The sequence below is a fragment of the Adiantum capillus-veneris genome, chromosome 3, assembly GCF_014529385.1.
Source record: "Adiantum capillus-veneris isolate H3 chromosome 3, ASM1452938v2, whole genome shotgun sequence".
Classification (NCBI taxonomy): domain Eukaryota; kingdom Viridiplantae; phylum Streptophyta; class Polypodiopsida; order Polypodiales; family Pteridaceae; genus Adiantum; species Adiantum capillus-veneris.
Window position 1 is genome coordinate 110,462,272 of NC_140933.1, and position 288,358 is coordinate 110,750,629.

The following is a 288,358-nucleotide window of genomic DNA, read 5'->3' on the forward strand; positions in this document are numbered from 1 at the left end:
TTGTCTACGAGTTGCACTTTCATTCAAGATTTCTTGATTGTTGGATTTTCCAACACTTCCCAAACCTATTTCATAAAAATGGAAACCCATGTTCCACTACCTACTACTCTTAAAGATTTGACTCCAACATATTCAATAGGAAACATATTATTTCCTCACTCTCCTTCAATATTGATCTTAAGCTTTGTTTACAAGTACAAGTTTTATTATCCTCCTTGGTTCATTTTCTTGCTTTAAGCATTAACACTAGTTCGGTACCCAAACACGACACTTTAAGTGTCCCTTTTTAACAAATTTAAATTAAATGCTACTTGTAATAGATGATTTATTTAAGAAAACCCTCTTGATATGCACAAATATGTTAGCTAGAGGGTCTTTTAAAAATATAACCTTGCATTTTAGAATCTATCATGATCAAGAACTATACTCATCGAGTTGACTCTCGTAAGACTGCGATTGATGATTTGAAGAAATCGCCGTTACAAGCTCAAGAAAAAATAAAGCGACCTTGTAGAAAATTTTAGGTGACTCTTCCACAATTTTTCTATAGATAATTAAAAGTTTCATGTGCAAAAAAATTGACTTTGGAGTATATAAAATAATGGAAAGTTCCATGTGTTTGATATGGTCATTTCAAGCATTTCGTTGTATACAAAGAAAAATATGTTTCTGATGTATTTGTGAGTTTTAGGAAGTGATACATTGCTTGTCCTTTCCATTGAGCACTCAAGGTGGCAAGTAGAAGGGATTTGGTATGCAACAACTATTGGATCATTTTAAATATTCAAAACTGCATAAGAGAAAACTTTCATATTTTCATTCTTGAGACATAAGCATTCAAAACCTAAAATAATATCAAACTTTACATGTAGATCAACTAAATGTATCAAAGTACATGGTGCATACATGGTTGGGGTGCCCAAAAGCTTGGTTTCAATGTTATTATGAAGAACTCAAGGATTTCAAGAGTTTTTGCACGATAAAAAAATCAAGATAGATTTGAAGCAACAAGATTTAATTGAGTTGAGGAGCCCAAAAAATATGTTTTTTCTTGGTTTAAACATATAAAGTCATTTGTAGTTGTCAAATTGCACTAGAATAGTACCAATCTCATGAGGAGACCTTTGGAAGACCAGAATTATACTCTTATTCAGCACGTGCTCAAGTATGAAATTATGTCTATAACTTGTATGTGACTTGAGAACTTACCTTTGAAGTGAATTCCATTGTTTTGTAACACTAAGTGCTAATGCTTGGCTTTTATAAACATAAAAAAGGCCATTTCTACAAAAAGATATAGTAATTTTATGATTTTTTTGGCAAAAAAACTTGAAACTTTACTAAAATTTATGTCTTAGAACTTACCAGGATTCTCTCCATACAGATTGTATTTTGATATGGAGAAAAATCGAGTGTTTTCTTTCCCTCATAACCAATCTATGGTAGAAGCAAGCTGTAAAAAACTTCTTTCTAGCTTGACAAATAAATTGCTAGAACTTCGTAGAAAAACAGGACATTTTAGTGTCTCAGGACACTTAAGTGTCCAATCACAGAACTAGTTAAAGGTGTTCCTTTTATGATTTTTTTGGCAAAAAAACTTGAAACTTTACTAAAATTTATGTCTTAGAACTTACCAGGATTCTCTCCATACAGATTGTATTTTGATATGGAGAAAAATCCAGTGTTTTCTTTCCCTCATACCCAATCTATGGTAGAAGCAAGGTGTAAAAAACTTCTTTCTAGCTTGACAAATAAATTGCTAAAACTTCGTAGAAAAACAGGACATTTTAGTGTCTCAGGACACTTAAGTGTCCAATTACAGAACTAGTTAAAGGTGTTCCTTTTATGATTTTTTTGGCAAAACAACTTGAAACTTTACTAAAATTTATGTCTTAGAACTTACCAGGTTCACTCCATACAGATTGTATTTTGATATGGAGAAAAATCGAGTTTTTTTTTTTCCTCATAACCAATCTATGGTAGAAGCAAGGTGTAAAAAACTTCTTTCTAGCTTGACAAATAAATTGCTAAAACTTCGTAGAAAAACAAGACATTTTAGTGTCTCAGGACACTCAAGTGTCCAATTACAGAACTAGTTAAAGGCGTTCCTTTTATGATTTTTTTGGCAAAACAACTTGAAACTTTACTAAAATTTATGTCTTAGAACTTACCAGGATTCTCTCTATACAGATTGTATTTTGATATGGAGAAAAATCGAGTGTTTTCTTTTCCCTCATAACCAATCTATGGTAGAAGCAAGGTGTAAAAAACTTCTTTCTAGCTTGACAAATAAATTGCTAAAACTTCGTAGAAAAACAGGACATTTTAGTGTCTCAGGACACTTAAGTGTCCAATTACAGAACTAGTTAAACGTGTTTCTTTGTCTGCCCTTTAATTACCATTGTCTTTTGCAGATATGTCCACAAATGTGGTTTGACCGTGAGAAATTCCGCAATAGTGATCATTATATTTGATGGGTGTGACAAAATTGTGTGCATGTCTTTTTTGTTGTGTGTAGTCTCATTGTCTTGCATACTACTGACTTTCTTTCATGGTTTCCTACATATGAGGATAGGGTTCTAAATGTGCTTTCTTTGAAGTCCATGAAAGGTTCTATTCCCCAATCCCCATCTAAAGATTATACATCTACCTCTAATGAAGGATGGTTCAAACAAACCTCTTCAAATGAAACTGATTCATTATCCAAATTTCCAACTTTTACTCCCTTGAATTTTTTCGATAGCTGTGCTAGAAGATATTCATTTACCATTAGGAAGAGCACAAGGTTCATAAGTGCCTCTTTATTTGGTAGTTTAAGGGGTTCAAACCTTTAGTATTAAAGGAAAACTTTTGAATTCAAAAAGCAAAAAAATCTAGTTTATTTGAATTGATTTTTTTTCCAAAATAAAATTTAAAATCTAACGGCTACAACCAATCATGTGGCACATCTACGAGAAGAGCTCGATGTGTAGATCACATATCTATAATCTATGCTCAAATGGAGATGTATGTACGAGTTATGGAAGGTCAAAGATCATAAAATGTCTACCCCATTTTTTAGGGTGGAAAAGTGCATCCTTTGATCACTCTTACAAGTCTCTCACATTCCCACCGTTATTGCACACATTGCATGCCCCTATCTGTCAAAATATTATCGCCTCCATAATCTCATGGAAAATAAAGAGGCCCTCCTGGACCCATCCTTTTCCTAATGAGGTGGAATTCCTTTCGTCCCTTCTTTAGAACTTGTAACTATATGCAAAATATTTTTTAATGGCTCAATATGTTTAAAGTGAATAATCTCCTTGACCTTTTATTCCCTAGTTTCCTTTCTAATTTCTCTAAGAGAGGTTTTGAGATTCCATGAGCTCGTGAGTTATTTTGACCAAGCTCTCAAAAGCTTCATGTTTTGTTCCTTCAAGCTTGGAATGTGGATAGTTTTTCCATTGGCTTTTCATGTTTTGCCTCACATGTAAGCCCGTTTGGTATGCTTCTTGGGTTGCATTTAGTAACTTGTAAATATTGTCTTATGAAGATAGATCCTGCAAATTTGGTTGACGATTCCACTATCTTTTCAATCTTTGATTTGTTTTATTTTTTTATGTACTATTGGGCTTTAGCTTCTACTTGAGCATTAGGTTTCCATTTTCTCTCTTTTTACCTTTGCCTTCTAGCTTTTCAAGTTTGTGATGAAGGATTGACAATCTCAGTCTAATTCTTTATTTCTTGTTCTTACAATTTTTCTTTTCCCCTTGTTACTGCCTTGATGGGTTATTGTTGGTTCACTCTCCACGAGCTTGATGGAATCACTTCCACCAAACTCATAGGCATCTTTTCTTTGTTATTCAAATTTTTTGGAGAATCTTCAAGGTAATGACCTCCCTTTTTTCTACATTCCATGTAATAGACTAGTGGTGGAACTAATCCTTCTTGGTGTTGTGGACACTCATTTTTCTAGTGGCCACGTGCTCTGCATTTATGGCATCCCCAATTCCTTTACTATGGTGGAGAAGCTCTCATCATTGATGGTCTAGCCCACTGCTTTGCAATGAAGTAAACTAGAGGGGTTTTTGATTGTGACTAGGTAATGGAGTATACATAGAAATTAGATGTGGTTTGTACCAAACTTCCTATATATCTCTTGAAAAACTAGCTTCTTTGTAAGGAGCTATAGCATTAGGAAGAGAATGGGGTCTAGAAGGGCCTCTTTATTTATGGTCCATCTTGCAACTAGGTGACACAAGAAGGGACCTCGTATGCAAGTGTAACAAAGCAATGGAGGACTTGGAATGGGGAGAGTTAACCAAATATTTCCAAGTTTCCATAGCAAATTATTCCCCTTGGCTATCCAAAGTAGGTGAGCCCTCGAACTCATGTTGGAGAGAAAAAGAAAGGAAGGTGAATAGCAAAGGTCTTCAATAATTGGCCCATTTTTGGGATGTTAACAATAAGTGCTGGATAAAAGCATACCAATTTGCTACCTAGTTTCACTTAAATGACATTGAAAGATTGTTGGTGAAAAAGACTATTGAAGGGCTAGGAAAGCATGTGATGTGGGCTAGGAAAGCATGTGATATCTATCTATACGAGTCAAACCTTGATTGAAAAGGTTGGAGATGGCCCAAACATAGGCATTTTGGTAATCCACAAACCAAGAGTATATACCACACTTTAATTCTCAAGACTGAATGGTTCTTCTCCCTTAACAAACAATGGGTTTTCAAGGGCCAAAAGAAAAATGGGTGATGGTGGTGCAACCAACCTTAGTTCGCACCAATAAGAAGATTATGTGACACTATGAATACCTACAAATGTGGGACCCAACATTAAATCGGGCGTAAAAGGCTTGGGAAAGCAAGGGCTAGAATAAATGTATGCTTGGAGAGGTTTTTTGTGCCGGGGAGGCCTCCAAGGAGGGCATATTGTGATGATAGTCAAAGTGCCCAAAATGTTGAGTTGGTGCTCTACAATGTGGTCTCCAAGATTCTCTAGGAGCCCATCCAAAGGTCTCATCAAATGGAGACACATTGTGTAAGATACGATAAGTTGAAGCTGGAGGTGGCTGCAGATCCGAGTTGGACAAGGCAGATAATGATAAGTGTCCAAAGTTGGGGTAATGGATAGATGCAAAATGCTCAAATTATGGAGCGTGATGTTCTTTTTGGATCGGCATTCAGAGCTCAGACGGGCAAGTTATGGGCCATTGAAGTTTTTAAGGAGACCCGGTGTGTGCTGACTCGGCCGTGTCATTAGTCATATATACTGACATTTTTTTGGGCTCACCAAGATTCCAGAAGGTTGCATGCAATGGGTAGAGTTGTCCAAAACATGCTATTGATTGATTGTGGGCATGGACATTATTAGAAAGCAATTACAAGGGGAAGGGATCATATCTCTCTTTTTTTCACTTTTGGGCATGTTGTCCATGACCACAATGCAGAATGGTGGAGAAGCCTGGGGATTTTAAACCTAATGAGTAGAGCTTCCTTGTGACCTGATAAGAAGAGTTATTTGGAAAGTGTAGCCAGGTGCAAGTGTAGATGTTGTGAGAAGCTCCTTCTATAAATTGAGAAAAACTCCTTGGTTGTAGATTCAAAAGGAAAAGGTTGAGATAAAGGAGGAGGAGTTCCAAAGTTAAAAGGAGAAAATTTGAAAAAGTTTAATGGAGAGCTCACAAAAGCTTATAGTCCTAAAAGCTTACAGCCCTGTTGTTGCCATGAAGGCCTTTTTTGAGAAAAATAAGGTGAAGTGTTGGTCTCAAGCAGGAAATATATATATATATATATATATATATCTTTTAGGCAAATAAAAAAAAGGGAGAAAGGGAGCAATGACGTACCGTCGTTGCCCCTTTGGAAAAAAAGGGTCCATAGGAAAAAAGAGAAGGGGGAGACTTGGAGGCGTTTTTTTAAAATAAGGGTTTTTTCCAAGCAGCGAAGGGAGCTTCTTCATCGTCTTCTTCTTTTTCTCTATCAAGGGTGAAGCAAGCCCAAGGAGGGGCTCTTGGAAGGAGTGCTTTTTGGCAACAAGACCTTGAGAGAGAAAAGAGATCACATGCGTGTGTGCTTGTAAGGTCCCTCCCTAAACCCTAGAGCCATTCAGAATTTTTTCGGCCTAGAAAATAATTTAGAAAAAGTAAGACCGACAAAGATGTTATACGGAAAACGGAACTTTACTCCAGAATGAAAAGACAAGGATATTTGAGATAAAAAATTACGTCATCCCTATATTTTTCCTTTAAGATTAAAATTATTTTTATACTTCTTCGTCAAAAGCCGCGTGGGAACTGATCTAGATTGAGAACTAGGAGAAAAAGGGACTAACTTAATTGAAAGATAAAGTGGATAAAAACTAAGAAGAAAATTGGGGTCCAATAGGAATTAAGAAGAGAATTGGGATCCAATAGCATTTGAGAAGAGAATTTGGGGTCCAATGGTATTTGAGAAGAGAATTTGGGGTCCGATAGGAATTGAGAAGAGAATTCCACCCACCATTTCCTATATAAAAACCCCCTCTCCTTTGTATTTTTACACACATATTGTTAAGCTACTTGCATATTTGCCATGCTCAAGATTATGCTTAAGTAAATTAAGGTTTCCATTAAACCTTTCTCTTGCTCTCTCCCTCTCTTGAAGGCCAAACCCTTGAGGGTGTTGTGAAGAAGCTCCTCTCTCCTTCCTCTTCATCCTAAATCCCTTTCCTTCCTCCTTGAGCCTCACATCTCTTCAAGAAGGATTTCAATCCCACTTCCCTCTTGCTTAGAGGAGGTAATCTTCATTTCTAGTAGGATTATTAATCCATGTGTTTTAATAATATGAAGGTTTATGTGCATTATTTTAGGTTTAAGCTTTAATGGTAACCTTGGAATTAGGGTTAAGTATTAATGGTAGTTATGCATCATTAAATTATTCTTCAAAGGTAGATTTGCACTCGTAAGCTAAGCTTTAATGGTAACTTTGCACTTAGATGTAAGCTTTAGTGATTACCTTGCATTTTTAGGTTTAAGCTTTGATGGAAACCTTGCAAATAGGGTCAAGTGATAAGAGTATCTATGCATCATAAAGTTAAGCTTCAAAGGTAGATTTTCTCTCGTAAGCTAAGCTTTAATGGCAACTTTTCACTTAGATGTAAGCTTTAGTGACTACCTTGCATTTTTAGGTTTAAGCTTTAATGGAAACCTCGCAAATAGGCTAAGTGCTAAGAGTATCTACGCATCATAAAGTTAAACTTCAAAGGTAGATTTTCTCTCGTAAGCTAAGCTTTAATGGTAACTTTGCACTTAGATGTAAGCTTTAGTGATTACCTTGCATTTTTAGGTTTAAGATTTGATGGAAACCTTGCAAATAGGGTCAAGTGATAAGAGTATCTATGCATCATAAAGTTAAGCTTCAAAGGTAGATTTGCTCTCGTAAGCTAAGCTTTAATGGCAACTTTTCACTTAGATGTAAGCTTTAGTGACTACCTTGCATTTTTAGGTTTAAGCTTTAATGGAAGCCTCGCAAATAGGCTAAATGCTAAGAGTATCTATACATCATTAAGTTAAGTATCAAAGGTAGATTTTCATTCTTAAGCTAAGAATTAATGGTAACTTTGCACTTAGGTGTAAGCTTTAGTGACTACCTTGTATTTTAGGTTTAATGGAAAGCTCGAAAACTCATAAATTATAGGATGACCTTCTAGCTTCCTAAAATGGAAAGCTAAGCACCATAAGAAAAGAGTAGTTGTCTAAGCTCGATAGACGTAGTTCAATTTTTTGTATTGAAGAGTATTTCTAAATTTTTCAATTTCAAGTTTGTTTGCAAATATGGGATGGGGGAGATAGGGGATAACTTCGCGGAATTGATCTCAGTGTTGTTTGAACCGAAAACTCTACAAGCTTCCATCGAGATGCCCCATGGATGGCAAAGGATTGCAAAAACCTGAAAATCGACGAAACGGGGATTGAACTTAAAAAAAGTTTGCATTTCTAAAGAGACATTAACCATCAAATTCCTATGGCAAAAACTCGCTTGTATTTTCTAAATAAACTTGGCTGGTAGATTATCAAAGATAGTAGGAATTAAGGTTGATAAATGAATGAACCTGGAAATTACCAACTAGGAGTTAAAAAGGAATCTCAAGAGTGAGAGGGATAGCCCATTGCAAAACATAGATTTAACTAGGAGTTTTGAAGATTGTCTGGAAATGACTGGGAACAAAGATGGATCTTCTTGGGGTCAATTTGATTGAAAGGCCAACCCATTGAGAGGATTCTCTTGGGGAACTTGTCGAATATTGGCCCTTTTCGGCTAGGGCAGCGTAACCGGCAAGTTGTTATACCTAGGTCATTCATGCCCGAGGGATAAGGGATGAATGGGTTTGTTTTATTTTTGCCCGGCCAGGTGGAGTACCCGCGGTATCTTATTGGAAATCGGCCATAATCTGGGTATGTCCAATGCCAATAGTTGGATGAGAAGGTTTTACTCAGGGAGGATGATGTGAATTTAATTAAGGAAATTTGTTTGACTTGGTTGCTTAAAAAGGAACTCGAAAGGCTAGGAATATAGGGGCTATCCTGTGCATCTGTCACCAGATGGTGCTATACTTCTCAAAATAAAATTCTTAGGAAGGAATGATTAAATTACTTGATGAGCCTTTCCCAAACACTTAATTCTAGGAAATATTATGAAGGTGTTGCCATTTTGATGGCTTGTAACCGATTATCTTGGCTTGAATGGGGAGGCAGGATGAATTGGTTGAAACTAAATGTGTTGCATGATTAGTTAGGAAACTAGTTACAAGCTAATTATAGTAGATAAAGGAAAGGAAATTAATTTAAAAGTTTATAAATAAAGATCTGGTGGGAACAACCATATGAATTTCCCTGAACGAGGGTATGCAACAGTTTTCATGGTGCTTGTTGTCTAACAATGTCTGATAGACTGCCTTCCCTGATTTTGTAGTAGTTAAGTACTACCTCGGGAAGGGAATTTCATGAAATGGTTCGGTGGGTGGGCGGATCCGGAGGGTCAGATGGTCCGATGTTGATTTAAAAATTTTATGTTAAATGCTAGGACTACGTGGGATAAAAATAGGTAATCGGGGACGAGTGAGACCAGGTAGGATTGCAAGATCCCTCTTCTTAGGGGAAAGTGATTACTGCCATGCCTGCTTGCTAGGAAAAAGGGGTTATCGCCATGAACCAAGGGAGAACAAGAAAGCAAGAGCAGATCCTCAAGTTAAAGATAGAGAGAATCAAGACTAAAGATCGTGATTTTGGTTGCGGAAAGCTGTCAAACGGACAGATTGATTATGAGAAGCGGATAGAATCATTGAATGAAGGGATGTACCCCCTTGCGTTGGCATTCGAGATAGGTTGGAGTCCTATTTGAGTGTCAGTCCCAAGTGGGAGGGATACCTGCAGATAGATCTACGTCAGTCCCTGGAACGGTCTGGAGGGCTGAGAGAGGTGAGTAGGGTCGAGTCTGGGTATGGCCCTCACAGTTCTTTGACAACAAAGGTAGGAGGAAGAAATTTCCATTCCAGAAACGACACTGGTCAACAAGGGTTTTTATGATCAATTTTCTATGCTCGTTGAGGTTCTGTTGAGGAGGATGTTTGTATTTGGTTGTTTTGAGCAAAGGAAAGCAAGGATTGCCCACACTTTGGTGTCATTTACCCTTTCCCCCCTTCTATTTTACTGCTCTTGTGCTTGTGTCCACAATGTCGGGTGTGTGTGTAGGCAAGTGTGCCCCCATCAAATTGGTGGTGTCTTGCAGCAAACAGAGAGAAAAGAGGATATTTGTGTACATGGAAAGATGGCTAAAAGCACGCTTGGTGGTACAAAAAGGGTTGTCCTTGATAGCACCTTTGACAAATCTTTGAGTTACAATTTCTACATGTCACATGAAAAACTATCTATCATACTATATATCAGTGGATAGATCTTCAAAAGAAGAATCTAAAAACACAACGTCTGAAAAATTTTGACCTAAACTACAAAAAATTTACCAGTCCCCACTTTTTTATTGGTAGAAGTAAAATAGGTCCTTTTTTTGTACCACCAAACCACACTTTCACCAGCTGTGAAACGTGTCATGCGATGCATTTGTGATTGATCGTGATCTGATGGTGATCAAGTTGAGAGGTGTATAGGTGGTGGTTTGCCATAAGAAGGAGGATTTTAAAGGTGAATCCCAATGGATTGGGGTGTTTTGTTTACCCTGAGCTGTAGAGTGAGGCAGATTGTTTGAGTTTTGGGTGTGTACACCCTTCCCTCTATCCATCTTCTGGTGCCTCCATTGAGGAGCACGATGATTGCTCCCATTTTTGAAGTAAAAAAGGAGGTTTTTATATTGGCAAAGATGGCATCCTCTAGCTATGGTCCAATTTTTAGAGGCAAAGAAAATCCATATGAATGGCTTGCAAATTTTGAATTGTACATGCTGTCTCTGGACAACAATATGCAAATCTTCTCATTGGTGATGCACAAAAAGGCTAAACTTTGGTTTGAAGCTTTGTAGATGGAGCCAAGACAAGCATGGCCAGCACTACATACAAGATTTTTACATGATTTTCACAAGGAAGCATCTCTAGTTGAGATGGATGCAAGGCTAAAGGATTTAAAGCATGATGTAAGCAAGGAGTGCAGTCTATTTTTGGATCGCTTTGAAGCATGTTTGATGGAGCTAGGAGCGGCTATGTATATAGCCAATGGCGAGTACTTAAATTGGATAAGTTTATGGCATAATTACATCCAAATGTGCGAGAGAGAGAGTGGACTTTGAAAGCCCAGAGAACTACAACGGGGTAGTGGAGATCCCAAGGTCAAAAAGTGGAAAAATTAACAAGAAGATAGAACATGGTGTAGCAAGTTATGAAGCAATGGCACCTGCTCAGCCACAAAGTCCTCGAGAGTCAACTCAAGAGGAAAATCAAGGGAATAGGGTTGTGGCTGCTATTTTACAGCAGTGGATACGTATGATTTAGGATCTATGAGCAGATGCAAGAGCTATAATTGAGTGTAATGGATAGGGGACAACGGATAGGAGCAAGGGGCAGGGCAAGGCCGCTACCTGGAAGGTGTTATAATTGCATTGAAGAGGGGAATTATGCACCAAACTATCCTCATCCATGAAGAGAAAGAGGTGGTATCTACACGTTGTTTCGTAGAGGGAGAGGTCAAGCACAACATAATGGCCCAAGAGAGAAATCGGTTGATCATCTAGTGCAACCGATCCCTCTGGATGGTGGTGAAGTCCCTAAAGTGAACAGCATCGGTGTGGATAAGTAGGATGTTGAAATTTTGGCCAATAAAAGGGCAAGAATGGAAAGAGAAACAAAAATTCAGCTTGAAACTAGAGTGTGTAAAGGCAGAGAAAGTGTATGAGAGTAGGGAGCAGTTAGAAACTAGCCAGAAGAGAAGGCATCATAAGATCAAGCAAGAAAACTTTATATTAGGGCACAACTATCCTGAATGTGATTTGGTAGGTGATGTGCTGAACCATAAGGCTAACATATGGTCGGTTGTTGGCTTTGAATGCTAAGCTAAGGATTCAATGGTCTACAAGTCGGAGCACGATGCTGCGAAAAGGTAAGGGCAATGTGTAGGTAGTGCAAAATATGGCACTCAAGGTAGGTAGCTGACGGATGGTCTTCCCTTGGTGGATGTTGTCATTGAGAAAAGGATGCAGGTTCAAGCCTATATAGAGGGTGGATCACAAGTCTACGTCATGAAAAAAACTGTGATGAGGAAAATAGGTGTTAAGGCAATAGCCAAGTAAAATGTGCGCATGAGGATGGCTAACCATTCTAAATCTAGGTGTTTGGCCGTGGCCAATGACATAAGAGTAAAAGTTATGGGCATTGAGTGCTTAATTGACTTCTTTGTGATGAAAGCAGGTGAAAATGCTTATCCAATCATCTTGGGTAGGCCGTGGCTATTGGAAAAAGGTACCAAACAAGATTGGGATAGCAAGGTGTTTACCTTGCCTAATAAAGAGAAAGGAAGGCAGGTGGTGCTAGATTTGAAGACCAATCCATTTCCATTCTACGGCGACGAGAAACAAGGATGACACCACCAGCTATGAGTAGGAGACTAAAACAGCCTATGATGAGGGTTATACAGATACAGAGGAAGAAGAAAGCAAGGATCATATGCTCAAGATTGATGTTGACTTCTTTGGGGTCATCGGGAAAGAACCTGGGACAAAAGAGGAGGTGCAAGCACAAGTGCATGCCATAGGTACTGAAGAGGTGGTCAATATGCTAAGTGAAGACTTGACCAAGCAGGACAAAGAAAGCTATGTCCAGTTGTGTGCATCCTTTCCAAACTTATTTTCAAAGGAGTATAACGATTTGCAAGGAGCCAACTGTGTTGAGCACAAAATAATCCTCAAGGGAGGATACAAGCCTAAGGCGCAGAAGCTAAGGAGATTGGGTGAAATTCAAAAGGAAGCCCTTTGGTAGGAGATCAATCAATTACTAGATTGAAGTACTATATATACCCCATGAAAGAGATGATAAAAAGGATGGCCTGCATGTGAAGAAAAAGAGGTGCTGCCAGAGGAAGAGAGGTATTGAGAGTTGCACCAACAGTTGAGGGACCGCCAGAGGGCTGGCCTGGAGAAGGACTGACAAGAGGTGAAGCGAGAAACATGTGGTTGGGATGTCGCCAAGGCTATGAGAGGAGGCCGCAACCTGTAGGAAAGTGGCCTAAGGGACGTCATCAAGAGGGAACACAGAACTTTTGAGCATTGTACACAGGGTTTCCAAGTCTAGGGAGCATCACTTTTGGATGGTAAGGCGTTGTAGCCAAGTGCAGGAGGGCATCGAACGCAGTAGGAGGATGCTACATGAGAAACTGAAAGTAGCCTGCAAGAGTACTGTCAAGAATCCGGGTTGCATATGCAAAAGGAGGGCAATATAGGAGCTGCAAGGAGGAAGGTCACCTTAGAGATGAGATGACATTGAAGGGAAGTTGTGAGCAATTGAAGGATTGACGCCAATCGAGCAGCAGAAGGGGCTCGAGTGGAGGTTGAAGGAGCCGAGCGGGTAGCACGAACTACTGGTCAAGGGGCTGATTATCAATGTGGGCTATCATATTGTCAAGGAGCATGACAATATGAGATGCATCTTGCAATTATAGGTGGTGATGGGGGCTTTTCACAAGCCATGCTCCCATACCCCTCTTATCTCGTCCCCACCCCATGAAAACCTCCTCTTAGGGAGGGAGTGATTAAAGGCATTGGAAAAAGTAAGAAAAAAATAAAGTATGATTATGTAAATATATAAGAAAGGTAAAATAGGCCACCTCATGCCTGCGGGGCAGCCCATCCCCACCTTGCCTCCTTTTTCTTCACTGTTGCCCCGTCGTGTGTCCCTTTTCCTCTCCTCCACTCAAAAGGTCAACCCCCTCTCTCTTCCCCTTGTCCTTTCTCCTTTATCTCTCCCCTCAAGCTACCCCACCCCTCACCAATAATACATTCTAACTCACCAATAATGCACCCTAACTCACATGCAACTTATCCTATCTTCCAAAACAGTATACCCCACCCCCCTTTTCTCTCTTCTATCATATCCCATGACCCAAATACCCCCCTCTCTCTCTAAAGGGCACCATGTCTCTTGTCTTGTAGCTAAATAACCTCCCCCACACTCACACACACTCAGTTTCACCGAAAAAGGTGCACACAGACCCATCCCCACCCGGTGGTTACCTGATTTTTCTTGTGTTCACACACATCTGCACACAGATTCACCTCTGAACACACTCCCCTCTCTCCCCTCTTGTAATTACTTTATTCTCCATTTCACCTCTCACTTTTTTTCATCAACCCATCTCTCTCTCTTAGTCTCTCTCTCATGAGACTGCTGTTCTAGCACATATACACACAGCCAGACAAGTGGGGCCCACAGTCACATGGCCTATGTAGATAATGATTTCTTCATTTCTAAATTCTAGAATTTCTCCCCCCTCCTCCCCTATATAAAGAGGGGTCACCATCACACTAAACACACACAACATCACCAAACAATACACTATGCATTGTGTGTGCCTAGTGCACACACACACACCCACACCATCACCATCACCGCAATCACCATGCTCGTCTTGAGCATGACCTCTACACCCTTGGGCTATGGAAGATGAAGGCCAGCTAAATGAGGGATGATGGCCATAACCCTCATGCGAGTCTTTGCCATCAACTCCCACCTATCCGCCATGTCCGCTACCACTCTCTCCCTTCTCATTCCCCTACCCTATGCTCCCCATTTCATCGCCTTATTCTCTAAATAAAGCTTGAGGTTTTGTGAGTATGTTTTCCTGCAATGTTTTGCCCATGTGAGGTGTGCAGAATCCCCACCTAGTCTTGTGTTTGGAGTGAGCTTGTGTATGTGTGAAGGGTGTGCGGATTCGCCATCCTTCTGTGGTGCCTAAGTACTAAGCCGCAATACCCCCTCCCTCACTCTCTCTCTTTCTCTCTCTCTCTCTCTCTCTCTCTCTCTCTCTCTCTCTCACTTGATCTCATTTCCCTTACTCTTCATCATTACTCCCAAGCATCCATCTCTCTTGGATGAAAACTTTGTTATGGTGGTGTGTTGTTTGCGTCCTAGCCGCTGAAGCTAGGTGGTGCCCCTTGTTTGCTTTACCATGATAGGCTCGAGGCGCTCCATTCGGTCCCCGGTGTTTTAGAGGCTGTTGGGGGTTCGGGGTTCGCTTTGCTCCCGTCATTTGGTGCCCCCACTGAGGAACTTTTCATGAAACCCTTCAGTTTACAAGACTGAAACCCCTAAACTATTGTGAATGGATGAATGGCTAGCAGGATTTGCTAATTGGATGTAAGAAGAAGAAGAGCTCCAAGCACAACTAGACGAACTCCGCATCTCCATCGAAGCTCGAGTGCCAGGCGTAACGGTAATCGATTTGCAGTGGGAGAGTCAACCAACACGCCAAACCTAGTGGATATACATAGGCCGAGTGCCAAGAAGAAGAAGGAGAAGGTTGAAACCATGTCCGCATTCTACAACCAACCCACAACAACAACAAAATGGAAGGAGCTCTGCACAATAGAGAATCAACACTATTCTACTTTGAGAATCGGGTAACTCAAGTCACCGAGGTAATTATCAGTACAGTCAGTTTTCAAGTCGCACCTGATGCTGCAGCACAGATAACGGAAGCATTGGCTCACACTCTCACTAGAGAAACTAGGGATCTACTGAGTTTGTTTCAGGAAAGAACACCACCCTCTCCCACAAGCTTGGACAGTGACTAAGCACCTCTAAGCTTCACATGAATCAATACAACCTACCTCAAGACAGATCACGCATACCAACACGTGTATGCTCAATCAAGGTAATACTGGACTTGAAGGCTCACTACCAGCACGTCATTGACACCATGCTGGGTGGGGAGCGGTTTTTTGAGGTTCTGGCATCAGATCAACCATTTGTCTTACCTTTGGTACAAGGCAATGTACCCTTTGAAGTTTTAATCTATGTCCTAGTATAAGAGGGTATACACGCCTCCTTGTAAAGAAGAAAAAAACTTTTGCAAGCTAATCAGTGTGTCTTTCTAGCTCTCTCTCAGTAATCATGGCAAGTGTAGCATTTCCAACATTTAAAGGAAAGAAGGGGGAGGATTTGGTAACAGACTTCCTAGATGACTTTGAAGTAGCATGTGTAGTGAGCAACAAAGATACGGATGAATCCCGGGTTAGAATCTTTAAGCATCTCATGAAGCTAGAAGCTAGATCATGGTACAATGCACTTCCACAAGCAACCAAGGATGCCTGGGAACCCTTAAAAACCGCTTTTAAGAGGCGCTTTGGGGGAGGTACCACTTCAGAAAAGTTGTGGGACAAGTTGAGAGACTTGAAGCAGGAGGGTCTTTTAGAATATGCCACCTATGAGTCCAAATTTGTGGATTTGTGGGAACGGTGGGTTGAGTCACTGGCAAGGGGGGAAGCTGCACCCGATTTCCTAAAAAAAGATTGGTTCACGCATGGCTTATGGCCGCTTCTCAAGGAGAAGGTGAAAGGTAGATTCCCAGCTACGTACGAGTTAGCCGTTGAGATTGATCGCCTTAAGGACAAGAAGCTGCGAATGAAAGCCAAAGAAATCGAGTCAACAGAAGCAGGAACATCGCGTCAACCAACAATTAAGAAAACCACCATTCCACCACCACCACCGGCTCTTGGGGTAAGAGATGACCAACAAGATATGTTGGCCCATATTACTGACCAACTGCAGAATTTGTTTGTCCACTTAATACAGCAAGGGAGGAGTCAAGAAAGAGATCAAGACCTTGGAAGAGCACGGCAACAAAACAGGGAGTATCATTGCTACAACTGAGGAGAAGACGGTCATGGTATGTACTACTGTCCCAAACCACGACAAAACTATAATAGAGGAGGTAGGAGGCACCAATTGTCACCCCCTAGAGAAAGAACACCCCCACCCCGAGCACCAGCCCCACCAACACAAATTCTACGTCCTCCACAATCACCACTTACAATAATCCTACGCCCACCACCAATTGGTACCCGCACACCAAGTATCATTGGTCTTGCAGAAGAGGTCAGAATGAGTGTAACAGAAGAAGGATCAAGTAAGAAGACTATTCAAAGAACTCAAGCAGTGGAACAAGAGGTTAAAGAATCAAAAGATGCTACCCAGGTGGGGGAGGTAAGTCAAGAAAATTGTGTTACAAATGTGAGTACATCTTTAACCTTGAATGAAATAGGCACCAAAGCAATCAATCGACAGCATTGGGCAGTAAGGATAAGAAGGTGTAAAGTGTTGATTAGTCCTCGTCAGAGTAAGAGGAATGCAAAGGTCATGAAAGATACAAGAGAAGAGGAAAACCAGCCTGTTAGCAAGGCTTTGCAGAAGATGGACAACATATCAAGCAAAGGGGAGGGCTTTGAAAACGGAAGCCTGTGCACCAGCATGGACCCAGGGCAGTGTAGCAAGCTAAAGGAATCTTGCATCAAGGCAGTTTCACTAGAGGACCATAATGAAGAGGTAAGTATGACTAAAGGTTTGGAGTTGGCTATTGCTCCAGAGGCTTGGCAACCGAGCAAGACTTTATTGTGTAGTGTTATAGACTTGGAGATGGGTAATGCCTCTAGTCTACTGAAAGATGTTATATCCTTGGAGATGGGTAATGCCTCCAGTTTATGTGAGGGTATTCAGAGTAAGTGTGATGATCAATATGTTGCCAACCTTTTAAGGATGTTCCAAAATCCTCCACAACACAGCATTGTGTTTGCATGGGATGCATCAGACCTATGGCTATGGCTAGCCGCTATAACATATAGAGAGAAGATCAGCATGGAGATAAGAGCAATGGAGCCATGGATAGACAAAAGCCTGATAGAATGCAAGAATGAAGACCTCATTCGCAATTTGGTACAATTTTTTATAAATAGTGCATCCTCTCTTTGGAGAAAGGTAAGTGGATTACGCTTGTATTTAAGCCGCAAGGTAGGTGGCTTGCTATTAGCATTAGTAAAGGAAGCTGACATGTTTGAGCACACCCAAAAGAAGCATGATATGCTTGCAGTTTTTTCTAGTCATGGCAGTAAGCAGGATTCTGAAGACAACTTGAGCTCACCACACCAACAAGGCGGCCATATATGGTGGATTCTTGGTACACTCTTGGGAATCATAATTTTCAGTTCTGTCTTTGTAGGAGCCAAGATGCTCATTTCCCCTCTCGCTACTGGTGATTACAAATTTGGTCCAATTTGGCATGAAAATTTTATTGTCCGGACACTACAGACAATGATCCTATTTTTCACTTGGGATTCAGGAGGACACTGCCACAGAGTTTTGGAAGCCATGGGCTTCCTATTTAATCAACTCACACTATTCCAAGGAACAATCTATCACCCCAACCTATTACAGATTCATGAATATCCCATACATCTCAACAATGGCCAAATGGAATGGCTAGTTCAGAAGGCAACTCGATATCGGCTCCTACAGCTAAGCACAAGAAGAATCAGAGTAAGAGCTAGAAGCATGAATGCCTCTAGCCAAAAGGGGGGGGATAATGATGAGGGCTTTTCACAAGTCAAGCTCCCATACCCCTCTTATCTCGTCCCCACCCCATGAAAACCTCCTCTTAGGGAGGAAGTGATAAAAGGCATTGGAAAAAGTAAGAAAAAAATAAAGTATGATTATGTAAATATATAAGAAAGGTAAAATAGGCCACCTCATGCCTGCGGGGTAGCCCATCCCCACCTTGACTCCTTTTTCTTCACTATTGCCCCGCCGTGTGTCCCTTTTCCTCTCCTCCACTCAAAAGGTCAACCCCCTCTCTCTTCCCCTTGTCCTTTCTCCTTTCTCTCTCCCCTCAAGCTACCCCACCCCTCACCAATAATACATTCTAACTCACCAATAATGCACCCTAACTCACATGCAACTTATCCTATCTTCCAAAACAGTATACCCCACCCCCCTTTTCTCTCTCCTATCATATCCCATGACCCAAATACCCCCCTCTCTCTCTAAAGGGCACCATGTCTCTTGTCTTGTAGCTAAATAACCTCCCCCACACTCACACACTCAGTTTCACCGAAAAAGGTGCACACAGACCCATCCCCACCCGGTGGTTACCTAGTTTTTCTTGTGTTCACACACATCTGCACACAGATTCACCTCTGAACACACTCCCCTCTCTCCCCTCTTGTAATTACTTTATTCTCCATTTCACCTCTCACTTTTTTTCATCAACCCATCTCTCTCTCTTAGTCTCTCTCTCATGAGACTGCTGTTCTGGCACATATACACACAGCCAGACAAGTGGGGCCCACAGTCACATGGCCCTATGTAGATAATAATTTCTTCATTTCTAAATTCTAGAATTTCTCCCCCCTCCTCCCCTATATAATGAGGGGTCACCATCACACTAAACACACACAATATCACCAAAGAATACACTATGCATTGTGTGTGCCTAGTGCACACACACACACCCACACCATCACCATCACCGCAATCACCATGCTCGTCTTGAGCATGACCTCTACACCCTTGGGCTATGGAAGATGAAGGCGAGCTAAATGAAGGATGATGGCCATAACCCTCGTGGGAGTCTTTGCCATCAACTCCCACCTATCCGCCATGTCCTCTACCACTCTCTCCCTTCTCATTCCCCTACCCTATGCTCCCCATTTCATCGCCTTATTCTCTAAATAAAGCTTGAGGTTTTGTGAGTATGTTTTCCTGCAATGTTTTGCCCATGTGAGGTGTGCGGAATCGCCACCTAGTCTTGTGTTTGGAGTGAGCTTGTGTATGTGTGAAGGGTGTGCGGATTCGCCATCCTTCTGTGGTGCCTAAGTACTAAGCCGCAATACCCCCTCCCTCACTCTCTCTCTCTCTCTCACTTGATCTCATTTCCCTTACTCTTCATCATTACTCCCAAGCATCCATCTCTCTTGGATGAAAACTTTGTTATGGTGGTGTGTTGTTTGCGTCCTAGCCGCTGAAGCTAGGTGGTGCCCCCTGTTTGCTTTACCATGAGAGGCTCGAGGCGCTCCATTCGGTCGCCGGTGTTTTACAGGCTGTCAGGGGTTCGGGGTTCGCTTTGCTCCCGTCAGTGTCTTGCTACTACATTAAAGAAGGGCATATCCAAGGCTTGTCATCAGAGCGTCCACAACATCGAGCATGTAGCTTAAAATCCTCTCGACTTGAGTTCAATAGATGTTTCTATGTATATAAAGTCATTTTAGGTATCAAAAAAATGAAACCAAGGAACAGGAGCATCAGAAGACTCTGCTCTTGGTAGAGGGTTAACATTGTTCTTTCCTTGGAGCTACCATGTGTCGTTAGATGTGCTCTTGATTTGGGTTTAATGTTTTTGAGTTCATATGGTCATTTTCAGTTTTTGCATGCCAATGGTGTCAAAACAGATGTGGTTTCATATGAAAAAGAGGAGTAACAGTAAGCATCATAGCTAGATGCAGTCTTTGAAGTTGCATTTGCATGTGTTTGAGTGGATAGATTTGTGATCCCGAACTGGCAGAGAGGCTAAGATATAGAAGGTTTTTTCTCTGTCATCGTTTTGGTGTCCCCCACTAAGGAGAAAGTTCTCTGATGCTCCAATCCCTGTAAAATATGTCTATTTTGCAGGTAGTGAATGTAAAAGGGATGTGAGTCCTTATGGACAACCGCCTATGTATGTGCAAATTGTGGACATCACTTGAGGCCATCATATAATTGGATTGCAGCCTTTGGAGGGTCGTGAGGTTTTGTCAAGCCAAGCATTGGGGGCCAGGTTACCCAGTGTGAGGTGGATTAGGTACTGGAGCGATCCATCGACAACCCTTGAGCTTTCGACGTCACATGTAAGTGTTTTTTGTGACAATCAAACATGGTAGACAAGTTCCCATACTTTGATGGATTGCCTAATGAAAATGTATAGATGTTTATTGAAAAGTTGGAAGTCAATTTCTTACTACGCAATATACTAGACCAAGCTATATTGTTGCGGTTGCTCCAATATAGTTTACAGGATGAGGCAAAAGTTTGGTTGCATAATTTTGAAGAGTTGATGCAGGCACAAAATCCAGGGGTGGTTTTGGACTACATTCGTGTGAAGCAAGCTTTCCAGGCACAATACCAATCCATCGAAGTACTTTATGACGTTTGGCATGAAATTCTGGGATACACTCAGAGGGCTTATCAAAATGTTGATGACTCTGTCATGCAGTTCACCCGTTTATGGGATAAATGGGCCCGGGCTTTAGGAAACGAGATCCCTCCATCCATGTTAAAGAAGGACCGTAAACCTAAAAGAAGTTTGAAACTCAAAATTGAGTTGAAAAGGCTCGCCACCTTCGAGGAGTCAGTCGCCATTGCCAGAGAGAAATAATGGGAAGCTCAAAGGCTTAATGAATACGGGAAAGCGGTCCTTGAGTAAAATAATGGTAGCCAAAAGGAGGAGAATCAGGCAGAAGTTGGAAGCCAACCTGTTCAAAGGGCTGCTAATACCGAAAAATTGCAAAAAAATATGCAAGACATGATGACCATCATGCATGAATTACGACTTAGTGTTCTTGGTGGTGGAGGTGGTCGTGGTCGTGGACATGGTAGAGGGATGGCTTAGGCATGTGAAGCTCATCCTAGTTCTAATGCGGGTCTTGGACAAGGTGGTTTTGAGCCACAAAGAAGGTTCATTCCTACTTGTTATAATTGTGGGGGTGAGCTTGGTCATGTCAGTAGTTATTGTCCAAATCCAACAAGGATGGGAGGGGATATGTTTCCACTTCATCAGCAGATTCCGAACAGAGCTTATGATTATGCATTAAATATAGGGGGAGATCAAAGTACTGGACATGAAAATCAAGCCTCAACCTCTGGTGGTCATGTGGGCATTGTGCGAGTTGAAAAGAAAGAAGCAGATGTGCTACCAGTAGGCAAAAGAGAGAGGGAAGGCTATGCAGCACCAGGGCCTAGTAGAAAGAAAGGGACGGAGAAAGAGGGTGAAGATGCAAAATCCAAGAGAAAGAGAAAGACTCGTAGAAAATTTGAAGTGGCGGATTTACCATTGGGAGATGGCCAAACCATTGGGCAATTGATGAATATGGGGCCCACTTGAAAGGCAATGGAAGTCATTAGTGAATCTAGAAAAAGAGCCAAAGCATGGACAAGTCAGAGTGTTGTCTGTGGGAGAGTCACCCGACATGTGTCCTATGGTGAATGCTTGGCACAAAGGTGTGGGCATGGGAGAAGCCTACATTGATGGAGGTGCTCAAGTTTTTGTGATGACACAATCATGTGTTGAGAGACTGGGTCTCATTACTTGCGGAAGCTCTGGGTTTCAGATTCAACTAGCAAACCATGCCAGAGTGAAATGTTTGGGAATGATCAAGAATTTGTTATGCTAGCAGCTGGTCTGGGAGCCTTTCCTCTCATTTTGGGATGACCTTGGTTGAGAGTTGTGGGTGCCTTGCAAGATTGGCGCAAGGACACAATCGGTGTGCATGATAAGAAGGGTGAAAAGAGAGTGTTTGATATGACTACCAAATAGCCTATGGCACTTGAGGATGTGAGTGAAAATGATGAGTCCAAAACTATCAGTGATGATAGTTCTGAAGGATCAGAAAGTAGCACTACTTCGAGTTCCAATGATGAGGGTGAAGTGTCATTCTTGTTTCTGGATGAGGAACAGAAAGAGATTAGTCAAATGTTGCAAATATCAGGGAATATAAATGCTTCAAGCCATTTAGAGAAACCTGAAGAGTTGATGCAACATAAACAGGAACTACCAGTGAAGAAAGAGTTGATTCAAAATATGTTGAGTACTGATTTGATACAAGCAGAAAGAAGGGAGTACTTAGCAATACTGGACAGGTTTCCAAATCTTTTCATTACCTCATATCAAGAAATAAGGGGTTTTGTTGGGGATCCTGTGAAGATTGATCTAGTTGAAGGGGCAAAGCCAATACGGTAGAAACTAAGAAGGATGGGCAAGGAACAGATGAATGCTTTAAAGGAAGAAGTGGATAAGCTTTTGGATGCAGGGTTCATTGGGTAGAATGTGGGCACACTTCATTCTATCATTTTGAAAAATGAAAAATGTGGGCTCCAAAGGATTACTTGATCAAACACTGGATATTTTACTCTCAAGGGGAGGATGCTTTGTTGAATTGAGGGCTTTCTGGTCCATCACAATAGCACTCCATCACCAAGCTTGGAGGGTGTACACGGGTGAAATCATGTTAATGCGTCACACTTTTTAATGTCCAGAACAATGCTAACTAGCATAATTTTGACATATGCTAACTAGAACAATAACATGGCTACATCTCTAAGACTCCTATTATGTAATGATATATCAATAGAAAGATCTTGAAACAAGGAATCCAAATGTACAACCTCTGATAATTTTTTATATTATTTGTTGAAATATTAGCGGCCGCTCAGCTTTTTTAAGATGTGCTAGCTTAAAAGTGCTAACTAGCACAAAAAGCGCGAACGTTAACATGCTTTCACCCATATAGAAGACGAGGGGTTCTATTTGTAAAACATGCTTGTCTGTGTTTTACTATAATGTTGTGAGATAGTTGTCTCAGCTTTTGAGAGTCATTACAAAACATGATGGATGTTCGGTGAATTGTGCTTGTGGGGTATATGCAAGCTTCGATAAAGGATGTTGTCAAATTTTGGCTTATCATCTCTGGTGGTGCCTCCGACACGGATATTTTTCTTTGTAGTTTCGTAGTTAATCACATAGCCGTCATTTCAAGTTTTGATATTTTTTATTCCCATTTTTGTAGAGAGGTTAATCATGTTTTTAAAATTTAGATCATTAACAAAACTATTTAGATAGAGAGAAACTCAAATTTGAATGTCATAGCGTCAAATATCCACCCCTATAGTATTCTAGATAATATTTGCGGCAAAATCCTTGTTAATGCCTATGGTAATAACCCCAATAATATTAGAAGTAATATTAGTAGTTAAGAAAATACTCCCTCTATCCTCCTCTCTCTTCTTTGGCAAGTCATTTTGGACTCTCTCTCTACAAACCGCGATAAAGATCGTGGTAAACGTTTGCAAATTTTCATACTGGCATAACAAGGGAGGAATTGAAAAGTGGCATGACGCAGATTGAGAAAGAGCTGGATAAGATCATTAAAGCATTGTCCCTGAATAAAAAATCATTGGAGGCGGAGGCTCCCATCTCATCATCAAATACAACCATGGGAGATAGAGTCTTTCCAAATCCTTAAAAAACAATCTCGCAGAGAGTCGAAGTAGAGGATTCTATAACCGTGGCCATCCCTCCAGCAATGATCAACAGACAACTCACCAAGCTCGCTAATTGCACACTAGTGCTCCGCTTCATGGACAACGTGCTGCCAAAGTTGAGCTTGTCAATTGGCTTCATGACCCTAACGTCTTGAATTAGGGTTGTTTGATCTCTAATGCTCAATACCTTTTTAGTAGGTCGGTGGTGTGTGCGCTCCCTTGGGACCCTTCATTCGAATCTCCAGATTCATCCAGGATATGTGCCTAGTGTGGGTAGAATTTATCAACCTACCTCTATGGCTGAGAAGCAACTTGAAAGACATGGCAACGACCCTAGGTACCCCATTGTTTATTCCATTAGGCAAAGAAATTTTTACCACCTCCAATAAGGTGTGTATTTGGCAGGATATCAAGAAGATCTGAGCCAACAATCTACTTATTAATGTGGGAGCCAATCCTAAGTTCATTCCTCTAAAATTTGGTACCTTCTTCGGGGCTTGCTTTAAGTGTAATAAATTTGGGAGCTTTGCAAGGGCATTTCTAGGTGCCTTGGCCTTGGTTGGTGAAAGGTTGTGCCTACCATACTTTAGAATGAATTTTAATCAGCGACTCATCAAATAAATGACACTGAGAAGATACGAAAAGATGGGTTGACTGATGTAAGCAAGGAAACCCCATAGAATTTGGATAAGCCCACCAAAGGCCATCACGTCAATAGAATGGCTACTCCTAAATATTTCTTCATGTCCGCCACCCAAAAAAAAAAACATCTCCAATATTTCAGAATATTGTTTTGTCACCCACTTTTGGTAAGAGATGAAGGTTGACAACAAAATCTCAATACTCCATGCAAGCAGTTTAAATCCTAGGCCCTGAGAGGAAGAGGTGCAAAATAGACTAGGTGGCTTCTACATGAGGACTATGCACGATGGCCTTGTCATGGGAGGCACACAAAAGGGGCACCACCTAGCTTGGAATGCGGCTAGGATGCATGGTAGGAGGGATAGGCACACAATACAAGTAATATGTGACAGAAGGGGGGGCGAGAGAGAGAGAGAGAGAGAGAGAGAGAGAGAGAGAGAGAGAGAGAGAGAGGAAGAGATCATTAGAGCTTCATTAGTATAGACTTCATAAACATCATAACACAAGGAATATCTAAGAGAAGGAGATAGAGGGAGAGGAAGAGATCATTAGAGCTTCCTTAATGTAGGCTTCATAAATAATATACAAGAATTCATGAGCGGAATTTCACATAATCAACATCTCACAAACTCATGTGTGCATAGTAACTCACACCTCTTGGCCATTAAGAAACCAAAACAAAATAACCATAGCCAATACTATGCCATAGTAGAACTATGTGTGCATAGAGGTGCGTACACAAGGATGTACATATGAGAGAGTGAGTACTAGAGCTTGATTGTGTGTGTGTTTACAAAAAGAGAGGGCCTCCTTTTATAGGCCAAGAGAGTGATTAGGGAAGAGATTATGAGCAAGAGGAGTTACTAGAAAGTAACCTCAGTTAGAGGCATTCGCCCAATGAGAGAGCTTTGTGTGACCTGATTATTGATCAATTTCCTCCTAATGGCCTTCATCATAGCGATCTTTGTCTCCATGCCTCCTCACATAGCTTGAGTCCAATAGATTCCTTATAATATATGAGAGAATCTTAATAAAATCATATAAAGTTGAGCAATAATGGAGAGAAACCTATACGAAACTATGTGTGTGGAGCTGGATAACCATGACTTCTTCCCGTATGAACAGATAGGCTCCACCATTTTTTCCATATCTCCCAAACCGTAGCTAAAAACAAATAGCGACAAAAAAATCAGCTCAACGCCTACAACTTTGCTGTTGAAAATGTTTTCCAATTTGGAATGGACAAAATAGAGAAAAATCTCAAAAAAATATGTGTCCGTCTTTTTCCTTCTAAAATTATTCTAGGTGGTCCCCTCTTGACTCCATGTGCACGCCTTTTATCCACAAGTGAATTATGCTTGCATTTGATAGTATTTTATTGACTGGAACTCCATAATGCATTAGATTCTCCTCCCTTTCACTATTAATCTTAATCTTCACCTGTAGTGATCGTCATGTAGAATCAACATCCAATGAATTTTTTGTTTTTATAGGATTTGTTCCTACCTCTCCTTATTTCCGAGATGCAAATGTGTCAAAACCATATCTATGTACATAATAAATACATAGATTTTTTGTGATTTCAATGCATCAGGTCTCTCCTCCGATGCGAAGCCTTGAAGCCTTGCCATCAAGTGCATACCCAGAGAGAGGTGGTCCAAAATGTGAAAAGCGGCCCTCATTGGCCCTCCCCCTGAAGCTAGAGGCATTTATGTCTCTAGATCTTTACTTGATTCTTCTTCAGTTGGGGTAGAGGAGTCTCCCTCCTTAGGGATATCCATCATAGGTACTTGATCAAACCTCAAAAAAAAACTGCTTCAGCCTCCATCCATTGACACGTATTTTGTCATAACTTATGTAGAAACATCAAGACATGACACGGAGTAGAAACTCAACGTTCATGGGGATAACCGACTTATCCGTGACTCGAAAGCCATCATTATCATTAAAATATACGAAGGAGTCAGAGGTGTATTGAGACAAGCTGTCTTAAGGATAATCAATCATATCTTTCCTAATTTAACCAGTTTTAACCCAAACAATTCTTTTCAACATTATAAACAAATGCACATTGGAAGTTATCTTTTGACCGACTATTTCCTTCTTGATTCTTACTCACTCCTTACATATGCAATGTTAACTTATAAAAGAACTTAAACTATTTAAAGACTTAATTGAATAATGGGAAATCCACCTGGGACTGATCGGCCATCTGCTGTTGCGCTTGCGCATGAAGACTCTCTGTCGTAGGCCTACTACTAGGCCCAGCTTCATCGTCGTGTGACACTCTAGTTCTTTTTAGAGTTCTACCCTTATCATCAGATATAGGATTGGCTCGGGTCCTTTTAGAGCCATAACTTCTTATTCCTTATAAAAAGGACGTCTAATCATTAGGTAAATTATCTGAAAGCTAGACTTAACCTTTGTCTTAATTGGTAAATTCTTGATCTAGTAATTTCTTATTTGCCTAAAATACGCATGATAACTTTTTCCACAGCTTCCCTAAGGGTTTTCTAGGCTATCCTAATTTTCTTATAATTTTTTATATCTTTTTCCTAATTTTCCTATCGAATCTTAAGCTTTGAATGTGCTTATTTTGAGCTTAATATTTATTCTATTTATTTTCTCTCAAAGATTTCATTTCCTTAACTTTATATCACAGATTTACACTTACTGTAATTTTTCTAAAAACTTTTGACGACAAAGTCTATTTATTTTAATTAATCTTTGGTCAAAAATAGGACTTTTAGTCAATTATAGTTCTAAACTTACTAATAAATTATGGTATAATTATCACAAGTAGATAAATATATTTTTTATCTTTGCTAATTATTTTATTATTTTGTAACTTAATTATATAATTTCCATATTTAATTTTTAGCTAAAATTAGTATAATTTGACTTAAATAAATATCTATACTATTTTTCTAACCTTGAAATAATTATTACCACCTTTTTATTATGTAATCTAATTCTGATAAATAGAATGTAATCATTTAACTTGATTTACTAATTTCCCCCTTTAAATTTTAGCAAGAATTAGTTTATTTTGACTTAGATAAATATCTTTACTAAGTCTCTAACCTTTACATAATTATCACGGCTTTTCATTATGTAATCTAGCTTGGATAAATAGCATGTGCTTATATAGCATGATTTACTAATTTCCCTCTTTAGTTTTCAGCTATAATTAGTATAATTTGACTTAGATAAATATCTATACTAAGTTTCTAACATTGACATAATTATCACGGTCTTTTTATCATGTAATATAACTCTGATAAATAGTATGTAATCATATCACATGATTTACTAATTTCTCCCTTTACTTTACTCTCAAAAATTGTGTTTTTCTACTAAGATAATTAGCTAAACTAATTATCTGTAGTTAAGATAATTATCATGGGTTTTTTAAGATGTGATTTACCTTTGATAATTACCTCAAAGGTTCTTAGTTTAATTTACTATTTTTTCCCATTAAGTTTTTCTTCAAAACGTTGTTTTCCTACTGAGATAACCAGTTAGACTAATTATCTGAGATTAACATAATTATCAAGGCTTTCCTAAGATGTGATTTACCTGTGATAATTATCTCAAAGGTTTTTAGTTTAATTTACTATTTCTTCCCATTAAGTTTTCCTTGAAAACAGTGTTTTCCTATTGAGATAATTAGTTAAACTAATTACTTGAGATTAACACTAGAATGGTAACAGGACACTTTTATGTCCTTGGACACATTTGTGTCCTGTTAAGTTACCATTTTGCATGAATTATTTGAAGAGTATGAAAATGAATTTCTAGGTGCTATATATCCACAAAGTTGCCTTATGAGCTGAAAAAAACTTAGCATTTTTTTTGGAGTATCGATCTCACCATTAACCTTACTCTTGCACAACATTTTTGAACCTAAACTGTGTGAAAAAACGGGTCCTGTTTTTGGCTTTTTTTCAACTTTTGGCAACTATACCACTCTAAACTTCATGTTTGTGAGGTTTAGATAACTAGAGGTTAGGCCTTCATAGTTCTCAACATGTTTTGATGCTTGTAGGGAGAGCTAAGTGTTAAAATTGAAAGTTATGACCAATTTATAGGAATTGCATAATCCTATTTTTTGGCCAAAATTAGCACTTTTATGATTTTTTTGGTGGCTTTCTTGATATCCAAATTCAATTTTGATTGTGTAAGTGTAATGTATAACATAAAGCTAATCTTCCTTGAGTTTTGGGGGACCTAATATGCTATATAGCATAGTATATGATGATGGTTGAGTTTTTTGATTGCTAAAGAATACGATACATTTTAGAGTAGCAAGTATAACTTTCTCAATATTGCTAGTTTCTTAGGCCAATTGTGTGTATTTTGTAGGTAGTAACCATATCTAATCATAAACTACAAACTTGGCTAGATATTGAGTAGTTTCTATGGGTTTCTAGAGATTATAATGCTAAACCCAGTTTTTTCATGTTTGCTGTATTTAGCACTTTATGATTGCCCCCAAGGTTCCAATTGTAAGAGATCCATTATCCTTTTGACATGCTCCATGGATCCTTTTGAATCCAAAGGCCCAAAGGGAACTAAGAAAACATGTATATAGTATCTGTATTGAGTGTGACTATAGAAACTTTGATGATATGTCGGCAGAATGGCAAAAATGCAACTTTTTTGTACCTTTTTTTTTTGCCCAAAAAAATTTAGTGAGGTAAAAGCAACCATATGTTTTGGTCACCAACCCATTGAAGTTAACGGGACATTTTATCTCATGTCCTACAAAAATCCCCACTCTTATTTATATGCAATCAACCGTAAGAAATTGCTATTTTGGGCAAAATGCACTGGTCCATCAACTTTGGAGGCTTGTAGTGACCAAGGAATGAGAAAAATTACAAGTTTCTCATTTTTTCCATATGTAGTAGTTATTTAACTATAAGCTCATGAAAGTATTTTTTAAAATGAGTGGATCTACTATGGTTTTGGAATTTTTTCCCAAAACCCTGAAAGGACACTTTTATGTCCTGTTAGGTTACCATTCTAGTGTTAAAATAATTATGAAGGGTTTCCTTAGATGTATTTTTCTTTGATAATTATCTCAAAGCCTTTTGGATCTGTTTGTTATTTTTTCCTATTTATTTCTTCCTAAAAACAATATAATTCTACTGAGATAATTAGTTAAACTAGTTATCTGAGGTTAAGATAATTATCATGGGTTTCGTAGGATGTGTTTTTTTCTCATAATTATCTCAAATAGTTTTGGATTACTTTGCTATTTTTTCCCTTTTATTTTCCCCTAAAAACAATGTAATTATACTGAGAGAATTAGTTAAACTAGTTATGTGAGGTTAAGATAAATATCACAGGTTTCATAAGATTTTTTTTTCCTCTGATAATTATCTCAAAGTATTTTGGATTAGTTTGTTATTTTTCCCTTTTTATTCTTTCCTAAAAATAGTGTAATTCTATTGAGATAATTACCTAAACTAATTATCTGAGATTAAGATAATTATCACCGGTTTAATAAGATGTGACTTATGTTTGATAATTATCTCAAAGAATTTTGGATCAGGTTGCTATTTTCTCCCTTTTAATTTCATCTAAAAACAGTTTAATTATACTAAGATAATTAGTTAAAATAATTAACTAAAATTAAGATGATTATCAAGGGTTTCATAAGATGTGATTTACCTATAATAATTATCTCAAATCATTTTGGATTAATTTTTTATTTTTCTCCTTTTAATTTCGTTTAAAAACAGTATAATTCTGCTAAGATAATTAGGTAAACTAATTATCTGAGGTTAAAATAATTATCACAGGTTTTCTAAGATGTGATCTACCTTTTATAAATATCTCAAAGCATTTTGGATTAGTTTGATCATTTTTCCCTTTACTTCTCTCTCAAAAATAGTGTAATTTTGCTTAATTAATTATGAAAATTACTCATAAAATTATAAGATAATTTTTATAGCATAATGATATTCTAACATAGCTTTGATAATTATCTCATCTTAATCTAAACTTAATTAGTATAATTATCATTAATTTATCGTTAAAATGAGTAATTTTAGTCCTAATATGATATAATAATTAATTAGCTTAGTATCCCTAAGCTTAATCACAATAATCAGCAAAGAATTTTGAATTAGGAAATACTTTTAGAGTATACATAGGTTTAATTTTCAATTAATTAAGAAAATTGTGAATAGGTTAACCTAATTTTACTAATTAAAAAGGTTAGTGCTAATTATGGTTGATCAACAAACTAGAGCTTTGCTCTCTAGTGATTTCTGCGTAGAGGTCTCTCAGGAGATGAGAGAGAATGTACCAAGGCTCCGAGTCTGTCCGAAATTGTGAAGCAAGGGTCATATTTATAGATTTCTGGGCACTCACAGGCTGGAGAATGGCAGTAACTTGCGTCTCAAGCAGCCCTACAACTCCAAAAACATCCCCTACTACTAAATCTAGTCTAGGAAAATTCATCATTACCCCTCACAGTCCCCCAGATACACAGAATCGATTTTCGGCTAGTTTGTTGACTTTTAATGATTAATTTTGGAAATATCTGCAATTTCTAGAACCTTAGGATAAAAAGTATTTAGCAATAATAATTACTGAAATCATTCAATTTTACTTAACTAATTAAATTCATAGTGTAACCTTTTAGAGCCCCTAACTTTTCCAGATTTTATTGGAATTCGGTTCTGAAAAATTCTAACCCTAGTAAAGCTCTGGTTACGGTTCCAAAAATATCAATATTTACCATAGTTGGATCATTCTACAGTGTTTTCTTAACAACCAAGTTAATTTGATCAGGCTTTGTATGATTTTTAAGGTTTCAAAAAGTGAAAACCTTACAGACATGGCATCCGTTAGGGTTTTCACCATTTATTCCTCTGTGGCTTGTCCTTTCTCTCAAGCTGGCAGTCTTGGGTAGTTCAGCCAGGTTGGCCTCTTCTTCGTTAGTGCCTCATGCTCTTGCCAAGTCCTTACTCTGGGTACAGGACAAAAAGTGGGATCTCTTTGTAGGGATGCAGGTGCTCTTATGAGCAGAATCAATTACCTTGGATTCTTGTTCAACCAGCTCAATCTCCACTTTGGGTGGTCTTTATCTGCGCCATCTGTTTGCATGTCTGCGTGCTGCCAAATTTGAGCTTGTCAATTGGATTCATGACCCTAATGTCTTGAATTAGGGTTGTTTGATCTTCAATGCTCAATACCTTTTTGCAGGTCGGTGGTGTGTGCGCTCCCTGGGGACCCTTCATTTGAATCTCCAGATTCATCGAGGATATGTGCCTAGTGTGGGTAGAATTTGTCAACCTACCTCTATGGCTGAGAAGAAACTTGAAAGACATGGCAACGACCCTAGGTACCCCATTGTTTGTTCCATTAGACAAAGAAATTTGTACCACCTCCAATAAGGTGTGTATTTGGTAGGATATCAAAAAGATCCAAGCAAAAATCAAGCAGTATATGGACAAGAGTGTCTTACTCCACTCAAAATGGACATTAATCTTTTGCTAAAAATCATACTTTTGGTCAATTGTAATTTCCTAAAATCACCAATTAACTATGGTATAATTATCAGAAGTAGATAAGGATATTTTTTACCTCTGGTAATTATCTTCTTTTTTTTCAACTCAATTTTTTATACTACTTTTCTAACCTTGACATAATTATCCCGGCCTTTTTATCATATAATATAGCTCAGATAAATAGCATGTAATCATATCACATGATTTACTAATTTTTTCCTTTAGTTTTCAGCTAGAATTAGTATAATTTGACTTGAATAAATACCTATACTACTTTTCTAACCTTGACATAATTATCACGGCCTCATTATTATGTAATCTAACTCTCATAAATAGCATGTAATCATATCACATGCTTTACTAATCTCCCCCTTTAGTTCTCAGCTAGAATTAGTATAATTTGACTTAGATAAATATCTATACTACTTTTCTAACCTTGGCATAATTATCACAGTCTATTTATCCTATAATATAACTCTGATAAATAGATATAATATAACTATAATATATCACATGATTTTACTAATTCCCCTTTAATTTATTCTCAAAAATAGTGTTTTTTACTAAGATAATTAAATATACTAATTATCTGTGGTTAAGATAATTATCAAGGGTTTCTTAAGATTTATTTTACCTTTGATAATTATCTCAAAGCTTTTTAGTTTAATTTGTTATTTTTTTCCTTTTATTTTTCTTTAAAAACAGTGTTTTTCTTCTGAGATAATTAGTTAAACTAATTATTTGAGGTAAAGATAATTATCACGGGTCTCTTAAGATAATTTTTATCTTTGATAATTATCTCAAATATTTTTTGATTAATTTTCTATTTTCCCTTTTTATCTTCTCTTAAAACAATGTTTTTTTGTTGTCATAATTAGTTAAACTAATTATCTAAGGTTAAAATAATTATCACAGGTTTAAAAAGATGTATTTTTCCTCTAATAATTACCTCAAATCTTTCTGGATTAGTTTGCTATTTTCTCCCTTGTATTTTCCCTTAGAAACAGTGTTTCTCTCATGAGATAATTTGTTAAACTAATTATTTGAGGTTAAGATAATTATCGTAGGTTTATTGAGATATATTTTACCAGTGACAATTATCTTAAAGCATTTTGAATTATTTTGCTATTTTCTCCATTTTAGTTTTCTTTAAAAATAGGATAATTCTACTGAGATAATTAATTAAAATAATTATTTAAGGTTAAAATAATTATCATGGGTTCTATAAGATGTGTCTTTTGTGTAATAATTTTCATAAAGCATTGTGGATTAGTTTGATGTTTTCTCCCTTTTATTTTTCTCTAAAAATAGTATAGTTCTACTAAGATAATTAGTTAAACTAATTACCTGAGGTTAAGATAATTTTCACCGGTTCCATAAGATGTATCTTTTCTTTGATAATTATCTTAGAGCATTTTGTATTAGTTTGCTATTTTTTCCTAAAAACTATATCATTATACTGAGATAATTAGTTAAACTAATTATTTGAGGTTAAGATAATTATCAACGGTTTCGTAAGATGTTTTTTTCCTTTGATAATTATCTCAACGCATTTTGGATTAGTTTGCTATTTTTCCCCTTTTATTTTCTTCTTAAAACAGTGTAATTCTACTGAGATAAGTAGTTAAACTAATTATCTTAGGTTAGGATAATTAACAAGGGTATCATAAGATGTGTTTTTTCTCTGATAATTATCTCAAAATATTTTGGACTAGTTTGTTATTTTTCTCCTAAACATATTGTAATTCTACTGAGATAATTAGTTAATCTCTTAGTTGAGCTTAAGATAATTATCATAGGTTTTATAAGATTTGATCTACCTTTGATAATTATCTCAAAGCATTTTGGATTAATTTGATCATTTTTCCCTTTACTTTTCTCTTAAAAACAGTGTAATTCTGCTTAAATAATTATGAAAAATACTCAAAAAATAAAAAATATTTTCTAGCATAATGATAGTTTAGTTCAGCTCTAAAATTATATTCTCTTAATCTAAATTTAATTAGGATATCTATCATTAATTTATGGTTAAAATGAGTAATTTGAGTCCTAATATAATATAATAATTAATTAGCTTAGTGTTCCTAAGCTTAATCTCAATAATCAGTACAGAATTTTGAATTAGGAGAGAATTTTAGAGTATACACAGGTTTAATCTTCAATTAATTAAGATATAAATAAGTTAACACAGTTTTACTAATTAAAAAAGGTTGTGCTAATTATCGTTGATTAACCAACTAGAGCTTTGCTCTCTAGTAATTTTTACGTAGAGGTCCCTCTAGATGAGAGAGAATGTACCAAGCCTCCAAGTCTGTCTAAAATTGTGAAGCAAGGAGTCCTATTTATAGGTTTCTGGCACTCACAAGCTCTCATAGGCTGAAAAAAGTAGTGGCTTGCCACTCAAGCAGCCCCCAGGATCAAGATGGCTCTCCCGGCTACTAATTCTCTCTTGGGTAGATTCATTATTGCCCCACACAACCCCCCTAGCTTCCAGAATCCATTTCTGCTATTTTTCCTAACTTTTCATGATTAAACTAGAAATATCTATAATTTCTAGAACCTTAGATTAAAAATCCTTTAGCAGTAATAATTAATGAAACCATTCAATTTTACTTAACTAATTAAATTCATAGTGTAATCTTTCAGAGCTCGTAACTTTTACAGATTTTATCAGAATTCGGTTCTCAAAAATTTTAACCCTAGTAAAGCTCTGGTTACGGTTCCAAAAATACCAATATTTGCCATAATTGGATCATTCTACAGTGCTTTCTCAACAGCCAAGTGAATTTGATCGGCTTTGTACAATTTCTAAGGTTTCAAAAACTGGAAACCTTACAATCATCCCAACTTAAGAAATTGAGATGTCCTCATCTCAACCGAATTTGGGGAAATCTTTGAAAAGTGATACTTCGTCCTCCCATGTGGCGTCTTCAGTGGGGTAGTCCTTCCCTTTTACTAGGTGTTCTCTGACTACTCTGTTTCGCAGACTTCTTTCCCTAGTTAGAGTTACTTGCTAGTCAACTTTTCCCCCAAGAAACTCTTAGTTGAGCTCATCTTAAAAACCTTTACAAACCATTTGTATCATCTCAAAACCCAGATTAAATCCATTCTATAAAAGATTCATTCATCCACCTTGTCAACATGAACGTGCTCGGTCTAACTGACCATTCAGAGAAATCAGTGGTTGACAAGTATCATGTATTTCATCTTTGCCAATCTGAATGCGCTCGGCGTGTTCTTGCCATTCTGAGCAATCTGCGTTCGGCACAAGCTTCCACCATTGCACCAGAGGTACTCCCTCTATGCTCTAACCTGGTTGACCAACAATATGTAAAGGGTTTTAAGAAGTATCATACAAAGAGTTCTTTTTGACGTCCTATTAGTCTCGTACATTAATACTTTCATATCTAGGTCATTTTTCAAAGAAGGTTATCGTGTGCATAAAGAATATGAGTTGGTTTCTTAATAACTATATCAGTCTCAAGATTCAAATTCTTTTCATAGTATTGAGAACCTCTCTCTCATTTGCTAGATCAATCCTTAATTTCTTGATTGAATGCTAATTTAACTTTAGATTCCTTAAGTAATTTGGGAAAGAAAATAATGTATACCATTATATAAGTAACTCAAAGTTTTACATTATCGACTTATAGTGGTTTACAAATTTGCCTATTGTTGTTGAGCTCTAGGATTACTAACTTTAGCCAAGCAAGTGGCTCTTTCATATTCCTCGTTCATTAAGGTTGGTTCTCCCATGATTGCATAAGCTCCGGCTCCTCTTGCTCTTCCTCTACCTCGTCCTCCATTTCTACCTCCTCTTACATTATCTCCTTGATTTTGAGGATGGCTCTAGAAATAGTTCGAGGGTTTTGCTCTTCTGGACAGTTATTTCTATAGTGCCCCATTTGATTGCATCCATACACCTCACATTTGGGAAGGTATGCTTCAAGCTCACTACTGCAGCTACACCACGTTGTTGATATCCTTGGTTGAAAGTTCCCCTGGCTCTTCCCCTAAAGTTATCAAATCCATTACAGCTCCTTGTAGAGTTGGTTCCTTCGACTGCAAGAGGCTTAGCCATGAGAAGGGAATCCTGTATTGATGTAAGCCTCATGGCTTCAAGACGTGTACTCAGGGGTTTGTTGAGGCATTGACAGAAACGGGCAATTTGTTGCTCCATGGTCATCTGAGGAGCATAGCATAGTAAAGACACAAACTTGGTGTAGTACTCCTCTAATGAAAGTCCTAGTTGGCGTAGACCAAGAATTCATTCATCTTGATAGCTTGATGTGCAGGAGGGAGATAGCGTTCTTTAATTGCCTGCTTCATTTTCTCCCAAGACGGACTACTCGTGGGATTATCTATGTACTATTGCTTCCACCAAAGTTTGGCATCTCCGCTGAGACGGAACATACCGAACATTGTTTGGTTTTCCTAAGCAGTTCCTACAGTTTTAAAATAGTTGTCCATAGCATCTAACCATACTTCGACATCTCGCTCTAAATTGGGTCCCTCTCCCTTGAAAGTAGGGAGTTGAACTTGCTTTAGTAGTAATTTTTTCTCTTGAGCAATAGTGTAAAGTTTATTTACATGAGTAATTCCCTGAGATTAAATTAGTGGAATTTAGTACCAATTGAAATCTCTCTTACTTATGCTTTTAACTTATTTGCACATAGGATGAAGACAATTGCCAAGCCATAAACAAAACTGCTTATAGCATACCCACCATGAGAACCATAGTATGTATAAGAGTTAATACAATCCATGAAGGTCCTACTATGTACAAGAGTGACAACAATCCTATACTAGAATCTTGTGGACTTTGGGTGGATCAGATATAGGATCAAAATATACAACATATTTTGGTCAATTAAAACTAGGGCCTACACCTATGGACCTAATTCTACTTGGGTAGATTACATTAGACACCTGATTAAACACCCACTGATTTTTTGATACTTGGACATCACCTATTACAAGGATTTCCTCTGGATTCTCTGTTCCAATGAAAAAGTATACTTCAATCACTTGAAGATCTTCAGCCCATTTGAGTCTCTTCATATTTAGTTCTAGACCTTCTAACTCTCCCGCATCAATGATGAAAATTCCACCGGATCCTGACGAGTTGATCCTCCAAGTGGAAGGAGAAAATCTCTTGTCTATCTATTTCATCACGCTGTTTTGCATTGAATAGTGTCGGGATAGGCAAGCTCTCATGAACATAATGTTGAAATCCATGGATTGCAGTAGGCATGATGGAAATCTTCCTGCAAAGATGGGAATAATTCTCTCTCTTACTTTCTCTCCCTCTTTTCAATTAAATACGTCTTTAATTTGAGGTTGTCAGAGATCACTTATTTCAACCTAATACCTCAAATTTCTCTCTAGGTCCAAGAATTTAATTAACACATGCTCTGATACCACTTGTGAGATCCCCCAACCCGCCAATACCAAGATAGAGATGGGATCCTTGCCAGGTCTCTAGGTCTAATAAAAATGAGAGTCTCTAAACAAGAAAAATCCAAGGAATAGATCGTCACCATTGACAATGGTTTGGGTCTATAGCCTTAGAAGAAGACCTAGTTCTGTCTCGCAGCGAAAACAGGACAACGTATTAAAAGTCCAAAAAAACTATCTCGGCCCTATAACTTCCACAAATTGGGCTAAGGTATCCTCAACCAACGCTTTTTCCCCCTAACATATGTGAGGGCACAGCCGCTGGTGGGCTCCTCTTCCAATTGAAGATGTTTTCCAAACATTTTTAGTGCACGGGGATGGATAGTTACCTGACTAATCAGGTCCACCCATCCATAATTGACAACCTTAGTCAATCCCCACACTCACACATGATTCATTTATCTTCTAGAATTACTATCACATTGTTTTAACACTTAAAAGTAATGGTTTCTTTTAACGTTCCTTGAAGATAGCATTGAAAACATTCTTTTAGAAAACAGATATCTTTAAACTTAAGACAACATACTGTCAACCAAAACATTGTCCATAATAACCATGACCAGGTACTCTTCTTGTCTCAAGACCACCTAAGAGTGAAAAAAAACGGCACCCATTCATTATTCACAAACCGGAGTGGATAAACCCCCACCCAAGGTTCTGGGTGCCCATACACCAAACCTGTTGCCTATACAACCGGGCGGCTCCCCTAAGATAAAAACGGTATCCTAACTTATGTAGAAACATCAAGACATTGCACGGAGCAGAAACTCATTGTTCATGGGGGTAACCGACTTATCCGTTGGCTGGAAAGCCATCATTATCATCAATTTATACCAAGGAGTCAGAGGTGTCTTGAGACAAGCTGTTTTAAGGATGATCAATCATATCTTTCCTAATTCAACCAGTTTTAACCCAAACAATTATTTCCTACATTATAAACAAATATACGTTCGAAGTTATCTTCCTTTTTTGGTCAAGTATTCCTTTTTTTATTCTTACTTACTCTTTACGTATGCAATGGTAACTTACAAAAGAACTTAAACTATTTAAAGACTTAATTGAATAATGGAAAACCCACCTAAAACTGATTAGCCATCTGCTGCTGCGCTGTCGCTTGAAGACTATCCTACGTAGGCCTACTACTAGGTCCAACTTCATCGTCGTGTGACGCTCTAGTTCTTTTTAGATCTCTGTCCTCATCATCAGATGTAGAATGGCTCGGGTCCTTTTAGGTGCCATAACTTCATATTCCTTATAAAAAGGACGCCTTATCATTAAGTAAATTATTCAAAAGCTAGACTTAACCTTTGTATCCAATTTTACCCAATTTATAGTCTTAATTGGTAAATTCTTGACCTAGTAATTTATTATTTTTGTTATATAGGCATGATAACTTTTTCCACAGCTTCCTAAGGGTTTTCTAAGCTATACTAATTTTCTTATAAATTTGTATATCTTTTTCCTAATTTTTTCATCGAATTTTAAGCTTAATATTTATTCTATTTATTTTCTCTCAAATATTTAATTTCCTCAACTTTATATCATAGTTTTACACCTACTCTAATTTTCCTAAAAACTTTAGACCGCAAACTCTATTTATTTTAATTAATCTTTTGCTAAAAATAGGACTTTTGGTCAATTGTAAATTCCTAGAATCACTAATTAGCTACGGTATAATTATCGGAAGTATATCAAGATATTTTTGACCACTATTAATTATCTTTTTATTTTCCAACTTAATTTTCTAATTTTCATCTTTAATTTTTAGCTAAAATTAGTATAATTTGACTTGAATAAATATTTATACTACTTTTCTACCCTTGACATAATTATAATAGACTTTTTATCATGTAATGTAGGTCAAATAAATAGCATGTAACCATATCACATGATTTACTAATTTTTCTCTTTAGTTTTCCCTCAAAAATAGTATTTTTCTATTAAGATAATTATCTATACTAATTATCTGTGGTTAGGATAATTATCAAGGGTTGCTTAAGATTTATTTTATCTTTAATAATTATCTCAAAGATTTTTAGTTAAATTCTCTATTTTTTTCCTATTATTTTCTCTTAAAAATAGTGTTTTTCTGTTGAGTTAATTAGTTAAACTAATTATTTGAGGTAGAAATAATTATCACGGGTCTCTTAAAATTAGTGTTATCTTTGATAATTATCTCAAAGCTTTTTGGATCAATTTTTTATTTTCCCCCTTTATTCTTTCCTTAAAACAATATTTTTCATTTAAGATAATTAGCTAAAATAGTTATCTAAGGTTAAAATAATTATCACAGGTTTCAAGAGATGTCTTTTTTCTTTGATAATTACGTCAAAGCTTTTCGGATTAGTTTGCTATTTTCTCCCTTATATTTTCTCTAAAAACTAGTGTTTCTCTGATGAGATAATTCGTTAAACTAATTATTTGAGGTTAAGATAATTATCATAGGTTGTTGAGATGTGTTTTACCACTGATAATTATCTCAAAACATTTTGGATTGGTTTACTATTTTTCCCATTTTATTTTTCTTTAAAAATAGGATAATTTTATAGAGATAATTAATTAAGCTAATTATCCGAGGTTAAGATAATTATCACGGGTTCCATAAGATGTGTCTTTCCTGTAATAATTATCTCAAAGCATTTTGGATTAGTTTGATGTTTTCCCTCTTTTATTTTTTTCTAAAAATAGTGTAATTCTATTGAGATAATTAATTAAACTAATTATATGCGGTTAAGATAATTATCACAGATTCCATAAGATGTGTCTTTCCTCTGATAATTATCTCAAAGTTTTTGGTATTAGTTTGTTATTTTTTTTCTTTTATTTTCTCCTAAAAATAGTGTCATTCTATTGAGATAATTAGTTAAACTAATTTTCTAAGATTAAGATACCAGGGATTTCATAAGATGTGTTTTTTCTCTGATAATTATCTTAAAGCATTTTGGATTAGTTTGCTATTTCTCCCTTTTATTTTCTCCTAAAAACAATGTAATTCTACTGAGATAATTAGTTAAACTAGTTATCTGAGGTTAAGATAATCATGAAGGATTTCATGAGATGTATTTTTTCTCTGATAATTATCTCAAATCATTTTGGATTAGTTTGCTATTTTTTCTCTTTTATTTTTCCCTAAAAATAGTGTAATTCTATTGAGATAATTAGTTAAACTAATTATCTGAGGTTAAGATAATTATCACGAGTTCCATAAGATGTGATCTACCTTTGATAATTATCTCAAAGCATTTTGGATTAATTTGATCATTTTCCCGTTTACTTTTCTCTTAAAAATAGTATAATTTTGCTTAAATAATTATAAAAATTACTCAAAAAGTTAAAAGACAATTTTTCTAGCATAATGATAGTTTAACATAGCTCTGATAATTATATCATATTAATCTAAATTTAGTTAGTATAATTATCATTAATTTATGCTTAAAATGAGTAATTTCAGTCCTAATATAATATAATAATTAATTAGCTTAGTGTCCCTAAGCTTAATCTCAATAATCAGCAGAGAATTTTAGAGTATAGACAGGTTTAATCTTTAATTAATCAAAAAAAGTGTAAATAGGTTAACATACTTTTATTAATTAAAAATGGTTAGTGCTAATTACCGTTGATTAACCAACTAGAGCTTTGTTCTCTAGTGATTTTTGCGTAGAGGTCCCTCTAGATGAGAGAGAATGTACCAAGGCTCTGAGTCTGTCTGAAATTGTGAGGCAAGGGGTCCTATTTATAGGTTTCTGGCACTCACAAGCTCTCATAGGCTGAAAAAAGTAGTTGCTTGGAGCTCCAGCAGCCCCCAGGCTCAAGATGGCGCCCCCTGCTACTAATTTTGTCTTGGGTAGGATCATTACTGCCCCACACACCTCCCCTAGCTTCCAGAATCCATTTTTGCTATTTTTCCTGACTTTTAATGATTAAACTTGCAAATATCTGCAATTTCTAGAACCTTGGGATAAAAAGTCTTTAGCAGTAATAATTACTGAAACCATTCAATTTTATTTAGCTAATTAAATTCATAATGTAACCTTTCAAAGCCCGTAGCTTTTCCAGATTTTATCGAAATTCCGTTCTGAAAAATTCTAACCCTAGTAAAGCTGTGGTTACGGTTTCAAAAATACCAATATTTGCCATAATTGGATCATTCTACAGTGTTTTCTCAACAGCCAAGTTAATTTCATCGCTTTGTACAATTTTTGAGGTTTCAGAAACTAGAAACCTTACATTGTTGAGAGCTGCCCATTGAAAGTCAAAGTTTGCGACGTATTGGACAGAAAGAAGCCAAACAATACCAAAGCATACCTCAGTGCAAGAATCAACCTCACGGAAACTCACAAGTAAGTCTACTCAAACTTACGCTATGGTGTATATTATTGTTTTCACCTATAAGTATATACATTATTGTTTTCACCTAAAACTATGTACGTTTTTTGTTTTCTGGTTTCTCTATTTTCTTATTTAAGTATGTACATTATAGTTTTCACCTAAAAGTATGTACATTTTCTGTTTTTTGTTTTCTCTGTTTTGTTGTTTAAGTATATACATTATTATTTTCACCTAATTTGAGTTAGTATCCGAAATTGAATGAAAACTGCAAAACAACAAAACAACAAAATACAAAAAACAAAAAACAAAGAGAGATGAAGGAGAGGGTTGAACCTTTCAAAAGCTCTCCTCTTTTGAGCACGATGATGCTTTTGTTTTTCCGCAATGATGGTCTCTTGCAGCGTCTACGCTACAGCAACTCGTGCTCTCCTCTTTTGAGCACGATGATGCTTTTGTTTTTCCGCAATGATGGTCTCTTGCAGCGTCTACGCTGCAGCAACTCGTATCTCGTCTAACCCTAATAAAGCTCTGGTTACGGTTCCAAAAATACCAATATTTGCCATAATTGGATCATTCTATACTGTTTTCTCAACAGCCAAGTTAATTTGATTGTCTTTGTACAATTTCTAAGGTTTCAGAAACTGGAAACCTTACATTGTTGAGAGCCACCCCTTGAAAGTCAAAGTTTGCGACGTATTGGACAGAAAGAAGCCAAGTTGGTCAAGAAATGGCTCCTTTTGCATTGACATTGCAACAGATAGATTCGCATCTTTGGAGATTTTGCGAGAGATCTTTGGTGGGAAATTGAAAATAATCTTTGATCGTCTATATATTTGAATTGTTGACGCAATTGAGGGGTAGCTTTTGCAACTTTTGCACCCTGCAAACGTTTTGCAGCACTAATGGAGTGTTGTCTAGAGATGATCCAATAATCAACATTGTGAACATCCTCTTTGGCAAGTTTGTCAAGAGGATTTTTTTGGAAGGATCACAAGGCATCAAAATTGCCAATATCTCCTCTTGCTTTGGTTCTTGAATGAAGTCTAAGGTCAAAATTCTGACCCAATCTAGATTTAATCTTCTGTACATATAGTTTGATAGAGCAGGAAAACACCTTGTCACGTCAATGCTAAAGACTTCTTTAATCCCAAAAGTATAGAATCCCTTCTTGATTTCTAATGAGGTCACTGCCTTGTTATCTTCGGATGGAGTTTCCATGTCCATCAACTCCTTTTCAAAAACCTCTTTTTCTTTTACACTCTTTTTCATCTTCCTCTTTACTAGTTTTTGTCAATCTTCCTCAGAAGTAGAATCATCCTTTGCCTTTGTTTTTCTTATGAGTCCTTGTGCATCCTGCTCTTGTGAACCTTCTTGATCCTCTAAATTAATGGTGGCAGTGATCTTCTCTGCATGCACCTCTTGATGCTGCAAATGCACTCCTAACTATGGCTTTCCCTATCTTCTCCACAACTTTCTTAGATACTGCCCCTATCGGTTTCTTTGCAGGTAAAATCTTCTTTGGTAAGCTCAAGACTTGCTTTGCATGTTTCACTACCTTCACTAGGTCTTCCACACAGTCCACACCTGAGTCTTCTTCATTAGTGAAGTTGGAGATCTTCAATCCTAATTTTACAATAGAATTTTATTTTCCTAGTTTGCTACCATTCATGTCTACTACATGAAAAGTGCCCAATGATAAGCAAAACTTGTTTGACTTTGTGGCCTCTCCAATAGGTAGCACATTACATGCAAAGCATGGCATTGCTGTTGCATCCACATCATCTTTGACACCCACAACAATCCCCATGTCTCCATATTTCATATCACCTTGTGACAAATATAGATGGATGTCACCTTTGTAGTTTGGATTTGTATCGTAGGTATCCACAAACCACTTCACTCCTTCTTCTTTTGTTAATTCAAAGGTCTTGTCAACCTTTATTCTTGGAGTAGTAGTTTTGGCGTGAGTGGAAATTCCAAGAACATCGAGTGTGAAGACTTGTGCACCCTTCTCTGGTATACTTGGTACATTGGAAGCCTCCATTCCTGAAACAACCAAAAAGAAAAATTTTAGAACCTAAACAAGCAGCACATGTTTAATTTAAATAGTAAATATAAAAATAGACTAGCATGTGTAGGCGAGGCTTGAACTTAAGTTTGAGCCAAAAGATATTGTTTTGTACCTTTGCTAGCCACAAGGATGTCATGAGAGTAGTCTTGCAAGTTAGTGCTACATTATATTTGAGCCTAAAAGTGAAGCTATATGATTTTTCTAGCCAGAAGGATGTCATGAGGCTAGGCATGCACCCTAGTGCTACATTAGCATATGGAGAGGAATCTCAAACTTAAGTTTGAGCCTAAAAAATATTTTTTACTCCCTGATGCACTTGAGGCTCAAACTTAAGCTCGAGCCTAAAGGTGCTATTCTATGCCATTGATAGCCACAAATTATGTCATCAAGCTAGCCTTGCATGCTAGTGCTACACTTGAATATGCAAGTGGGGATCAAACTTAAGTTTGAGCCTCTTGTCATTGGTAACCAAAAGGATTCCATGAGGCTAGACTTAAGTTCAATCCTAAGTGTTTTTCTATTCTTGCATGAATCCTAAAAGGATTTTGTGAATCTAGATTTGAATGATAGTGCTATACTAACACATCTAGGTGAGGCTTGAACTTAATCTCGAGCCTCTTGCCTCTAATAGCCACGAGGATGTCATGAGTCTAGCCTTACACCCTAGTGCTACAATATCATATGCAAATAAGGCTAGACACAAGGATGTCATGAGTAAAGTCTTGCATCCTAGTCCTAAAGAATATGCACTTGAGGCTTGAACTTAAGATCGAGCCTAAAGGTGTTCTTCTATGCCCTTGGTAGCAACAAGCCCTACATGCTAGTGTTACTCTAGTATATGCAAGTGAGGATCGAACTTGAGTTTGAGCCTCTTGGCATTGGTATCCACACAGATGTCATGATGATAACTTTACACGCTAGTGCTAAAGTAACATATACAGTTGAGGCTCAAACTTAATTTCAAGGCCGACTTGCTATATTAGCATATGTAGGCAAGGTTTGAACTTAAGCTCAAGCTTCTTTCCCTAAGTCGCCACAAGGATGTCATTAAGCTAGACTTGATACAATAGCATATGTAGGCGAGGTTCAAACTTAAATTTGAGCCTCTTTCCCTAAGTAGCCACAAGGATGTCATTAGCATATGTTAGACTTGCTATACTAGCATATGTAGGCAAGGTTCAAACTTAAGTTTGAGCTTCTTTCCCTAAGTAGATACAAGGATGTCATTAAGCTAGCCTTGATACAATAGCATATGTAGGCGAAGTTTGAACTTAAATTTAATCCGCTTTCCCTAAGTATCCACAAGGATGTCATTAAGTTAGACTTGCTATACTAGAATATGTAGGTGAGGTTCGAATTTAAGTTCGAGCCTCTTTCCCTAAGTAGCCACAACGATATCCCTCGACTAGCCTTACACACTATTGCTACAATATCATATGCAATTGAGACTAAAACTTAAGTTTGAATCTAAAGGTGTTGTTCTATTCCCTTGGTATCCACAAGGATGTCATGAAGCTAGACTTTCATGTTGTGCTATACTAGCATATGTAGGCAAGGCTCAAACTTAAGTTCGAGCCTCTTGCCCTTAGCAGACACAAGGATGTCATGAGGAAAGCCTTGCATCCTAGTGCTCCACTAGCATATGAAAATGAGTCTTGAACCTAGGCTCAAACCTAAGGTGCTATTCTATACCCATGGTAGCCACAAGGATGGCATCAAGCTAGCCTTGAATTCTAGTGCTACACGAGCATATGCAAGTGAGGATCAAACTTAAGTTCGGGACTATTGGAATTAGTATCTCTAAAGGATGAGGGTAGACTTACTCCCTAGTGCTACAATAGCTTATACAGTTGAGGCTCGAACTTAAGCTCGAGCCTCGAAGTGTTTTCTTTTCCTTTGGTATCCACAAGGACGTCATGAAGCTAGACATGCATCGTAGTGCTATACTGACATTTGTAGGCAATGTCTATACTTAAGTGCAAGACACTTCCGATTGATTACCACAAGGATTATACTCTATGACCTTGGTAGCTACAAGGATTTCACGAGGCTAACCTTTCACCCTAGTGATACAGTACGAAATACTCAAACTTTTTCTTGAGCCTAAAGATCTTTTGTTATGTCCTTGATAGCCACAAGGATGTCATGAGGTTGTGCCCTTGACCTATAGCGACGTTTATAGCGACGCTACAGAGCCTTATATAGCGACGCCCGAGAGAAAAACATTTTGGTGGTAGGACATTGAATGCCCTATCACCCATCAACCCTATTGAATGTTTCAATAATTGAGTAAACCTAAATGCATCGAAGATAAGCCCAGATTCACCTTTGAAAGAAAGTGAAAGCTTAGATATAGACCCAAAGTAGTCACCCACAAGACAATATACAATTAACTCCATCATCCATAGTATTGTTTGCACAATAAAGATACAAAATTGACAAAAGTAAATTGATGAAAGTAAATCAATGACAATTGTACACATCATAGGAATAATCACTTGATTGTTAAACTTTGCAAATGTAATAGTTACTACACCATTGTCATTATTGAAAAAATATACTTGGTCTTTGAATAGTTACAAAAGACGTATAAACGTTGTCATGCAGCTCCACTGCCATGTAGAAAAAAAGAGCAAATAAAGGCAAGCTAATCTTCTTTGAAGCCTACACATTAAGTGAGCAGTGATCAGGGCTTGATAACAGGCCAAGCTTAATGATTAATGTATGCCAGATGCGGCTTAGCAGGGCCAACAGATGCCTCAATGATTCCAAAAATCATTATGCTTGATGTGAGAACATATGGAACATTATGATGTAAAACTGCAGTGCTTGAAGTGCTCTACCAGCTTGCCTTTACGACTCGTCGATTGGAGCTACGGTGAAGAAGTTATGGCAGTTTAAAGTTTGAGTTAATGCAGATCCATAACGGATTGTGGGAACTGAAAAAACAGAGAGAAAACCAGAAAAAACGTGGAGAAGAGAGGAGGAATAGCCGTAGGTGTGTTTTTGGGGTTTTTGGAGCCTGTTTTGGCCGTAAACTGCTCATCCGAGGTCGGATTTGAGCACTTTGACATTGTAGACTGAGGTTTTGGGCCGTTCCAGACGTGATGGCGCTGTCCATTTTGCCAAATTCCTCACTCTTTTTCTGATTTTTTTGTTGTGTAAGTTTCTCCTATGAGCAAATCTCTGCTCCAGTTTGTGATTGTATCTGGTATCTTTTACCCATATTGTGTGAGCTATTTGCGCCATTGGTGTTGGCCCAAGCTCAATTGTATCTAAACATCAGAACTTCTCCTCTTTTGAGCTGAGTTTTTTGGGTGTGCGTGTGTGTGTGTGTTTGTGTGGAGTGGGCAAGTGGATAGTCTCTCTCCTCTCACTCCAGAGGTGTGTTCCCTGTCTCGGCCAGGTGTGTTGTGTAAGCCGAGTGGTGCCCCATAGTGTGTGTGTGTATCTTCCCAAGAGTGTGTGTCTCGTCGTTATAGAGGCACTGTGTGTGTTTTCATCCCGCTCACAATGGCTTATTGTATGGCAGCAACAGTCGAACATGCAGGTGGAATTGCTCGTCCCCATAGACTGTCAAGGCTGTGAGCGCAGGAAATTTTCTCATGTAGGAAAACGGAGTCTTTTTCAGTGTTTTTCATATGAGCAAGTGTTTTTTATACAATGCTTAACATCATGAGCTTTTGCTTGAGAGGCACTCCATACCTAGCTAGGGGACTACCGGGCTAGCGGTCCCCTACCCCCAATCGTACCTAGCTAGGTATGTGGTGCCTCCCTCAAACAAGCTCATGATGTTAGAGGTAAGTCACAATTAGTACTAGTTCACGCATGACCATGCATCATGGGGCATAGTATGCATTGCATGATATCCTTAATCCCAACTATTTCTCTAACCACCAGCATTAAGCCAATCTTTACTTTAGTAGTCAAAACTCAAAATAAACCTAAATCTAATATAATCTAACGTAAATAAACCTAAATCTAATCTAACATAAATCTAACTCAAAATAAACCTAAACCTCTCTTACGACGTTAAAAATCTCTTCTTCTCGGGTGTGTGTGTGGGTGTGCATGTGTGTGCTAAGAAAAAGAGGAAAATGTTATAACATTTCTATCACCCAAGTGTGGTAGATTTGTTATGCCATTTCCTTCTTGAATACCAGGTCTTGAGTCAACTCCTCGTTGGCTAGATCTTTAAGGTCTCTTGGGATAGTTTCCTACGACGTTAAAACTCTCTTCTTCTCGGTTGTGTGTGTGGGTGTGCTAATAAAAGGATGAAAATGGTATAACCTTTCTATCACCCAAGTGTGGTAGATTGGTTATGCCATTTCCCTCTTGAATGACAGGTCTTGAGTTGAACTCCTCATCGGCTATATCTTTAAGGTCTCTTGGGATAGTTTCCTACGACGTTAAAACTCTCTTCTTCTTCTTCTTCTTCTTCTTCTTCTTCTTCTTCTCTCTCTCTCTTTGTTTTATCTCTCTCTCTCTCCCTGTCTTCCTCTCTCAATGTGTGTGTGTATGCATTCTTTGTTTATGCATGTGTGTGTGTGTGTGTGTTTTTTGTTTATGCATGTGCTCTCTCTCTCTCTCTCTCTCTCTCTCTCTCTCTCTCTCTCTCTCTCTCTCTCAAAAACACAATGTGTGTGTGTGTGAGAGAGAGAGAGAGAGGGAGAGAGAGAGAGAAAGAGGGGAAGGGAACATGAGAGAGAGGAGAGGGAAGGAGAATACCTGGCAAACCTTCCTCTCCTTGTGTATGTGTGTGTGTGGAGAAGGAAGAGAGAGAGAGAGGGAGAGTGCAGGTTACCTCTTTGCTTGCTTGAGCTCTGAAAACTCAGATCTGAGATTTGAGTTTTCGGCCACTCTCGGTTTATTTTTTACCCATGTCGGTGTCGCTATGGGCGTCACTATGTTACAAATAAACTAGCGACACCCATAGCGACGTTGTGAATTTTTACTTTTAAGCATCGCAATGCGAGCGTCGCTAATGTGAAGTACCTCTTGTAGTGCTACAAGGATGTCAGGAGGATAGGCTTATATAGTAGTACTTTGCTATACGAGCATGGAAAGTTAAGGCTCAAACTTAAGTTCAAGCCTAAATGTGTTATTCCATGCCCTTGGTAGTATCCTCAATGATGTCATGCGGGTAGCATTGCATAGTAGCGCTACACTAGCATAGACATGAATGGCTCAAAATTAAGAATGACTCAAACTTAAGTTTGAGCCTCTTGCCATTGGTAGCCAAGGATCTGATGAGGCTACCTTTGAACCCTGATGCTACACTGGCACATGTAGTTGAGCCTCAAACTTAAGTGTGATCCTAGAGCTATTATGCTCTAGCCCTAGTTAAGTCTCAAGCACTTGCATGAGGCAACGCTATCATGCAAAATACCCACAATAAGCTCATGAGGACACACTAGAGTGGAATATTCTAGTGCTTCGATAGCATTAAAAGGTGAGTTTTAAGCTACATCAGTTCATTGTTCTAGTTTCTCAACAAGGAAACAAGGCACCAAAAATGAGCTAAATATCAAAAGCAAACAATCTACATCAAGTGGCAATGTCACACTCAGTACCCAACCAAGTAAGTGTTGTTATCTATCTTTTTCTTTAAGTAGTTATTGATTAAGTACTTAATTGGAGATTTTAATAAAGTTATTTAGAGTACTTATTGATTAAGTACTCTAATTAGAGAATAGTCACCTACTTTCAATTTATAGAGCATGATTTTAGACGTAGTTGTAGTTTGATTAACTTAGCAAAAGAGTTTAAAAGGTGTATCAAGGAGGCGGTAGCAAACAATTATGAGTGTAGGTAGTCATTAATGAAGAGAATTAAATAGAGATTAGGAACTAATAGAATGATATTGAAGACTGAATTTTGAGATGCATTCAAAATTGAAAAAGGACAATAGATTAGAGGAGAGGAAAAGATTAGTATCTGAGAGGAGAGTAGAAGTTTAGGACCTGTGAGCAATAGAATGAAATTTTTATTGATGCAGGTTTAGGAGAGATTAAGAGGAAGGGAGGGAGTGATTACTAGGAGGCAAGGGAGATTATACAGAGAGACTAGAAGAGATTAGGGAGTGATTAAGAGGAGCTGAGGATAATTACAAAAAAAGATTAGAAGAAGATATCTCTCACACACACACACGAGAGGGAGAGAGAGAGAGAGAGAGAGAAAGAGATGCACCTGTATAAGCCTTTCAAATTTGAAATTCAAATTTCAAATCTAGAAACCACTACTATATCAAATCTTCACCTACAATCAAAAAGAGAAAGACACACATAAAGAGAGAGAGAGAGAGAGAGAGAGAGAGAGAGAGAGAGAGAGAGAGAGAGAGAGTTAATGTACATCATTTTGGGACTGCCAATAGATACATAGAGGAGAGGGAGCTGTGGAAGTAAAGAACCTTACCTGTCACGTCGTCGTCGATTTTTTCACAGTCTGCAAAAAAGTACAAACCCTATTTTAATGTAGAAGAGAGAGAGAGAATTAATGTAGAGGTGTGAGTAAGAACCTTGTGGAGCCACAAGCAGATGCGCAAAGGGAAAGGAGATGTGGGAGTAAAGAATCTCACCTGTCATGCCGTCGTTGAATTCGTCATCGTCTGTAGAAAAATCCAAACTTATTATAATATAGAAGGTTCAAAAGCATTCAAAAGGCTTTTATAGCTTTTCCCACCAACCCTACCAAGGTTAGATTAGTAAACACACATGTGTGGACCAAAAATAATTATTTTCATATTAATGGTTAAAAGAAGTGGAAAAAAAAACTTTTCACGAAAATCAACATAACTTTCACATATTGAGTCCGATTGCAAAACTGTTTTTATGAGCCTGTAGCTTGAGAGCGGCTCTACACTTTTGTGAACAAACCTTGTCATGAAAACTGTTGTTGTACAACAAGGTTTATGAACAATTTCCAAAAAAACGACGTTTAAGGGGTCAAAAAATTGGACGAAGTTAGGGGTGTCTAGAACTAGTTTTTCAGAGTTTTTGGAAAATAATACTCACAAGTTGGACATATTTTTGACTTCCCTTGGCTAAAACCTCTTAGGATCAATGAGTGAGTGAACCACCTCCACCAACCCTCTTGCTTAACCAGTTTCTTGGAACCTTTTTGCATGTAAAATTGTCCTGCTACAACACGTAAAACACCAGGACTATAATCACCAAGACTCAATTTACACATAAACAACTGAGAAAAAAACCTCATTGTATTTTGAATGTCCATCAAGGCTCAACTATCATGGCATAATCTCCAAGGCCACCTATACTCAAACTAATGTCCTATCCTTAGAAAAAGCTATATGACAAACTAGGCTCAAACTTGAGCCACTCATGCAACTACTTTGAAGCCACCTTCTTGTAAGCTCCGACTCTTTAGATAGGTCATTTAAGGAAACTTAGGTGTGATGTAAATCTCATCATTACCTTGGCTCCACCTTACAACTCTTTAAATGTATAATGCAGCTCAAACTTCAATTTGAGTCTCCTTCCAAATTCAAGGCTACTTCAACATAGCTTGAGTTTTTTCTCACACCTCTTGTTGCTCGTAGATTTCTAACACTTGAATGTGCACCTATGCTCAAACTTGAGTTTGAGCCCTCTACCAAATTCCATGGGTGCCTCCATGTAACTTGGGCTCCATCTTGCAACTCGTGTGAAAAGTATAGATTTATAACACCTAGATGTACATTTAGGCTCAGACTTGAGATCAAGCCACCTACAAAATTCCATGCTTGCCTCTATGAAACTCTTTTTAGTTAGGTATTTATAGCACTTAGATCTACATATAAGTGCTAGAAATACTCTAAGATAAAATTTGAGTTTGAGCCTCCTACCATTCTCCAAGGGTTGATTCAATGTAGCTTGGGCTCCATCTTGAAACTCTTGCTAGCTATAGATTTCTAGCACATAGATGTACATCTAGGCTCCAACATCAATTTAAACATTCCATTAAAATCCATGGGTGACTCGATGTAACTTGGGATCCATCTTGAACTCTTGTCATCTTCAGATTTCTGGCACTTAGATCTACATCTAGGCTCAAACTTGAGCTTGAGCCTCCTACCATCCTCCATGGGTTGATTCAATGTAACTTGGGATACATCTTGCAACTCTTGTCATCTTTAGATTTCTAGCACAAATGTACATCTAGATTCCAAAATCAATTAAGCCTCTCCTACCAAACTACATGGTGCCTCAATGTAACTTAGGCTCCATCTTGCAACTCTTGTCAGCTTTAGATTTCTAGCACTTAATTAGATGTACATATAGGCTCAAAGTTGATCTTGAGCCTCCTACCGTCCTCTGTGGGTTAGCTCAATATAGCTTGAGATCCATCTTGGAACTATTTTAAGCTATAGATTTCTAGCACTTAGATCTACATCTAGGCTCCATCTAAGCTCTTGCATTATAACTTAGGATCCATCTTGAACCTTTTTTCAACTTTAGATTTCTAGCACTTAGATGTACATTTAGGCTCAAACTTGAGCTCAAGCCTCCTACCATCCCACATGGGTTGATTCAATATAACTCGAGATCCGTCTTATAACTCTTGTGAGCTATATAATTCTAGCGCTTGGATGTGCATAAAGGCTCCATCCTCCTATCGAACTCCATGGGTGCCTCTGCAATGTAGCATAGTCCCTATCTTGCAACTCTTGTGAGCTTTAGATTTCTAGCACTTAGATGTATATACAGGCTCAAACTTGAGCTCGAGCCTCCTACCATCCTCCATGGATTGACTTAGTGTAGATTTTCTTAATTGAATGGGATGCAAGCTTTTGCCAAAACTGTAAGTGTATCTTGGGAATGCATTAAAATTTGAGTTCTATGTTCAGACGTACAATTTTACTGATATCTCTTGATTTTCTGAAAAATTGCAGGGTCCAAAACAAGGTGATTCGGTGTTCCTTGTTGATGGTTCCACAAGGAAGGCTCGTGGGGTTATTCATTCCACAAATGCATCTCAACATTGTGGTTTTGAATTGATTGGTACAACATGTGTGGAGATACATGTACTAGAAAGTTTTGATGACACCTTCTTGATTCCATTCGTCATAATGGATGCAAGAACCATGTCTCAATCAGTTGGAAGCATCATCAAATAGACATTGCATAATATTGTTATGGATAGAGGAAAATCTCACACAATACATGAGGATTCTATTGTTGGTCAAGAAGATGGCTTGATAGATAGAGAGAATTGGAAAGAGAAAAGAGTCATCCTTTGGGTTGATAATAGATCCACAAACTTTGGTAATGGAGTGGTATTGCTAGTCCACCCATATGAGGCTATAAACGGTATTGAACTAGGTGAGAGTAGCTTGGGACGTGTCATTGTGGAAGGGTTGATGCATCCACATCAAAGTGATATTTCAAGTTTAAATTTGGTAAGCTGGCCTATTAGGTAGCTCACATTTGAGAGTGGTGAGCCCTTGATCAAAGACATTGTCTCTTCTTCTACCATTGAGGGTATTCAAGATCCCCTCATGGAAGAAACGGGAGATTCCCTTGACATCTTATATGCTTCCAGTGTGATGAGTATGAGGATGATGGCATAGATAGCAACACTGAAACTAGTTTTGAAGAAGGTATCACCAGTACAGAACTAGGTCTTCTTATTCATACTCAAAATGATAGAGAGCAGGATGCCATTGTCGGTGACTATGATATCAAAGATGGGACAGGTAAGAAAAGGAGTTATGTACATAGAGTTAGGTCTAGAAAAAAAAACAGGTAATGCTCATGCTTTCAACAAACAATGTGATGCTGCAAACATTCACAAAGTTGCAACGATTGATTGTTGTGAGATGCGATGCTGTCAGATTGGAAACAGATCCAAAATCATGCAAGCGAGGGCAGACTTTTGGGGACAAAGCTACACTAGCTGATGTATATTTGTATTGGATTGTATGAGCATGGCTTATAGAAAAGATCAAGAAGAGGAATGCTTTAAGTTTACTTTTGATGGAAAGAAGGTATGTAATAAAGCATGGTATGTAATGCGTGGAATAGGAAAGTCAACATTTTATAGGCTGCATAAGAAATTCTTGGATGGAGCATGCAATGGAAATCATGGAAACACTGGAATAATAAGAAAGATCTTGACATATGTTGAGATGGAAAAAGAACTCATACAGGGATTCATAGATAATAATGCAGATCAAATTCCATATAAGTCAAGGACAACCATGGATGGCACTCGGGAAACTCAATGTGTTCTACTAACAATGTGCAAACAAGTGGACATTTTGCGGGAAGTAAATGACACACTTTTCACAATGGAATACAAAACGTTGTCACAACCAACATTCTCAAGGCTGTGGAACACAGTCTTCAAGACAGTCACTTTATGAAAATCAAGCACATTCTCTAAATGTGACATTTGCACATTAATAAAGGTCAAGCTGGAGTCACCAAAAATCAAGTGCAGCGTGCTAGATTCATGGCACAGAAGAGAGCACACATGTTGCAACCAAATGAGCTGTAGAAATTTGTACTATGCTTGGAGGAGATCTTCAGAAATGAATCAAACCAAGTTCTTGTGCATTATACATGACAAGATGGACCAGAGTAAGATTTCTATACCACAAATTAAACCAGTTCCGAAATCTCTCAATGGAGTTGAGAGGCTTCTAGTATCCTTGAAAGGAATGCTCACTCATGGACATGGACAAACAACTTATGGTCACTCTGCATTGGGATTATGGCCAAGTGTGTTAGAAAAGGGGAACTAGAACCTAGAAGTCCACCACCCACTATATACAATAGCCCTTGGCCCTTTGCCCTAGTTGAGCTCCCTTTCAAACACTGCCTAGCTGGCCTTTCCCTTTGTTGAGATTTCGAGCTCTACACCTTGAGCTGGCATCCACTACGGGTCTTGGCCACTTACGGCATTTACTCACTGGTGCGTTAGGTGACCGACACGGAGGATCTATGCCAGTGATTCTACAGCTGGACTACACTTATAGTGCCAGCCTAGTACGCTTCTACTGAGTTCACACTTAGTGACCGCATGTACATATGTGCTACTTTTCAGCTTTAGCACTTAGTCATTTTGTACTCTGTTTTCTGTGAAAAGGAAGAAGAAGCTTTCCATCTCTGTGTGCTTTGTGCTTGTCTTGTGTAGCTCTCTTGCATCCTCATTCTTTACATGGTATCAGAGCCTAGTGCAAGCAAGAGAGGCTAAGAGAGCAAGAGCATCACAATCCCTTCGTTTGCAATCCACGACCAGATGTCGAGTTTCTGAACAGGTCTCCAAAGTGCAGTATACAGAGATTTACTGTACAAGTACACTGGTTGTATGTACGCTTGATTGTGGACACTCGTTGAGTGTAATAAGCGTTACAGGTACCACGATAGCAGGTTCAGCAGATTTGCAGGTTTTTGCAGATTGCAGCTATTTTGTCTTAGTGCTTCAAGATGTCTGACGGTTTCAGTCAGATTGTTACTGAGAATCTTGAGAAAAATAACTACCCTGCATGGAAGCTCAGAATAACAAATTTCCTAAAAGGAAAAGGTTATTGGGACTATGTAGAAGGAGACAATGAAAAGGAACCAGAGATTCCGGAGGCAAATGCTACAGCAGAACAAAGGAAAGCTTTGAGGGACTGGCAACAAGGCCAGAGCAAAGTGATGTATTGGATTTCTATGAGCATCACAAATGGCATGATGGGCTATCTACAGGATGCTGAAACCCCCGCCATTGCATAACTTAGGCAGAGTGTTCGAGGTGAACACCCAGGCCAGGAAGCTTCAACTAAAGTCGGAGCTAAATCAGGTTAAGAGGAACAACCTCTCAATCAATGATTATGCCTTGAAGATCAAGAGTATCATTGAGGCTCTTGGATCTATTAAAGTCTCAGTGGAAGACGATGACATTGTCCGTGCATGCTTGGATGGTTTAGGAGATGAGTATGTACATTTTAGGTCTTCCATGAATACAAGAGACGACATCCCCGTGTTCCAAGATTTGATTTCTATGCTTATTCTTGAGGAGAAGAACCTTGACACATCTTCTTCCCATGGCAGAAATAATTCTGAACAGGGCTTCTATTCTAACTCCAACAGAGGTAGAGGTAGAGGTCGTGGTCGAGGCCCAAGGGGTTGCAAGGGCCAATTTCGGGAAGGTCAATCAAATCAAAACAATACAGGTGGTAGGGGAAACCAGTCTCAAGGCAGGGGGAGTCAAAGAGGTCGTGGTGCAGGATCAAGCAAGTAGCAACATACTCCAGATAGCAGAGAATGTTGGACTTGTGGTGAAAGAGGTCACATGTCACGTGACTGTCCAAAGGGAAAAGCAAGTGGAAAGAGAGAACAGGGCAACTATGCATCTACTAGCAGAGATGCAGATGACAGCAAAAACGAGCGCATGTTTGTTATGCAGCATGTAATGAATACAATGACTGCCATGAATTCCACCCAAGATGATGTTTGGTATGTGGATTCAGGTGCCTCTAATCACATGACGTCTCGTGGAGAGTGGTTTAGAGATATGCGCAAACCAGATGTGTCAGGCTATGTGCAGACAACAGATGACACAGCTCACCCCATTGCTCATGTAGGGGACATACCTCTAAATACGAAGAGTGGGAAATCAAAGTACTTAGCAGATGTACTTCATGTCCCAAACATTACAAAGAATCTTGTTTCTGTTGGACAAATGGTTGAGCAGGGTTTGTAGGTTCACTTCAATCCGAATGGCTGTTATGTAGAAGATTTCCAGAATGGCTGTAGGCTGATCACAGAGGGAAAATGTGTGGGCAGAATGTTTACGTTGAATGTAGACATGCCTGAGGTAAAAGCTGCATTATTTGCACAGGGCACAGGTGTTGTGGCTGATGTTCACATTTGGCACAAACGCATTGTCCATGTCAATGAGCAGAGATTGCGCAGCATGCAATCAAAACAGATTGTAAAAGGTTTGCCCAAATTCAAGGTGGATGGTATGCATAAAGTGTGTGCAGCATGCCAGTTTGGAAAACAGTCAAAGGGCTCATTTCCACATGAGCGCAATGTATGTAAAAAGCCACTTGAGGTGGTGCACACAGATGTTTGGGGTCCAACCGATACTGCAAGTATACATGGTTGCAGGTATTATGTCTCTTTCATTGATGACCATACAAGGAAAGTATGGGTCTACTTCATGCGTAACAAAAGTGAAGTGTTTGGCCACTTTCAGGACTTCAAAGTCATGATTGAGAAGGAGACAGATATGCAAATCAAGACATTGAGGTCAGATGGAGGGGGAGAGTACTTCTCCAATGATTTTTCAAATTTTCTGCGAATGCATGGTATACGCAGGTAGTTTACATGCAGATATACTCCACAACAGAATGGGGTCGCAGAAAGGAAAAACAGGCACATTGTAGAGGTTGCACGTGCATTGATGAATGAGAAGAACATGCCTCATCATTTCTGGGCTGAAGTTGTAAATACAGCTGTGTACATTATGAACAGGACACCTACAGCTGCGGTGCATGATGTAACACCTGAGGAAAAGTTTACAGGTACAAAGCCTGATTTGGCAGACTTGAAAGTGTTTCGCTGCATAGCTTACGTGCATGTACCAGATGAGTTGCGTAGGAAATTGGATCCTAAAGTAGAGAAATGTATTCTTGTGGGATATTCCCTTGAACAAAAGGGGTACAGGTGCTACAATCCTACTACACGAGAATTACGAGTGAGCAGAGATGTAGTCTTTGATGAGATGAGCAGCTGGTACAGTAATGCACATGGCACTATTGGGGTTGATGTAAAAGATGATGTGGTTGTACAAAATGTGAGGCCAAAGTCATAGGTTTTGAGTGGACCACAAGAGTCCTCTTCTCGTGGCTCTGTTGAGAAGCCATGGAATGGTAGACTACGTACACAGGTTACTCCACCAACAGGTACAGGGAATGTATCACGAAAAGGAAAGGAAAAGGTTGATGAACCTCCCCTTATGGTTGATGCATCATCAGGTTTTTCACATGTAAACATGGATTCAGATGGTTCTGAACAAAGTCTTGATGAGGAATTTGGAATTCCGGCTGTCAGGACACCTGGTGTAAGGAAAGTACAAGAAGATGCTAGAGGGAAAAGGAGTGACCCAAGACCGCGCAGATCTAATAGAGTCAGAAATCCAGTTCAGAAATTGACTTATGATGGGTATCTAGCGCATCACCAAGCCTACATGGCTAAGGTGATATAGGATGTGGAGCCCACATGTTTTGAGGATGCAGTTGGAAATGTGCATTGGGATGATGCAATGAATGAAGAGATGGCTGCATTGGAAGCAAACGACACATGGGAGTTGGTGCCATTGCCAAGTGGCAAGAAAGCTATTAAATGTAAATGGGTGTATAAAACCAAGCATAAGGCTGATGGTAACATTGAGCGTCACAAGGCAAGGCTGGTCGCAAAGGGTTATGCACATACGTATGGCATAGACTATGAGGAGACCTTTGCTCCAGTGGCAAAGATGACGACTGTGAGAGCTGTCATAGCAGAGGCTGCATCTAGAGGATGGATTATGCATCAAATGGATGTAAAGAATGCCTTCCTGAATGGTGAGTTGGAAGAGGAAGTGTATATGGATCAGCCACCTGGTTATGTCGATCCAGGTTACCCAGATTATGTATGCAGACTTCTCAAAGCTTTGTATGGTTTGAAGCAGGGCTCTAGAGCATGGTATGACAGGATTGCCAAGTATCTTGTCAGTATTGGTTTTAGGAGAGCTCATGCTGATCATTCACTCTATGTATGTGAGAGTGATGTGGGGATTGTGGTCATTACCATATATGTAGATGACCTTATTATTGTTGGTGACAATGCTATGGAGATTGACCATGTGAAGGGTCTTCTCAAACAGGAGTTTGAAATGAAAGATTTAGGCGAGTTGCTCTACTTTCTTGGCATTGAGGTGATCAGGACTCCAGAGGGTGTATGGCTATCATAGAGACAATATGCTTTGGACATGTTGTCAAAGTATGGTATGGCTGATTGTAAGCCAATTTCTATTCCCTTGGATGTGAATGCAAAGCTGAGTGCAGAGAAGGGTGATGTTGTTGAGGATGTCAACATGTACAGGAAGATTGTGGGTAGTCTAATCTACTTGACTATCACGAGGCCAGACTTAAGCTACACAGTAGGCTTGGAGAGTCAGTTCATGCAGCTTCCGAGGAAGCCACATTTGGATGGAGTACGACGCACACTTAGGTATGTGCAAGGTACTCTTGACTACGCATTGTTCTATGCAGCAGATGCACCATTAGCATTGTATGGGTATACAAATGGAGATTGGGCAAGTAGAATTGTTGATAGGAGATCTACGAGTGGCTTCATGTTCTCTTTTGGGAGTGCTGTTGTTACTTGGAGCAGCAAAAAGCAGCCTACGGTTGCTTTATCGAGCACAGAGGCCAAGTACAGAGGTGCAGCAGTTGCGGCGTGCGAGGTAGCTTGGCTACGCACATTACTTGAGGACTTGGGAGTGCAGGTGGACCAGCAGATTGTCATTCATTGTGACAACCTCAGCAGCATGCAGTTGGCTAGGAACCCAGTGTTCCATGCTAGGACCAAACACATAGAGGTCCATTACCACTACGTTCGAGGGTGAGTGTTGGCGGGCGACATCGACTTGGTCTACGTCAGCATAGAGGAGAAGATAGCGGATATCTTTACCAAGGCCCTCGGAGCTGAGAAGCTTCGACGTTTCCGGACTATGCTTGGACTCTGCGACATGCAGAGCTCGAGGGGGAGTGTTGAGATGTCGAGCTCTACACCTTGAGCTGGCATCCACTACGGGTCTTGGCCGCTTACGGCATTTACTCACTGGCGCGTTAGGTGACCGACACGGAGGATCTCTGCCAGTGATTCTACAGCTGGACTACACTTATAGTGCCAGCCTAGTACGCTTCTAGTGAGTTCACACTTAGTGACCGCATGTACATATGTGCTACTTTTCAGCTTTAGCACTTAGTCATTTTGTACTCTCTTTTCTGTGAAGAAGAAGAAGAAGCTTTCCATCTCTGTGTGCTTTGTGCTTGTCTTGTGTAGCTCTCTTGCATCCTCATTCTTTACACCCTTGTCTAGTCCGGCTTTGCTGGTGTCGTGAAATTACTCCCCCTTTAAGAAGAGTTTTCATCCTCAAAAACAAAAGTGGGGAACTTCTTCTTAAGAACACTAATGTTTTCCCAAGTGGCACCTTCCTCGGGTCGGTCTTTCCACTTGACTAAGGCTTGTTGACGTACATGATGACGTGTATGCAACTCACGATAATCGAGAACACGTTCAGGTTCATGTGGTAAGGTAGGAGGTTCAATGAAATCAACCAAAATCTATTGGTCAATGACATTCTTGTCCCCATGTAACCGCTTACGTAAAGGGATTACATGAAACACCGGATCAATACGAGATTTTGAAGGTACGATTACCTACTTGCTTGAGTATTTTGAACGGCCCACAATATCGAGGAGATAATTTAGGTGTTGGCCCAATTTTCAGACTTTCTGAATGTTCTGGCACACGTAAAAATACTTCCTCCCCTTCTTCGAAGGTAACTTGCCGCCGTTTTTCATCAGTGTACTTCTTATACCGATCATGTGCTTGTTGGACATTCTAACGAGCAAGTTTCAGCATATCCATGTGGTCTTGGAGAAAATCCTTAACCTGTTGGAGTTTTTTGGTTGCCAACCCCACCATAACTGGTGACTCTAGGTTGAACCCCATACATGAGCATGAAAGGACTAAATCCCGTTGTGACATGCTTAGCATTGTTGTAGGAAAACTCGAGAATAGGTAAGTATTCTTCCCAGTCTGACTGTTTTTTGCTGACGTATGCTCTTAGCATATCCTGATCACCTAGTTAACTTGTTCAATCTGACCATTTGTTTTTGGATGATCGGTTGTACTGAGGTTCAGTTGTGTACCCAATCGTTTAAACACAGCTCTCCAAAAGTGACTCTTAAACTTGGGATCACGGTCACTGACAATGTTACTTGGCAAACCATACAATTTGTATAGATTGTCCATGAATAACTTGGCCAGCTCTGGTGTCTTAACCGTTGATTTGCTTGGAATAAACCTACATAGTTTAGTCAAACGGTCTACGACCACCCATACCGAGTCATGACCTCGTACAGTGGTTGGTAAACCCATAATAAAGTCCATAGAGATGCTTTCCCATTTTTCATTACGAATCTCCAAAGGATGTAAGAGTCCTCCTACTTTCAGGTGCTCTGCTTTGTTAATTTGACATTTTTGGCAATGTAAGACATAAGCTTGAACAAAGCCATGTATACCTGGCCAGTAAAACTGTGGTCGTACGAGAGCATAAGTTTTTCTAATACCCTCTGTTCCCTACACTTGGACTATCTTGACATTCATAAAGGATTTGGCACCGAATGTCTGTGTCTGTCGGTACACAAACTCTCCCCTTATGGAGAAGGTACCCATTGTAGATGGTGAAATGCTTCCATCGTTGTAGTTCATCACTCGATAGAGGAGAACTAGGTGTGGAGGTAACGCTACACTACCGTCATTGGAGTGAGAAGGATCCCTCATTTGAACACGGCTCCACACTTTGGAATATGCTTCATCATGCTTATATTTGCCTTTAAGAGAATCTAAAAGTTCACTACAAAGTTTCGTGAACAAGAGAGAGTTGATCTCTGGCATACGACTTAGAGCTTCAGCCACTACATTGTATCGACCTTTACGATATCTTAGCTTGGCATGATATTCCTGAAGAATCTCAGCCCACCTAGCTTTCCGATCCTTGAAATCCGTTTGTTGTGTAAACCATTTGATGCTTTTGTGGTCAAACAAAATCTCAAACTGAGCACCATACAGATAATGCCGCCATGTTTTTAAGGTAGAAACTATTGCATAGATTTTGTGCTCACAAGCAGAGTAGTTCTGCTGAGCTGCGTCAAGCTTCTTGCTTCCAAATGCAATTTGTCGTCACACTTGTAACAGGAGTGCTCCAATAGCACGGTCACTGACATCCATTTCCAAACGGAATGGTTTCAAAGGATCTACAATAGTAGCCACTATGGGAGCTGTAGCAAATGCATCCTTGAGCGTATCAAAATTGTGATGTTGAGCGGATGTCCACTAAAAATCTTTGCCTTTGCCTTTTAGTTGATCCGTCATGGGAACAACATTATTAGCATAGTTTTTAACGAACCTTCAGTAAAAACCTGCAAATCCCAAAAAAAATCTGTAACTCTTCCAGATTTTTAGGAGAAGGCCATTTTCGGATGGTATCCACTTTGGATTGATCCATATATAGCCCATTAGCTGAAATAACATGCCCTGAATAGTGAATTTCGTCTTTTAGAAAATCACACTTAGATTCCTTGGCATATAATTTGTTTGTGCGGAACAACTCAAACACCTACTTGAGATGTTGTAAGTGTTCTTCTTCAGAAGCACTGTAGACTAGTATGTCATCAAGGAAAACAATGAAAAATTTGCCCAAATATGGCTTCAAGACACTATCCATAAGTGTCATGAATGTTGCGGGCGCATTGGTTAACCCAAAGGGCATCACCAAGAACTCGTAGTGTCCAAACCCTTTTCGGAATGTAGTTTTGGGTATATCGGCAAGTGGAATACGGACTTGGTGATATTCTAACCACAAGTCTATTTTCGTAAAAATGCGAGCATGAGTGAGTTTGTCAAACAACTCATCTACTCGGGGCAATGGCTATTTGTTCTTAATTGTAACCGCATTTAAGTCACGGTAGTCTACTCACATGCGCATACTGCCGCCTTTTTTCTTCACTAATAGGATAGGAGAGGCCCATGGTGAAGAACTGGGTTGTATATACCCTTTGCTAAGGTAGTCTACAAGCTGACATTCCACCTCAGCAGCTTCAGAATAACTCATACGGTAAGGCGGTTTACTGACAGTTTACAGCCTGCAGCCACGTCGATGCTGTGTTGCACTAATCTTGTTAGCAGTAATCCTGGTGACAAATCATTAGGAAAAACATCTTGAAACTAATTTATGACAAATCATTAGGAAAAACATCTTGAAACTAATTTATTAATTTTTGTAACTCATTAGCAACGTTTACTTGTTTAGAATTAGCCATTCGTGGAAGAGATGAAAGAGAAGCATTGCTTGTAACAAAATCGAAGTTTGAGGCAATTTGAGTTTTTTCACCAATCCATAATTGATGAAATTGTGAGTAGCATTGTCATCTACCAAGATGCGCACCTTGTGGCCTTACAGAGATCCGTACATACGTACTAACTCATGTGGTCCAAAGGTTTGTTGCCACATGGAAGCTGTGAGACAGCATCCATGTACCACCTCCGTGTGTGTTACTTCCACTATAGAGAAGCGTGAGGAAGACTCAAGAGGTAGCAGTTGCACCGTGTGCACTGCTTTCTCCTTGCCATGAGCAACAGATTTCCCCTTGGGACAATCCTTTTTGCCATGACTGCTCCCTAAACATTGAAAACCTAAATTTTCTTTCTTAGCTTTATCAAAGTCCTCGGGAGAGAGAGAGGACCCCTGGACCCCATGGGTTTTCTAGATGCATCTGAGTTGGCAACTATATATTTCCTTTTATTGTGCCCATGCTGAGTGCGTGTATTACGATGTGTATTAGCAAGAACGTGACTATTATGTGCTTTCTTTTCATCTGGGTCATCATGAATATGTGCTTTCACTATGGCTTCCTCAAGTGTTTTAGGATCTTGGGTCTTGACGTACTTCTTAAGCTCTGGTGTCAAACCTCTTACAAACCCACATACTTGTTGAAAGTTATCTAAGCCTTCCGGTTTGAGGATAACATCCCGATAGTGAGAGATATATTCAAGAAATGATGGGTATTGGCGCATGCAACATGTGTCCCAAGCCTTCCAATTCCGATCTGCCTCATTTGTAGGCAAAAATTCTTTGCTAAACATAGCTTCAAAAGCTGCCCAACTCTCTGTTATGATGTTCTTCGTTTGCAGAGCTCTGACTGCGTCCGGAGTACATTGTAAAGCGTGAATCCCATCCCACTTGCTGAGAAAGATATTCACTGCATCCTTATTGCGGTCTTTGTCTTCTCTCTTAAAAATTGGTGGTTTGGTGTTTTTCAACAATTCATCCACCTCTTTTGCAGTGAGAGTATGCAACGCATCATCATTTGGTCCTTGCCCTAGATTAGAAGGGCCTCGCCTTTGTGTAGCAACGTGCTCATACATGTGCGTGTCAGCAGGACCCTTGGACTTCTGTTGCATTAATTGAATTACTAATGTAGATAGTTTAGTAACATTTGCTTTTAAAGCTTTAAAATTTTCATCCATGACTGTCATGCATGTTTGAAGTGCACGAAATTCTTGAATATCAAGAAATTCGTAAGTGTCATCACCTGTCGTAGCATCGCGGGTACTCTCTTTGAGAGGATCCGGCCATGGGCCATCATTGGCAGAATCAGGCATACTTTGCTCAAAATCGAATGTCATATTGATATCTGAATCCATGGCGACACAATGCGGTGCAAGGAGTAGTCAGAAAAAATACCTGAGATTGAGAGCACTCGCAAAGTGTAATAAGCCTTGCTAATTCCGTCCAAATCGATAGTATCCCGGTGGAAATCGATTCAAATTTTTTGCCATATGGGGAATTCCAAAAGTCCTTGGTAATCAAATCAATTAGACTTGCAATCGTTAATTGATTTTGGAAATTATTTGTACTTTGAACTCCCATCGGAATAGTTTTCTTACATCTCTAAGTTTTTGGTAATGCGCAGAGAATTTGGCTTGAAGTTTGTGCCGGCCGTGTCGAGATGTTGCACCTCTCCGGGCCTTGCCAAATCCGCACACAAGGGGGTGGGGTACCCCACTGTGGGTACCACCCCTTAGTGTTGAAAATTAGGTGTGGCCACTAACCTCCAAGGGGGTTGGGCGCCCGTGTAGTGGGAAATAAACTTCACACAACAGTTATGGCCGCTCAAAGCAATGCGCGAGCAAGTGATACGCCATGGCCATCACTATGGTGAGCTAGGGGCTTCGGCCCAGTGTCGTGAAACGCTCCCCCGCACGACGCATAGCCGTACAACCCATGAGGGAAGCGCTGTTGACGCAGGTTCACCTCGGTGGCTCTTTCTTGCAAGGGGGTTGCCCATAGAATGCTTGCCCTGTAGTCCTCTTCACAGGAGAGGTGTTCCACGACTTAGTGACCCTGACATGCAACTTGCTCATGCAAGATTGTGTGGCTCCCCTCCTCCATGACTGTGCCTTTCCCAAAAAAGAACCAAGCTCTTGATACCAGTGTTAGACAAGGGGAACTAGAACCTAAGACTCCACCACCCAACCACCCACTATATAGCATATCCCCTGGCCCTTTGCCCTAGTTAGACTCCCATTCCACACTGCCTAGCCTGGCCTTGCCCTTGTGTAGTCCGGCCTTGCCGGTGTCCTGATAGAGTGATCCCAACCTCACAATTGCATCTCTCTCAAAATGTCTAAGAAACTTATAAAGAAGAGATAAACATATGTTTGGTGACTTGAGCTTAGAAAACTCAAGTGTAGAACCACAAACAGATCTTTTTGATTGTGTTTTGTCTACCACTTATCTCTATCACCATATTAAAGTGGTTAAGGAGAAAAACCAATACTGCAAGGAACAGAGTGCTAAGAATGAAGAGGCAGAGATTGATCTAATCACAATTGTGAACGTGGACACTGAGAACATTGCTACTAATGCACATGTACAGGAGGATGGCAATGTATTTCGGTTCAAGAGGTTGCCAAGACAATTATTGTTGCAGCTTGACAATTGTGGTTTAAAAAATAAGAATCGATACGTGTTTGCATACCTATCACTATTGGTTGCACGAGGAGTATTTGACACAGTGCAGATTGAATTTCTTATGGTTGTTCACACTCATGAAGACATTGATGCATTGTTCAGTCACTTTTCTGAGAAGCTTAGAAAACAAGCCATTTTTACATTTCCACATTTGATGAAGATCTTTAATGAGTGTGTTAGCATGCATCTAGCACCTTTTCTCCTACAAAAGGTGGCAGACTTTAAAGGAGATGTAAAGGGGTTCTTACATGATGGAGCAGATAGCTTAGTGGGTCATTCAAAGCCATTGCAATTTAGATTCTACATGAGTGATGGAATACCTTTGATGCAGTACAAAGTACACCCTAAAAATGTGGATTGGTTACCCGAAAGTGGTATAGAGTTATGGAAGAGATATGTCCAAGGAGGAGCCAAGCTTCTTGAAGGTGTTCCAAAAGTATTACCATCCTTTGAGTATGTTAAAGATAGTGAGAAAGTTATGTAAGGATTAAAGAAGTATGTTAGTTGGTGGAAAGATCACTTGCAAGAGAGAGGAGACGAAAGTGAGTATGCTAGGTGGATCAACCCAATTCTTATGTACTAGGAGAATCTCATGCAAGCTATGCAAAACCCTGGAGAACGTGAAAACACTTTATTTGATGCCTTCTGGCCAAGGAGTATATGTGAACAAGATCATCCTCTTGAAGTTCCATTGGAAGATGGTCTAGATGAAGTACTTGACGTAATTGAGAGCCACTATTGTGGTCTAATGAGCAACAAACGTGCTGAGGAGTTCAACCCAACTCTTGATGTGGCAAAGGGAATTTTTGTATTTATGCAACCTTGTGATGAAAGTTACCCAATTTGGTTAGGAGTGGCAGCAACAAATATTGATCAGAACAATGACTCGGCAACCTATCTTCAAGTGAAGATACAATATTGGGCACCAATTTCAAAGAAAAGAATTCTAGTGATGTGGAGGTTTACAAGGATTGTTGGAACAAGTATTGGAGAGAGAACATCAATGATCCTCAATGTTGGGAAGACACTATATGCATCATTTGGGCTTGGAAGCCCAAGGGTGGACGAATTCCTGAAAAAAACAAGATTCCAAAGGCAATAATCCTCAAGGCCAAAGAGAGTCAGTTAAAACTTGATGAACGTGAGGCACCATCAAATGTCAATGCAAATCAGGAGTAATGATTTCTTAGTGTTGGCCTCACCTTTGTATTCTTCTAGCAATGGTACAAATTAGTCCACCCATAGCTCGGGTATTATCAACATTGATATTGGCATCCCACCTTTGTCATCTTCAAGAAATATTATTCAATATGAATGGTGTTTTTTTCACTTTATTCACCCAAGTTTTTCTTGCAGCTTACATTTTAATTGTTTTATCAAATGAAGAATGTGTGGGAAGAAAATTTTGTTTTGGGTGCATGAGCGTGTGTATTTCTAAACTATCATGTGCAAAAACACTCTAGTGTATAGTATGGTTGTTGAAAATGGACCATATCGGATCTTGCAGACTCATAAGCATCCATTAAACATTGTATCAACGTTTTCATATGTGCATCAACCTAGTACAATACAACCTTACCTCAAGTCCATGAGACACAAAGACTCGTCCCGAATTTGTGAATTTTTTTCTATTTTCCTAAATATGTGTTCAATATCACCTTGAACAATAGCATTATAACTAGGTCCACCATTTTGCCAAGCTTTACCTCATATATAAAGGGGCTTTTGGTTTCAAGATCCTCCCTTGTCCAACCTTACTTCCATAAAAAGAAGCAAGGGCTACTTGGACATTGAGAACCAAGGCCCTACAATAGTTCACCTTGTACATTAACTAGATCCACCACTTGTCCAAGATTTACTCTCGTATAGAAAGGGACTTTTGGTTTTGAGATCCATCACTTGTCCAACCATACTTCCATTGACAGAAGCAAGAGATACGTGCACATTGGGAATCAAGTTCCTAGAGTGTCATCTTGGACACTAGACATTAAATCTAGGTCCATCACTTGTCCAAGCTTTACTCTCATATAGAAAATGGGACTTTCGGTTTCAAGCTCCACCACTTTTCCAACCATACTTCCATTGAAAGAAGCAAGGGATATGTGGACATTGGGAAGCAAGTTCCTACAACAGCACCTTGAACAATAGCCATTAGAACTAGCTAGGTCCACCATTTTGCCAAGCTTTACCTCATATAGAAAGGGGATTTTGGTTTCAAGATCCCCCCTTGTCCAACCTTAATTCCATTAAAAGAAGCAAAGGCTACTTGGACATTGAGAAACAAGTCCCTACAATAGTTCACCTTGTACATTAACTAGGTCCACCACTTATCCAAGATTTACTCTCGTATAGAAAGGGACTTTTGGTTTTGAGATCTATCACTTGTCCAAACATACTTCCATTGAAAGAAGCAAGAGATACTTGCACATTGGGAATCAAGTTTCTACAATACCACCTTGGACATTGGAAATTAAAACAAGGTCCATCACTTGTCCAAGATTTATCCTCATATAGAAAAAAGGACTTTTGGTTTCAAGCTCCACCACTTGTCCAACCATACTTCCATTGAAAGAAGCAAGGGACTATTGGACACTAGGAAGCAAGTTCCTACAATAGCACCTTGAACAATAGCCATAAGAACTAGGTCCACCTTTTTGCCAAGCTTTACCTCATATAGAAAGGGGCTTTTGGTTTCAAGATCCCCCCTTGTCCAACCTTACTTCGATTGGAACAAGCAAGAGATACTTGGACATTGACAAGAAAGTTCCTAAAATAGCACTTTGGACATTGTCCATTACAACTAGGTCCACCACTTGTCCAAGATCTAATATAGCAATCTCTATAGAGTTATAGTATTCACAACCCTTGTGAATGTGTAATGTAGCTTATACATTTTTTTTCAAAGAGAATTTATCTATAAATATGAACTTAAAAAGGTATTTCTTTTCCTCTTAACATAATGTAGCTTATACATTTTTTTTCAAAGAGAATTTATCTATAAATATGAACTTAACAAGGTATTTCTTTATCTATAAATATGAACTTAACAAGGTATTTCTTACAGGATGGACTTTGAATCTCGAGAGAAAGTCCATATGGTACTTGATAATGAAATTGTTGGTATTGGTTGTGTGTGTAAAACAAATCCCAATTCCACTTGTGGTGGTACAAAGATAGGGCAAGGAAATGTATCTATACTAGTGAAGGAATGTTTGGAGGATGTGGTCCTCCCTTTTTCTACAATGGATACTACATCTCTCCAAAGCTCATTATGGAGTGTTGTTCGATGGCCTAAGATTTTTTTGCAAAATTCCATAATGAATGAAAGCGTAACTGACACAAATGAAAGCTGCAGAGGTGATGAACAAGGGGATCGTCTTGATCCTCTAGTTATAGATGCAATACCTATTACAAGCCCAGAGCTTGAAATGTCAAAACGAGAATCTTGGAGAAATCAAAGGGTCCTTTTAAAGGACGACACAATGATGCACACTGTGAATGAAGGGACCATCTTGTATGTATTTTCACATGATTATGTCAATTTTCAGGTACTTGGTGATGACTTTGTGGGTAACGACCATGTGGGATCATCCGATCTAGATGACTATCTCTTGACTAATTTGTCATATCCTTGAAAGCAATACAAATGGGTTTCTCCTTGTCATGCAATTTTCTAGGCATGTTGAGAAAATCAAAAGTCTGCTAGCAAATATGCTTATTTATCGAGTTGGTACATTTTTGTGCTTGATATATTTGCCAAAGAAAATCTCAAGTGGTGGGTCATAAGTATCTCATTCTAAAATCAGTGCCAAAATGATCAACGTCAATATCGAAATCAAATTAAAATATTTTGGCCCACTACAACCAAATTTGTTTCATTTATGTATGTTTTACAAACTCTAGAAACTTGTGGATGCGTGTGATTTGATGCAGCAATTAGTGGAACTGAAGGTTTCAGGACAGAACTAATGTTAGCATTGTGGTCATCAAGTTTAAGACTTGGCCATACTTAACTACACTTGAATAACTAAAAAGAAGCCATTTTTGACTACATAAGGATTCCTGAGTGAAGGGTGGATTTTTGGGTGCAAATCTGGACCATTGAAAAAAGCCTGGCGATTAATGCCACATGACAAGCTAATGATAATTTTCAATTATTTTTTTAGGCCCTTGTGAGAAGGTGTTGACATTTGTGTACCACTATCTTTAAAGACGGACATTGAGTTTTTTGTTGAATATTATTTTTTATGTCTTTGGAATATACTGTAATGTAAATAGCTCATTGTTACACTTTTTTTCCAAAAAAACATAATATTGTATTGTGACACTACATGTTTAAAAATAATAGTGTCACTTTCTATTTTTCCCAAAGAAGTTTTTATTAGGAAATTCTTGTCAATAGACTCATTTTCACCTTGTTTTGGAGATGTTTTTAGGAGCTTCAAGGGCCAATGTAGAGGGGGATGCCACAATGCAAATTTGGTGTGATGATGTTTCTGATATCTATACTAAAAGAGAACATCCTCATTGTCAACCAATCAGTTCGCCCCCTTCCTCCCGCCCGCCCCAAATTGACCTTGTGGAGCCCTAGATCCATGTGGCCATGGTGGACTTTGTCTCTTACCTTGCGTGTGTCATGGGGGTGCTAGAAATATTAAAGTTGATATATATTGCTACTAGGCTTACGTAATACTAGTGTGGTGGTGGTCCGATGGTGCCGAGCTGGGAAAGTTCACATGCCGGCACCCACAGGCTGTCCTTATAATTGAGGATATGTTAAGCTTATGAGAAGAAGTAAGTGGACACTGATAGCACCATAATTGTCTAATAGTGGAGGGTATGCATATGGATTATGGTTGTGTCGGCTAGGACAAACTTGTTAAAAATGGAAAGGGGGACCAAGCTTTTTGAGCTCTAATTTAGGAAGCCACCAAATCAATAAAGTAGAGAAGGGGATTTTTGAGAGTTTAGAGAGAGGTTTTTTTTTGGAAGAATGAAGAGTTATCACGGGATCTCTCTCTATTATAAACAAAGGGGAAGAGGGGGATCCAATCCTCGTCAATAAATGACACCTCCCCAGGGAGATGGGATCAATGGCCCACAGTAGGCATCACGAGGTGGGTGCAATCAGGGCCGTCTGATCGACATTTAAACTAGGTGTGAACTAAGCGTGAACTCGGAGATATGTGCACCACACCAAATTTGGTGTGAACTCGGTGTGAACTCGATGTGAACACGGTGTGAACTGGGGAGGGCCTGCACACCACACCAAATTTGGTGTGAACTCAGTGCGAACTCGGTGTGAACTAGGTGTAAACCTATCCGCGACGTCGTGATCTATAAAATTATCCCACACACACCTTTCAACGAGCGCGCGTTAGCCTAGTGGTTAGAGTCAATCCCGCGGGGGAGAGGATAGTGGGTTCAAGTTCCGGATCCGAGAAAGTGAGAATCCTTTGCATTACGTAGACAATCCAACGATCACGATCAATCGATGATCGGGAGCCATTGATCCCACCTCCAAATGGAGGTGTCAATTAGTGACGAGGGGATCCAATGGCTTCCCAATCTCCCTTAGAAAATGACTCTCTTTGAAAACAACAAATTGGATGCGTTTTAATGCAACATGTCCATGCGTATGGAAAATTTGATCCATTTATTATCAATTGAGTTATTTTCAATCAATTCCAATTTGTTGGGATGTTTGGACAACAGAAGTAAGGCATACCTTATTCAATTAATTTGAATTTTGTGTGCTACAGAAATTCTACTTAGAATTCATTGGGACTTGGATGGTGGACTTCAGGCAACAACAATGCTCCTAGGGTGTTTCATGTCTTGAAAAGAGTGGATTTTTAATCCAATTTTGAAAAACACTTAGAAGTGTGTATGGATAAAGAGGGGTCATTTGATTAAATATGAAAATATGTCTAGGATTAATCACATCTAATATCTAGCTTTTTTAAAAGGTGCCCTGTTGAGAAAATTATTTAACCCATAAGGCACACTTGCACATGTGATCCACCAATCAAAGAAATAGGACACCTATACATAAATTCCGTTTAAGCTTGGAGGGTGATCGAGGCGATCAATGCCCCTTTGACCAAGATATTAAGCTAGAGAATGAAATTATATCACCACAATAATGGACTCAAAGATGATTTCCAATAATGACATGAATAGTTAGACCACCACACCACACCACACTATTTATAATGTTTATAACGGCAGCACTATTGGTCCTTTCCAATTTTAAATATGCAAATAAAGTTTAAATGAAGTAATACTAGTGTCATAGAACTTTTCAAGTGACTATTTAGTTATGCAATGACCTTTTTTGGGAAGCTATGTTGTTGCACGCATTTTGGACATCTCGTTTTTTGTAGATTTTACATGTGGACAGAATGCTCGATGTCGTGTTGCTCTATTTCCATGATAGGAAAAAGAAGAAAAGGAGGTAGATTAAGACTATTTGAAGTCTATATGTTTTTTGAATAGTGACCAGGGCTCTATAACAAGCAAGCTCAATGCTAAATGTATGCCAGATGCGGCTTAAAAAGGCCAAATACTATGTATTTGATGCTAAAAGTGGACATATTTGATGTTGTCAAAATGGAAGTTTATGGACTAAAAATCTAGTACTTAGAATACTCCACACGCTTGTCTTTACGGCTTGTCAATTGGAGCTACGACAAAAGAGCCAATTTTTTCCCCACTGTTTATTGAGCGGGGAGAACCAAACCTGTGATTCCATAAGAGCAAGATAAACATCCTTTGTTTGGGGTTTTAGGAACTGTCTATTCTATTGAATTCTATATACACACACACACACACACATATTAATGAATATTTTTAATTTCACCTTTCATTTCACAGCCTCACATGGCTTGACTTTTCTTGCATTCTATAGCTTAGTTCCAGTCACAGTTCGTGAAAGTCTCTTTTATTAAGCAGGTGACAATGTTCGAAAAAGCCTTTTTTCTAAGCGGCCAAGTCTTCTGCATGTAAAGATGCAAACTCGAATTACTAGGAGAAATTTTAACATTTGTAGGATTTTGAACTATTTTCTTGTATATTTTATAGGTTTTCTTTCCCTTTACCATTGCTTGTAACCATCTAATCTCAATTTTCAGTCGGGTCAAGGCTAAGCTAAGGTACACCTTTCTAAAACACTCACAACCGAATTTCCTCCTTACAAAGAAGAAAACCGGAAATACTAGCAATTTTTTTGAAATTTGTAGGATTTTTGAACTATTTTGTCACATATCTCACCGGTTTCTCTTCCCATTACCATGGTTTGCATTTGGCCAGTGTCACTTTTCAACCGGCTCAAGGCTAAGCTGAGGCAATCCTTTTCCAAACACTGATTCCAGTTAAACTCAACCTAATGATTTTATCACTTTCATATTGTTTTAGAAAGCCACCATGACCCTTTCACTTGTTTTTGAAGGAAAAAGGGTGAATTGGCGTGGGGGGCACTACAAGAGGTACTTCACAATAGCGACGCTCGCAGTGCAATGCTTAAAAGTAAAAATCCACGACGTCGCTATGGGCGTTTCTAGTTTATTTGTAACTTAGCAACGCCCATAGCAACGCTTATAGCGACGCCGACAGGGGTAAAAAATAAACCGAGACACACACACACATACATGAGGAGAGGAAGGAGAGGTGGGTATGCTCCTTCCCTCTCCTCTCTCTCATGTTCCCTTTCCGCTCTTTCTGTCTCTCTCTCTCTCTCTCTCTCTCTCACACACACACACACACAAACATTGGTTTTTGAGAGAGAGAGAGAGAGAGAGAAAGAGCACATGCATAAAAAAAACACACACACACATGCATAAACAAAGAATGCATACACACACACATCGAGAGAGAGAGAGAGAGATAAAACAAAGAGAGAGAGAGAGAGAGAGAGAGAGAGAAGACAGAAGAAGAAGAAGAAGAAGAAGAAGAAGAAGAGAGTTTAACGTTGTAGGAAACTATCCCAAGAGACCTTAAAGATCTAGCTGACGAGGAGTTGAACTCAAGACCTCTTATTCAAGAGGGAAATCATGGCATAACCAATCGACCACACTTGGGTGATAGAAAGGTTATACCATTTTCCTCTTTTTATTGGCGCGCACACACACACACCCCCAAGAAAAAGAGAGTTTTAACATTTTAGGAAAATATCCCAAGAGACCTTAAAGATCTAGCCAACGAGGAGTTGAACTCAAGACCTGTTATTCAAGAGGAAAATGGCATAACCAATCTACCACACTTGGGTGATAGAAAGGTTATACCATTTTCCTCTTTTTATTGGCACACACACACACCCAAGAAGAAGAGAGTTTTAACGACGTCGTAGGAAACTATCCCAAGAGACCTTAAAGATCTAGCCGAGAGGAGTTGACTCAAGACCTGTTGAACAAAGAGAAAGAGAGGGAGAATAAAAAACCAAAAAGAGAGAGAGGGGGGGGGGGAGAAGACGAAAGAGAGAGGTAAGGGGAGAAAACAAAGAGAGAAAGAAATTATGTTAAAATTTAAATTAGATTAGGTTAGATTACATTTACATTTATGTTTTATGTTCAGTTTAAGATTAGGTTAGATCTAGATTTATGTTAGATTAGATTTAGGTTTATTTAGGTTAGATTAGATTAGATTTAGATTTATTTTGAGTTAGATTTACGTTAGATTAAATTTAGGTTTATTTACGTTAGATTAGATTTAGGTTTATTTATGTTAGATTTAGATTTGCATTAGATTATATTAGATTTAGGTTTATTTTGAATTTAAGATTAAATTAGATCTGGATTTATGTTCGATGGACCATGAGGACCAGCAATTCCACCTGCATATTCGAATGCTACTGCCAAGAGAGAGAGTGCCCGCGTGTGAGAGCAAACGACGAATTTGAAATTTAAAATCATGTTATGAACTGATGCCCATTCACATCTACGCATCTAGTAGCCCCATTGGTATGTCTTTTATCCTTCAATTGAGCGAATCAGCACATGTTCAATTAGGTTAGATTTAAGATTAGATTTTGGATTGAGTTTTTATATTAGAGTCTACCTTCAAAATTACGGTAAAAAAGTTTAGAGTTAGATAGACGGTGATCCCTCTCTTCCTCTCTACGGATGAGACCTTAAGCTGGAAAGCTTTCAATAGCATGATACTCAGATTGGAGGCCAACATGTAATGTGTTAAGTAATCCCTCGAACAAAGATCAACTATGAAAAGATGTTAAGACACTGTGAAATGCTAAAGCTAGAGAAGAGGCAAAGGGGTTTTGTCCACTACATGCACTATCATGTAGACGTGGGTGTGTAGATTTCTTCTACCCACAAATATAGGCATTGACCAATAAAGACAAGATTATAACCCGGTGGTTCTGATCTCCGTGCACCTCTAGATCGAGGTGTGTGGGGATTGGACATGACTAGAAAATGTGAGGTAGTTTACAGTGTGAACAAAGAGAGAGAGAGAGAGAGAGAGAGAGAGAGAGAGAGAGATAAAAGACGGAGAATGCCAATAGAAGAATAAATTTGTTGTCAAGGTTATAAGGTTTTTACCCTCATTATGAGTAGTGACAAGGATGTGGAGCCATCCACCCGAAACACATATCTCTCAACGAGGATCTTATGTCCTTGTAATCAATGCAAGCATGCTGTGCGACGGACAAGACTCGTTTCTTTGCAGCACGTTCGCAAATTTGACGAGTTCGATCCATCTATTATAGATCGAGTTGTTGCCAATTATAACTCGTCGAAGTCTGACGCTGGCCAACAGGAAGCAATCTTGCAACCCAATAGACGTGTTTGCAGGCGCTTTGGTCAAGCAACATATGTGAGGCCACAAGATGTAGCCTCTGACAGCTCGGGGGATAATCATGTAGACCACATTCCCAACGAGGCAATGTTTGAGCCCGAGATCGATGAAATGATCGCAATGATCATGGATTCGGAAAGGCTTATCTATGATGATATGAAAAGTGAAGCGGATACGCCATTGTATGATGGAGCACATTTGTCTAGATTGAAGGCGCTCTTGGTTCTTCTCAACATACAGACAAAGTTTGGATGGAGTGACACTAGCATCACAGCGCTTTTCAAGTGATCTATTACAATATGTCTACTTTAATAAAAAACTCTACATGTATAATGATCTGATAAATTTTTTCACAATTGTACCGTATTTTTTCGTTGTGTAGATTGCTCAAAGAGAACATACTGCCAACTGATAATGTGATGCCAGATTCCAGATAGGAAGCAAGAAAGATTTTGCAAAACTTGGGGATGGATTACAATTCGATCGACACTTGTCCTAACGACTGCATTCTTTTCAGAGGGGAATACATGGACATGGAGAAGTGTCCAAAATGTGATTCCGAGAGCTATCGAGTAGATCTCCACGGAACAAAAATTCCACAAAAGGTTTTGCGACATTTTCCTCTACTTCCTCGCATCAAGCATTTCTTCGAATGTAAGTTCATGGCCTCCCTAGCATCATGGAATGAGGAGAATAAATCTTCAGATGGTGTGCTACGGATTCCTGCAAATTACGCAGCCTAGAAACATATAGATGAAACATGGTCGGATTTTGCGAGGGAAGCTCGAAATTTGCACCTAGGCCTGGCTATGGATGGTGTAAATCCATTCGGTCAAAGATCAACATCCTATAGTGTATGGTCCATTGTCATCATTAACTACAACATTCCCCCGTGGTTGACTACGAAAAAGGGGCACCTATGGCTAAGCTTGATTATGTCGGGGCGGTATAAAGTGAACAGTATGGATGTGTATCTTCGTCCACTATTATAAGAGCTACAACAATTGTGGATTGGCATAGAAGTGGTGAATATGAGCCGACACACAAATTGACGGAATCCTTTGATCAGAGGCAATCTAATATGGACCATGCATGACTATCCTAGACTAACAGAATGATCATGTGATTTACACTTAAACTCAAACACTGTAAATCTTGGTTTTTCTCAAGCTTATATATTATCATGTGTATACATGCACGGCTTCAAACAAGTGGATACAGAGCATGTATCACATGTGTACCTAGACTGAATGCACGTCGAGCGCTCTCCTTAAAGAAGCAAATCTATGAAGGTCATCAAGCGTATCTTCCAGAGAATCATGTGTTACACGATGGCTTTTTGGGAAGAGAGCCATCAAGGATGTCTGCACAAGCATGGTTAGAGCAGAAGGAGATGTGTGATGATGGTTTTCCCCCAAGGATAAAGAGACTCTCTATGGTATGAGTTATCATATTGGCCCAGACTCATGATCAATCACTAGCTCGATCCAATTCACATATTCAAGAATGTGGGTAATCTGCTATGGGACCATCTTACCGGCAACAAAGATACTTTGGGAGCCAGGGTTGACCTTCGAATGTGAATCCTATGGAGCAATATTGGCTGCAGATAGCATCCGATGGATTGATAAAACTCCCTAAAGCGCCATGGATTTTCACAGGAGCCCAAGAATGCAAAGTAAAAGAGACCATTCGATCTTTGCGGATCCCCACTGGCATAATGCACTCGCTCCGAACGTGTTTTACTAAAGAAGAAAAGCTTACCGGTTTGAAGTCACACGACTGGCATAAAATGTGTCATGTATGTTCATAGTGGAATATATCATAGTGGGAATTGTGTAACAAATTTGTGTGTGGACTTTAATATCATTGTTGCACGTGTTTGCAGTTTATTTTACCGGTGGCCATTGAGGGATGTTTGTCTCTTGACGCCCGTAACACAGTCTACAAACTTGCGAAGTTGGTGCAATGGATCTCACAAAAGGAGATCAACGTAGACTCCATACCATTCACCAAACTAAACGCTGCGGAGGTTATGTTCATGTTTGAGAAACACTTTCCTACTACCATGCTAACCATTCAGGTGCATCTTCTTGTTCACATAGTTGATGAGGTGGAAATAGCTCGCACAGTACATTAAAGATGGATGCTCTTTTTAGAACGTTTCGTGAGAGTCCCTAATGTACATTGGAGAGCGGCTAGATGGATTTGATAAATCCCGGATAGGCTATGGTGAACCATAGGTGATTAGCGCATATCTGGGATTGTCATGTGCAATCTCGGTGTTGAGAAGAAGATGATGGAAGATCTAGAGGCTAAAATCAACCGATTTTGCATGCTTCACAATCCAGTGATGCAAAAGTAGATTTCACAATATGAGGATGCAAAGCAAGAGCAACAAAGGGTACGAATCGAGTGGAGACAGGGAAGACGACCACTGATGCACTATCGGACGGGTCTGGAGAGCCTACCAACATTCATGAGCTTAAGATGGTTGCACAACCAATTGAAAATCTCACAACAGTGCGGTGAAGAAGTGACTGAGGAGGAGTGGGAGTACTCTCGGGGTTGCGCGACCAAGGTAAGTTTGCAATGTATGACTAGTGACTTTCTAGATGTTTAAACGGCCACTCATCATGTTTGTTGGTTGTAGTATAAGCCATACAGAGCAGCATGGTGTAAAGGTAGACATTTTAGGGTGGAGCGGATCGACAAAAAGAGTTTTACTCAAGATTGTAGAATCATGGAAAAATTTTAAGAGTCTAGTCGACAGCTGTCCTCTAATGCAGATCCTGTGGTGGCGGAACTTACTTACTTTGGCACGCTATAGGAGATTTTGAGGATTGATTATAGAGGATTTTTTGCCGGCTTATTTGACGTGCAATGGTTCAAGATAATCATGGAGGGTCGCAACGCTACTGTGCATAGAGGAGAGTCTGGTTTTTTTGAGGTGGATTCAACTAACAAATGGACTGACCTAAGAGATACTTCCGTACCACCTGAGCATTGTGAACAAGTAAGTATGTAAATAGCTAACATCCAATTTTAGAAGTTATGTGCTTGGAAGCTCTCATGTGAGTTATGTGGCTCTAGCAGGTGATATTTCATCCTACAAAGTCTGCATCAAACTGGTGGTACGTCATAAAGGTAGCCCCTCGTAGTGCACGGACGTATGAAGGCTACCATGTGCCAATCACAGCGGCATCAATGGAGGAGATCGGAGACGATGCTCAGTCAGAAGCCGCTGAGGTGGTGCCAAACGAGCATCAAGCTACTACTCTCTATGGGGTGCATTCACAGGATCTACAAAATGAAACGAAGGACATCTGTTTAAACGGAGAGCTCTATATAGATATAGGAAGTTATGATGAGCTTTGCGAGGATGAGAGAGAGACCTCTTAAAGACATAAATATTGTATTTAAACAATTTAGCTCTGTTTTATAATGTGTATTGTATTCACGTGGCTTTTTATCCATTTCTGTCTATATACGTCATTGCGTCATTGTATTTAATGGTCTTTGCGTTCACTCCAGGTACGTATGCTCTAGGTATGTTCTCACAATCAGGGACGACGAGCACCGCACTCCGAGTGGGATGGAGACTGAAGCTGCAATTGCAAAGCTGGTCTGCTCAATATAGATGCTGCTCGTCCCATCGCTAGATCTAGCTGATCGAGTGAAAGAGACACTAAGAAACACTACTACTGCTTCTCAGCATCTCTTTCACCCGATCAATTAGATTTAGTGGTGGGACAAGCAACTTCTATGAGCAGACCTTCACGATGCAGCTTCAGTCTCCATCACACCCGGAGCGCAGTGCTTTTACAAATTCATAGAAATTCAATGAAATCTCTGTACACAGGAATCCCACCCCCTTTATGATTCTCCTTTTCTCTCTCTCTCTCTCTCTCTCTCTCTCTCTCTCTCTCTCTCTAATTGTCCATGTTTTCTTCTCTGTTCATTCAATATTATGTTTAAATGTTCGTGTGTTTAATTAAGGTATGGATGATGAGGTGTTTCTTTCTTCTTTGTGACCCCAACAGAGAGAGTGGTACGTGGAGCGTCATCGCTCTAGACCACCATCATGCGTTCCTACTCCTTTAGGATCTCTCTTTGTTTTGGAGTATTCAGCACACTCCGAAGCTTCGATGTCGATGAGGAGATCTTCACATTCGTTTAGGTACCGGCGCTCTAGTGGTGGCGGTGGCGATTGTTGTGGGGATGCTGCCGCCGATGCCTCGACACCGCCTTGTGTTCGAGGAGGCTCTTTACCCTCCCCTTGTTTGCCCACCCCCACACCAGCCACGACATCGCCATCTACACCAGGTTTTGCGCGATTGACGGCCGTTCCTAGCGGCTACACACCACTAGCTACTCCTCTAGGAGTCACTCCAGTCGACACTCCTGACCTCGGGACCTAGACTCTAGTGGAGACACCTGACGTCCGTACCCCCCTCGACATGCCGTTAGAGACCCCTGTCGGGACACCCAGGTTCACGCGTCACCCACAAGAGGGCTTCCCTTACTCCGTCGACTTCAGCGACGGCATCATCTTGGATGATGAAGGCAAGAAGGTGATCTCGTGCATGCGTGGTCTTTGCTCTCAGGTGTTTAGACACTACATACTAAACAACTAGAGTGAAGTACCAAGTGATTTAAAAGACAGAGTCATCAGCATGCTACATGACGAGTTTCCCATTTCAACACGGGATGACCGCTTCAATGAAGACCTGATGAAGGTTTGAATGTGCAAATACTGCAAGCATAAGCGTTCCAAAGTGCAAAAAGCAATTAAGCATGGGTGGAATAGACTAGATTGGCTGGCCAAAGAAGATTGGAAGAATGCGAAGAAAGCAGCGCGTGAGAATCCCGACAAGTGGAAGCAACAAAAGGAGGCAGCCAGAGCACGAGTAGAGGCAGGGAGCTCGCACCACTTGGGGAGCGGAGGGTGGGCATCATTTGAGACCGATTTTGTAAGTGTTTTTTCATTGATCTTTAGGTTTGATAGTTTAGGATTTACATGTTTTTAAATTCTAACATGATGGATTCTTTGTATGTTTTGATAGTGGTCGATGACAGGACATGACCCCACATTGTATCAGCGCAAGTACTTAGGCAGGAAGGGCTTAAACGCCCTGATGGACATTCTGAGTTCTCGCCGCGGCATGGTTAGTATTAGGGTTTACTCTTTTCTATTTGTTGTATTGTTTTATAAATTATATGTTTATACTTACAGAAAGCTGTCTTATTGTTTTTTTTTTGCAGAATCTGACAGATACGCTACTTGGACTCGATGAGACGTCTGATTAGTCGACGTCAGTCTAGCCGTAGATAGATAGCATTAGTTTCCTTTTGCCATAGCATATGTATCATGAGATGACGTTTATATGTCTTTTTGAAAACCATGTATATATTTTCAATAATGGCAATGGTGGTGTAACTATTACATTTGCAAAGTTTAACAATAAAGTGATTTTGCCTATGATGTGTACAATTGTCATTGGTTTACTTTCATCAATTTACTTTTGTCAATTTTGTATCTTTATTCTGCAAACAATACTATGGATGATAGAGTTAATGGTTATATTGTCTTATGGGTGACTACGTTGGGTCTATATCGAAGCTTGCACTTTCTTTCAAAGGTGAATCTGGGCTTATCTTGGATTCATTTAGTTTTACTCAATTATTGAAACATTCAATATGGTTGATGGATAGCAGGGCATTTAATGCCCTGCCATGAATTTTTTTTCTCTCGGGCATCACTATGAACGTCGCTGTATAAGGCTCTACAGCGTCGCTATAAACGTCGCTCTAGGTGTGAATGTCCTGCCACCAAATTTTTTTCCTCTCGGGCGTCACTATGACCGTCACTATATTAGGCTCTGCAGCGTTGCTATAAATGTCACTCTAGGTGGTCTATAAACATCGCTATGATCGTCGCTATGGACTAGCGATGGCTATAGCGACATTCCCGTATCGACGCTGTTACCAACAGTCTTAGCGACGTCGGGGAGTATAAAAACCCAATGTATTTTCATCGCTAACAGCGTCACAAGTGCACACAACCTCTTGTAGTGGGGGGGAGGAAGAGAGACAAATATCGTCAACTTTCTACGAAAATTTATGCTGCAGGCGAGGGTGCACATGGATGCCCGAGCTCTTCGGTTTGTCCGAGGGTAGAGCATCTTGTGGATGATTGCTAAAAGGGCAACAGCAGAGTGGCGGGAATTTTGTCATTGTGTTGAGCACATGACAAGCAAAAGCGGTGGATGATGGAAGGGTAGGGCACGGCAACCTATGTGTTTCTTTTTCTCTCCCCATGTGTCTTTCTCTCTGTCTACGTGAGGATCAAGATATTCTCTCTCCCTCTATCTGCCATCAATGGAGAGTATAATTAGTTACGTTTGCATGCATAGTGTGCATGGCAGAAGGTAGGTAGGCGGTGACACAAGTTAGTGTGCGAGCGTGTGCTTCACTGTGTCTACAGTTGTTGTGACCATGCACAAAATGAAAATGGAGAAGCCATAGGAGATGGGATCCCATGCCTTTTGAGGGGAAGGTCAAATAGTGCAGTTGGGCCTACACACTAAGGAAGGAGAAAGATGACACCATGGACATGAAGGAAGGCCTTGCAGCTTGTTGTGTAGACCAATCCATGTAGGATGCTTGCACATGTTAGTCATTGTGCATAGGGTGATAGGGATGCATGGGAATGGTTCCAAAATTTGGTGCATTCGTTGGAATCTAAGGAGGCACAATTGTTGAGTGACACAGAGGGCAAGAGTCTCACAAGCCATGGGCGCTCCTCTCTCTCTCTCTTTCACTCACTCACACACACACTCACACACATCAATGGTGACATGGGGTTTTGTCTCCTTGAAGGAAAGATTGACCTCTTCTCTCCGCGAGCATTCTCTCTCTCTCTCTCTTAGGTTGGTCAGAGATGGGTACGAGACTTGTGCCTCTGTCGCTCCTCAAAGATGGCAGATAGGACACAGATTCAGATATTCTTGCACTGAGTAAAGCACCGCTCATGCATGCGACGTATGAGGCACGTTCCTCTCTATGTTGTTGCTTTGGATATGCATGCAGTAGGTGATACAATTTTTTTAAAGGAAATTAAAGGAGAATCTTGGAAAATTCTCTTGAACAACGACAATGAAGATGCTAGTTCAAAGTGCCAGTCTGCCTGTGTGTGTGTGGAGGCCATGTTTTTTTATTCCCAGTTTCGCATCTCTCTCTCTCTCTCTCTCTCTCATTGGTGCGCTCAGACAAATCTCTCTCTGTGGCTCTTGCATCCAAGTCTACTAGTATGTGATGTCAGCTGTAAAGGGCCCCGAAGGGTTTGCTCTCGCATCCAAGTATAGCAACAGGCGGGTGCACTCAAGATATGGAGGGTTTGCTGGCATTGGTGATGGAAGCAATATGAATTACTTAGGGTTTTTTGTAAGGCTCTACATGCTGACAAACGAGAAGAGGAGAGGTGGGCCGAGGAAGGAGTGACGGACAGAACGGAGAGGGGTAGGGAGGATGACACGATGGAAGGACATGGAACTGGCGGGTGTGGACGATGGTTCTTCACGGAAGCTGCAGGTGTTGAAGGTAGGGCGCAAGAAAAACCTTAGGGAAATCATGGGAGGAATCTTAGAAACAAATGGTTTTTTTTTAAGGGGAGCCAGTAGTGTGTAGTGAGTAGTATGTGAGGCAACTCTGTTTGTGTTGGACGTGCATGGTTGATGGCCCTAACCTTTGTTGGACCTGCATGGTTGTTGTCCCTAACCTATGTATGGTTGCTCAGGGCACGAGGGTGCATTACCTCCACCTTACATGTTGGTGTAAAGAGCCATTACTCCTTATGTATTAAAGGAATTTTTGTTTGTGACAAAGTAATGAATGAATCCAATGGAAAGAAATGAGTAGGGGGGTTAGTTTAGTAGATGAGTGCATGAGTTTTGATGCCATGAGTAGCAGTGAGGAGATGGACTTTGAGCAAGGTTTCTTACTCATGTGAATGTTATGTTACTTGAATCTTTTGATGGTTACCTTTTTTTTTGTGATCTATTGTTTACGATCCGGTGATTGGACATGCGGCATTGAGTTGCAGTCAAGCGCCATGCACTAACCTCAGTCCGGCTCCAAAAGGGTGCAAGAGGGTTGCGCAGAACAGGGAGGTGCTGGCAAGTCATTTCCTGACAAGAGCAGCGGCAACATGGGGGTTGATGAGCCATTCCATACACTTAGTTCCTTCTTGTTGGCATTGCCTGCTTGCAAGTAGTGATATAGGGGTGATGCCTATCAATTTGTGTACACATTTTTTAGGCTATGTTTTAGGTCCCTAATAAAAATAGATTATATTTTTCTCTCTGCCGTTCAAAGAAGCTCTCTCTCTCTCTCTCTCTGCGTGCGTGTGTGTTTCTCTGCTCTGCTCTACCGATCAACGCAGTCAAGAGCTCTCTCTCTTTCTCTCTCTTTAACAGCAGGCAGTGCCGCCCTTGTCAAGAGTTTTTTGGAGCAAGGGATTGCACATATGTACATATCCCTGCATGGTGCATCGAGTAAAGGATTGCCCATTTTCCATAGCCAGGTGGTTACGTGGGGCCCACATGTGTACATGTAGGACATCATGTACATAGTGTATCGATTTTCATTGTTACCAGTACCAGTGTGTTTTGCTATAATAATGAGGAGTTGGTAGCGCATAAAACTTCTCGAGGAAGCTATCCGCGGGCCGACGACATGAGGTAAGCAGGTGCATCGGATGGCATCAGCTAGTGGCGTCAGGAGGCTAAATGGGGTCAGTACTTGCACGTGGAGAAGTATGGACACAACGTGGATGTTTTCTTGTGATAATTATGCAGAAAGATCATCATGAGGATCATATTTTGGGGCCACTTCACGTGGTGGCGGGATGCATTATTGAAAAAAGCTGAGTGCCAGGTGTGCGGATGATGCAAAAAGGTGACAACTATGCACTGCGAGGTTAGTTTTTGGCCTGTTCGGGGTCCGTTTAAGGTCATCTAAAAGGCCAAGGGTGCCCAAGTAATAAAGCTAAGTGTGGGAACTGAAAAAACAGAGAGAAGACCAGAAAAAACATGGAGAAGAGAGGAGGAACAGCCGCAGGTGTGTTTTTGGGGTTTTTGGAGCCTGTTTTGGCCGTAAATTGCTCATCCGAGGTCGGATTTGAGCACTTTGACATTGTAGACTGGGGTTTTGGGCCGTTCCCGACGCGATGGCGCTGTCCATTTTGCCAAATTACTCACTGTTTTTTTGCTGTTTTGACTGTGTAATCTTCTCCGATGAGTGAAGCTTCTGCTCCAATTTGTGATCGTATCTGGTATCTTTTACCCATATTGTGTGAGCTATTTGCCCCATTGGTGTTGGCCCAAGCTCTATTGTATCTCTCTGTGGAGTGGACAAGTGGATAGTCTCTCTCCTCTCACTCCAGAGGTGTGTTCCCTGTCTCGGCCAGTTGTGTTGTGTAAGTCGAGTGGTGCCCCCTAGTGTGTGTGTGTGTGTATCATTCCAAGATCGAGTGTGGGTCGGGTTGTTATAGAGGCGCTGTGTGTGTTTTCCTCCCGCTCACACCGTCTACATGCTAGTGTCGGCCTTGTTGTGATTGCCATGAGTTTTTTAATTGTGTTAGCTGCCTTGATGCTAGGGAGATTGGTGGTCTCTTTTTCGGGTGATTCCACGATTGCGCAGGGTTGATTATGCCATTCTACTGGAATATTAATCGTCCCCGTTGTGGTCACATTGTTTTTTGTTGTGCATGCCAGAAGTATTCTAATTTTGTACAGTTGCCTTGGTGCTAGGGATATTTTGGATGATTATGTGATTCTGCAGGGATGACTATGCCATTCTGCAGGGCTTTTTGATCGTCCTTCTCTTGGTTGCAAGAAAAAGTTTGGATTGGTTTTGGTTAGAACTGGTTGAATGCGTTTATTGTCTTGCTTTTGTGACTTCATGGAATCCCCCAATTTTATTCTATAGCATTGATGAACAACTTTTGAAGAGGCACTGAAATCTCTCTCTTGCTTAAGCTCCAGATCGCTTGCACTTAGTTCCTTTTTGTAGCGAATGAAGTATGTTAATTTTTTTAGTTGCCTGGGAGGTTGGCGCTCTATGTCCTGACTGACTATGCGTTTGTGCAGGGCTGATAATGCCATTCTGCAATGTTTTTAGATCATCCTCCTTGTGGTTGCGTGCGTTCCCGTTTTGAATGCCATAATTATTCTAATTTTTGGCATTGGGGATATTGCCGCTCTTTGTTATGGCTAGTTATGCAGTTTGGCAAGGCTGATTATGCGATTTCATAGGGATTTTCGATCGTTACCTTTGTGATTGCAAGCAAAAGTTTGCTTTCATCTCGGTCAAAAGTGCTCGAATGCATTTATTGTGTTGTTTTTTGTGTATTCGTGAAATCCCTCAGGTTTATTTAGTGGCATTGAACAATAGGTTTTGAACGGGCGTTAAAATGCCCCCCCCCCCCCCCCCCCCCCCCCCCCCCCCGCCTCTCTCTCTCTCTCTTCAGATTGCTTGGATCTTGTGGCCCGAGGTTCGAGCATTATTCCTGCCAGCTGCCAACAATAGGACATCAGGGAAATCAACTTCTTGGGTTGCGTCGTGGCCACTACGACATAGATTGTTGACTGCTTGTTGGACGTGCTGCAGCTTCTGAGACAGTAGAGGGGCATCTTTGAAGGATGAGATGCGCTCTTCAGCTGTCCATTACCTTGTTATGAGATGACATAAGGTCCAAGCTAGATGGAAAGCTGGCAAGACTAGGAGTGGCTTAAGAGATGCTGCTATAGGCTGAATTGTTGGGGGCCGTGCTCTCCATCATGTCAACCATCTATTCTTAAGTTGCAGTAATGGGTATCATCTTTGTCTTTTGGGTTGTAGGAACGGAAGTGTTGTTGTTGCATGCAGTGTAGTTCTCATCCCTGCTCCTCATTGCGTTGTTCTTGAGAATTATGCCTACTGTTTGTGACTTTGTATGTGCTTGATTTAGTGGAGAACCCTGCTAATAAAAGCTTGAATCCAATTTTTCTTTTGCAAGTGCCATGTGCTAATTGTTTTGATGATTTACTTGGCTAGTGAATGCATGTTTGGTAGGGGATGCCTAGCGATCAAACACAACAAAGTCAATGAGAAGAGGAGCGTCGATTATGAGTGGCTTTGCTAGTTCCTTTCTACGACAGCGATGTTTCTTTTTTAGTTTCAACAGTAGAGGCAGTCATTGGTGGCAAACAAACCTTGCTTGGAGTACTTGTACAAGCCGAAGCGAAGGTTGAGCCTATTTCATCTCCTGTTGTTCCTACTCAACCTCGAGTAGAACTACAACCTCCGATAGCGGATCAGCCCCAACTCACTGATGCCCGACCCACTACCGATGGAGTGAATTTGGCTTTGGTGCCGTATGCAAGAGAACTTCTCCCGCTATTGGGGATTTCTAAAATTGGTGAGTCTTCAAGTTTGCTATTGAGGGCAAAATATTGAATCTTTACAGCACATGCAAATTAGCGTATGATAAATACAGTCTGTACTTGAAGTTTGAGATTGTGGATGTAGAGTCCATGGACACCATAACCTTGGTGTCGTATGAGTCTTACATCACTCAAATCCAGGATAGATTGCACGTTGGTGAGTACATAAGAGTGGAGAATCCCCGTGTCAAGCGCAAAGCTCATGGGGATGGGGGCATATCATCTTGTTCTTTGCATGCCAATGCTTCAACGTCAGTGATAAAGGCAGAACCCTTCCCAGTGGCATTATCTTTATTCCTTGAGACTTCTATCAGATCCTTCTTGGAAGAAACAAGAAAACCATTAGCACCAATAAGAAGAGGAGCCACTTTGGCATTTGCTATTTTGCAAAACCTCCAACCCAAAGCTGGAGCACAACTAGGTGAACTTTCGGTTGCAGACGGGTCGTTGCCTAACAATCATGCTCTTGTGAGTACGCTAGCTTTTTGCAGCTTGGTTCTATACGACTCCACCATGGTCAATTGTTTGATGGTCATTGTGTAGGTGACCTTTGTGGACTCTTGCCCAGGTGATTGCATGCAGCTAATAGATGATTTGGAAGGGGAGGAGAATGTGATGTGTGTGGCTCCCAGCATTGCTTCATTCAATGGTCCTGCAAACACACTATTGGTGCTTGATATCACCATCCTAGTCCTTGTTCATAGCTCTCGCTTGCACCAAGTCTTGGTTGACGTTTTCCAAGCCCAAATCAAAAGCTTAGGTTACAAACGCGAGATATCTTTGTTGTGCATTGTCGTGGTTTTGTGCTTTTTTGCCTATAATCAAAGTCTAAATGTAGTGGTCGTTTTAGCTGGTGGGAACGTTGCACTTTGTTAACTTCAACTCAACTCTATCGGAGAAGCAATGTCCACTCTGTAAATCTACAAAGGCTCACACAAGTTTGCAAGGAAGATATTGTGATGCTTGCGATAGGTCCATTGATATTGCAACCATCTCAAAATTGGATGCACATATCACTTGTGGAAATAATATTGTAGTTCTATGGTAGACACTGTGCTTGGTTTTGAAGAAAGCTTCAAGGAGGTTTACACTAGAAATGTCCATTAGGAAGAGGATGGTGTATAGAAGGGCCTCTTTATTTTCCATAAGCTTATGGAGGTGATTAACATTTTGATAAATAGGTGTACGCCATGTTTTCAAGAATGGTGGGTGTGTGAGAGATGTGTGAGAGTGGTCAAAGGATGCACTTTTTTCCCCAAAAAGGAGGTGGACAATTATATGATTTTCGGTCTTCCATAACTCCCACATATGATCTCCGCTTTGAGTGGACATCATACATCTACAATCTACGTGTTGAGTTCTTTCCATAGATATGCTACATGATATGGTTTTACCTGCTATATTTTAAATTCAATTTTGGGGGGAAACTTTGAATTCAAATAACCTAGCCATTTTTCCTGTTTGAATTCAAAAGCTGTCCTTTGATTACTTTCTTAATACTAAAGGTTAGACTTTCTGCCAAATAAAGAGGCCCTCCTAGACACCATTCTCTTCCTATTGCACACAGACATCTTGCCTGCTACAAATAGAGTAGGTGCTTTCAAGCTAAGTGTCACCAGGCATGTAATAGCATTTGCACCTCGCTCAAAGTTGTTGAGCGAATTTAGCTCATGCATTCCCATTTGGTCGACCACTTTCAAGCCTACCCTTCTTTCAATCACTCCTTTTTTGACATTATGTGCCTCTTTGTATATATCTCCCTAACCTATTAGCATGGTAGAGACTTTGGAACCCTAAAGCCGCCTGGCTTCTACTGAAGCTTGCATGTTCTTCATTTTTTGGTTTGTCTTTAAGAACATTATGTGCAAAATAAATCTATAGCCCATTTCATGTAATCTTCTCTCTCTCTCTCTCTCTCTCTCTCTCTCTCTCTCTCTCTCTCTCTCTCTCTCTCTCTCTCTCTCTCTCTCTCTCTCTCTCTCTCTCTGTATTTTGGTCAGCAACCTATAATTGAATCAAAATATACATATATATGTTCACACCATTGAAAGTTACTTGCTTTGCACACATCTACTTGTCAAACTAGCTTGAAGTTTGGCCTTCCCTTCACAACTTCATTTTTGGCACAGCCTCCCCCTTGGTATGTATCTACTTAGGCTCCATTATTTTTGCTTGGCTTTGAAGACATTATATGTGAAATAAATCCATATCTTAGTGCATCTAGTCTTCTCTCTCTCTCTCTCTCTCTCTCTCTCTCTCTCTCTCTCTCTCTCTCTCTCTCTCTCTCTCTCTCTCTCTCTCTCTCTCTCTCTCTCTCTCTCTCTCTCTCTCTCTCTCTCTTCCCCCCCCTCTTTCGGTTAGTAAGGTGCATTTCAATCAAAGTAAATACTGTTGGGGTGTAGTTGTTATTTTCACGGACTATCTGCTGAGACCATCCAAAGCTACTTGGTTTGAGCACATACGCTCTTAAAATTCTCTTGGAGTTTGGCCTTCCTTCTATAGTGACTTACTTGGTGCAAAGTTTTTCTTTGTATATATGTAACTATGCTCCAAATCACTAAGCATATTGTGATCGAGCACGCTATAGAGTTTGTATCTACTTCAAAATACATTGAGTGCCACTAGCTCATGTGCATCTATTCTTGAGGCGAATTATGACCATTGCCTGCATTTCTTGCTCTTGCCTTGAGTGCACACCTACTCTTTTTTTCCCACCTACCTTTATGTACCCTATGCGTGAAATACAATTGTGGCTCAACTTTTTATCATCCTAGTTTAACCTCTCTCTCTCTCTCTCTCTCTCTCTCTCTACAAATATCCCTTATTGGCTTACAATTTTTTGCTCAACCATGTTAGCATCGCAAGAACTAGGTAGCACTCCGTTCAATGTAGCCAACTTGGATGAACAATCCTTGGAAAATTTCCCCAATAACGTAAAAATTTTCAATCGCTTGTATTGGATGGCATAAACCACAAGTCTCTTGGTAAAATTCAAAGAAATGTTGCTTGATGAATTGTTCTTGACCTATAAGACCCAACATGGCTTCAAGTCAAATGTGGACAGTTTTTTTGGAATGCAATTTCCTGCTAGACATTGAGATAATCTAGCCTTCAAAAAATTGTTTGAGACCACATCTACCTCATTGTTGCTATTGAAGTCTTTGCATGGATGATTCATAAGAAGATAGAGGTTAAGGTCCACAATGCAACCACCTGAAGCTCTCAACAAAATGAAACCCGTTTGAACCACTCCATCAATAGAAGCTTGTGGTTCTCACTAAACCTACAGATTTGAAATACTTTCCACAATGTGCACCAAAACCACAAAAGCCATATGTTAAATGGAATTTTGAGAAACGAGCATATTGAAATCCTTGGACAATTCCAACCCCATAGCAAAACCACGAGACATTATTGCTAGATACCTTGAGACCAATCCAATAACGAGCCATGTTGCAACTGCAATAAACACAAAAATCAAGAGAATTAAGCATGGCTTGAAGTTCGACACCCCAAACAACAAAACAAAGAAGAATATCAACAAGCATGTGGCCTTGTATGTAAAAAAGTGAATAATATGCCCACATTCCCATGCCATAAGTGTGCAAGTTTTCTCTTTTGATCACAACTAGTTAAGATGTTGCATGAACAACAAAACCTTGACTAAAACAAACATAAAAGGCATGCGTCACTTTTCATTTTTTGCCCTTGTGCTAAATATCTGCAAATGGGGAAGATGACATATGCACATTTAAACACAATCGGTCTTAATAATTCCTTTCCTGAGGTGCTACCATTGAATGTGATGGAAGCACAGTTAGTTGCAATAAGAATTCCTTTAACTAAAATTCGCGAGCTTATTTTTGATGGGCAATATGGCCTAAGTGATAGCATTGTGAATGTTTTGGCGAATCTTGAGTAAAGACACCAAGCTCTACCTTGATTTTTGAATGATGAAGCATCCATTTTGGTTGGCATAAAACGCAAAATCGAATACAACGATATATACTTGAGTGGTGTAGTGTGCCCTTTGCTTACCATTAAAGCAGCTCAAAGACTACGTGATGCATCACTATATAGAAGAGAAAAATGTATGCTTAAACGTGGATTGGTTGACGCACATTGGCAACCTCCAACACACAACAACACCAATCACTATGGACAATACAAATGTTGAGGGAGACGAACACACCAATGTGATGATCCATAGCATAACCACAACTGCTTAAGTGGTGGATTTCAATGATAAAATTGTTAACATAGCGCCAAGTGAGAGTAATAGCCTGTTTGGCCCTTTTAAAGACCATCATTGTGAAGAATTAGCATTCCCGACTCTTTTATTTGGTGAACCAAGGAGATACCATGAGCATGTTCCTTTTAAATACCAAAAGGTTGCAAAGTGGGAACTCATGCACAAAGATAGATACTTTGCTCTTCACATAGAGAACTTGTTTTTCAAAACAATGAAAATAATGACACAACAAGTTCTTCGGTCTATTTGGGTGCGATTGCGCAATGGAGCATTAAAAACATCAAAGTTAAATGCTCAACAGGTGGCAAATGACACAAACATTGAAAAGTTGTTAGATTCACAAATGGGTTACCGCAACTTTGAGTGATTGCGAACATCACCAGACTACAAAGTAAAGCTAAAAAAGAATGCCTTTGCCATGATACGTCAACTTGGATTGCCCACATTTTTCGTCACATTTTCCTCTAATGAACGTCGATGGCTGCCACTTGTAGTCGCATTAAAAAACATATGAAGAATAAGCAGGGAGACAAACAAAACCGAACCTTCATTTCTCAGATGCATCGTGTGCGTAGATCCGATCACCACCGCTTGTTACGTGCATTGGTTCATTGCAATGAAGAGATTGCTCTCCAAGGATAGTAGTATTTGTGGGAAAATTCTTGATAATTTCTTTGTGACAGAGTTCCAAAGCCATGGCAGCCCCAACACGACCATGGGCTCTTAGGGATTGAGAGCACACCCACTCTAGACAAGGACCCATATAATGTTGTCACCCAATTCATGTACAAATACATGTTTATTGATAGCTCTATGCTCCCAATGCACCTAAGAGATGCACAAACAGATCACCACCATAAGACATGCTACAAAAAGGGTCACCATTGCCGCTTTGAATTCCCATGCTACCCAGTGGCCTCCACACTCATCATTCGCCCGAGGGTTTTGAAGATGGAAAATGTTTAAAAATGCAAAAGAACAATAAAACATTTTAACAAAGCCTTCACAATGCAACACAAAGCACCACACTATCATTCGAGGAATGGTTACAATCTTTGGCAATAACATTTCAACATTGTATTGAGGCGCTCGAAGCAATAACTTCTGTTTCTGTGATTGTGCTCAAAAAACATCCAAAGATGCATGCACAAACAACTTCAATGCCATTATAGAAAGCTTATGGGATGCAAACACAGATATTGAATTTGTCTTGAATGCACATGGGGCCGCTAGTTTACTGTACTTCATACATGACAAAGTTCGATAACACAATCACAGAAGCAATCAAGACACAACTAGACAAATGCGTCAAAAACAATGCCAAAACAGTAGACTAGCTCCAAAAAATGGGGAATACAATTTTCAATACATAAAAAATTAGTGCTCAGCAACAAGGAGTATACATTGCCCTCTCACTCCCTTTATATAGCTCCACATGTGAGTCACCTTCATTAACACCAATGACCTTGCAAACCGTGCTTTGCGGCTTTAAAGAAAATTCATGCTAGAGCAACTTGACCCTTCTATAAATGACATATTCTTTGAGACAATGGGACAAGTATGCTCACAGGACAACGTCATTTCACAATGTCTGCTTGGTTGACTTTGTTGCAAACTTCAGAAAAAGGGGAACCACTTACAAGCAATCAAAGAGAGGCAAAATCATTCGCTATGTTCATTACAATGCTATCAAAGATCCAATCAATTTTCATACAGACCACTGCCTGCTATTCTTATACCCTTGGAAAAAAAATGAAGACCAACACTGTCACGTCACCCATTGTGGAAAGATGTTTACGACAAAAACTTTGAAACTATCAAGAGCAATGAGGCCAAGTTCATTAAAGCATCCATAATCGACGACAAAAACAACACACACAAAATAACGACTCCAACAACACAAAATTCTTCATGGGCCAACCACACACATGTTGAGACTGATGTCACCACCGACCCAGGGATGCACATCACTCCAAGACATAAACAATCTTTCCAAGCCTCTAAAATAACCAAAATTCCTAATGAGAATTTTTCAACGGTTTAGATATTACTAATCCACAACAAGAACACATTTCCAACGACATAATGTTGACCAAGCATTTAAAACCAAACACATCCTTCCATCTCTTCCTAACATGTGGTGTAAGAACATGGAAAAATTTCACCGTACTTCTACTCATCCAAGGATTGTTGCATTTTTACAATCACAAGTCCCCCCAAGACCCTGAAGCAACAAAAGCTTTACTCATGGCATACACAGGGAAAGCTGCTTTCAACATTGGAGGCACCACCATACACTCAGATTGCACCTTCCATTGGTGACACATGCAACAAAAACCCTTGACACCTTAACGTTGCAACACATGGAACTACAGGTAGTCGTATTTGATGAGGTATCCCTAATAGGTGCCAACCTAGTGTCCCTTGATGATGTACACTTGCGTGCTATAAAATGAGAACACAATAAGGCATTCAGTGGTTTGGATGTGCTCCTCTGTGGTAATTATGCCAAGCTAGCCCTGTGAAAGACTCATGGATATTTTGTAAGAAACCTTGCATACTTGAAACAATTGAACCATCTTATTGGCATGAATTTCCAATGTGTTTTGAGCTCACCACCACAATGCGCCAAACTAACTCTCAGTACGTCAACATCCCGAATAAAATATGCACAAATACAAAATCAATTAAAGACATAGCCTACCTAAATAGCAAATACCATCGTCCACTACCAAATATGCATTTGATTCCACATTTGTTTTACTCAAACAAAAACAAAGACGACCATACTCTTAGAATTCTCCATGAAATGGAAGGAGATGCACAAAATTTTATCACCAATAGACACGCGTAGCTTAGCATGCAATAAGTCAATACAAATACCCTCTGATCTCAAGCTCACTGCAGTCCTCCATGCCAAACTCAACCTCAAAATGAATATGGTCATGGAGATCTGTTCCTGTAAAATGAACATTTTTTATGGGCTCATCAATGGGGTTGATGGGGTTTTTATGGGAGCTTCCAACACACCACCCCACCAAGTGCTTTGGTTTTACTTCAACAATCCCAAAATAGGCAAAAAGAGACGTTACAAAAAAAAACATCTATACTCGAACAACATCTCAAAACAATGGACACCAATTGAGCGAATAACCAGAGAATTCCAAATTGGTAAAATCTTAAACAAGACAACATTGAGAACTCAATCCCCCCTTTGACCAATGTCTACATCACGAACTATACAGAAGTCACAAGGCTTGACACTCAACACACTTGCTTTCAACCCATCAAACATTAAGACACGTGGCTTGAAGTACACAGTCCTCCCGTGCGTAGGAGACCCAAGCAACTTGTACCTTCTTGAAAGATTGCACCCTGGTCACATAAAGGTGGACAATGGTATCTTGCAAGAAATTACTCGCCTCCAAAAGGATGTGCAGTGAATTTTCTTGCATCAAAGATTTGAGCAAACTGACCCACCATCAATTCTCATTCAATCTTTCACTGTCATCTCCTTTCATAAACACTACACTCAACTTGCTCAAAATTCAAACTTACTAACCTCCATAGGTCTCTGCTTGCAAGAAACAAAATTGCAAAACAAAACAAATTTGACCCTAACCAGCTTCCACCATTTGCAATCCATTGTCCTCAAAGGACTGTCTTTTTTTTACAAAATGAATATCGCATCTCATTCACTGTTGTGCATCCACACCAACCCAACATTAGAAATCATTTACACAACAATTCAAGTACTGCCAATACTCACCCTAAGAGTATTCTCATTGTAACAACCACCATCATCTCCATTGATAGCCTTCTACAATAAATTGGACTCCATCTTGAAGCAACAAGAACCCAATATCCCAATCTTGATCATGGGAGATTTCAACATTGATGCAAGCAATAAAAACTATAACTACATAAAATTTAAAAACATTTTGTCATCCTACCAATTAACACGGCTTATCGTGCATCCGACCACCATCTACAGGTCAACACTCGGTCACATATGGGTGACAAAGACTATCATGCCGAAGAAATTAGGAACTAACTACGTCTAATGGTTGGATAACTCGTCCACTTACATAAAGCTTTAAATCAACCACTTCCAATTTTTCCATTATACAGGCCACTATGAGTTCTCACCTTGTTAAAAACGGAGCTCTCGCAAAGGATCTGCACTGGCCAAATCTTTTGAGGGAGTTTTTTTAATAAAAAAAACACTCTCTCTCTTGAATCTTGAATAGGATTTTGTTTTTTAGTTCTCAATGTGTTTTGAAAAGGAACCTCCCAAAAAAAAATTCAAAATCAAAAGTTTATCCTACTCACTCTTGTATTTGGTACAAAAGAAGAGAGAGAGAGAGAGAGAGAGAGAGAGAGAGAGAGAGAGAGAGAGCGATCTATCATGTGGATCTCTGGGAAGCTCCATACTCTCCTTTAAAAATATATATATTTGTCTCAGCCCCTTGAGTTGATGCATGGGGCTTTGGGGGGGGGGGGGGGGGGGTTAAGAAGTTGAGATCCTCTACGAATTAGCCGCATTGAGTATCACATACAATATTGTATACACTAGTCAGGATCCTCTTTGAGATGGCTCATGTCTTCATTGGAAAGAGGCTGAAAGAGGAAAATGGCGAAGGACAATTGGCCTCTTTTTTTAAATAGTCTACAAGGAAAACAAGGTATGAGCGGAATCAAGGAATTAAAGTGCATGGATGGATATGATGGCACTATAGGTGCAGTCCACCCCATCATCATTAACAACCCTTGCTCCCTAGGGTCCCCTTTTGTTTCACAAGTTTCTTATGTATGAGGAGCTTGGTTGTGCTTTTCTATGACAAGCATGCGACTTGGGTTTCCCCTTTGTCCAAGATCGTGGATGTTCATCGGACCTGATTAGCAGACATGTGTCATAGTCTGGTAAGTAGTTTCATGTGCTTGTATTGCAATGTGTATGATACTATCTAGCTCGTAAATTTAGGGAGGGAGTAGATTTTGTAGCGAGAGAGAGAGAGAGGGAGAGAGAGAGACAGAATGGTTCCTTTTTCCCACTCGCACAAGGATACCAAAGTCGCATTCTTTAGCTCTCTACAAGTGGCTTCATCATCAAATTGATTTTTATGGATATAGAAGTGTCACTAGGATCACATGTTGTTGTTGGTCAGATGCATATGTAGATACAGCAATAAAGAAAGACACGATCAAGATCTACTAGTTTTGTGAGGGAACTGGAGCAAAGACCATTGCAATTTTCAGGTTCAGGTTTGGGAATCAAAGGTATTATGGGTTCTTTTCTTCAAGCTCTAGTTTGATTTTTTCCTCCTTATTTCTTCCTCCCTCCTTAAGCACGAACAAAGGCACCTTCCCTCTTACGCTCCAAGACCATCGACAAAAGGCCTCAAAATTGCATGTACCAAAAAGAGCCTAAAGCTTCTACCCATGTCAACTTCTCAATTTTGGGAGAAGCCTTGAAGATAATACATACACACACACACACATACATATACATACATACATACGTACGTACATACATACATACATACACACACACACACACACACAAACACACACACACACACACATACATATATATATATATATATATATATATATATATATATATATATATAGAGAGAGAGAGAGAGAGAGAGAGAGAGAGAAGCATGAAGTAGTCGACGCCACACAAAATTCTTGCCTACAATTGACGATCAATTTGTCTTTTGGGATCTTGGTAGATTCCTCATAAAAGCTAAATAAAACTCAACAAGGATATTAATAGTGGTCAATAAAAAGCAACAAATAGGTGAAAATCTCAATTTGGAGTACCCTAAAATATTCATGATAGTCGGCTACTAATCCCATGAGCAAAGAGTTGAAAAATACTAAGGCCCACTATGATTAAGAAAAGAGTTTAAAAATACTCAAATATAGTGCAAAAGTAAGAGAAAAGGGAAGGAGGGAGTGGGGGTGTGCTTGCAAGGTCAAGCATTGATGCATAGGAAGTCCTCTTGACATCATGTTAGCAATGTTAGACCAGTGTTTGAAAAAAAATATCTTCACAAACTTACAAAATCCGTTTGGTAAATGGAAAAGATACAAGGTTTCTTTTACTTGCTAGAAAAAAAAGCAAGAAAGAACAAGCTCAAGAGTTATCCAATGTCAAGCTTGCTGGCAAGTACCTCTTGCTTAGCATAGCCATTATTAAATTTATTCGCCATCTTAAGGAGCTCTAGGACAATTTATTTAGTCTCTTGAGTGAAGAAATGAGCGACTTACAAGAACTCTTGGCTATGTGTGTTTTGATAAAGTTCCTCTCATTCGCTCTCTCGATTTTATCATCGCTTGAAAAGGTTCACTCAGAGTTTGGGATTCCTCCCTCCCACACCTTCCCTTTTTTGGAACCAAGGGATTGGCAGAGGCTTGCCCCTATCTCAAGAGGGGCTAGTGCTCCCCTTGACCAGTGGTGGCGTGATTGGGTTTTTCTACGGTAGCTTGATGGACCTAGTCAGGTGGTGGTTTTTCATGATGGGCGTCCGACATGGTGGGCATCCTATGGCAGGGGAGGCTCTCCATGGTGGCATCAAGGGCCACCTCTTGATGGGGTGGACTGCAACTGGATCAGTATAAATCTTATGATAGGATCAAATGGTCATTCATTAAATATTTCATGAATTCAATAGGGTTTGGGCTATGGATGTACCGACTAGTCAACACTCTTAGTGTTGGTAGCCAATCGGAGCTCTTTTTCAATGAGAGAATTGTGGGTACATTTGAGGTCAAGATATCAATAAAAAAAGGCTTCCCATTTGCCCCTCTATTAGCCTTTGGATCTCATCCTCTAGTAACATTACCCGAAGAAAGTATTGCTAGAAAATAAATTCAAGGGATGACTCTGCCTAACAATGACCAACTTTTGGCAAATCCTCTTGCAGATGATTCCCTACTCTTCCTCAAATCATGCCCTCAGGTTATGGAGAAAGCTCTAGAAATTATGCAAACATATTCCTTAGCATCATGATTGAAGAGGAGCATTGAAAAATCAAGATTGATCTCTCTTTACCTTGACTTTACTTGCATGCCAACCGTGTGTGAGCCTAGCCTTCCCAAGGTAGCAATGGTGCCATAGTTGCTCAAGGGGAGGAACCTCCCTCCAAAAAAACCTTTGGGCCCGATGTGGCCCCGTGGGACAAGTTCTCCCCTATTTGCCACGTAAACATTTGTGCAACGTCATCGATGGTAGCAAACACCCTTGGGTGCCACCAATTTCCACAATAGCCGAAAAACACCGACACATGATGCAAGCAATGCCCTTGCAGGGCCACCGCCTACACACTCCATAGCCATCTCCTTATGAGATCTCTCTCTCTCTCTCTCTCTCTCTCTCTCTCTATATATATATATATATATATATATATATATATATATATATATATATATATATATATATATATATGCCTTAAAAGGTGCTTCCATGCTGGAAACATATGTTGCTTCCCCATCCATTGATTCCATATATGGGACCTATAGATGTTCCACATGGTAGCCGTGGGATGACTGGCCCTCTAAGATCCCCACATTTCATAGAAACACCAAACAAATACTCCCCCCCCTCCAAATTCAACCCTTTGCCAACTTCTGCTTAGTGCTCTGATTCTTGAGCCGTAAAAACTTGGTGTGAGAGTTTTATTTGCCACTTTCAAATCATAATATTCACACAGTGTTTCAACTTCACCAAGGCCTATAACCAAGGCCATCAAAACCTCCATAATCTTCTAGCACCACCTGCCTTGCATCTACCATTGACTTCAACCTTCAATATCTCCATGGTCCTACCTCCGCTTGACATTCCAAGGCCTTTTATAGTTTTTACATACAACATATTTTCCATACAAATCTTGGAAAGGCTAAAAAAACTTCATATGGCAAATAACTAACCCCTAACAAATCTTCAAATGTTCATAACTTATCCATCATAGCTCCGTTTGGAAAATTGTTTGGACCAGCTTATAGACCACCCTCAAGGCCATATTTGACATGGTGTTCTATGAAGATGGCATGTTGTGGTTTAGTGGGGTGGGTGCTCTCCATTTTTGATAGGGAGTTGGAACCATAAATTTGTGTTTAACACTAGAATGGTAACCTAATAGGACATAAAAGTGTCCTTTCAGGGTTTTGGGAAAAAATTCCAAAACCATAGTAGATCCACTCATTTTGAAAAATACTTTCATGAGCTTATAGTTCAATAACTACTATATATGGAAAAAATGCGAAACTTGTAATTTTTCTCATCCCTTGGTCACTCAAGCCTCCAAAGTTGATGGACCAGTGCATTTTGCCCAAAACAACAATTTCTTACGGTTGATTGCATATAAATAAGAGTGGAGATTTTTGTAGGACGTGAGATAAAATGCCCCGTTAACTTCAATGGGTTGGTGACCAGAGCATATGGTTTCTTTTACCTCACTAATTTTTTATTGGGCAAACAAATAGGTACAAAAAAGTTGCATTTTTGCCATTCTGCGGACCTATCATCAAAGTTTCTATAGTCACGCTCAATATAGATACTATATACATGTTTTCGTAGTTCCCTTTGGGCCTCTCGATTCAAAAGGAGCCATGGAGAATGTCAAAAGGATAATGGATCTCTTACAATTGGAACCTTGGGGGCAATGATAAAGTGCTAAATACGGCAAACATGAAAAAACTGGGTTTAACATTATGACCTCTAGAAACCCATAGAAACTACTCAATATCTAGCCAAGTTTGTAGTCTATGATTAGATATGGTTACTATCTACAAAATACACACAATTGGCCTAAGAAACTAGAAATATTGAGAAAGTTATACTTGCTACTCTAAAATGTATCGTATTCTTTAGCAATCAAAAAACTCAACCATCATCATATACTATGCTATATAGCATATTAGGCCCCCCAAAACTCAAGGAAGATTAGCTTTATGTTATACATTACACTTACACAATCAAAATTGTATTTGGATATCAAGAAAGCCACCAAAAAAAATCATAAAAGTGTTAATTTTGGCCAAAAAATAGGATTATGCAATTCTTGTAAATTGGTCATAACTTTCAATTTTTAACACGTAGCTCTCCCTACGAGCATCAAAACATGTTGAGAACTATGAAGGCCTAACCTCTAGCCATCTAAACCTCACAAACATGAAGTTTAGAGTGGTATACTTGCCAAAAATTGAAAAAAAGCCAAAAATAGGACCCGTTTTTTCACACAGTTTAGGTTCAAAAATGTTGTGCAAGAGTAAGGTTAATGGTGAGATCGATACTCAAAAAAAAATGCTAAGTTTTTTTCAGCTCATAAGGCAACTTTGTGGATATATAGCACCTAGAAATTCATTTTCATACTCTTCAAATAATTCAAGCAAAATGGTCACTTAACAGGACACAAAAGTGTCCAAGGACATAAAAGTGTCCTGTTACCATTCTAGTGTTAATCACACCTCTGGTAGAGTCCTTGGGGTAAGGATCAAGTGGGCATGCCATTCCTTCACACTTGTCAACATCTATGCTCCCTGTGATGCTATGGGGAGAGCCAAAATTTGGGTGGATCTCAGGGATAACCTATCAAAGGTGACTGGTGTATCATGGGAGAATTACATCCCTACTTCTAAAGATTTTACAATCTTCAAGATCCATAGGAGATACCCATTCCCCTTCTTTTTTTCCTATTGATTTTCTTTTTAGTGCCGTTGTCAGTGCCTTCGTCTCTTACCCTGAGCCGGGTGTGGTGTTGTGCAAAGAGAGAGAGAGAGAGAGAGAGAGAGAGAGAGAGAGAGAGAGAGAGAGAGAGAGAGAGAGAGAGAGGATTGTGTGTGCGGGTTTGGTGTGTGGAATCTAAGTTGTGAGTGCGTAGTGTGAGTTTATATCTCCAAGGTGTACATGTGCGTGTTTACATGGTGTAGCAATTTTTATAGAGGAAATTGTGTTGTTTTGAAGGTGAATATAAGAGGAGTGACGTGTTGTGACTACCTTAGGCTATAAAGAGGCATTTACGTGTGTTTCTAGTGTGTTCCCATTTCCCCTCTCCATCTTCTGGTGCACCCACTTACGAGAATCTGATTGCTGTTGATTGAAGGTGAAAGCGTGGTTTTGGAGATATTGGATGTGTAATTTTGAAGAGCAAGTGCTATTAAAGATAACGTGGTCGGGTATTCTTATTTTCACTGAAGGTGAAGATGCAAAAACTTATTTACAAGATTATAATTTATTTCTGTTTGAAGAGCAGATTGTTAAAAGATGAAGGCGCAATTCAAGTTTTTCCACTCTTGGTTTGTGGTGAAGCAAACAGATGGTACAACAGATTGCATGATGAAGAAAATACAAATTGGATGAGTTTGAAAGCACCTTTTGATGCCATTATGTGTTGGAGATGTAGGTGCATGAAAAAAAGTGAAAGTTGGATGGTCTGAAGCAAAGCTTGGATGGTGATTTTTGAGCATTCAAGTGGGAATTTTAGGCTCTTTGGTGTGAGCTGATAGAAGTAACTATTGCACATAATGTTGACTTTTTGAATTTGAGCAAGTTTATGGATTGCGTGCATGAGGAGGTTTGAGATACACTTGCAGTAGATGGGCTTGTGACGTACGCAAAAGTGGTGGGTTATGCAAGAGGCTGAACCAAGAAGGTCTTGAAGAAGCGGCAAGCTAGGTAGGGTTTGTCAAGTGCGACGGTGACAAGGCCAATTGAATCAGTGAAAGTAAAGATGAAGCCAATTCTAGAGAGTTTTCCAGTGCAAGACAAATGGAGCATTTCATGGCTACAGAGAGATGGAGTGGTTTCTATGCCCAAGATGCATGTTAGGATGGTTCCTACTGTGAAAGAATGACAATCAATTGCAAATCTGGTAGAAGATGCCTTGAAAAATCCTGGTATGGTTGGTCAAGATCCATTGATGTGTTCTAAGGATAAAAAAAGTGGGGTTTGTAGATGATTTCAAAGCGATGAAAATAGAGGGAATCCCCGATCTTGAGAGAGAGGAAGAGTTGAAAGCAGGTGATAGCAATTCTCTAGATGTAGATACAGCGTGGGAAATTGACTTGTCCCGCTCAAGGTATGAATAATTTGATCTCTTGCATGTGGGTAAAGAAGTGAAAGATGTATGTGAGGAGTAGGAAGAAGTGCAAAATGTGCTAAATAAAATACAAGTAGAGGAGTCCGGGCCTATGAGATTGGACATGTAGGTGAATATGTTGTGAGGTGCCAATGGTTGGTCTTGTTAAAGCTACGGTGGAATGTGCTATAGTGGTGCAACATGTACGGAGTTTTTCCAATAAAGATAGATTAGTCTTCACTATGGAGGATGAAGTCAAAGAGAAGGGGATTGAAGAGCAGGTAGCAGAAGTCCACAAGACCAAGGTGTTGATTGACCTTGATGAGCCAATTGATAAAGATGGGCTTCATGATGCTGGGACAGAGTGCATAGTAGATGTAGAAGCAAGCATGGAACCAAAGGTAGAAGAGTTTCCAATGCAACACGCATGTCTCATGGTGGGTGAAGGGGAGTCCCAAGTCGCATACAGAGTTCTCTTGAGGAGATCTCCACTTTACATTGTTGCGAGGGAGGGTTAGATGTATTTATAGAGTCAGATGTGCGTAAGGAGCAGGATGGTGTGCATAGTGGTTCTCTTTTTGAAGCACAAAAAAGGTAGGGTGATGATTGGAGTGGTTGAAAGATGCTATAGGTTATTGCGTGCATGGATGGATTTTGCTTGGGTACAACACTACTAGAGATTGATGCAGATGGATGGGTGCGCTCAAATCCAGGTATTTGATTGAGTTCAAACTATGCAATGGCATGGGCAACCCACTTGAGGATTGGCGGCATGAAATAGGGATAAGGCTTTGTAAATATGGTAGTTTTCTAGTTTGCTTATCAAGTTTGCTAGTTCTGGTAGTTTATAGGTGAATAAAGGCTTTTATGGTTGAGCATGAATGTTTGACAGGGGATTGGGAAATGATGATGTAGCTAAAGCTGGTCAATGCTCTATCCACTCCAAGGATGTTGTTGCTCTGTTGCATTTATAGGTGAGATCACATGGCGTACCTGTTGGGGTATATGCCAGGTGGCCATGGGAACCACCCCTACCTTCATTTTCTCTATAATGAAATATAGGGAGAGAAAGTGAGAGTTGATTAGCACTCTCACTTTCTACTCCACTAACCCAAGAAACTATTTGTGCTTCTCCTTCTTTCCTAATTCCCCCTCATACACTCTCCCTTGCTAGTGCACCTAGGCACCTACACACACGCATATTGGCATGCACACACACTCTGCAACTGGTATTAGAGCTTTGGTGATAGCAACAGCAATTGGCACACATGTGATGGATTTCCAACGATTGACATGGAAGTGACGGAGCTCATCGGCTATGGTGGAGCTCGGAACTTGTACTTGAGCTCAGCGATGGCATATCTGGCAAGGCGGAGCTGCATTGGAGTGGATCGGCAAGATCTTTTATCTCGGACTCCCGACACATGAAAGCTCCATCTAGAGAAGAGGGCATCTTGAAGGGATCTGAGAGAATCTCAAAATAAATGGATACCTTTGTGCAATAGATCTAGGAGCTTGAAATTATTGGCGATCGGATGCGAATCTTCAGATGCATAACGGCACTACTTGTGTATTGCAGAATGTCAGACGTGCCCAAGATTACAAAGATCTTTCTTGCTATAGGTCAATTGGATGACTTTGGTTACACTACAGTATTTGGTGATAGTTCCTAGCTAATACACAAGAACAACCTTGTCATGATGAAAGGTCATAAAAACATATCCTTGTACTCTATGTTTGTATTGAGTGTCAACAAACACTCTAGCTATGTTGTCGAGCTACTGTGTACTGAGTTGTGGCATATCCGGCTAGGCCATATTAGCCAGAAGTAAATGAAAATACTTCAATGTTTTGGCTACTTACCTATGATAGATTACACAAATTTTCCAATGTGTGAGCATTGTCTACATGGCAAATAGACTAGGTTGACATCTTTGCCATTGGAGTCTTACAAGACATCGAGCGAACTTTACCGAGCAAATAGAAAAACCGAGCAAGACTGTGTGTGTGCGCGCGCATGTTTATTTATGAAAACTTGTCCATAGAGAAATCTCTGACACCTTTGTAGCATCAATATTTGTTAGTGCTGTACTTTTCTTTGATGGCTACTTGCCAAGCCATAGTTCTACGATTCCCCTCCCAAAACAAAATCTTTTCAGAAAGGGACTCCAACCAAGGGTTTGCAGCAAGCTCTTCTTCATGCTCATGGTTGTGATTTGTCTCCATATCAAATCCCACTCCTCCGTAATGGCTTTTTAATAAAAAAAGAAATAAGCTACTATTGTATTGAGCAAAGAGAGCAGTGATATTGAAAGACTATTTAAGGTACCTATCACTTGTGCTTTCTCCTTTTGACATATGTCCAAAGAAACAATGAATGCTCCCTACCCTTTGATATATCCTTCACTAGAAAATGTAGACTTTAAAGCACTGACTACATCATATCTCAAGCCTCAAACTCTTGCATGTGGAATGAGCCTTCATAGTGGCACATGATGACACTCAAGGCAACTAAAAACTCCAGTTTTGGACAATATATCCTCCCCTTTCTCCATATGTAATGCACTATCATCCCCATCAACAATACATGGTCACATTTCTAGTCTTGTTCAAAGGGAGTTGTCTGCAATGGGACTTTAATTGGTGTTTCCTCCTATTTTAACTCATGTAGAGACCCTAAACCGATATCTTGACTATCATTGTCATCTTGAAGCTCTGTCTCTATGACCAAGTCAACCCAATATGTCAAACTAACATGGTCACTCTACATAGGCAAAGAATTTGATGCATTCTCACCACATCTTCTTGAACAATGTTTAGATAAATATAGATTGGTACATAAAATGTAATATATAATTAAGTTATGCAATTATTTTGCATGAGATAGACACACGTCAATGTTATCAATTGAGTGATTGTAATGATGCAGTTACACAAAAGACATTTAAATATGATCTCTAGATGCTATCTTGTTTTATGCTTGAAACACACCGCAAAAGCACACACCACGCTTACGCGGTATGCATTCTAGTAGCATACCGGATGAGAGTGAAAAGGATTCCTACTAAGGATCAAGATAGGAGGAGCATTCCCCTCATTTGGTGCCCAAAACCTTACTATACTAATGTGGCATGCTTTCGAACATTGTATGAGCAAAGAACGCATGATGAGAGGAGGTGTGGAATGGAGCCCTCTCATTTGGCACTCGATTTGCTGTATCCCGCCAATGCGGGATGCATAAAGGCACTTTGGTCGACACAATCAGACGTTGAAATCTAGCACCATGGAAAATTTGCATGCTTAATAATGATGATGCTTGAAACCTTATCGCACCAATGTGACGTGCGTAAAGGCACATTGGTAGTACAATTAGATTTTGATGTAGCCTCCATTACTAGGTTTCTCATCACACTTAGGGTTGGCCAATAGTGAGATTTTGCAGTGGGCTACACACATGTTGATTAGCAAGGTGGAGAAGACAAGTGTCATTATCATCATCATCATGAGAGCCACTAGAACTCTCTCTCTCTCTCTCTCTCTCTCTCTCTCTCTCTCTCTCGTCCACCCCCCCCCCCCCCCCCCCCCCCCGCACCCAACCCAATTTTTGTGCGCTAGCTAGATTGTTTCTCTCAAATGATGAGGCCAGGTTGGTGAACACATGCTTCACTTGCTTGACTTACGTTACCTGTAAAGGCCAAGCTAGGGCATCAATAAAAGAGGCATGCCATTGCAACAAATTAATGCAAATTTTGGCACACTACTAATGCATTTAGTATGCACTCCGTGCACAGGCAACTTCCAAGGGCCAAAAGAGGATGGATAATGGAGGTGGCCGCAGATCAGAGCAGGGGTGCGACATCTGAGCTAGAGAAGATATTAATAAACTAGAGATGTAGTATATGAGTGTTGAAGTCGAGGGAGGAGGAGGTGTATTAGAAGACGCTTCTCTACCAGCGTATTGTTTCTTTTCCCTTCCCTAACACCTTCTCTACATGCCTCCCTTAGGGACGTCCATCTCAATCACACAGGCAACATACTTATACTCTGACGCGGGACAATTTCGTGCAATGCCCCGGGCGTAATTAGGAAGGAAGGAGAGAGCATACACTTTGGAACACTATGGCTATTGCCAAGTTGGCACCGTGTCGTAATTTCATCCTTGGTAAAGTGCAACTGGGTAGCGTGTATGGTCGCGAGAAATGGTGTGGGACCTGAAGGCCTGTAAGGAGCCAGCTTTGCAGAGGTGGCAAGAGGCTGCATGTTGGAATATGGAGGTAGCTAGGTGGCGCGGCAAAAAACAATGTGAAGGATCTCTAAGGTACCGCTCTCTCTGTACATGCCCCTTGATTAGTGCTATTGTTGCCTTCTACCCATCAACATTGCTACTAAAGCTTATTTGACATGGCCACGAAAAGCGCTATCTTCACCTAGTTAGGCTTTGTCTCATGCCATCTTCACCACCCCCCCCCCCCCCCCCCCCCTCCCCCCCCTCCTCCTCTATCCTGCGCGGGCACTAAAAGGTAAAGATGGTGCCAAGCTGAGATGAAGTCTCTCTCTCTCTCTCTCTCTCTCTCTCTCTCTCTCTCTCTCTCTCTCTCTCTCTCTCTCTCTCTCTCTCTCTCTCTCTCTCTCTCTCTCTCTCTCTCTAAAGTCTCAGAAAGAGTGCGCGCCGGTGTGCGCTCTTTCAGAGAGGTTTTTTTTAATTTATCGAAAGCTAAGCTCTATGGGAATATCATTCTTAGCAATAGATGTCGATGTACCGCTTGATGAGCTAGGCCTAGTGGTTGCGCCCTCCTCTGCTTCCTTACGCTTCTCCAACCTCTTGTGTCAACAACAACTTTCTTGTAATTCCATGTGCAAACAAGGGCAATGACAAACCCAGCTAATGCACCTATGGACTTAGAATGAATGAGACCTGGCAGGCGGCCGTGAAATGTGATACTCTGCTCAATAGGGAGGTTCCAAGTCCACGAAAAAGCTACAAGATCTTCTCTCTCTCTCTCTCTCTCTCTCTCTCTCTCTCTCTCTCTCTCTCTCTCTCTCTCTCTCTCTCTCTCTCTCTCTCTCAGTTTTACCTTGTTAGGTGTTTTGTTCGCGCTTGCGGCTGAGAGGAATGGGTGAGGAGCTCTCTAAAAATAACCTCTCTGAAAGAGCGCGCACCGGCGCGGACTCTTTCTGAGACTTTTATAGAGAGAGTGTGAGGCGACGAAGATGCCTTCTCACAAGAAAGAAGCTTGCGAAGAATTAGTAGAGACAGAACTGTCCGATTTCGCATTGGATCCGCATGCGGACGAATGACACTATTAGGTACAATGCTAAGAGGAGGCATTGGCGTAGAACCAAGCTTGGTTTGTAGACATTAACTTTTGATGGCAAAACATAATCTGTCAAGTAGAAGGTATCGTGTAGAAGAATGAGTAGCTATACCTGGGGATGATATTTTCTTCTTGTTTGTAACTTTGTACTCTTCTTCCTGCCGATGACACTTGACAACTCGAGTGATTTTTAGTATTCACCTCGTTTCAATTTTGCTATCGGAAGGCATTTGAAGGGTTAAAAGGTGGTTTTATTTTCAGCATTTAAGAGAGAGAGAGAGAGAGAGAGAGAGAGAGAGAGAGAGAGAGAGAGAGAGAGAGAGAGAGAGAGAGAGAGAGAGAGAGAGACTCTCATGACAGACAATGTCAGGCCGAGACTCGTGAGAGATAATAGACAGGCTGCATTGACGATGAGGCGTGTGGGTAAGTAATGGACAGTAAGTAGTACTCGTCCATCGCGAAAAATTGTCCTGCAGTCCTCGACCTAGTGTCAGGATTTGAACTTTGAGGGCCTCCCAATTCTTTGAAAGGAAGCCTCAGAGTCCTCTCTCTCTCTCTCTCTCTCTCTCTCTCTCTCTCTCTCTCTCTCTCTCTCTCTCTCTCTCTCTCTCTCTCTCTCTCTATAAAAAATAACCTCTCTAAAAGAGTGCGCACAGACATTAACTTTTTTTGACCTCTCTAAAAGAGTGCGCTTATGCGCGAACTTTTTTTGAGAGTTTTGACACACACACACACACATATATATATATATATATATATATATATATATATATATATATATATATATATATATATATATATATATATATATATATATATATATATAGAGAGAGAGAGAGAGAGAGAGAGAGAGAGACTTCTTCTCTATTCTAGACAAGTCCCTTGCAATCAGCTCGGCACCATCTTATTTTTCATGTCAGCAGCTGCAGTACCCCCATGATCTTCATCACCTGCCCCGCCCTTGCCCACGAAGCCTTTGTTGAGAAGGGTCTCCTCTCTACAGCTTGCCCTAAAAACTAACTCCAAAAGCTCTCACAAAGAGTCTGCGCTAGCATAGCCTCATTTGGAGAGCTTTGCGAACACTAGCTGCGCTTTTCTTTATATGTTGTAGCTCGCCCAAGGTTAGTTTTCCCGCTATGTAGGCGGCTCATACACCCCTCGGCTCCTTGCACTCTGTGCTTTCCTGAGCATGCTACTTGTCTCTCTTTCCTCCATGCAGATGATGCTCTGTCTCCCACAACCTGCAGACGTGCTCTTAAGGTTTTCTTTAGATTTGGTGAAAATGAGTACGACGATTGACCTTCTTACCTCAGCTAGTGTGCCTCCAACATCCAACATGCTTATATGAATAGGGAGTCCCAATGTTCGGAATAATTTCACAAACGTACAAAATTCCCTTTAGGGTGAATTGAAAGAGGAATTTTTTCTAAATAATCGGCATTTTTAACAATTTAACTCTATTTTAAAAAAAAATCTAAAGTAGATTTTCTCCTTGTTCACTTCCCTTCAATTGTCTGCTGTTTTGAGTTTTCAACCGATTTAAGACTAAACTGAGGCATACATTTTCCTAACACTCATGGGGAACCTCATATTTGCCTTTCCTAGCCAACACTGTCATGTCAAAGTTGTTGGTTGTAGTCGCCAACAATCCAACCACCCTTTGGAGGGAGGTACCCTAAGGGGTGCTCAGGCAGGTGCACACTTGGATTTCAACAATTTTTTCGGATTTTGCAAAATAGAGCACCGTCTAATAGGGGTGGGAAAACTCCACAAGGTAGTGGAGATGCTCCATCATGAGGAAAACAGACAAGTTAAAAGAAGCCAGAGGAGCGGATGCAAGTTGCTGCATATACTGGGGTCACGATCTTGTAAGAGTCTCCTCCAAAGATGGTAGATTATCTTATGGTAAAGAAGGTAGAGATATTAACGATTATGAATTTGTCGATCGAATTACTGTGGATGTTGTGGCATCCAACTCATTGAACATGTTGATTGCACACATTGTGTTTGTGTCGCTATTGGTGGAGCGTCTCTTTGTTCATTTTTGCCCTTTATCAAACTTTTGTGTGGAATTCACATTAAATGTGGTGCTCTTCCATTTATTCAAGCTGGGTCATTGACAACTACGTGTATTGGTAGATGGAATGTTGTGGTAGTCACCTTACATAAGGGTAGTTTATTTTTAAATTAATCAAAGCATCATTGTGAGAGAGAGAGAGAGAGAGAGGGAGGGAGGGAGGGAGAGGTAGAAGATGAAAAGTTTAAATGTTATAAGAAAGAGCCCAAGAGAGCTAAAACATGTAACCAACATTCTGAAACTTTGCATCATCTCCGAATTAGAACATTCTATATTGGGTATATAGGAAACAATTTCTTTTCCTATGTCCATTTAGACTCCACCGAATTAGAACATTCTATATTGGGTATATAGGAAACAATTTCTTTTCCTATGTCCATTTAGACTCCACCAAAACTACTGCTTGTATAACTTCCTTAGACTAGTTATTTCTTGACAACATAAAAAAAAAAAACAAGCCTCTCTCCCTACAAGAACGTGCCATAATATTATGTATTGAGACCCCCCCCAACAATAGAGTGCGCACACACAGTCACACTTGCTCAAGCATCTACCATGACTTGACTATCTATGACCATGAGTTGTGCTATGGAGGAGGGAGCATAACCTTGGATAATCAAGGAGTTAATATAAGGATGGATGATTGAATTTTCCATGAGGAACGCTTGAGGTGTTTTGGGGAAATATATTATGTAATTTGATGCTAAATGTTTCCTAATATGATTTAGGTTCTATATGTATCTTGCTGGATTTCGCTCGTTTTTATGATTGCTCGGAAAGGTTCGCTCGGAGTTTGAAGTTCCCCTTGCCATTGAACATGAAACTAGGCAAAACCCCACACTTAGTGCACAATGATTTGTGTAGTCCAATGCCACATAAGACTCTAGGGGAGGGAAACTATTTTCCCACGTTCATAGATGATTTTACCAGAAAGGTGTGGGTGTATCTCCGTAAGCGTAAGGAAGAAGTCTTTTCTACATTCCATAAATTGCTTGCCATCATTTAGAACCAATCACAGAAAAAGCTCAAATCTTTTTGCACAAACAACGGTGGATAATATGTCTCCACACAGTTCAAGGATTTATGTGATTGAAGAGGCATTTGTAGGTTTTTTACTACTCCATACACACCTGCTCAAAATGGGATAGCTGAAAGAATGAATCACACAATCCAAGAGTGAGTTATCTTTATGATTTCTATGGAGAAACTTATTCCAGAGCTTTGGGGAGAAGCTATTCGCACAGGAATCCACATTATCAATAGGTCACCTAGCTCTCCTTTCAACTTCAATATTCCAGAGGAATTGTGGATAGGGAAAATGCCAAGCTATGAGCATTCACGTGTGTTTGGATATGACACATATTCACATGTGCCCAAAGAACTTCATCGCAAGCTAGATCCCAGGTCACACGAATGCATTTTGATTGGCTATGGTGTAAATGGAGACATGGGCTATCATCTCTGGCACTCAGAATCTCGCAAAGTCACATGTGATTTTTAGTGAATAAAAGATGCACAAGAATCCCATTAAAGAATTGAGTACATACATGTTTGTAGCCTCTGAACCAACTTAGTTTAGTAGTGATGCACCTAATCTTCAATTGCAAGATACTACTATTGCTCCGGAGAGAGTAGAGTCTAGATTTTAGGCCGCAAGATGCTCCGCAAGAGTATTATATGTGCCCGAACTTTGATCCGGGTATACACTACAATTTGGTCCCTGACAGTGGAGAGCCAACCTACCATAAAAGAAGAGACACAGATGGATGATAGCGTTAAGTGGGATCCGGATATGCAATCAAAATACAATTTGATTGTGGATAATGAGACATGGGATTTGATTGAAATACCACAGTGCAAACATGCTTTACCTTGCAAGTGGGTATAAAAGAATAAGTATGCAGCAGAAGATTCCTAGCCTAGGTACAATGCTCCTCTAGTTGCCAAGGGTTTCAAGCACCAAAAAGGTGTGGCTTTTGACAACATTTTCTCTCCAATAGTCAAGATGACTACACTTTGTACCGTTCTTGGGTTGGTTGCTATTCAGGACATAGAACTTGTTCAAATGGACGCGAGAACAACATTTCTTCACGAGGATCTAGATGAAGATATCTGCATGAAACAACCTGAAGGTTTTTTATGTGAAACTCAAAATCCAACAAGGGCACGCATGGTTTGTAGACTTAAAAAGGCACTCTATGGTCTCAAGCAAGGTTTGAGGTAGTGGTACCAAAATTTCAACAAACTCATGCAGTCTCAGGGTTACATAAGGAGTCAAGAGGATCACTGCTTATCCATAAGAAAATTGAATGATGGTTCTTTAATCATCTTGATCTTGTATGTAGATGATATGCTTATTGCAAGGAAATCAATTGATTAGATCAATCAATTGAAAAATATGCTAAGGACTCAGTTTTCCATGAAAAACTTGAAAAATGCCAATCATTTTCTTGGTATGTGCATCAAGAGAGATATGCAATGTGGAATTCTGGAATTGTCTCAAGCAAAGTACATCCACAAGGCCTTGCAATGTTTTAGTATACAAGAAGGAGAGGAATTGAGTGGGTACCCCAATGTAAGAATACTTAGAACTTAGCAAGGAAGATCCTCCCAAGATAGATGCTAGTAAAGAGGAAATGGTGAAAGTACTATATTCTTCAGTAGGCAGCTGGCAGTTTGATGTTCGCTATGGTAGCCACAAGACTAGACATTGCACATGCAATGGGAGTTGTTAGTAGGTATATGTCAAACCCTAGAAAGAATCATTTGGAAGCAGTGAATAGATTATTAGCTATATGAAGGGTACAACTAGCAGGTGTTTATGATTTGGGAACAATGATGCATCTATTTTGGGTTACACAGATGCGGATTATGAGGGTTCTATGGATAGTAGAAAATCCACATCTCACTATGTGTTCATGTTTGATGAAGCACTTAGAGATCGTGTCTCCAAGGCTGCACATTTTCATCTACCATTAAGGCAGAGTATGTTGATGTGTCTAATGCCAGTAAGGAATCCATATGGTTAGCTCGTCTAATGGGAGATTTGGGCATTGACGAGGTTCCAGTATTGCATTGTGATAGTCAGAGTGCCATTGCTTTGGCAAAGAATCGAGTGTTTCACTCAAAGTCAAAACATGTAGATGTCAGATACCATGTCATACAAGATGTATCGACTTAGCAAGCGCATTGAGAATGTCAATGTTCACACACACAACAACTCCGTAGATTCTCTCACGAAGAGCCTAGTCTTGGATAAATTTACACATTGCATAGTGCTCATGGGTGTAGGATGAAGCCTAGGTGATGCTTTATTGAATTTGTATAGACTAACTATACTTGTGCCACTATTGGCCACCTTGATCTTCAAGTGGGAGGTTGTTAGGGTGTCGGCCAGGTGGCCATGGGAACCACCCCTAGTTTCATTTGATCTATAGTGAAATATAGGGAGAGAAAGTGAGATTTGACTAGCACTCTCACTTTCTACTCCACTGACCCAAGCAGCTGTCTATGATTCTCCCTCTTCCCCAATTCCCCCTCACACACTCTCCCTTGCTAGTGCATCTACACACCTACTCACACTCGCATCCGCATGTACGTGCACTCTACAGTACACTCACATTCCAAGATGGTGCTACAACTTAAGTTTGTCGGTGCTACAAGAGGTACAATGCGAGAATGTGTGGGATCTCAAAGGCATGCCAAAGTGAGCGAGCAGTTGGGATTATCAAGAGAAGGCAAGGAGCACCATATATGTATGATTTGTGTGCTTTTTAGGGCCAAAATTCTCTACCGTGGTTTGTGTTAGATGTGGATGACTAAAGTGTGCGTGTCCCTCACTATGGTCTAAAAGTTGGTCTAGACGGTTTGCCAAACGGAGCTATGATGAGCAAGTTTGGTTAGTTGAAGATTTGTCGAGGACGAGTTATATGCTAGGTTGATTGCATTGGTAGGTATATCATCTAGAATTCTTTTAGCCTTGCCAATAACTTTATAGATATTATGCAGTATGTGAAGGCTATAGAAAGTCACGGCACATCAATTAGAGGTCGGATCATGGAGATATTGAAGGTTGATTTCAACGAAAGATGCAATTGCTATTAGTCTACTTGTCCTCGCATTACCATATCGGCCTCTAGCATGAGCATTTCCAAGAACTCCGTATGGATCATCTCTAAGGTAGGAGGCATCTTTGTCCTAAGAGGATCAACCCGCAATGTCTTGCTAGAGCATGACTGCTCTAACTCCGCATCTACATACATGTCGTGCATAACACTCGGAGTTAATCTGCAAAGGTACATGTTTGCCAAGTCACTTAAGACTGCACCATCTCATTCATGTTTCATTGCTTTGATCCTTGATTGGGAAAGCCTCCAAATCTATCACCATCATCGATGACGGGCGGCGGGGCTTTGAGCCGTTGGATCAACGTAACAGGGGGCGGGGGGTTTATAGTACTCCCGTCAGCATCCTTGCACCCAGTTGCGATAGGTGGTCTGGATAGGGAGTGGGATGTCGGGGGTTTGAGGTGTGATGCGCCGGTGGGGAGCCTACTTTTTTTTTACCCCAGGGAGATGGGATCAACGGCCAACTAATCTTTAGTCATCGATACCTCTTCTTTTCCTGTCGCCTACTCAGTCCATTCTACACAAACTGATTACTTAGTTCTCAAATACCAAGGAATCTTCTATTGAAAATCAAAATGGAAGGCCTTCGCTGTCATTGGCATCATGCACCCTACACAGAGCTGCACTACCTCCCCATCCCTCCCCTCGCACTTAGACGTCTTTATCTCTCTCTCTGCGTTTGCGCTTAGGTTGAACCGATCTCTCTTCCCCACATGGTTCAACGTGCATTCCTTTTGCAGCTTTGCACCCTTCCCCCCCTGCATTCGGCTGTTGATTTGATGCAATGGATGATCTTCCCATTCAATCCACAAGCTTACATGTTTCCCTGCAATCCACCCTCACCGTCCGCACTTGCCCTTGTTCCGCTTTGCAAGCAAGCTCCCCCCTAAATCGACGGTCTCACCTGTGCGTGCGCGCGCGCGCACACACACACACACACACACAGAAAAAGAGAGAGAGAGAGAGAGAGAGAGGGGGGGGGGGGGGGGGGGATTCATCCCTCTCACTGCCGCCCATTGGCTGCATCGCATGCATCACTCCTCAGTCTTGCTCATTCACGTCCCCCTGGCGCCCAACATGGGTTCTCTACCCTCGTTCGGCTCCTACTACTGCTCCATCTCGTCTTCCTCCTGGTGTTTTCTTCAACCCAATGAGAGTGATTGCCCCCCGGGCCCCTCTCCTCCTTGCTCCCTATCAACTCCTTGATCTCCTTGGGAAGGTCTTGCCAGCCAAGGACTTGCAACAATCACACAGAGAGAGAGAGAGAGAGAGAGAGAGAGAGAGATATTATTCTTGTCCACAAGGAGTAGAAGCTACGAGAATGAGACGTTGTAAGATCAATTTCCATCGACCTTCTCTAGGGTCGGGTAGAGGGGAAAAAATATCTATCTATCTCTCTCTCTCTCTCTCTAGCATTGTTGTATAACAGCACCAGTGTGGTGCCTACTCTGCGATCACGTTCTTGCTCTTCCACTTCCCATCGACCACCATCATGATCCCTCGTCTCTATACATGGCACGTGTTTCTCTCTCTCTCTCTCTCTCTCTCTCTCTCCTCCACGCGCCCTCTTCTGCATTTTCTCCAGCCCATGCAACGTTCAAGAAAAATCAAATCCTTTCCTTGAATTTGCCAAGAGGAAATTTTAGGAAATGAGGTTATTTTTTTGAGTTTTTACATTATTTTTCTCTGTTTTGAGACGAAATTTCTCCTTTTTCCCTTGTCCTCAACTGGCATTTTAGAAATTGAAAACGACACGAAATTTCTCCTTTTCTCTTTGCCCTCGACCGACATTTTAGAAATTGAAAATGGAACGATATTAAGTTGAGACACATTTTTCCCGAACATTGATGGGATCTCTCTCTCTCTCTCTCTCTCTCTATGTGTGTGTGTTTTTGTGTGTGTGCATGCATCCCATCGCTCCGTCACTTTGCCATTTGCACCGTACGCTTGTTAGATACCATCATGACGAAGGAGCAAAAAATCTTGAAGCGCCCACCCTCGTACCCCTAGTTGCTCTACCACGAGGTTAATTTTAACAAAGCTATAAAAAAACCTTGTAGCATAAAATCACTCACTTGAGACTTGCTATCTCCCACTGTCTCCCTCTTTTTGTCGCGCGCCAACACCTCCACTTTTCCCCCTCAAAGTCACAAAAGGCATCTCCTAAAATTCTATCTAATACACCACTTTGCAAAATTGGAGGGCTTATTTGACAAGGATAGGGTGGCATCTGTGTTTCTTTTAATAAAGGACTTGCAAAATGCACGATTGTGGGCATTGGCACGATTGGTTGAGTATGTCATCTCTGGAGTATGTTTTGCTATTGAGGGAATTAATTCGTAAGGTTTTTAAGGGAGACATGGAGGAATACAAAGTGATAAATTCAATAAATGGAATCGGTTGAGATTCGATGTAATAAAAAAAGAGTGGAGCAAATATAAGTGCCATGATTTTTTTATAAAAAAAAGAAAGAGGAGAATCAAGTGAGATTCTCCTCGTGGGTCGTAACTACAATCAGCAGTTCAACAAGGGAACCTCCTGTGTCAAGAGAGGCAATGCACATGGGTCATATGCACTCTGTAGTTCATTGGCAATTGAGGGAATCACAAAAATTGTTCTCCGCAATATGCATGTACCCACCAAGGTTTTTGGCTATGGCATGCACACACACGTATGTCCGACATGTAGGCAGTTGTGCTCTACATCACTTTGTGCAGGCCATGCCTAACCAGTTGATGCCGAGTAGCCTTGTTCATGACATGCTTGCATTAAGAGCAACACACGCGTACACACACAAGAAAACATGAGGCCAAGTGCGCGGTGTGGTGGACAAAAGAAGAAGCTAGGGGGGATGTGTGCACATGTACAACCATGGTGAGTGCAAGAACGAAGGGGGAAGGGTGAGTGTTTGATTTTTTCGAAAGTTACGATCAAAGATGGAGGAATCTCCATGGCTTATCAATGAATTCTTTTTAGAAAAGCCCAAATGGTAGTATGTACGATTTTGAAAAGTACATTGATTGGGGAGAATCTTACGAGATGCTTTGTGTTTTAGAGTAAAAGAAGAGGAAAATGCATGGGTGGGGGGGGGGGGGGGGGGGGGGGGGGAGAGAGAGAGAGAGAGAGAGAGAGAGAGAGAGAGAGAGAGAGAGAGAGAGAGAGAGAGAGAGAGAGACTCTCAATGTATACCTGAGGGACAAAATAAGATAAAAGATTGTCTTCTTGCTTGATCCAGCACCGAGGGACAGAGAGAGAGAGAGAGAGAGAGAGAGAGAGAGAGAGAGAGAGAGAGAGAGAGAGTCACAATCAACCGAACCTACCACCGCCCTCCTATTCACACACGAGCACTTCTAACCACCTGTAGAAGATGAGACTGGCACAATTGTCAAAACAAATGGAGCTATCCCTATGCTTGTACTTTATCACTTAAACCAAGCATGAGCATCTCCCATGATTCTCATCAAACAAATGAAAAGCACCTTTTTGGGCGTGTGTGTGCGCGCGCGGCTCCCAGGTTGTCTCTGTCTTGCCAACCTAGTCGGGATGTGATGCTCAATTTTGAAAAAGTACATTTATTAAGTAGAATCTTACGAGATGCTTTGTATTTTAGAGTAAAAGTAAAGGAACATGCATGAGGTGGCGGGGAAAGAGGAAGAGGAAGAGAGAGATTGCGGGGGGGGGGGGGGATGGATATTTTGTCATGTAAGTGCACATTTTTCCCATGAGGGGCCAGGGGCAAGTGACCTGCATACCTGCACGAACTTGTTTGCAGGGCGTGCAAGGATTCCATGCAACAGGGCTCTCTCTCTCTCTCTCTCTCTCTCTCTCAGTGCATGGGCAAAAGGGTTAAGTAAATTGGGGCTGAACAATGAGCGAGAGGAAAGCAGACAGGAGGGCGAGGAGCATGCAAAGGAGAACCAATTCTTTGAATGGAATCTAGCAAGGTGCTCCCAAGGGAAACTAAAGGCAATAGCAGGAGCCGTCGACACCTATGGCTTTTCTCACCACATGCATGGACTTCCAAGGGATTGGGGGGGGGGGGGGGGGGGGGGGGGGGGGAGGAGAGAGAGAGAGAGAGAGAGGGGGGGGGGGGGGGGGCAACAAGCGAGGGGACAATGATATTTTTTTTAATTTGATGTCGCATTGATCTCTACGTCGGATACTGGCCGGGGTGGGGGTGTACTCAAGGTCAAGCTATAGGTGAGGAGGAGATTGTATGCAGGGCTAGTGTGGCAGAAAGAGGATCCTATGGGGGGAGGGACAATGGAGGGCACATATTGGGTGGGAGCATAGTGGATTTTGAATTGGAGGGGTTTTTGGAAGGCTTCAAAAATGAACTTTTTAACTATGATTCTACTAACCTTAGAAAGGATAACAAGGTTGGCAACTTTTCACACTTTAATGCTATTTTTATAGCAGGTAATATAACAAGGAGTATAGGCTCCAAGAAGTTGGGACTACTTCAAGATGATTAGAAGAAGGTTAATAATACCTATGAGTGGCATGGAAAGCATGATTGTAAGATTATGATTGATTGAGTACATTGCATTTTTTTTCTCTTTTTAGGTCTTATTCCAATAGGGGAAGGAGAGTCCAAATCTATTCAAAAGTTGCTACTGTGAATGACCAAGATGTTGAGAAACACCAAAAGATTTCAAAGAGGAAATGTAGAAGCTTCAAAGCAAAGAGATTTTGGATGTGATAGAGCTCAAGGCAAGAAATATCACCAAGGTGGAGGGGTCCATTCATATTCTAGAGGAAGAGCTTGATCCCTTGTTGTGCACAACAACCATGCCCACCTCTAACATAAACACTAAGGAGTACTTGATGCTATATGATAAACAAAACCTCTTTGATCTAAGAGAGGACTACTACCTTGCTATTTTGGCAGAGTGGGTAGAGCATGGTACAGGCTTTGTTGACTACAAAACATCATGCCCATTATAATTGCCTGGTAAAAATTTTGAAAATTTCATTGAGCAATAACATGCTACATGTACTAAACACTGTTCAAATCTATGAAGAGAAAGGACTTCCCACAGAGGACGAGTTCCAACAAATTTAGAAAAGATTGAAGATAGAACACATGGGCAAAGAATTTTCAAGAGAGAGCAAAGAGAACAAACAAAGATTTTCCATTGACCTCGCGAAGAAAAACCCTTTTGTAGATGATGAAAACCCTAAGGTAAAACAATAATTTTGCAAGCACATAGTTTAGACCAATGAAAGTTTATTTCCTTTAATTGAATTGAGGGTTGTTTTTTCACAGATTGATATTGTGGACCCTGAAAAGTTTTTTAGAGAGAGAAAAGGCATTGAAACCTTTGGATCTAAAGAGAGATCAGAGTAGAGGCCATTACATTGGGAAGCTCAACAAGAAGAGAATGTCTATCTACCATATGAATCTTTCCCAATCACCCACTCTTCCCATACTTGCACTATTGGCTCTATCAAGAATAGTAAGTTCACATCCAATATGACCTAGAGTGGAAAAAATCCTCTATTTTGAAAAAGCAAGAAGCCCTTAGAGTTGATGGACTTGCTCGACGATTTATGGGCTCCAGAAGTCCATACTTTGGCACTATGGCTAGTTATGTCCTAGCCTCTTCTACTCACATAGGCAAGCAGGTGCAAGGTTACAAGAAGCAAGAGTACTTGAAGTGGAGGAAGAAAAATGAAAAGCCTAACGTTTGCTCAAGCAACCAAAATTGATCCTTGTATTAGCCCTCATTTTCTTCCTTGCCTCTCTCTAGTGGAAATCCATTGTAAAAACCTGTCACTTGCAAATGACATAATGTATGAATCCTTCTTTTTTTGTATACTCCTTAGTATAGTTGTAGCAATGTCATATCACAATTGTCTAAGAAATTTTTAACCTTTTGTGATCTTGTTCTATGCCGCACTTGTCTATAAAACCACTGGAATACTTCAAACAAGCTATTAGCCTTTTGAGCTCCTCCAGCATGTCTAGTGTGCTCAAAAAACTATTAGGTTGTAGCGCTATGGTGGATGATGACAAGGTTTTTCCATGGCAATGGAGATGGCGTACAAAACCAAAGAACAAAGAGAGAGAGAGAGAGAGAGAGAGAGAGAGAGAGAGAGAGAAAGAGAGATATTAGAGAGTATATTGACACAATAAAATAGAACCACATTGTATTTGATTAAAACACCTACTACATATATATAGCAAAGGGATGACAATGGCCACCATCCCTTTTACCGATGCAAACTCCAGACTAGGGAGTGGCTCTCCTTACTTCTCTCATAGGGGGTGATCCCAAAACGGCTAGACTATCCCTTTCACCCATGTATTCCAAACTAGATTCACCACTCTCATGACACTTAGAGTTCTAGGTTTACTCTTAACCATGAGTTTTTGGTATATTCATAAACCGTGAGTTTTAAGTTTTCTCACAACCAAGGGTTTTAGGTATATCCATAACTTGGTACTACCACAAAAACTTTCCCTCAAACACATAGGGTGAAGGCCAATGTAGCTACCATCACATGGAGTTTTTGGTGTACTCCCAAACCTTGGGTTTATGTTTACCCAGTAAACCTCATGAGAAGTGGCTACCATTTTTCATGTGGTAGTGTCTATAACCCATACACATTTGACACAATAGTAGTTGGTAATTGGCAATTGACGACCTAAAATAAGGCTTTGATAGAAAGAGATGATGGTGTTGACAACAGACAAAAAACATAACAAATATGTACCACCTCTACATAGGCGTTTTGATGCTCTTGGGATGTTATCCTCACCACCAACTAGCAAAGACTACACAAGAGCTATTGAGCTTTTTTGATACACCCACCTAGAGGACATTTTGAGATGGCATCCTAGCATTGACAACAAGCTTTGATGTAGTGCTTTGAGAAGTCATTCCAGAATGCATGCAACCAATGATAGCACCTTTGCCCTTGCCTATGTTTCAGAAGCTATGCCTACCATTGTGTGGGATGCTCTGAAACCACTGCTAGGTTGTAACGCTATGGTGGGTGACAACAAGGGTTGACCATGGCAAGGGAGTTGGCATGCAAAAACTAGTGAACAACAAGCAAGAGAGAGAGAGAGAGATTAGAGAGAATATTGACATAATAAAATAGAACCACACTGTATTTGATTAAAACACCTATTACATATATATAGGAAAGGGCTAAAAAGAGAAAACATCTCGTTTACCCATGCAAACTCCACACAAGGGAGTGATTTTCTCATAGGGTATGATCCCACATAGGCTAGACTGACATCAACCAGAACTTCAAACCCAATTGAAACTTGGTTCTTGCATGATAGTTGGACTTCTCCATATCTTGAGTAGACGAGATTGACAAGCTTCCATATTTATTTACAAACCAAGAAGTGTGATTATACATAGTGTGCTACACAAAACAATACTTTCTTTATCAACCTATACAAGTATAAAAGCAAATAAATAGAATCAAATTCATAATTATCACAATGTAGTGTGTGAAGTGCTCTCAGTTCCAAGCACTTTTCATGGATTTCTTGAATCTGTTTAACTCTTTCTTGAATAGAAGTCGTTCTTTTTGCAATGAATTTTATAACAGTAAGTGAAGAATGAATCCAAAGCTTCCCACACTTTTGCCTTCTCATTTCTTGCTCTGCCATCAAATCCATGGTCCTTCATAGCATTGCGTAGAGACTTTCATTGGTTGTACTAGACTTTGGATGAGCCCCCATCCACTTTTCCATGAAATTTTAATAGTTTTATGGCCTTAATCCCACCAATAGAAGCTTTCCTAGGAATTTTATTTCCACCAACGGATGACCGCTTGGGGTTTGACTCAATCAACACATTCCCCCCATGAAGTCTAATAGGATAACACCCTCTCAATACTTTCTATGGAAGTTTCTCTTAGGCTGATAAAGGTTGCAGTTTTTATGCAAACCCTATGTAGAGGTGTATAATCTTTTGCATGCAGTATGTAAAGGTTGACATTTGAAAGGGGAATATCTAAAATAGCTTGAAGGGCTGGATCTTCAGAGTGTCTATATGGGGCTTTGTTCCAATTAGCAGGATTCAACTCCTTTGCTACACCCATGCAATCGATACGTGTTCTTTTAGTTTTGGCACTTCTTGACACAGTGTACATACAATTTCGTGTCTTTAGGTCTTCCCCCACGTTCCATTCCACCTTGTACATACCAAAACCCTCAACATATGTCTCCTCCGAGCATATCGAGATTTGATTATTGCAGTGATACTAGTGTGGTGGAATACCCAATTCAATACATCACTATTAACTTCAAAAACTCCCAACCAACAAATGTACTTCTCTGACTGCACACTAAAATTTTTTAGGTTTCTTTTTTGCTCTATGGTATAAAGAGGTCTATCCATGAGGGTTATTGATACTCTCTCAATATTTCTACACTTCAAGATTTCACTCTCATCTAATTTGATCACAAAATTGGCTTGCCCATTCACCTTAGTATGTTCAATATCATAGAGTTTTATCATTGCCCTTTGCAAATTTCTCAAGTCAAAGAACAGATTGTTGAAAGAGCTATACTTGAGGTCTTTCTTCTTACGAACATGTATGCCACTGATGTGGAAAGGCTTTCCAAGAATATCCATGATCTTGGAATTAATTTTGAGCCTGGCTTGTTGAGCAAATCATGGTTTTGGTAGCAAGGACCCCTTCACTCTTGACTGCTTTAGGTTTTTATTGATGAGCTTGAATAGCTTTCAATAACTACCCTACTAATTTGAGCTTTGTCCATAGTGCCTTGAGCTTCATCCTTGTCCAAAGTAGAAATTTGGAAAAATCCATGAATGCATTTCCTCTTAGCAACCCTAAATCTTCATTTATCAAATAGGTTTCCAACAACAAGAGGTGGAATAACTTCACAAAATGATTGTGATGCACCTCGCATGTCTCCTTGTGATGAACAATCTGGTAAACTACAAACCTGACATAAACAGAGGACGCCACTGCCTAAAAGAGGAGGCTCTTTCTACGTGGAAAAATATGCTAATAAGGATGAATGTCAACCACTAAAAGTCAAGTTCCCATGCAAGCATGTAAAAGATGAGTCCCCCACCAATTGAGAGAGTATTTGCTTAAAATGTAAAAATTTAAGCCCTATAAGGGGTATTTTCCTGTACCTTTTGAGGGCCTTTTTCTTGGTAAGATCTAGAGGGGAGGTGATCATTGTGAGGGCAAGCATTTGTGGTGTTTTGTGAAGAAATAAACCTCCATTGCTTCTCCTTTTGCTATCTCTTCCATGCCTGCTTCATCTACTTTGTGTTCTGTGCAGAGTGAGAGTGAGAGTGTGGTTTTATGTGTGCAATGGTGTGTGGGATTGAAGCAATGAGAATGTCATATGGGTATTGATTTCAATGAAGTTGTGTGCGGTTGTCGGTGTGTAATCGAGCATGTGTTTTATTGGAAAGTGTGTCATTTTTTATGGTGATTTTGAGTGTATTGGGGTATTGTGCGTACCCTGGGCTATAGAGAGGAGTCTTTATTGTGAGCTGGGTGTGATCCCATTTCCCCCTTTCCCTCGTTATGATGCTTCAACCTTTTTGATTTCGCTACCCAATTAGACATGACAAATTTTTTGGCTATGTATAGGAAAATTCCTTTTTTTTTAAAGACCCTCGCTATAAAAGGGAGGCTAAATAATTTGTTTTCACTTTCAAAATTCACAACCCTTGAGCTCTTCCATTTTCTTCCCGCACTTCAAACCAAACAAGAACACATCTATAGTCTCTGCCACTGCCTCTCTACCCACACCCACCCCTCTATTGCACTTCACCCTCTTCGTTGAGGAAAAAATTAAGTTGTACACACTTCTCACTCATCTTCTGGACCTTGATACCATAATTTTCCTCCATAGTGATACATTTGTGAGGATTGAATGTTTTTTTTCAAGCATATGTAATGCCATAATCACATATGGTTTTCAAAGAATTCTTAGAGTACCCTTATTATAGTTTGTTTTAATAATGAAATAAGCTTGGTAGGTTGTGAAAAATGCTTTTTCTAACCATGTTCTCTATAATACAGTCTATTGTTTACATTTAGAAGAAGGAATTTGCCGTTGGCACATTAAGATATTTCTCACTTACCTTTTTCCGCTTGCTTTTTAATTCTTGCTTGATTTTCATTTCTCGTTAAGTGATAGGGCATGTCCTCACAAAAATTATGGTAGATTCACATAGCTACTTCTTTACCAGTCAAATAAAGCATGCAAACTTTGATATTATTTAAACCTAATTTAATGACCATCTACAACTAATTATTACGGGTGCACAATTGAGTGCACAATTGGCATGAATCTTGACACAGGGCTATACTATTTACTACATATCCATGTATACCTACTCGGTCCATTTCAAAAGAGAGGTATTAATTTGATGATTCGATTCCATTTGGAATCTTTGAACTTGAAGGAAAAGAAATTGGAGGCCATTCATGCACGGTTGCTCGCGATGGAAACTGTTCAGCAATCCCCTCAGCCTCTGCCCAGTCTGCACTGCCATGGTGGGGCCCCTCACAGGCACCGGAATCTCAGAGTGCTCACACTCCTGTCTACATCTAGGATTCCAAGAGGCTTTCACCTGGCAACTACTGATAACAACCCACAACTTTGTTACGACAGTCATTTTGGTCAATGCTGACACCCAACCAGGAAAGAAAACATAAACCCCCTATTGCGCATGTCGACGGCTCGTGGAATTCCATAGCCATTCAAGCTCCACACTGCATAGGTCATCGCATTTGGAACAAATCTGCACAGATATCACCTCCAATAGCTTCGATAGCACCATGGTGAAAGGAGAAGGAACTGATTGCACTTTCTCTGTAGATGAGAATGGGCTATGTCATGTCCTTTTCCCTCGCTCCGAGGCCCTACGTGCAATGCTGGCTTCGCCATGCCTTGCTACCTCAGATTGCAAGGGATCACTCAATGCAAACCGTGCTGCTATCACTTGCATCTCTGGCAGTGCAATACAACATCTACTGAACAGCTCTCTCTCCGTCACGGACAATTAAAGGATCACAACCCCTCACAAACGGAACACACACACACACACAATGGTGGAATGCTTCCCAAGCCATTTATGCTTTTCAAAACCCTCCCACCAACACCATTGTCGTCAGCCCTTCCATTTCTTGTGATGCCTACTCTCCTCTACCAAGCTCCTCTTCATTTGTGTGTCTGCAAGTCGCCTTTCTTGCCAAAGCTTTCATCTTCCACAATGCCTCCCTGGCACAACACCTCGCCTCCTTGCATGCACAATGAAGCAAAGATGAAAAATCTTCGTCGTGCGCCATCTGCGTGACACACGGACACACCATTCTCTCTCTCTATCTTTCTCTCTCTTCCACGTGCCAGCACCTTCACTTTTTCCCTCAAAGCCACATGAAGCATATCCATAGATTCCCCTTAATCCAGCACCTCAAAAAGATTGGTAGGCCTACTACATGTAAATCAAGTAGAGTTAGGGACACATGGAGATACCCATGAAAAATCCTCTTTGATTAAACCATGCAAAAAGGCATAATTAGAACTACTTCATCATTTTGGAAAGCACATTAGATATTGTGTCTGTACTATTGGCAAAATCATTTACTACTACCTATTAGGATTATGGTGCTTTTTCAAAAGCCAAATTATAAACGTCTAGCAAGATTTTGGGTGGTTTCGGGAGTCAATTTCATGCACCTTTGAATCAAATACATGATGCCACTTCGATATAAGACTTTTGGATCTCTCTCTCTCTCTCTCTCTCTCTCTCTCTCTCACACACACACACACAGACACACACACACACACACAGTTTGACATCTCAACACTTCTCCAACTTCATGAATCACTCAAAAATTCCTTAAACTTTTGTGGGGCTAAGATAATTAGTGAGTGTAGCATTCATGGTGTGTGTGTGTGTGCGCGCGCGTGTGTGTGTGTAATGAAAGAGAAATAGACTCTTTGTAGACTCAAAGTAAACACTAAATTATGCAATAGAAAGGAGAAATTATCGGATTCTTATGTCTGCATTCATGAAGAATGACATTTCAAGCACATTATGAGGTAAAATCTCACCATATACATCATCATTCTAGGGAGGAAGGTACATATGCTATCACATGGAATATTAAATGACTTATGTCGCATAGTCTAGGACAAGCTATGCCATAAAACCTAACATCTAGCATACCCAAATTATTTTATCATATTAAACTGATCATTAATGTGGGAGAATAAACAGGAACAAGAGTTAGAATTGAGACATATGCTTCTAGACCTATCTCAGCAGGCGACCAAAAGGAGAGATAATGCATCTCAATATGGGTCCAAAAGGAGATGGTCTACTGAAGAGCAATGTGCAATAAGTGCTTCTAGACTTATCTCAGCAGGGGACCAAGAGGAGAGATGGTTACATCTCAATATGGGTCCAAAAGGAGGTAGTCTATCAGAGAGAAAAGTGCATCTAATGGAGCTTAAAAGACCTTCTGGTTAGCTTCATTAAAAACCTCCAATAGTTAGTGTTAAAAGTCCTTTAATCTTAGGCAAGCTAGGGCTAAACTTGAGGTGGGAACCCGACCTAAGCTTGAGGTGCTTGTCGTGCTTGATGACTAAGGTGCTTGAGGTGCTTGTCATGCTTGATGACTAAGGTACTTGAGGTGCTTGTCATACTCAACGAGGAAGGTGCTTGAGAAGCTTCACATGCATGGGGGGAAGGTGCTTGAGTCAAAAAGAGACCCTACAAACTTAATGAGGAAGGTCCTTGAGAAGATTCCTATGCATGGAAGGTAAGGTGCTTGAGTCAAAAAGACACCCTACAAAGGAGGGGGGAAGTCCAAAAGTTAGGGGAATCTTTGAATTAACCTCCCACTCACCCAAAGGCACCCCTTTTCTCAAGGGGCACATGGGACACATGTCAGACTCTCCCTATGCTTAGCCACATGGTATGCTTGAATGCTATTGGTTGGGCTAAAGAGGGGTCGAATGAGATTCTAGTTCCATCCAACAAATATCTAGATATTTTCAAGCTCTCTCTCTCTCTCTAAGGGGTAAGGAGGACACTTGTCCAAAGACTACCCATGTACTTGAATGCATGCTACATGTGATTGGCTAGGGGGAGAGGGGTCCAATGAGCTTGAAGCATGTGGAAAGGCTAGAACTTGTCCCAAGCAAGCAAGGGGGGTGTTGGGGGGGTATACACCACACACACACACACACACACACACTCATTTTTGGTATCATTCTCACTTGGTGAAAGTTGAGGAACTCTGCCTCCTTCTTCAAGCTTGTGAGAAGTGAGAGCCTACATCAACACTCTTGGCTATGGAATGAAAATCCAACTAGGAGCCATGCTTCAATGCTTAAGCTTTCCATCTTATCCATCTTCATTACTATGCTATTATGTATGCTAGCAAGAAGAGTGATGATAAGTGAGGAAATATTTCTTTGTTTCTTCTTCCTCTTCCCTACCCTCATTCCCCGCTAGCTCTCTCCACCTTCAAAGGTGTTTGAGGCCTTGGGATAGTTAAAGCTTTCTACAAAGTTTATGTTATGCTTGTGATGCATGAAGCTTTCCATCTTCATTGCATCATCTAGGTCACAAGGAACACAAAGAATGTATTGTACCAAGTCTCTCTTGATGGGAGAAACTATAATACAAGTGCCTATTGGAGGGGGACTGGCTCCGTATGAATCCAGTCCTCAACTGTTGTCATGTTCTCTAAACTCTCTCTCTCTCTTGCAAAAGTATTGTGCATGCCAAGTTAACTAAGTACCATGTTTATGTTACTACCATCAATTAAGTTCACCCGCTATGCTCACAAAGTAATCTCACAAAAGTGCTTCATCTAATTTCCTAGCTCCGCTACTCTCAAAGTTCATAGGACATTTCCATTACAAGCTAAGGGAAGTTAAAAACACCAAGTTACAAAGCATGCCTCAAGGTAGGGCTCTCACATGGACTAGTTAATGTCACGGGACAATGTGTTGGAAATAAAAATATACGAATGCATGTAAAGATGGAGAAGATGAAGGAGAAGCTCTAGAGCATGCAACAGAAAATGTAGTACTGCCAGGTGTGCTAAAAGATAAGGCTTGCCCTAGAGTGATGAATGTATATACAAGTCAAGGGAAAAAACATCCTAAAGAGGGAAAAAAGTACCCCAGTGTTTCTAAGTATGTTCATAGACATCACTACCTTAATACGGTCACAAATCACCCCTGGGAATAATGTAGTGGAAATGAGCTATCACTAATTGATAGGGAAGTGTCATACCCTATGTAATCAATCCACAAAGGAAAGTAAGACAAAAACTCTGCAAAAAGATTCAAACTTCTCATGAGGCAAAGCCTTTGAAATTTTGGTGGTGTAAAAACTTTTTAGTGTCCAAATTGAACCAAATTGGTGTGTAGGCTTGTAACAACATGATATAACTGACTATAACAAAAAGTTTGCATTTTGGGATCATGTGGTCTCATGAGATATTAAGTGCATCTATTATCTATAGTGCCACTTTTCAACTTTTTTTGCACTTTTTGATATTGGGATTTTCATAGGAGATGTTACCAAGCTCTGAATGTGATGTTCCATACTTTGGACTTGGAAGTGGTTCCCTTATGTTAAGAAATATGACGTAGCTAAGTAGATAATTGAGTAATTTACTTAATGGAGAGAGATAATTTTCACACACAAGAGATTATAGAGAGAGAAAGACTACACACGATATACATGGTTCACCCAATGTGGGCTACATCCATGGGAAAGCAGCCACTTAATGGATTTAGTACTTCAAACAAGAAATAGGTTACAAAGGGATTATACCCTTAATAAAGCTCCCGCCTTGCTTCACTCTCACCACCTCACACCCACCTTGTTGCATCAACTTCACTATATAATGTGTGTAGAAATGGCCTCCTTTTATAGGCCAAAAGGATTGCTCTCTCTCATGAGAGGTAGCCATGTGTAGCCGCCCTTGTGTAGATAAGTCCAAATCGGACCCTCCAATCCGCCCATGTGTGGCCGCCCTTGAGAAGACAAATTCGCTTTTGAATTCGGCCACCAGCCATCGGCTATTGACTTCCGACCATCGGCCACCGGCCATCCGGCCAACCGATCGGTTGTTTTTCGACCACTTTTCGATCGTCGTCCGGCCATAATATTCCGGCCAGACTGGCCATGAAAATTTTTCTTTCGGGCGAGTGATTTTTCTTCGCGCATGATGGAAACTCCTCGTAATGGGGGCCTTACAAATGTGCGTTTTTACCACAAAAAATTACAAGGGTTAAATCAGGTTCGATACTTAACAATCTCCCACTTGGAGACTGATCTCCAAACCAAACCTGTGTGATTGTTTTCCATCCTAGCTTCTTATCCTTGAATGCCGATTGAAGATGAGTGAAAGCTCAACTTCTCCTTGTTGACCACCTTTGTAAACATGTCTGCAGGATTTTCACTTGTATGCACCTTTCCTAGTTTTAGTTGTCCCTCTTCCAAAAGAGTATGTATGAAGTGATATCTCACCTCAATGTGCTTTGTCCTTGAATTAAAGGCTGAGTTCTTTGCAAGATGGATAGCGCTTTGGCTATCACTGTACAATACACAATTGTCTTGTTTGAATCCAAGCTCTTCTAAGAATCTGTGAAGCCATATAATTTCTTTGCTTGCCTCCGTCATTGCTACATACTCTTCTTTCGTTGTCGGGGGATTTGTATTCGAAAGGTGAGCCGGGAAGGCACAGGGTCCCTGGCTATGAGAAGTGGGAGGAAAAGAGTTGCAGCAGACACAATTAATGGGGACAGAGCTTAAAACAGATACTTTGATATAGATTCTGAAGCCATATAACTCAAATCAAATAAGCAACAATATCCCTGCTTAATCAAATGTTAATAGAGGAGTTTGTGCTCCTTACAAGGTTTAACCTGCCTTAATCCAAGTTCTAATTAAGGAAATCAAGCTTCAATAGTGATGATAAATTCTAGTTTGAAGTTAACAACACCAAATAAGATCCTTTCCTTAATCGATCTGTCAAATTTGCCTTGATCTTCTTCGTTTTCCTTCTGCTGCTTCAAGGCCAAGAGAGAGTTGATTTTCTCTTCAGCTATGATTATGAAAGCTTTAGCCTCCAATGGCCTTAGGAGTTTTGATTTGGCTTAAGGTTATCGTCTTAAGGATTATGGCTTAGGTTTATGGCTTAAGATGCTCGGCTTAGGATTGTGGTTGGATGTATGGCTTAAGATGTTCGGCTTAGGATTATGGCTTAGATGAATAAGAAGAAGAGAGAATTCGAATGGATATAGAGGTTTAGATAAAGGTTAAGGTCGGAGAGAGAAGGTTGGGTTTAAGCTTTCATGGTTTTGGATTACCCAGATTATGGGGCTTGCTTAGTAGTAGGATTCGGTAGATTATGATGGGCTTCGGAGGGTTTGATTACAATAGGATTAGCAAGGGTTTGTTTAGCATGCTTTAGAAGCCTAGCTTAGCCCGGGACAGAAGAAGCTATGGAGTGTGAGAGACTTCAGATTAGAGAGCTTATGACTAAGATAGCTTAAGAGAGCCTCCCAAAAGAGCCACCTCCCTTTTTTATAGATTGCATGGACTCGCCTTGCTAAAAATGGCCAGCCCATTAGCGATGTCGCTAATGGGTAGCACCCCTTGCTGATGTGGCAGTCAAAAGAGATGACCTAGCTAAAATCTGCTGCTACCGGTCTCAATCGGAGTGCCCTCGTGAGCTCTGCAAATCCTGTTTCTTCATCGAGCTTGTCTAAGCACTCATGCGGCTTACGCAAGCGCATCTTCGGCCCCATGCGGTGTTGTTTTGTGGCTTCGCCATCGCCCAGCCTCTTTTTTCCTATTGGCTTCACATTACATGAGATTTAGGGTGGCCATTGGCCATATTTTGGGCGGCCATGCCATAAGGCTATGGGCTTTGGGCACACATATCGTTTAAAGCATTGCCATCAACAACATCCTCTAGTAGCCATCGACTAACAATATTGTCGAGAAGTTTAATGCCGTTATCAACTTCTTAGTGCAATACGCCTTTAAGATTCAAGTACCTTCTTGGCCCTGCCTTGTTGGGCATATCCCACAGTCAATGCATTACAAGAGACCACATTCCGAACACGAAGCTCTTCAAGCACTTTTTGTACTTTATGAGACGTACACCACATTTGATATACATGTAGACTATTATAGTGTTGCTGCGGGCTATATAAACTACTATCAATGCACTGCAGGAGATAATATTTCAGACAAGATTCTTCTCGAGCACTCACTTTGTTGCATTCCAAAACCCAATTGAGAGCCAAAATCTCCCAGATGGCACTCCGGCCGAGCCGACTAGACTGGCATGGAACAAGCCCCCGGTGAATCTTTAACGGCCAATAACTTGGTAACTGTACATCCGATTACTCATCTGAAAATACCAACGAGCTCCACAATGCGAGCACTTCAGGCCCGTGCATTCACTTCATTTTTATCCCCTTAGCTGTAGTTGCCCAATCCACTACAGATCTGCAATCGACTCAAACTTCAAACTGCCATAACTTCCTATCTGTAGCTTTGATTGACGAGGTATAAAGACAGGCATGTAGAGCACTTCAATTCCTTCAACTTGATTAGTAAAATCCCAGCTATGACCACTTCAAGCATACTCACTGTTTAGCATTACCAAGACATCTTTTGGCCTTTTAAGCCACATCTGGCATACATTAATCATTAAGCTTGGCCTGTTAACAAGCCCTGATCACTGCTCAATAAATGTGTAGGCTTCAAATAATCTTAGCTTGCATTTCTTTGCTCTTTTTCCCATCATGGTAGTGGAGTTGCACGACACTGTGGTAGAAAGTGAGACCACTTTCTACAACTTTGAAGCCGAGCTTACTGTTGTGCCTCCAACCGTGAAGACATAGCCAATAGTGCTCCTTCGAGTATCTTTGTCACCTGCCATATCTACATCAGCATACCCTTCTAGAAAAATATCAGTTCGTCCAAAATACAAAGCATTTGTTGTTGTCCCTTTTAGATATCTAAGTATTCACTTCATAGCTGGCTAGTGTTCTTTACCTCGGTTGTCCATGAACCTACTTATAGCTCCCACTGCATGTGCAATGTCTGGCCTTGTCCAGACCATAGCATACATAAGAGAACCTACCACTGCAACATATGGAACTTTAGACATATAGGCTATCTCCTCTTGTGTCTTTGGACACATATCCTTGGTTAGTTTAAAGTGACCAGCCAAAGGTGTAAAAACTGTTTTTGCATTTTGCATTGCAAACCTTTCTAGTACCTTCTTGAGGTATTCCTCTTAAGATAGCTTTATTGTTTTCTTTGTCCTTTCCCTTGATATCTTCATACCAAGTATCCTCTTTGTAGCACCTAAATCTTTCATTGAAAAATATTTAGACAGCTCCTCTTTTAGGTCTTTGATGTCTTGCATGTTAGCACTTGCAATAAGCATGTCATCAACATACAACATTAGGATGATGAACTTCCCATCTCCCAAATTCTTCGTGTAGACGTAGTGATCCGAGTTGCATCTTGTGAATCCATGATCCAACATCCATCGATGGAACTTCAAGTACCATTGTCTTGATGCTTGCTTTAAACCATACAAACTCTTCTTTAATCTGCAAACCATTTTCTCCTTACCTTTTACTTCATACCCCTTTGGTTGAAGCATGTAAATTTCCTCCTCTAAGTCACCGCCGTGAGGGTATGCCGTATTTACATCCATTTGCTCAAGATTTAGATCATGAGTAGCCACAAGGTTTAAGACAAGCCTAGTTGAGTTCATTTTTACAGTAGGAGAAAATATTTCATTGAAGTCAATACCTTTCTTTTGAGAAAACCCTTTTACCACAAGCCTAGACTTGTACGTTTTCTTCCCACCTTCTTCTTCTTCAGCTTGTACACCCATTTGTTTTGAGTGCCCGCTTACCTTTAGGAAACTCAGCCAACTCCCATGTTTGGTTGCGATGTAGTGAGTCCATCTTCACTTTCATGCTCTTCATCCATTCTTCTTTGGATTCATGATGCATAGCTTCACCTGTTTCTTTTGTTTGTTTTTTTTCCAAGTAATCTTTGTACATATTTTGTTTGTTAAAAATTACATCTCTACTCCTAAAGATTTTACCATCTTCAGAATTCCATAGGCGATACCAAAAGTCACTTTCTCCATAGCCAATGAAGAAACACTTTTTGGACTTTGCATCTAGCTTAAATGATCTTAGGCTTCTATCTATGTGCATGAAAGCCTCACACCCAAACACTTTGAGAAATGCATAATTCACCAGCTTACCTGTCCATGACTCTTTTGGAACTCCCCCATCCAATGCCGTTGAAGGTGACCGGTTGATTAAGTACGCAGACGTACTTATAGCTTCCCCCCAAAGCTCAAGCGGTAGGCCTGCATGTAGCCGTTTGCTTCGTGCTCGCTCCATGGTTCTCCTATTTATCCTTTCTGAAATCCATTTTGTTGAGGTATCCTTGGGGTTGTCTTTTGCCTCCGAATGCGATTGCTAGCGCAAAAGATTTCAAAATCTTGGCTACAATATTCACCTCCATTATCGGATGTGAGGCATTTAACCTTGGTACCTATTTCATTCTCCACAAAGGCTTTCCACCTTTGAAATATGAAAAACACATCAAATTTATTCTTCATGACATAAACCCATGTTTTCCTAGTCGCATTGTCTATGAATGTTACATAATACAATGAGCCACCAAGTGATGTTGTACTTGCAGGACCCCAAACATCAGAATGAACCAACTCGAGTTTTTGTTTTTTTCTTTCATTTCCTGAGTTTTGAAATTTTACCCTCTTTTGTTTACCATAAACACAATCTTCACATAACTCTAAGTCCACTTCTTTCAAACCTGGTATAAGCTTCTTTGTTTGAAGGATTTGCATTTCTTTGGCACTCATATGCTCAAGTCGATAGTGCCACACCGCACTGTCATCTTCCGTAGTTGTTGCACAAGTTCAAGATTGCGTGCTAACAGTACACAAGTGTACCGACTTTTTCTCCCTTGGCAACCACCAAAGATCCCTTTGAGATCTTCCACTGTTTGCTTCCAAATGCAATGTTGTGACCTTCATCCTCCAATTGTCCTGTAGAGATCAAATTTTTGCGAAGAGAAGGAACATGCCTAACATTTTTAAGCTTCCATTCATTTTCGTCACAGCAGTTTTGACACAAAATGTACCTTTGCCGACAATTTCACAAGCTTTATCATCTCCCAAGTATACATACCCAATATTACCTTTGGTGTAATCTTGGAAATGTTGCTTGTGTGGTGTTGCATGGAATGAAGCCCCGGAATCTACTATCCAGAATTAGACACATTATCTATTGAGAGAATTAGAGAATCTTGCTCTTATTTACCTGCCACATTGGCCTCCGATGTTGGCTTGTTGTCTTGAGACTCCAACTCCTTCTTCTTCGACCAACAATCCTTCTTGACGTGGCCCTTCTTGCCGCAGTTCCAACATTCAAGAAATGACTGTGCGTGACTTGCTCCGTCTTGAGCGATCATGATCCTTTTGGTTTTTAAACCTCTCCTTGGGCTTTCTCTTGTCTCAACTGACAATGCATCACTTGATGATTCTCCTATGCTTCTCCTTCGCATTTCCTCACTTAGGAGAACACCCACAACATCATCAAACTTAAGAGTATTTGTGCCAAAAATAGAATTACTTACAGCCATCACAAGGCTGTCCCAACTATCCGCTAGAGACAATAGTATAAGGAGAGCTCGCACTTCATCATCAAAATTTATTTTCACCGATTGAAGTTGACTTATGTTGGTGTTAAAGTCATTTAGGTGTTCTGCACAACTAAACTATTCTCTGCCATCTTTAGATTGAACAAGCGCTTCATGAGAAATACCTTATTGAATGCCGATGGTTTCTCATAAAAGTCGTCAAGTGACTTCATCAAGTCCTCCGTGGTCTTCATCTCCGAAACGTTGAAGGACACCGTTGATGGCAAGCTTAATCGGATCAAGGACAATCCATGCTTCATCTGCAATCGTTGCGGGCTTCTTTGCAAGACCGCCTAGTGGCAAATAGAGGTCCTTTTGGTAGAGAAAGTCTTCAATCTGCATCTTTCAATTGTGCAAGACTGTGTAGAGAAGAAGCCAATAGGTGTGTGTGAAAGTGCGGAGATAACTAGCTCTAAAAGCTCTCTCTAAGAAGGCCAAAATAGAAATGCGATTGGTTTTGGCCTACCTAGGCTATACATACGTTGGCCCCACGACTTATTTTTTCTCATACTCCCTAGTTAGTCCTATTAGACTACATAGTTCACTTTCCCTTTTAAATTTTTTTCATTTGGATTCTAATTGCTCCTCCTTCGTGAGAAATTCACCAAATCAGGCATTGCAGGCCCAACGTAGGCTTTCTGTCATCACTGGTGTCAAAATCAAGCAAGATTTGACATGCTCATCCATCTTCTCTTCCTAATCATTAGGGTGTCTTCATTTTCCCATCCGACCCAGTTTATTATTTATCTTCTATTTTTGAGCTCTTTTTATTAAAAAAACAAAAGAAAATTACTAGAGTTATCCAAAATATACAAAACCAATCCAGAAACTACCTAAACACACATAAACACTAGGCTTGGCCATATTTTTGTGGACTCCTCCATTTTTATCACTTTTTTGGCATGAAAACACCAAAAAAAAAAATGCAATGATTTTGACTTCTTTGAGGATATTTACACACACACACACACACACACACACACACGTAGTGGTTATCATATTACATATTCCCAATTCTCTTTACTTATAAGTGCATTTTACGTTTGAGTTACAAAAACCCACACATTAACATACTAGCACTTCAAAACACTTCCACTATTCTAATTTGTTTCAAATTACCAGGTCCACATTGAGAATGCTACCTCCCCTCCTTGCCCGAGTCCTCCGAGATGACCAAATGTAGCCCAGTTTGTGCAGTGCATGGGTAGTACAGTCGTGTCTATGCATATCAGAGATTGGTTCTACCATGCTACTAAGGTCAATGCAATTTGAAACAGTATGATGTGAAAGAGGTGGGTCCTGAGTGATGAGCTCAAGGATTGGCGACGATGAAGCATCCTACTGGTTGACTCTCTTGAATAGTAGACCTTGAAGTTATTGAGCTTGTTCCTTGATAGTGGCATGTGTACAACCCTCATCAGTGGTTTTGGATTCATGTGCCAATTGTAGTTGATGGGTTTGATGGTAAAGGCTGAAGCTTTACCCATTTGTACATCACGTTATGTGGTTTTTCCTTGAGTTGTCTATGATTTAGGTGTCCGCTGCTTAAGTGGATAGGGAGGTGTAAGTGGTGCCTTTTTCTCAGTTTTCAACAATTGTTTAGGCACCCAAATCTGCTTAGAACTATTGGTGAGTTAGGTTTTGGATACCCAAAATTAGATGGCTCCTTGCTTGCCGATATTAAGAGGATGGATGAGGTGTCAAGTAGTGGGCATTGGGTTTGAGTTGATCCTAAAGTCTAGTAGCTTGGGAGTTTTTAGAGCATACTTCCACTCTTGATGCCTATGAGCACATGATACTCATAATTGTCCACCCTTGAGTGTTAACTCAAGAAGCTTATCATCCCAATCCAGGACACCTTTTTAAGTTCGCATCCAACAAACTTCTAATATAATATCTTTTTTTATATGCGCATCAGTGATGCAAATAAGCGTGTGTGGGCACAAAAATCCATGCACAGGGATATTGAGATAAATCAACCCCAATTTTGGTGTGAAGTATTTATGACAAACCTTGACTTTAGCTCTAGAGTCTTCTTGGGTTGTTGTTCTTTTGTAAGTCAAATAGTTGACATCATCGAGTTGTGCACTTGTTTTGGCTAGTGCTTTGACTCTGAACCCATCTTTCAAGGTAATTGTTGTTATCCTCATATCCAATCCATCCAGCCATTCATCATTTGGTTTCACTTCATCTTTCGCTAAAGATTGAGTAAACTAGTGATGGGGAATTTGAAGGGTCAGCAAAACTTTAGGGAATGATCACATTGTGGCTTTTCTCTTTGAAATTCGAATGTTTGAACCTCCTCAATCACCCGTTGTCATTTTAGCTTTCATTATTTTGATGCATGCATTCTTTGCAAAAGATCATTAGTCAATGGCACATGGTATTTACAAAGACGACATCCACTAATGTAGTTCTCCATAATTTCCCTATCTAAGGTAGCCAGTTCAACTGCCCCGCTTGGCAAAACATTCTCAATTACAAAAAGACCCTACCCCTTTTTCTTCAATTTAGGAAAGTACTATTTTAATGAGAAAACAATACCAGATCTCCTTGTTTAAAGACCTCTCTTAGCAAATGTGAATCAAAGAACTGTTTTTGTTTCCTTTTTTACACATATATATGCGCTATGGCCGCTAATCTCTATTCATCTAGCCGTTGTAAGTCCTTAAGTCGTTCCAACAACTCATAACCTTTCCATTTTGTGCAAAACTCTAAGGGCAATACGAATTATATTGGCAATATGGAGTCTAGTCCATTGACCAAATTAAAGGGAGTGGCGTTCAAAGGCTTTTTGAATGACACTCTATAAGCCCACAACACCAAATGAAGATCCATTTCCCAATAAGTTCTTCTCGAGGTGACAATCTTAGTAAGAATTGAGCTCAAGATCTTGTTTGTATGTTCGGCTTGACCATTTGCTTGAGGATGATAGGGTTTTAGATTTGTTATGATTCGCCATAAACTCGGTCAACATATTTTATTTCACCTCGTTGAAGAAATGTGTTCCTTGATCACCTACAAGCTTGGTAGGAAGTTCGTACCTCGTAAATATACACTTGTACAGGAATTTTGCAGTGATTTGAGCATTGTTTTTCCTATTGGCTCTTGCTTTGGCCCATTTGGTTGATTCATTTGTGGCTACAATAATGTATTGCATCTTAGTCTTGTATGTTGGTGGTTGTATTGGACCGACAAAGTCCCTTCTCCACTTAGCAAATGCATGTGCTCCCATTATGGGCCGTAATGGCATCATGTTGATTCTCGTTGGCATTTTTATCATTCTTGTTGGAGCTTGTTTGCAGGGACTGTAGGAATTTGATGCAACGGCTCTCTCTCTCTCTCTAAGTGTAGGGTCAAAAGGGTTAAGTGAAGCTGGGGCTACACAATGAGTGAGAGGAAAACAGAGAGAAGGGTGAGGAGCATGCAAAAGCTGCCATGGTTGGGGGACATGCTCTACAGAGCAGAGCATGGCTTGCGGGGAAGGGAAGAAGGGAACCATATCGCAAGAGAAACTACAAAAATTAGGGTGTGTAGCATGAGGGCTGGGTGGGATAGAACATTTCCTTCTATGTGTTTTGTCTAAGATACTTTTGTGGTCAATGATGAGTACAATGGCATCATAGGGCCTTTTACGATCTAGCTACACGGGGAAGAGAGAAATGTCGCTTTTGGCGCGCAATGCTTGCTCGCTTTGTTGATGCGCATGTCGTGCCCGCTTTGTTTTGTGCTGGTAGGGTAGAGATAGAGATTCACTCTCTATGTGTGTGTGTCTATCATTTGTTTGTAGTGCTAGATGCATGCACGTAGAAGACGATGGTGATAAGAAGGTGTGTGTTTTTATGTGTTTCAAGGCTCGATAGGCAGAACAACTTTGATTGCGTATCCGTAATGTTGTGTGTCTTCATGCTTTTTTCTTTGGCTACGAAGGAGGCCAACCGTGATAGCAAGCAGGATGGGGAGTGGCACAAAAATGGGAGGCGTGCATGTACCATGGTAGAGTAGGAGAAGGACTAAGATCACCGTGCTTGGGGAACGGGGCCCTGATGTGGCATGCGACTTTTACCCTTCAACATTTGATTTCAGAGGGAATCTTGGCTTCAAATTAATTCATGAAAGCGAAAGTAGACCAAGTAGCTACTAGTAGGCTCTAGTAATTCTTTCAATTCCAGTAGGGCCGACCAATTTCCGAAAAGAGGCTAATTAGGTAGAATCAACGAAGATTCTGTCATGGGTTTGAGGAGGAAAAAAAAGGGTGATTGCACGTGGAGTTGAGGTGACACTGAGGAAGATGCCATGCGTCGACGGGCGCGCAGACGGAGAGAGAGAGAGAGAGAGAGAGAGAGAGAGAGAGAAGAAGAAGAAGAAGAGAAGAAGAGAGTTTTAGCGTCGCGATGGCCTCGCTGTCTGTGTGTGGAGTAGGAAGTGACCAAGGCACGCACAGGATGTACAATTCCTCTCTCTCTCTCTCTCTCTCTCTTTTGTCTTCATGCGCTGCAGCGGTGGGTGCAATTGTGCAGGTGCGCTAGCTTGGTTGTTAGAGAGAGGCAGGAATGCCACCATGCATCTCTTGCATTCGTGAACGGTCTGACCTTGCAGTGCAGGAATGCTGAGGACATGAGGAGAGAAAAAGGCAGCTCGCAGCCTCTTGCTCTGTGGAGCCCATGGGGATGGTAGAGGAATGCCAGGGACGGTGATGGCGAGGGCGACGATGGGGGGCTGGGCGCAGGGTTTAACTTTACGATATGGGAAAAGGCGAATCTTCCAATTAATTAATGACCCCTTTTCAATTCCAGTATGTGTGCTCAATCTTTTTTTAGCTACTTCACTAATTTTGGAGCCATTTCTCTGAATGGAATCTAGCAAGGTTGAAGGGAAACTAAAGGCAATATATTTTATTACTTTGAGTAGGAAAGAAGGAGCCATTGACACCTGTGGCATTGCTCACCACATGCAGGGACTGCAAGGGAGAGACAAATGGGGGGAGAGAGAGAGAGAGAGAGAGAGAGAGAGAGAGAGATGCCAATAGGCGAAGGGACGATGATATTTTTTTGCCTTTTGTGAGGTACTATTTTGTTGTTTTCTACGCAGGATGGCGGCAGGGAGGGAGAAGTGCGGTTGTACGCAAGGTTTGGCTATATGCAAAGAGGAGATTGTATGCAGGGCCAATGACAGAAAGAGGAGCCTAGGGGGGGAGGGATAGTGGAGGGCACAGATTGGGCAGGATCACAAAGGACCGAGTGGGACAGGGGCACAACAGGAACCTTGGCATTCTCTCTCTCTCCCGTTGCAAGGGAGGGCAAGGACAGGATTTGTCGTCCGCATGCCAAAGCAAAGGTGGTTCCTGTTGTAGGCAAGCCCAGCTAGGTAGGGCGGATAGGGGTAGAGGTGCATAGGTGGTTTGTGTGACGTGTGCAAGGGAGGGTGCAACACTTTTTCTTGCAAAAGTGAGGAATCTAGATTCCTTGTGTTTTTTCCAAAGGTTTATACCAGACATACTGCTTTAATAAGTAAAGCTTATTATTCTTCCATACCAGGTGAGTCTTAAAAGATAAAACAAGTAAACTGTTTTGAACTTTGGTGTGGCAAAGCAAGTCTTGTTCATTTGTACACCCAACTATCTTCTCAAAGTTTTTGTATCTTTTAAGAGGCCTCTCTCGCACTCTGCACTTTTAACATATTCTTCACGCATATATGTGGATTCACGCAGTGCATCCATGTGCGATTAGTCTCTCTTTTTCCTTGTGACCCACAATGGAGAGCATGTATGCATAGTAGTACCTTTTGTACACGTTGTATGTTCCTTGAGGAGGCAAAGATTACTCCATGGATGAACTCAAGCGAATTTAGAAGCAAGCCATCTCGAGGGTGTTATCCTCCGGTGTATCTATCTTAGTAACTCTCTTGTGTCTGGACCTCTTTGGTAGGGATGTTCCCTCAAGGCACAAGCTGTGCTCGAGAGTCTATGTACATTTGTTTGATGAGTTAATATAACATCTCCACTCACAATTGCGAGCTTGGCAAAAAACAAGATTACCTTGAAAAAAGGTAATATTTTTATGCACTTTAGCACCGTAATTACCAATAATTCCTCAAAACTTGACATAAAAAGTGGATAATTGTATAAGTTCTATTGTCTTAATTGTTGAGAAGCTCGTTTTGGTGATGAATGCAAAAGAGGCAATGGAGTGCACCGCTTTTCTAGCCGCATCTTAAAAAAAAGGAGAAAAGCAAGTACCATACGAACATGTTTTGGAATTGTATAGGATATGCTTAAAATACTTTGATGTGGCAGAACAAGTCATGTTCATTTTGTATGTTTTAAGAGGCCTTTCTCGCACTTTGCAATTGTATTTCAATATATTCTTGACACATATGTGTGGATTCAGCGACTACATCCATGTGGCTCGCAGGTGGTTGGTCTCTCTTTTTGCGTTTAGCTCAATGGAGCATGATGGGTCCGTCTTTATAGTAGTACCCTTTGTGGATGTTGCGATAAGGAAAGTAGCTTTTGATGTCTAACACACATTTGAGATTGCAATAGGTATGAGCAGCTTAGACTTGGGCTTTCAGAGAGATCAACTATCTCTTGTAGCCTCCATGCACTAGTTGGGTCAGCTACGTCCCACGGATTGACAATTTTTATGTATGTGATTCTCGCTTTGCTAGCATCAATATGGTGAGGCTTGGAAGCCAACGGATAGTGCTTTAGATAGTACATTGACACACCGAAGACTGAGATGCATGAAAGTTTTTATTAGAAACCTTGAATTTCCATTTGCATCAAAGTATTTTAGATATTTAGCTTAAATCCTACCTTAGAGAAAAAAAAGAAAGGTGGGTCGATAGCCCGGATTGTGATGGCAGTGGTCTGAGGGGTGCGTTGAACATCTGAAGGATTTGTAGGCTTCGCAACTGTTTAGGTCGTGAAGCTGATTTGTAGCCTAGAGCTTTTGATCGGAGACTCTACAGGCGGACTTGAGACTCCTACAAAAGATTGCATTGTGCCACCAACTCTCCCATTTGCTTGCGGCTTTGTGGGAGCGAGCCGAACGAACACTCCCCTGTTTTCTTTTGTGTTGGGTAGCGATCCAACCCATGGACCATGATCGACCTTAACGTTTTTTATTTGCTCTAGGCGAGGTAGGCAGGTTGTGATTAGGTATGGGCCATGCGTCGTGGGCAGTTTGGGATCTGATACAAGCCACGGGCTACAAGCAAAGCACAAATCTCGATCATTGAGTGCAATTGGATCGATCACAATCCATCCCACCGGCAAAGCTCGAAAAAAACCTAGGTTTAGTGTAATCCCACCTACAAATTTTGAAATTTACCTCTAAATTTCATTTTTGAAGGTGAGAAACCTACAAAATTTTGAAAAAATTAGTGTAATTTGGTGTAAAAACCTTCAAATTTTGTCAATTTAGCTCTGCTGTTTCACATATGTAGATTTGCCAAGTTTTTGGAAAAAAGTTTTTTCGAGCACTGCATCCTAGTTACACATTTGCTGTCGGGATCCTTGGTAGTGTTGTACACTGATCGCAATTGAAGGAGGAAAAAAAAAGAGAAAGCAATAACTTTTTTTTATATAAACGCAACAGCATAGCTTTACTTTATCCTTTGGGGTCTTGCTTAAGGACGATTCACACCGGCATATATTCCGAAGCTTAGGCCATAGAAAAAGCTCACAAGCCCTCCTACTCCGAGGTGGTGGTGGAGGGCCATGGGGAGAGGACAATCCCTCACCTAGTGGGTCGGCTAAAGACCTGAGAGTAGCAGCTACCCAGCTCAAAGGAGGTGACCAGAGTGGAATCTCGAGGCTAAACAGGAAGAATTGCGAGGTCTTAAGGCGCAAATTGAGAGAGAGCTATCCAAAATCCTTAGTGCGTATCTTTAAATAAGAAATCGTTTGAAGAAGCTGATACACCCTCATGATCTCAGGATGTTGCCAAGGGAGATAAGGCATATCAAGCATTAAAGAAAATGCTCCCTCAAAGTGTGTAAGTGGAGGATGTTCTCATCGTTGCGGTCCCGCTCGCTCTGATTAAGAAGCAGCTTGACGAGGTTACTAAATCCACGTTGGTCTTTGGATTCATGGTGCGGGTACTTACCAAGGCTGACCTTGTTAATTGGATTCATAGTCCCTGTGTCTTAAATCAGGGAGGATGTGTTTCTAACACTCAATACTTGGCAAAAGGCTTCTTCTCTGTGCAATTTAATGACAAAACATCGATCGCCAAAGTCTTACCCAAAAGACCGCTATTTCTCAACGGGCACCGGTGTGTGTGTTCCCTTGGGACCCCTCATTCGAAACCCCCGAAGCATTTGGCGGTATGTGTCTAATGTGGGTAGGATTTGTCACAAACACTTGAAGTGGCTGAGGAGAAATTTGAAAGACCTCATGGCAGCCCTGCGTACCCCCTTTTTATTCCATCAAACAAAGCTACAGGTACCACTGCTAATAAGGTGTGTATCTAGTGGGATCTCTAGAAGATTCAACCTAAGAATCTGGTCGTCAATGTGGGGGACTAGTCTAAAGGTCATCCCACTAGTCTAAAGGTCATCCCACCTAGAGGACATTTTGAGATGCCATAGTAACACTGACAACGAGCTTTGATGTAGTGCTTTGAAAAGGAATTCTAGAATACATGCAGCAAATAAAAACACCTTTTCCCTTGCCTACATTTTGAGAAGTTATGACCACCACTGTGTGGGGTTCTCTGATACCACTCTTAGGTTGTAACGCTATGGTGGGTGACAATGAGGGTTGCCATGGCAAGGGAGGTGGCATGCAGAAACTAGAGAACAACAAGAGAGAGAGAGAGAGAGAGAGAGAGAGAGAGAGAGAGAGAGAGAGAGAGATTAAAAATTAGACTCACATAATAAAATAGAACCACACCGTATTTGATTAAAACACCTATAACATATATATAGCAAAGAGCTAATAATAGCAAGCCATCTCTTTTACCATTCAAACTCCACACAAGGGAGTAGTTCTCCTCAATTTTCTCAAAGGGTATGATCCCACATGGACTAGACCGACATCGACCAAAACTTCAAACCCAACAAGAACTTGGTTCTTGCATGATAGTTGGACTTCTCCATACCTTGAGTAAACCAGACTGACAAGCTTCTGTATTTATTTACAAACCAAGAATTGTGATTATAGATAGTGTAGTACGCAAAATGATACCTTCTTTATCAACTTATGCAAGTATTGAAGCAAATTAGTAGAATCAAAATTCATAATTATCACCATGCAGTGTGTGAAGTGCTCTGAGTGCCAGGCACTTGTCATGGATTTCTTGAATCTATTCAACTCTTTCTTGAATAGAGGTCCTTCTTTCTGCAATGTATTTTTCCTCAATAAGTGAAGAATGCATCCAAAGCTTCCCACACTTTTGCCTTCTCATTTATTGCTCTGCCATCAAATCCATGGTCCTTCATAGCATTGTGTAGAGCCTTTCATTGGTTGTACTAGACTTTAGATGCCAATCTTCCATGAAATTTTAAGAATTTTACGGCCTTCATCCCATCAATAGAAGCTTTCCTAGGAACATTATTTCCACCAACATATGACCTTTTGGGGTTTGACTAATCACCACATTCCCCCCATGAAATCTAATATCAAACAACAACATCTCAATACTTTCTATGGAAGTTTCTCTTAGGCTAGTTTTTATGCAAATCCTAAGGAGGAGGTTCATAATCTTCTCAAAGTGCATGCAATGTGTAAAGGTGGACATTTGAAAGGGGAATGTCTAAAATAGCTTGAAAGTTTGCATCTTCAGAGTGTCTATCTGGGGCTTTGTTCCAATAAGCAAGATTCAGCTCCTTTGATGCACCCATGCAATAGATACAGGGTCTTTTTGAATTGGCACCCCTGGACACACTCTACATACACTTTCGTGTCTTTAGGTCTCCCCCCATGTTCCATTCCACCTTGTACATACCAAAACCCTCAAAATCTAATTCCCTCTCAACCTATTGAGCTTTGGTTGTTGCATGGATACTAGTGTGGTGGAATACCCAATTCAACACATTGAATCCTCACTATAAACTCCAAAAGCACCCAAACACCAAATATTCTTCTCTGACTGCACACTAAATTTTTTAGGGTTTTTTTTGCTATGTGGTATGAAGAGCTCTATCCATGAGGGTTATTGATACTCTCTTAATCTTTCTACCCTTCAAGATTTCACTCTCATCTAATTTGATCACAAAATTGGCTTGCCCGTTCACTTAGTGTGTTCAAGATCATAGAGTTTTATCATTGCCCTTTGCAAAGTTCTCAAGTCAAAGAACAGATTGTTGAAAGAGTTATACTTTAGGTCTTTCTTGCTACCAAGATGTATGTCATTGATGTGGAAAGGCTATCCAAGAATATCCATGACCTTGGAATTCATTTTGAGCCTAGACTCTTGAGAAACTCAGATCGATTTTGTAGCAAGATCCCCTTCCCTCTTGACTACTTCAGGTTTTTATTGATGAGCATGAATAGCTTTCAGTAACTGCCCTACTGATTCCAACTTTGTCCATAATACCTTGAGCTTCATCCTTATCCAAAGTAGAGCTTTGCAGAAATCCATGAATGCAATTCCTCTTAAAAACCCTAAATCTTCACTCATCAAATAGGTTTCCAGAACCAACAGGTGGAATCAGTTCACAAAATGATTGTGATGCACCTTGCATATCTCCTTGTGAACAATCTGGCTGGACTATGGACCTATGGTAAACAGAGGGCGCCACTACCTAAAATAGGAGACCCTTTCGAGGTGGCAACATATGCAAATAAGGATGAATGTAGCCACCAAAAGTCAAGTTCCCATGCAAGCATGTAAAAAGTGAGTCCCACACCAATTGAGAGAGTAGTTGCTTAAAAAGTAAAAAATGCCCTATAAGGGGTATTTCTTGCACCTTTTGAGAGCCTTTTTCTTGGTGGCATCCTGTAGAAGGGCCATGATCATCATGAGGGAAAGCGGGTGTGGTGTTTTTGTGAAGAAATCAAGCTCTCTTTTTGCTATCTCTTTTGTGCCTCCTTCATCTACTTTGTGTTGTGAGTGAATGTGTGTGAGCGTGTACGCCCTCAAGCCATTTGTGGTGTGCAGAGTGAGAGTGAGAGATTGGTTTTTTCTATGAAATGGTATGTGGGATTGAAGCAATAAGAATGGAATATGGGTATTGATTTCTGTGAAGTTGTGTGCCGTGGTCTATGTGCAGATGAGCATGTGTTTTAGTGGAAAGTGTGTCATTTTGATGGTGATTTTGATTGGATTGGGGTGTTGTGAGTATCGTGGGCTATAGAGAGGAGTCTGTATTGTGGGCTGGGTGTGATTACATTTCCCCCTTTCCATCATTATGAGGCTTCAAGATTTTTGATTTGGCTACCCAATTAGACATGGTAATTTTTTTGGCTATTTGTAGGAAAATTGCATTTTTTTTGAAGGCCCCAGCTATAAAAGGGGGGCTTAATAATTTGTTTTCACTTTCTAAATTCACAACCCTTGAGCTCTTCCATTTTCTTCCAACACTTCAAACCAAACATGGACACTGTTACCATATACATGTGGTAGTGATGTGCGTGAACACACTTAGGACCACCGGTGCATTTTTTCCCTCACTAGGAGGTTTTTTCCCTCGTGCATTGTATATACGCCCATCATTCTAGGGCTATCCCATATTTCCATTGCACACTAAGTAATACACTCTCTGTTGTGTGCCTTGATCTTCCTTCGTCTTCTACAAATTGTGTGTGTTTTCTTGTAGCCCTAACTTTAACAATTAGTATTAGAGCAGGTTTTGTCCTCCCGAGATTAGTTTCCAGAAGCTCTAGCATATGCCTGCTCACTTTCTCCAATTTTTGTGAGCTTTGGCCAACATTTGCAGGTCAAAAATATTCTGGGAAATCTCAAAGAGCTAAGTATGCTCATAATTCTGATTCGGGCTCATTTCGGCCTCCATTTCCACTACAAGCAGTATCATGCAAGCTATTTTTTCATTTTGTACAAAAAGTCTATTAGTGCTATTTTTGCAAAATAGGTCCTTACAGTCTTTTATGGTTTATCCTTTTAGCGTGCTGTTCGTGCTTTCTTTCTCCTCTTTTCGGGAAGTTTTCACATCAGGTGCAATATTTACCATGGCTGGCAATAATACAGATGTGTTCAAGATGTTTGTTGCTAAGGACAGACTGAATGGGGACAACTACTCTATGTGGGCTTATATGATGCAACATGTTCTTGTTGTGTCAAAGTGCATTTGTAAATTTGTGCACGGCATTACGTCCTGGTTCCGAGGATACAGGCGATGTGGAGGATGTTTCCGGTCTTGCTGCAAGGGTTGCTATTGTTAGAGTTGTTTTGCCTACCACTGAGAGAGCTTGTTGGGATGTAGAAGATGCGCATGCTCATGCATTTTCTTTGAAGTGCACTATTACTCCCCACATTTATTGAGTGAAATCTGCAAAACACGCTTGGGGTATTTTGGCTGGTCTTTATGTCAGTTGCAATGAGGAAAAAATTGCATTGCTACGTAAAAATCTAGAGTCAAAGATTATGCATGAGGAAGATGACATGGAAAATTTCCTTGTTGGTGTCAAGGATTTCAATAAGCAACTTGTTTCTACAGGTGAAGTCATTTTAGGCATTTCCCTTGTGGAGACTGTTATTATTGCCTTGCCAGATTCTTACAAGACTTTTTCTACTACTTGGAGACTTAGGAACCAAGTAAGTCCTAAAGTTTTCAAGTTTGATGCATTATGTACATTGTTGTTGCAAGAGTCACTTTCCAAAAAAAACAGGACTAGAGAGTGTGCAGTTGAACATGCCTTTATTGTGTTGTTCAAAGAAAAGGTGGTAATAGCAACGTAGCCACTTCTCATGGTTCTTCTGCCTTGTTTCTAATTCTTTTGCTAGCAGCAATTTGTCTGGGAGTTTTGGTGATAAGGACAAAAAGAAGATACATTTCCATTGTTGTAAAGATAATGATCACTTGATCAAGCAGTGTCCTAAGTTGAAGGCCAAAGACTAAGAAGAAAGAGGTTGGTTCCACTACTAATGCTGGTTCCACTACAAATTTAACTATTGTTGAGTCTTCTATGAAAGGAGAATGTGATGTTGATGTTGATATAGAATGGGCTTTTAGTGCAGAGTGCACTTATAATCCTGTTGTCCATGATGAATGCATTTAGTTTCTACAGATTCACATGTGTGGTATTTTGACAAAGATGCTACGAAGCACACTACCTCACATTGTGACTTATTCACCTCTCTTGAGTCTCTCCCTCATGGAAATTCATTTACTTGTGCCAACAATGCTTGTTATTCAGTTCAGTGAGTTGGAAAAATTGTGCTTATACTACAAATGACAATTCTTTCACACTTTTTGATGCATTGTATGTACCTGGGATCAGGAAGAATCCTTTTTTTGTATTTTCACTTGCTAGATTTGGACTTGTAGTCAAATTTATGGATGACAGACATACAATACATGATCTCAATTTTGATGATGAAATTGTTGCATCTGGCATATTATGTCGTGGGCTATATAAGCTCACTTTGTGGATTTTAAAGCTATTTCAGATGCAGAACTTTGGCATGCACGTTTTGGACATCTCATTTGCTAGTTTGCTGCATTTGTAGAAATCTGATATGGTTGCTTCTTTTTCACTTATTGAAGCACCTGTCAAACATATTTGTGAAGGCTCTATTTTGGGTAAGATGCAGCATTCTAAGTTTCCAAAGGATGGTTCAGTTAGGGCCACATGCAGGTGCAGCTTGTGCATAGTGATGTTTGTGGACCTATGCAAACTCCGTCCTTGGAAAATTACCTTTACGTTGTGACTTTCATTGTTGATTACTCAAAGAATGCATGGGTACATCCACTTAAAGCTAAGTTCAAAGTGTTCTTGTGCCTCAAGACATTTCTAGCTATGGCTGAAAATGTCTCGAAATGTACTATGGGCACCCTCCATTCGGATCGAGAGGGGGAGTATATATCTCATGAATTTTATGCATTTGTGGCTAGTCATGGGATAAAACACCAATTTACAGTGCCTTATACGCCTCAACAAAAGGTGTTGCTAAGAGGAAAAACAAGTCACTTACGGAAATGGCACGATGTATGGTCAAAAGTCAAGCTTTGCCACCTTCATTTTGGCTTGAGGCCATCATGTGTGCCACCTATGTACTAAACATGTGTCCTACAACAGCTTTGGCGTCTATTCCTCCGTATGAATCATGGCAGGATGGAAAGCCTTCTATTGAGCACATGCGTGTTTTTGGGTGTTTGGCATATGCTTTGGTGCCACTAACACAGTGCACGAAATTGGATGTTAAGGCTGTCAAATTTATTTTTGTTGTTTATAGTGTTGAAAGAAAAGGTTACAGGTTGTATCGTCCGCAAAAAAAGCGTATCTTGGTCTCATGAGTTGTTGTGTTTGTGGAAGATTCTAATCAGCCCTTGTTGTCATGTACTAGAGATAGTAATGTAAGCTCACAGGACATTTATGACACTTTGTTGCCTCTTTTTAGTGGTAGAAGTTTGAATGTAAATTCTAATGAGACAAATGTACAGCCTATGGGTTTTTTTGAAAATGTTGCAAATCAGCCTATTACTGATAAAAATGTACATGATGTACTTGATGAGAAAAGGGTTGCGAATGAGCAAATTAGAGGTATGCCTAATTGGCTAGTGCATACTTTGCATGATAGTAAACTGGATGCACCTTTGTCTATTTGTACTCATTCAGGTTCTCACCATGCATCTTATGCATCAGATTGTTATGCTTTGGTTCTCTCTAGCTTACATGATGTTCAAGAACCGATGTCTTTTGATGAAGCACATAATTCAAAAAATTGGATGGTTGTCATGCAATCAGAATATGATGCACTTCTAGAAAATAACACATGGACTTTATGTGATTTGCCTCTTGGTAAAAAGGCCATTGGTATGAAGTGGGTTTACAAGTTGAAACGCAAGCCGGATGTTGAGATTAATCGCTGTAAGGATTGACTTGTTGAAAGGGGTTATGCACATCAAAAAGGCATAGATTACAAAGAGACTTTTGCTCCCACTTGTCATATGACTACTGTGAATTTTTCTATGTGCATTGGTAGCTCATTTTGGTTGGGACGTACATCAGCCGGACATTGTTACTGCTTTCTTGAATGGTGACATATTTGAGGAAGTTTATGTAATGCAGCCTCGCGGTTTTGTCAAGAAAGGACAAGATGTAAGAAAGCTTTGTATGGGTTGAATAAATCTCCTCGTGCTTGGTATGAGAAGGCTGATACTCATTTGTTCAAATGAGGCTTTTGTAACAGTCAAACAGAAAGAACATTGTATGTAAAGTGTGAGGGTGATGTACTTCTCATTGTGGTTCTCTATGTAGATGATTGGCTCATCACTCGACCAAATGAGAGACATATTGCTAAGTTTAAGGTTGATTTATTTTCTACTTTCAATATGAAAGATTTGGGGTTGTTGCATCATTACTTGGGTATACAATTTAACCAGTGTGATGGTGGTATTGCCTTGTGTCAAAAAAGTTACATAGAGACATTTCTATGTAAGGTTGGACTTGAGGATTGTAGACCTCTTGCCACCCCCATGTAAACACGTTTGAAATTGAGCCTTCTTGATGGTGGTGATCCTATAGATGTCACCCTTTACCAAACTATTGTTGGCTGCCTCATTTATGTATGTAACACGAGGCTAGATATTCAGTTTGTAGTCTCACAAGTCAGCAGATTTATGCGTAACCCAGGGTCTAAGCATTGGTAGGCTGTCAAGAGGATTTTCCTCTACTTCAGTGGAACTTTACATTATCTTGGATTGTTTTATCCCAATGGGGGATCATTGCCGCTAAAATTACATGCTTTTCTGGACTCAGATTGCAGGGCTGGTTGTTTTGACATGCCAGTGTCCACAAATGATTTTTGTTTCATGCTTGGCAGTTCATGCATATCATGGTTGAGCAAGAAGCAACCTACTATGGCCACTTCTAGTTGTGAGGCTAAAGTACAGGGAATTCCTCATAGATACGGTTGAGTGTGTATGGCTTAGACACCGTATGGCTGATTTGGGTGATGGACAGGACACTGCCAACACTATCTACACTAACAGTCAGAGCGCATTGGCATTTGCGAGACACCTTATGGCTGATTTGGGTGTTGGATAGGACACTGCCAACACTATCTACACTGATAGTCAGAGTGCATTGGCATTTGCGAGAAACCCATTTTTTGATGCTCGCACAAAGCACATTGAGGGGCATTACCACTATGTCAGGGAGAGGCTTGCAGTAGAAGAGATCATCTTGGCTTATGTGCCAACACATGACAACCTTGCAGATCTTTTCACAAAGGCATGGTCTTGTGAGAAGTTCAAAGCTTTTTGCAAATCTTTGGGCTTACTCCCCTTTGTGGATTGATCATGCCTCAAGGCATGGAACTTCCCTTTACTCTATGTGACGGATCTGGTTCACCGCATCACTCCCACGGGGGATTTTTTGCCATATAATGCATATGGTAGCGTCGGAGCATTTTTCGCTCACTAGGAGGTGTTCTACCGCATGCATTGAATATATGCCCATCACTCTAGGGGTATTCCATCTTTCCACTACACACTAAGTAATACACTTTCTGTTGTGTGCCTTGAGCTTTCTTCATCTTCTCCAAGCTGTGTGTGTTTTTCTTGCAACCTTAGTTCCAATAGACACATCCATAGTCTCTGCCATTGCCTTTCTACCCACACCCACCCCTCTATCGCACTTCACCCTCTTCCTTTAGGATACCAGTTACAAGGGAAAAGATTTACACACTTCTCACTCATCTTCTTGACCTTGCTACCCAAATTTTCCTCCCTAGTGATACATTGCAGGGATTGAATGTTTTTTTTTCAAACATATGCAATGCCATAATCATATATGGTTCTCAAAGAATGCTTAGATTACCCTTGTTATAGTCCTTTTTATAATGAACTAAGTAGGTTGTGAAAAAAACAGAGCTACGTAGGTTGTGAAAAGTGCATTTTCTAGCCATGGTATCTATTGTTTACATTTAGAAGAAGGATTTTGCGGTTGGCACATTAAGATATTTCTTAATCACCTTTTTCTACTTGCTTTTTGATTCTTGCTTGATTTTCACTGTTACCTGCATGTCCTCACAAAATTTATGGTAGGGTCACATAGCTACTTCTTTACCACTCAAATAAAGCATGCAAACTTTGAAATTATTTTAATCTATACTACATGTAAATCAAGTAAAATAGTCATTATCACACATGGAGATAGGAACACCTATTGTCAAGGGAGAGAGGTAAACTCCATGTGGAGAACAAGGGCACCGGCTCAAGTAATATCCTCCTCTTACGATCTATTGGCCCAAAAGTTAAAGAAACCCATTAAATTTTTTCTTTGATTAAACCATGCAAAAAGGTATAACTAGAACTACTATGTGTCATTTTAATATAATTTTATCATTTTGGAAAACACATTATGTATTGTGTTTCTATTATTGGCAGAATCATGTACTACTTTCTTTAAGGATTATGGTGCTTTTTTCAAAGCCAAATTATAAATTTCTAGCAAGATTTTGGGTAATTTTTTGAGTCATTTTAGTGCACCTTTGAATCAAATGCAGGATGCCACTTCGATACAGGATTTTTGGGTACTCTCTCTCTCTCTCTCTCTCTCTCTCTCTCTCTCTCTCTCTCTCTCTCTATGAGGTTGACATCTCAACACTCCTTGTCAGACTCCACTCCAACTCTCCAACTCCAAGAATCACTCAAAAATGCCTTTAATTTTTGTAGGACTAAGATAAATTAGTGAGTGTAGCATTCATGGGTGTGTGTGTGTTTATGTTTGATTATCTAACAATAGTTTGATTTAACAAAACTATTGAACCATACAAATGGGACTAGAGACAAAACAAGATTTGCATGAAAAAATACATCTTTATAGTCAACAATGATAGAGACAATAATGTACAAATGAAGACATTTTAGACTGGATATATTGCATATACATACTTATCAGAGAAGTGTTTACAAGTACAAAAGCAAACACTGGATGATCTCCAACTATTATTGCAGTTCCCTTCATAATCCCAAGGAAGGAACCTCTTACCTGCCACCATCCAAGAAATAGAAGCCCGTCAGAACTGGTATTACTTGGGAAGACAAGTGTCAATGACCCCTTTCCCTTGTTATTGGTGCCAAAAATTACAAAGAAACTGACAACTATGCAGAGATCAAGTAAATAATGTTTAAAAATGTGATCATATGCACAAAAAACAATGTCATTATATGAGAATATGTGTGTCTAGAAACCTTATTCTATTGCTATCCGTGTCAGACTTTACAAAGAAACTCCTTCCCAAGGAAAGGTCAATTATTTTTATTAGTAATCACATAGAAAAAAATGGACAGAATTTTGTTTGTATTTCGGACAAATTTTCAAAAAAACCACTATTGGCCATCTCAGGAGAGACCCTCACAGTTGAGGATTAAGGCTACCATTATGAAGAGAAACCTAGCTCAAAGTTTTCAAAGTAGAAGAAAACTCAAAAAACCGATTATTCCATGCTTTTTGAATCCCACGCCATAACCATTTTGCTAAAAGGTACTTTCTTCCACTCAAATCACTTTATATTATCATCACCCAACCTCATAACCAAGAGATGAATAATTACATCAAAATTTATAAGACTAATCACCATATCTCCAATTATTTTCTCCCTCATAAAGAGTTTTTACATGTTACGATAGTATAACATACATGAATTTGAAACATGGCAAAGTCCAGACTTCAAATCAGGAGTTCAAAAGATCACAAAGCCAGGAGCTCCTCCAATAGCATCTCTGTAAGGCAATGTGTGGTGGGCCTTCATTCCCACTTCTCTTCATTTAAACACGATATATGATGTACCCAAGAACAATCAGGTCTTTGTATCCTGCACCTATCACTAATCAATGGAGTATGATCTTGCATCCTCAACATCATCCTAATCCTTAGATCTACCATTCCGTGTGTGTGTGTGGTTGTGCGTGCCATATCTCAACATTTTTTAGATTATATATATGTAAAAGAACTATCATCTCCCAAGAGGTTGAGACATAAAATATTTTTTGCAGAGAACAAGAGACCATCAAACTATACTATCAAGCTAGCATTAAAGTATGTAGCAGTTTTTTGGAACCAAGAGTAGGTAGCAGCTAAACTGCTCCCTTGAAATTATATATCATTATTGTCACGTTAGAGACATCATTACTAAGAGATCCCCAATTAGGTTTCCCAAAAGGCCGACATTGAAGTCCATCTGTAGAGTCAACATACGAAGCATGTGGTTATTTAAGAAATCACAAAAAGAGGAATGGGACAATTGACTAGTGGTCTTTACCATTACCACCTCGAGGGAATACCATACCATTATTATATTAATTAAAGTCAGTAATAAGTGTATCTGAAGAGGTGTTCTATAATATTCTACCATGCAACCATATGTGAGAAGGTGTTGCCATCAGTTTTCAATACCTCATATCTATGCTTAGAGTTAAAGTATCCAACTACTACCCTGCCACCAGAAACATAAAGCCTGATCCCATAAAACCTGAATAGCATTACAATTAGAGAAAACCTTATTGATACAAGTAAAAGGGCCAACCTCTAATTTCAATGCATTGTTTATTCATCTTTTGACATAACTCTTGCAGATACAAGCAAAAGAATGCCACAAATAATATATTTTTCTAGGACCCAAAGTGTGCTAAGTAGCTGCAGATGCACCTACCTGAATGAAGTTGTCTTTTGTTATTGTTGATATTTTATAGACGATGGAGGGGGGATGTAGCTTCAATTGGTGAGGATTACCATTCCACTCAGATCCACGGTTGGAGAACCTTTGTCAAGAACATATGGCCTTCAAGTGCCTGCAATGTTGTGGTTTGTGGTTTTAGACGCACCATATAAAAAATAACCTAATGTGGGTGCCCATGAGCAGGCATTGACAAGTCCGTTCTTGTGCTTGGATTTCACCGTAAGACACCATGAACTTTTAGCACAGAGCCTCCTTCCATGATGGATACACATTTCAGAGAGAAGGTCGGCATGTGTGCTTGCGAGTACATGTGTGTGTGTGATACATACATAGAGAGTGGAAGAGAGAGAGAGAGAACAAGATAGACACATTAAATGGCAGATGATAGAAAAAGCATCACCTTGTGCCTGTGTGTAAGTCGATGGTTGAGTGTACGTGTGCATGTTAAAAAGAGAGATCCAATGTGGGTTGCAGGAGGGGATTGACAGAGCATTCTCAAAATAGCAGGCATATATTTTAGATGCCATGTGCTGGGACTTAAAGCCTATCCACTATATTTATCTATTGCTAACGCTCTATGAGAGAGAGAGAGAGAGAGAGAGAGAGAGAGAGAGAGAGAGAGAGAGAGAGAGAGAGAGAGAGAGAGAGAGAGAGAAGAGAGAGAGAGAGAGAGAGAGAGAGAGAGAGAGAGAGAGAGAGAGAGAGAGAGAGAGAGAGAGAGAGAGAGAGAGAGAGAGAGAGAGAGAGAGAGAGAGAGAGAGGAATGATATGTCAATTTAAAGATTATCTAACCACCCAGAATGGGTGCTTTGAATTTGTGCAATTACCCTATGTGGGTATCCACAAACAGGTAGTATGCCTGAACTCACAGTGGGATAAGGCAAGCGGTAGCATTTCTTTTGTGAGCGAAACACCCTTTTGCCAGTAGTAAACATCCACTAACCAAGTCTTCATAAAGGATTATGAGCCTACATTCATGTGTGTGTAGACCCTTGGGTAATTACGAACACGCAAGTGGGGACAGAGTTAAAGACTTAACAAGAGAGCATGGTCATCAAACAGTTGTTGTGAAAGATAGTTGCCCGTGTAGCTATGTGTGTAAGTTATGTATTCATTATAAATAGTACTTCTCCTAGCTATAATAGTGTGTGTGTGTGTGTGTGTGTGTGTGGCCCTCCCCCAACCCTAGGAGAGGTTCCACATGGTGGGAGTTAGGGCCCACCATGTGGAGCCCTACCTCAACCAAGTAGAATCAAATGCATATTTAAAGCGTTCACAAAATTATTATCTTGTGTTCACAAGATATTCTCAAATATGTTTTCAACGGGTACCTTTCGGTAAAAGTGGTGCCCAAATATATATCTACACCAAAAGGGTCAGATCATGGTAACATACATAACTGATATTGTAATATGCAGACTACATAACGTCACTAATACCATATTTAGAGCTAAGATCAGTGCCAATAATATGGATACAGGTAAGAGAGTTCCTCTTGCGCATTACTCTATCTAACTTAATCATCCGTGAACTGTTTATCTAGAATATAATATTATAAGCTATTATGTGCTTGACCAGATGAGGATCCATTGGCCCCAACCCATCCTCTTGGATTCAGTAGGTCAAGTCAAGAGATAAATGACTGTTTTGGTAAAGTGGTGCCAATAGGGCTAAATTATATACGCATCACATTCCTAAAACAATCATCTAATAAGTATACTTAGTCAAGTTTAGAGTCAAAGAGACTCTGCCAGTCTAAGGTAATCGAACTATGTGATATATGTGCTTGACCAGATTAGGAGCCGTGGCCCCAACCCATCTTTATGGATTAGCTGGGTCAAGTCAAAGACATTATAGCAGGTGTAGGCCCATTGTATGGTGCTAGCCCGTCAACCAAAGGCTAGCTAGAAACATGAGTGTGTGTGTGTTTCTGTTTGATTATCTAACAATAGTTTGATTTAACAAGACTATTGAACCATACAATGGGACTAGAGACTAGACAAGGTTTGCAAGAAAAAATACATCTTTATAGTAAAAAATGACAGAGACAAGATTGTACAATTGACAACATTTTAGAATGGATGTATTGCATATATATACTTATTAGAGAAGTGTTTACAAGTACGAAAACAAACACTAGATGATCTCCAATTATTATTGGAAATCCCTCGTAATCCCAAGGAAGGAAGCTCTTACCTGCCACCATCCAAGAAACACAAGCCCGTCAGAACTGGCATTTACTTGAGAAGACAGGTGTCAATGACCCCTTTCCCTTGTTATTGGTGTCAAAAATTACAAAGAAACTGACAGCTATGCAGAGATCAAGTAAATAATGTTAAAAAATGTGATCATATGCACAAAAAGCAATGTCATTATATGAGAATATGTGTGCCAAAAAAACCTTTTCTTATTGTTATCCGTGTCATACTTTCCAAAGAAACATTTTGCCAAGGAAAGGTCAATTTTTTTAATTAGTAAATAACATAGAAAAAAAAACAGCATTTTGTTTGTATTTTAGATAGATTAAAAAAAAAACCACTAATGGCCATCTTAGAATTAAGGCTACCATTATGAAGAGAAACCTAGCTCAAAGTTTTCAAAGTAGAAGAAAAGTCAAAAAACCGATTATTCCTTGCTTGTTTAATCCCACGCCATAACCATTTTGCTCAAAGGTACTTTCTTCCAGTCAAATCCCTTTAAATTATCATCACCCAACCTGATAACCAAGAGATGAATAATTGTATCAAAATTTATAAGACTAATAACCATTATATATCCAATTATTTTCTCCCTCATAAAGAGTTTTTACATGTTACGATAGTATAAAAGACATGGATTTGAAATACTACAAAGTCTAGACTTCAAACGAGGAGTTCAAAAGATCACAAAGCTAGGAGCTTCATCCAACGACATCTCTATAAGGCAATGTTTGATGGGCCTTCATTACCACTTCTCTTCCTTTAAACACGATATATGATGTACCCAAAAACAATCGGGTCTTTGTATCCTGCACCTATCACCATGGAGTATGATCTTGCATCCTTAACATCATCCTGATCCTTAGATCCACCATTGCGTGTGTGCCATATCGCAACATTTTGAATATATCTAAATTATATATATGTAAAAAAAAAATCATCTCCCAAGAGGTTGAGACATAAAATCTTTTTGCAGAGAACAAGAGACCATCAAACTATACTATCAAGATAGCATTAAAGTATGTAGTAGTTTTATGGAACCAGGAGTAGGTAGCAACTAAAATGCTCCTTCAAAATTCTATATCACTATCGACACATTAGATACATTATTACTAAGAGATTCTCAATCAGGTCTCCCAAACCGTTGTTAAGAGGCTGACATTGAAGTCCATCCATAGAGTCAGCATACAAAGCATGCGGTTATTTAAGAAATCACAAAAAGCAGAATTGGACAATTGACTAGTGGTCTTAGCCATTACCACCTGGAGAGAATACCATACCATTATTATATTTATTAAAGTCAGTAATAATTGTATCTGAAGAGGTGTTCTATAGTCTTCTACCATGCAACCATATGTGAGAAGGTGTTTCCAATACCTCATATTTATGCCTAGAGTTAAAGTATCCAACTACTACCCTGCCACCAGAAAGTCAAAGCCTGATCCCACAAAAAATGAACATCATTACGATCAGAGAACACCTTGTTGTTACAAGTAAAAGGGCCAGCCTCTAATCTCAATGCATTGCTTATTCATCTTTTGACATACCTTGTGTAGATACAAGAAAAAGAACACCACACAAAATATATTTTCTAGGACCCAAAGTGTACTGAGTAGGTGCACATGCACCTACCTGAATAATGTTGTCCTTTATCATTGTTGATATTGTATAGATGATGGAGGGGGGATGTAGCTTCAATTGGTGAGGGTTACCATTCCACTCAGATCCATGGTTGGAGAACCTTTTGTCAAGAACATATGGCCTTCAAGTGCCCACAATGTTGTGGTTCGTGGTTCTAGACGCACCATATAAAAAAATAACGTAATGTGGGTGCCCATGTTCAGGCATTGACAAGTCCTTCCTTGTGCTTGGATTTCAACAGAAGACACCATGAAATTTTAGCACAAAGCCTCCTTCCATGATGGATACACATTCCAGAGAGAAGGTCGACATGTGTACTTGCGAGCGTGTGTGTGTGTGTGACACATTCACAAAGATTCGAAGAGACAGAGAGAACAAGACAGACACATTAAACGGTAGATGATAGAAAGAGTGTCACCTTGTGCCTATGTGTAAGCTGATGGTTGAGTGTGCATGTGTGTGTGCGTTAAAAAGAGAGATCCAATGCGGGTTTCAGGAGAGGATCGACAAAGCATTCTCAAAATAGCAGGCATATATATTAGACGCAATGTGTTGGTACTTAAAGCCTATCCACTATATTTAGCTATTGCTAATGCTCTATGTGTGTGTGTGTGTGTGTGTGTGTGTGTGTGTGTGTGTGTGTGTGAGAGAGAGAGAGAGAGAGAGAGAGAGAGAGAGAGAGAGAGAGAGAGAGAGAGAGAGAGAGAGAGAGAGGGATGCTATGGCACTTTAAAGGTTATCTAACCACCTAGAATGGGTGCTTTGAATTTGTGCAACTACCCTATGTAGATATCCATAAAGAGGTACGAGGCCTGAACTCGCAAGGGATAAGGCAAGAGGTAGAATTTCTTTTGGGGGGGGGGGAACACCCTTTTTGCCGGTAGTAGTAAACATACACTAACCAAGTATTCATAAAGGATTACGAGAGTGCATTCATGTGTGTGTAGACCCTTAGGTAACTACGAACACGTAAGTGAGGACACGGTTAAATCCTTAACGAGAGAGCATGTTCATCAAACAATTGTGAAAGATAGTGGCCTGTGGAGCTGTGTGTGTGTAAGTTATGTGTTCATGATAAATAGTACTTCTCTAGCTACACTAGAGTGTGTGTCTTTGTGTGTGTGTAATCAAAGAGATACAGACTCTTTGTAGACTCAAAGTAAACACTAAACTATGCAATAGAAAATAGAAATTACTGGATTCTTATGTCTACATTTCAGGCACATTATGAGGTAAAATCTCACCATATACATCATCATCCTAGGGAGAAAGGTACATATGCTATCACATGGAATATTAAATAGTTTATGTCACATAGTGTAGGACAAGCTAAGGGAAGTTACAAACACCAAGATACAAAGCATGCCTCAAGGTAGGGCTCTCACATGGAGTAGTTAATGTCATGGGACAATGTGTTGGAAATACAACTATACAAATGTAGACAAAGATGGAGAAGATGAAGGAGGAGCTCTAGACCGCACAACAGAAAATACATTGCTATGTTTGCGAACAAAAATAAGCCTTGCCCTATAGTGATGGCCGTATATACAAGTCGGGGGAAAAAAAAAACTTAAGAGGAAAAAAGTGCCCTAATGTTTGTAAGTGTGTTCATACACATCATTATAGTAATACGCTCACAAATCACCCTTGGGAATAATGTATGGACAAGAGATATCACTAATTGAAAGGGAGGTGTCACACCCTATGTATTCAATCCACAAAGGAGAGTAAGACAAAAGCTTTGCAGAAATCTCTAAACTTTCTCATGAGACAAAGCCTTTTTAGTTTAGGTGGATATGGATACATAAGTGCCAGGCTGGGATCACTTTTTGGCTGGAAGGCTTTGAAAATAACTAATTGTAGGTGTAAAAACTTTTTAGTGTCCAAATTGAACCAAATTTGGTGTGTATGCTTGTAACAACATGATATAGCTGACAATAGCAAAAAAAAATCATTTTGGGATCGTTTGGTCGAAGGAGATATTAAGCGCGCCTATTATCTACAATGCCAGTTTTGCACTTTTAGATTGGGCTTGTCATAGGAGATGTTACCAACTCTAAATGTGATATTGCATACTTTGGACTTGGAAGCGGTTCCCTTAGGCCAATTCGTGGGATTTGGAAGTCTTAGTGTGTTTTTTGGTGTTGTGAATGTAATGCATGGTTTTTGGCTTAAAAGGGTTAAGGGCCTTGAAGTATCAATAGGATAGTATGAATGAGGAGAAAAGGTGAAAATGGGTGAGTTTGGGATCTGAAGGAAGTAAGCGTGTTAATTATATATGATTGCAAATTTTTGGTTTTCCCTCTTGTTGTGTCATACACTTGTACTATAAGCCTAATGTGTAATTTTTAGACCTAATTGGAATTGGTTTTGGTATTTTGGAGTCTCTCCCGTTTTGATCCTCTAACTTTTGCAATTTTTCTCCCGACTCTTGAATTAGGTCATTCTTCCACAACTTTGAATGTCATGATGTCCCTTATGTCTTGAAAAGTGGCTTTGTCAAGTTTGGTCCAGTTTGGAGCTGTTTTGAGGCATTAGCTTACAAATGATGCCTTGTGGAAATTTGAGAGAATTACTTATATCCGGGACCTCAAATGAGCTTTACTTTTGACTCCACCTAGGTACATTGGTTGTAATACCCATCGGGAAGCTCTTTGTGAAGTCAAAATGCGATTTCGACTTCAAGACAAAATTTAGCTTATTATCTATAGACCTACCTAGCCCTCAATCAAATGGTCATACAAGACATTGGGAATGTTCTATCAGTGGTCGTTATGCCCTTCTTCAGGTTTGGTATGATTTGGTCCACAGATATGGGAGTTATGGTTAGTTTTACTCGTCGATATTTTCCAGAAAGGTTTTGCTAATCTAGAGTTTCTTTTGAGCTACCTCAGCCCCGAAAACATATACAAATAGACTCGCTAGTTAGTTAGAAGCATACCACTCATGTCTTGTGTGAGACTATGTAGAGAAGAAGCGAGTAGGAGTGTGTGAAAGTGCGCATACAACTAGCTCTAAAAGCTCTCTCTAAGAAGGCAAAAATAGAAATGCAAATTGTTTTGGCCTACCTGGGCTATACATACGTTGGCCTCACGACTTAATTTCTCTCAAACTCCGCAATTAATCCTATTAGACTACGTAGTTCACTTTCCCTTTAAAATTTTTTTCATTTGGATTCCAATTACTCTTCCTTTGCGAGAAATTCACCAAATCAAGCATTGCAGGCCCAACTTAGGTTTTTTGTAACCGTTGTCAAAATCAAACAAGATTTGACATGCTCATTGTCTTCTCTTCCTAATCATTACGGTGTCTTCATTTTTCCATCTATTTATTGAACCCTTTTTATTAAAAAATCAAAAGAAAAATATTAGAGTGATCCAAAATATAGAAAACCAATCCAAAAATAGAAAACCACACATGAACACTAGGCTTTGCCATATTTTTGTGGACTCCTTCATTTTGATCATGTTTTGGACCCAAAACCGGAAAAAAGAGTAAAAAATGCAATGATTTTGAGTTCTTTGAGGATATTTATACTATTTACACACACATCTAGGGGTTATAATATTACATATTTCCCATTCTCTTTACTTATAAAGGCATTTTACGTTTGAGTTACAAGAACCCACACATTAACATACTAAAGACCATATTAGGTAAAGTGGGAAAATCCCAATTCCCAGGTTGGACAACTTTCAATATATCATGTATAAAATATAGAGATTTTGTCAAAAATTTGAGTTTTCTTAAGGTCTCATTCCACTTTATGCACATACAATACACAATGAAAAAAACTAAAATATCATGGTTTCAATCAATTGGATTATTAGGAGAGGAGTATATTGCATCCATTATCGTTGTCTATGTTCTACTCTCCTACCTACAACTTATCTCAACATGGAGAGCTTGGTTTCTAGGTCCACCACTTGTCCAAGTTAATGTAAAAGTGACTCAAGGTTCACAACTTGTGAAAGCAAGGATCCATTGAGGAATACAATCCACTTGGCTATTTTTCCTTAATTTATTGCATGTGACATTTAAGCAAGGTCCACTTCTAATCTATAACTTCTTAATTTGAGGCATGGGGCATACATAAAATATGTAGCATATGCTCTATTGCCTCATAGGAAGGTTGGTTTCAAGGTGCACTTATCCATGCTAGCCTATCTTGGAGAAATGATGGAGCTTGCTTCTCTCCTTGTTTCAATGGAGACTAGCTTGGACAAGTGGTGGACCTTTGCTTCTCTCTATGTTTCAATAGAGTTAGCTTGGACAAGTGGTGATCTTGGAACAAAACCCCCATGTAAAACATATCATGGGTATTCCAAGTGATTAGAAAGATTACCATTTAAGATATAACCTTATAGGTTGGACAACTAGATCTTGGATTGGAGAAATGGTGGACCTTTGATTCTCTCCATGTTTCAATCGAGTCTATCTTGGAGAAATGGTGGAGCTTGCTTCTGTCCATGTTTCAATGGAGCCTAGCTTGAATAGTTGGTGGACCTTTGCTTCTCTCTATGTTTCAATAGAGTTAGCTTAGACACGTGGTGGATCTTCAAAATAAACCAAACTATCAATGTTGCCTAGCTTGGACAAGTGGTGGAGTGTTTCTCTACTCCATGTTTCAATGGATCTTAGCTTGGACAAGTGTTGGACCTTAAAACAAAAACCCCATGTACAACATAGAATGGATTTTCTAGATTTCAATGGAGTCTAGATTTAACAAATGGTGGAGCTTGTCTTCATCCATGTTTCAATGAAACTAGCTTGGACAAGTGGTGGACCTTGTAACAAACCTCCCATGTACAACATATCATTGGTTTTCTAAGTGATGGGAAGGAATACCATTCAAGAATAAACTTATAGCTTGGATAAGTAGTTGACTTTAAAACCAAATTCATCATAATACAATGAATACAGTTTAGCCAATTCCTAAATCTTGAGACCGAACCTCCCATGCTATTAGATATAATATATTGGATAAGTGGTGGACCTTCTATTATTTTCCATGCCTAGTTTAGACAACCGGTACACTTCGCAGCTATAAAGGTTGGACGAGTTGTGGAGCCTTGTTTCTATCCATGTTTTAATGGATCCTAGCTTGGACAAGTGGGTGGACCTTGGAAAAAAGCTTCCATGTACAACATATATGAGGTTTTCCATGTTTTAATGGAACCTATCTTGGACAAATGGTGAAGCTTTCTTCTCTCCATGTTGATTTTGGAACTACCTTAGACAAGTGGTGGAGATTTTCTTTTCTACTCTTCATAATACAATGAAGTATATGTTGGTTACATGGTGAATCTTAAGGCCAAACCTCCCATTTTACTAGAGATGATAGGTTGGACAAGTGGATCAACCTTCTATCATTTCTCCATGACTATATTGGACAATTAGTAGACATAACATCTCTCTATGTTGTCTAGAGATGAGCTTGGACAAGTGATGGACCCTGCTTCTCTCTTCCCTTGGTTTACTAGTTTGAAGACTCAGTATATATACTTTCTTAGATCTAGCTTGAACAAGTGGTGGACCTTGCATCCACAATCTTAATTCAGTACAAAAAAGTATATGAAAAAATAACATAGGAATCTTGGTTTGAAGGTCAAGCAATTAGGTTCCAAATGCACATAATAATATATTTTCCACCCATATTAAAAGAAAGTTAAATATGTTATTACCAAATTGACAAAGGTAACGTCCAAGAATTATATCTTTCCATCTTGTCAGATCTAAATAAATCTTCATCAAGGCGACATGCATGTATACATCAACTTTCAAGCCATTCAAGAATACATGCACTTAGATTCCATAGTTTTGTTTTCAAAGTCTTTTAGGTTCTAAAACTCTTTCACATAAAGTATGTAATGACAAAATTATTGAAGCAAACATTTGTGCCCAAGAAAAAGATCCCTCTCACATATTTAAAGTCCATGAATTCTCTGATCCACACTTACAAGTTTTATTTTGACATCAAACATCAATTCTTTCATAGTTCCAAATAAATGCAAACCTCGATATGAATTGACAAAAAATGAATTTCTTTTACTATATGACCCAATATAGGCCCCAATCAAATAAAAAATGAGTCCCAAAAATTTGGGTGCACTCTAGCAATACATCAGAGTCCCCTTACAATAGGATGCACTCCAATAGTACATTGAAGTCCCCTTAGAGTAGGGTGCACTCCATTCAAGTGTTCATAAAATTGACACACCTTTAAAAAAAAAAAAAAAGACTATATCAAATTATACAAATGTTGAAAGATACACACTAGAATAAAAAAGGCATCTTATAGCCATATTTATTCAATGCTTTCGTGTTGACAAGTACACACCAAGGACATAATTTGTCTCAGAATCACTATACTGATTTACAATTGTGTTGTATGTATAGACTCTCTTATCTCTTGCATACAACCATCCTACCAACCATGGAATTATGGTTCTCTGCAAGAAGTTTTGAAGTTGCTCGGAAGTTTGCCTCCACATCTTTGGAAATATAAGATATGTCCCTGGCATGTTCCACATCACCCTATATGGAGTGTCATCAAAAATTAAGGTCTTGTTTGCATCCAAATCCTCAAATATCTTCCAAATATCACTCAGATTTTTGTGATAAACCCTTGTAAATCCTAACATGATATTTGGGTTTTGGCAATTTTTGTTACTCATAAACACCTTGAACTTGGTATACTGCTCAGGAAAACACTTTTGTGTGATGCGTTGCACCCTTGTTAAGTTATAGCAACTCCATATCCATAGCTCAAAGTATTCAGCACAAAAATCCAAAAAACTTTGTGCGTCTGGTCGCACCACATGATAAACTTCATCTTTGTCCTCCACAAGTCGCATGTGTTGAGCCCAAGATGGCATAGAATCTCCATGTTTCATTTCAACTGTCTTGAGAAGTAACCCCTCTAGATCCAAGATAAGTACTCTTTTGATGTCCTTGAAAGCAAGTGGTAGGTGATAAGGAGGTGATTCATTCCTTGGACAAGGTCTTGGAGGAGGTTGGATGGGTAATTCAATAGTTTTCTTCAATTTATGCCAACATATAGCCAATCCATTTTTCTGTAATGGTTCTGAAATTAAAGAACAAGAACACTTAATGCAAACACAACAATAGACATGAGTTTTACATTGTCTACCCTAAGGTTTTATTAGATACCAAAATCCATCTATGATCTACTCATTAATAGAAAGAAAGTCAAATTAAAATCCTGACTCTTTTTTATGCTACACTCTCTCTTAGTCTCAATACCATGGAGTTCAACTAGACTTAAGTCAACTAATAACTACTACTTGTTGTTAAAGGTATTCTTGAAGTGTATAAGGCTTAACCAATGCTCTAGTGTAGAATGGGTATTTAGGTCTCAAGGTCTACCACTTATCCAAGCAAAGATCCATTTAGATATGGAAACCAATTTTTCTTAATATAATGATATAGAGTGGACAAGTGGTGAATCCTGAGAGCAAGCCACTCATGCTACTAGGGATAATAGGTTGGACAAGTGGTGGACCTTGAATGTAAACCCCCCATGTACAAAGTATCAGGGGTTTTGGGTATTTCAATGGACTCTAGCATCTTGGAAACATGGTGGAGCTTACTTCTCTCCATGTTTCAATGGAGTCTATCTTGGATAAATGGTAGAGCATCATTCTCTCCATGTTTCAATGGAGCCTACCTTGGACAAGTGGTGCACGTTTGTTTCTCTCTATGTTTGAACAGATTTAGCTTGGACAAGTGGTGGACCTTGGAACAAAATCCCCATGTAAAACATACCATGGACATTACAAGTGGTGAGAAAAAATACTATTCAATATATAACTTTATAGGTTGGAAAAGTGGTGGACCTTAACACCCAATTATTATTAATATAATGACATAGAGTGGACAAGTGGCGAATCTTGCGACCAAACCTACTAGGAAAAGTACGTTGGACAAGTGGTGGACCTTGAATGCAAAACCCCCATGTACAAAATATTACTCATGCTACTAGGAATAATTTGGTATTAAGGTCCATGTTTCAATGGAGCCTAACTTGGAAAAGTGGTGGACCTTTGTTTCTCTCTATGTTTCAATAGAATTTGCTTGGACAAGTGGTGAACCTTGGAACAAAACCCCCATGTAAAGCATGTCATGGGCATTACAAGTGGTGAGAAAAAATACCATTCAAGGTATAACCTTATAGGCTGGACAAGTGGTGGACCTTAGCACCCAATTCCTCTTATTATAATGACATATAGTGGAAAAGTGGTGAATTGTGAGACCAAACCTACTAGGGATAATAGGTTGGAGAAATGGTTGACCTTGAATGTAAATCACCCATGTACAAAATATCATGGGTTTTGCATATTTCAATGGGGCCTAGCATCTTGGAGACATGGTGGAACTTACTTCTCTCCATGTTTTAATGGAGCCTATCTAGGAGAAATGGTGGAGGTTCCTTCTCTCCATGTTTCAATGGAGCCTAGCTTGGACAAGTCGTGGACCTTGTTTCTCTCTATGTTTGAATATGGTTAGCCTGGACAAGTGGTGGATCTTGGAATGAAACTCCCATGTAAAACATATCATGGGCATTTCAAGTGGCGAGAAAGGATACCATTTAAGATATAACCTTATAGGTTGGACAAGTGGTGGACCTTAACACAATAGAATGACATAGAGTGTACAAGTGGTGAATCTTGAAACCAAACCACTCATGCTACTAGGGATAATAGGTTAAACAAGTGGTGGGCCTTGAAATAAAACCCCCTAGAGTGTTTCAATGGAGCCTAGCTTGGAAACATGGTAAATCTTGCTTCTCTCCATGTTTCAATGCAGCCTATCTTGGATAAATGGTGCAGCATCATTCTCTCCATGTTTCAATGGAGCCTAGCTTGGACATGTGGTGGACCTTTGTTTTCTCTCTATGTTTGAATAGAGTTATCTTGGAAAAGTGGTGGACCTTGGAACAAAAACCCCATGTAAAACATATCAAGGGCATTACAAGTGGTGAGAAAAAATACCATTCAATATATAACTTATAGGTTGGACAAGTGGTGGACCTTAACACCCAATTATTCTTAATATAATGACATAGAGTGGGATAAGTGGTGAAATTGGGACCAAACCTACTAGGGAATAGGTTGGACAAGTGGTGGACCTTGAATGTAAACGCCCCATGTACAAAATATCACTCATGCTACTAGAAATAATTTGGTATTAAGGTCCATGTTTCAATGCAGCCTAGCTTGGAAAAGTGGTGGACCTTTGTTTCTCTCTATGTTTCAATAGATTTATCTTGGACAAGTGGTGTACCTTGGAACAAAACCCCCATGTAAATCATGTCATGGGCATTACAAGTGGTGAGAAAAAATACCATTCAAGCTATAACATTATAGGTTGGACAAGTGGTGGACCTTAACACCTAATTCCTCTTAATATAATGACATAGAGTGGACAAGTGGTGAATCATGAGACCAAACCTACTAGGGATAATAGGTTGGACAAGTGGTGAACCTTGAATGTAAACCCCCCATGTACAAAAAATTATGGGTATTGGGTATTTCAATGGAGCCTAGCAACTTGGAGGCATGGTGGAGCTTATTTCTCTCCATGTTTCAATGGAGCCTATCTAGGAGAAACAGTGGAGGTTCCTTCTCTCCATGTTTCAATGAGCCTAACTTGGACAAGTGGTGGACCTTGGAGTGGTGGACCTTTCTTTCTCTATATGTTTTAATAGAGTTAGCTTGGACAAGTGGTGGACCTTGGAATGAAACCCCCATGTAAAACATATCATGGGCATTTCAAGTGGTGAGAAAGGATACTATTTAAAATATAACCTTATAGGCTGGACAAGTGGTGGACTTTAACACATATTTCTTCTTCATATAATGACATAGAGTGTACAAGTGGTGAATCTTGAGACCAAACCACTCTTGCTACTAGGGATAATAGGTTGGACAAGTGGTGGACCTTGAATGTAAACCCCTCATGTACAAAATTATGGGTTTAGGGTATTTCAATGGAGCCTAGCTTGGAGACATGGTGGAGATTACTTCTCTCAATGTTTCAATGGAACCTATCTTGGAGAAATGGTGGATCATCCTTCTCTCCATGTTTCAATGGAGACTATCTTGGACAAGTGGTGGACCTTTGCTTCTCTCTATGTTTTAATGGAGTTAGCTTGGACAAGTGGTGGGTCTTGGAACAAAACCCCTTTGTAAAACATAGCATGGACATTACAAGTGATGAGGAAAAATATCATTCAAGATATAACCTTATAGGTTGGAAAAGTGGTGATGGACCTTGAAAAGTGGTGAAGGATACCATTTAAGATATACCCTTATAGGTTGGACAAGTGGTGGACCTTAACACCCAGTTATTCTTAATATAATGACATAGAGTGGATAAGTGGTGAATCTTAAGACCAAATCACTCATGCTACTAGGTATAATACGTTAGAGAAGTGGTAGGTAGACCTTGAATGTAAACACCCATGTACAAAATATCATGGTTTTAGGGTGTTTCAATGGAGCCTAGAATCTCGGAGACATGGTAGATCTTGATTCTTTCCATGTTTGAATGGCACCTATCTTGGAAAATGATGGAGGTTACTTCTCTCCATACTTCAACGGAGCCTAGCTTTGACAAGTGGTGAACCTTTGCTTCTCTCTATGTTTGAATAGAGTTAGCTTGGACAAGTGGTGGACCTTTGCTTCTCTCTATGTTTGAATAGAGTTAGCTTGGACAAGTGGTGGACCTTGGAAATGAAACCCTGTGGTAAAACATATCATAGGGCATTTCAAGTGGTGAGAAGGATACCATTTAAGATATAACCTTATAGGTTGGACAAGTGGTGGACCTTAATACATAGTTCTTCTTAATATAATGACATGAGTGTACAAGTGGTGTATCTTGAGACCAAACCACTCATGCTATAGGGATCTAGCTTGGGACAAGTGGTGGAACTTGGAAAAAAGTCCCCCTATACAACATAGATGCGTTTTTTCATGTTTTAATGGAAGACAGATTCGACAAATGGTGGAGCTTGCTTATCTCCATGTGGATTTTAGAACTAGCTTGGACAAGTGGTGGAGGTTTGTTTTTTACTCTTCATAATACAATGATGTATAGGTTGGTTACATGGTGAATCTTAAGGCCAAACCTCCCATCTTACTAGAGATGATAGGTTGGACAAGTGGTCAACCTTCTATCATTTCTCCATGCCTATAATTAGACAATTAGTAGAGCTAGCATCTTTCTATGTTGTCTAGAGCTGAGCTTGGACAAGTAGTGAGACCTTGCTACTCTCTTCCTTGGATTATTAGTTTGAAGACTCATTATATATACTTGCTTAGATCTATATAATTACTCATTAGTTAGGTTACAAGTGGGTATGTAATTTGTTAGCCTCAAGGGCTTTGAATATTGAATAGTAAGAAAGTCAAAGTGCTAGTTTGAAGATCTTTTGCTTATCTAAATAGACTCTAACTCAATAATAAGTTTCATAAGTTCCACGAATTGTCCTATCTAGGCTCCAAAGAGTCTTAATTGGTTTGTGCTAGATTCTAACTTCCTTGATGGGGTAGAATCCTAGAAAAATGAGGCACTAAAAGTTTTACCTTAGCTCAAATGGATTTTCACTTAAACTCGACTGCAATTTGGCTATCTAGTCTTTGTCTCGATGGAGTTTAACACTAGATACATAGTAGTGATATTTAAGCTTCTGTCTCTTCACTTGATCGAGATATGAGACCATACTTTCAAGGTCACCACTTGTCTTACCTAAAGACCAATGTGAGACATGGGAGCAAGAAAGCCATCCGATATTGTTTTAAGGACTATTACATAGGCAATCAATAACTTAAGTAAAGCAAAAAGACTTGGATCTTTCACAATTAATAACTTAAGTAAAGCCAAAAAGACTTGGATCTTTGACAGTTTTTTTCAAACTAAAAAAACACAATCTCATGCTAACAAAACTATAAATCACAATTGAAAGGTTTGAACAAGAAAAAGATCAACAATCTTAATAAGAAGGATACTTTTCATTTCATTTTGATGATTACAATACTAAAATAAAGTCTCTCAAGAAATTGATAAACAAAAAATGTAGGTGACTGCTTCATTATTTTGAGCAAAAATATCAAAATCTCTATTGATTGAGCTCCATCTAGTAGTATCCTTTGTAAGATCCTGCAAGAAGGAATAAAAAGAAAGATTTGTTAGATACCATGCACATGAGTGTTCAAGCATGTGTATCAAGAATATATGACATGTCACTAGTACCTTAGGGTTGCTTTCTATCCAGCCTTAGAAGATTGTTCTCAGCTTTCACCTTATTTATATAAGCCTTTGCTGTGGTTGCCTTCAAAACTCCTTTTGTGTTACAACCCAATTGCCTAGCTAAAGTGGTCAATTGTGACGCCTTCATGCTTTCAATGGGTGTACGCTCCTTTGCCAAGATCTCTTGTATTTGGGCTCTTCTCATTTCATTGCGGTGGCTTGTGTCACTTGCATCTTCAATGATAGTTTCATCTCTGTCACCTTTTGCAGGTGGTATTCTTCTTGTAAAGAACACCTTAGCTGACCAAACATCATTTTTCTGCTTCCAATACTCCATGATTTGTTTGTATTCACTATCATTTGTCACTATAGGTTGTCCATAACGATTAGAAGCAATTAAATCACGCACATCCCTTCTCTCATCAAGCTGAATCAAGTATGGCAGTAGCTCCTCCAAGAGCATATTGTCAACCATCTTCTCAGCATCAAATTGTGGTGGAAAAATGCAATTGTTTGCTGGTGAAATACATCCCTTGTAAGGAGAGTCATCAATAAGCACTGTTCTTTGTGGATCACATTCAAACCCCATGGCAATTTTGGCTAGAGGCTTGAACATTGCCTCAACGTTTGGATTGTCGGGTCTAAACAATTTTTGAGTTTGAGCGGTGTAGCAAACATCTTGCGACCAAATTGCAAAGAAAGGCAATGTATCCTCAGCTAAGTTGTTTAGTGCTGCAAGGATTTGATACACATTATTCCTAGTAGCTGTCGACCAAATTGCAACATTAAACCTTTGTAAAATAGTCTTCAAGAATTGGATGCAACCTGGCCTGAGTATAATATATCTTTTTGAATCCATTTGCACTGAGTTGTGGTGTGAGGATGGTTGAGGGGAACGTTTCAACAATAGACCATTTAAATCCAATATAATTGTAAGCATGGATTTCTCAACATCTACGCTACATGACGTAGTACCAATTGGCAATAGCTCGTGAGTGGACTTTTCAGTCTCTTTTGATGTATGTTGCATTTTTGAAGCATCGATTTCTTGGTTCTCATTATTGGAAGCTTGCTCAAGTTGCACAACACTAGACTCTAGTATAGAAATATCATCCATCTTGGGCACTTTAGAAACCATAGAATCTATGGATTCTATAGTTGTTGACTGAACCATAGGAGCATTATCCATCCCAGTTTGTGAATCTAAGAAAACACACACACAAATGGTATCTCAAAACCACTAGAATTTTATTCACCATATTTATATGTAGAACTCCTAGTAAGAAATTTATTTAAGGTAAAGTCGTTGTTAGAATCCTTGCAACCATTTTCAGCATTCGTACACCAAACACCACTTGTCTAAAATACAATCTACTAACTCAACATTTTCCATCCTACACTTTATTAAAGATGAGTACTTAAAGTGAAAACTAAAAGCCACCCTTGTTGAGGAAACATGGATACAAGGTCCACCAAATGTCCAACCTAGACTACAAGAAAATAATTAGAGATTTGGCTTAGATTTGGATTCAAAGGCCACCACTTATTCAAGTAAGATAACTCCACTTGTTTAAGACAGTAATGTTTGAAGCCCCACCACTTGTCCAACCTAGACATTGATTAAATTTTGGTAAGATTTATCACAAATCTAGAGTAGAATCAAGATTCTATGGCCAAGGTAGTCAAATATGTTAGACAACACACAAAGCATAAGAGCACTCTAGATTCTCGTTGAGCATAAACTAAACAATAATCAAATGTTATATTCACTTGAGATTTCATCCATGAAAAATGAAAATGATGCATGTACTTGAGATTTCCATCCATGTACAATACTTTACAATGTCAAGTAAAGTTATAGTCAGCAAACAACTCTTCTCCTGCTTCAACTTGACAAATAGTCTCAATGCATACATGGCCATATTCTTCTGACTTGATGTGTGAAGAGGTGCATTTATGCCAAGGTGGCAAATTTGGATCAAATGTATAGCGTACGTTGGGACAGACATTTGTACTGTGAGAACTATTTATATAGCCCGACACGTTTCCTTCTTCTACACAACCAATAATGTATGATTGATCTTCCTCTTCTTCTATGTTTGGATCCTCTAGAAGAGAATATTTATAAGCTCTTGGAAATATTTTGCATATCTTTTTCCAGTCTTGAAATCTATACTTATGCCCTCCATAGTTTAGAATAGTCAAACCACTTTCCAGGGTAGTATGCACAAATAGCCCATAACCAGCTCCTTCAATACATGAAAGTCGCACTTCAAAATCCACACCGTTAATATGGAAAATTACATCTTTGGGAATAGGAAAAGTTGGTGTCCCAAAAGGATCTTCATGCCAATCATAGTGTGAAATACATCTAGTTTTTATATCACTTAACTCCTTTGTGTCTGCAAAAAGAAGAAAATATTATGCATAAAATAATGACAATATCAAAGAAAGATATCATTATTTTATAGTCCAATAGGTCCATTGTATGGAAGACTTAGAGTGCCTCTTACATGGTGCCTCCAAGGTTTCCAAAAAATAAAATCATTGGAAAAAAAAGGCCACTGTGTCTCCAATCTATTGCCCATTTGAAGCATAGAGAGAACCAAGGTCCACCACTTGTCCAAGCTAGACATGGAGCATTGACACAAGATCCAACACTTATCCAAGAACCCTATAGTATATGTGGTAACATGGGATGCATTGATGCAACAAAAGTAGTCTAGCCTCCTCATCCATCTCTTTTTTCTTGTAGCCTAGAGGGATTAGTTTCAAGGTCTATCACTAGTCAAAAACTACACATAGAACATTGATACAAGGTTCCACCACATGTGAAACCTATCATCTCTAGTAGCATGGATGGTTTGATATCAAGGTTCATCGCGTGTCCTACCTATACTCTATTGTAGCATATAGATTCTGGTTTGGTGGTACTACACTTGTCCAAACTTGGCTTGTTGTTGATATCTGGAGGTAATCAAGGGTCCTCCACTTGTCCAAGTTAGGCATATAAAACAATTGCAAGGTCCACCATGTGTACAACATATGATTGATTATAGCATGCATGGTCTTATTTCATGGGCAACCATCTTCTCTCCAACATGTGTCCAACCTCGGCTCCATTGAAGCATGGAGAGAAGCAAGGTCCACCACTTATCAAAGCTATTATTTTCTCCCAGTGCTTTCAAAACCCATAATACGTTGTACATGGGGGGGGGGATTCTTGTTTCAAGGTCCACCACTTGGCTAAGATTGGATCCATTGAAACATAAAGAGAAGCAAGCTCTACCATTTGTCCAAGCTAGGAGCCATTGAAACATGAAAACCCCATAATATGTTGTATACGGGGGGTGTTTTTCAAGGTCTACCACTTGTCTAAGCTATGGTCCATTGGAACATGGAGAGAAGCAAAGCTCCACCACTTTTCTAAGCTAGGATCCATTGAAACATGGAGAGAAGCAAGCTCCATTGTTTGTCTAAGCTAGGCTCCATTGGAACATGGAGAAAACAAGCTCCACCACTTGCCTATTATTGCATAGAGATTCTGGTTTGAAGGTCCACCACTTGTCCAACCTTGCCTTCATGTATGGAGATAATCAAGAGTGCAATGCTTCTCTAAGCTAGGGACATAAAAGAGTTTCAAGGTCCACTACATATACGATCTATGATGGGTTGTAGCATGGGAGGTTTCATTTTAAGGTTGACCACTTCTCCAGCTCCGCTTGTCCAACCTCAGATCCATTGAAGAATGGAGAATAAAGGTGTACCAACTCTCCAAAATAGGCAAGACAATCTCTATAAAACCCATGAATTGTTAATATATGCTATGCTGTGGAGTTTTGTTTGAAGTTCCACTCCTTATCCAAGCTACAATCCATTGAAGCATGGAACTAAGTAAGATATATCTCTAGTCCAAGATAGGATCCATTGAAACATAGAGAGAATCAAGGTCCACCACTTGTCCAAGCTATGCATGGGTAATTGATATAAGGACCACTACGTTTTCACCTATACTATGCTCTATCATGGATGGTTTCATATCCCACCAATTTTCCAACCTATTTAGTAGGTTGTATTATGGGGGTTTGGTTTCAAGGTACTTCACTTGTCTAAGGTGGGTTCCATTGAACCATGGAGAGAAACTATGTCTACCACTTGTCCGAAATATGCTCCTTTAAAACATAAAAACAAGGTCCACCACTTGTCCAAGCTAAAGTTTCTCTCCATTGAAGCATGGAGAGAAACAAGGTCTACCACCTGTCCAAAATATGCTCCATTGAAACATAAAAGCAAGGTCCACCACTTGTCCAAGCTAATATAACAAATGGGTGTTGGTTACAAGGTGTACCACACTTGTCTAAACTAGTCTTCATGCAAGGTCTACCACATGTCCAAGCTATATGAGCTTGTTTTGAAGGTCTACCACACCTCTTGAAATTAGGATCCATGTAAGGTCCACCTTTTGTCAAGCTATGCATTTAATGAGTACTAAAACTAAGTAAATTGCAGTACTTAAATACCTTTCCAAGCTCATTAAGATTTTGGTCTCTAAGGCCGGCCACCACCACATGTCTAATCTATGCTCTAATTGATTACTTATGCTAGTTCTCAAAGTCCAAACATAAGCTCCCTTCTAGCAAGGTTAGTTTAAATTTAGGCTCCAGCACCTGTCTAAGCTAGGTTCAATTTATGAAGCATCACCATTTAACCATGCTACGATCTAATGTATCATATCAAGGGGGTATTGATAAAAGGTCCAAAACTTATTGAGTTCAAGCTCTTAAGTAATTAAGTCTTTGTGAGTATTAAATGTTATAGTTTTAGTCTACAGATCCACCATTCAAAAACTCAAGTAATTTACTATTTACATTCAAACCTTGAATGCTTGAGATAAAAAATACAAACTCAATCAATACTATATAAAGCAAAATCTAACATTAAGAGTATCAAATCAGTAACAAGAAACACTAACATGCACAAGAAACTCAAAACATACGTGTCTCCATTTCCAAAAAGTCCTCCATTGACAGAGGATGGTGTTGTTGTTGTTCTTCTTCTCTTTGTGGAGAGCACTCCTCTGTAACAGGCACAATGTCGCCTGATTGCGAAGTGGATTGTTGAAGTCCAGCCCATTTTTCTATATCTTCATGAGACTTAACAAAGTCTAGCAGCATGGTCTCCACGCTTTTTGCCTCCTCCACACTATCAATTAAGCAGATAACTTCTTTTTTCTGTTGTATTCCTTCTTGTGCAACCAAGGAGCCATCACCAAAAACATCAACAAGCTTGCGGTCTTCAAAACAATATGTACGAATGTAGTGCTTGACCAAAGCTCTTTTTTTGGCCTCCAAATATTGCAAATCTGACATATCGTTATCTGCTACTTGAAGAAGAGAACAATCAATTGGCATGGGATGTTCCTCTGATCTTCTTCTCAGGTCTTCAAATGCATTGCCTTGTCCCAAGAAGGCAATAACTGTTAGGAATTGAATTGCTCCTTTGCAAGGAGCTGATGGAAAGTGATGCAATGCACCACAACAATGGTAGCTCAGATTATCTCCCATGGCGTGAAAGGCACATTGCAATTTTGTGAAGTTAGTGAAATCCACAAATGCAAGAAAGACAAATCCAGGATCTGTTGACCCTCCAGCAATAGCCAAGATCCCATCCAAAGCATTGTTAAATGTCTCCTCACTCCACTTCAAATTGCCTCCAACGTTTTTTGTCATATCTAAAACACATAAGCCAATAGGCACTTTATTATTGAAGTGGCGCATCAAGTAGAGATTGCCTTCCATTTGTAGGCTCACCACATAGATTGACCATGGCAAATCTCTAGGCTCAGTTTTCTCCTTTTGAAGGTGAATTGCCCATTGCATGTATTTTATTGCTCCATCTGGAAAAGCCATTTTCTTTGTTCCACGCGTCAAACTAGATCTGATCCATTCCTCGCATAGCATTAAAATTGTTTTATAAACAACATCATTGATGTTATACATTTTGACCACCTCCTCCCAGTCTTTACATGGTGAAGACTCATTCAAATTGTTGAAGCCTTCAAGAAGTGCATCTTGAATCAATTTGTCTTGCTTCAACTGCTTGATTCGATCATACATGTCAGTTGCATCACCATCCTTTGCACTCTTTGACAGTAAAATCTTCTCATCTCTAATCTCTTCTTGAATAGTCTTTACCTCTGATTCCTCAAGGCCACAAAGGTATCTAAATACAGTTGTTGGGGGTTTCTTATTCTCCTCTTCTAGATTTTCAATGATTTCTATCCAGCAATCATAAACTAAATCAGAGTACGTGACCATGTGTGCCTGTTTAGCAATCCAACTTGCTGCTGCACTCATTCTTGCCAATCGAAGAAAAGCCTAAAAAGAAATAGAGAAATAATTAAACTATTGAGCAAGATTTGTTAATTAAACACTATCAAAAAGACAAAGAAAATAACTTACATCCCATCCGGCACGAGATGCATGTCCCTCTGCAATTCCACTTGCTGCCTTTGGTGGTCGTCCTGAGAAGATCCATTGACTCCGTAAATGTCTCAATATTTGGCTGTAAGGTTGCTTGACATACAATGCCTGAGCCTCCTCATTTGCAATGGCAGATATAGCAGTTGCAACAAATGGAGGAGCATTCACAACAATGCGAGCCTTTCTAAATTTATACACGCTAATCAGTCTTTCAAAGATCTCTTTGTTGTTTTGTTCATTGTGAAGCAAAACTTTTGCAGCATAGATTGAATGCTGCCCATCAAGAATCCAATAATGATAATCTTTAATTTTTTGCTCCTCTACCTCTTCTACTGCCAAAGGAGTCCCCTTCTTTGATTTTGCATTTCGAACAGGCATCAAATATGCACATGCTGCAGGCTTGGTCGTACTCCGTGAAAATCCAAATAACACACTTTCAGCGTGTTTTTTATCCATAATACGTGCATTATAGTGATCAGGAGCAAGCCAACAATTTTGAATAGGGATATCAAATTCCCTATATTGGAAAGGAAAATAATTTATGTACTTATTCATTCCACCTGTATCTTTTTCTTGTCCTTTCATGGCCTCAGCTTCTAAAACATCTGGATCCACAATTCTCATCTTTGACATTGAACCCTCTGTTGATGAGGATGCCAAAGATGCCTTGTCTACATCCAAAATGGAACTAGTTCGCTTAGCTTCTACTTTCTGCACTTTTGCTTGCTTCTTTGTGGATGGTGGTCGTGAAGCTTTCACCTTTTTTCGTTGTAGTGTGGCAATGATGGAGCTTTGAAGTTGATCTGCTGTGATATTTGGATTTGATTCTGCAAACTTCCATCCTCGAGAAAACATTGTCTCTTCTTTGTTTCTAGACATGCGCTCCAATGCATATGCTCCTGGAGATAGTTGAAATTCTAGATTCATTGGAACTAGAATGTCAATGCATTCCACCTCTGGATGACTATCAACTACAGAGACAGATGCTTCCACAACTTGTCCAACATCTTCAAACAAGCTGTCATTCTCCTTTTTGGCAATAAATAGATGCACCTTATGAAATTGTGCACCCTCTATACCATGTATGTCCAAATACCATTTCCTAAGATCATTGCAAGTATAGTCAACTGAGACAGCAACCCTTGCAACCTGTTTTTTTGGAGCCATCTTTCCTGAAACAAAAAAAACCAAATGTTATTTTAACATATACTTTTTTGTAATGGATTAAGTTTGTGTGAATACAAGTTCCACCACTTGTTCAAGCTAGATCTAAGCAAGTATACATAGTGATCATTTAAGCTAGTAAACTAAGGGAAGGGAGAAGTAAGGTCCACCACTTGTCCAAGCTCAGCTCTAGACAACATGGAGAGATTCGAGGTCTACTAATTGTCTAATATAGGCTAACTATATTGAAACATAGAGAGAAGCAAAGGTCCACCACTTGTCCAATCTAGGGTCCATTGAAACATGGAGAGAAGGATGCTCCACCATTTGTCCAAAATAGGCTCCATTGAAACATGAAGAGAAGCAAGATGCACCATGTCTTTGAGATGCTAGGCTCCATTGAAATACCTTAAAACCATGATATTTTGTATATGTGGGGTTTAAATTCAAGGTCCACCACTTGTCCAAAGTAGCATGAGTGGTTTGGTCTCAAGATTCACCACTTTTTCACTCTATGTCATTATATTAAGAAGATCTGGGTGTTAAGGTCCACCACTTGTCCAACCTATAAGGCAATATCTTAAATGGTATTATTTACCACCACTTGGAATGCACATGATGGGTTTTACATAGGGGTATGGTTCCAAGGTCCACCACTTGTCCAAGCTAACTCTATTGAAACATAGAGAGAATCAAAGGTCCACCACTTGTCCAAGCTAGGCTCCATTGAAACATGGAGAGAAGGATGCTCCACCATTTGTCCAAGCCAGGTTTGATTGAAACATGAAGAGAAGCAAGCTGCACCATGTCTCCAAAATGCTAGGCTCCATTGAAATATCTTAAACCCATGATATTCTGTACATGGGGGGTTTACATTCAAGGTCCACCACTTGTCCAACCTATTATCACTAGTAGCATGAGTGGTTTGATGTCAAGATTCACCACTTTTCCACTCTATGTCATTATATTAAGAAGATCTGGGTGTTAAGGTCCACCACTTGTCCAACCTATAAGGCTATATCTTAAAGGGTATTCTTTCTCACCACTTGGAATGACCATGATAGGTTTTACATGGGGGTTTGGTTCCAAGTTCCACCACTTGTCCAAGCTAACTCTATTGAAACATAGAGAGAAGCAAAGGTCCACCACTTGTCTAAGCTAGGGTCCATTGAAACATGGAGAGAAGGATGCTCCACCATTTGTCCAAGATAGGCTCCATTGAAACATGAAGAGAAGCAAGCTGCACCATGTCTCCAAGATGCTAAGATCCATTGAAATACCTTAAACCCATGATATTTTGTACATGGGGAGTTTACATTCAAGGTCCACCACTTGTCCAACCTATTATCTCTAGTAGCATGAGTGGTTTGGTCTCAAGATTCACCACTTTTCCACTCTATGTCATTACGTTAAGAAGATCTGGGTGTTAAGGTCACCACTTGTCCAACCTATAAGGGTATATCTTAAAGGGTATTCTTTCTCACCACTTGAAATGTCCATGATATGTTTTACATGGGGGTTTGGCTCCAAGGTCCACCACTTGTCCAAGCTAACTCTATTGAAACATAGAGAGAAACAAAGGTCCACCACTTGTCCAAGCTAGGCTCCATTGAAACATGGAGAGAAGGATCCTCTACCATTTGTCGAAGCTAACTCTATTGAAACATGGGGGGTTTACATTCAAGGTCCACCACTTGTCCAACCTATTAACGCTAGTAGCATGAGTGGTTTGGTCTCAAGATTCACCACTTTTTCACTCTATGTCATTATATTAAGAATATTTGGGTGTTAAGGTCCACCACTTGTCCAACCTATAAGGCTATATCTTAAGGGTTATTCTTTCTCACCACTTGGAGTGACCAGCATAGGTTTTACATGGGGGTTTTGTTTCAAGGTCCACCACTTGTCCAAGCTAACTCTATTGAAACATAGAGAGAATCAAAGGTCCACCACTTGTCCAAGCTAGGGTCCATTGAAACATGGAGAGAAGGATGCTCCACCATTTGTCCAAGATAGCTCCATTGAAACATGAAGAGAAGCAAGCTACACCATGTCTCCAAGATGCTAGGCTCCATTGAAATACCTCAAACCCATGATATTTTGTATGGGGGGTTTACATTCAAGGTCCACCACTTGTCCAACCTATTATCTCTAGTAGCATGAGTGGTTTTGTCTCAAGATTCACCATTTTTCACTCTATGTCATTCTATTAAGAATATCTGGGTGCTAAGGTCCACCACTTGTCCAACCTATAAGGCTATATCTTAAACTTTATTCTTTCTCACCACTTGGAGTTACCAAGATAGGTTTTACATGGGAGTTTGGTTCCAAGGCCCACCACTTGTCCAAGCTAACTCTATTGAAACATAGAGAGAAGCAAAGGTCCACCACTTGTCCAAGCTAGGGTCCATTGAAACATGGAGAGAAGGATGCTCCACCATTTGTCCAAGATAGGCTCCATTGAAACATGAAGAGAAGCAAGCTGCACCATGTCTCCAAGATGCTAGGCTCCATTGAAATACCTTAACCCATGATATTTTGTACATGTGGGGTTTACATTCAAGGTCCACCACTTGTCCAACCTATTATCTCTAGTAGCATGAGTGGTTTGGTCTCAAGATTCACCATTTTTCCACTCTATGTCATTCTATTAAGAATATCTGGGTGCTAAGGTCCACCACTTGTCCAACCTATAAGGCTATATCTTAAACTTTATTCTTTCTCACCACTTGGAATGACCATGATAGGTTTTACATGGGGTTTGGTTCCAAGGCCCACCACTTGTCCAAGCTAACTCTATTGAAACATAGAGAGAAGCAAAGGTCCACCACTTGTCCAAGCTAGGCTCCATTGAACATGGAGAGAAGGATGCTCCACCATTTGTCCAAGATAGGCTCCATTGAAACATGAAGGAAGCAATCTGCACCATGTCTCCAAGATGCTAGGCTCCATTGAAATACCTTAAACCCACGATATTTCGTACATGGGGGGTTTACATTCAAGGTCCACCACTTGTCCAAGCTATTATCCCTAGTAGCATGAGTGGTTTGGTCTCAAGATTTACCACTTTTCCACTCTATGTCATTATATTAAGAAGATCTAGGTTTTAAGGTCGACCACTTGTCCAACCTATAAGGCTAGATCTTAAAGGGTATTATTTCTCACCACCTGGAATGACCATGATATGTTTTACATGGGGGTTTGGTTTCAAGGTCCACCACTTGTCCAAGCTAACTCTATGGAAACATAGAGAGAAGCAAAGGTCCACCACTTGTCCAAGCTAGGCTCCATTGAGACATGGAGAGAAGGATGCTCCCCCATTGTGGAAGATAGGCTTCATTGAAACATGAAAAGAGCAAGTTGCACCATGTCTCCAAGATTCTAGGATCCATTGAAATACCTTAAACCCACGATAGTGTTACATGTGGGGTTTAACGTCAAGGCCAGTCACTTTCCAAGCTATTATCCCTAGTAGCATGAGTGGTTTGGTCTCAAGATTCACCACTTTTCCACTCTATGTCATTATATAAGAAGATCTAGGAGTTAGGGTCGACCACTTGTCCAACCTATAAGGGTATATCTTAAAGGGTATTCTTTCTCACCACTTGAAATGTCCATGATAGTTTTACATAGGGGTTTGGTTCCAAGGTCCACCACTTATCCAAGCTAACTTTATTCTTCTCATAGAGAGAAGCAAAAGGTCCACCACTTGTCCAAGCTAGGCTCCATTGAAACATGGAGAGAAGGATGCTCCACCATTTGTCGAAGCTAACTCTATTGAAACATGGAAGGTTTACATTCAAGGTCCACCAGTTGTCCAACCTATTAACGCTAGTAGCATGAGGGGTTTGGTCTCAAGATTCACCACTTTTCACTCTGTGTCATTATATTAAGAATATTGGGTGTTAAGGTCCACCACTTGTCCAACCTATAAGACTATATCTTAATGGTTATTCTTTCTGACCACTTGGAGTGACCATGATAGGTTTTACATGGGGGTTTGGTTCCAAGGTCCACCACTTGTCCAAGCTAACTCTATTGAAACATAGAGAGAAGCAAAGGTCCACCACTTGTCTAAGCTAGGGTCTATTGAAACATGGAGAGAAGGATGCTCCACCATTTGTCCAAGATAGACTCCATTGAAACATGAAGAGAAGCAAGCTGCACCATATCTCCAAGATGCTAGCTCCATCGAAATACCTTAAACCCACGTTATTTTGTACATGGGGAGTTTACATTCAAGATCAACAATTTGTCCAACCTATTATCGCTAGTAGCATGAGTGGTTTGCTCTCAAGATTCACCACTTTTCCACTCTATGTCATTATATTAAGAATATTGGTGTTTAAGGTCCACCACTTGTCCAACCTATAAGACTATATGTTAATGGTTATTCTTTCTCACCCCATTGAAAGACTATATTTAATGGTTATCCCTAGCTATTATTGCTAGTAGCCTGAGTGGTTTGGTCTCAAGATTCACCACTTTTATTAGAATATGTGGGTGTTAAGGTCCACCACTTGTCCACCTATAAGGCTACATCTTAAAGGTTATTCTTTCTTACTACTTGGAGTGACCATGATAGGTTTTACATGGGGGTTTGGTTCCAAGGTCCACCACTTGTCCAAGCTAACTCTATTGAAACATAGAGAGAAGCAAAGGTCCACCCCTTGTCTAAGCTAGGGTCCATTGAAACATGGAGAGAAGGATGCTCCACCATTTGTCCAAGGTAGGCTCCATTGAAACATGAGGAGAAGCAAGGTGCACCATGTCTCCAAGATGCTAGGCTCCATCGAAAAACATTAAACCCACGATATGTCGTAGATGAGGGGTTTACATTCAAGGTCCAACACTTGTCCAAGCTATTATTGGTAGTAGCTGAGTGGTTTGGTCTCAAGATTCACCACTTTTCCACTCTATGTCATTATATTAAGAATATGCGCGTGTTAAGGTCCACCACTTGTCCAACCTATAAGGCTACATCTTAAAGGTTATTCTTTATTACCACTTGGAGTGACCATGATAGGTTTTACATGGGGGTTTGGTTCCAAGGTCCACCACTTGTCCAAGCTAACTCTATTGAAACATAGAGAGAAACAAAGGTCCACCACTTGTCCAAGCTAGGGTCCATTGAAACATGGAGAGAAGGATGCTCCACCATTTGTCCAAGATAGGCTCCATTGAAACATGACGAGAAGCAAGCTGCACCATGTCTCCAAGATGCTAGGCTCCATCGAAATACATTAAACCCACGATATTTCGTAGATGAGGGGTTTACATTCAAGGTCCACCACTTGTCCAAGCTATTATTGCTAGTAGCCTGAGTGGTTTGGTCTCAAGATTCACCACTTTTATTAAGAATATGTGGGTGTTAAGGTCCACCACTTGTCCAACCTATAAGGCTACATCTTAAAGGTTATTCTTTCTTACTACTTGGAGTGACCATGATAGGTTTTACATGGGGGTTTGGTTCCAAGGTCCACCACTTGTCCAAGCTAACTCTATTGAAACATAGAGAGAAGCAAAGGTCCACCCCTTGTCTAAGCTAGGGTCCATTGAAACATGGAGAGAAGGATGCTCCACCATTTGTCCAAGGTAGGCTCCATTGAAACATGAGGAGAAGCAAGGTGCACCATGTCTCCAAGATGCTAGGCTCCATCGAAAAACATTAAACCCATGATATGTCGTAGATGAGGGGTTTTTATTCAAGGTCCACCACTTGTCCAAGCTATTATTGCTAGTAGCCTGAGTGGTTTGGTCTCAAGATTCACCACTTTTCCACTCTATGTCATTATATTAAGAATATGCGCGTGTTAAGGTCCACCACTTGTCCAACCTATAAGGCTACATCTTAAAGGTTATTCTTTATTACCACTTGGAGTGACCATGATAGGTTTTACATGGGGGTTTGGTTCCAAGGTCCACCACTTGTCCAAGCTAACTCTATTGAAACATAGAGAGAAACAAAGGTCCACCACTTGTCCAAGCTAGGGTCCATTGAAACATGGAGAGAAGGATGCTCCACCATTTGTCCAAGATAGGATCCATTGAAACATGACGAGAAGCAAGCTGCACCATGTCTCCAAGATGCTAGGCTCCATCGAAAAACATTAAACCCACGATATTTCTTAGATGAGGGGTTTACATTCAAGGTCCACACTTGTCCAAGCTATTATTGCTAGTAGCCTGAGTGGTTTGGTCTCAAGATTCACCACTTTTCACTCTATGTCATTATATTAAGAATATGCGCGTGTTAAGGTCCACCACTTGTCCAACCTATAAGGCTACATCTTAAAGGTTATTCTTTAAACCACTTGGAGTGACCATGATAGGTTTTACATGGGGGTTTGGTTCCAAGGTCCACCACTTGTCCAAGCTAACTCTATTGAAACATAGAGAGAAACAAAAGGTCCACCACTTGTCCAAGCTAGGGTCCATTGAAACATGAAGAGAAGGATGCTCCACCATTTGTCCAAGATAGGCTCCATTGAAACATGACGAGAAGCAAGCTGCACCATGTCTCCAAGATGCTACGCTCCATCGAAATACATTAAACCCACGATATGTTTTAGATGAGGGGTTTACATTCAAGTCCACCACCTTGTCCAAGCTATTATTGCTAGTACCTGAGTGGTTTGGTCTCAAGATTCCATCTTTTTTATTAAGAATATGTGGTGTTTAAGGTTCACCACTTGTCCAACCTATAAGGCTACATCTTAAAGGTTATTCTTTATTACCACTTGCAGTGACCATGATAGGTTTTACATGGGGGTTTGGTTCCAAGGTCCACCACTTGTCCAAGATAACTCTATTGAAACATAGAGAGAAACAAAGGTCCACCACTTGTCCCAGCTAGAGTCCAATTGAAACATGAGAGAAGGATGCTCCCCCACCATTTGTCAAAGATAAGGCACTCCATTGAAACATGACGAGAAGCAAGCTGCACCATGTCTCCAAGATGCTACGCTCCATCGAAAAAATTAAACCCACGATATTTATTAGATGAGGGTTTACATTCAAGGTCCACCACCTGTCCAAGCTATTATTATTGCTAGTAGCCTGAGTGTTTTGGTGTAAGATTCACCAACTTTTATTAAGAATATGTGGGGTTTAAGGTCCACCACTTGTCCAACCTATAAGGCTGCATCTTAAAGGTTATTCTTTATTACTACTTGGCAGTGACCATGATAGGTTTTACATGGGGGTTTGGTTCCAAGGTCCACCACTTGTCCAAGCTAACTCTATTGAAACATAGAGAGAAAAAAAGGTCCACCCCTTGTCTAAGCTAGGGTCCATTGAAACATGGAGAGAAGGATGGTCCACCATTTGTCCAAGGTAGGCTCCATTGAAACATGAGGAGAAGCAAGGTGCACCATGTCTCCAAGATGCTAGGCTCCATCGAAAAACATTAAACCCACAATATGTCGTAGATGAGGGGTATACATTCAAGGTCCACCACTTGTCCAAGATATTATTGCTAGTAGCCTGAGTGGTTTGGTCTCAAGATTCACAACTTTTCCACTCTATGTCATTATATTAAGAATATGCGCGTGTTAAGGTCCACCACTTGTCCAACCTATAAGGCTACATCTTAAAGGTTATTCTTTATTACCACTTGGAGTAACCATGATAGGATTTACATGTGGGTTTGGTTCCAAGGTCCACCACTTGTCCAAGCTAACTTTATTGAAACATAGAGAGAAACAAAGGTCCACCACTTGTCCAAGCTAGGGTCCATTGAAACAAGGAGAGAAGGATGCTCCACCATTTGTCCAAGATAGGCTCCATTGAAACATGACGAGAAGCAAGCTGCACCATGTCTCCAAGATGCTAGGCTCCATCGAAATACATTAAACCCACGATATTTCATAGATGAGGGGTTTACATTCAAGGTGCACCACTTGTCCAACCTATTATTGCTAGTAGCCTGAGTGGTTTGGTCTCAAGATTCACCACTTTTATTAAGAATATGTGGTTGTTAAGGTCCACCACTTGTCCAACCTATAAGGCTACATCTTAAAGGTTATTATTTCTTACTACTTGGAGTGACCATGATAGGTTTTACATGGGGGTTTGGTTCCAAGATCCACCACTTGTCCAAGATAACTCTATTGAAACATAGAGAGAAAAAAAGGTCCACCCCTTGTCTAAGCTAGGGTCCATTGAAACATGGAGAGAAGGATGGTCCACCATTTGTCCAAGGTAGGCTCCATTGAAACATGAGGAGACAAGGTGCACCATGTCTCCAAGATGCTAGGCTCCATCGAAAAACATTAAACCCACAATATGTTCGTAGATGAGGGTTATACATTCAAGGTCCACCACTTGTCCAAGCTATTATTGCTAGTAGCCTGAGTGGTTTGGTCTCAAGATTCACACTTTTCCACTCTATGTCATTATATTAAGAATATGCGCGTGTTAAAGGTCCACCACTTGTCCAACCTATAAGGCTACATCTTAAAGGTTATTCTTTATTACCACTTGGAGTAACCATGATAGGTTTTACATGGGGTTTGGTTCCAAGGTCCACCACTTGTCCAAGCTAACTCTTATGAAACATAGAGAGAAACAAAGGTCCACCACTTGTCCAAGCTAGGGTCCATTGAAACAAGGAGAGAAGGATGCTCCACCATTTGTCCAAGATAGGCTCCATTGAAACATGACGAGAAGCAAGCTGCACCATGTCTCCAAGATGCTAGGCTCCATCCAAATACATTAAACCCACGATATTTCGTAGATAAGGGGTTTACATTCAAGGTCCACCACTTGTCCAAGCTATTATTGCTAGTAGCCTGAGTGGTTTGGTCTCAAGATTCACCACTTTTATTAAGAATATGTGGGTGTTAAGGGCCACCACTTGTCCAACCTATAAGGCTACATCTTAAAGGTTATTCTTTATTACCACTTAGAGTGACCATGATAGGTTTTACATGGGGGTTTGGTTCCAAGGTCCAACACTTGTCCAAGCTAACTCTATTGAAACATAGAGAGAAGCAAAGGTCCACCCCTTGTCTAAGCTAGGGTCCATTGAAACATGGAGAGAAGGATGCACCACCATTTGTCCAAGGTAGGCTCCATTGAAACACGAGGAGAATCAAGGTGCACCATGTCTCCAAGATGCTAGGCTCCATCGAAAAACATTAAACCCACGATATGTCGTAGGTGAGGGGTGTACATTCTAGGTCCACCACTTGTCCAAGCTATTATTGCTAGTAGCCTGAGTGGTTTGGTCTCAAGATTCACCCTTTTCCACTCTATGTCATTATATTAAGAATATGCGCGTGTTAAGGTCCACCACTTGTCCAACCTATAAAGCTACATCTTAAAGGTTATTCTTTTTTAGCACTTGGAGTGACCATGATAGGATTTACATGGGGGTTGGTTCCAAGGTCCACCACTTGTCCAAGCTAACTTATTCAAACATAGAGAGAAACAAAGGTTCACCACTTGTCCAAGCTAGGTCCATTGAAACATGGAGAGAAGGATGCTCCACCATTTGTCCAAGATAGGCTCCATTGAAACATGACGAGAAGCAAGCTGCACCATGTCTTCAAGATGCTAGGCTCCATCGAAATACATTAAACCCACGATATATCGTAGATGAGGGGTTTACATTCAAGGTCCACCACTTGTCCAAGCTATTATTGCTAGTAGCCTGAGTGGTTTGGTCTCAAGATTCACCACTTTTATTAAGAATATGTGGGTGTTAAGGGCCACCACTTGTCCAACCTATAAGGCTACATCTTAAAGGTTTATTCTTTCTTACTACTTGGAGTGACCATGATAGGTTTTACATGGGGTTTTGTTCCAAGGTCCACCACTTGTCCAAGCTAACTCTATTGAAACATAGAGAGAAGCAAAGGTCCACCCCTTGTCTAAGCTAGGTCCATTGAAACATGGAGAGAAGGATGCTCCACCATTTGTCCAAGGTAGGCTCCATTGAAACATGAGGAGAAGCAAGGTGCACCATGTCTCCAAGATGCTAATCTCCATCGAAAAACATTAAACCCACGATATGTCGTAGATGAGGGGTTTACATTCAATGTCCACCACTGTCCAGCTATTATTGCTATCCAACCTATTATTCTAATAGCCTGAGTGGTTTCGTCTCAAGATTCACCACTTTTCCACTCTATGTCATTATATAAGAATATGTGCGTGTTAAAGTCCACCACTTGTCCAACCTATAAGGCTACATCTTAAAGGTTATTCTTTATTACCACTTGGAGTGACCATGATAGGTTTTACATGGGGGTTTGGTTCCAAGGTCCACCACTTGTCCAAGCTAACTCTATTGAAACAAAGAGAGAAACAAAGGTCCACCATTTGTCCAAGCTAGGGTCCATTGAAACCTGGAGAGAAGGATTCTCCACCATTTGTCCAAGATAGGCTCCATTGAAACATGACGAGAAGCAAGCTGCACCATGTCTCCAAGATGCTAGGCTCCATCGAAATACATTAAACCCACGATATTTCATAGATGAGGGGTTTACATTCAAGGTCCACCACTTGTCCAAGCTATTATTGCTAGTAGCCTGAGTGGTTTGGTCTCAAGATTCACTACTTTTATTAAGAATATATGGGTGTTAAGGTCCACCACTTGTCCAACCTATAAGGCTACATCTTAAAGGTTATTCTTTCTTACTACTTGGAGTGACCATGATAGGGTTTACATGGGGGTTTGGTTCCAAGGTCCACCACTTGTCCAAGATAACTCTATTGAAACATAGAGAGAAGCAAAGGTCCACCCCTTGTCTAAGCTAGGGTCCATTGAAACATGGAGAGAAGGATGCTCCACCATTTTTCCAAGGTAGGCTCCATTGAAACATGAGGAGAAGCAAGGTGCACCATGCCTCCAAGATGCTAGGCTCCATCGAAAAACATTAAACCCACGATATGTCGTAGATGAGGCGTGTACATTCAAGGTCCACCACTTGTCCAAGCTATTATTGCTAGTAGCCTGAGTGGTTTGGTCTCAAGATTCACCACTTTTCCACTCTATGTCATTATATTAAGAATATGCGCGTGTTAAGGTCCACCACTTGTCCAACCTATAAGGCTATATCTTAAAGGTTATTCTTTATTACCACTTGGAGTGACCATGATAGGTTTTACATGGGGGTTTGGTTCCAAGGTCCACCACTTGTCCAAGCTAACTCTATTGAAACATAGAGAGAAACAAAGGTCCACCACTTGTCCAAGCTAGGGTCCATTGAAACACGGAGAGAAGGATGCTCCATCATTTTTCAAGGATAGGCTCCATTGAAACATGACGAGAAGCAAGCTGCACCATGTCTCCAAGATGCTAGGCTCCATCGAAATACATTAAACCCACGATATTTCATAGATGAGGGGTTTACATTCAAGGTGCACCACTTGTCCAACCTTTTATTGCTAGTAGCCTGAGTGGTTTGGTCTCAAGATTCACCACTTTTATTAAGAATATGTGGTTGTTAAGGTCCACCACTTGTCCAACCTATAAAGCTACATCTTAAAGGTTATTATTTCTTACTACTTGGAGTGACCATGATAGGTTTTACATGGGGGTTTGGTTCCAAGGTCGACCACTTGTCCAAGATAACTCTATTGAAACATAGAGAGAAGCAAAGGTCCACCCCTTGTCTAAGCTAGGGTCCATTGAAACATGGAGAGAAGGATGCTCCACCATTTTTCCAAGGTACGCTCCATTGAAACATGAGGAGAAGCAAGGTGCACCATGCCTCCAAGATGCTAGGCTCCATCGAAAAACATTAAACCCACGATATGTCGTAGATGAGGCGTGTACATTCAAGGTCCACCACTTGTCCAAGCTATTATTGCTAGTAGCCTGAGTGGTTTGGTCTCAAGATTCACCACTTTTCCACTCTATGTCATTATATTAAGAATATGCGCGTGTTAAGGTCCACCACTTGTCCAACCTATAAGGCTATATCTTAAAGGTTATTCTTTATTACCACTTGGAGTGACCATGATAGGTTTTACATGGGGGTTTGGTTCCAAGGTCCACCACTTGTCCAAGCTAACTCTATTGAAACATAGAGAGAAACAAAGGTCCACCACTTGTCCAAGCTAGGGTCCATTGAAACACGGAGAGAAGGATGCTCCACCATTTGTCCAAGATAGGCTCCATTGAAACATGACGAGACGCAAGCTGCACCATGTCTCCAAGATACTAGGCTCCATCGAAAAACATTAAACCCACGATATTTTTTAGATGAGGGGTTTACATTCAAGGTCCACCACCTGTCCAAGCTATTATTGCTAGTAGCCTGAGTGGTTTGGTCTCAAGATTCACAACTTTTAGTAAGAATATGTGGGTGTTAAGGTCCACCACTTGTCCAACCTATAAGGCTACATCTTAAAGGTTATTCTTTCTTACTACTTGGAGTGACCATGATAGGTTTTACATGGGGGTTTGGTTCCAAGGTCCACCACTTGTCCAAGCTAACTCTATTGAAACATAGAGAGAAACAAAGGTCCACCCTTGTCTAAGCTAGGGTCCATTGAAACATGGAGAGAAGGATGCTCCACCATTTGTCCAAGGTAGGCTCCATTGAAACATGAGGAGAAGCAAGGTGCACCATGTGTCCAAGATGCTAGGCTCCATCGAAAAACATTAAACCCACAATATGTCGTAGATGAGGGGTATACATTCAAGGTCCACCACTTGTCCAAGCTATTATTGCTAGTAGCCTGAGTGGTTTGGTCTCAAGATTCACCACTTTTCCACTCTATGTCATTATATTAAGAATATGCGCGTGTTAAGGTCCACCACTTGTCCAACCTATAAGGCTACACCTTAAAGGTTATTATTTATTACAACTTGGAGTGACCATGATAGGTTTTACATGGGGGTTTGGTTCCAAGGTCCACCACTTGTGCAAGCTAACTCTATTGAAACATAGAGAGAAACAAAGGTCCACCACTTGTCCAAGCTAGGGTCCCTTGAAACATGGAGAGAAGGATGCTCCACCATTTGTCCAAGGTAGGCTCCATTGAAAAATGAGGATAAGAAAGGTGCACCATGTCTCCAAGATGCTAGGCTCCATCGAAAAACATTAAACCCACGATATGTCGTAGATGAGGGGTTTACATTCAAGGTCCACCATTTGTCCAAGCTATTATTGCTAGTAGCCTGAGTGGTTTGGTCTCAAGATTCACCACTTTTCCACTCTATGTCATTATATTAAGAATATGCGCATGTTAAGGTGCACCACTTGTCCAACCTATAAGGCTTGGAGTGACCATAAAGGTTATTCTTTCTTACCACTTGGAGTTTGGTTTTACAAGGTCCACCACTTGTCCAAGCTAACTCTATTGAAACATAGAGAGAAACAAAGGTCCACCACTTGTCCAAGCTAGGGTCCATTGAAACATGGAGAGAAGGATGCTCCACCATTTGTCCAAGAGAGGATCCATTGAAACATGACAAGAAGCAAGCTGCACCATGTCTCCAAGATGCTAGGCTCCATCGAAATACATTAAACCCAGGATATTTCGTAGATGAAGGGTGTACATTCAAGGTCCACCACTTGTCCAAGCTATTATTGCTAGTAGCCTGAGTAGTTTGGTCTCAAGATTCACCACTTTTATTAAGAATATGTGGCTGTTAAGGTCCACCACTTGTCCAACCTATAAGGCTACATCTTAAAGGTTATTCTTTCTTACTACTTGGAGTGACCATGATAGGTTTTACATGGGGGTTTGGTTCCAAGGTCCACCACTTGTCCAAGCTAACTCTATTGAAACATAGAGAGAAGCAAAGGTCCACCCCTTGTCTAAGCTAGGGTCCATTGAAACATGGAGAGAAGGATGCTCCACCATTTGTCCAAGGTAGGCTCCATTGAAACATGAGGAGAAGCAAGGTGCACCATGTCTCCAAGATGCTAGGCTCCATCGAAAAACATTAAACCCACGATATGTCGTAGATGAGGGGTTTACATTCAAGGTCCACCACTTGTCCAAGCTATTATTGCTAGTAGCCTGAGTGGTTTGGTCTCAAGATTCACCACTTTTCCACTCTATGTCATTATATTAAGAATATGCGCGTCCTAAGGTCCACCACTTGTCCAACCTATAAGGCTACAGCTTAAAGGTTATTCTTTATTACCACTTGGAGTGACCATGATAGGTTTTACATGGGGGTTTGGTTCCAAGGTCCACCACTTGTCCAAGCTAACTCTATTGAAACATAGAGAGAAACAAAGGTCCACCACCTGTCCAAGCTAGGGTCCATTGAAACATGGAGAGAAGGATGCTCCACCATTTGTCCAAGATAGGATCCATTGACACATGAGGATAAGCAAGGTGCACCATGTCTCCAAGATGCTAGGCTCCATCAAAAAACATTAAACCCACGATATGTCGTACATGAGGGGTTTACATTCAAGGTCCACCACTTGTCCAAGCTATTATTGCTAGTAGCCTGAGTGGTTTGGTCTCAAGATTCACCACTTTTCCACTCTATGTCATTATATTAAGAATATGCGCGTGTTAAGGTGCACCACTTGTCCAACCTATAAGGCTACATCTTAAAGGTTATTCTTTATTACCACTTGGAGTGACCATGATAGGTTTTACATGGGGGTTTGGTTCCAAGGTCCACCACTTGTCCAAGCTAACTCTATTGAAACATAGAGAGAAACAAAGGTCCACCACTTGTCCAAGCTAGGGTCCATTGAAACATGGAGAGAAGGATGCTCCACGATTTGTCGAAGCTAACTCTATTGAAACATGGGGGGTTTACGTTCAAGGTCCACCACTTGTCCAAGCTATTAGTGCTAGTAGCATGAGTGGTTTTGTCTCAAGATTCACCACTTTTTCACTCTATGTCATTATATTAAGAATATTAGGGTGTTAAGGTCCACCACTTGTCCAACCTATAAGGCTACATCTTAAAGGTTATTCTTTATTACCACTTGGAGTGACCATGATAGGTTTTACATGGGGGTTTGGTTCCAAGGTCCACCACTTGTCCAAGCTAACTCTATTGAAACATAGAGAGAAACAAAGGTCCACCACTTGTCCAAGCTAGGGTCCATTGAAACATGGAGAGAAGGATGCTCCACCATTTGTCCAAGATAGGATCCATTGAAACATGACGAGAAGCAAGCTGCACCATGTCTCCAAGATGCTAGGCTCCATCGAAATACATTAAACCCACGATATTTCGTAGATGAGGGCTTTACATTCAAGGTCCACTACTTGTCCAAGCTATTATTACTAGTAGCCAGAGTGGTTTGGTCTCAAGATTCACCACTTTTATTAAGAATATGTGGGTGTTAAGGTCCACCACTTGTCCAACCTATAAGGCTACATCTTAAAGGTTATTCTTTCTTACTACTTGGAGTGACCATGATAGGTTTTACATGGGGGTTTGGTTCCAAGGTCCACCACTTGTCCAAGCTAACTCTATTGAAACATAGAGAGAAGCAAAGGTCCACCCCTTGTCTAAGCTAGGGTCCATTGAAACATGGAGAGAAGGATGCTCCACCATTTGTCCAAGGTAGGCTCCATTGAAACATGAGGAGAAGCAAGGTGCACCATGTCTCCAAGATGCTAGGCTCCATCGAAAAACATTAAACCCACGGTAGTCGTAGATGAGGGGTTTACATTCAAGGTCCACCACTTGTCCAAGCTATTATTGCTAGTAGCCTGAGTGGTTTGGTCTCAAGATTCACCACTTTTCCACTCTATGTCATTATATTAAGAATATGCGCGTGTTAAGGTGCACCACTTGTCCAACCTATAAGGCTACATCTTAAAGGTTATTCTTTATTACCACTTGGAGTGACCATGATAAGTTTTACATGGGGGTTTGGTTCCAAGGTCCACCACTTGTCCAAGCTAACTCTATTGAAACATAGAGAGAAACAAAGGTCCACCACTTGTCCAAGCTAGGGTCCATTGAAACATGGAGAGAAGGATGCTCCACCATTTTTCCAAGATAGGATCCATTGAAACATGACGAGAAGCAAGCTGCACCATGTCTCCAAGATGCTAGGCTCCATCGAAATACATTAAACCCACGATATTTCGTAGATGAGGGGTTTACATTCAAGGTCCACTACTTGTCCAAGCTATTATTGCTAGTAGCCTGAGTGGTTTGGTCTCAAGATTCACCACTTTTATTAAGAATATGTGGGTGTTAAGGTCCACCACTTGTCCAACCTATAAGGCTACATCTTAAAGGTTATTCTTTCTTACTACTTGGAGTGACCATGATAGGTTTTACATGGGGGTTTGGTTCCAAGGTCCACCACTTGTCCAAGCTAACTGTATTGAAACATACAGAGAAGCAAAGGTCCACCCCTTGTCTAAGCTAGGGTCCATTGAAACATGGAGAGAAGGATGCTCCACCATTTGTCCAAGGTAGGCTCCATTGAAACATGAGGAGAAGCAAGGTGCACCATGTCTCCAAGATGCTAGGCTCCATCGAAAAACATTAAACCCACGATATGTCGTAGATGAGGGGTTTACATTCAAGGTCCACCACTTGTCCAAGCTATTATTGCTAGTAGCCTGAGTGGTTTGGTCTCAAGATTCACCACTTTTCCACTCTATGTCATTATATTAAGAATATGCGCGTGTTAAGGTGCACCACTTGTCCAACCTATAAGGCTACATCTTAAAGGTTATTCTTTATTACCACTTAGAGTGACCATGATAGGTTTTATGTGGGGGTTTGCTTCCAAGGTCCACCACTTGTCCAAGCTAACTCTATTGAAACATAGAGAGAAACAAAGGTCCACCACTTGTCCAAGCTAGGGTCCATTGAAACATGGAGAGAAGGATGCTCCACCATTTGTCGAAGCTAACTCTATTGAAACATGGGGGGTTTACGTTCAAGGTCCACCACTTGTCCAAGCTATTAGTGCTAGTAGCATGAGTGGTTTTGTCTCAAGATTCACCACTTTTTCACTCTATGTCATTATATTAAGAATATTAGGGTGTTAAGGTCCACCACTTGTCCAACCTATAAGGCTACATCTTAAAGGTTATTCTTTATTACCACTTGGAGTGACCATGATAGGTTTTACATGGGGGTTTGGTTCCAAGGTCCACCACTTGTCCAAGCTAACTCTATTGAAACATAGAGAGAAACAAAGGTACACCACTTGTCCAAGCTAGGGTCCATTGAAACATGGAGAGAAGGATGCTCCACCATTTTTCCAAGATAGGATCCATTGAAACATGACGAGAAGCAAGCTGCACCATGTCTCCAAGTTGCTAGGCTCCATCGAAATACATTAAACCCACGATATTTCGTAGATGAGGGGTTTACATTCAAGGTCCACTACTTGTCCAAGCTATTATTGCTAGTAGCCTGAGTGGTTTGGTCTCAAGATTCACCACTTTTATTAAGAATATGTGGGTGTTAAGGTCCACCACTTGTCCAACCTATAAGGCTACATCTTAAAGGTTATTCTTTCTTACTACTTGGAGTGACCATGATAGGTTTTACATGGGGGTTTGGTTCCAAGGTCCACCACTTGTCCAAGCTAACTGTATTGAAACATACAGAGAAGCAAAGGTCCACCCCTTGTCTAAGCTAGGGTCCATTGAAACATGGAGAGAAGGATGCTCCACCATTTGTCCAAGGTAGGCTCCATTGAAACATGAGGAGAAGCAAGGTGCACCATGTCTCCAAGATGCTAGGCTCCATCGAAAAACATTAAACCCACGATATGTCGTAGATGAGGGGTTTACATTCAAGGTCCACCACTTGTCCAAGCTATTATTGCTAGTAGCCTGAGTGGTTTGGTCTCAAGATTCACCACTTTTCCACTCTATGTCATTATATTAAGAATATGCGCGTGTTAAGGTCCACCACTTGTCCAACCTATAAGGCTACATCTTAAAGGTTATTCTTTATTACCACTTAGAGTGACCATGATAGGTTTTATGTGGGGGTTTGCTTCCAAGGTCCACCACTTGTCCAAGCTAACTCTATTGAAACATAGAGAGAAACAAAGGTCCACCACTTGTCCAAGCTAGGGTCCATTGAAACATGGAGAGAAGGATGCTCCACCATTTGTCGAAGCTAACTCTATTGAAACATGGGGGTTTACGTTCAAGGTCCACCACTTGTCCAAGCTATTAGTGCTAGTAGCATGAGTGGTTTTGTCTCAAGATTCACCACTTTTTCACTCTATGTCATTATATTAAGAATATTAGGGTGTTAAGGTCCACCACTTGTCCAACCTATAAGGCTACATCTTAAAGGTTATTCTTTATTACCACTTGGAGTGACCATGATAGGTTTTACATGGGGGTTTGGTTCCAAGGTCCACCACTTGTCCAAGCTAACTCTATTGAAACATAGAGAGAAACAAAGGTCCACCACTTGTCCAAGCTAGGGTCCATTGAAACATGGAGAGAAGGATGCTCCACCATTTGTCCAAGATAGGATCCATTGAAACATGACGAGAAGCAAGCTGCACCATGTCTCCAAGATGCTAGGCTCCATCGAAATACATTAAACCCACGATATTTCGTAGATGAGGGGTTTACATTCAAGGTCCACTACTTGTCCAAGCTATTATTGCTAGTAGCCTGAGTGGTTTGATCTCAAGATTCACCACTTTTATTAAGAATATGTGGGTGTTAAGGTCCACCACTTGTCCAACCTATAAGGCTACATCTTAAAGGTTATTCTTTCTTACTACTTGGAGTGACCGTGATAGGTTTTACATGGGGGTTTGGTTCCAAGGTTCACCACTTGTCCAAGCTAACTCTATTGAAACATAGAGAGAAGCAAAGGTCCACCCCTTGTCTAAGCTAGGGTCCCCATTGAAACATGGAGAGAAGGATGCTCCACCATTTTTCCAAGGTAGGCTCCATTGAAACATGAGGAGAAGCAAGGTGCACCATGTCTCCAAGATGCTAGGCTCCATCGAAAAACATTAAACCCACGATATGTCGTAGATGAGGGGTTTACATTCAAGGTCCACCACTTGTCCAAGCTATTATTGCTAGTAGCCTGAGTGGTTTGGTCTCAAGATTCACCACTTTTCCACTCTATGTCATTATATTAAGAATATGCGCGTGTTAAGGTCCACCACTTGTCCAACCTATAAGGCTAAATCTTAAAGGTTATTCTTTATTACCACTTAGAGTGACCATGATAGGTTTTACATGGGGGTTTGCTTCCAAGGTCCACCACTTGTCCAAGCTAACTCTATTGAAACATAGAGAGAAACAAAGGTCCACCACTTGTCCAAGCTAGGGTCCATTGAAACATGGAGAGAAGGATGCTCCACCATTTGTCAAAGCTAACTCTATTGAAACATGGGGGGTTTACATTCAAGGTCCACCACTTCTCCAAGCTATTAGTGCTAGTAGCATGAGTGGTTTTGTCTCAAGATTCACCACTTTTTCACTCTATGTCATTATATTAAGAATATTAGGGTGTTAAGGTCCACCACTTGTCCAACCTATAAGGCTATATCTTAAAGGTTATTCTTTCTCACCACTTGGAGTGACCATGATAGGTTTTAAATGGGGGTTTGGTTCCAAGGTCCACCACTTGTCCAAGCTAACTCTATTGAATAATAGAGAGAAGTAAAGGTCCACCACTTGTCCAAGCTAGGGTCCATTGAAACATGGAGAGAAGGATGCTCCACCATTTGTCCAAGATAGGCTCCATTGAAACATGAAGAGAAGCAAGATGCACGATGTCTCCAAGATGCTAGGCTCCATCGAAATACCTTAAACCCACGATATTTCGTAGATGGGGGGTTTACATTCAAGGTCCACCACTTGTCCAAGCTATTATCGCTAGTAGCATGGTTTGGTCTCAAGATTCACCAGTTTTCCACTCTATGTCATTATATGAAGAATATCTGGGTGTTAAGGTCCACCACTTGTCCAACCTATAAGGCTATATTCTAAATGATATTTTTTTTGACCACTTGGAATGTGCATGATATGTTTTACATGGGGTTTTATTCCAAGGTCCACCACTTGTCCAAGCTAGATCTATTACATATATATTATACATACAATATTCAACTAGATTCCCTACCTATCATGTCCAGTAGCATGGATGCTCTAGCTTGAAGGTCCACCACTTGTCCAACCTATACTCTCTTATGTAAGGGAGATCTCGCTATAAATTCAAAACCTTCCCGCCTAAATTTAAAATATCCCTCCCAAATCTTAAATATCCCGCCTAAAATTTAAACTATCCCGCCCAAATTTTAAAATTCAAACTTTTTTATGAAAATTTAAATTTTACTACTTAAATTTAAAATATTCCACGCAAAATTGATTTTAAATTCAAGTTTACCACAAAAAGATATCATTATACCACCTAAATTCAAATATGCAAACCTCAAATCATTATATTGTACATAAATTCAAACAAATTCAAATTAACAAGCCTAAACTGATATTAGTTTGCATAGATATGAATTTATCACACCTAAATTATGTCACCATGTTAGAGAGAGTGGTTAGAGAATTTGAACAAGGTCCACCACTTGTCCAACCTAGATACCAAGAAGGATTGAGTGTACAAGGTATTGTTTGGAGGTCCTTATAGTCCATTGGTCTCAAGGTCCACCACTTGTGGTAAGGGTCACCAAAAAGTGTATATATTCATCCAAAGAAATACACGTGTATTTGGTCTACATGTCCTAGTTTAAACCATTTATGTCCATTAGGTGTATCACTAAACAACACTACTATTTTTGAGAAACAGAAGTTACAATCATATCTACAAATGGATTAGAGGAAAATCAGCTCAGCATACATCCAGAACTCGCTACAAGAATCGACTTTAACAGATCACGCAAGTAAGTCTTCCATTCAATTTTACTAGTATTACAATGTGTTAGTTATTTGTGATATTTATGTATGTATATATACTATGTGTGCATATCGTAATTAAGTGTAATTGTGTATCTGCATTATGTATGAGTATTACAATGAAATAACACAAATATACATACATACACATAGATAACACAGACGCACACATACATGAGCATGTATTTTCAAGAGAGAGATAGCAAATACAGAGATAGATAGATAGAGAGAGAGAGAGAGAGAGAGAGAGAGAGAGATAAATACCTGTTTTTTAGAGAGAGGAGAGAGAAAGATAACAGATTTCACTGTGTTTATGTATGTGGAAGAGAGGAAGACGATGTATGGGAATATGTGCACGTATTTTCAAGAGAGAGACAACAAGATAACAGATTTCATTGTGGTTATGTATGTGGAAGTGAGGAAGACGATGTGTGGGAATATGTGCATGTATTTTCAAGAGAGAGACAACAAGATAACAGATTTCATTGTGGTTATGTATGTGGAAGTGAGGAAGACGATGTGTGGGAATATGTGCATGTATTTTCAAGAGAGAGACAGCAAGATAACAGATTTCACTGTGGTTATGTATGTGGAAGAGAGGAAGACGATGTGTGGGAATATGTGTATGTGTGCGGGGATACTTTTAAACTATGTATCTCTGTCTTTTGACGAGAGAGTGTGTGTGCAAGAAGAGTTACAGAGAACCATCTTCTCTATATGGAGAAAGACAGAGAGTGAGAGAGAGAGAAATACCTGTTTTTTCTCTATTCGTTTGGTGTGCAATGTCTCCTGAGAAGACTGCCCGATCCTGCCCTTCTGGAAAGCGTTGTGTAAGCTGCTGTTTCTTTGTCTTGTGCGCGAACTTTCAATCCTGTGCACTCCACCTGTGTGTTGTGTACGATGCCGAGCTTGCTCCTCTACGCGCGCGTATACTCCAACTGTGTGCGATCCGTGTGCGCTTTCTGTGTTTTTGCTGCTCGCCTGCTTTCTCTGTGTGCGTTTCTCGTGCGCTCTCTGTGTGCCTAATCTTGATAGGGTTTATTAGAATGCCACGTATGCTACAAGTCCATGTTTTATCATAGGATTAAAAAAAACAAAAGCAATATAAAAAATTAACCAATTCACACGGCCAAAATTAAAGAAATCATGGTTGAAAATATGAAAAACATGCCGCCCCTTGACCCCGCCTGGGGCGCTGCCCCGGACCCCGCCCAGAACAATATCCCAAAATCAACCTCCCAAGCCCCGCCATCGAGAGCGCTATATTCCACATCCCCATCAAGAGCGCTACCCCCAAACCTCACGTGGAAGCGCTGCCTTGTCACCTCATTGTGGCATTGCCCTAAGACCCCGCATCTGGAGTGCTAAATGGGAACATTCTTCATTAGTGAAATTTTGAACATAAATTATATTAGCATATACTTAAATATAATACAAATATTAACATATTAGCTATACTACTAATTTACTATAGCAGTTCTAGATTATGTCCCATACTATATTTAAGGTGACAAAGGTTTGGCCTTATGGTCCTAGATTTAGCCAAGCGGTCAACACATATAGGACCAAGTGCACACTGTGCCACAAAACTTGGCCACCACTTCACTTGCCAAAGTTTAGGCCACATGGTCAATCCTAACTTTCCAATGTTCTTATTATGTCACCTTTTGCCTCGTGGAAAACCTAGGCTTGTTTTCACATACTCAGGCACTTCAAGCCACAATAAATTGTCATTACTCTTCGACAACCCTTTTGTTCAAGTCTTTGAAAAAACATTGTTTAAGGCCACCCTAAACCATTTTCATTTAGGGGTGTCTAAAACTAGCTTTTTGGCAATTCGAGAAGAAAATGGTCAAAGTTTTATACTTAGTTTTAACCACTTGACCAATTCAAATATTGGAAAGCAAGGTCTTGTAATACTTTTCTTTGGACATCACACATTAAAACTAGGTCCCTCACTTGTCCAAGCTATGCTCTAATACAATAAAGGGCTTTTGGTTTCAAGATGCACCACTTTCCCAACCTTGATTCCATTACAGAAGCTAGCTCTACTTAGACATTTAATAGCAAGGTCTTGCAGCAGTTCAGATTGAACATTTTTCATGGCAGCTAGGTCCACCACTTATCTAAGCTATGCTCTAATAGAGTAAGGGGGTTTTGGTTTCAAGATCCACCACTTGTCCAAACTTGATTTGGGAAGCAAGGTCCTATAATAGTTTGCTTTGGACATTCACCATTACAACTAAGTCCACCACTTCTCCAAGCTATGTTCTAATACACTAAGGAGGTTTCAAGGAGAACCACTTGTACGACTCTGTTTTTGGAAGTAAGGTCTTTACATAGTTCACCTTGGACCTTGGACATTGGATACTACAACTAAGCCCACCACTTGTCCAAGATATCCTCTATATATAGCCAAAGGGTTTGGGTTTCAAGATTCACCACTTTTCCAACCTTTCTTCCATTAAAGAAAGGAGGGGCTTTATAACTAGGTCCACCACTTGTCCAAGCTATGCTCTGATATGGAAAGGGGATTTTGGTTTCAAGGTCCACCACGTGTTCAGCCTTGCAAGACTCAAGGGATACTTGGACATTGGAAAGCATAGTCCTATAGTAGTTGATAGGTGGCAGTGGGTATTACAACTAGGTCCAACCTATGCTCTCATATAGCAAAGAGGCTTTGGTTTCAAGGTCCACCACTTGTCCAACCTTGCTTCCATTAAAGAAATGAGGGGCTACGTAAACATTGGCAAGCAAGGTAGCAAGGTTCTAAGGTGTTTCACCTTGGATATTGGGCATTATAACTAGGTCCACCACTTGTCCAAGCTATGCTCTGATATAGAAAGGGGATTTTCGTTTCAAGGTCCACCATGTGTTCAACCTTTCTAATATAGAAAGGGGATTTTTGTTTCAAGGTCCACCACGTGTTCAACTTTGAAAGACTCAAGGGATACTTGTCCAAGCTATGCTCTGATAAAGAAAGGGGATTTTCGTTTCAAGGTCCACCATGTGTTCAACCTTTCTAATATAGAAAGGGGATTTTTGTTTCAAGGTCCACCACGTGTTCAACCTTGAAAGACTCAAGGGATACTTGGACATTGGAAAGCATAGTCTTATAGTAGTTGATAGGTGGCAGTGGGTATTAAAACTAGGTCCAACCTATGCTCTTATATAGCAAAGAGGCTTTGGTTTCAAGGTCCACCACTTGTCCAACCTTACTTCCATTAAAGAAATGAGGGGCTACGTAAACATTGGCAAGCAAGGTAGCAAAGTCCTAAGGTATTTCACCTTGGATATTGGGCATTATAACTAGGTCCACCACTTGTCCAAGCTATGCTCTGATATAGAAAGGGGATTTTTGTTTCAAGGTCCACCACGTGTTCAACCTTGAAAGACTCAAGGGATACTTGGACATTGGAAAGCATAGTCCTATAGTAGTTGATAGGTGGCAGTGGGTATTACAACTAGGTCCACCACTTGTCCAACCTATGCTCTCATATAGCAAAGAGGCTTTGGTTTCAAGGTCCACCACTTGTCCAACCTTGCTTCCATTAATATAGCAAGGAGGATTTGGTCTCAAGGTTCACCACTTGTCCAACCTATGCAAACCTTTTTCATGTTGTAGCATGATTTTTGGTTTGAAGAGTATTTTTCTATAACTATGGATTTAACAATGTAATCTTTTTACTTACAGGATGGACTTCGAATCTGGGGAGAAAGTACATATGATACTTGACAATGAAATCGTTGGTATTGGTTGTGTGTGTAGAACAGATCCAGATTCCACTTGTGGTGGTACAAAGATAGGGCTGGGAAATGTCTCCATACTAGTGGAGGAATGCTTGAAGGATGTGGTCCTACCTTTTCCTACAATGGATACTTCATCTCTCCAAGGCTCATTATGGAGTGCTGTTCGATGGTCAAAGCTTCTTTTGCAATCTTTTGTATTAAATAAGAACTTAATTGATCCACACGAAAGCTACAATGGTGATGAAGAACATGATCATTCTGATCCTCTAGTTACAGATGCAATACCTATGACAAGCCCAGAATTTGAAGCAATGATTCGAGAGTCTTGGAGAAATCAGAGGGTCCTTTTAAAAGATGACACAATGATGCAAACCATGAATGAAGGGACCATCTTATATGTATTTCCACATGATTATGTCAACTTTCAGGAACTTGGTCCTGATTGTGTGGGTGTGGGTATTGAAAGAGAAAATGCAAGCATTGATGATGTGGTTGAAGTGGGTAGCATCACTTTGCTAAAGTGGCCCATCAAGCAGACAACAATGAGGATGTATGCTACATATGAGGATGTATCCAACGATGGCAATGTTGGAAAAAAACTTGATGGGAGTAATGTTGTCCAGTTGTCAAGGAAGAGACGATACACTTTCATGAACAGGACTCAAAAATCAAAAGCAGCACCAGCTTCGACTTTTTACCTTTCAAACAAATCAATTCAAAGGGTATCATGCATTGATTGTTGTGCACAAAAATGCTGCCCATTTGCAGATCGTGATATGGTGACAAGGTTACGACAACAATTTTGGGGAGAGTCTCAAAAATCACGCACTAATTATGTTTATGATGTTCTTTCTATATGTTATCAGAAAGATGAGAAGTCACGATACCAATTCAGGCTAAATGGCTCTATTGTTTGTTGTAGAGCATGGTATGAGCTACATGGAATACCAAAGACATCATTTTATCGATACAAGGAGAACTTTGAAAATGGTGTGCGCCAATATGTACATGGGAACACATGTACATTGAGAAGGGGACTTCAACATACTAGTTTAGCAAGAGCACTACTAAATGAGTTTGTGGAAAACAACTCTGAGAAGATGCCACATAGAAGTAGAACACTGCTAGATGGCTCAAGAGAGACTCAATTGGTGATTCCATCAACATACAAACAAGTGGATATTTTATGTGAAATCAACACGACACTTGACCAAATGGGCTATGAGAAGAAGCTATCCCAATCTTCTTTTGGTAGAATTTGGAACAAAGAGTACCCACATGTCACTTTAACAAAGACGAGTGAGTTCTCTAAGTGCAATATTTGTAGCTCAATCAAGGCAAGGTTAGAAGCTAAACCTTCTCTTGAAGAGAGAGCTCTTCTCTTGAGGGAGAGAGAAGTTCACATGGCACAACAAAAGAGTTGCAGAAGCCTATATTATGCATGGCGCACGTATTCAGAAACTCAACCACAAAAATATGTATGCATAATCCATGATAAGATGGATCAAAAGAAGACTGCCATTCCTAGATTACGCATTGTTCCCAAGGGTGTGGATTCAGGATATAATCTGCAGGTGGCATTGATTGGCATGATCACTCATGGACATGGAGAAGGTCATTACGGACACTTTGTTTTGAATGGTTTGTGGCCAGCTGATCCAAATCTTACAATTGGCTCAATTGCTAATTGTTTACATAACCTCGAGAGGATAGATAAGCATCCTCTTGGTGATCTAGTAACAAATGGACTTCCAAGGAGCAATATTTCACTACTACATGCTTTGAACTCAAGGGATGCTTTGGACTACCATAACTTGAGTGATGGAAAAGAGCCCATTGTGCAGTCGTCAGAAATTGCAGAAGAGGAATTGGGGTCAACATTTCGCAGATTGCCAGAGAACTTGTTGCTACAATTGAATAATTGTGCAGGGGAAAACAAAAATCGATACTTATTTGCCTATTTGTCAATGCTTGTTGCAAGGGGTGTTTTCAAAACCATCCAGCTGGGATTTTTAATGGTTGGGCATACACATGAGGACATAGACGCCATGTTTAGTAGGTTTTCAGAGAAGTTGAGAGTTACACAAACCTATACTTTGCCACATTTGATGGATACATTACAAAACAGCTCATCTTCATCTCCAGCTCCATTTTTTCTCACAAAGATCCCCGATTTCAAGCAATATTGTGATGGCTATCTTTGTGATGGACAAGACATACTTGTTGGACATTCCAAACCGCTTCAGTTCAGGTTCTTTATGCAGGATGAGACACCAATGATGCAATATAAGGCACATGTAGGTGTATCAAGTTGGAGTGGAAGTATTCGCCTTTGGAAAACAGACACAGAAGGCAAGCCAATGTTACCACATGGAGATCCACCTCTAGTACAAATGGCGGAGTATGTCAAGGCCCACGAAGAAGTCATTTTGGGGCTAAAGAACTATATAAAATTTTGGAAAAATTTAGGGAATGGTTCAAGTATTCCGCGATATTATAGACCCGTGATAGATTATTGGAGTAAGGTAATTGAAGAGATTGGAAAAGCAATCATATCAGAGGGAGTCTTGTATGAAATGTTTTGGCCAAAAACTCAAGAATATTCTCACCTACAAAGCACTACAATGAATTTGCAACAAGGAGCAGAAAGATTCCTAGGCCTTGAAGAGTTGAACGATCATTTTTGTGGGCCTCAACGAGATAGGCCAAGGGAAGAGTTTGACCCTATGTCTGATGTGCACCAAGGTGACTTTCTTATGCTTGTTCCGAGTGACACAGAAATCTATCCAGTGTGGCTTGCAATGGCTTTATCTGACATTGATAATGAGCCTACATCACCAAACTACAGAAAACTCTTGATTCAATATTGGGCACCTTGCGCGAGAAAAAGTGGGATGACAGATACTCAAGCTTACAGTAATTGTTGGAAGGGTTATTGGGCTGTCAACTATAAGGACCCACAAGTGTGGGAAACTATAGATGCAATTGTTTGGTCCTGGAGACCCAACAAAGAAGGACCATTTTCTAGAATAAAGATTCCAGAAAGACATGCTCTAAAAGCCAAAGAAGGCCTCACTCGTGCACATCAGACACACTTGGATCAAAGTTCAGATATGGTATCAAATGTGGAGTAGAATTATGTGGAGCTTCTATTGTGACTATACTAGTCAATTTGTAAACAAAATCTTTTTTGTATCTTCCTTTGTTTTATGTAATTTATAGTTATTATTCAAATCCATGTGTTGTACATCCTCTTGACTTTTGGTGTTTATCAACACCACAATCCTATGAGATTTTCACTTTATTTACTAGCCACACACCTCAATTTTTCCCACTTTAAGTGGAAAATTCCCAAATTACATGAATTCGGTCGATTTGGAGATTCCCATAATGTGAGATTTTTACCAAAATACCTAATATGGTCTTGCTAGCACTTCAAATCACTTCCATTCTTCTAATCTGTTTTAAATATCCGGGTCCGCATTAAAAATACTACCCCCCTCCTTGCCCCAGTCCTCTGAGATGACCAACTCTAGCCTAGTTTGTGCAGTGCATGGGTAGTACAATCGCTTCTATGCATAGACGAGGTTGCATCTACCATGCTACTGAGGTCAATGCAATTGGAAACCTATGATGTGCAAGAGGTGGGTCTTGAGTGATGAGCTCAAGGGTTGGTGATGATGAAGTGTCCTATTGGTTGACTCTCTTGAAGAGTAGATCTAGAATGTATTGTGCTTGTTCCTTGATAGTTCCGTGTGTACAACCCTCATTAGGGGTTCTAGAATAATGTGCCAACTATAGTTGTGGGTTTGTTGGTAATGACTGAAGCTTTGGTATCTATTTGTACATCACGTTATGTGGTTTTTCCTTGGGTTTTCATTTCTACATTGTCCTTGATTTTGGCTTGGATTCAGGTTTTTTGCTTCGATTTCCACATCCATTGAGCTGGCTATGATTTTGGTGTCTGTTGTTGCAGTTGATAGGGAGATGTAACTAGTGCCTTTTTCTCACTGTTCAACATTTTTTTAGGCACCCAAATTTGCTTAGAACTATTGGTGAGCTAGGTTCTGGATACCCAAAATTGGATGGTTCCTTGCATACCAATATTAAGAGGATGGATGAGGTGTCAAGTATGGGCATTGGGTTTGAGTTGATCCTAGTGTCTGGTATCTTGGGAGTTTCCACTCGTCATGGTTATGAGCAGATGATACTCATAGCTATCCACCCTTGAGTGTTAACTCAAGAAGCTTATCATCCCAACCTTGGATAGCTTTTTAAGTTCGCATCCAAGGAACTCCTAATGAAATATCTTTGTTCATATGCTCATCAGGAGTGAAAATAAACGTGTGTGGGAAAAAAAATCCATGCAGAAGGATATTGAGATTAATCAACCCAAATATTGGTGTGAAGTCTTTATGACAACCCTTGACGTTAGCTCTAGAGTCTTCTTGGGTTGTTGCTCTTTTGTAAGTTGAATAGTTGACATCATTGAGTTGTGCACTTATTTTGGCTATTTCTTTGACTCTAAACCATCTTTAAAGGTAATTGTTATCCTTGTGTCCAATCCATACAGCCATTCATCATCTGGTTTTACTTCATCTTTGGCTAAAGATCAAGTAAACTAGTGATGGTGAATCAGAAGGGTATTAATCATCAAAGATTTAGGGAATGATCGCGTTGCGGCTTTTTTCTTCATTATTCGAATGTTTGAACCTCCTCAATCACCTATTGTCATTTTAGCTTTCATTATTTTGATGCATGCATTCTTTGCAAAATATCATAAGTCAATGGCATATGGTATTTACAAAGACGACATCGACTAATCTAGTTCTCCATAATTATCCCATGTAAGGTAGCTAGTTTAATTGCCCTGCTTAGCAAAACATTATCAATTACAAAAGGACCAACCCCTTTTTCTTCAATTTAGGAAAGTGTTGTTTTCCTAAGAAAAAAGTACCAAATCTTCATGTTTGAAGACTTTTATTAGCAAATATGAATCAAAGAATTTTTTTTGTTTCTGTTTCTATGCATATATATGTGCTATGAATGATAATCTCTATTCACCTAACTGTTCTAAGTTCTTGAGGCATTTCAACAACTCATAACCTTTCCATTTTGTGCATAACTCTAAGGGTTGGCAATAAGAATTATAGTGGAAATATGGAGTCCAGTCCATAGACCAGGTTAAAGGGAGTGGAGTTCAAAGGTGTTTTGAATGACAATCTATAAGCCCACAAGGCCAAATGAAGATTCATTTTCCAATCAGTTCTTCCCAAGCTGAAAATCTTAGTAAAGCATTGAGCTCAAGTTCTTGTTTGTATGTTTGGCTTGACTATTTTCTTGAGGATTATACAGTACAGATGTGTTATGAATCACCATAAACTCGGTCAATAGATTTTATATCACCTTGTTGAAGAAATGGGTTCCTCAATCACTTACAATCTTGGTAGGAAGTTTATACCTCATAAATATACACTCATATAGGAATGTTGTAGTGGTTTGAGCATTGTTCTTCCTAGTGCCTCTGGCTTCGGCCCATTTAATTAACTAATGAAAACAAGAAGCAAAATGGAGGTCACCACCTGGTTTGTATGATCCTAATATGTATATCTACTTGCCATGAACTCAGAGGCATAAAGAAATCACAAATTGGACACACGGTTTGCAAGAAAACTCACCCGGAATCTTGCAGGAGATCGTTTGGCGAGGACGACATCGAAATTGTGCAACCTTGGTGTTTGGATTGAAGCCCTCATTGTTGCTAACTTATTGGTGGTGTCGCTTTTACAATGAAATCTCCATAGAGTGCTTATGGAAGATAACAAGCCTCACTCTCTCACTCTCTCACTCTCTCTCTCTCCGACATAGCGCACACTAAACGTGAGATTAAGTTAGTTCAAAAGTCTCCTTAGGGTTACAAAAATTGTCTTATATACAATTCCTCCTTAGAGGTTCGTTCTCACAAAGAATATTGGCCACTTAACCTATTACAAAATGTCCTGTTGTTTCTAAAAGAAAAGTGATACAAAAAAAGTTGGAAAAGGCTTCTTCTGTGTTTGGTCGTCAACAGAAGTTAAGACTTAAAGACATCATAGAACAGTCACCGTACATGGTAGACTTTTAGAGGGAAAATGAATTACTATCTACTATCAAGGAGGATGGTACAATGATGATCTCTAGACTCGACAACATACTCATGGATGTAAATCTTTCAAAGGATACCGTGGCCAAAGATTCAAAGTTTTGTAGAGAAGTTCAGACAATGTGGCATGGTAACATGACACTTATTGACATATTCACAAAGTACTCAGCCTAATTTTATGACCTAAAGCTAAAGGAAGTGTTTGATTCCCTAAGGTTCTATCATCAATACTTTCATTTCAAGACAAATAATCCAACAAGGTATACATTCCCTACACATGTGGTGGCTTCTACATTTACCCAAGAATATAGGAAGCAAGGTAACTTGCCAGTGAAACATGCACAATATTCACATATAGCACTAACAAGATTAAAAAAGTAGTGTACCATTCCTTATCTCATAGCTCTAGAGGTAGTAGCCAGATTGACATATCATGCTAATCGTAGGAGTCATGTCACTAATCGCAAGGGATAAAAAGAGACCTGATAACCTCAACCTATTCTCTCTTAATTGTAGGTTCATCTCACTAGCCGCAAATTCCATCTTGATACAAGATATTCCTTCAGCAACTCTTCTCTTTAAGTGATTATTGAAACATGATCCACTAACTCTTAATATCAAACAATAACAATGTACAGACAATTCTTTCACTACTCTATGGAATCATACCAAGCTTGACTTATAAGTTCAATATGAATAACGATGCAAAATTATAAATTTGTCTTATAGGACAAGTAGCGTGTTTGACTACCTCTTGTGGTGGAGGCTGGACAACTTAAAAATTCTTTTGCAACTGATGCCTCCACTTGAGGTACAATTGTAGTAGTTAATACCTTCATTTGTACCTCTTTGGAAGTGGAACGAGAGGAGCATCTTTGGAGCTTTGTATCACTTGCTTTGTAGCCATCGTATGAAGACAGAGAAGAGGGAGAGCTTTGTTGTGAAAAGCAAAGTCTTTTCTTCATTGCTTTCCAAGACGATGGCAAGACAGAGAGAAGGAGAGCTCTACAATTTGAGGGACAATATGATGATGATAGAGATGTAGTTGGAGTTATATATGGAGATGGAGATACACATGGAGCTTGAGGTAGAGAGGTTGAGGGAGAGAAGATACCTCAAACGTTAAGGCAAGAGAGCTTCTGCTTCTGAGACATTTTGTGTGAGTGCTGAAATTGAGAGAAGAGGGGATTTTATATAGGCTCTCAAGGGCAAAAGAAAGCGCTAAAAATAATGAAAAGTAGGAAGATAAGTTTGCATACAGTTGTGGTTTTTTTATGTGCACACGATTCCCAATGCACACTTTGGAAGACTATAATTTTAGGAGAAGCTTCTCTATTTTGAGGAAAAGAGAAAAGAGAAAGCTTTGAATTTGTCTTGCTTCTTTGCTTCTATAAAAATACTCTTCCTTTTCTAAAAAATACTCTCTTTTTGCTAAAAACAATCTTCCTTTCTTAGAAGCACTCTTCCTTGCTTTTCTTTTTTTGAAGTGTTGACAAGTTAGCTTTTTTGATTCCACCAACACCATGCATAGGCCGGGCACCTGGGACCATCCTTTGCCTTGAGATACCGCTAAGGGCACTTAGTGGGGGGTTGAACCTACCACCTTGGTGATGCAAGTCCATCTCTCATCCAAGTAAGCTAGCCCTCTTGGGTAACATTGTTCCTTTCTTAGAAACACTCTCTCTTTTTTAGAAACATACCACCTTTCCTAAAAATACTCTTCCTTTGCTAAAATCACTCTCTCTTTTCTCAAAACAATCTCTCTTTTCTAAAACTACGCTTCCTTTTCTAAAATTTAGTCAAAAGTTTCTCTATCTTTCCCATGGTGAACTCTTATCCTCAAATCATATTCTTGATGCATTAAATTGCTGCCAACCTTAGGAACTTATTGTTCCCAAGTGAGTAAGGACATAATTAATAGTTTCAAAGCCCAATTTTGATATGATTGTTCCGTTAAAACTCTCTATCACTTACCAAAAATGCAAACGTTGAATACTTTTGCAAAGTAACTCAAGTAGTTTTTATTTTATTAAATTAACCTTGGGTATGTTACACAAACAAAAATATCTTTTAGTTATGGTTGTGGCATTGGATAAGATCTCTATAGCAGGTGAAGAATAAGACAAGAGGTTTGAGGAAATGAGAATTGTTTTCCTAAACACAAGCACACATGATTTATGGCTGCAGATATTGCTCAATGTTACAAATATTTTCTAGGAGTAAAGATCAAGAGAATTTCTTCACCTAGCTGAGAACCAACCCCATGGTGATCACCTTGTAGGGAACAAGTGAAGCTTATCAAACTATGGACAAGAAGACTAAAGACTTGGCAATGGAACTTAAGGTTGAGCAAATGCACATACAAGAGTTTTTACTAAGTTTTATGTAGAAAGAAAAGGAATATCTCAAGGAGATAGCACAAGTTAAGGAAGATCTAAAAAAGGACATATAATTTAACAAAGGTAAGAAACCAGTGATTGAAACCAATACACTAGAGCCACCAATGAAAGACACAGAAGCCTTGTAGTTCCTACAATGTATAGAGAGACAAGGAAACCTCATCTCCCAGAGATATCTCTATTAGAGGTGGAAAATGACCCCTCCAATCTACTGCAAAGTTTATCAAGGTACTGAAACGAAGAAGGTCCTCAAAGCTAACATAGTGAAGAAATCAAGCAAATTTGGAAAGAGATAATAGAGTGGAAATAGTACATTTTACATACTTTAAATGTGACTCAATTTATGCCAAAGAAGATCGATGACAATTGGCACCATATTTCCTAGCCACTAATCAAGTTTAAACTCTGAAAGGTAAAGGAGAGATTACTACAAGATCAAGCAGCTAATACAGCAGTCCATGATCGAGAAAGAAATGACTCAACTACCACCCCGAATACTTAGTGTTCTATGTATGGGCTCAACCAAAAATCTAGAAGGATCCAACTCTGTGTCCAATTGCATGCATAAGAATCTAGGAGAGCCATCACATAATACTACTAAAGAGCCGTGGCTCAAATCACCAAGGCTGGAACCAAGCCCGCCATATGATTACATGATCAAATCTCTTACAAAGGATATTCAAACATTAAAGAGGATACCGGACATCTCCTATATATGTTTACAAAGACTTCCAAGATGATGATCAATTGAGTGGAGACATTTAAGCTGAACAGAAAGATGCACCATGCATGTCATTTCAGAGGGTAGCAAAAAGCTTTTCTATGATCTATCTGACCAACCTACAAACAAGATCCTCTATGATTTTTAAGCTAGACTAATGTTCTCACCTTCTTATTATATGTAAAGTCCTTTTATACTAGGTTCTACACTCACAAGTGAAAGATATTTGGCCCAATCATAGCTAACCTTTGCACAAGGTTCATTGAATATTCTTGCATGGAGCTTAAACACAAAGTAGACGATTATTTTATCATAGTTGTAGAGAAACAACTTAAATAGAAGAAGGCTAGCAATAACTGAAGGAAAGACATGCCGCACATAAGCCTGGTCACTACCTCACCAACAATTAGTTGTGTCATGGTCAACCAAGGCTAGGAGGGTCGGAATGTTTGTAGTCAGGCTAACAAACACACTATTTGTTATCATTTTTGATCCCAACTATTGTATTTCTACCTTGATTAACGAATGAAAATCATGTCGAGTGAAAACTTTGTAATCTATTCTATTCATTCAAAGATGTATAATCAGAAATTGGGGCCACAAGCTTCTAGATTGTATCTATCTACTATTAGATATGGTCTCTAGCACAACATTACCTTGATTTGAGTCAAACCTTCAATTTCTAACGTTGGCTAAGGTATAGGAGCTATTTTTTTTAAAACAAACCTAAGGTTTTAGATAATGAAATTGAGTGTATGGCTATTTCTATCACCGTGTCTTGCCTCTTGCTTCTTTTGCTCATATCTTTCTCATGTGGTGAAGCATTGCAATTCCAAGCATAACTACGCATTCACAAGTAAAAGCTCTTCCATTTGATGAAGGTTTTTGGTGTTTTATTGTGATTTTAAGTATGGCCATTTACATTATATTTTTTTCTCGTAAATGTACAAACTGTGCATTTAAATCAGGTTTTGAGCATAAAAGTAGATAAAACTCATTTAGAGGATGCTATAGAATGTTTTTGGTGACCAAACTTGCTTGCTAAAAATAGGCTATAAAAAACATGTGTGATTTTGTCAAGGTGTTTAAACAAGGATTTGACATCATTGGGACACATGTTGTGGTATGCCTACTCATGTAGCAAGTTTGAGTGCATTTGAAATGTTAAAGCTATTACAAATTATCATTTGAAGCTTATAGGAAAGTGGACTACCTTTTGATGTTTGATGCACACTTGAGATTAGCAATATGGAGATAGACCATGTTTTTTGAGAGAATAGCTACCTCTTTGTAACCTCCATGTGCTATTTGGTTCACCTACGTCCCATGGATTGACATAATTTTTATTTGTGGTTCTCACTTTACTACCACTAAATATGGAGAGGCTTGGTAGCCCACCCATCAAGTGTCTGACAAGGGCTTTAGATGCAAGTTGCTCTGCAAAATGTATAATATCTTACATACTAAGAACCAATAATGTAGCTTATAGAATTATTTTTTGTGCAAATGAAACTAACATAGCATAGAGAGTCACCTAAAATTTATATAACACTTTTTTAGATGAAATAGGAAAATCCACATATTTGGGACTGATGTCAATGCCTATGGATTCCTATTTCCCATTTGATTTGGGAAAATTTCATTTATTTTTGGAATGTTATAGATAAGTTTTTTGCTGGGGACTTGTGTTACATTAGACAAAGAGATAGATTCTCAAGAAAATGGTGGTGCTGAGAAACACCTTTTTTTGTCCCATCCAAAATTTTATTTTCATGTTGGCGCTAATTGATACTTTATAAAACATACATAGACACAGATAACAAGAAAAACAATATATGAAAATGAAATGCTATTCAGTTTGTCCTATTAAGCTAGCTTGTGCTTTCTCCACAACATTGGATGGGGTTTTAATTGCTTCTGTAGTCTTCCACCCCTTGGAGTACATGACCACACAATTGCATCAACACACTCCCAGCGCATGGGTCAGCAAGATTGCAGCACCAATTATTTTCCCAACAATCCTCATATTCTTCTTGGATTGTGTGAATTTTTTATTGATGTTTTGGTGCCCAGTATTGAATGAAAACTTTCTTATAGTTAGGAGATGATTTGTCTACATCAACATGTGACTCTACAACTCCTAGCCATATCGGATATTTTGGATCTTTGGGTCTCACAAGACCAAAATCTCCTTTCCTTACATCAATTTGAGTCCTAAAAGCTTCCTATGGCCTTCACTTGGAGGACCAACATAGTGATCATTCAATTCTTTATATCCTTGAAACTCGTCTGTGTCTTCTTCCTCTATCTAGGGCCATAGAGCTTCTAGCCATCACAATGACCACCCTATGGACCTAAGGCACACTGTGGCCTTAGGGCCATAGCTTTTCTAGAAAACATAAAGAGAACCTTGTGGCCTTAGGGCCATAATGTTTTAATCTAACAAAAATCTAACCATGTGGACTTAGAGCCATAGGGATTCTTACACAAAGAGCACCATGTGGCCTTAGGGCCATAGAGTTTCTTGCACAGAGTGCATGCTATGGCCTTAGGGCCATATTTTTTCTAGCTAACAAAAAGAGCACCATGTGGCCTTAGGGCGATACTGTTTTAAGCTAACAAAAAGAGCACCATGTGGACCTAAGGCCATAGGTTTTCTTACACAAAGAACACCATGTGGCCTTAGGTCCATAGTGTTTCTAGCCAACACAAAGAGCACCGCACCCTATGGCCTTAGGGCCATAGGGTTTCTAGCTAACAAAAAAATCACCTTGTGACCTTATGGCCATAGGTTTTCTAGCTAACTAAATGAGCACCCTATGTACTTAGGGCCACAGGGTGTCTTTTACAAATAGCACCCTATGGCCTTAGGAAAATAGGTTTTTTAGCGTTCACAAAGAGCATACTATGGCCTTACGACCATACGGTTTCTAGATTACACAAAGAGCACCCTATGTTCTTAGGGTCATAGGATTTCTTTAAAAAAAAAGTGAACCCTATGGACTAAGGGCTATAATATTTATAGCTTAAACAAAGAGCACCAAATAGGCCTTAGGGCCATAGGGTTACTAGCCATCACAAAGAGCACCCTGTGGCCTCAATGCCATAGGGTTTCTAACCACCACAAAGAGGACCATGTGTCCTTGGGGCCATAGGTTTTATAGCTTAGACAAAGAAATCCCTATGGACTTAGGGCCATAGGGTTACTAGCCATCACAAAGAGAATATGTAGCCTTAGTGCCATAAGGTTTCTAGAAATCACAAAGAGCACCCTATGGGCTTAGGTCCATCGGGTTCTCTTTGTGATTTCTAGAAACCCTATGGCCCTAAGGCCACATGGTACTCTTTGTGATGGCTAGGGTTCTCTAGCCATTAAAAAGATCACCCTATCTAGCTTACAGAAACAACACCCTGTGGCTTTAGGGACATAGGAATTCTAACTAACACAAAGAGCACCATGTGGCTTTATGTATATAGAGTTTCTAGCTAGCACAAAGAACACCCTATGGCCTAGGGCCATAGGGTTACTAGATATCACAAAGAGCATCATGTGGCCTTAGGGGCATAGGTTTTCTAGAAGTCACAAAAAGCACCCTATGGCCTTAGGACCAAGGTTCCATTTATGATGGCTAGAAAACCTATGGCGCTAAGGGCACAAGAGCACAAAGAGGTTACTAACCATCACAAAGAGCACCCTATGGCATTAGGGCATCCTTTGTCTTTAAAGCCATATGGTGCTCTTTTTGGTGGTTAGTAACCTCTTTGTGATTTTGTGGGCTTAGGGACATAGGGAACCCTTTGGCTTTAAGGCCATAGGGTGCTCTTTGTAGTGGTTAGTATCCTCCTTGTGCTATTGTGGACTTAGGGACATAGGGTTACTAGCTATCACAAAGAGCACCCTATGGCCTTAGGGCCATAGGGTTTCTAGGGACATATGGTGTTCTTTGTGATCGTTATAAATCCTATGGATCTAAGGCCACATAGTGCTCTTTGTGATGGCTAGGGTTTCTAGCCATCACAAATAGGACCTTGTGGCCTTAGGCCATAGGGTCTCTAGCCATGACAAAGAGCACCCTATGGCCTTAGGGCCATACATTTCTAGCTTACACAAAGAGCACCCTGTGGCCTTAGTACCAGAGGGTTTTTAGGGATAAAGAAAATCACCCTGTGGTGCTAGGACCATAGGGTTTCTAGCTAGCACAAAGAGCACCCTGTGGCCTTAGTACTAGAGGGTTTTTAGGGATAAAGAAAATCACCCTATGGTGCTAGGACCATAGGGTTTCTAGCTAGCACAAAGAGCAACTTGTGGCCTTATGGACATAGTGTTTATAGCTAACAAAAAGAGCACACCATGTGATTAGGGACATTGGGTTTCTAGCCATCACAAAGTGCACCATGTGGCCTTTAGGACATAGGGTTTCTTACTTACACAAAACGAACCCTGTGGCCTTAGGGTCATTAAGTTTCTAGCTAACAAATAGACCACCATGTGGCCTTAATCCATAGTATTTGTATCTAAGAAAAAGAGAATCATGTGGCCCATAGGGGTTTTAGCTTACACAAAGAGATCCCTATGGCCTTAAGGCCATATGGTTTCTAGCGTACACAAAGAGCTTCCTATGGCCTTAGTGCCATAGGGTTACTAGCCATCACAAAGAGAATCATGTGGATTTAGGACCATAGGGTTTCTAAAAGTCACAAAGAGCACCCTATGGCCTTAGGGCTATAGGGTTCTCTTTGTGATGGCTAGAAAATCTATGGCTCTAAGGCCACAATAGCACAAAGAGGTTACTAACAATCACAAAGAGAACGCTATGGCCTTAGGGCATCCTTTGGTGTTAAGGCCATAGGGTGCTCTTTGTGTTGGTTAGTAACCTCTTTGTTCTCTTGTCAACTTAGGGACATAGGGTTATTAGCTATCACAAAGAGAACCATATGGCCTTAGGGCCATAGGGTTTCTAGCTCCATATGGTGTTCTTTGTGATCCCTAGAAATACTATGGATCTAAGACCACATGGTGCTCTTTGTGATGGCTAGTAACCCTATGTCCTTAGGGCCATATGGAGCTCTTTGTGTAAACTACAAATCCTATGGTGTTAGCAATCACAAAGAGGACCATGTGGCCTTAGGGCCATAGGGTCTCTAGACATCACAAAGAGGCCATAGGGTTTCTAGCTTACACAAAGAGCACCCTATGGACTTAAGACCATAGGTTTTTTAGATATTAAAAGAATCACCCTCTGGTGGTGCTAGGACCATAAGGTTTTTAGCTTACACAAAGAGCACCTTGTGTCCTTATTGCCATAGTGTTTATAAATAACAAATAGAGCATCCTGTGGATTTAGGTCCATAGGGTTTCTAGCCATCACAAAGTGCACCATGTGGCCCCAAGGCTATAGGGAACTCTTTGTGTAAGATAGAAACCCTATGGCCTTAGCCATCACAAAGAGGACCCTATGAAGCTAGGGCCATATGGTCTCTAGCCATCGTAAAGAGAACCCTATGGCCATAGGGTTTCTATCTTGCACAAAGATCACCCTCTGTCCTTAGGACCAAAGGCTTTTTAGGTATAAGAAAACTCACCCTGTGGTGTTAGGACCATAGGGTTTCTAGCTAGCACAAAGAGCACCTTGTGGCCTTATGGCCATAGTGTTTCTAGTTAACAAACAGTGCACCCTGTGGCCTTGGGTCCATAGGGTTTCTAGACATCACAAAGTGCACCATGTGGCCTTTGGGACATAGGGTTTCTAACTTACACAAATAGAACCCTGTGGCTTTAGGGTCATAAAGTTTCTAGCTCTAACAGAAAGAGCACCATGTGGCCTTAGGGCCATAGGATTTCTAGCTAACAAATAGACCACCATGTGGCCTTAATCCATAGTGTTTGTATCTAACAAAAAGAGAACCATGTAGCCCATAGGGTTTTTGGCTTAGACAAGGGGAACCCTATGGCCATAGGGTTTCTAGATTACACAAAGAGCTCCCTATGGCCTTAGGGCCATAGGGTTACTAGCCATCACAACTTAGAGCATAGTGTGGCCTTAGGAAAATAGGGTTTCTTGAAGTCACAAAGAGCACCCTATGGCCCTAAGGCCATAGGGTTCTCTCTGTTATGGCTGGAAAACCTATGTCTCTAAGGCCACAATAGCACAAAGAGGTTACTAGCAACCACAAAGAGCACCCTATGTCCTTAGGGCATCCTTTGGCATTAAGGCCATGCGGTGCTCTTTTGTGGTGGTTAGTAACCTCTTTGTGCTCTTGTGGACTTAGGGACATAGGGTTATTATCTATCATAAAGAGCACCATGTGGCCTTAGGGCCATAGGGTTTCTAGCGCCATATGGTGTTCTTTGTGATCGCTAGAAATCCTATGGATCTAAGGCCACATGGTGCTCTTTGTGATGGCTAGTAACCCTATGGCCCCAAGGCCATAGGGAGCTCTTTGTGTAAGCTAGAAACCCTATGGCCTTAGCCATCACAAAGAGGACCCTATGGAGCTAGGGCCATAAGGTCTCTAGCCATCACAAAGAGCACCCTATGGCCCTAAGGCCATAGGGTTTCTAGCTTACACAAAGATAACCCTATTGCCCTAGGACCAGATGGTTTTTAGCTATTAAAAAAATCACCCTGTGGTGGTGTTAGGACCATAGGGTTTATAGATAACACAAAGCACCTTGTGGCCTTATGGACATAGTGTTTCTAACTAACAAAAAGAGGACCTTGTGGCCTTAGGGCATAGGGTTTCTAGCCAATCACAAATGGAATCATGTGGCGTTGGGGGCATAGGGTTTCTAAGTTACACAAAGAGAGCCCTGTGGTCATAGGGCCATAGAGTTTCTAGCCATCACAAATAGCACCATGTGGCATTAGGGCCATAGGGCTTGTAGCTTAAGCAAAGATCTCTATGTGGCCTTAGGGCCATAGGGTTACTAGCCATCACAAAGAGCACCTTGTAGCTTTAGGACACAACAATTTCTAACCATAAAAAAGAGCACCCTATGGCCTTAGTGCACCCTGTGACCTTAGGGTCATAGGGTTCGTAGCTTACAAAAGAGAACCCTATGGCCTTGGGACCATAGGGGTTCTAGCTAAGAAAAAGTCTATCATGTGGCCATAGTGTTTCTATGTAGCAAAAATAGCACCACATGGCCTTAGGGCTATGTAAATCTCTTTGTGATGGTTAGAGACCCTATGGCTTTAAGTCTCCGGATGCTCTATGTGATGGTTAGGGCTTCTAGCCATCACCATTAGCTGAAATTTAGACTCACAAAGGGGCCCTTTAAGGAGTTCGACTTTACCTCTCTCTACCAAAATGGGCGCATGGATAAATTTTTGCAAACAAACTCCAAAGTTGGTGGAGGTTTGTAAGGTTTCGAATTTCTGAAACCTTATAGATTGTAGAAAGCTTAATCAAACTGATATGATTATTGAAAAAGCAATGTAGAACTGTCTGACCGTGGCAAATATTGGTATTTTTGGAATCTTAAGCACAACAAACTCCGTGCTAGAAATTTTCAGAACAAAATTCCAATAAAATCTGAAAAAGTTACGGGCTCTGAAAGATTACACTAGGAATTTAATTAGTAAAGTAAAATTGGATGGTTTCAGTAATTATTATCAATAAAGACTTTCTTATCCTAAGGTTCTAGAAATTACTGATATTTCCAATTTTCATAATTAATAATCAGAGAAATTAGTAAAAATCGATTTTCTATATTTGGGGGACTGTGTGAGTAATGATGAACTCTCCCAGACTAGATTTAGTAGCAGGGGGCGTTTTTTGACCTGTAGGGCTGCTTGGGATGCAAGTTATTGCCATTGTCCAGCCTGTGAGTGCGCAGAAACCTATAAATATGAGCCTTGCTTCACAATTTCAGACAGACTCGGAGCCTTCACACACTCTCTCTCATCTAGAGAGACCACTACACAGAAATCACTAGAGATTTAGCTCTAGTTGATTAACTTAAAAACGATAATTAGCCTAATCCTTCTTCATTAGCAAGGCTAGATTAATCTATTTTCTTAATAAATTAAAGATTAGGCCTATGTATACTCATAAATCATCTCTTAATTAAATATTCTCTAGTGATTGTTGTAATTAACGCTTGGGAATATTAAGCTAATTATTTTTTCTATCATATTAGGGCTAAAATTATCCAAATTAACCATAAATTAATGGGAAATATATTAATTAAGTTTAGATTAGATTGAGGTAATTATCAAAGATGCATTAGATAGTCATTAAGCTAGAAAAATTATCTTATAAATTTTTGAGTAATTTTCATGATTAACTAGGCAGAATTACACTGTTTTTTAGAGAAAATTAAAGGGGAAAATAATCAAATTGATTCAAAATGATTTAAGTTATTAATGAGAGGTTAATTGCATGTTAGAGAACCCGTGATAGTTATTTCAAGCTCAAATAATTAATTTACCTAATTATTTTAGTAGAAATACTCTATTTTAGGATAAATTAAAAGGAAGAAATTAGTAATTGATTCAAATTGATTTGAGTTATTTATCAGAGGTAAATTATATGTTAGGAAACCCATGATAATTATGTCAAGCTAAGATAATTAATTTACCTAATTACTTTAACAGAAATACTCTGTTTTTAGGACAAATTAAAAGGCGCAAATTAGTAAATTGATTCAAAATGCTTTGAGTTATTTTTCAGAGATAAATTACATATTAGAAAACCTGTGATAATTATATCAAGATCAGATAATTAATTTACCTAATTACTTTAGCAAAAATTCTCAGTTTTTAGGAGAAATTAGTAAATTGATTCAAAATGCTTTGAGTTATTTATCAGAGGTTAATTATATGTTATGGAACTCGTGATAATTACGCCAAGCTGAGATAATTACTTTAGCAGCATTACTCTATTTTTAGAATAAATTAAATAGGGAAAAGTAGCAAATGGATTCAAATTGATTTAAGTTATTTATCAAAGGTTAATTACATATTAGGGAATCTGTAATAATTATACAGAGCTCATATAATTAATTTACCTAATTACTTTAGCAGAATGACTAAGTTTTTAGGACAAATTAAATAGGAGAAAGTAGCAAATGGATTCAAATTGGTTTGAGTTATTTATCAGAGGTTTATTACATGTTAGAAAAACTGTGATAATTATGCCAAGCTCAGATAAGTTATTTACCTAGTTACTTTAACAGAATTACTTTGTTTTTAGGAAAAATTAAATAGGAGAAATTAGCAAATGTATTCAAATTGGTCTACGTTATTTATTAGAGGTTACATGTTAGAGAACCTGTGATAATTATGCCAAGCCCAGATAATTAAGTTACCTAATTATCGTAGCAGAATTACACTATTTTTAGGACAAATTAGAAGGGAAAAAATAGCAAATTGATTCAAAATTCTTAATGATAATTATCAACGGTTAATTACATCCTAGAAAACCCGTGATAATTATTTTTACCTCAGATAATTAGTTTACCTAATTATCTTAGCAAGAATTACATTGTTTTTAGAACAAATTAAAAGGGGGAAAATAGCAAATTGATTCAAAATACTTTAAGATAATTATTAGAGATGAATTATATCTTACAAAATTCATGATAATTATCTTAGCCATAGATCATTATTTTAGATAATTATCCTAGTAGAAAACCACTATTATAGAGGGTAATTTAAAGAGGGAAATTAGTCAATCATGTGCTATGATTACATGCTATTTATCAGAGCTATATTATAGCATGAAGAGGCCGTGATAATTATGTCAAGGTTAGAAAGCTAGTATAGATATTTATCTAAGTTAAATTATACTAATTCTAGCTAAAAGCTAAAGAGGGAAATTAGTAAATTATGCTATATGATTACATGCTATTTATCAGAGCTAGATCACATGATGAAAAGGTTGTGGTAATTATGTCAAGGTTATAAACTTAGTATAGATATTTATCTAAGTCAAAATATACTAATTATGGTTGAAATTTCAAGGGGGAAATTAGTAAATCCTGTTATATGATTGCATTCTATTTATCACAACTAGCTCACATATTAAAAAGGCCGTGATAAATATGTCAAGGTTAGAGAAGTAGTATAAATATTTATTTAAATCAAATTATCCTAATTTTAGCTAAAACTAGAAGATGGAAATTATATAATTAAGTTGAATATAATAATATAATTACTCGTGATAATAACTATGGTAAAAAATATCCTTATCTACTCGTGATAATTTTACCATAGTTAATTAGTGAGGCTAGGAAATTATAATTGACCAAAAGTCCTATTTTTAGCAAATGATTAATTAGAATAAATAGACTTTATGGTCAAAGGTTTTTAGGAAAATTATAGTAAGTATAAATCTATGATATCAAGTTAAGGAAATGAAATCTTTAAGATAAAATAAATAGAATAAATATTAAGCCCAAAATAAGTAGATTCCAAGCTTAAAAGTCGATGGGAAAATTGGGAAAAAGATAAAGTAAATTATAAGAAAATTAGGAGAGCTTAAAAAACCCTTAGGGAAGTGGTGGAAAAAGTTATCATGTCTATATAGACAAATAAGAAATTACTAGGTCAAGAATTTACCCATTAAGACTATAAATTTAACCTTGAATGGGTTAGGGTTGAATACAAAGGTTAAGTCTAGATTTCAAATAATTTACCTAATGATTAGACGTTCTTTTTATAAGAATAATAAGTTACGACACCTAAAAAGACCCGAGTAAATCCTACATCTGATGATGAGGATGTAGCTCCAAAATGAACTAGAGCGTTGCACGACAACGAAGCCGGGCCTAGTAGTAGGCCTATAAAGGAGAGTCCTCAGGCACAAGCGCAACATCAGATGGCCAATCAATCCCAGGTGGATTTCCCATTGTTCAATTAAATATTTAAATACTTTAAGTTCTCTTATAAGTTAGCATTGCATACGTAAGGAGTGAGTAAACATCAGAAAATGGATAATTGACCAAAAACGGAAGGTAACTTCCAACGTGCATTTGTTTATAAAGTAGGAAAGAATTGTTTGGGTTAAAACTGGTTGAATTAAGAAAGATATGATTGATCATCCTTAAGACAACTTGTCTCAAGACACCTCCAACTCCTTGGTATAAATTGATGATAATGATTGGCTTTCTAGCCACGGATAAGTCGGTTACCCCCATGAACGATGAGTTTCTACTCCGTGTCATGCCTTGGTGTTTCTACATAAGTTAGGATATCGTTTTTTATCCTAGGGGAGCCGTCCGGTTGTATGGGTAACTGGTTTAGTGTATGGGCACCCGGAACCTTGGGTGGGGGTTTAGCCACTTCGGATTGTGAATAAGGAATGGGTGCCGTTTTTTCACCCTTAGGTGATCTTGAGACAAGAAGAGTACTGGTCATGGTTATTATGGACGATGTTTTGATTGACAGTACACTGTCTTATGTTTAAAGATGTATGTTTTATAAAAGAATGCTTTCAATGCTGTCTTCAAGGAATTATTGTGATGGAACGTTAAAAGAAACCAGTATTTTAAATGTTAAAACAATGTGATAGTAAGATAAATGAATCATGTGTGAGTGCGGGGTGGTAAGTGGGGATTGATTAAGGTTTTCAATCAAGGACGGGTGGACCTGATTAGTCAGGTAACTATCCATCCCTGCGCCCTAAAACGTTTAGAAAACTTCTTCACTTGGAAGAGGAGTCCACCAGTGGCTGTGCCCTCACATCTGTTAGGGGAAAAAAAGTGTTGATTGAGGATACCTTAGCCCAATTGTGGTAGTTATAGGGCCGATTTTTTTTTTTGACTTTTAATACGTTGTCCCGTTTCCACTGTGAGACAGGACAAGGTCTTCTTCTAAGGCTATAGACCCAAGCCATTGTCAATGGTAAAGGTCTATTCCTTGGATTTTTCTTGTTTAGAGACTCTGATTTTTATTAGACCTATAGACCTGTCAAGGATCCCATCTCGATCTTGGTATTGGCGGGTTGGGGACCTTACAAGGTTTGACAATTAGAAGGTCCTCTTAAAGCTATATCTACTGATATATAGCACGCCATGAGATTCTTCATATTTCAGAAGATTATTTTTTTGATTCATCTATGATGTGACAACTCTGTTGGAATCTAAGTGAATAAAAAAAGAATCTTCTGAAATATGAAGAATCTCATGGCATGCTATATATCAGTAGATAGAGCTTGAAGAGGACATTCTAGTTGTCAAACCTCTGTTACTTTGGAATCTGTTTGCAAAAATTTATCCATGCGCCCGTTTCGGTAGAGAGAGGTAAAGTCAAACTGCTTAGAGGGTCCGTTTGTGAGTCCAAATTTCACTTAATCATCCTATGGACTTAGGCCAAAGGGTTTCTTGCTAACAAAAAGAGCATCCTATGGCCTTAAGGCCATAGGGTTATTAGTCACCATCATAAAGAGCACCATGTGGCCTTAGGAACTCTAATTAGATTAGAGGGCACCCTATGGACTTAGGACCCAATGACTATAGATTAGTATGTCTAGGCTTACGAAAGCGGACACATCGTAGAAAGAAACCCAAAGGCAAAGAGGTTCATTAGATTAGAGTGCACCCTGTGGCCCTAGGTCCATAGGATGACAATGTGGAATCTCTAAAGGTTATTTAGGCCACTCAAGAGCACCCAAATGAGCACCATGAACATATGAACTTTGATTTGATTAGAGGAAACCCTATGGACCTAGGGCCCTAATACTATAGATTAAGTAGTCCAAACTTACAAAAGAGGTCACATCTTAGAAATAAACCAGAAGGCAAAAGGGTTTTGCCCACTACATGCATTATCGTGTAGAGATGGGGGTGCACTTACGTGACACCCATGAATATAGGCATTGACCAATAAAGACAAGATTATAACCCAGTGGTCTTGACCTCCGTGCACCTTTAGACTGAGGTGTGCAAGGATCAGGTATGGTTAGACAATGTGAGGTAGTTTACAATGTGATAATGTAGAAGCTCAAAAGGAGACATTTATGCCACTCAATGACACCTACATGGGAACCATGTATACATAAACTCTCATTAGATTAGAGTGCACCTTGTGGCCATTGTAGAAACTCTAAAGGCATTTTTACCACTCAAGTACACCCAAATGGACACCATGGGCACAAGAACTTTGATTTGATTAGAGGGCACCCTATGGACCTTGGTCCATGTGTTGTTGGTGAAGAGGCTCTAAAGAAGCATTTAGGCCATTCAAGGGATACTACTCTGGACCCCTATGGCCCTAGGGCCACAAGGTTCTCTAATGTCATAAGAGAACCTGTGATCTTAGTACTATAAGGTGGCCTAGGTACATTTGTATAACCATTTTGTTGACATCCTTTGGACATAGGACCACATGATTTAACATAGAGGGGACTCTATGGCCTAGGTCCATATGGATGTATTAATATCCATCTTGTCTAAATATATGTCATTATTTTTACAAAAATGTATCAGAAGAGAATGTCAAAGTGAGTTGATGCAACGGGCTCAACACCAAGGTCTTGGTATCTAGATTTTCACTTGCCAAATGGTGGAAGTGATGGGAAAGTCCACTTGTTCTTTCAAGATAAAGAGCAATTACCCTTCAAAGACTGTGGTATTGTTAAGGATATAGAGATAGATTTTTCAGATATTGAAATGTCTCCATGCATTGGAGTAAACCTACTCAATGGTGACTCCTACTTGTTGGAGCCTATGGACTTTGCTCAAAACTTGGTGAAGGTTGATTATGACGGAGTGACAATGACAAAAGCAGGGTGGGTGGAGCTTCAAGAAGACACTCCAAGTGAGAAATTCATAGACATATATATTGAGGGCTTTAAGAAATTCAATCAATATTTAGGTAAATTGAGCAGCATAAAGAAGTGAAAGAATGAAGACACATGTAAAGCAAGTCAAGCTAAGACTCTCAAGGAGAGTCAGACTCCCTCACTTGGAGACAATAATAGAAATTTGGCCGAAGAAAATCTTTCAATTCTACCCTTACAAATTCAAGAAACAGGAGATTCTAGTGACTTGCAACCCTAGCACATGAAACCCCCTCAGTGGTAGTGGTTGTGGACTCAGTATCCTTAGCTGTGTTGGACTCTATTACACAGACCAAAGAAAAAGATCTTGATAAAGAAGTTGCCAAAACTCTAAGAGTGGGGTAGATGGATACGTTGGAATTAAAAACTATTTTAAATCTGGTGTACAATTCACCCAACTAATCCCATTTGAGCAATGTAACCTTGCACCAGATGGCTATAAATGCAGATCATTGTTAGATGTGCATGTGAAATACCTCTTGAAGAATTTTTCAAGGCACTCTAAGCCAATCTCCAATGCAGTAGACCTGGTGTTGTATAACCCAATTACAAAAATGCCTTTACAAACAGCTGAAGTGCATGGAGACAAGCTATCAACATACCACTACTGGATTCTATCTGGTCATCATTCCTTCATAGCTTCGAGAAAAGAGTTCTACAAGTTTAGAACTGCAAGGATAGTGGTAGACGCTCCCAAAGAGGTTGCTGCTAGAATATAAAAAATGGAGAACGTGGAGAGAATGACAGCAATGAAGCACCAACCTTATGTGATGTCTTGAAGCATGGTTGTATTCAATGGATTGCATGTTCTACACCAACAAAACCCAAGGTAGGAGTTCCTATCGGTCATTTGAGTTGAGCACCTTGGGATGTAAGTTCCCATTTCCTATGCTTGTTTTGTTACAAATATGTCTTGAGACAAAGTTAACTTTTTTTTCTTTATTTGGAAGGCCTTTGTAAATGTGGCAAACATCACATTCAACCATAAATCATTTGTCACCAAAGAAGCACACATTGTCATGTACAATGATGAAATCTATGATCAGCTGGATAAACATCTTGGAGAAGCATTAGACATCAGCTTCTCGTGGGCGACCACCAAGCATAACAACCTCTAGATTCCTAAATGGTTTAGAAGATAATGATGTCAAGTTACTACAATAGGAGCTGACAGAAGAGAATATTTGCTTAGTGAAGCAACCACATCAGGCAGGCATGCTGAACCTCACTGCACGTGCAATGAACTTAAAGAAGACCAAGGTTTTTGAACCTTAAATGTTGATGGCATTTAAAGAGCTATATCCATCAACAACAACAATTACTTCATGGGATGAATGTAAGTCTCATTATAGCATTACGGATGAGATCTAAATCTTTCTTCACGAGTTGTATGCAATGGTAAATCTCCTGCTACAAAAAGCAAAGGAGAAAGAGCTAGTTCTTGAGATCACTAGGGTATATGTGTAGTGGATCATTTCACAAAAGAATGGCATTTCTAGTTTGCAATTCAGTTTATCATGGACATCAGTGTGTTGGAAAGAATTTGGAAGGCATTTAGTTTTTCTGTAGTGGGAATAGCTCTACAATTCGTGTTGGTGTTGGTATCATAGATACAACACACAAAAGTCTTACATCTAGTGGTTGGAGTTCTATGCAATTTGTTATATTAGTTGATGGAGTATGTGGGGTAGCACTACAACCATTAGAGTTTTTAATTGCTGGCTTAGTCAACTATCAGCATGCTGCTTCCCTAAAGAAGGTACAAAATGCTAAATGGTACAAAATGCATGTTCTACCTTTGAGATCCTTAATGGGATGAGAGACTATCCAAACATGTGCTCTTGGCGAAGTACTTTTTGGGGTTTGGGGATTCTTCAGTCAAGGAGAGTAGTACACCAACTACTCTACTATTAAAGAGTCACTACTGGAGCCAATGCATACTCTTTGCATTAACAAGGAGTATGATGCTATGACCACGGCCAAAGATTTTTTTTTTGCGTCATGAAATCAAATGCATCTGTGTCAAAGAAGATGATGAAGTAATATACATCTTCTCATTAGGCTATGGGACTAAAGAGGCACTACTACAACAGAGAAAGGTGATATCAGTTGCATGCTAGTGATCAAATGACGCAATTGGAATCTCTTTTCCATTCCATAGTAGAAGAAGACCCTGTTCTTGGAAGGTGGACATGTGTGGATTACACAAAGAAAGTCAATGCCAAGGATTCAGAGGAAGAAGAAATTAAAGAACCACTGGATGTAGGTGTTGATGCCATTCTAGAAATTCTAGAGGAAACACGTTAAGCTAGCCACCCATGATATCACGTTACTAATATTTAGATTATTATTTTTATCATTCTATTTTATTTGTCCCATCTCAAATCCGCCCATGTTATGATGTTAAAAACATTGATGTTTGGTTTACTATTTTTCTCAATTTATTTTCTTTTAAAAAAATGTGAACTTGTGAGTTTGAGTTTTTTCACAATAAATTAATTACACTTAAGTGTATGATATTATATATGGACATGTTGTGGCAAATAGAATTCAACATATATATATATGGTAATAAGATATATTATGTAATACTTTAAAGTTAAGTGATCATATGAGGTTTGGGAAGAACACCCACCCTATGACTTGAGGATCATAGAGTTCTTTGTAGACATGGCACCCTATGTCCCTAGGGCCATAGAATCCCCCAAAAGCAAATGGGATACTCTACAACCTTACAGACATAGGGGGATTACATAGAGTCTATAAAAGGCTACATAAGCATTTGGGCTACTCTATAGCATTAGGTCCGTAGAGTGTCAACATAGAATCCCCCAAAAGCATTTGGGCTACCCTACAATATTACGGATATAGGGTGATTCCATGGAGTCTCTAGAAGGGTACATAAGAATTTGGGCTACTCTACAGCCTTAGGGCCATAGGGTGTCAACATAGAATCCCCCAAAATCATTAGAGCTACCCTACAATCTTACGGATATAGGGTGATTACATAGAGTCTCTAAAAGGACACATAAGAATTTGGGCTACTCTATAGCCTTAGGGCCATAGGGTGTCAACATAAAATATTTAGAAGGAAACATAAGTTATTCAATAGCATTTGGGATACCCTAAGGCTTTAGTCCATAGGGTACTGACATAGAATCTCCACAAGGGCACTTAAACCACCCATGGATGCAAATCACTTAGCTGTCTATGGACACATCTTATAAAATATCACATGACACCCTGTGGCCTTTAGGTCATATGCTGGTTATTATAGATCACCTAAAGACTCTTTAAGTGTTTCAAAAACATTATTCTCTGGCGTGACTATCTTGTTGAAGATCTCAGGGTCATAGTGTGCGAATACTAGACCAAACTTATGGAAGAATATATGGGAGGAGATATGTCAACTTGTTTCCTTGGAATCATAGGGTTCATATACATTAGGGACTTATATTGCTTAGCTTGCGATTAAGGTTTAATATTCTATTGAGAATGAAATAAGTTCTTCTATTGTGAATTGATGGTGTAAGCATTTGAAATAATTATATTTGTATTGCAAATAATTAGATTAAATATATGTTCAACATTTGTTGTAAATGCCAATTACTTTGCTTAGATAGTAGACATCGAGTATCAAAGTGCAAATGGTTTATAAAGTATTTGTCCTTTGGATTATGTGAAGATCTGGTTGTTCAATTGCAAGAAGGTTTTATTCAAAGATATAAAGTGCGAGTATTTTGGTCCAGACTATGATTTTTTTTTTCTTCTAGATGATGCAGAGAATTGAAATTCATATCTTGAAATTTTTTTAATAGAGGGAATCTAGGACTAGTACAATTTTTTAGCTTTTCATGTAGCAATCCGAACATTGTATCAAGGTTTATTGCAAAGAAATGATTGTATAATGTTTGACAATTGTTTAAGTTTGTAAATTGGATTGTATTTTTAGGTGTTAAATCAAAGACAACCAAATGCATTGAAGTGAAAATCTTAGACCTGTTAATGAACATTGTGGATGTGTTTACACTTTCAAAAAAATTTCTTTTGAATTTTGTGACCTTGATTAGTTTCTTGAGCATGTTTTCCTAACATATCAAAGATATAGCCACCCTTTCAATTCTTTCAAAAATTCCAACGTCCTATATTTTTAAAGATTTTGTCAAACAACCAAATTTACATACAAGGTTATTAGGAACATCGAGAAAATTAAATTTTGTTATTGAATTTAATAATATAAGAAATAATTATTAGTTATCATGTAACTTTAAAATCAAGAAAACCATGAAATTTAAGATTTAGAAAACTATCTAGCATATAAAATGAGCGTCTACAAAGCTATTGTTGATTCTCTTTTCAATGCTCCCATTTGCAACTTGAAATATATCATTAGTAGTATTTATACTTTTCTCTTTCCATAAGGACATAGGTTATTGTCCAAATCTAAACTTCTTTTATAGTCTACACTTGCAAAGGACCGTATGTTCTTCAGGCCATAAGGGTGGCATAGTTTACACATCACATGTTTTAGCATATTTTGACGTATTGTGTGATGGTCCAAGTGATACTTAAGAAGCCAATATAAATAGGATCTATGCACTACGGGCTCTTATGTTACAATCATACCATGCTATGGTCCCCAAACCATACAAACAGCACCCAATTCCCCTTGGTCCATAGGGTCCCAATATAGAGCCCATATAGATCAGCAATGAGCTTGGGGCCATTGAGTACTCCTTGTTTATAGTATATTAAGATGTTAAAGAATAGGGAACCTTTGCCAACCTATGGCCATAAGTCCATAGGGTTGTCTAGCCAGCATAAAGGGAACCCTTGCACACCATGATCTATATTATGTTGAGTAAAAATATCAAAGGGTTGTGATGAGATTACCAAAATGTAACCTAAATCCAAAGGCTATAGATTGATTTCATTTTCTCTACAAGGTACTCCATATAGTCCCTATAGCCATAGGGCTATTGGTGGTACATATATAAATTTTTCTATAACATTAGGACTATAATTGTCTCAATATTAGGACTATAGTGCTAATTCCATAAAAAGGAATATTTTTGTCTTTCATAGAGCCTTAAAAATATCCACAAAGAGCATCCTATGGCCATTAGGCCATAGACTAAAATGTGGGTTTCTTCTAAAACCTATTATCAACAACCTTGTATCAAAGTATACCATGCTATGGTCATAAACCCATACCAAGGTCACCCTAGCTCGCTCTGCCACCCTATGGGGATAAGTCCATAGGGTTGTCTAACTAAAATAGAGGGAAAACCCTCTGGCACTATGATCTATGTTATGTTGAGTAAAAAGATAAAAGGGGTTGTGGTGAGATCACCAAAATATATCCTATGCTCAAAGGCTATATATTTATGCTAGCTCTCTATATAGGTCCTATAACTCTATGGCTACAGGGTGGCACATATATCAATCATTCTAAAATCTTAGGACTATAATTTCCTCTCCTTTGATACCTATAAGTAATCATTTTTGTACCCTATGATTCCACGGCCAAGCATGTCAATATAGATGCTATAGAAGGACACCTAGTCTACCCATTACCCTTGGGACCATTGGATACTCTTCAAATATATTACATTATTCTCTTAATAGGCACCTTGGCTACCCTATGGACTTAGGGAAATAAGTATCTAACAAACATAGAGGGCACCTTTGTCTTTGGGATCTACATAATGCTAAGTAAATATGCAAAGGAGTTGTTTAATTAAAGTATTTTATTTTCCCCAAAGAGTCTATATATTATTTTTCTTGATGTATAAAGTACTTCATAAATTCCCTATGGACCTAGAGCCATACAATGGTACATGCAAAGACCACCTTATGGCCCTAGGGCCATAGTGTGCTACAAGAAAAAGCTATGTTGAGGTTATAGAGTTCTCTCTATTCTATAAAAAACCCATATAGATATAAGGCCATGAAAAGGTGTATTAACTCTTAAAGAAACACATGATTAACATCATGTGTCCCAAAAATATAGGATATCAAAGGCACCTACATGTGTTCTAGGGCTTAAATGCATAAATGTTTCTCCAGGTATAGTACTAGACACCACCATCATGGACAAAGAACTAATGGAGCTAGATACAGATTAGGAATTTCTAGACAAGGAGGAGCATAAAAATAAATTTGTTGTAGAAAAGTTGTCATTTAGTAAGTCTATTACTTGCGTAATTAATTTTTTCTAAGAGTGTGACAAAAAAGATTTATCAAAACTGAAGATACTTTGGAATCTAAAATTAGGTACTCTTTAAACTTGCAATCCTTCAACAAGATATTACACCTGACAAAGTTTTACTCAAGATCGTTGGTATAGAAGATGCTCATGCCATTGACCCTAGTGAGAAATATTCTATCAATATCTATGTCAACCAAAGAGTTTCCAAAGAAGATGACAAGAATCTACAAGTTTTTGAAGGTCAACCACTACAACAATTGGAGATGAATTTAAAGAGTAATCCAATGGACAAAGACATTGAAAGTTCAAGAACATGTGCAAGGCAAGAAGAAGAATCCAATAAAAATATTTTAGTAGCCCAAGATTTGGGAATTGTATTATTGCATATGGCAGTACAATGGAAGTAGAAAGCAATGCAAGTTCCAGAACATGTGCAACACCAGAAGGAGAATCCAACACAAATATTTTTTCCCCCTACAGCTGGATGACGAGGTTAGACCATGTTCAGTATTGTTTATTTTTTCCATGTTTATACATTTACATTGGAAACTAATTCTTTTGTCCAAAGCAAATTCCTTTGACAATTTTTCATGAAGCAGGGCTTCTCCCTTGTGCCAAGGTACTGCCCAATGACTTGGAATCACGAGCAGTGGCACACAAGTTTGAAAAACTGGCAACATAGGGAATATCACCTCATAGAATCCCTACTAGTTTTGACTGAGCAAGGCACAAATAGTTATGGCTCTCACGTTTGAGGCCATCACTCTCCACAAGGGCCTACAATTCCGCATGCAAGGCATGCTAGTGAGGTGGATTTAATTCTACCGTTTCATGTATTACGCTTTCTCTATCACACTCACACCTTTGTCAAGGGCAGACTACGGATGGATTATTACTATGATTGTTGATTGATATCCACACACAACAACACTACAAAGAAAATAATATTTGACTTATTTCACAGGCAGATTGTTGCATGCTTATAGGGTAAGCTGCAAGTCCGGCATAAGATGCGTCAGAGGACACAGATTGGGCACAACATATACAAGCTCGTCACTTAAGGAAAGTTCCTCAGCCCAGCATGCTATTCTTCTCTCTCTTTTTCTTATTTCTCTCAAGAATAATGAAAACTTCCTAAGAAGATTTTCATACATGTTTTGTTTGGAAGCTTGGGGGGTTCACTATGTGTAAAACTACCATATCACGTGCGTTCAAGACATGTTTGTAAAACCCCTTATCTATGAATTTTGTTAAGAATATAATGTACCCTTTTCTTTTAAAATCTGTAATTTTTGTTCAAATTTGAAAAAATAATGCCCTTTTGTATATATTTTTTGAGAACGTTAAATACCCTTCTGTTGAACTCACATGATCGGTTACATTTTTATTAGATGACCTACTTGGGTTTGGAAGTCAGCATGAGCCAAGGTGCTCTAACTCTCAGCTAGAAATGGGCCAAGATTCCATTCACATTATTTTTCATCGGTTTATCGATTGAACACACACAGGCTGGCTAAGAGCCATTGGCAGATCTTGGGTAAGATCCAACTATTGCCATTCCTTGGGTTATTGTTCTTACGATCAAACATATTTTCCCAGTGGAGTACACATCGAAAATCTTGACGTTAATGGACGAGCAAGAGTCTTATCATTTCAGAGGATTTCTTACTCTCTCTATAGCACTACAAGTGTCTATGGCATCATAGTTTTGGGGTATGACCCAGCGGGTGCTTACTAAATCACCCATACGCATTAAGGATCACAATTTCATCTTTTATACTTTCAAGGAAATAATTCCGCAATCTACCATGCCATAGCGGGAAATGCAACTTTTTAAGTTGACTCTCATCATTCTGTACACGGTTAACGCGGTTGGTTACCACTACCTGCTAGTTGCGCAGTGCTACAAAGGGTCTTACCAAGGCGTTTGACTACGTAGCTTCTACCCAACGGGTTTGGATTGCGAAGGCAACACCCAGGGTTTCTAGTGCAATGTTGCTTGTTTTTTCACATGTGGACGACGTGTTCCTCTGTATTTGAATACGGATAAGTGAACATTCAGTTCAATCTCCAGGTACGCATCTATTGATTTGGTGTTATTCTAGTTTTTAGTATGCATTGCTTGGTTTTTTCAAGTCGTTTAAATATGCTTGAATATTTCAGGGCCATGCCAAGGGCATGTCAAAACAAGTATTTTGGGCCATAGAGTCCAAAGTACATTATGCTGTTATGAATCCACTTGTAGGATTCTCTTTGGCACATGTTGTCACATGGGATACAACATGTTCTAGGGACTCAAGGAGTTTGGTTTAGCCAGTGCGGAGCAAAGAATGAGGGTCCCTCTCACTCTTGTCACGAGTGTTTAGAGTTACCTCCACACACAAGTACATCTTGTACTTGAAGGATGTTCCTTTTTACACATCCTTACATGAGACATATTCCACATGTGAAGAATATATGAGTCTCTGGGTTGACACTGGCGCCATTATTTCAATTATGTGTCACGAAAAAGCCCCTAGGTTTTGGTCACATCTGTTTTCTCGATCATTTTTAGCACGACGTATCAGGAGAAATTTCATGGCCAACAATTGTTGGATACTTAGAATGACTTGTTAAGGTACAAGTACTGCTAAACAAGATTACAGATGGTTGTTTTAGCATATAGCAAGGCTATGAGTTGCTAATGAAAAAGTTTCATTGTTTGCACCTAGAAGTGACTTTTGTTTCACCTCCTCTTATGGTTCGGACGTTTCAGAAAAGCTTGCAACTAAAAGTATTTAGTTTCTTTTCAGAACTATTTACATTCCTCTTAGTGTGTGCTAGGCACATCACATTTTCCATAAGTATTGGCAAAACTTACCACGGATATACAGGTTTGGATCTGTTTTTTGCTAAATGCATGTACACTAGGTGTTATGGGCCCTAGTATTTAGCAAAGGCTGATTTGGAATGGCATGCATATTCCTCAAGTTGTTGCTTCTGAAGCATTTTGCACTCTATGTGCAGTATCTCTAGGAGATTACTTTTGGGTCTACTAATCACCAATAGAGGTCATGGCTCGGTTTGAGTGTTTGTGGATTTTTCAAGTTAATCATGATGGTTATTCCAGACATGGTTGACTCCTCAACAATGTTACATGACATTGTGATTCCCATTTACCAGTCATCTGGGATGATTGTCTATAAACCATAAGGAAACACACCTCAGTACTGTCAACTATCCAAGGGGATAGGCAGATTACAAAGTGTAATCTTGGGCTAAAGGATATGCAAAGTGCGTACATTAGCACCAAGCATATCCAATTAATAAGCATTTATTGCTCTATTTGGAGTTTACTTAATATCCGTTAAAGCATGTTTGCGACTAGGTTTAGTCTCTTCATGTATAATTCAGGTTCTTAACTTTGAACATTAGTTATGGTTGTATATTGAGATGAAATTTGAGAACAAGTCAAGGACTTAAACTTGGGCAATGAGTTATGTCAGCAAGTCACTCTCAAGGAAACTGAAAAAAGTTACACACTTTAGAATGAAACATGTGTTTCCTGCTATGATCTAATGTGTTACCTAAGTACATGAATGCCATCCATGTATGATGATTCATGCATTCTTGTATTCTGCAAGCTAGGACAAAATTTTGTTAGTGCATGCACACTAGGTGTTATGGGCCCTAGTGTTTAACACTCTTTTCTCTAAGGCGGCATGAGACTACATCTCCAGTTGTTTCAAGGATGAAACCTCTCTTTCGAATGGAAGGAGTAAATCATCAATCATTCCTGTAACTTAAGTTATGAGCATGTTATAAAAAAAGGTTTATATCCTGCAACTTAAGAAAGGACAATAGACATGCCAAGAGCATAAAATATAGGTGGCTACACCATTCAGAGGTGCTAAGAGCATACATTTAGGAGATGATAAATAGCATATGCACATTACAAATCTTGATATGATTCTTATGGTATGGTTTTAAGATGATTTGACTAGTCTACATTAAAGTCTATTGATTTACAACTTTTGTGAAAACTTATTCTTTTCACTCTAGTTTTCGAGGAGGAAAACTCTTCCTTAAGGGGGGAGTAATGTTAGGACAAGGGTCCTACGGGGCAAGGCCCAATATAGGCGGTCACGGACCTAGGCCAAGGGCCTGGTCTAGACCAGTGTTGTGGACTGGGGATCCGCTTAGCGCAAGAGCTAGGAGCTAGGCCTATATAAAGGGTGGTAGGGAGGAGGATCCTACGTCTTAGTCTTCTAGGTCTTACAACACAACTTAAGGAAGTTTTACAAAAGGACATATAATCTAACAAAGGTAAGAAACCAATGATTGAAACCGATACAATAGAGCCACCAATGAAACACACAGAAGCCTTGTAGTTCCTACAATGTATAGAGAGACAAGGAAACCTCATCTCCCAGAGAGATTTCTATTAGAGGTGGAAGTTGGCCCCTCCAATCTACTGCATATTCTATCAAGGTTAAGAAAAGAGGATCCTCAAAGATAACATAGTGGAAGAAATCAAGCAAATTTGGAAAGAGATAATGGAGTGGAAATAGTACAAAGTAGATCGATGACACTTGGCACCATCTTCCCTACCCACTAATCAAGTTTAAACTCTGAAAGGTAAAGGAGAGATTGCTACAAGATCAAGCAGCTAATACATCAATCCATGATGGAGAAAGAAATGGCTCAACTACCACCCCGAATACCTAGTGCTCTATGTATGGGCTCAACCAAAAATCTAGAAGGACCCAACTCTGTGTCCAATTGCATGCATAAGAATCTAGGAGAGCCATCACATAATACTACTAAAGAGCCGTGGCTCAAATCACCAAGGTTGGAACCAACCATAGGTGAGCCTGCCATATGATAACATGATCAAATCTCTTACAAAGGATATTCAAACGTTCAAGAGGATACCGGATATTTCCTATATTATGTTTACAAAGACTTCCAAGATGATGATCAATTGAGTGGAGACATTCAAGCCAAACAGAAAGATGTACCATGCATGTCATTTTAGAGGGTAGCAAAGAGCTTTGTTATGATCTATCAGGCCAGCCTACAAACAAGGTCCTCTATGATTTTTATTGTAGACCAATGTTCTCACCTTCTTATTATATGTAAAGTCCTTTTATACCAGGTTCTACACTCACAAGTCAAAGATATTTGGCCCAATCATAGCTAACCTTTGCACAAGGTTCATTGAATATTCTTGCATGGAGCTTAAGAACAAGATTGACGATTCTTTTATCATAGTTGTAGAGAAACAACTTCAAATAAAATACCAAGAAGGCTAGCAATAACTGAAGGAAAGACATGCCGCACATAATTCTGGTCACTACCTCACCAGCAATTAGTTGTTTCATGGTCAACCAAGGCTATGAGGGTCGGAATGTTTGTAGTCAGGCTAACAAACACATTATTTCTTATCACTTTGAGCCCAACTGTTGTATTTCTACCTTGATTAATGAATGAAAACCATGTCGAGTGAAAACTTTGTAATCTATTCTATTCATTCAAAGATGTATAATCAAAAATTCTGGCCACAAGGTTCTAGATTGTATTTATCTACTCTTAGATGTGGTCTCTAGCACTACATTACCTTGATTTGAGTAAAAGCCTTCATTTTTAAACGTTGGCTAAGGTATAAAAGCTATTTTTTTAAAAAACAAACCTAGGTTTTTAGATAATGAAATTGAGTGTATGACTGTTGCTATCACCGTGTCTTGCCTCTTGCTTCTTTTGCTCATATCTTTCTCATGTGGTGGTAGCATTGCAATTAAGCATAACTACGCATTTACAAGTAAAAGCTCTTCCATTTGATGTAAATTTTTGGTGTTTTATTGTGATTTTAAGTATTGCCATTTACATTATATTTTTTTCTTGTAAATGTAGAAAATGTACATTTAAATCAGGTTTTGAGCATAAAAGTAGATAAAACACATTTAGAGGATGTTATATTTTGGGTGACCGAAGTTGCTTACTAAAAATAGGCTATAGAAAACATGTGTGATTTTTCAAGGTGTTTAAACTAGGATTTGACATCATGGGGACACGTGTTGTGGCATGCCTACTGATATAGCAAGTTTGAGTGCATTTGAAATGTTAAAGCTATTACAAATTATCATTTGAAGCTTATAGGAAAGTGGACTACCTTTTGATGTTTTACACACACTTGAGATTAGCAATATGGATTAACTAGATAGACCATGTTTTTTGAGAGGATAGCTACCTCTTCTAGCCTCCATGTACTAGTTGGTTCACCTACGTCCCACGGATTGACATATTTTTTGTTTGTGGTTCTCACTTTACTATACCACTAAATATGGAAAGGCTTGGTAGCCCACCCATCAAGTGTTGGACAAGGGCTATAGATGCAAGTTCCTCTGCAAAAGGTATAATAACTTACATACTGTAGTGTGCTCACTACAAGACACTTGAGAGAGAGACTGGACCAAATTAGGCTTGCCCACTGCATCCGAGAGCAGCTCCTTATATTAACTTGAGAGGTAGTTACAACCATCACATGTCCGTCCACACTAGGTGGCCGGATTCTACCTACACGACCGCACACCACACCTCCCCCCTTAGGGAAAAAAAGATGGACATCTTTTTAAAGTTTTGGGCTAAGAAAGGACTCGACACAAAGGGATCAACTCCAACGCCTCATCCGGGGAGAGTGATCATACAACGGCTTCGGGGCTAAGGGACTGAGCTTGGGGGCTAGACTTGTCATCATGCCGAAATCAAGGCATGGAACTCATACATCTCGCTCATGCAAACATTAGGTCGCTATCCCAATGAAATGGACAAGACGAGGAAGGCCTTACTGAGGATTTGACAAGAAAATCTCTCGACATAGGCAATGCACTAGGTCGCTATCCCAACACAAATGGCTAAGCGAGGAACAAAAACAATGAGGGCTATGGCTAACGGCATGAACATGATCGTTTTAGTGACGTACATCCCTCCCAAAAGGGGCTTGGTGTGAGGATATCGTTTATTCAACAAAAAACTAGCTTGCAAAATGAGGGAAAGATGAAAGGACTATCACTAAACACATAATGAAAGCTTGAGCTTCACGATTGTAGCATTGCTTCATGATCGGAAAGACTAGAAGGTTGGGCACCTCTGCAACAAAGTTGCAGCAACTCCTTTTCGAGTCTCCTTCTTTGTTTGAATTGGTTTGTTTCTTCACTTCGAGGTTTGTCGCCCTCTAGCACTACTCTCGAGATCCTCCTAATCTGTGGACTTGAGGCTGCATGTGGAAGAGGAATATGCAAAAAACAGTCTTGAAAATCCATTAGCATCATATTCACATCTTTGCACAGGGCCAGGCGCAACTCTCCTTTAGCAGACCTCAAAGGAGGGCGATCCTTCTCTAGCTGCTTTGCAGCTTTGCTTGTCCCTTGTTGAGTACCTTCTTCAGAGGCGGCGTTGCTTTCCAATACCTGGGTTTCTTGTAGCTTTTTCTGAGACGGAGGTGGAGCTTCCATATAAGCATTGGTCGGGGTCCCCTCCACCACATCAGGTTCCTGAGTTAAACTCTCTGTCTCACAGCTCGATTCGGTTTCATACTCTGACTCTACATCAGAATCAAAAGTTTGGACCTTCTGAGGATGAGAGGGGTCGATGGGCTTTTTAGTATCAACCTCCATTGTATCGTCCTCTTCATCTGGTTCAGAAGAGGAATCGTCTTCAGCAGAAGCTTTTGGAGCTGCAGACGGGAGGGGGCCATCACCAAAAAACCTAGAGCCTGAGAGAGGCAGTACATCCATGCTCCCATATTCCTGGCTAACAGCCTGCTTGACATGGCCGCCAAGAATTTTAACCATGAACTGCACGCCATAGCAGATGCCAAGGATTGCAGTAATGTGATGCATGGCAGTGTACTCGAAAAAGGAGGGGGGCAGAGAAGGGGAGCTGGGCTCGTGGACAGAGTGCGGGCCTCTGTAGAGAATGACGAGAGAGAGGGCGTACGAAGTGATGGTGTAGAGAGAATGTCCATCGCCAGGATTGCTTTGACACAGAGCGAAGAAGCAGGAAGAATGAATAAACCAAAGGAGGCAACGCTTTCCCATCATGGCCGTGCTTTTCAAACTAACACCGATAGCGTATGTCAGGGAGCTCGTGCCGAGCACAGCTATGGCGACCTCTGCACCATAAAGCAGTGAAGAAAGTGGCGCCTTTCATGAGCTGTAGGCAGCGCACACCTTTCATGAGCTGTAGGCAGCGATAGACTCTCTCTCTCTCTCTCTCTCTCCTCTACCCAGTGTCAAGCAGCATTGCCATCGCTGTCGTAGCTATTTCCCAAGAAAATCAATTTTCTAACTAACCCGTGCCCGTCTCCTCCACCAATGTAGTGTGCTCACTACAAGACACTTGAGAGAGAGACTGGACCAAATTAGGCTTTCCCACTGCATCCGAGAGCAGCTCCTTATATTAACTTGAGAGGTAGTTACAACCATCACATGTCCGTCCACACTAGGTGGCCGGACTCTACCTACACGACCGCACACCACAATACTAAGAATCAATAATGTAGCTTATAGAATTATTTTTTGTGCAAATGAAACTAACATAGCATAGAGAGTCACCTAAAAGTTATATAACACTCTTTTAGATAAAATGGGAAAATCCCACAACTTTGGGACTCATTTCAATGCTTATGGATTCCTATTTCCCATTTGATTTGAGAAAATTTCATTTATTTTGGGAATGTTATAGATAAGGTTTTTGTTGAGGACTTGTGCTACATTAGACAAAGAGATAGATTCTCAAGAAAATGGTGGTGTTGAGAAACACCCTTTTTTGTCCTATCCAAAATTTTATTTTCATGTTGGTGTTAATTAATACTTTATAAAACATACATAGACACAGATAACAAGAGAAACAATATATGAAAATGAAATGCATATACATAGACACAGATAACAAGAGAAACAATATATGAAAATGAAATGCATATCGGATACATAGACACAGATAACAGATACATAGACACAGATAACAAGAGAAACAATATATGAAAATGAAATGCATATCGGATATTTTGGATATGCGGGTCTCGCAAGAACAAAATCCACTTTCCTTACATCAATTTGAGGCCTAAAAGCTTCCATTGGCCTTGCACTTTGAGGACCAAGATAGTGATCATTCAACTCTTCATATCCTTGAAACTCGTCTGTGTCTTCCTCTATCTAAGTCCATAGAGTTTCTAGCCATCACAATGACCACCCTATGGCCCTAAGGCACCCTATGGACTTAAGGACATCGAGTTTCTAGCGACCACAATGACCAACATATTCCCTAAGGCACCATGTGGCTTTTGGGCCATAGGGTTTCTAACCACCCTATGGACCTAAGGCACCCGCTGGCATTAGGCCCATAGTTTTTCTAGCTAACAAAAGAGAACCCTGTGGCCTTAGCGCCATAATATTTTAGTCTAACAAAAAGATAACCATGTGGACTTAGAGACATAGGGGTTCTTACATAAAGAGCACCATGTGGCCTTAGGGCCATAGAGTTTCTTACACAAAGTGCACCCTATGGCCTTAGGGCCATAGTTTTTCTAGCTAAGAAAAAGAGCACCATGTGGTCTTTAGGTGATAATGTTTTAAGCTAACAAAAATAGCACCATGTGGACCTAGGGCCATAGGGTTTCTTACATAAAGAACATCATGTGGCCTTAGGTCCATAGTGCTTCTTACACAAATAACACCATGTGGCCTTAGGGCCATAGTGTTTCTAGCTAACACAAAGAGCACCCTATGGCCCTAAGGCCATAGGGTTTCTAGCTAACACAAAAATCACCTTGTGGTCTTATGGCCATAGGTTTTCTAGCTAACAAAATGAGGACCCTGTGGCCTTAGGGTTACTAGCCATCTCAAAGAGCACCCTATGGTCTTAGTTCCATAGGGTTTTTAACCACCATAAAGAGCACCATGTGTTCTTGAGAACATAGGGTTTACAACTTACACAAAGAGCTTCCTATGGCCTTAGGGCCATATGGTTAGTAGCCATCACAAAGAGCATTTGTAGCCTGAGGTCCATAAGGTTTCTAGACATCACAAAGAGCACCCTATGGGATTAGGGCCATAGGGTTCTCTTTGTGATTTTTAGAACCCTATGGCCCTAAGGCCACATGGTGCTGTTTGTGATGGATTACAAATATCACCATGTGGCCTTATGGTCTCTAGCCATGACAAAGAGCACCATGTGGCCTTAGGGCCATAGGGTCTCTAGACATCACTGAGAGCACCCTGTGTCCTTATGGCCATAGGATTTCTAGATTACACAAACGACACCCTGTGGCTTTAGGGCCATAGGGTTTCTAACTAACAAAAAGAGCACCATGTGGATTTATGTACATTGTCTTTCTAGCTAACACAAATAACACCCTGTGGACTTAGAGCCGTAAAGTTACTAGCTATCACAAAGAGCATCGTGTGGCCTTAGGACCATAGGGTTTTTAGAAGTCACAAAGAGAACCCTATGTCCTTAGGGAAAGGGTCTTTTTTATGATGGCTAGAAAAAACATATGGATCTAAGGCCACAAGAGCACAAAGAGGTTACAACCACCACAAAGAGCACCCTATGGCCTTAGCGCATCCTTTGGATTTAATGCCATAGGGTGCTCTTTGTGGTGGTTAGTAACCTCTTTGTGCTCTTATGGACTTAGGGACATAGGGCACCCTTTGGATTTAAGGCCATAGGGTGCTCTTTGTGGTGGTTAGTAGCCTCTTTGTACTCTTGTGGACTTAGGTACATAGGGTTACTAGCTATCACAAAGAGCACCCTATGGCCTTAGGGCCATAGGGTTTCTAGGGCCATATGGTGTTCTTTGTGATTATTAGAAATCCGATGGATCTAAGTCCACACAGTACTCTTTGTGATGGCTAGGGTTTCTAGCCATCACAAAGAGGACCCTGTGGCCTTAGGGCCATAGGGTCTCTAGCCATCACAAAGAGCATCCTATGGCCTTAGGGCCGTAGGGTTTATAGCTAACACAAAGATCACCCTGTGGCCTTAGGACCAGAGGTCTTTAGGTATTAAAAAACTCACCCTGTGGCGTTAGGAAAATAGGGTTTTTAGCTAACACAAAGAGAAACTTGTGGCCTTATGGCTATAGTGTTTCTAGCAGCCAAAAAGAGGGTTTTTAGCTATTAAAAGAATCACTCTCTAGTGGTGTTAGGACCATAGGATTTATAGCTTCACAAAGAGCACCTTGTGTCCTTATGGCCATACTGTTTGTAGCTAGCAAAAAGAGAACCCTGTGGACTTATGGCCATAGGGTTTATAGCCATCAAAAAGTGCACCATGTGGCCTTTGGGACGAAGGGTTTCTAACTTACATAAAGAGAACTCTGTGGGACAAAGGGCCATAGAGTTTCTAGTCACATCACAAAGAGCACCATGTGGAATTAGGGACATAGGGCTTCTAGCTTAAACAAAGAGCTCTATGTGGCCTTAGGGCCATAGGTTCTCTAGCCATCACAAAGAGCACCCTATGGTCCTAATGCCATAGGGTTTCTAGCTTACACAAAGAGCACCCTGTGGTTTTAGGACCAGAGGGTTTTTAGGTATAAGAAAAATCACTCTGTGGTGTTAGGACCATAGGGTTTCTAGCTAGCACAAAGAGCAGCTTGTGGACTTATGGCCATAGTGTTTTTAGCTTAAAAAAATAGCACCCTATGGCCTTGGGGCTAAAGGGTTTCTAGACATCACAAAGTGCACCATGTGGCCTTTGGGACATAGGGTTTCTAACTTACACAAAGAGAACCCTGTGGCCTTAGGGTCAGATATTTTCTAGCTAACAAAAAGAGCACCATGTGGTGTTAGTGCCTTAGGATTTCTAGCTAACAAATAGACCATCATGTGGCCTTAATCCGTAGTGTTTGTATCTAACAAATATAGAACCATGTGGCCCATAGGGTTTTTACCTTACACAAGGGGATCCCTATAGTCTTAAGGCCATAGGGTTTCTAGCTTACACAAAGAGCTCCCTATGGCCCTAAGGCCATAGGGTTACTAGCCATCACAAAGAGCATTGTGTGGCCTTAGGACCATAGGGTTTCTAGAAGTCACAAATAGCACCCTATGGCCTTAGGGTCATAGGGTTCTCTTGTGATGGCTAGAAAACCTATGGCTCTAAGGCCACAAGAACACAAAGAGGTTACTAACAACCACAAATAGCACCCAATGTCCTTAGGGAATCCTTTGGAGTTAAGGCCATACGGTGCTATTTGTGGTGGTTAGTAACCTCTTTGTGCTCTTGTGGACTTAGGGACATAGGGGTAATAGCTATCATAAAGAGCACCATATAGCCTTAGGGCCATAGGGTTTCTAGCATCATATGGTGTTCTTTGTAATTGCTAGAAATACTATGGATCTAAGGCCACACGGTGCTCTTTGTGATGGCTAGTAACCCTATGGCCTTGGGGCCATAGGGAGTTCTATGTGTAAGATAGAAACCCTATGGCCTTAGCCATGAAAAAGAGGACCCTACGGACTTAGGTCCATAGGATCTCTAGCCATCACAAAGAGCACCCTATGGCCCTAGGGCCATAGTTTTTCTAGATTACACAAAGATAACCCTATGGCCTTACGACCATATGGTTTTTAGCTATTAAAAAAATCATGTTATGGTGCTGTTAGAACCATAGGGTTTATAGCTAACACAAAGTGCACCTTGTGGCCTTATGGCCATAGTGTTTGTAGATAACTAAAAGAGTACCATGTGGCCTTAGGGCATAGTTTTTCTAGCCATCACAAAGTGCACCATGTGGACTTGGGGACATAGGGTTTCTAACTTACACAAAGAGCACCCTATGGGGCCAAAGGGCCATAGAGTTTCTAGCCATCACAAAGAGCACCATGTGGCATTAGGTCCATAGGGCGTCTAGCTAAAACAAAGAGCTCTTTGTGGCCTTAGGTCCATAGGGTTAGTAGCTATCACAAAGAGCACCATGTGGCTTTAGAGCACAACAATTTCTAATCATAAAAAAGAGAACCCTATGGCCTTAGCGCACCCTATGATCTTAGGGTCATAGGGTTTCTAGATAAAAGAAAGAGAACCCTATGGCGTTAGGACCATAGGGTTTCTAGCTAACAAAAACTCCATCGTGTGGCCATAGTGTTTTTCTAGCAAAAATAGCACCCCATGGTCTTAGGGCTATGTAAATCTCTTTGTGATGGTTAGAGACCCTATGTATTTAAGTCCCCAGATGCTCTGTGTGATGGTTAGGTCTTCTAGCCATCACAAAGATCATCCTATGGCCCTAGGGTTTCTTGCTAACACAAAGAGCATCATATGGACTCAATGCCATAGGGTTATTAGCCTCCATCAGAAAGAGCACTGTGAACTCCAAATAGATTAGAGGGCACCCTATGGACTAGGCTAAAGAGGACACATCTTAGAAAGAAACCCAAGGAAAAGGGTTTCATTAGATTAGAGTGCACCCTGTGGCCCTAGATCCATAGGATGCCAATGTGGAATCTCTAAAGATTATTTAGGCCACTTAAGAGCACCTCAAACAAATGAACTTTGATTTGATAAGAGGGAACCCTATGGACCTAGGGCCCTAATACCATAGCTTAAGTAGTCCAAGCTTACAAAAGAGGCCATAGCTTAGAAATAAACTAGAAGAGAAAGGGGTTTTTCCGACTACATGCATTGTCATGTAGACATGGGGGTGCACTTACATGACATCCATGAATATAGGCATTGACCAATAAAGAAAATATTATAACCTGGTGGTCCTGACATCCGTGCACCTATAGACTGAGGTGTGCGGGGATCGGGCATGGCTAAAGAATGTAGGGTAGTTTACAATGTGATAATGTTAAAGCTCAAAAGGGACATTTATGCCACTCAATGACACCTACATGGGAACCATGTATACATAAACTCTCATTAGATTAGAGTGCACTTTGCAGCCATTGTAAAAACTCTAAAGGAATTTTTACCACTTAAGTGCACCCAAATGGATACCATGGACATAAGAACTCTGATTTTATTAGAGGGCATCCTACGGACCTTAGGCCATAGGGTGTTGGTGAAGAGGCGCTAAAGGATCATTTAGCCCATTCAAGGGATACTAATTTGGACTTCTATGGCCCTAGGGCCACAAGGTTCCTCTAATGTCATAAGAGAACCTATGATCCTAGTACCATAAGGTGGCCTAGGTACACGTGTATAACCATTTTGTTGGCACCCTTTGTACCTAGGACCACATGGTTTAACATAGAGGGGGATCTATGGCCCTAGGTCCATATGGATGTATTAATATCCATCTTGTCTAAATATATGTCATTCTTTTTACAAAAATGTCTCAAAAGAGAATGTCAAAGTTAGTTGATGTAACAGGCTCAACACCAAGTTCTTCATATCTAGATTTTCACTTTCCAAATGGTGAAAGTGATGAGAAAATCCACTTGTTCTTTCAAGGTAAAGAGCAATTACCCTTCAAAGATTATGGTATTCTTAAGGATATAAAGAAAGATTATTCAGATATTGAAATGTCTCCATGCATTGGAGGAAAGCTACTCAATGGTGACTCCTACTTGTTGGAGCTTGTGGCCTTTGCTCAAAACTTGGTGAAGACTGATTATGACGGAGTGACAATGACAAAAGCAGGGTGGGTGGAGCAAGACAACACTCCAAGTGATAAATTCACAGACTTATATATTGAGGGCTTTAAAAAATTCAGTCAATATTTAGGTAAATTGAGCAGCAAAATAAGAATAAGGAGAGAAAGAATGAAGACACATGTAAAGCAAGTCAAGCTAAGACTCTCAAGTAGAGTCAGACTCCCTCACTTGGAGACAATAGTAGAAAAATCTTTCAAATATACCTTACAGACTCAAGAAGTATGAGATTCTAATGGACTTCCAACCCTAGCAGTTGAAACCCCCTCAGTGGTAGTGGTTGCGGACTCAGTATCCTTAATTGTGTTGGACTCTATTATACAACCCAAAGAAAATGATCTTGATAAAGAAGTTGCCAAAACTTCCAAGATGGGCTAGATGGATACGTTGGAATTAAACACTACTTTAAATTTGGTGTACAATTCACCCAACTAGTCCTAGTTGAGAAATGTAACCTTGCACCAAATGGCTATAAATGTATACCATTGCTAGATGTGTATGTAAAATACCTCTTGAAGCAATTTGCAGGGCACTCTAGGCAAGTCTCCAATGTAGCAGACCTGGTGCCGTATAACCCAATTACAAAAATGCCTTTACAAACATCTGAAGTGCATGGAGACAAGCTATCAACATACCACTACCGGATTCTATGTAGTAATCATTCCATCATAGCGGCTAGAGCTTTTTTGCATAACAACAACACTAAGTATGCTTCGAGAAAAGAGTTCTACAAGTTATAGAACTGCAAGGATAGTGGTAGACGCTCCCAAAGAGGTTGCTGTTTGAATATCCAAAATGGAGAACATAGAGATAATGATAGCAATGAAGCACCAGACTTATGTGGATGTATTGAAGCATGGTTGTAGTCAATGGATTGCATATTCACTACAAGAGGTTGTGTGCTCTTGTGACGCTGTTAGCGACGAAAATAGCGTCGCTACGAGAGCGTTGCTATATGCATCGCTATAGGCGTCGCTTTATGCATCGCTATATAGAGACGCTCATAGCGACGGTCATAGCGACGGTTATAGCGAGGGTTATAGCGACGTTTACACAGAAGTCTATAGCGATGCTTATAGCGACGCTCCAGAGCCATAAATAGCGACGGCCGAGAGAATTTGTTTTTGGTGACATGGCATTGAATGCCCTGCCACCCATCAACCATATTGTACTTGATTCACTTTTTAAAAAAAGTGCAAGGGTAGACAATAGACCCAAAATAGTCACCCACAAGACGCATTGTTTGCAAAATTGACAAGCGTAAAATTGACAATTGTACACATCATAGGCAAAATGAATTGATTGGAAAATGTAATAATGACAATTGTACAACATCATAGGCATAAAGAATTGATTGGCAAAATGAATTGCGGTGACGAATGTAATAATATACATGGTTCAAAAAGACGTATAAAATCAGTCTCATGATACATAAGCTATGAGAAACCCTAAACTAATGCTATCTAGCTACGGCTAAACTGACGTCGTCTAGTCAGACGTCTCATCGCGTCCAAGCGGCGTATCTGTGGGATTCTGCAAAAAAAGACAATAAGACAGCTTTCAGTAAGTATAAACATATAACGACATTTATAAAACAATACAAAAAATAGAAAAGAGTAAACCCTAATACTAACCATGCCGCCGTGAGAACTGAGAATGTCCATTAGGGCGTTTAAACCCTTCCTGCCTGTGTACTCGCGCTCGTACGGTGTGGGATCACGTCCTGTCATCGACCATTGTCAAAACATACAAAGATTTTATTATGTTAGAATTAAAAAACTCATAAACCCTAAACTATCGAACATAAAGAGCAATGCGAAAACACTTACAAAATCGGCCTCAAATGATGCCATCCACCGCTCCCCAAGTGGTGCGAGCTCCCTGCCTCTACTCTCGCTCTGGCTGCATCCTTTTGTTGCTTCCGCTTGTCGGGATTCTCGCGTGCTGCTTTCTTCGCATTCTTCCAATCTTCTTTGGCCAGCCAATCTGGCCTGTTCCACCCATGCTTGATTGCTTTTTGCACTTCGGAACGCTTGTGTTTGCAGTATTCACGCATTCGAATCTTCATCAGGTCTTCATTGAAGCGTTGATCCTGTGTTGGAACGGGAAACTCATCATGAAGTATGCTGATGACTCTGTTTTTTAAATCACTTGGTACTTCACTCCATTTGTTTAGTATGTAGTGTCTAAAGAGCTGAGAGCAAAGACCACGCATGCGCGAGATCACCTTCTTGCCGTCATCATCCATGATGATGCCGCCGCTGAAGTCGACGGAGTAAGGCAAGCCCTCTGGTCGGTGACGCGTGAACCTGGGTGTCCCGGGAGGGGTCTCTAGCGGCATGTCAATGGGGGTACGGACGTCAGGTGTCTCCACCGGCGTCTGAGCCCCAAAGCGAGGAGTGTCGAGTGGGGTGGCTTCTGAAGGAGTAGGTAGAGGTGTGTAGCTGCTAGGAACAGTCAGCCGCGCAAAACTTGGCGTAGATGGCGATGCTGTGGCTGGTGTGGGGGCGGGCAAAGAAGGGGAGGGTAAAGAGCCTTGTCGAACACGAGGCGGTGTGGAGGCATCGTCGGCAGAATCCCCACAACAACCGCCACCGCCACCGCTAGAGCGCCGGTGTCTAGACGAGTGTGAAGATCGTCTCGTCGACGCCGAAGCTTCGGAGCGCGCCGAATGCTCCGAAAGAGAGGGAGATGCAGATGGAGTAGGAACGCGCGATGATGCACCAGAGCGATGACGCTCCACGTACCACTGTCTCTGCTACGGTGACAAAGAAGAAAGAAACTCCTCATCATCCATACCTGCATTAGACACACGAATATTTAAACTTAATATTGAATGAATAGAGTAGACAATGACACAAAGACCATTAAATACAATGACGTAATGACGTATATAAATACAATGCGCAATGAATTGAGTGATAGAAGAGGCAAGTCGAAAACTCAGAATTTTCAATCAAAAGATGTGAGCGCGAGTAGAAAAGAGCATTATACACCATGGAAGGTACTTAGAGAGCCAGAGCTTTTACAACACGGAGAAAAATTGTTCAAATACAATATTTGTGGCTTTAAGAGATCTCTCTCTCATCCTCGCATAACTCAGCATAACTTCCTATATCTATATAGAGCTCTCCGTCTAAACACATATCCTCTGTTTCATTTTGTAGCTCCTCTGCATGCACCCCATATAGAGTAGTAGCATCTTCATGCTCGTCTGGCACCACCGCAGCGGCTTCTGATTGAGCATCTTCTCTGATCTCCTCCATTGATGCCGTTGTGATTGGCACATGGTAGCCTTCATACGTCCTTGCACTATGAGGGGCTACCTCTATGACGTACCACCAGTTTGATGTAGACTTTGTAGGATGAAATATTACCTACCAGAGCCACATAACTTACATGAGAGCTTTCAAGCACATAACTTGTAAAAGGGGGATGTTAACTATTTACATACTTACTTTTTCACAATGCTCGGGTAGTACGAAAGTGTCTCTTAGATCAGTCCATTTCTTAGTAGAATCCACCTCAAGAAAACCAGACTCTCCTCTACGCACAGTAGCGTTGCGACCCTCCATGATTATCTTGAACCATTGCACGTCGAGCAAGTCGACAAAAAATCCTCTGTAATCGATCCTCAAAATCTCTTGTAGCGTGCCGAAGTAAGTGAGTTCCGCCACCACAGGATCTGCATCAGAGGAACGTCGTCGACTAGACTGTTCAAATTTTGCCATGATTCCACAATCTTGAGTAAAACGCTTTTTGTCGATCCGTTCCACCCTAAAATGTCGACCTTTACACCATGCTGCTGTGTATGACTTATACTACAACGAACAAAGATTATGAGTGGCCGTTCAAACATTTAGAAATAAAGTCACTAGCTAGTCGTACATTGCAAACTTAGCTTGATCGCGCAACCCCGAGAGTACTCCCACTCTTCCTCAGTCACTTCGTCACCACATTGTTGTGCGCTTTTCAATTGGTTGTGCAACCATCTTAAGCTCATGAATGTTGGTAGGCTCTCCAGACACGTCGAATAGTGCATCGGTGGTCGTCTTCCCCGTCTCCACTCGATTCGTGCCCTTTGTCGCTCTTGCTTTGCATCCTCGTATTGTGAAATCCACTTTTGCATCACTGGATTGTGAAGCATGCAAAATCTGTTGATTTTAGCCTCTAGATCTTCCGTCATCTTCTTCTCAACACCGAGATTGCACATGACAATCCCAGATATGCGCTCATCATCTATGGTTCACCATAGCGTGTCCCGGGCTTTATCAAATCCATCTAGCCACTCTCCAATGTACACTAGGGACTCTCATACCAACCAATCTTCTGCCATGCTACCCTCCGGACGTGCCTTTTGACGCACGTATCCCTTAAGCGTTTTCATGAAACGTTCTAAGAAGAACATCCATCTGGAATGAGCTGTGCCAGCTATTTCCACCTCATCAACTATGTGAACAAGAAGATGCACCTGAATGGTTAGCATGGTAGTAGGAAAATGTTTCTCAAACATGCACACAAGCTCCGCAGCATTTAGTTTGGCGAATTGTATGGAGTCTACGTTGATCTCCTTTTGTGAGATCCATTGCACCAGCTTTGCAAGTTTATAGATTGTGTTACGGATGTTGAGAGACAAACATCCCTCAATGGCAACCGGTAAAATAAACTGTAAAGTATGTGCAACAATGATATTAAAGTCCACATTTTATTTAATGATATTAAAGTCCACTATGAACGTACCTGACACATTTTATGCCAATCATGTGACTTCAAACCAGTAATCTTTCCTTCTTTAGTAAAACACGTTCGGAGCGAGTGCATTACGCCAGTGGGGGTCCGCAAAGATCGAATGGTCTTTTTTACTTTGCATTATTGGGCTCCTGTGAAAATCCATGGTGCTTTAGGGAGTTTTATCGATCCATCAGACTCTGTTTGCAGCCAATATTGCTCCATACGATCCACATTTCTAAGGTCAACTCTGGCTCCCAAAGTATCTTTCTTGTCGGTCAGATGGTCCCATAGTAGATTACCCACATTCTTGAATATGTGCATTGGATCGAGCAAGTGATTGATCATGAGTCGGGGCCAGTATGGTAACTCGTACCATAGAGATAGTCTCTTCATCCCTGGAGGCAATCCGTCATCGCACATCTCCTTCTGCTCTAACCATGCTTGTGCAGACATCCTTGGTGGCTCTCTTCCCAAAAATCCGTCGCGTAACACATAATTATCTGGAAGATACGCTTGATGACCTTCGTAGATTTGCTTCTTCAGTGAGGGCGCCCTACGTGCATTCAGTCTAGGTCCACATGTGACACATGCTCTGTATCCGCTTGTTTGAAGCCCTGCATGTATACACATGATAATAGATCAACTATGGGAAAAAACAAGATTTACAATGTCTGAGTGAGGAGTGTCAATAGATCACCTGAGCATTCTGTTAGCCCGAGATAGTCATGCATGGTCCACATTAGAATGCCTCTGATCAAAGCATTCCGTCGTCTTGTGTGTCGGCTCATATCCACCACCTCTATGCCAATCCACAATTGTTGTAGCTCTTCCAATAGTGGACGAAGATACACATCCATATTCTTCACTTTATATCGCCCTGGCACAATCAAGCTTAGCCATAGGTGCTCCTTCTTCGTAGTCAACCACGGGGGAATGTTGTAGTTGACGATGACAACGGGCCATACACTGTAAGATGTTGATCTTTGACCAAATGGATTTACGCCATCCATAGCCAGGCCTAAGCACAAATTTCGAGCTTCCCTGGCAAAATCCGACCATGTTCCATCTATATGTTTCCAGGCTGCGCAATCTGTAGGAATTCGTAGCACACCATCCGAAGATTTATTCTCCTCATGCCATGATGCTAGGGCGGCCATGGACTTACATTCGAAGAAATGCTTGATGCGAGGAAGCAGAGGAAAATGTCACAAAACCTTTTGTGGAATTTTTGTCCCGTGGAGATCTACTCGATATCTTTCGGAATCACATTTCGGACACTTCTCCATGTCTATGTATTCCCCTATGAAAAGAATGCAGTCATTAGGACAAGCGTGGATAGAATTGTAATCCATCCCCAAGTTTCGCAAAATCTTTCTTGCTTCATCTCGGGAATCTGGCATCACATTGTCAGCTGGTAGTATGTGCTCTTTAAGCAATCTACACAACATAAAAATACGATACAGTCGTGTAAAAATCTATCAGATCATTATACATTTAGAGTTTTATTAAAGTAAACTAATTGTAATAGATCACCTGAAAAGGGTTGTGACGCTAGTGTCACTCCATCCAAACTTTTCCTGCATGTTGAGAAGAACCAGGAGTGCTTTCAATCTAGACATACGTGCTCCATTATACAATGGCGTATCGGCTTCACTTTTCATATCATCATAGATAAGCCTTTCTGAATCCATGATCGTCTCGATCATTACATCAATCTCGGGCTCAAACATTGCCTCATTGGGAATGTGCTCTGCATGATCATCCCCCGAGCTGTCAGAGGCTACATCTTGTGGCCTCACATATGCTGCTTGACCAAAGCGCCTGCGAACACGTCTATTGGATTGCAAGATTGCTGCTTGTTGGCCAGCATCAGAGTCCAACGAGTTATAATTGGCAACAACTCGATCTATAATAGATGGATCGAACTCGCCAAATTCGCGAACATGCTGCAAAGAAACACGTCTTGTTCGTCGCACAACATTCTTGCATTGATTACAAGGACATAAGACCCTCGTTGAGAGATAGGTGTTTCGGTTGGACGGTCCCACATCCTCGTCACTACTCATAATGAGGATAAAAATCTTATAACCTGGACAACAAATTTAATATTCTATTGGAATTCTTCGTCTTATCTCTCTCTCTCTCTCTCTCTCTCTCTCTCTCTCTACCTCACATTCTCTAGTCATGTCCAATCCCCGCACACCTCGGTCTAGAGGTGCACGGAGATCAGAACCACCGGGTTATAATCTCATCTTTATTGGTCAATACCTATATTTGTGGGTACAAGAAATCTACAGACCCACGTCTACATGATACTGCATGTAGTGGACAAAACCCCTTTGCCTCTTCTCTAGTTGTAGCACTTCACAGCATCTTAACATCTTTTCACAGTAGATCTTTTCACTGTTCGTCTAACTCTAAACCCTAAACCGTAAGTAATTCTTGCCTGGACTCGATCTAACGTAAATAAGCGTAAATCTAACTAAAAATAAACCTAAATCTAATTTAACATAAGTCTACATCTAACCTAATCTTTAACTTCTTTTGGGATAGTTTCCTACGACGTTAAAACTCTCTTCTTCTTGTGTGTGTGTGTGTGTGTGTGTGTGGGTAAACCTAAATAAACCTAAGTCTAATCTAATATAACATAAATCTAAATCTAACGTAAATTATGTTATATTAAAAACAAAGAACTAAACTAGCAGGGATTATAAGAACCTTAAAACTGATTTAACACATAATTTTTCACATAACTCGGCAAGAGTTGGCATTCTCATCACTAAAGATGTGAGAGTTAACTTTCGGCGGTGACGCTGCCTCATCTCCATCCACATCTGACGACAGCAATTGGCCCTTTGGACTGTTCTTGCTCTTGTTACTAACTTTGAAGTTGCTGTTGAATGACTAGAGGTTGTCTAGATGGTCATTGTCGGGGATGTAGTGACTCTTGCCGCCCTGGAGATCCACCTTCTTCCCTATCTTCTGAATACATTTCACCAGTACTTTTGGATCAACGGAGCCCACCATGAGTGAAGGCAGCAATACCCTATATTCCATTGAGGGCTTTCTTCACCCGCTTCATGCAGGCATCCCAGTCTATGGAGACCTAAATCTAATCTAATATAACGTAAATCTAAATCTAGAGTAAATAAACGTAAATCTAACTAAAAATAAACCTAAATCTAATCTAATTTAACTTAAATAAACCTAAATATAATTTAACGTAAGTCTACATCTAACCTAATCTTTAACGTCTTTTAGGATAGTTTCCTATGATGTTATAACTCTCTTCTTCTTGTGTGTGTGTGTGCGTGTGTGGATGTGTGTGCCAATAAAAAGAGATAAATGGTATAACATTTCTATCACCCATGCCAAGTATGATAGATTGGTTATGCCATTTCCCTCTTGATATAGGTCTTGAGTTCAACTCCTCGTCGACTAGATCTTTAGGTCTTTTAATTTTAATTAGTTTCCTACGACGTTAAATCCGTTTCTCTCTCTTTCTCTCTCAATGTGTGTGCATTTTTTTGTTTATGCATGTTTTCTCTCTCTTTTCCTCTCTCAATGTGTGCATTTTTTGTTTATGCATGTTCTCTCTCTCTTTTCCTCTCTCAATGTGTGCGTTTTTTGTTTATGCATGCTCTCTCTCTCTTTTCCTCTCTCAATGTGTGTGTGCATTCTTTGTTTATGTATGTGTGTGTGCGTTTTTGTTTATGTTTGTACTCTTTCTCTCTCTCTCTCTCTCTCTCTCTCTCTCTCTCTCTCTCTCTCTCTCAAAAACACTATGTGTGTGTGTGTGTGAGAGAGAGAGAGAGAGGGAGAGAGAAAGAGGGGAAGGGAACATGAGAGTGAGGAGAGGGAAGGAGCATGCCTGGCTCTCCTTCCTCTCCTCGTGTGTGTGTGTGTGTGTGGAGAAGAAAGAGAGAGAGGGAGAGGGAGAGCGTTACCTGCTCCTTGCTTGAGGGCGCCGAAAAACTCAGATCTAAGATCTGAGTTTTTGGCCGCTCTCTGTTATTTTTTTTATCCCAGCCGGCGTCGCTATGACCATCGCTATGAGCGTCTCTATGAGCGTTGCAAATTTACTTGTAAATTTGCGACGCTCAAAGCGACGCCGGGAATTTTTTTTTTGAGCGTCGCTGTGTGAGCGTCACTAATATGAATAGCCTTTTGTAGTGATTCTAAACCAACAAAACCCAAGGCAAGAGTTCTTGTCGATCATCTGAGTCGAGCACCTTGGGATGGTTCCACTTTCCTATGGTTGTTTTGTTACAAATATGTCAAAAAATAAAATTAATTTTATTTTCTTTATTTGGAAGGCCTTTGTGAATGTGGCAAACATCAAGTTCAACCATAAATCATTGCCACCAATGAAGCACACATGGTCATGCACAATGATGAAATCTATGATCACTGGATAAACATCTTGGAGAAGCATCAGACATTAGCTGCTCGTGGGCGACAACCAAGCATAGCAACCTTTAGATGCTTGAACGGTTTAGAAGATAATGATATCAAGTTACTACAACAAGAGTTGACAGAAGACAAGATCTGCTTAGTGAAGCAACCACATAAAGCAGGCATGTTGGACCTGACTGCACGTGCAACGAACTTAAAGCAGACCAGGGTTTTTGAACCTCAAATGTTGATGGCATTTAAAGAGCTAGATCTATCAACAATAGCAGTTACTTCATGGGATGAATGTAAGTCTCATTATAACATTACAGATGAGATCTAAATCTCTCCTCACGAGCTGTACGCAATGGCTAAATCTCCTGCTACAAAAAGCAACGAAGAAACAACCAATTCATGAGATCACTAGTGGATATGTGTAGTGGATCATTGCACAAAATAATTGCACTTCTAGTTTCAATTTAGTTTACCATGGACAATCAAGTGTGTTGGAAAGAATTTGGAAGGCATTGACTTTCTCTGCACTGAGAATATCTCTACAATTGGTGTTGGTGTTTGTATCATAGATACATCACACAAAAGTCTTGCATCTAGTGGTTGGAGTGCTATCCAATTTTTTAAAGTAATTTATGGATTATGTGGGGTAGCACATCAACCAGTAGAGTTTTTAATTGCTAGCTTAGTCAAGTATCAGCATGTTGCTTCCCTAGAGAAGGCAATTTCTGAAAAAGCTAAATGGTATAAAATGCATGTTCTACCTTTGAGCTCCTTAATGGGATCAAAGATTGTCCAAACATGTGCTCTTTGCGAAGTACTTTTTGGGGTTTTGGCATTCTTCAGTCAAGGAGAGTAGTACATCGACTACTCTAGTATTAAAGAGTCACTACTGAAGCCAATGCACACTCTCTGCATTAACAACGACGAGTATGATGCTATGACCACGGCCAAAGATTTTTTTTCTGCATCGTGAAATCAAATGCATCTGTGTGAAAGAAGATCATCAAGTAATAGACATCTTCTCATTAGGCTATGGGACTAAAGAGGCACTACTACAATAAAGAAAGGTGATATCAGTTGCATGTACTAGTGATCAAATGACGAAATTGGAAGCTCTTTTCCATTCCATAGTGAAAGTCAATTCCAAGGATTTAGAGAAAGAAGAAATTGAAGAACCGTTGGATGCATGTTCAGATGCCATTCTAGAAATTCTACAAGAAACAGGTTAAGCTAGCCACCCATGATATTACATTACTGATATTTAGATTATTATTTTTATCATTCTATTTTATTTGTCCCATCTCAAATCCGCCCATGATGTTAAAAACATTGATGTTTGGTTTGTTATTCTCTCAATATTAGGACTATAGTCCTAATTCCATAAAAAGGCATTTTTTGTTGCTCTCAAGAGCTTTAAAAATATCCACAAAGAGCATCATATGGTCATTAGGCCACATACTAAAATGTGGGTTTATTCTAAAACCTTTTATCAACAACCTTATATCAAAGCATACCATGCTATGTTCATAAACCCATTCCAAGGGCACCCTATTTCCCTCTACCACCCTATGTGGATAATTCCATAGGGTTGTCTAACTAAAATAGAGGGAAAACCCTCTGGCATGATGATCTATGTTATGTTGAGTAAAAAGATAAAGGGGTTATGGTGAGATCACCAAAATACATCGTATGCTCAAAGGCTATATATTTATGCTAGTTCTCTATAAGGTACCATATAGGTTCTATAGCTCTATGCATTATGAAGAGGATGGGGTGTAGGAGGGCCTCTTTATTTGCCGTGAGCTTATGGAGGTGATTAGCAATTTGACAAATAGTTGTACGCCATGTGTGCAAGAATGGTGGGTGTGCAAGAGATGTGTAAGATTGGTCAAAGGATGCAATTTCCCCCCCAAAAAGGAGGTGGACAATTTTATGATTTTGGGCCTTCAACTGAGTGGAGATCATAGATCTGCAATCTACACGTTGATCCGAGCCTATCACAAATTTTTGTTTACTATATTTTGTTGGTCTTCCTTGCTTCTAGAGGTTTACAATAAAAGAAAGAGTGAGAACAACCTCTTGCAAAATTCAAAAAAATGATTTGATGGGAATTTTTCCTTGACTAGTTCACCGGAGGTGAAAGGGAGAACCTAGTGGTAAAGGGAAGGGAGAATATGTAAATGTGAAAAGAAAAGATATGATGTGGTTGTGAAGCCATGCACCCATGTTTCAAGGGTCATGAGTGGCTCATATCATCATGGCTTTGGAGCCATATGATGATTCAAACAGATGGGACCCAGGTGGAAGACTTGGTAAAGGAAGGAAACGGACACATGATTTTACTGGATTTTTAAAAAATACTTCCACTCCGATCCAAGAAAAGTTGTCTTCATCAAAGTTGTAGCTGATGAGCTAGAGATTTTGACTATAGTTTTTTTATAATTTTTGCATCTACAGTCTAGGAGATATGCCCAAAATGGCGGACGTCAGTTTTTTCAACTGTGGTGGAGACCACCCCCTCTACCTTTACACACACACCCTTCATTTTCCACATTAAGTCCTTCTCTAAAAATCAGCCGTTAGTCTTCTCACCCTCCCCTCCTTCCTCCTCTCTCTCAAGCTCAAAAAACCATCACAAATTCCTCTTCTAATCACCTCTCAAATCAGGCTTAATCTTGTTGTAATTCATAAGTTCTCATTCAACCCCTTTCTATTATTACTAGATATGTATTGATTTTATGTAGATTCTTTACATTTTAAAATAAGGAAGCTCTTGGACTCAAGGTATGGAGGAAGGAGTGAAGACAACACAAGTGATGATGGAGCCAATTAGTTGCAAAATGGTCAACAAATCCCTTGGAAGGATCTTCTTCATTGGTGGAATGTCCCTAATCAAGCTTCATTTGTACAAATTGCACTTGGATCTTAACCTCACTCCTAATCACTCTCTTGCCTACATAAAGAGGCCCCCCCCTTTGTAATTCCAAGCCTCATTAGTCTGTGTATCACTCATCATGAGCCCATAAAGCTCATTCATTCACTCTATTAGTTGCACATTCTAAAGTGCAAATGGTTTTATGCTAGTAATCTCCCCTCCTCTTACTTATGATAATTAAAAGAGATCTTTTATGTGTGTGCGAGAGTGTTTGATGTGATTTTGGCTAAATCTTGAGTTGTTGTTTGGTAATCTACATGCTATTGGGTTGGGAGTGCTTGAAGTTATCCATTCCTTGTACACACATTGAGGTTAATGATTCATTCATAGTGATAACTCTGTGTGTGTGTGTGTGTGTGTGTGTGTGTGTGTGTGTGTGTGTGTGTGTGTGTGTGTGTTTGTGTAGCGGTCCTAGTCCACGCTTCCAAGACTAGGTGGTGCCCTCATCTCATTTCCCTTGTGGCGCAATGGAGTGTGTTTTGGTGTAGAGGCTGCCATTTCAAATTTCCTTCGTCATAAATTGGTGTCCCCACGGAGGAGTTCTCAAGCAGCGCTCTGTCAATCCTATGAAGGAAGATCCATTAAATTCTCGGAGACTTCCACTATGGTCTCCCCAAGAATCTCGCGAAAAGAAGCATCTTTATTGACAAACGGCACGTATGTGGGTAAAGAGAGTTAACTACATACACCCTTCTTTGCTTCAAGGAAAATCTTGTAGTCATCAAGTCCCTAGGTCAAAGCATTGTGTTGAGTGCTTCGTGGCTAGTGTGAAGACACTTCCTTTGAAGCCTCGACTTCAGGTGGTGAACGCACTCTCAAACTCGGGTATTAACAAGTTTTTGGAGGGGGAGCTACACATCAATGGGGTGCGGTATTGGCAAGAGGCTACATATGGTGATGCACTCCAACTACTACTAGCAAGAAGGCTCAAGGTGGTTGAGAGGGTAGCCATTGAACCCTATGAACTCTACAAAGCTGAAGATGGTCACACCAAAGCTAGGCTAATCACTGGTGAGCAAATTCTTCGCATCTCTAAAATGGTGGGATCCAAGAGAGCTCAACTTCAATGAAGTGCTTCATGGAAGTTTGTATTTGATGCACCAATGAATAATTCCATTTTCTACAACTTTCAATCAGTTCAGAATATTAGGGTGAATGTGCGCATTGATAGAAAGATTTTTTTCAACAAAGATTGGTCTTCTATTTTAGAGCTGAGAGGTTGAGAGAGATATTGTTGTCCCCTGACCCTATAATATTTCCTAGTTTGGAGTATAATGTATCTTTTGATGTTCACATCTTCATCTTGCTTTAAGCATACTCCATGAATCATAGGGATTTATATGGACCTTTCCAACCTCTTGCTAGACAAACTGTGCATATAATAGCTAGCACAAAGCTTAGGTTCCAAAAAATCATAAGGAACTTACTAGGCCCTCGTCGTCTAGCTGCGATTAATGCATCTATCAATCCATTTATTCTACCCTTAATAAGATATGATTTGGGCCTATACATTTTCATATTTGTGCTGTATTGAGAGGAAGGCAACCCATTTTATGATGGTTTTCCATAATTTTTTTGGGCGTAGTGGGGAAAATGCTGGGGATTTTTTGGATAACTTGGAGATGGCTTTCCTTGTCTCTGGGAGGGATGACGAAGCATTGAAATTGAGAGCTTTTCCTTTGGTGCTCAAAGAAGAAGCTAGGGTATGGTTCCAGGCTCTAGATCCAACCCAAAGAGCTGATTGGGAGGAATTGAAGGTGGCTTTCCTACGCACATTTCAACGAGCCAATTCGGCAGAAGAACTATGGCAACGGCTTCTGGCCCTTCATCAAGTTGACCCTCATGGTTATGCAGCCTATGAGGAAGGTTTTCTGAAACTTTGGGGGAAATGGTTAGACTCACTAAACCCTGGTGATCGAGCTCCCAATTGCCTCCAAAAGGATTGATTTATCTCAGGTTTGTACCCCTTGCTAAGGGAGAAGGTAAAGAGCAAATTTCCAAATACTTTTGAAGATGCCTTAAGAATTGCTAGGGAAAAGAATCGAAAGATTCTCTATCAAGACCAAGCTGGCCAGCTAGCTTTGGGAGGCAATATCACAACTATGGAAGCTTCTCACGTACCTCCAAATGTGCCTAATGCACCAGACCTCAATAGAGTTCAACAAGAAGATATGCTCCAACAAATAAACAATCTCACAAACCAGCTAGAGAGTTTGAGAGTAAATCTTGTGCAGGGTGGGAATCGGCCACCAATGCGACGTCAAGCAAGGGAAATGTTGTGTTACAATTGTGGGGAAAATGGCCACGGCATGTATAATTTCCCTCATCCCAGAAGATATGACTACCCTGTTAGAGGTCCTCAACAACAAGTAAGTCCTCCCCATGCTAGAGCTCAAGCACAAGAGCAACCGCAACCTCAAATTTTGCAGCCACCTCGTGCTCAAGCTCAAGCCCCTGCTACTCAACCAAATGTGAGCATCATAAGGATGGAGGAGGTCGTCAAGGGTAGAAGCAACCAGAAAGAAATAGCTAAAGGGAAGATGAAGATAGATGAAGTGGCTACGATTCCTATCAAGCGTGTGCGTGTCCAAGATGAAGTAAGTAAAGAAACAAGCAAGGATGCAAGCAATGAAGCAAGTACATCTCGGGCAACTAAAGATGAAGCCAAAAAGAGAAAGACCCGTACTAGGTCTCAAATTGACATCTTTGATTCCCCTATGGGATCTCGGACACAACCTTATGACTTGACAGCTGATGTGAGTTCTCAAGGACCAAAGATTACTTGGCCACAACTACTTCATATCTCCCCAAAGCTACGACGACAATGGTAAAAAATGGTGAGCATGAGGGAAAAGCGAAGTAAGCTAGTAAGTGTAATCAAAGCATATGGTCTCAAGGATATAGTGCCTTTGGTGGAGGCTCAAATCAAGGGACAACGGATTCCAAAAACTTACATTGACAGTGGAGCAGAGGTTTGTGTCATGACAGAAAAGCTAATGCATCAATTGGGTTTAGAGGTAATGGAATCATCAAACTTTAGGGCAAAAATGGCCAATAATGTCTCTGTCACTTGTGTGGGTGTAGTGAAAGCTTTGAGAGTTTCTGTTTTTGAAATCACTATAGAGGTTGATGCTTATGTGATGCCAGTAAAGGGAGAAGGATACCCCCTTATTTTAGTACGACCTTGGCTCATGGGTATAGGAGCTAGGCAATATTGGGCAACAGGAGACTTGGAGTTGAGGCCTCCCGTGGGTGGCCATAGTCGGAAGGTGGTTTATAACTTGAAGAATGGGCGACAAGAGAACCTTGAACTAGAGACGTCAGCTCATGAGTGGAGCTCAAGTGGATGCTCCTCATCCATGGACGAGGAAGAGAGTTCAAGTGAAGAGAGTGATAGCACTCTCGAAGTCATGGGGTCACCATAAAGGAAACTACCTTATCAGAAGACAACCCAAGGATCCAAATGGAGAATGTGTGGGATGCCAGCCTAGAGAAGATGTTATCCAAGGATATAAAGGAAGAAGAAAGGGAGGGTTATGTAAATGTTCTCAAGAAGCATACATCATTGTTTATTTTTTATTACACTCACATTACAGTTGTCACTGCAGTGAAGCATCATATCCATCTAAAAGAAGGGAGCAAGCCAGTAGTACAAAAACTAAGAAGATTAGGAGCTGTGCAACAAAATGAACTATTGTCCGAGGTGAAGAGACTCTTAGAAGCAGGATTCATATACCCAGTAGAAGATTCAGAATGGGTCTCCCCAGTAGTGGTGAGGCCAAAGAAGAATGGTAAATGGCGAGTGTGCATGGATTACAAGCCACTAAATGCTGCAACAAAGAGGGACCACTTCCCTCTCCCATTTCAAGATGAGATTCTAAATGAAGTAGCAGGCCATGAGCGATACACAGTGTGTGATGGCTACTTCGGCTACTTTCAAATACGCATTGCAGAGGAGGACCAGAAAAAAATTACTTTCATCACACCATGAGGCTGTTTTGCATTTCGAGTCATGCCTTTTGGTCTCACCAACGCTCCAGCCACCTTTCAACGATTCATGAACATGGTCTTCCAACCTTACTTTGGTAAGTCCATAAGGGTTTTCATAGATGACTTTTGTATTTACAGCTCCAAAAGTATGCATCTCAGCAAGATTGATGAAGGATTTACTCGTTTAGCTAAGCTGGGTGGACAACTAAACAAGGACAAATGTCACATTGGGGAAATCAAGGTTACACTATTGGGGCATGTAGTGTCCATTGATGGAATCGAGGTAGATCCTGAAAAGATAGAAACATTGCTAAATCTACCTTCCCCAACTTCCATCAAACAATTAATCTCTTTCTTGCAAAAGCTAAGATATTTGAGTAGATTCATACACTTACTCTCCCAAGTGATATTTCCTCTACAACAGCTGACTCGCCAAGAGACGCTTGTTTGGAGTGAAGAAAGTGATGGGCATTTTAGAGAGATAAAAAAAAATGTTAGGGTCACTCCCTGTAATCCTCCAACCTTGTTGGGAAGAAACATTCTTTGTAAACCCTAGTGTGGGAGAAGAGGCCATTGGTGCTGACCTCCTACAAAAATATCCAAAAACATCCTTTATGAGGCCTGTGTATTTTGCTAGCCGCCTCATGGAAAACACAGAGAAGGCCTACACCCTGATGCAACAGCTAGTGTTAGCTCTCATGTTTGTGGTAACCAAATTTCGGCCATACTTGATGCCGAAGAGGTTTGTAATTATCACTGTGGAGGATATGTTTCCCTATGCACTACAACATATGGAAATCTCTGACAAAATAGCAAAGTGGGTGGTGAGACTTCAAGAGTTTGATTATACAATACAGGTTGAAAGAACAACTCGAGCATGCTTAGCCGACATTTTAACAAACAAGTGCTATGAAAAAGTTTTCCATTTGAAGAGAAAGGAAATTCAACCACCTCCAGCTCTAGAGGCTCTGGTCAATGCTTATAGCCTCTACTTTGATGGAGCATACAAGAGAACCAAGGATAAGGCAGCTGCAGGCATCGTGGTCTTATCTCCATTGGGAGAGAGGATCCATGGTGAAGGGATCACTCTAGAAGATGTCCACTCCAACAATGAAGCAGAATATCAAGCTCTAATTCATGGCCTTTGTTGGTGCCTCGATAATTCAATTAAGAGATTAAATGATTTTGGTGACTCCATGCTTTTGGTAAGGCAAATGCAAGGTACATGGGCTTGCAAAAATGCCAGTCTCTCTACTAAAATGAGAGAAGCCAAAAATCTTATGAGGAGATTTAGGGAGGCACGAGTACATCATGTGCCAAGAGACCAGAACAAGGATGCAGACCACCTAGCATCATTGAAGTTAAATGAGTCAATAGTGGGAGCAGTGGCCATCAAAATTCCACTTCAGCAAGGCAAGGAGGACTTAGAAGATATTATGCAGATTCTGGAGCAAGGAGAGGCTCCTAAACACTTGAATGCAGGGGAAAGGCGATGGTTATCTAGGAAGGCTACCAGGTATCGCATAGTAAATGATAACTTGTACTGTCTTGGTAAGGATGGTGTGCTTAGGAGAGTGCCTTTGAAGAGATTTTAAAAGCTTGTCACGATGATGTGTGCGGAGGACACTTTGCACACGACATCACTAGTAGAAAGGTTCTACAAGCTGGGTTTACTTGGCCAATTCTTCATCGTGATGTCAAATACTGGTGTCAAACATGTGATGAATGTCAGAATGAAGGACCACGATGGCTCATAGCTAAACCTCAGAACCCAATAAAGGTATATGGGCCCTTTGAGAAGTGGGGAATTGATGCCATAGGGCCTCTACCACGCACTCAGTCAGGTAAAGAGTACATCATTATGGGAGTATACTACATGACTAGATGGGCTGAGGCTATGCCGACCAATAGAATTACTGCTAAGGATGTGAGTCAGTTCATCTTTGACCACATCTGTTGCCGGTTTGGCACCCCTCTTGAAATACTATCTGATAGAGGACCAGGGTTTAGAGTAGACTTGGTAGGAGAACTCATGTAGAAGCTAAATATTCAGCATCATCACTCTACTCCTTACTACCCTCAGTGTAGTGGCTTGGTGGAAAAAGTAAATGGAATCATTTGCAAAATTCTCACCAAACAGGTACATGCCAGGCGCCAAGATTGGGACAAGCACCTGAATGGAGCTCTACGGGCCTACAGAACCTCCTTCAAAAACACATTAGGGTACACACCCTTTCATTTAGTTTATGGAAAGGAGGCGCTTTTGCCCATTGAAGTGAAGTTAACAAGTCTTCGAATATTGGGTAGCCAGGTAGGCTCTCAAAAGGAGAAAGTACATCAAAGGATCATGGATCTAGAGAGGCTGCAATTGGATCGTGAAGAAGCCATCAACCACTATTCTCAAGAAGAAGAGAAGCGCAGAAAAAAGTTCAATAAAAAGCTAGCATCCAAAGACATCAAAAAGCGATCTCTGGTGCTTCGATATGACAATCGCTTTGACACTCGTAAGGATGGAAAGTTTCTTTTTCGATGGGAAGGCCCGTTCTTGGTCACCAAAAAGGTCAAAAATGGCTCTTACAGACTTCAAGACATTGATGGTAAATTGCACAAGACCAGGACAAATGGATGGCGTCTAAAGCCTTATCACATCAAAATAAGGTCAGCCCAAGATCAAAGAAAGTAGGCTAGAGGCATAAATACCCCTAGCCACGTTTGGGGGGGCTATGATCCGAGCCTATCACAAATTTTTGTTTACTATATTTTGTTGGTCTTCCTTGCTTCTAGAGGTTAACAATAAAAGAAAGAGTGAGAACAACCTCTTGGAAAAATTCAAAAAAATGATTTGATGGGAATTTTTCCTTGACTAGTTCACCGGAGGTGAAAGGGAGAACCTAGTGGTAAAGGGAAGGGAAAATATGTAAATGTGAAAAGAAAAGATATGATGTGGTTGTGGATCCATGCACCAATGATTCAAGGGTCATGAGTGGCTCATATCATCATGGCTTTGGAGCCATATGATGATTCAAACAGATGGGACCCAGGTGGAAGACTTGGTAAAGGAAGGAAACAGACACATGATTTTTCTGGATTTTTAAAAAATACTTCCACTCCGATCCAAGAAAAGTTGTCTTCATCAAAGTTGTAGCTGATGAGCTGGATATTTTGACCATATTTGTTTTATAATTTTTGCATCTACGGTATAGGAGATATGGCCAAAATGGCGGACGTTAGTTTTTTCAACTGTGGTGGAGACCACCCCCTCTACCTTTACACAGACACCCTTCCTTTTCCACATTGAGTCCTTCTCTAAAAATCAGCCATTATTCTTCCCACCCTCCCCTCCTTCCTCCTCTCTCTCAAGCTCAAAAAACCATCAAAAATTTCTCTTCTAATCACCTCTCAAATCATGCTTAATCTTGTTGTAATTCATAAGTTCTCATTCAACCCCTTTCTATTATTACTAGATATGTATTGATTTTATGTAGATTCTTTACATTTTAAAATAAGGAAGCTCTTGGACTCAAGGTATGGAGGAAGGAGTGAAGACAACACAAGTGATGATGGAGCCAATTATTTGCAAATTGGTCAACAAATCCCTTGGAAGGAGCTTCTTCATTGGTGGAATGTCCCTAATCAAGCTTCATTTGTACAAATTGCACTTGGATCTTAACATCACTCCTAATCACTCTCTTGCCTATATAAAGAGGCCTCCCCCTTTGTAATTCCAAGCCTCATTAGTCTTTGTATCACTCATCATGAGCCCATAAAGCTCATTCATTCACTCTATTCGTTGCACATTCTAAAGTGCAAATGGTTTTATGCTAGTAATCTCCCCTCCTCTTACTTATGATAATTAAGAGAGATCTTTTATGTGTGTGCGAGAGTGTTTGATGTGATTTTGGCTAAATCTTGAGTTGTTGTTTGGTAATCTACATGCTATTGGGTTGGGAGTGCTTGAAGTTATCCATTCCTTGTACACACATTGAGGTTAATGCTTCATTCATAGTGATAGCTCTGTGTGTGTGTGTGTGTGTGTGTGTGTGTGTGTGTGTGTGTAGCGGTTCTAGTCCACGCTTCCAAGACTAGGTGGTGCCTTCATCTCATTTCCCTTGTGGCGCAATGGAGTTTGTTTTGGTGTAGAGGCCGCCATTCCAAATTTCCTTCGTCAACGTCAAGATTTTTACATAGATATGCTACATGATATGGTTCTACCCACCACTAGATTTTAAATTCCATGTTGGAGGGAAACTTTGAATTCAAATAAATTAGTCGTTTTCTTGTTTGAATTCAAAAGTTGTCCTTTGATTACTTTCTTATTATTAAAGGTTTCACTTCCTTAAACTGCCAAATAAAGAGAACCTCCTAGAGCCCATTCTCTTCCTAATGGGCTATAGGGTCGCACATATATAAATCATTCTAAAATCTTAGGACTATAATTTCCTCTCCTTTGATACCTAGAAGAAATCCTTTTTGTATCCTATGATTCCACGGCCAAGAATAACAATGTAGATGCTCTAGAAGGACACCTAGTCTACCCATTACCCTTGGGACCATTGGATACTCTTCAAATATATTACGTTATTCTCTTAATAGGCACCTTGGCTACCCTATGGACTTAGGAAAATAAGTTTCTAACAAACATAGAGGGAAACTTTGTCTTTAGGATCTACATAATGCTTAGTAAATAGGCAAAGAAGTTGGTTCATTAAAGTATATAATCCTGTCCCAAAGGCTACATTATAAAATTTCGGAGGTCATTTGGAGGGCCTTGTAAGAAATTGTATTTCTCTCTCTAGAAACTTTTTTTAAAATGCACTTGCACCTTGTGAGTACGTCTAAAGGATAACTAGACACTTTAAAAAGTAGATTTATATTCCCAATCATCCTTGAAAACGATCACTTTTTTATTTAATGCGAGCGTCTTTTTCAGGAGGCAGGTGTGGCGCATTCAAGGCAGCTTACGTCATCACTGAAAGTTGAAAAGTCACAAACTATCAAATAGTGATATATTTTGAGGCTTTTGACACCACCAATGCGTCCGAAACTCCAAAATACCTTAAAAACGAATGTCTACTTGTCTCATTCCGACATCCGGAGAGGCAAAAAATGTCAAAAACCCCCAAAAAATGGGCTTTTTACTTAAGGCGTGCGAGGAGGCATTCTAAAATGCTAGAATGCCCCTCTACGCACCGTTAGTACAAAGCTCCTTTTAGTGATTTTTGGACAATTATCTTTAAAGAAATCCTACCCATGTTTCTCTATTGCACTTTTGCACCATGCTCTCTATCTCTCTCTCTCTCTCTCTCTCTCTCTCTCTCTCTCTCACTACAAGAGGCTATTCATATTAGCGACGCTCACACAACGACGCTAAAAAAAAATATATTCCCGGCGTCGCTATGAGCGTCGCAAATTTACAAGTAAATTTGCGACGCTCATAGCGACACCGGCTGGGGTTAAAAAAATAACAGAGAGCGCCCAAAAACTCAGATCTCAGATCTGAGTTTTTCGACGCCCTCAAGCAAGGAGCAGGTAACGCTCTCCCTCTCTCTCTCTCTCTTTCTTCTCCACACACACACACACACACACACAAGAGGAGAGGAAGGAGAGCCAGGTATGCTCCTTCCCTCTCCTCACTCTCATGTTCCCTTCCCCTCTTTCTCTCTCCCTCTCTCTCTCTCTCTCTCTCACACACACACACACACATAGTGTTTTTGAGAGAGAGAGAGAGAGAGAGAGAGAGAGAGAGAGAGAGAGAGAAAGAGTACAAACATAAACAAAAACACACACACACATACATAAACAAAGAATGCACACACACATTGAGAGAGGAAAAGAGAGAGAGAGCATGCATAAACAAAAAACGCACACATTGAGAGAGGAAAAGAGAGAGAACATGCATAAACAAAAAACGCACACATTGAGAGAGAAAAAGAGAGAGAAAACATGCATAAACAAAAAACGCACACACATTGAGAGAGAAAGAGAGAGAAACTAATTTAACGTCGTAGGAAACTAATTAAAATTAAAAGACCTAAAGATCTAGTCGATGAGGAGTTGAACTCAAGACCTATTATTCAAGAGGGAAATGGCATAACCAATCTATCATACTTGGCATGGGTGATAGAAAGGTTATACCATTTATCTCTTTTTATTGACACACACATCCACACACGCGCACACACACAACAAGAAGAGAGTTATAACGTCGTAGGAAACTATCCTAAAAGACGTTAAAGATTAGGTTAGATGTAGACTTACGTTAAATTAGATTTAGGTTTATTTAAGTTAAATTAGATTAGATTTAGGTTTATTTTTAGTTAGATTTACGTTTATTTACGCGAGATTTAGATTTACGTTATATTAAATTAGATTTAGGTCTCCATAGATTGCGATGCCTGCATGAAGCGGGTGAAGAAAGCCCTCAATGGAATATAGGGTATTGCTGCCTTCACTCATGGTGGGCTCCGTCGATCCAAAAGTACTGGTGAAATGTCTTCAGAAGATAGGGAAGAAGGTGGATCTTCAGGGCGGCAAGAGTCACTACATCCCCGACAATGACCATCTAGACAACCTCTAGTCATTCAACAACAACTTCAAAGTTAGTAACAAGAGCAAGAACGGTCCAAAAGGCCAATTGTTGTCGTCAGATGTGGATGGAGATGAGGCAGCGCCACCGCCGGAAGTTAACTCTCACATCTTTAGTGATGAGAATGCCAACTCTTGCCGAGTTATGTGAAAAATTATGTGTTAAATCAGTTTTAAGGTTCTTATAATCCCTGCTAGTTTAGTTCTTTGTTTTTAATATAACATAATTTACGTTAGATTTAGATTTATGTTATATTAGATTAGACTTAGGTTTATTTAGGTTTACCCACACACACACACACACACAAGAAGAAGAGAGTTTTAACGTCGTAGGAAACTATCCCAAAAGACGTTAAAGATTAGGTTAGATGTAGACTTACGTTAAATTAGATTTAGGTTTATTTTTAGTTAGATTTACGCTTATTTACGTTGGATCGAGTCCACGCAAGAATTACTTACGGTTTAGGGTTTAGAGTTAGACGAACAGTGAAAAGATCTACTGTGAAAAGATGTTAAGATGCTGTGAAGTGCTACAGCTAGAGAAGAGGCAAAGGGGTTTTGTCCACTACATGCAGTATCATGTAGACGTGGGTCTGTAGATTTCTTGTACCCACAAATATAGGTATTGACCAATAAAGACGAGATTATAACCCGGTGGTTCTGATCTCTGTGCACCTCTAGACCGAGGTGTGCGGGGATTGGACATGACTAGAGAATGTGAGGTAGAGAGAGAGAGAGAGAGAGAGAGAGAGAGATAAGACGAAGAATTCCAATAGAATATTAAATTTGTTGTCCAGGTTATAAGATTTTTATCCTCATTATGAGTAGTGACGAGGATGTGGGACCGTCCAACCAAAACACCTATCTCTCAACGAGGGTCTTATGTCCTTGTAATCAATGCAAGCATGCTGTGCGACGGACAAGACGTGTTTCTTTGCAGCACGTTCGCGAATTTGGCGAGCTCGATCCATCTATTATAGATCGAGTTGTTGCCAATTATAACTCGTCGGACTCTGACGCTGGCCAACAAGCAACAATCTTGCAACCCAATAGACGTGTTTGCAGGCGCTTTGGTCAAGCAGCATATGTGAGGTCACAAGATGTAGCCTCTAACAGCTCGGGGGATGATCATGCAGAGCACATTCCCAACGAGGCAATGTTTGAGCCCGAGATTGATGAAATGATCGAGACGATCATGGATTCAGAAAGGCTTATCTATGATGATATGAAAAGTGAAGCCGATACGCCATTGTATAATGGAGCACGTATGTCTAGATTGAAAGCACTCCTGGTTCTTCTCAACATGCAGGCAAAGTTTGGATGGAGTGACACTAGCGTCACAGCACTTTTCAGGTGATCTATTACAATTAGTTTACTTTAATAAAACTCTAAATGTATAATGATTTGATAGATTTTTACACAACTGTATCGTATTTTTATGTTGTGTAGATTGCTTAAAGAGCACATACTACTAGCTGACAATGTAATGCCAGATTCCCGAGATGAAGCAAGAAAGATTTTGCAAAACTTGGGGATGGATTACAATTCTATCCACGCTTGTCCTAATGACTGCATTCTTCTCAGAGGGGAATACATAGACATGGAGAAGTGTCCGAAATGTGATTCCGAAAGATATCGAGTAGATCTCCACGGGACAAAATTCCACAAAAGGTTTTGGGACATTTTCCTCTGCTTCCTCGCATCAAGCATTTCTTTGAATGTAAGTCCATGGCCGCCCTAGCATCATGGTATGAGGAGAATAAATCTTCGGATGGTGTGCTACGAATTCCTGCAGATTGCGCAGCCTGGAAACATATAGATGGAACATGGTCGGATTTTGCCAGGGAAGCTCGAAATTTGCGCTTAGGCCTGGGGATGGCGTAAATCCATTTGGTCAAAGATCAACATCTTACAGTGTATGGCCCGTTGTCATCGTCAACTACAACATTCCCCCGTGGTTGATTACGAAGAAGGGACACCTATGGCTAAGCTTGATTGTTCCAGGGCGATATAAAGTGGAGAATATGGATGTGTATCTTCGTCCACTATTGGAAGAGCTACAACAATTGTGGATTGGCATAGAGGTGGTGGATATGAGCCGACACACAAGACGACAGAATGCTTTGATCAGAGGCATTCTAATGTGGACCATGCATGACTATCCCGGGCTAACACAATGCTCAGGTGATCTATTGACACTCCTCACTCAGACACTGTAAATCTTGTTTTTTCCCATAGTTGATCTATTATCATGTGTATACATGCAGGGCTTCAAACAAGCGGATACGAAGCATGTGTCACATGTGGACCTAGACTGAATGCACGTAGGGCGCTCTCACTGAAGAAGCAAATCTACGAAGGTCATCAAGCGTATCTTCTAGAGAATCATGTGTTACGCGACGGCTTTTTGGGAAGAGAGCCACCAAGGATGTCTGCACAAGCATGGTTAGAGCAGAAGGAGATGTGCAATGATGGATTGCCTCCAGGGATGAAGAGACTATCTCTATGGTACGAGTTACCGTACTGGCCCCGACTCATGATCAATCCCTTGCTCGATCCAATGCACATATTCAAGAATGTGGGTAATCTACTATGGGACCATCTGACCGGCAAGAAAGATACTTTGGGAGCCAGAGTTGACCTTAGAAATGTGGATCGTATGGAGCAATATCGGCCGCAAACAGCGTCTGATGGATCGATAAAACTCCCTAAAGCACCATGGATTTTCACAGGAGCCCAGGAACGCAAAGTAAAAGATACCATTCGATTTTTGCGGACCCCCACTAGCGTAATGCACTCGCTCCGAACGTGTTTTACTAAAGAAGGAAAGCTTACCGGTTTGAAGTCACACGATCGGCATAAAATGTGTCAGGTACGTTCATAGTGGACTTTAATATCATTGCATAAAACGTGGACTTTAATATCATTGCTGCACATACTTTACAGTTTATTTTACCGGTTTCCATTGAGGGATGTTTGTCTCTCGACATCCGTAACACAATCTACAAACTTGCAAAGCTGGTGCAATGGATCTCACAAAAGGAGATCAACGTAGACTCCATACCATTCGACAAACTAAATGCTGCAGAGCTTGTGTGCATGTTTGAGAAACATTTTCCTACTACCATGCTAACCATTCAGGTGCATCTTCTTGTTCACATAGTTGATGAGGTGGAAATAGCTGGCACAGTTCATTCCAGATGGATGTTCTTCTTAGAACGTTTCATGAAAACGCTTAAGGGATATGTGCGTCAAAAGGCACGTCCGGAGGGTAGCATGGCAGAAGGTTGGTTGGTATCAGAGTCCCTAGTGTACATTGGAGAGTGGCTAGACGGATTTGATAAAGCCCGGGACACGCTATGGCGAACCATAGATGATGAGCGCATATCTGGGATTGTCATGTGCAATCTCGGTGTTGAGAAGAAGATGACGGATGATCTAGAGGCTAAAATCAACCGATTTTGCATGCTTCACAATCCAGTGATGCAAAAGTGGATTTCACAATATGAGGATGCAAAGCAAGAGTGACAAAGGGCACGAATCGAGTGGAGACGTCCGTACCCCCATCGACACGCCGCTAGAGACCCCTGCCGGGACACCCAGGTTCACGCGTCACCGGCCGAAGGGCTTGCCTTACTCCGTTGACTTCAGCGGCGGCATCATCATGGATGATGACGGAAAGAAGGTGATCTCGCGCATGCGTGGTCTTTGCTCTCAGCTGTTTAGACACTACATACTAAACAAATGGAGTGAAGTACCAAGTGATTTAAAAAATAGAGTCATCAGCATACTTCATGATGAGTTTCCCGTTCAAACACGGGATCAACGCTTCAATGAAGACTTGATGAAGATTCGAATGCGCGAATACTGCAAACACAAGCGTTCCAAAGTGCAAAAAGCAATCAAGCATGGGTGGAACATGCCAGAATGGCTGGCCAAAGAAGATTGGAAGAATGCGAAGAAAGCAGCGCACGAGAATCCCGACAAGTGGAAGCAACAAAAGGATGCAGCCAGAGCGCGAGTAGAGGCAGGGAGCTCGCACCACTTGGGGAGCGGTGGATGGGCATCATTTGAGGCCGATTTTGTTTGATCATTTTCCCCTTTACTTTTTCTCTCAAAAACAGTGTAATTCTCCTTAAATAATTACAAGAATTACTCAAAAAATTAAAAATAATTTTCCTAGCATAATTACAGTCTAACACAGCCTTGATAATTATCTCATCTTAATCTAAATTTAATTTGTATAATTATCATTAATTTATGGTTAAAATGAGTAATTTTAGTCCTAATATAATATAATAATTAATTAGCTTACTGTTCTTAAGCTTAATCTCAATAATCAATAGAGAATTTGAATTAGGAGAGAATTTTAGAGTATAAATAGGTTTAATCTTCAATTAATTAAGGAAAATGTAAATAGGTTAACATAGTTCTACTAGTTAAAAAAGGTTAGTGCTAATTACCGTTGATTAGCCAACTAGACCTTTCCTCTCTAGTGATTTCTGCGTAGAGGTCCCTCTAGATGAGAGAGAATTTTCCAAGGCTCCGAGTCTGTTCCAAATTGTGAAGCAAGGGGTCGTATTTATAGGTTTCTGGGTACTCACTGGCTGAATATGGCAGTAACTTGCATCCCAAGGCAGCCCTACAGCTCCACAAGCGTCCCCTATTGCTAGATCTAGTCTGAAAAAGTTTATCATTACCCCACACAGGCCCCTAGATACACAAAATCGATTTTTTGCTAGTTTGTTGACTTTTAGTGATTAATTTTGGAAATATCTGCAATTTCTAGAACCTTAGGATAAAAATTCTTTAGCAATAATAATTAATGAAACCATTCAATTATACTTAACTAATTAAAGTCATCGTGTAACCTTTCAGAGCTCGTAACTTTTTCATATTTTATCGGAATTCGTTCTGAAAAATTCTAACCATAGTAAAGCTATGGTTACGGTTCCAAAAATACCAATATTTGCCATAGTTGGATCATCGTACAGTGTTTTCTTAACAACCAAGTTAATTTGATCAAGCTTTGTACAATTCCTAAGGTTTCAGAAAATGGAAACCTTATAATCACCCCAAGTTAAGAATTTGAGATGTCCTCATTTCAACTGAATTTGGGGAAATCTTTGAAAAGTGATACTTCATCCTCCCATGTGGCATCTTCAGTGAGGTAGTTCCTCCATTTTACTAAATGTTCTTTGATTACTCTCTTTCGCAGACTTCTTTTCCTAGTGTCGAGAATACAATCTAGTTGGAGTTACTTGCTAGTCAACTTTTCCTCAAGAAACTCTCAGTGTTGAGCTCATGTTAAAAACCTTTACAAACCATTTGTATCATCTCAAAAACCATGTTAAATCAATTCCATAAAAGATCCATATATCCACCTTATCATCATGAACGCGCTCAGTCTAATTGACCATTCAAATAAATCAACATTCAACAAGTATCATGTATTCGAGCTTTGCCAATCTAAATACGCTCAGCGTGTTCTTGCCATCTTGAGCAATCTGCATTCGGCACAAGCTTCTACTATTGCACCAGAGGTACCCCCTCTGTGCTCTAACTTGGTTGACCAACAATATGTAAAAGGTTTTAAGAAGTATCATACCAAGAGTTCTTTTTGGCTTCATATTAGTCTCGTACATTAATACTTTTATAGCTAGGTCATTTTTCAAGGAAGGCTATTGTGTGCACATATATTGTGAGTTGGTTTCTTGATAGATATTTCATTCTTAAGATTCAAATTCTTTTCATACTATCAAGAACCTCTGTCTCAATTTCTAGATTAACCCTTAATTTCTTGATTGAATGCTAATTTAACTATAGATTCCTTACGTAATTTGGGAAAGAAAATAATGTATACCATTATATAAGTAACTCAAAGTTTTACATTATCAACTTATAGTGGTTTACAAAACTGTCTATTGTTGTTGAGCTCTAGGATTACTAACTGTAGCCAAGCAAGTGGCTCTTTCATCTTCCTTGTTCATTAAGATTGGTTCTCCCATGATTGCATAAGCTCTGGCTCCTCTTGCTCTTCCTCTACCTCGTCCTCCATTTCTACCTCCTCTTAGATTATCTCCTTGATTTTGAGGAATGGCTCCAGTAGTAGTTTGAGCGTTTTGCTCTTCAGGACAGTTATTTCCATAGTGACCCATTTGATTGCATCCATATCACCTAATGTTTGGGAAGGTTTGCTCCAAGTTCACCGCTGTAGCTACTCCATGTTGTTGATATCCTTGGTTGAAATTTTCCCTGGCTCTTCCCCTAAAGTTATTAAATCCATTATAGTTCCTTGTAGAGTGGGTTCCTTCAGCTACAAGAGGCTTAGTTCTGAGGAGGACATCCTGTATTGATGTAGGCCTCATAGCTTCGATCCATACCTCTGCATCTCGGTCCACGTTGACCCCTTTATCTTTGAATATGTTTGAGAAGAAGTTTTTTTTTTTCATGAACCACCGTATAAAGAGGAGAAGCAGGTACCTACATGATTTTGTAAGATCAATAGACTGACAAATTTAAAGACTTAGCACATGGATAAGTCTTTAACTTCAAAATAGAAACAAGATCAAGATACTCAAATCAAAAGACTTGGTTCTTTATTCATAAGGTGAATATTTACAGGGATAGCCTTACAAAAGAGACTTAGGGTATCTCATCCTAACTTTTTGTAAACTTTTGCAGCCTTTAAAGAATCCGCATAGCTAGCTGACTTGGAATATGGTGATACAAGCGATGGGTGTTTGTAGTCAGATTTCTACAATCTTCTAATGGTATAATAGTTCTTGTACTCATTGGAAATCGGAAAGTAAATTATAAGATTCAAATTCTTAGGGGTATTCTGAGAAAAAGTTCTGATTCTTCGATATGGAATTATCTCCACCACTTTATCCCATACCCATTCGTTCAGGGGTTTCCCCGTGCCTCCTGGATAAGTGGGAACAATGATACTCGAGTTTGTACCCAAGAAGTAGTACAGTTGAACTACTCTCAGTTCCTCAGCCCAGCGTAGTTTCTTTAAATTTGTGGTAAGACATCCCAACTTCCAAGCATTGATGTAATAAGTTCCACCTTCATTGCTCCATTCGAGCTCCCAGCTTTTATCTATCCGACTCGAATGAGGAGTGTGAGCCTTCATCAGTAGCTCCATCATGCTCCATTGGTGGAAAATATAGTTTGGAGAACGATAAGCACTCCCATAAATAAGCTCAAAGACTTGGAACTTGCGATATTCAACCACGGGATCTTCCTTAATTATCGATGCATAAGCCTTGAATAGATAACCAATTTTTCTTGTTTTTAAAATTTTCAGACAATACAAACTTTTTCCAAACTAACCTAGGCTGTGATACCACTTGTGAGATCCCCAACCCGCCAATACTAAGATCGGGATGGGATCCTTGATATGTCTCTAGGTTTGATAAAAATCAGAGTCTCTAAACAAGAAAAATCCAGGCAACAGACCTTTACCATTCAATGGCTTGGGTCTATAGCCTTAGAAGAAGACCTAGTTCTGTCTTGCAGCGAAAACCGGACAACGTATTAAAAGTAAAAAAAAAAAAACTATTTCGGCCCTATAGCTTCCACAAATTTGGCTAAGGTATCCTTAACCAATGCTTTCCCCCCCCTAACATATGTGACGGCACAGCCGTTGGTGGACTCCTCTTCCAAGTGAAGATGTTTTCCAAACTTTTTTAGTGCACGGGAGTGGATAGTTACCTGACTAATCCGGTCCACCAGTCCATGATTGACAACCTTAGTCAATCCCCACTTACCAACCGCACTTGCACATGATTCTTTTGTTTTCTAATTACTATCACATTGTTTTAAAACTGAAAATCATAGTTTCTTTGTAACTTTTTGTCCCAGTATTCCTTCAATCAATTATTAAAGACAGCATTGAAAGAATTTTTTTATAAAACACACAATCTTTAAACTTAAGACATGGTACTGTCAATCAAAAAACTGTTCATAATAACCATGAATAGTACTCCTCTTGTCTCAAGACCACCTAAGGGTGAAAAAATGGTACCCATTCCTTATTCATAATCCGGAGTGGATAAACCCCCACCCAAGGTTCCGGGTGCCCATACACCAAACCAGTTGCTCATACAATCGGACGACTCCCCTAGGATAAAAAACGGTATCCTAACTTATGTAGAAACATCAAGAAATGACACGGAGTAGAAACTCAACGTTCATGGGGGTAACTGACTTATCAATGGGGCTCGAAAGCCATCATTATTTATCAAAATATACCAAGGAGTCGGAGGTGTCTTGAGACAAGCTTTCTTAAGGATGATCAATCATATCTTTCCTAATTCAACCAGATTTAATCCAAACAATCCTTTTCTACATTACAAAAAAATGCACATTGGAAGTTACCTTCTGTTTTTGGTCAATTATTCCTTTTCTGATTCTTACTCACTCTTTACGTATGCAATGTTAACTTATAAAACAACTTAAACTATTTAAATATTTAATTGAATAATTCGGAACCCACGTGGGACTAATCGACCATCTGGTGTTGCGTTGGTGTCTGAAGACTCTCCTCGGCAGGCTTACTACTAGGCCCAGCTTCATCGCCGTGCTACGCTTTAGTTCTTTTTAGAGCTCTATCCTCATTATCAGATGTAGGATTGGCTCGGCTCCTTTTTGGTGCCATAACTTCTTATCCTCATACAAAGAACGTTTAATCATTAGGTAAATTATCGAAAAGCTAGACTTAACCTTTCTTTCCAATTTTACCCAAATCTAGGTTAAATATGTAGTCTTAATTAGTAAATTCTTGACTAATAGTTTCTTCTCTGTTTATATAAGCATGATAACTTTTTTCAGAGCTTCCCTAAGGGTTTTCTAAGATATCCTAATTTTATTATAGTATTATATTGCTTTTTCCTAATTTCCCCGTCATATTTTAAGCTTAGAATCTGCTTATTTTGAGCTTAATATTATTTCTATTTATTTTCTCTTCAAGATTTCATTTTCTCAACTTTATATCACAGGTTTACACTTACTATAATTTTCCTAAAAACTGTTGACCGCAAAGTCTACTTATTTTAATTAATCTTTTACTAAAAATAGGACATTTAGTCAATTATAATATCCTTAACACACTAATTAACTATGGTATAATTATCACAAGTAGATAATGATATTTTTGATCTCTGGTAATTATTTGGTAATTATGTAATTTTATTTACTAATTTTTTTCCCCAAATTTATACACAAATTTGGTTACTATTAGTAGTAAATAATTAGCTAAACTAATTATTTGAGGCTAAGATATTTATCATGGGTTTATTAAGATGTGTTTTACCTGTGATAATTATCTCAAAACTTTTTAGGTTAGTTTGTTATTTTCTCCCTTTTGTTTTCCTTTAAAAACAATGTTTTTGTATTGAGATAATTAGTTAAACTAATTTTTTGAGGTTAAGATAATTATCACCGATTTTTTATAATGAGTTTTATCTCGAATAACTATATCAAAGCTCTTTGAATTAGTTAGCTATTTTTTCCCTTTTATTTTCCCTTAAAAACAATTTTTTTATAAGATAATTAGTGAAAATAATTATCTGAGATTAAGGTAATTATCACAGGTTTCCTAAAATACATTTTACCTTTGAAAATTATCTCAAAGATTTTTGAATTAGTTAGCAATTTTTTCCCTTTTAATTTTCTTAAAATACAATGTTTTTCTGATAAAATAATTACTTAAGCTAATTATCTGATGTTAAAAGAGTTATCACGGATTTATGAGATGTGTTATTTTCTTTGATAGTTATCTCAAAGCTTTTTGGATTAGCTAGATATTTTCCCCTTTTGTTTTCTCTTAAAAATAGTGTTTTTCTACTGAGGTAATTGATTAAAATACTTATCTGAGGTTAAGATAATTATCATGGGTTCTATAAGATGAGTTTTACGTCTAATAATCATCTCAAAGATTTTAGGATTAATTGATCATTTCCCCTTTACTTTTCCCTTAAGAACAGTGTAATTCTGCTTAAATAATTACAAGAACTACTCAAAAAACTAAAACATAATTTTCCTAGCATAACGGTAATTTAACACAGCTTTGATAATTATCTCATCTTAATCTAAATTTAATTAGTATAATTATTATTAGTTTATGGATAAAATGAGTAATTTCAATCATAATATAATATAATAATTAATTAGCTTAGTGTTCTTAAGCTTAATCTCAATAATCAGCAAAGAATTTTGGATTAGGAGATAATTTTAGAGTATAAATAGATTTAATCTTTAATTAATTAAGAAAAATGTAAATAGATTAATATAGTTCTACTAATTAAAAAAGGTTAGTGCTAATTACGATTGATTAACCAACTAGAGCTGTGCGCTCTAGTGATTTTTGCATAGAGGTCCCTGTAGATGAGAGAGAATTTGCCAAGCCTCCAAATCTGTTCCAGATTGTGAAGCAAAGGAGTCGTATTTATAGGTTTTTGGGCACTGACTGGCTGAATATGGCAGTAACTTACATCTCAAGGTATCCGTACAGCTCCACAAGCGTCCCCTTCTACTTAATCTAGTCTCAAAAAGTTTATCATTATCCCACAGAGCCACCAGATACACAGAATCGATATTCTGCTAGTTTGTTGACTTTTAATGATTAACTTTGGAAATATTTGCAATTTCTAGAACCTTAGGATAAAAAGTCTTTAGCAGTAATAATTACTGAAACCATTCAATTTTACTTAACTAATTAAATTCATATTAGTGTAACCTTTCAAACCCCGTAACTTTTCCAGATTTATCGGAATTCTGTTGTGAAAAAGTCCAACCATAGTAAAGCTCTGGTTACGGTTCCAAAAATACCAATATTTTCCATAGTTCGATCATTCTATAGTGTGTTCTTAACAACAAGTTAATTTGATAGGCTTTGTATAATTCCTAAGGTTTCAGAAACTGAAAACCTTACATAGAGGGTGTACTTCTTGCAACATTTGAGGTTCACTCACGACCAACCTGAACCAAGTACATGTGCATTGTAGAAGACAATGAGGTGTATGCGATGCGTCCAGATGCATAGTATTTCTTAAGCTTTTGCTTTGAGTTTTTTGAGGTTTGCATTTGGAGCTGCCAACGTTTACAAAAAGCTCAGCACATAATCAAGACCTGTTTTTCTACACAAAGACACAAATTTGAGATGATTATGGATAATATGTGCTGCCAAAATCCAAATTTCATGATCGGTCACAAAAGAGCCTATCACAAAAATCTTTTGACCATATGGAAGCTATATTTGATTATTTAGATGGGGGTAACACTATAATATTTGATGATAATCCATACTATGTAATGTGGCATATGCAACGAACTTATATGGTTTTTCCAAAGTTTTAGAACCAACCTACTCAATTTCTTGAAAGTTTTTTTAAAAATGAAATTGTTCCACGGTTATGTGGATGGTTGTATGCTAAAGACAACAGAGACTATAGTAAAAGAAATTTTGTAATGTTCCATTCAAATTCTGAGACTCACTATGTAATGCGATGTTATATGTCTGAAAGGCTTCAAAATCTGAAGAGAAGGAGGCCACCTTAAGTGTACTAGTTAATTATTCTAAATAGCATCTACCAAGTATTTGGCATTGTGTATTTTTCAAATTTTAAACTTGATGGAAAGTTGTGGAAAAGCTTGAAAAATCTTTAAAATTATTTTTTAATGAAGTGCATCCTATTGTGAGGAGACTTCTCTCATTCAAGTTTTTTGGTTTCATTGTTTGATGCTTCTATGGTATTGTTAACTTTTTCTTCTTAGTAATTGTCTTTATTAACACTAGAATGGTAACAGGACACTTTTATGTCCTTGGACACTTTTGTGTCCTGCTAAGTGAGTCGACCATTTTTCTTGAATTATTTGAAGAGTATGAAATGAATTTCTAGGTGCTATATATCCACAAAGTTGCCTTATGAGCTGAAAAAAACTTAGATTTTTTTTTTGAGTATCGATCTCACCATTAACCTTACTCTTGCACAACATTTTTGAACCTAAACTGTGTGAAAAAACGGGTCCAGTTTTTGGTTTTTTTCCAATTTTTGGCAACAATACCACTCTAAACTTCATGTTTGTGAGGTTTAGATGGCTAGAGGTTAGGCCTTCATAGTTCTCAACATGTTTTGATGCTGGTAGGGAGTGCTAAGTGTTAAAATTGAAAGTTATGACCAATTTACAAGAATTGCATAATCCTTCTTTTTGGCCAAAATTAGCACTTTTATGATTTTTTTGGTGGATTTCTTGATATCCATATTCAATTTTGATTGTGTAAGTGTAATGTATAACATAAAGCTAATCTTCCTTGAGTTTTGAGGGACCTAATATGCTATATAGCATAGTATATGATGATGGTTGAGTTTTTTGATTGCTATATAGCATAGTATAGTGCGTTTCTAGAGGTCATAATGCTAAACACAGTTTTTTCATGTTTGCTGTATTTAGCACTTTATCATTGCCCCCAAGGTTCCAATTGTAAGAGATCCATTATCCTTTTGACATGCTCCATGGATCCTTTTGAATCCAAAGGCCCAAAGGGAACTAATAAACATGTATATAGTATCTGTATTGAGCAGGACTATAGAAACTTTGATGATAGGTCCGCAGAATGGCAAAATTGTAACTTTTTTGTACCTATTTTTTCTGCCCAAAAACAAATTAGTGAGGTAAAAGAAACCATATGTTTTGGTCACCAACTCATTGAAGTTAACGGGGCATTTTATCTCATGTCCTACAAAAATCCCCACTCTTATTTATATGCAATCAACCATAAGAAATTGTTGTTTTGGGCAAAATGCACTGGTCCATCAACTTTGGAGGCTTGTAGTGACCAAGGGATGAGAAAAATTACAAGTTTCTTATTTTTTCCATATGTAGTAGTTATTGAACTATAAGCTCATGAAAGGATTTTTCAAAGTGAGTGGATCTACTATGGTTTTGGAATTTTTTATCAAAACCCTGAAAGGACACTTTTATGTCCTTTTAGGTTACCATTCTAGTGTTAAGTGATGCAAACAATCAAAATGTTCTTGACATTTGCTAGTGTTACAAAAAGGTGTTTTTTGAACACCCTCAATCTTGGAGATATCATACTCTTTATAGTTAGTACTTTGTTGTACATGCGATGAAGACCATCATTTTTATGAAACTGTCAAGTTGCTGGTGGTAATCTTTGTGTCTAGAGTTTATACAATTTTGACATAATCAATATATATGCTTCTTATTATTCACATCAAATGGTGTTTTTAAACACCTTATTTTTTTGAGACACTATCTCTAAAACCTTTGAATGGAGTTTTAAAGCATGTACTTGATGTAAAAAATCTTCATCTTAAGATAGATTCTTTGGCACAAACTTATATTAAGAGTTTTTATATTATACTTTTATGTTAAGTAACAAATTTAAAATTAGAATCATGATAGTTTATTTATGTAAGTGCCTCATTTAACTTTATATAGTTAAATAAAATACCAAATGTAGCTATAGGTGCAATAGATGTCATTTTATGGTCTTAGAGCCATAGGATACTCTATATTATTGTTTAGATTTTTTAATTGTTTCTGAGCATAGAGCATAGTGAATTTTTCTCACTATCATAGAGGATATGTTATGGCCTGGAGGCCACAGGGTCTCAATAGTGAGCGTAGAGGATTTCTTACTAGCATAGAGGGTACCTTGTGGCCCTAGTTCCATAGGGTGCAAACATAGAGCATAGAGGATTTCTTACTAGCACAAAGGGCACCCTATGGCCGAAGGCCGTATGGTGACAACATATAGAATAAAGGGTTTCTTACTAGCATACAAGGCACAACTTGTGCCCTTGGGGACATAGAGTGCCAACATAGATCATAGAGGGTTTTCTCACTAGCATAAATGACATCTTGTGGCCCTAAGACAACCTACAGCCTTAGGGCCATAGGGTGGTGTATAAATAAAGTCCCATGTGGCGTTGAAGACATGGATCTCTTTTTACGTTCAGACCTTCTAACAATCTTAACCCTATGGCCTTGAGGTCATAAAGAGACAGATTTTGGATTATTTTAAAGTCATAGATATATCTACAAAGAGCACAATATGGCCTTAAGGCCATAGGTGCAATATATGGCATCTTATGGTCTTACACCTATACGATACTCTATATTATTGTTTAGATTTTTTAACTGTGAAATATTAGTTTGAATTTTGTTTAAATTACTGTGTATTCAAAATTTGATAGCATGCTACAACACCATTGGCTATTGCATCATCAAAATTTGGGATTGATGCAAGAAGATTTCTTCTTGTAGGATGATGAACCATTAAAGAGATGCGTGAATACTCCATTGAATTTTTTTTCCACCATCATTTAATGTTGATGATAAGGAGGATAATATCCTCCTTGAAGAGCTGTTACCATATATCAAAGCTCTCAATCATGTTAATGACATTCGCACAATTACAAGGTCTCATTTATATGGACAAGCACCCATAGTTCAAGGTCATGAGCTTCATAACCGTATACACAAGGTTGTTCCAGAGTGGGAGGAGAGAAATTTTAATTTTCTAGGACAAACCTACTCCATGGGCAAGCTACCATAAGTTTCTCATCCTCTTCACGATGAGAGAGTTGCAACATCTAGCACTAGTGGAATGTCCACTCGCAGTCAAGACAAGAAATTTTCAGCACGTGATCGAGAAAATGTAAGGGCCTTGAAAGGTACAAATGCAATTATGCTTGCCCAAACGTTGGGATACAAGGAGCTTGTGATCAAAGTACATGAAGCCAAGAATTATATGAAGCATCTAAAAACTCAGTATGATCTTAAATAGCCCCACATCAAAGAATTATGGAGCAATGTTTTGTGACATTTTGTCATTTACAAAGATCTTTATGTATTCAGAGACTTTGTTAGAGTGCTTAGGGTTTCAAGCTATATGAAGATGTAAATGATTAATTATTTTTTTATTTTTCTTTCAATGTTATAAGTAATTTTAGAGTTTCGTGTGCCAAATGCTCTTCTTTTCTAAAAAAGTTTTTATAGTTTTTTGCTTTGAAATCTGAGCTCATTGTGCCATCCAAGACAATCTATCTCATAAGGTCAAATCTTGCTCTATGACCTTAGGGCATTTTCACTTTATGGTCTCAACACCCTATGAATCTAAGGCCATCGCGTCATAGATTGGCATGTGTTCTTGCATAAGACTTACTAGTTGTAACAAAAAATTAGCACCCTATGCCCCTAAGGTATTCAACACACTTAAGATCTCTACATTAAGTTTTTTTAAATCATTTCAAGGCTTCTTAGAAAACATGTTTTGCTATTACATGATCACAAAATAGAGGAGCACCCTCTCATATTACATCAAATAACACATTTAAACCAAGAGCAATGGTTTCATTATCTACCAGCATGTTTCAAATAGGAAAAACAAATGCTTATCTTGGATTTAGAGGGTGTGCATCAGCAACATTTGAGCTTCACTCAAGGCCAAGTACATGTGCATTGTAGAAGATAACAATGAGGCGTATGCGGTGCGTCGAGATGCAAAGTATTAACACTAGAATGGTAATAGGACACTTTTATGTCCTTGGACACTTTTGTGTCGTGTTAAGTGACCATTTTGCTTGAATTATTTGAAGAGTATGAAAATGAATTTGTAGGTGCTATATATCCACAAAGTTGCCTTATGAGCTGAAAAAAACTTAGCATTTTTGGTGGAGTATCGATCTCACCATTAACCTTACACTTGTACAACATTTTTGAACCTAAACTGTGTAAAAAAACTGGTCCTGTTTTTGGCTTTGTTTTTCAATTTTTAGCAACTATACCACTCTAAACTTCATGTTTGTGAGGTTTAGATGGCTAGAGGTTAGGCCTTCATAGTTTTCAACATGTTTTGATGCTTGTAGGGAGAGCTAAGTGTTAAAATTGAAAGTTATGACCAATTTACAAGAATTGCATAATCTTGTTTTTTTGGCCAAAATTAACACTTTTATGATTTTTTTGGTGGCTTTCTTAATATACAAATTCAATTTTGATTGTGTAAGTGTAATGTATAACATACAGATAATCTTCCTTGAGTTTTGGGGGACCTAATATGCTATATAGCATAGTATATGATGATGGTTGAGTTTTTTGATTGTTGCTGAAGAATACGATACATTTTAGAGTAGCAAGTATAACTTTCTCAATATTGCTAGTTTCTTAGGCCACTTGTGTGTATTTTGTAGGTAGTAACCATATCTAATCATAGACTACAAACTTGGCTAGATATTGAGTTGTTTCTATGGGTTTCTAGAGGTCATAATGCTAAACCCAGTTTTTTCATGTTTGCTATATTTACCACTTTATCATTGCCTCCAAGGTTCCAATTGTAAGAGATCCATTATCCTTTTGACATGCTCCATGGATCCTTTTGAATCCAAAGGCCCAAAGGGAACTAAGAAAACATGTATATAGTATCTGTATTGAGCGTGACTATAGAAACTTTGATGATAGGTTCGTAGAATGACAAAAATGCAACTTTTTTGTACCTATTTTTTTTGCCCAAAAAACATTAGTGAGGTAAAAGCAACCATATGTTTAGGTCACCAACCCATTGAAGTTAATGGGGCATTTTATCTCATGTCCTACAAAAATCCCCACTCTTATTTATATGCAATCAACCGTAAGAAATTGCTGTTTTGGGCAAAATGCAATGGTCCATCAACTTTGGAGGCTTGTAGTGACCAAGGGATGAGAAAAATTACAAGTTTCTCATTTTTCTAATATGTACTAGTTATTGAACTATAAGCTCATGAAAGGATTTTTCAAAATGAGTGGATCTACTATGGTTTTGGAATTTTTTCCCAAAACCCCGAAAGGACACTTTTATGTCCTATTAGGTTACAATTCTAGTGTTAAGCTTTTTCTTTGAGTTTTTTGAGGTTTGCATTTGGAGCTGCTAGCGTTTACAAAAAGATCAGCACATAATCAAAACTTGTTTTCCTACACAAAGTCACAAATTCAAGATGATTATAGATAACAAGTGCTGCCAAAATCCAAATTTCATGATCGATTACAAAAGAGCCTATCACAAAAATCTTTTGACCATATGGAAGCTATTTGATTATTTAGATGGGGGTAGCACTATACTATTTGATGATAGTCCATACCAAGTGATGTGGAATATACAGGGAACTTATATGATTTTTCCAAAGTTTCAGAACTAACCTACTCAATTGCTTCAAAGATTGTTAAAAGATGAAATTGTTCCATAGTCATGTGATGGCTGTATGCTAAAGACAAGAGAGACTATACCATAATAAATTTTGTAATGTTCCATTCAGATGCTGAAACTCACTATGTAATGTGATATTATATGTCAGAAAGGATTCAAAATATCAAGAGAATTGAAGGAGGCCACCTTAAGTGTACTAGTGAAGTATTCTAAATAGCATCTACCAAGTATTTGGCATTGTGTACTTTTCAGATTTTAAACTTGATGGAAAGTTGTGGAATAGCTTGAAAAATCTTAAAAATATTTTTTTTATGGAGTGCATCCTATTGTGAGGAGACTTTTCTCATTCAAGTTTTTGGTTTTATGGAGTGCTTCTATGGTATTGTTAACTTTTTCTTCTTAGTAATTGTCTTTATTAAGGATGCAAACAATCAAAATGTTCTTGACATTTGGTAGTGTTACAAAACGGTGTTTTTTGAACATCGTCAATCTTGGAGATATCATACTCTTTCTAGTTAGTACTTTGTTGTACATGCGATGAAGACCATCACTTTTATGAAACTGTCAAGTTTTTGGTGGTAATCTTTGTGTATAGACTTTATACTATTTTGACATAATCAATGTATTTGTTTCTTATTATTCACATCAAATGGTGTTTTTAACACTAGAATGGTAACCTAACAGGACATAAAAGTGTCCTTTCAGGGTTTTGGAAAAAATTCCAAAACCATAGTAGATCCACTCATTTTGAAAAATCGTTTCATGAGCTTAAGTTCAATAACTACTACATATGGAAAAAAATGAGAAACTTGTAATTTTTCTCATCCCTTGGTCACTACAAGCCTCCAAAGTTGATGGACCAGTGCATTTTGCCCAAAACAGCAATTTCTTACGAATGATTGCATATAAATAAGAGTGGAGATTTTTGTAGGACATGAGATAAAATGCCCCGTTAACTTCAATGGGTTGGTGACCAAAACATATGGTTTCTTTTACCTCACTATGTTTTTTTGGGCAAAAAAATAGGTAGAAAAAAGTTGCATTTTTGTCATTCTGCGGACCTATCATCAAAGTTTCTATAGTCACGCTCAATACAAATACTATATACATGTTTTCTTAGTTCCCTTTGGGCCTCTGGATTCAAAAGGAGCCATGGAGCATGTCAAAAGGATAATGGATCTCTTACAATTGGAGCCTTGGGGAAAATGATAAAGTGCTAAATACAGCAAACATGAAAAAACTGGGTTTAGCATTATGACCTCTAGAAACCCATAGAAACTACTCAATATCTAGCCAAGTTTGTAGTCTATGATTAGATATGGTCACTACCTACAAAATACAAACAACTAGCCTAAGAAACTAGCAATATTGAGAAAGTTATACGTGCTAGTCTAAAATGTATCGTATTCTTCAGCAACAATCAAAAAACTCAACCATCATCATATACTATGCTATATAGCATATTAGGTCCCCCAAAACTCAAGGAAGATTAGCTTTATGTTATACATTACACTTACACAATCAAAATTGAATTTGGATATCAAGAAAGCCACCAAAAATATCATAAAAGTGCTAATTTTGGCCAAAAAACAGGATTATGCAATTCTTGTAAATTGGTCATAACTTTCAATTTTAACACTTAGCTCTCCCTACAAGCATCAAAACACGTTGAGAACTATGAAGGCCTAACCTCTAGCCATCTAAACCTCACAAACATGAAGTTTAGAGTGGTATAGTTGCTAAAAATGGAAAAAAAGCCAAAAACAGGACCCGTTTTTTCATAGAGTTTAGGTTTAAAAATGTTATGCAAGAGTAAGGTTAATGGTGAGATCGATACTCAAAAAAAAATGCGAAGTTTTTTTCAGCTCATAAGGCAACTTTGTGGATATATAGCACCTAGAAATTCATTTTCATACTCTTGAAATAATTCAAGCAAAATGGTCACTTAGCAGGACATAAA